The 243,793-nt window shown below is 35.9% G+C and overlaps 12 protein-coding genes and 1 long non-coding RNA gene across 16 annotated transcripts; 7 read left to right on the top strand and 6 right to left on the bottom strand.

Annotated features, from left to right (window-relative positions):
* Positions 1-807: 807 nt before the first annotated feature.
* Positions 808-29,736, top strand: LOC121419379 (WD repeat-containing protein 64-like). The gene is made up of 25 exons (XM_041613815.1): positions 808-1,388; positions 4,814-4,944; positions 5,350-5,455; positions 6,035-6,141; positions 7,328-7,360; positions 9,974-10,084; positions 12,378-12,589; positions 13,069-13,209; positions 13,823-14,042; positions 14,472-14,598; positions 15,561-15,709; positions 16,234-16,357; positions 17,034-17,224; positions 19,146-19,355; positions 19,968-20,092; positions 20,583-20,711; positions 21,149-21,257; positions 21,706-21,954; positions 22,611-22,716; positions 23,989-24,050; positions 24,452-24,564; positions 25,240-25,452; positions 25,997-26,174; positions 26,687-26,824; positions 27,422-29,736. Exons 1-25 carry the CDS (start codon positions 1,229-1,231, stop codon positions 27,518-27,520), a joined length of 3,543 nt encoding a protein of 1,180 aa, XP_041469749.1. The 5' UTR covers positions 808-1,228; the 3' UTR covers positions 27,521-29,736.
* Positions 29,737-31,180: 1,444 nt separating this feature from the next.
* Positions 31,181-34,113, bottom strand: LOC121419448 (testis-specific serine/threonine-protein kinase 1-like). Its single transcript, XM_041613927.1, has 4 exons — positions 33,793-34,113; positions 33,097-33,245; positions 32,445-32,605; positions 31,181-31,504 (listed from the first exon to the last, which is right to left on the bottom strand). Exons 1-4 carry the CDS (start codon positions 34,111-34,113, stop codon positions 31,296-31,298), a joined length of 840 nt encoding a protein of 279 aa, XP_041469861.1. The 3' UTR covers positions 31,181-31,295.
* An 847-nt stretch (positions 34,114-34,960) lies between these two features.
* On the top strand, positions 34,961-36,220 carry LOC121418028 (testis-specific serine/threonine-protein kinase 1-like). Its single transcript, XM_041611730.1, has one exon. It carries the CDS (start codon positions 35,123-35,125, stop codon positions 36,065-36,067), a length of 945 nt encoding a protein of 314 aa, XP_041467664.1. The 5' UTR covers positions 34,961-35,122; the 3' UTR covers positions 36,068-36,220.
* Positions 36,221-45,606: 9,386 nt separating this feature from the next.
* On the bottom strand, positions 45,607-51,595 carry LOC121419378 (G2/mitotic-specific cyclin S13-7-like). The gene is made up of 8 exons (XM_041613814.1): positions 51,472-51,595; positions 50,962-51,194; positions 50,179-50,294; positions 48,977-49,075; positions 47,823-47,978; positions 47,209-47,370; positions 46,531-46,821; positions 45,607-46,164 (listed from the first exon to the last, which is right to left on the bottom strand). The coding sequence occupies exons 2-8, from the start codon at positions 51,152-51,154 to the stop codon at positions 46,033-46,035; spliced, it is 1,149 nt and encodes a 382-aa protein (XP_041469748.1). The 5' UTR covers positions 51,155-51,194; positions 51,472-51,595; the 3' UTR covers positions 45,607-46,032.
* Positions 51,596-56,442: 4,847 nt separating this feature from the next.
* On the top strand, positions 56,443-90,221 carry LOC121419376 (adenylosuccinate synthetase isozyme 1 A-like). The gene is made up of 12 exons (XM_041613813.1): positions 56,443-56,714; positions 68,536-68,638; positions 69,078-69,191; positions 69,500-69,563; positions 78,977-79,084; positions 82,166-82,247; positions 83,049-83,175; positions 83,662-83,816; positions 84,400-84,524; positions 85,062-85,159; positions 85,559-85,708; positions 86,915-90,221. The coding sequence occupies exons 1-12, from the start codon at positions 56,535-56,537 to the stop codon at positions 86,965-86,967; spliced, it is 1,359 nt and encodes a 452-aa protein (XP_041469747.1). The 5' UTR covers positions 56,443-56,534; the 3' UTR covers positions 86,968-90,221.
* A 5,266-nt stretch (positions 90,222-95,487) lies between these two features.
* Positions 95,488-123,296, bottom strand: LOC121419375 (nuclear RNA export factor 1-like). Its single transcript, XM_041613812.1, has 19 exons — positions 123,178-123,296; positions 113,948-114,431; positions 113,444-113,606; positions 112,752-112,835; positions 111,577-111,681; positions 109,093-109,237; positions 108,662-108,747; positions 107,886-107,993; positions 107,320-107,429; positions 104,276-104,312; positions 103,664-103,788; positions 103,244-103,304; positions 102,497-102,611; positions 101,727-101,842; positions 100,152-100,194; positions 99,551-99,681; positions 98,728-98,885; positions 98,262-98,322; positions 95,488-97,708 (listed from the first exon to the last, which is right to left on the bottom strand). Exons 1-19 carry the CDS (start codon positions 123,248-123,250, stop codon positions 97,667-97,669), a joined length of 2,247 nt encoding a protein of 748 aa, XP_041469746.1. The 5' UTR covers positions 123,251-123,296; the 3' UTR covers positions 95,488-97,666.
* Positions 123,297-126,078: 2,782 nt separating this feature from the next.
* LOC121419374 (histone H3.3A) lies at positions 126,079-133,019 on the bottom strand. Its single transcript, XM_041613811.1, has 4 exons — positions 132,948-133,019; positions 130,716-130,876; positions 130,055-130,203; positions 126,079-128,387 (listed from the first exon to the last, which is right to left on the bottom strand). The coding sequence occupies exons 2-4, from the start codon at positions 130,846-130,848 to the stop codon at positions 128,259-128,261; spliced, it is 411 nt and encodes a 136-aa protein (XP_041469745.1). The 5' UTR covers positions 130,849-130,876; positions 132,948-133,019; the 3' UTR covers positions 126,079-128,258.
* An 8,768-nt stretch (positions 133,020-141,787) lies between these two features.
* LOC121419373 (multiple coagulation factor deficiency protein 2 homolog) lies at positions 141,788-155,086 on the top strand. Of its 2 annotated transcripts, none has more exons than XM_041613810.1 (3): positions 141,788-141,872; positions 146,024-146,191; positions 152,950-155,086. In XM_041613810.1, the coding sequence occupies exons 2-3, from the start codon at positions 146,037-146,039 to the stop codon at positions 153,245-153,247; spliced, it is 453 nt and encodes a 150-aa protein (XP_041469744.1). In that variant the 5' UTR covers positions 141,788-141,872; positions 146,024-146,036; the 3' UTR covers positions 153,248-155,086. The 2 variants fall into 2 exon arrangements, with proteins under 2 accessions (XP_041469744.1, XP_041469743.1); XM_041613809.1 differs by lacking the exon at positions 152,950-155,086 and adding an exon at positions 151,167-152,943.
* Positions 155,087-156,826: 1,740 nt separating this feature from the next.
* LOC121419372 lies at positions 156,827-160,274 on the top strand. The gene is made up of 2 exons (XR_005970586.1): positions 156,827-160,086; positions 160,211-160,274. It is a non-coding gene; the product is annotated as an uncharacterized LOC121419372 (long non-coding RNA).
* A 1,187-nt stretch (positions 160,275-161,461) lies between these two features.
* Positions 161,462-231,393, bottom strand: LOC121419370 (protein numb homolog). Of its 3 annotated transcripts, none has more exons than XM_041613805.1 (9): positions 231,095-231,393; positions 207,556-207,838; positions 190,604-190,678; positions 186,522-186,596; positions 174,525-174,665; positions 170,206-170,413; positions 167,402-167,608; positions 163,354-163,629; positions 161,462-162,120 (listed from the first exon to the last, which is right to left on the bottom strand). In XM_041613805.1, exons 1-9 carry the CDS (start codon positions 231,106-231,108, stop codon positions 161,543-161,545), a joined length of 1,857 nt encoding a protein of 618 aa, XP_041469739.1. In that variant the 5' UTR covers positions 231,109-231,393; the 3' UTR covers positions 161,462-161,542. The 3 variants fall into 3 exon arrangements, with proteins under 3 accessions (XP_041469739.1, XP_041469738.1, XP_041469741.1); XM_041613804.1 differs by lacking the exon at positions 231,095-231,393 and adding an exon at positions 221,701-222,438; XM_041613807.1 differs by lacking the exon at positions 231,095-231,393 and adding an exon at positions 217,222-217,702.
* On the top strand, positions 199,994-207,242 carry LOC121419371. The gene is made up of 2 exons (XM_041613808.1): positions 199,994-200,021; positions 206,395-207,242. Exons 1-2 carry the CDS (start codon positions 199,995-199,997, stop codon positions 206,956-206,958), a joined length of 591 nt encoding a protein of 196 aa, XP_041469742.1. The 5' UTR covers position 199,994; the 3' UTR covers positions 206,959-207,242.
* On the bottom strand, positions 200,284-203,165 carry LOC121419369. Its single transcript, XM_041613803.1, has one exon. It carries the CDS (start codon positions 203,111-203,113, stop codon positions 200,462-200,464), a length of 2,652 nt encoding a protein of 883 aa, XP_041469737.1. The 5' UTR covers positions 203,114-203,165; the 3' UTR covers positions 200,284-200,461.
* Positions 231,394-241,157: 9,764 nt separating the features above from the next.
* On the top strand, positions 241,158-242,614 carry LOC121419368. Its single transcript, XM_041613801.1, has one exon. The coding sequence runs from the start codon at positions 241,534-241,536 to the stop codon at positions 242,608-242,610; it is 1,077 nt and encodes a 358-aa protein (XP_041469735.1). The 5' UTR covers positions 241,158-241,533; the 3' UTR covers positions 242,611-242,614.
* The last annotated feature ends 1,179 nt before the right edge of the window (positions 242,615-243,793 follow it).

Here is a 243,793-nt window from a genome sequence, read left to right as displayed (position 1 = left end):
TCTTCCTAGTTTCTCCTAGGAACACAAAAACAAAATTTAGAGTTGCTTGAAAAAAAAATATAATGCCCATGTTCAATCGAGCAAAGGGCATCAACTTTTTGTTGTTTTCAAGATGATATATTAAGATATGATGATAGACTTGGAGGCATAGGGGTATAGATAAAGATTTATTTATACCTCCTTGATATATCCAGGCTTTAAGTCTTATCTGTAGGGGCTTTCCATAATCTTTTTTTGCGAATTATAATTATAATGTGTTTGGAAAGGTTGTCCCTAGACTCCCTACCCTATATCACAAAGATGTTGGCTCTGTGACCAATTCAAAATCTTCATATACTGGTATATGCATGTACAATATGATTTTTTTTTTACATCTTTTAGATATTTACCCATTTCCATAATTCATCCAATTTTATTACATTTTAAGTATATGATCCTCTGATATTTTCATCTTTTAAATATAGGAATGAATATGAAATAAATACCAAGTTCAATGAATTTTTGGGAGTTTTAGCTATTTGTCAAAGTGGGAGTTCTTCGGGGAGTTCTTTCTGGGTTAAATGTATCTTGGTATAAAGAAAAACACATACAACACCAATGCCGAAGAAATGTAATGAAATTTCTTTCAAGTTTACAATAAGAGGAATTTCCCTTGCCAATGGCAATAGCTGAGCTCAATAAGGTATTGATGTCAAGATATAGACGTGTAATAGCTGTATCGATCATCTCATATCCTTCTATAACATAGCGTGAAACAACTATTGTTTGTCTTGTCAGTTGACTGCCTTCGAGTGAGGGCCACCGACCCGGTGATTACCATAGTGACTACACGCTAAGGTCGTATGTAGGTCGTTCTCTCTGCGATCAGCAGTGCAGACGATAAGTGAGCAAATTCTACCACCATCGATAGATTAAAGCGCGAGAGATAAAGAAAAGCAAGGAGGCGAAAGCTAGACTTAATTGCTGCTTTCTCATTTCGAGACCACGGTTTGAAAGAGTAATTTCTTTGAAAAAGATGAAAACTACCCATCATTCTGCGTTGCAAGTATTTATATATTTTTAATTTCAAAGGACAAAACTTTTAGACATTTTGCAACTAATCAAGGCTGTCGAGTTGAGATTTATACTAGTTTGACAACTCCGGAACTAATGTTAATTTCTGAAATACACTTTATTTCATCATGTTCGATGACTGGATGATTATTTAACCTGACGGAACTAAGTAGTCATGACATCCAAGGCGCCTGAGAAAGCATCTGGTGGTCTCCCGAGACCATATACCACGAATACTTTTCGACAAAAGTTGGAGCAATTTGAAGAACTAATTGCCCGTCTCACCCAGCAGGACAGCGAGGCAAGCGCGGAGGAGCGTCGGCAGGCAATCAATGGTATGATCCCATTACCTTTCCTCGCTCGGGCAGGTGGGATTCGAGAGGTAGTTCCGAAAAAGAGGGTAAAAGAGTCGGATCTCGGGCGTGGTTGGTGTAATGTAGTTTTGAAAAAGAAGTTGTCAAGCAACTTTTTGTATTTTTAAGTAGGACTTCATGATTATATAAATTCATCTAAATTTAGTTATCATAATCATTAAAGCTGATGTTTGTTTATTTATTATGAATATGAAGAGTCTGGTATGTTATCAATATCATGTCCATGTAGGAAAGTCATTATCTCTGCTGGAATTCATCTTCATTAATGTCATCATCTTTTTCATTATTATCCTTATCCTCATGCTCATTAATTTCATAATTTTATTGTCATTGTTATTATTATTATCATCATCATCATTATCATGATCATAATTATTATTGTTGTTGATATCATTGTTATTATTAGTATGACCATTATTACCTTAAGCTAGGCCTTCATGATGTTATTGTCAATTGTGTTATTTGTCATGATTATAATTATTGATTGATTTGATAGAAGACAGATCTAATAGAAGAAATGTGAAGAATGGTCTCATATTTTTATTTGTATTTATAATAATATTTTATGCAAATTTCACATTTATCATTGAACCATGGACCAGACTAGTAGATCTATGATTGAACTGTGTCAGAATAAGATGTCTTCCTATTAATACAGTTAATATTTATGAGATTTTTTGTGTATTTTCTTCATATCACTTTCATTTGTTCAGTCTCGGTGTTCTCAGAAGCATGTAGGCCTATATTTAAAAAAGAGGCCTAGTATGATTTGGTGATATTTAAAAGAAAATATTTCAAAAGAATCTGTTTCATCAAACCCCCGGGGGGGCCACTTACATTGAAGAGTGGATACCATGCGCGACCAAAAAAACACGTAAAAAGGATGTCTTTTTCACGATAGGGCACGTTACGTACGTAACGTGATAAGGGTGTCAAAAACACAAAAATAATGAAAAAAGGGTATCTATTTCGCTAAGAAAATTACGTGTTTAGGGTCGAATTTGAGGGGATGATAAAACAAAATTAAATGTTTTATAAAGGATGTCCTTTTTTGCCCCAACACTACGTATTTAGTGTCCGATTTGCGCGAGGTGTAGAAGGTGGGGTCGTACTAAACCAAATAAGGTAAAGCCGACGACCGAAGGACTCGTAACAATAACATGAATAAAACATTCCTGTACTTGTTTAGGGGTTCATTTCAGGGAATATTTGCCAAGAGTATCGTTCTGTTTCCAATACTTGTTAAGGGTAGGGTTTCACACGCCAATACTTGTTAAGGGGTACATTTTCAGAATATGGAAATTACGTGTTTAGGGTGCTTTTCGAGACCCCATGGTCGCGCATGGTATCCACTCGTGAATGGAAGTGGCCCCCCCGGGATCAAACCATTCTTAACTTAAATTATGGGCGGTAGGGGCAGGTGATGGCTAGCCGCTAGTCTGTTGTGCAAACCCTTCACTTGAGTAAAGGGTCTGAATTGCAGCCTACTCAGGCCTTTTGCACTGAAGGCCTGAATTGAAACAGCAAGTTTTGTATGTGCTTATCTTTGCGTGGAGACACACTTGTTGATCAAAGTTTCAATCAAGGTCTGTGCCTGCAGACTAGGTGATGGTTTTCTTTAATATTTCAAATGGTAAAAAATGTAGATGAAGATCGAAAGGAAAAAAAAGTGATGAGAACCATACATGCTGTTTCTGTACATGTTACATTTAAATGAGGAAATAAAAATAAAAGTCACCTTAAGGTAAAAAAGGGCTCAGATATCATGGTGCCACACCTGTTTACAAGTTATGATATTCTATTGTGAATTTGATCTTTGTTTGATAATGAACGATAATGATTAACTTTTTTTGTATATATAGCGCTTATCACAAAACCCGGGGAGGCCACTTCCATTCACGAGTGGATACCATGCGCGACCATGGGGTCTCGAAAAGCACCCTAAACACGTAATTTCCATATTCTGAAAATGCACCCCTTAACAAGTATTGGCGTGTGAAACCCTACCCTTAACAAGTATTGGAAACAAAAGTTACAAAATGATACTCTTGGCAAATATTCCCTAAAATGAACCCCTAAACAAGTACAGGAATGTTTTATTGTTACGGGTCCTTCGGTCGTCTGCTTTACCTAATTTGGTTTAGTACGACCCCACCTTCTACACCTCGCGCAAATCGGACTCTAAACACGAAGTGTTGGGGCAAAAAGGACATCCTTTATAAAACATTTTAATTTTGTTTTAACATCCCCGCAAATTCGACCCTAAACACGTAATGTTCCTAGCGAAATAGATACCCTTTTTTCATTATTTTTGTGTTTTTGACACCCTTATCACGTGCCCTATCTCGAAAAAGACATCCTTTTTGCATGTGTTTTTGGTCGTGCATGGTATCCACTCGTCAATGTAAGTGGCCCCTCCGGGCACAAAACATGTCTCTAAGTGTTCAGGATAAAATAGAGAGAAGGAATTTCAGCAAAAATTTAAAGTAATTGTATAGAATAGTTCACAGTAGATTTTAGACAGTTGAGGGCTATATTCAAAGGGAAAAGGCTATTTAACAAGAAAGTAGGTTTTGAACATGGATTTGAATTTTTCTGTTGAATCTGCTAGTTTTATACTTTGTGGTACATTGGTCAAAGAGTAGAGGGGATTATGAGTAAAAAGATTGTGAACCACATACTGGAGCTGATTTCTTCAAACATTGGAAAGTCAGCAAGAGGATCTTAAAATCAAGTCGTTCCCTGACCTTTAGCATGTGAAGCTCCCTCAGCAGTGGAGTGACAGACTCATGTGAACGATGATTAGTAATCTGTCTAGCAGCATACAAATGTAATCATTTAGAATCAGTTGTAACTTGATTTCTTTCAACTGGAATGTGATGATAAATATTTGTGATAAATCTAAATGGAAAGGGTGATATTAGTCAGGAACACAGCAAAGAATTCATCAAAATCATATGGAAAGTAATAAAGTTACAGTATTTGGCCAAGTTTGCATTATTTCATTTGAAATTAAGCAAAGTCATATGAAAATTTGTTTACCAAGCAAGACCCATTTTGTTATATTTATCTATCCTGGGACCCGTTGCAGAAAGAGTGCAATCAATCGCAACTCCAAAAATCTTGTGCAACTTGATTTTCAACCAATCAACAGCGCGCATTTGAGACTTGGGATTGATTTTATTTTTACTTGCGTTTAAACGCAACTCTTTTTGCAACAGACCCCTGGACGAAAGTCATGCCACTTATTGTTTTTATGAATATTTTTAAGAGAAATACATGTATGGCGCAAAATAAATGCTGTGGATCATCATCAGCATCACATTATTAGTATTTCAGGATATTTTTTGTATCATACATCTTTAAATGTTTTGCCATTGTTTCAGAAAACCTGAGGTTTGACACGTTCTGTGATTCGATCCAAGCTTTATTTGGACCAGACATCCGAAGCAGCGATCTCAAATCAATTTTCAGAAAAATCAGCAACAATCCAGATGCTAAGGTTGATTGGAGTGAGGTAAAAAAAAAAATCAATGATTTCTTTCTTTCAAGGATGTTTTGTTTGTATCAATGAGAAACAATTATGAAAGACCAATGGAAAGAATGGACAATGTCAATTCAGTGCTGTTATTGTTCTACATAGAAACAATTAATGCTTGGGCACTGCTTCTTATTTTCTACATTGTTTGTTTGAGGGGGATGGGTTAGTACTGTTTGAGGTGAAAACAACCCCAATATTAAATATAAAAACACTTGCATCTACAACAAAATGATATAATAAATCAAGAACTTATTCAAGTATTTGTGGCTTAGCAATCTCTTTTATTACAATGTTAATATAGGAAATGCTGTAGCTTGTTCTTTGCTCTACTTGATGGAATGTTGTGTGTTCCCATTGAATATTATCCTATTTTTGCTTCAGATTTTTGGATACTTTCATTCTACGACTGATGAACCTGAGCCGATGCTAAATGAAGACATCAGTGTTTTTACCGTCTCAAAGAAACAAAGAGTTGGAGAGGCTGCAGGTAATGCAATCAATTCACTTCAAAATTTAAATTTTATTACCATTGCATGGGTCTTGAGTAATTAAATCAAATTGCAAAAAATCTGTTTCACATTTTAATCACTTAAATGTAATGAAATAGAATTTGACTTTGATTATATTTTGTGACGTGTTATTTTTCACTTGATCTGTTTAAAGATTTTCATAGTTCTTTAAAATTGGAAAATGTATTGTTTGCTGTTATTCTAAACATATTAATTTATAATTCATCAAGAATGTTTCTGTAATACCCCAAACATAGAATTTTTCGAATTTACGTTATCTAACTATCTGAATTATCTAACATACATGTATTTTTTCTTGCAAATTTCAATTTGTATTCTCATGGTGTTTTTGAAGAGATTTATTTTGGTTTAATAAGTTTGTACCCATGTGATGATAAGTGTGTTTCATGCTCTTTGGAATGTAATATATGTATGACTGTCTAAGTGTACAATCTTACATTGTCTGAGCGTACAATATTATGTTGTCACTGGTAGTTTTCTTTTGTAATCTTAGATGTAACTTTAATAAAATCATTTAATTCATATTTTTGTTTAAGGTGACAAGAAGAGAAGAGATGTGATTCATGCTGCAACAAGTGTGCCTCAGGTAGATGTGTATTTAGCAGCATCTCAGAAAGGGGTTATATCAGTATGGAACTGTAAGGTGAGAAGATGATTTGTTCAATCTCCATGACAATATCTTTATGGTTAGCTACTATCAGACTGTGTGTGTACAAAATATACATTGATTTTCTGCAACTTATCTGATGCAATGTGTTATTTACTTTCCTCTTCTTTGTCTTGGGTGGCAGCGGTGGGATCAGAGCAAGAATTCAATTCAATTCAATTCAATTTATTTGGCAAATTAAAACAATCAAGATGTTACAAAATAAACAAATACATAAGAATTAGCCAGGACCTCTGTAAAAGCATCCTGTGCTTATATTTGAGGCCCAAAATGACAAATAAGAAAAATACAATAAAATACAAAAAAATAACATTAAATTAACTTAGTTAAAAAACTGTAAGTATTAGCTAAAGGCCTGCACACCATAAAACCACATACACCCGCACATACACATTGCAACATAAGAAGGAAAGTGAGAAAGAAAAATTAGATACATGTAAGAAAGGAATAATAGAATCATAGTAAGAGTGAGAGCGAGAAAAGAGGATAAAATGAAGAAGAAGTAATGGAATCTACTCAGCCAAGGATGATAGGTTTTCAAAAATTGATCGTTTCAGTAATAGTCTGAATCGAGAGAGTGTTGAACATGACTTTAGATTGTTTATGCACCATATAGAGCTACATGTGAATATCTAGTCCAGTGGCTGTAGTCTGGTTGTTTATCATGTACTATTTAGTGATTACCTCTAGTTTGGATCACTTTCACATAATCCTTTCATTTACATGGCCATATATTTAAAGGTCAAGTCCACCCCGGAAAACTGTTAATTTGAATCAAAAGAGAAAAATCAAACTAGCATAATGCTGAAAATTTCATCAAAATTGGATGTAAAATAAGAAAGTTATGATATGTTAAAGTTAGTTGCTTATTTTTCACAAAATAGCGATATGTACAACTCAGTGACATGCAAATGACATTAAAAACAAAAAAGCATTTAGAGTTGTGGATTGGCACTTGGCAAGCCTTCTACATTTGATGTATTCGGGCATGTGGACATGCACTTTTTTAAAATGTATGAATTAATTCTCTTATTTTTATTGACCACCTAAGAAAATAATAGGAGACAATTGACCCTCCCTTGAAGCACTGCCTATGAATGATCTGTGTTAATAGATTGCCATTTAGATTGGGAGATAACAATTATTTTTTTCTCTCCAACAGACACTGAGATTACAAGCATGCTGTGATGTCAATGTAAGTATGTCATCTAGCAAATCAATGGCCCAGTATTTGTCCCCATTAAGCGCTATTCAATTGGTAGTGGGTGTAAATTGCTTTTAATTAGTTGTATCATGCAGTGTTTTGTACATGTACTCGTTATGAATCTGTTAAGTTTATCAAGGGTGGTGCAATGGTTTGAGGCAATGGATGTTACCTGTATTGTGTGGGCACTTGTTTGTCGGACTCAAAAAAACACCTTCGGGTTTTTTTATGAAGATTTTATCCTTTATAATCTGAAACAATTAAGGATTATTAAATTCAATATGAAAATTTCCATCCATTGCACAGCGTATATGTACATCATTCATATAAACTTTCAAGAAGGGAAAAAATCTATTTAAAAACAATGTTTTTTTTATCTGATTGAGGTCTCATTTTAGTTTTTTTTTCAATCATATTTCTGTCTACAAGGAATAATTATGATTATAGACTTACTACATTTATATACTAGGTTTTTTTTCTAATGTAGTTCTGATTTTCAAAAGCAATAACAAATTGACATAATTAGCAAAAATAAAAAAGAAAGAAAGCACATTTGTTTACCTTTTCAAGCTAAAATTTTTGTTGAAAGCTCTGTCATGAATATTTATGTATATCACAATAAGTCTACTCCATCTCTTGCTATGTTGATATCTTCATTTAAAGCACCCATGCTTGGGTATTCTTACCACCCTTGTGTCAATATTTCAACACAGAGTATGAACTGTAAAGGCCTAAAGAAGGTGAAGAATCCATGGCCCTTCCATGAGTCTATTGTAATCTTTACTGCAAATATTAAAATACTCCCATGGGTAGCAACAATGTCTCAAAAGCAGACATGTTTGAGAACAAGATGAAGATTTGATTGAATCTGTTAATAAAACCACTTTGATTGCTGTGGTTCATGTGGATGTCATGTATTTTGATCTTTATACGATCTCCTTTTCTTTATCTGATGTACTGCATATATGTGCATTTTCTAATTATGTACATGATATTGATAAATGTTTTAAGATTAAGTGGATCTACAATCATTTCAATCAATTAAATGCCCAAAGGAAATATAAAGCATTTCTCTCTCTCTAATATTAAAGGTGTTAGTCATGTAGATGCACAATTTCAGGACACTTAGGTCTATTTCACTTGAAATATACAACTTATCCAATTGCAAAGAATGAACTTGCGAATATGCATGTACTTTACAACTTCGAAATCATTTTAATCCTATCTTCAAAATATTGGTTATTTGATATCCAGAAAATATTACATGTAGATCTGTAATAGATACATGTAGGAAAATAGGGGAAAGGGGAGGTTGGGGGTTGAGGCAAGCACTTGTGGATTCCATTTCTTGTATTTTTAAGGAAATCATTCTTAGGGGTTGTTTTGTTTTACGTTTGTATGTTGCATGAATTGATGAGTATGCGTTTTCTTTTTAGTGTGCCATGTAAAGAGCTATATTTCAAAGCAACACCTTTACTAAAGATGTTGCTATGAAATAATATAGCTGTGTTAATAGCTCCATGCTGTATGTAATACAGAAACTGTAATGTAGTCTTACTTTCAATTGGACTTTTTGATGACACTTTGAATAGAACCAATTCAGTCTTTGATCCTTTTGTCTGCACTTTCCATACAATAGGGAAAATACAAGGCTCATTCTTATTGCATATCTCTGATATTGATTTTCATGCCTTCTAGAATACTAGTGTCCCATGCACAAAGGAATGAATTGCATGTTCTAAGTTGTTTATGTTTGCTCCTTGTAAGAGAGTGACAGAGTAAAATTTTGTTAAAAACAATTCTGTGAAGTAGGAAGATTGAGGATTAAGAAGAGATAGGAAAAATAAATGCAAATTTCAATTTGGAAAAGGGTTCTTGAAGGGTAGGAAATATTTTTTTTAAATGTTAGGCTAATTTTTCCACAATGGAGCGATTGCTGAATTTTAGGGGCTATTTCTTTCATTTCAAGAGCTACTTTTTTATTATGCTATAAAAGCAGTTCTCATTATTCTGTTGTAGAAAGTTGATTCTTAAAACTTTCTTGATAATTGTTTGTGGCCTATTAGGGCAGTTTGAGAATAGATGGTCAAGCAAAAGCACTTAATTTGGGGAATTATACGGTCAGATTTGGCTGTCATGAAGGCAAAATAGCCTGTCACACTCATGTATTTCAAATGCTTGTTTCTTGTATCTCTAATGATAGTTGGTGCAATGTATACATGTATATGTGTTACTGTCATACTGACTATATCCTATGTTATACAAGTTACATTTATAAATTATGTGAGTTACATCTTTATGTACATGTACATGTATCTACTTTGCGAGCCGAAGCTATATACATATATACTATGCAAGTTAAATTAGTTTTATATACTATTCAAGACTTGTTCATAGTATGCATGTAGTATATGAGTCATATGTTTTATAGACATCTTTTAGCTATCTATTAATTGCTAACTTGTTTTATTTTATCTACATTCTGATAAATACAATGGCTTATTGTTTAATCTTTTCAAAACTGTGATCTAATATTTACGAATTCATATTTATAATATCAGTGAGTCAATCTTTATGATAATCTTGTCTTATTTATTGTTGTAGGAGACGTGCTGGGTGACAGGAGTAGACTATTTGCCAAGTTTGCGTAGGATTGCTTGCTGTACAGAACGTAGTATTTGTGTTTGGGATCATAGAGCTAAAGGAAAGAACCAGGTAAGACTCTTCTTACAGTGCTCACTTAAAAGGTTGTATGTTCAATTGTATCATATACTTGAACACATTTTATTTCATGGCAAAAGAGCAAATGAAATACAAATGTGATGGATATTGAATATACCTAGGACCATAGGCCAAGAAAGCCCAAATAAAACTTAATCTTATTCAAGTTTCTCCGACTTTGGTTGGTTGTTATATGCTTTGTATCGAATTCTTAAATTGATTGAAATGCAATGTGGTATGAACAGGAGGAGAAATAGTCTCCTAAAAATACTTATGTTTTTCACATATTTTTACCCAAAGAATGGTGTCTCGTAAAGACAGAAGTGTTGTAGTATGACATCTTGATATTTCTATCTGTCATTATTTGCATTTAAGATCAGAGAACAAATAGTTTAATTCTTGTAATCTAAAAATAGAAAGTGGTTGTTTACTGAGCTCCATGTAACAATGAATGGATTTAAAGAAGATTGTAATTGTGTGAGATTTGTTAGTGTAAGGAAAGGCTTAAAGGAATGTTGGATACAAATACAATGATAAACAATGGTGATAGCAAATAAAAAGTTGGATAGCCTTGTTTAGCTTTCATATTGGTAGTGAAATTGAAGTGACTGATGTATATGTTACATTTATAAGGTAAATTACGTATTATAATGCTGGTAGTATTGTCTATTTTCACTGATTTCATCACCTTTACCTTGTATTTTCGACTCCTCTTCACACATGCATGTATATTGATATATTTGGGGGTGCTATTTCAGGGACAGATCCAGGTTTTAAAGGGGGTGCACAAAAATTTGTTTGATTTTTTTCAGATTTTTTTTTACAAGTAAATGAAGAAAAATAATTACTTCTGCTAAAAGTCATAAAAATCCTATTGTTTGCATCCTCATTCAAAAAGTATCACCACAGTTGCTTTTCTTTTTAGATAATATGTATAGTGAAGCAGTTTACTCATCGTCAAAAAGCTCACTCAATATTAGCCTTGTCGCCAAAAGTCACAAATATCCACACAGTATATGACCACAATATTAAATTATGTATCATGTCATCATCACTTTTAATCTAGACCAGTGTGGTGGAGAATTTCCTTTTCACCTGCCACTCGGGACAAAGTAAAAGGGTTTGGTTGTTAAAGGACTTGTATTATTAATTAACTGTTATACTGCATGCCATATAGTCTGTATAGAAATGAGAAACGGACAGGTGCAACAACCTGTTTACTATCTTATGTGATCATATATCACCTGCTTATTTCACTTATAATTGAATGGGTTTAATGGATTGTAGACAATGTATGATACATGTACTTCATTTAAGTAGTCAGTTACAAACTTGTATGATAAGTGTCTCCCATTTGGGGCACGTCGTGGTCTAGTGGTTTTGACTCTCTCCTTTCAAACAGAAGGTTGCAGGTTCAAATCCTAACCATGGCGTGTTTTCCTTCAACAAGAAATTTATCTATACTGTGCTGCACTTGACCCAGGTGAGGCGAATGGGTACCTGGTAGGAAGAAATTCCTTGAAAGCTGGAGTGCCTGGTCAAGGTAGCCATGCTAAAGCCGGAGTAATAATAACATTATCATGTTAAGCAGGGCCCGCTGGTAGAACAGTTTTCAGAACTGATCTGGCTTCCTTTGGTAAAATATGACATTATTATTATTTGGTTACCATCCAATGAGAAGCATCTTTGTTGTGTGTAATTGATTGCAAATCCATGTAACATTTCCTATTCATTTTCTTTTTTCTAAGTGGGATAGAGTGGTTTTCTAGCCATGGCCAATAGAATAAAGAGCACAATTGTTTTTTACAAATTTTGTTAATAAATTTTTGTACATGGTTGACCATAGACTTTAGTATAGTTGTACTTAATTTGTTATGTACATTATTTGGTCCTGATGAGACATTGTTTGATGTCTTTATCTTCATTCACTGTGACAATTATTCAAGGTTGTGGAGCGTTGTGGCCCAGTTGATTAGTCTTTGGACTTTGAAACAGAGGGTCTTGGGTTCGAATCCCAGCTATGGCATAATTTCCTTCGGCAAGAATTTTATCCACATTGTGCTGCACTCGACCCAGGTGAGGTAAATGGGTACCTAGCAGGAATTTTTCCTTGAAATGCCACCGCGCTGTAAAAGGGTGTGGGGCTAAAGCCAGGGTAATAATATCCAATTAAGCGCATAGGGACGCATTTGACAGTGATATGCGCTATATAAGCATGTCGGTATTATAATTATTACTATTCATCCTTAACAGTTACACTTGTTCTTCTGTTCTCTTTTTAACACAGAGTATCTTTTGCATCAAGCCCACTGACAACTCTGTCCAATGTCTTGCCTGGGTTCCTCATGCCCAAAACCTTCATGAGGATAGTTTAGTGTTTGGTGATGATCAGGGTTCTATTAGTCTACTTACAATAGCTGCTAAAGATCTTAATACTAAGCATGCTAAGGTAGATAAACGCAACCAGAATCTCATCATTGAACCAGCTACTCTCACATAGTAAGTACCTTCATACCCTACCACAGTTTAGCTCATAGATCCTAAATTCCAATTTGTTTGTATGTTTATTATTCAAAAGAATACCGAAATATGAGACATTTCTAAAGATTTTTCAGTTTTGGCCTTCGATTTGATGTCTTTATATTATGTAATATACCAATTTTAGTCATAGAATAATTCAAATTTTCTCAAATAATTTTACACAATTCATGCGGTTAACATTTAAGATGATTATTCTTTGCTTGATGAAAATTTGTTTAGTTTTTGCTAGAGAGTTATCATTGATGCCTCATGTCATATTTTATGTTTATACATGTAGTCCATGTATGTTACCATCTATGGAATTATGTTTATAGGCCAGCATTTGTTACTTGTGGTAAGCCTGTTGAATTCATCAACTTGTTATTTCAACTTAAGTAATCTTTTCATCCTTGTAAAAATCTGCATTCCAATATCAATTCTTTGATTTTCTCCCATAGTCCGATTGTGAAAAGGAAGTTCCATGACAACTGGGTGCTGAAGATCAAATACTTTCCTGAGTTAAGATGTTTTGCATCCTGTTCACCAAGCAGTAATACTTCATTTGTTCTTGAGTCAGTTGATAGAATCACTGATAATCAGTAAGTTGAGGATAGCTCCTGTCTGATAATTATAATCTTTATTCAGTGTGATGATTACCATCTCTAATGTTATGATCTTCATAATAATCATTAAGATAGTAAAAAAACTGATGGACATACACAACCTCAGAGAGCAATGGTAGTTTTTGAAATCATGGAAACTGAAAAACAACCTGAGAATAGATTAAAGCAATTTATCAATATGGCTTATGTCTATACATTAGAATGATACCTCATCTTAATTTGGTTTCGGTAACTCATCTTTTAAAGTACTTAGAGAATTAATACTTTTATTCAATACAAATACAAGATCTTCATCTAGGGAGAATAAGATTGATGTGATAAGGAATTTCTTGAGATGATCAGCATAAGTTCAACTACTTTAATATGATATTCCAGTTATGGTTGACCTGTTTTTGTGCGATCTGTGCAAAATTATTTATTTGTACCATTGAACTTAACAATCTATTACTTGATTTTATGACTTTCTTTTGTATAATAGAAATTGGAACATGTTAAAACAAAATATTAAGACATTTAAAACAACTGCTATTGTAACTTCCTCAGTATGCTGATAGTCATTAATCAATATTTTGAAATGATCTCTTAACAGACCATTCAAGTCCATTAGTATCCCGAAGGGAGTCAACTCTTTTGCCTTCTGTTCAAGAGCCAACATCATAGCAACTGGAGGCAATGATAAGATTGTCCGTATCTGGCATCCTCATATCTTCTCAAGACCAACGGGGAAGATGATTGGTCATCTCTTTACTATCATTGATGTAGCAGTCAATGAGAAGGACCAACATGTAATTAGTTTATCAACAGCTAGGGTAAATATTAGTATTGTATTCATTTTAATGCAAAATTTACTATTTCTTGATGTACGGCTGTTAACATTTAGCGAGTTTGCTTGCCGTTATTTTAGGAATCTACTATAATTCTCTTGAGAATTTAGGCATATCATTGATTTATATTGTATTCCGTGTTTATTTTTATAGTTTACAATGCAGAATCCAAAGGAAAATAAGAAAAACTTTATCTAGCATGAATCATCATGTAATTAATTAATATTTAAATTCAATATTCCATTAGTAGCAATGATGTTATTGTACATGTATCTGCCTTTGAAGACATGTTTGATGAGCTTACATATGTTTACTGGGAGTCAAAATTTATCTGTAACACATGTCATTACATGAATCTGTAATTTAGTTTCCAAATAATAGCATTGATGTCTTTATATGTATCTTTGAATGCAGGTATTCAGAATATGGGATATTCACACGCTGACAAGCTTACAGGTGTTTACTGACAATGAAGACAGACCGGGTGAAAAGAGGATTCATTGTATGGTATTTGATGAGAAACATGAGAGACTCATGACAGGTGAGCTTTTCAATTAATGGCTTATTCACTTTTATTTAGGTGAATAAAAACATGTTTAGATGTGCTGTCTGTAACCTGTATCAATTACATTTTAAGAGGATATAGTTAGACATTTTAATAAAGGAGCAGAGATTTACATGTATCACATCCCACTGCTGCCACCGTTTATTCAACATTTTTCAATTATGTACAAGGGCTAATCCAGGATTATATGAAATAGAGAGAATGCAAAAAGTGAGCTGAGGTATTCAGACTTTTCTGAGAGCAATAAAAGGTCCTGAGCCCCCTTCGGATGGGCACAATAACTAGAAAGAAAATCCCCAAAAAGCAAAATGAATCTTCCACTTGTCAAAATGAAGAAGAAATTAATTACACTGTTCATTAGTGAGGTGGGGATGTAATGAGTTTTGGATGTGTAGGGGGAATGGCCCTTGTGGGTCCCCAGGATCTGTATATGACCACTGCCTCCATCTATTCCAGACAAGTATTCAGGCTTGTAAGCCTGATTATATAAGCTCACTAAACAAGGAAATTTGCATTGTTGCTGTATTGTATAAGAACTTACCTAGTTGAAAAGTTTAGATCCTTTAAAAGCTACTGTACTAATTGCTATGTAAATATAATTCATTGTCTTAACTCAGCTCGAGGCTTTGTCTTTATTTTTTTTTTGTTAATTACCATGACAATGTGCATTCACGCTTTAGGCAGTACAGTAGTCTTCCAATCGCTTAACCCAAATTTGAAGATTGGGTCAGTGTATTATTTCCCTTTGGTAAAATACCACCATTAAGTCATCTGACAGAGAAGAAATTCAACAGAATTTTCTGTGGGTAGTTTCAAGCAAGCAATTGTGCTTTCTTATCAGTCAAGTCAACCAACCAACCTACTATGTAATTTTAGAGATTTTGTTTGAGCCTACCAATAACTTTTTATACATTTCCCATTGTTTTGTTTGGCCTCAGGGTCTAGTGTGTTGGATGTATGGCCTTTAACAAGAACAGTACAGGATACCATGCAAGTACCTCATACTCATGATAGACCAATCAGTCATGTACTATGTAATGATGAACTCAATCAGGTGGTCTCTGTTTGTACGGAATCTGTTATCAAGGTAAGACCCAGGAGTCAGTTGTTAATAATTACAATTTTGGATTTTTTGGGGAGGGGGTGTGCTGTGGTAGAAAGAATAATCATTAATCTTTCTTTTTTTCATTCTGTCTCCATTATATATAATCTATCTTTGTGTTTTTATTCAGGTTATGTGATGCAGAGCAGGCATCTATTGTAGTACTAAGAATGTTTAGCAATAGTTGATCACTCCATTGATTAATTCTGTAATTGAGAGAGAAATTAATCCACTTGAACTTTATACAGTAGTGTTAGCAGGATGTTTTAGCACTTTACGAGATTGAATAGACTCAGGTGTTCAGTTAGAACGTGATTGGTAATCTTATGCAGCATATTTCTCTTAATACAGTTTTCAAATCTTGATGTTGATTTTAATCTCTTGAATAAACTGCAAATTAGCTACTGGAAAATGTTTTTGAAAATACCCTTTTTTCGAATTTCAATTCAATGTATTTTCATATCTCATAAATTATTGCTACCCACAGGTCTTATTATCTCCCTCGATAGGTTTGGGAACTAGAATCTGGTAAAGCTGTCTATCATGTGACTGGGTCACATGGTCCAAATACAGAGGTCACTGCCCTTGCCATTGATACAACTGGATATAGACTGGCATCTGGTGCAATAGATGGTATATAACACTTTTTTTTATTTGGGAGGTTCTAATTAAATATTCCTCTTAGTGTACTACTTGTAAATGCCCGTAATATGCATGATAGCTGTTGCTTCAGCATTCTTATAATTATCAGATGTATTCACTGGTAATGTTGTATTTTTCTTTTTTGTTTACGAAGATTTTACCGACACCTGTTGAATAGACATATTTCTGAAAAAGACTCAAAGCTCTTTAGGTTTTGTGGTTCTTTTTATGCATGACCATGTATGCCATTAGATTTTAATGGTTAATGATATCTGAATAGTTAAGGATTTATATTCTTGATCATTTTTTATAAATAAGAAAATTATAAGGCCTCTATATACTAAACACGTGTGTATTTTAGCTAAAGTGAAATAACTATATCTCTTTGATTTTAAAGAAAAAAAATCAAAATCCACATATTTTATTGTTCGAAATAGACATCAGAAATGAAATACTCTGAAAATTTGTTTTGGCCAATTGATCATGGGCCCCGCAGCCACTGTGCAGTGCCAAATCAATGAGGCTCTATCTCTTTAATTGTTGAATGCAAAACAGGGCATTTAGATACAAAAGTAAATAATTATTAGTGCACTGAAAGCAATTTCCGAATCCCTTTTCTATTCAAGATTATGTTTTATTGCATTCCATACATACATGAATTTTACAGGTTCAATCAAAGTATGGGACTTTGGAAGCGGTCAAGAAATCCGTTCCTGGGTCTACTGGTCAGAGAATGAGAAAGAAGAGGATGTATCTATTGCTTCAATGCTTTACTGTGAAGTACAAAAGTTTGATGACCCCAAACCACATCGATGCTTAGCTGTGCTTGGTTGGAATAACAAACTCAAACTTTTAGAGGTAAGTGCATTGTAGGTTTGGTGAAACATCAGTAGAGGAAATTTAATCCTGTTTTGTGAAACTTGTAGAGAAAATAGGGATGTAATTGAAATTTGTTAATGAGTTGCATATTAGGGTAAAGTTTCATGTGAATTAGGCCCCAAAAAATGTTTGTTTGCTGAAACAGAAGAAAAATTAGGGTCTGTCAGTATTCTTTTTAGAGGTATGATAAGATCTATGATTTATGTTTATAGGGAGAGAATTAAGAACAGTGTGTGAAAGTTATGATTGGTCAGCACATTTTTTTTTGGGGGGGATATTGTGTTATGCCTTCAATTGACTAGACTTGCTTTAGAATAGAGGATGCTTTATCACTGGATGACTGATGCTTGTTTTATTTTTATTCAGATTGGATTGTCAACAGGTCTGCTTATGTTCAGTGCATACATGTGTCTAAATAAAACCCAAGGCAGACATAACAAGTTGATGTTATTTCTTAATGGTCACATGATCCAGCTGTGGCCTATATTCAAGAAAACATATATATGCTTATCACACCTCATTTCCTTAACCCCATACTATCCCCGGTGGGGTCACTCACCCGCAAAGGGGGACGCGTATGACCGTTACCACAAATGCAAGTAACCCCCTATTGCAGTCAATTTCAAGGACATTTTGTGAAATTTACCCCCCTATTTTCACGCAAAACGAGGACAAAATTGAGGTAAAATGGTACCTTGAAACACCCCTAATTATAAGATTGTAAGGACACTTTTGCCCATTTCGCAAACTTACCCCTATTTACCATATTTCAAGGATAGAGCATTTACACCCTTACCTCATTAGAGCAAATTGCAACACAGGCATCAGAGTGCTCAGTCCTTAAAGATGACCAAGAGCCATATACTGACACAATAATCCAAAAGAACTTTATTTTTCTTGAAAAATAAGAAAAGTAGAATTCTTTGTAAAAATAAATGTAGAATTGTCCACTAGAGCGTGATGAGCTCGCCCTCTCCGGCTTGTGACTCGGCGACGGATTTTACTTCTCGTGATCGTTCTCCCCTTTTTCCTGACCCCTATTTCCATCAGATCGAGGATGGTGAGCACCCCTATTTTCACTACTTCGAGGATTGTTCTGTCCGTGGACATTCCGTAAAATTGACCCCTTTTCCCGCGATTTTGGTAACGGTCATGCGGTCCCCAAATCACATTGAGTGACCCCACCGGGATACTATCCTTAACCCCATACTAATACTATCTCTTTTTCGATTCACACTGTCTTTCTTAACTCCATACTATCTGCTCAACCGTGGTTAATGCCTTAACCCCGGACTATCCCTCAGCTCATGAATACTGATGATTTTACCATACAGAGCGTGATTAACGTGCAATTCGACTTCTGTGATTGGTTAATGCTTAGCCCCACTTTCCTTAGCCCTGTTTCGTTTTCACACTGCATCTCTTAGCACCGCAATTCCGGCTAACCCTGCTTTTTTGCAGGGCCAGATAGTACCGTACTATTTACCGTGCTAGCCCACTTTGCTAAAACGTAGTGTGAAAACGAAGTGGGCTAAGCTTCACCCCGGGAAATTGGTGGGGCTAAGACCCCCCTTAGCCCCACCAATTTAGGACAAAAAGTGCAGTGTGAAAAGCATAAAAGTGTGCTCTTTGTAGACAAGCGTTGATATGATTTGTTATTTTTTTTACTAAATGATGTATTTCTGTACTACATACATAATATGGTAACAGCTTCATCAACAACCTTATTGTGTATTGGTGTCGATTTGTGTTGTGAATCTATTGTTCAAGGGGGATGATCTATTGTTTCATTCCCCCACTGAATAATATGACGTCATGGATGGACATCAGTGTTATTGTCCCTTCCTGATTCATCTACTACATGTATCCCTTTACCCTTTTATCCCTTCATCACCTTCAGGACCCTGCTGATCATGGTGACTTGGTCCTGTTTGCTGAGTTCTCAGGCTACACCCAGTTACCTGATAGTCTAGTCCTACCAACTAGTCCTAATCCTAGCAGTGGAAGTAGCAGTGCTAGGGGTGGTGGAAGTGTGAGTCCCTTCAACAAGTCAGCTCCACTTCCATCCATTGGTCAAAGTGTTGCACAGGTCACAAACATGGCTCGGGAGGTGAGTGTAAACTACACAATTGATAGTTATTCTTGTATTCAAAATTCTAAAACAAGCTGTCCACAATTAACTTTTCATGCCCAGGTGATATGATCAGATATGATCAATACCGCTATGTTATTACTTATGGATGAAAAGAGTAACTGATTTCTCATATGTGAAATCATCAAAGACTCATATGATTTAATTTTTGTGCGGATTGAGGAAAAAGGTCCACACCTCCAAATATTTGTTTTAAATCAATAAATGTAACATGTTATTTGGCTTATTTAAATTGATTATTTAGCAGATTAAAATTTAAACTTGATAAAAAGTAAAAATGCTGTCCTTTATCATGTGTAGAGAAAATACATCCACAAGCAGAGCTTAACATAACCAGTTCATCCAACATACCAATGAAACAAACTTTGGACATAATGATAATGATATGCATTCATTTGACAAGAACTCCTTTTCTGGGAGTAGATGTTGATAATGGAAAATAAAGTGATGTTTTATAGCTCACCTAGCTCACTTCAAGCAGTTTTTTCTTAGAAATGCTATATTACTTCCTTATCTAGCATTAATCACATTTCAAAAGGTCCATCATTGTTGTACGTTCTCTTACTTCAGGATGACATTCTTCAGTATTATGATATGACATGTACGGCCTTCATGAATCCAGATGTACTTGCTACAGGATGTTCTAATGGTAACATTCTTCTATGGGATGTATCAAGAGGTGCTGTTGATAATATGTAAGTAAAATGTTAGTGTAAAGAATGAACTGTCTTCTGAATACTTGCAGGATTTGGGTCTTAGTTCTTCTTAGGTTATTATCCTCAGTGCAATCAGAGCATTACTATAGCCAGGTTTTCAAGTTGTTAGTCACTATTAGTCCATGCTTGTGGTGGTGGTGTTTTTTTTTTACCTGATTGCTAAAAAGCATGAATGCTTGTAAGCAAGCAATCAGAGGAGCAAAGTTTTTAAGGTCCTCTCCGAGGGACCTGGTAATGAGGATAAATGCCTTACCAGATGGCTCTAGCACACCAAGAGGAAATTGAACTGTTTTACCAGAATCTAAAATCCCTCCTTTCCTAACTCAGCTGTGATGCCTTCTTTATCATTTAATGTTTAGGAATGAATATTGACTATCATAAATATTTTCTTTGCTGTGAGAACTTGTGAATACATTCCTTTTACTTCACTATTAAAACTGTGTAAACTATTTTATCCTTTATCTGTTAGATTTGAGATGCCACCACTTGCTCCTGGACCAGAAGATGAGAATAGATTGAAGAGTCCTAATCCTCACAAGGTCTATATGATGATGTTTCTTATTCATAGAACAAGACGACCAGATCCTGCTTTTATCAAGTAAGCCATACTTAGTACATAACCCTTTTAACATTTTTTTCAGTTTACCTTTGTTTCATACCATAGAACAATGATATATAAGGTAATAAAGAAGGTTCCAGTTTTGTAGATTCATTTATTTTTTTTTCAAATCATTTTCAACAAGATTCTCTACTTTATATACCTTAATCATATTCATTTGTCCATGTAATCTTACATTTTTTTTCTCTCTTAATCATGTATTCCTGTGATATATAGACTCAACAGTTTGTTAAAGCAAATAGAAATAGAAATTGAATGAATATGGATCTTAGAACCAGACAATATGTTCCTAATTAGGATAATTAAAGATAATTTTAAATCTTATCATTATTACACCAACAGCACCTTCAATGATGCAGTGAGAGTACATTTATTATTTGTAGGCAATATTCATATCTGTTTGTTTTTTGTGTTAGGAAACTGACAGTAAGACAGGAAGGACCATCAACTCCTGGAACTGATTTAGAAGGGATCAAGGAAGGTGATGAAGACTCAGATGCTTCTTCATTTACTCAGAAAGAAAAGGTTAGTTTGACTATCTCTAACTGTTAAAGGTGTTTTAGTAGTTCATATTGCTTATTTGATTTTGTGCCTATGGTGCATGTAACATTATTATTATTATTAATTATTCATCATTCATCGTAAGTTGAAAGTGTTATGTAATATGGCACAGCTATGCAACACAATTAAACAAGACTGTGTTTGCATTTGTTTGCTTTGACTTTTGTTTTCTTGTTATTTTACAAAATCATTTGAAAGTGTGCATATTAAATACACAACTTATTATTGATACCAGAAAGACTTATCAATATGTGTGTTATAACTTCAATACTAGATTCCTTCCACCAAGATCAATGTTTGAGCTCTGCATGAGTATAAAACTGTAATTTTGTTTAAGCTGTACAGATTCTTGTATGACCCTGATAATTTTAGTAGATCATGAATTAATCATTGCCTTTGATTCCATGTCTAGGTTGAAGATGAGGAAGGGATGGAGGAGGATACAAGGAGCCCAAGGGATGGAGAAACTGAAGACATGGATACTGCTATCCAAGATGGAGAGAAGGAAGAAGAAAAGATGGAAGATGATGATGAGATGGAGAGGTTAGGTTCTAAGCCAGAGAGTGAGCAGGATCCTAATGCTAAGATGTTGGTCACCGAGTATGATCCTATTCTTGTCTCGGTTCATGCAGATTCTTTCATTAGATTCTGGACTATGGAGGTAGGTCTTTCTTCATACAGTAAGCCAATTCATGGTTAGCTCATGATCAACTTTTCTCAAATGACCTTTACGATGAAGATGTCACTTAAACATTTTACCAAGTAATTCAGAAACTTGAACTATGGTAATCATTCAAAGCCTAAGAATGAAGGCCTTGTATAGACCAGGTGACTAGAATTGAATAGGGGTAAAGTTTGAAAAAAAAGTCTGTTATATTGTCTGCTTTTGGCATACTTGACTATTGTTTGGACTAATGTCAAATACCAGTGATTATAAAGACTGGATTGGATGTGATGAAAGAAAAATTAAAAGTAAGACATGAATAATCATCAAATCACAAATGCCTATGTCAGTGAATTTGAAAGCCACCTTCATGGTTGATCTCAACATTTTACTGCCTGTACACAGTTTACGAAACCATGAACAGGCTGAGAGGGAGCTTTTAAACCCTTGACAGTTGGTAAGTAGATGTTAGAAACCAAGGGCACAGTGAGAATTTACTCTATAGTTTCATCATTTCTTGTTGTCCTTAGTGCTAAAAGCTACCAACTATTGTGTATTTATTATTGAAATGATTTCATGCACAATTGTTCATTGTTGCTTTGTATTCATTCAGTTTTGAGGATTTTATTTATTGTTGATTGTTTTGTTTTCAGGGAGAGGTTGTGAGGATGTTGAGTCCTATGACTAAGAGACAAGGTTCAGCTGTAACATCAATCTGTTCAGATCAAGATTGTAATATGATCATTACTGGTGATATGAGTGAGTAGACAGACTTCTATCCTCTATCTGATACTCTATAATTATATCATGAATATATCCTATCAGGTTGAAGGTATATCACCACTTACCATGTTGCAAAAAATGAAGGTTTAATATGTTTCAAGTATGAAAACTTGCTCAATTTGCAATAAATTGGTGACAGTAGGTCACAAAAATTGGAAATCCCTTATCCACTTCACCAAGTGCGATAGGCGCGATAGCTCAGTTGGTAGAGTGGGGATTTGTATTCCGGTGACCCGGATTCGATTCTCACTTGGTGCGCTAGTGCCCTTTGGCAAGGCATTAATCCTCAGTACCAGGTCCTTCGGAGAGTACCTTAAGCCGTCGGTCCTCTGGTTGCTTGCTTACAAGCATTCATGCTTTCTTAGCAATCAGGTGAAAATCACCACCAATACAATATATGTGTCAACAATAACCAATTTTTTTACCCCTTCCGGTGCATCTTTTATGTATGCTAACCTATGCAGCAAAACACATACCAGTTGAACATTGACCATTATACGTGGGTGTATATTGCTGTTGATTATTGAACGCTTGTTGAATCGCCAAATATGTTATGTTATGCAGTCCCATATGATAGGCTTCAGTGATAACATAACAGAATTTCAGTTGGAGAAAGAACCATGGAAGAAAAAACTTCAAAATATTTTGTTCCATCATTTTGCTGTTCTTATGCAAATACCAGGTTAAATGCCTTTTTAGAAGTTACATTTTTCTTGAGATTGATGACACTCCTTGTTCTCTATGCATCATAACAAACCATGAGGTATACATTATTATCATCTATTGTAGAGTGTTTTAGCTATACATTTAAAATGTGTATGTTGGTCTACATCAATTGCTTGTGCAGTTTCAGAGCGTATCCTTAATTGACCGAGATCCAATGAATATCCCCGTTGAGTACGAGACCATTTTGAACAGTCTAGTGCACATGCGTGAAATGTACAATGAAAGCAATGCAAAGAGCAGCATAGATCACAATTACGCTCATTGACCAAAATTGACCCTAAAGTGATGCCATAATGTGATAAGTGATTTGATTAATTAAAACAAATTTTCCCTTTTTTGGGGGGGGGTTGTATAGACGATAATGATTATATTGGATGGCTTTATTTCATGAAATACCAGAAACATTCCACTTGTAATGGCCAATATTTTCCCAAACTCTTGGAATATTTCTGGTATTCCATTCTGAGCCTTTCAGAATAATATAATTATGGTCTTGTTTTGTTCATTATTCATTTTCATCAGAGGGTTACATAACAATGTGGAATGTTGCTGCACTCTTGGAGGACCCCCTAACAGATGATCATGTAAGTTATACACAATACCATATGTATATAAAATTGCAATAAAATGTCTATAGCCAAAACGAGAATAGGAACCAAATCATGAAATTGATTGTGTGTGGAGTCAGTCTTGATTGTTCAAGTAAAATTTCAAGTAGATTTAATTTGAGTCAGATATGATTAACTGATAAAAAAGAGTGTGATAATTAACATATTTAAGCTCATACCAACTTAAATTTTGTGCCAAGCTTTTATCTAATTTGTATTTGTTGACTTTCTTTAGCCAGGTGATCATTTTTCTTTCTCTTAGTGCTGGTAGTGGTCTTCTGTCATTGAATTAAGTGAAGAAAATGTGCATAAATTGATCAAGATATATCCTGTAATATACATGGTGACTTTACTAAATACTCTTCTTGTTTTTACAGGGAGCAGTACAGCAGCTGATAAGTTGGAGAGCTCACCTTAGTAAGATTGTTAGTCTGATCTATGTAGATAGGATGAAGATTATCATATCAGGATCAACAGATGGTTCAGTCAGGTGTGTAGGTTTCTATTATCATCGTCAAGTTAATAGCTTATATTTTAACTCACTAAATGATGCCTTCTGATTGGTCTAGGAACATTTTGTGAGAATTTGTATATTTCTTCTTGATAAGAAGTTCTATGAAACTGAGTTAAGTTCTCAATCACTGTTTTATGTGGTGAATCAAATTTGTAAGATTAAATGGATGCATTTACAACAAATTTCAAAACGATCATTTGGAAGGGATGCATGAAAGTGTAATAAACAAATCCCTGCCTATTGCATTGCTAATCACCATGAGAATCAAATTGTTTATTTTCTGATAGAGGTTGTTTAAAATTTTACAATGCCACTTCCGTAGGAGACAATTGGACAATTGAAGATTGGAAATATTGGCTGATAGCTGTAGCAAGATGTAATGACTTAGTGTTACCACTGTACTTGGTCATAATCCATTAATTGATTATCCGTCATCAGCATGGACAGGAAATATTTCAGAAAAGTTCTCAGATTTATCCAGAAATATTCTAGTCATAACAATTCACCATATTTACAAGTTGATAAAAAAATTCCATTAAAAAAAATGACATAGAAAATGAATGATACAGGACAATGGAAATAGTGATTGCTGTTAGGTAAGAGATCATATTTGGAGATACCACTTAACACTTCATTCTTTTGTGATGACAGGGTTTGGTATGGTGATGCACCCCAGAGGAGTCACTTTATGGGATTCTTTGGTCAACATAGACCATGGAACTACCCCAGTGCTGAAAGCTCAAGTGAACCTGTATTACCCTATGATATAGCTGAGAGACCCCTCCTGCCACCAAAGAGGGAGAATGAGAAGAAGAAACAGAATACTCAGAGCTACGAGTATCCTCTCATCTTTGATAGTGACAAGTAAGTAGAAACCTTATAAGGAGTATTGCTTTGGAAGAACATGGGGTAATTGTGTTTTTATTTAACATAGCAGGCGGTTGACACCAGCCCCATCTCTTAAAATGAAGATATATTATTATCAACCAACATCGAAGTCTTGTAAAAGATAACTAAATTAGTATGGCAGGGCTGTGTTTGTTTTCATTTGGTGATTCAGCATATTTTTATAGGACAGGTTATATTTTGAGTGTACATAAAATAAGATCAATATATTTGCCAGCTTGCCTCTTTCATTGTGTGTAAATTGGTTTCTTTTTTATTTTGCAATTTATCTTGTTACAAGTGCCCTGGATCATTGTTTAATTATTGAACAATTATAAGCAAGGGAAGAAGTCCTGCGTAATACCTTTCCTTATTGTTTGGTTTTATTTGTCATTATTGATCATATTGAAAAAATAGAAATTAAAAATTGAAAAGCACAAGTTTTTGGATATAACATTTATCACAGAATGTAGGTTATTTTGATTATCAATATCACTAATTTCACATTTCTCTCTGGATATAGATGGAAGCCATTCCGACGTTCAGCTTATCAACAGACCAGGAACAAGAAGATGGAGCCTGAAGATAAGAAGTTCTTTGAAGCACTTCAGAAGCCTCACTTCTACAATGATCATCTGAAGAGTTTCAAGACAGGAGAAATGAGTCTTGGAGCAGTGTTCAGAGCCCTACCAGTCTATAGGGTAATTAAATTATTTAATTGTATTGGTGATAATTCAGACATAAACCCCCGGCTAGACATAGATGGAAAAGCATGAATAATGCATGATTATGAGCGTAACTAACATGCTTTTTTTACCCAGTAATACAGAAACTTGAACTATGCATTTCTTTTTACCAAAGTAATTGTATCACTTTCAGATAAAAGCTTCTTTCCTGTTAAGTCAATATTCAAAATTTTCCTTTGGAATGGTATGTGCATTTTAAGAACAAATATGACTGATGTTGTCCAGATTTGGTTTAGTGTGGTTCAGTTTTATATAAAGATCAAACAATGTATATGAGAATGTTAGCAGAATATAAATACTTAAAAAGATAGATTTCCCCTAAAGGTCCAACTAGAGGTATCAGATAGAACTTTGGGATATCTTAGGGGTTTGAATTGATGAATAATTTGTGCATTTCATTGAATCATTGACATTTCATTTCACTGACATAGATATCTTCCACATGTCAAATTTTGATCTTTGATTAGGTGAGTACACCTGAGAGATTAGAAACACCAGCCATGGAGTACAGTAAATCAGCTTTAGCCAACGATTCCTATTTATATGGACCACCTCCACCTAGGAACAACAGGGCTCCTTCACCTATTAAAGAAGTCTCAACAAAGGTATTTATTATAATTTCTACATTTGAAAATAACACAAATGGTAGACATACTTAAACTCTGTCATACATAGAAAAATATGCCTTGAATGGAATGAGAGCTATTCCGTATCTCTAATAGTGTATTATCAACAATTCCTGAACTTTTAAGACATGATGGATGTGATTACCTATCTAAAAAGGCAGCAATTCAAGGTACACCCATTTCTGAGAGCTCTACTTAGGTGTCCCTACACAGTTGCCTGTAAAACAGCAAGACCATGCCTACTAGAATAATAATAATGGTAGTAATAATATCTTATTTATCCAGGGTAGCCACTGCCCTACCAGAAGAATTGTTAATAGTAAAGTAGTACCCTTATTGTGACATCATTGTTAGGACATTCAAATGAGTAAGATCTTCGTAGTAACAGAAACCATTAAGAATGAAAAATCACTTGAAAAACTCATGAAAATGAATGTACACTCGTGACAAAGCATAAAATCCTGACAAGATCAACACACTTCTTTCCACATAATATATTTCTTAATTTCAGATCAGTAATGAATGTGAAAGATGGTTAAAGTTGCTCTCTTTCTCTTTCTATTGTAAATTTGACAGCCAAGCAAAGGTCAGAGTCAGAAGAAAGGTACAGTTTCGCCCATAAGATCACCTCTTCCATCACCACGGCGACGAACAACAGACAAAACTCCAAGATGATGCACCATAATTCTTCCATGCTAATCGGCTACGAATGTCAACCTTAATCTATAGACAGTATCCAAATCATGTAAGACATGATTGATGAATGCATGCATTTATATAAGAAGAGGAAAGCAGAAGAGAATATTGATGATGCATTAATTAGTGAATGTATCTAGTATTATCTGTGATGATTTATCAGTGTTATGCTCTTCCTCCTACCTGTTATCTCCTCGTTGAATCTTCTTGAATCCATTGGACCTCTTGCCCATATATGACAGTATTAGTGTATGTAGATAAGCATATCATCTTCCATCGTCGTCATCTATCCAAATACTTTGTGTCTTGTGCATCCTTCTACTTCAGAGTATAACTTTTTTCTTCATCGTTAAGTCTTTGCTTTTCCTTTTGCTCTCATATTGTATTTCGTAATGTCATTAACCAACGTCTCCATCTCCCCAACACAAATATATACATTTAAAAGACCTTTTGTGTTTGCATTAACACACACATTTCTCCCTCTTTCATTTGTCAGTAAACTTCCTTACACTCTTTCTGACATGGAGGTCATATGTTGTAGAGAGTAAAATCACCATCTAATTCTATTTTGCTGACTATAATTGAAAGTGACGTTTGTAGATAGCCAAATCCTAGTATATTTTTTGTGACATAAGTTATAGGCATTTTGGTCAGTTGTGGCATACATAATTAAGATAAACTGTTCAAAGATGCTTCTCCATCATTGTTAAGCTATATGTCTGTAAAAATTTTTTATTGATATATCGTATGTTGACATATCAGAATGCTATTGCATGATTTAGTAAATTTCATAATTATTTCAAACTGAGACATGTATTTAATGACATGATGTAAGTTCACAACCCCTCGGAAGCCATTCCTATGCAAAGTTGGTCATGTGATATTCTTCTATTATTTTGACAGCTTGACTTTTTTTCCTTTTGCATTGGAAAAATGTTACATGTTACTGGTATCAATTCTGATCATATTCTTGTATGTTTTGAAAAGATATGGTTGATTGGCCTTTATTCATCATTGGAGCAAACTATGCAATGATAAATCAAGTTAGAATTGATGATATTGTGTGAATCATAGTATTTATTTGATATATATTACTGTCTATCTTTTAAATGATGATCAAGGGTTATCAAAGGACCAAAGAATAGTATTCAACCTTATTACTTAAATTAAGTATTCTTTTTCATCTGTCTTTTTTTATACTCTAGCACTTCAGTTGTGTATAGATCCGTCCAAATCTTTTTATAATGATTTGAAAGCAGCTTATATTGAATTTTCTAGCAATTATATTATATCCGTCCCATCTTCTAGTAAATTCTCAACAAGTCATTTTTAGAAGAGCTTTATCAGTTATGTGTGTATTGAATATATAAATATGTAAATAAAGATCTTGACTTATATTTTCTCTCTTGAATTCACCTTGAAAATATGGTGTATTACACTCTTTATATATACATATATTTATAGATTATTCTAATTTCATCTTGAATTTGGGAGTGTTTTGTAAATGTGGGCGTGACATCTCAACTCATTTGAAGTGAAGTTTATTTGCTTTGGTGGTTGCATATTAACATGCACAAAGTGCAACTCATTTATCAAAAGATCATTTATGGGTTTTGATTCTCATAATTATTTCTGAACTATTAAAGATGTGACATGCTTGTGTATGAACATCAAATTCTAAAAGTATGAACTGAGAAATAATTTCAAGGTATTTATTTCAAAATCAAGTCATGATTTTGATTTCACTTTGCTTTTGGCAACTTTAACAGATGTTGTCTTTTCAATGTATGTTACCTGTCAACTTGTTTGAGTATAGAATTTTGTTTCACCTTTTACAAATGCTACCCTGGTATACTTTAAAACATGAAGAAAAGTGAATTAAGGAACACCCAGGCAAATATGCCTGACCATTGTATTACCCAAAATTATTTCACTATACTGATCTTGAGAGGTATAAATTTGACATATAAAAATTATTTCAAAATATTTTCTTCAATAATTTGTTACATTCAGCTCAGATTTTATTTCTAATTGACTATATTTTGTTCAGCTCATCTGCATACATGTATGTGGTGATTGTCAGGTCTGAATAGATTCATAAAGGGCATCATACAAATTGATTCACTTTTATTTTCCTGAAATATTTATCAAGTTTGAGTGTTTGCAGGGTGGAATAAAAAAAGTCAAATGATTTATATTCTTATGTTTGTATTTTGTTTCTGTTTGAGTGGTGAATTTTTTTATGTCTGGATATGAGTGGGATTGGAGGGAGGGGGTAAACAACAAGGAAATAAATAAGCAATTTGCATGCATCCAATTTTTGACATGTGTTCACATATAATTATTTACATTATATTTTTCTATCTTTATTTACAACTTAAACAATGTGAAATGTTAGTTAACATAGGCTAATTATTCATGTTGTCATATTATGACCTATTTGAGAGGATGTTGATTAATTTTTTCCTCTCTCACTTCAAATTACACTTTGATTGTAAAGGACCTCAGCTTTTCAGTATCTGCCTTTGCTGTGGCTATGTCAAACAATTATACTAGCAACAATTTGAAAGGGGATATCAATATTTAGGATGGAGAAACCGTGATTGTGACTGAAAATAACCTATTATGAATGAATGCTTGGTATATGATACAGATCTTGTGCCCCAAGTGTAAAATTAAATTTGATATAGGTTATTTTCATTTCAAATTGACTGAGATGTTAAAAAATTACTTGAGATGTTTGAATTGATCAAGGTGCATTTCTAGTATATCTGGTTGCTGTAGGTGGCCTTGTTCTTTCTCTAGGAGTATTCCGACCAACATCAGCGGTTCTTGAAGGCATTGGTGAATGCATGCTATCTTGACTTGCAGACGCTATAGCTGACGTCCCCGGTTCAATCTTCTTGCTGCGTCGAGTCAAATTCTGCGTAAAACGGCTGGTCGATTCGGTAGATCGGTCTTCACGTAGCGGTGGAGTTGACCTCGTAGTAGCATTGTTGTTCCCGCTTACACGATTACTTTCTACCAGATTACTGGTTGCAGGGGTTGGGGTAGGAGGATGTGCAGGTGGACTACGACGGTTTGAAGATGAGCGAGACGTAGTAGCATAGTTTGGAGTTATGACTGGCTTGAAGTTACATCCATCTTGCATCCATGGATGGTTTAGAATGTCATTCACTTTCAGTCTGCATTTTTTTATATACCAAAATGAAACCAAGGAGAAGTAGTTGTTAGTAATGACTTTCACCACAAAAATAGCACATGGTTATTTGTAATTTTATGACAACAATCGCAGCAAAGGCTGGTTTGTGTACTAACTCTGATGCAATGATTTGTCAAACTTTTGGGGAAATGGAGTCATTCGACTGTATATGCTGGAAAGTTTGAAAGCATTGTCAAACTAGAACTTAAAATCATTTCCAACTTTCAAAAAATGAAATTCCTACCTATACATTCACTTTGTTTTTATTATCATGAATTTTTTATCAATTAAGTATTTCATTAAAAAATAGTAATTGTTATGGCTCCAGAAAATGATGAATGATAAGGAAATATTTCATTAACGAGTTTCTACCACTGCTCATTGCTCCCTCCTCCCTTTTCCTTTTAATTCTATGACATCACTTTATGATATGATCATCTATATTGCCTTGATATGATCATCTATCAATATTGCCTTGATATGATCATCTATGTTGCCTTGATATGATCATCTATATTGACTTGATATGATTATCTATATTGCCTTGATATATCAAACTAACCTCCTTTCTGCAGCAGGTTGGAGAACAGCCAGAATGACATCTTTAAAGAGTAAGGTAAGTTCTTTCTTTTTCGTGAAGCAAAGTCTCTGATCCATTTGGTCTTTAATCATCCGTTTGATATTAGAATCATCAAAAGGCATTGTCCCGCATACCATGATGTACAGAATAATTCCCAAACTCCATACGTCGTATGCCTTACCTGAAATCACACAAGTTTGTGTATATTTTAGTCCCATTTTGATTTCATATGGACTGAAATAATAATTAGGCTGAACTGGTGTTGATGAAATATATAACAAATAGGCCTACAATTTATAGTTGAATTCTTTTAATTTATTTATTGTTTTACTTATCTATGTGGCTATTCATACTTTCAGGTGGCTGTTTGCTAATATCATAATCATACTTTATGAAACTTAATTCATATGAGACTAGAATTAGAGACATCTGACAATAAATAAATTCACATATAAACTGGTGTATTGATGGAGGGGCCTTAGGGGCACTAGACCCCCAAAAGTTAGCTGACCAGGGCCCCGTTGCATAAAAAGCTACTAATTTGGTAACTTAGCCATTAAAACCTTTCCCTGAAATCATTGATTCTGCTTAGCATTGTTACCATGGTGGATACCATTAATGGCAAAGATACTAAAATAATAGGCTTTAATGCAACGAGGCCCAGGTGGGGATGAGGAGGAAAAAATGGAATATGGTATGGGGTACAGGCATGAAATATGGTATTTTCTTAATATTATGACTTAACCTATAACAAATTGAATTTCCATTTTTAAAGCTAAAAACTTTTTGCTTGCATGCTCGCGACATATAAAGAAATTTTTACCCTATTTGTCCTATTTTGTACCCCATATTTTTAAATCCCTTTCCCAATTCATATCCATGTCCACTGCATATATTGTTAATACTTTAAGCAAATCTTTGATTTAATTTGACAATCAGTTTATACCTAATATCTCTTCATCCCCTGCTAACATTATTATGAACAATTCAAATATGCCAATTATTTGAACCGAGAAGGGTTAACATTCAATTAAAAACCAAGATCTAATTGCGCTAACATTTTGTTTCTTATATAAGTTTCACTTTTAATTAATTGAATAATTATATTTACATTTACATACCATTATACATGTTTCCTTTTAATATTTCTGGAGCAGCATAAGCTGCACTGCCACAGTACGTCTTGCTGAGATCTTGCGGCTCCATGAAGCGTGCGAAACCAAAGTCAGATATTTTAATGGTGTTCGCTGCATCCAGCAAAATGTTTTCACATTTCAAATCCCTTAATTGATATCAATGAAAACAATGCAACAATTAATTGAACTTTATTATAAAATACTAACATAAACGAAATGATCAATTAATAAGGCCTTAAACATTGGGCAGAGGTTTGTAGAGAGGGGAATATCAGGGTGTATGATGACAGAAAAAGATCCCTTGCTTAGCGAAGATTTTTTATATTAAAGTTAATATAACAATAATCTTGAATCCCAGGTTAGATTTTGATTTGCTCTGAGTGAACTGAATGTTCTTACGACTACATTAATTCTTTTTCATTAGGTTGTATAAAAGTAGGGAAAATGAATAGGCCTACCATAATCAAATTGATCTTTTTTTCATTAACTATAGCCTATTATCATTATTCCTCGATAGCATTATCATAAAGTTTTAATCAATGTTCATCAGGGGTAGTCATGCATAGGTTGATGACGGCTATAAAAACTATTCAATCTTAAAGTTTTTTCTTTAAATTAATATATTTTGCTTACTGACCTGTGCACTACATTTAAGCTATGCAGATAAGCAACTCCATCCACCATTTGACGAAAAAATGAGCGCGCCTTTTCTTCGGTTAAGGATCGTCTGAGCTTGATGTATTCTAACATATCACCATGTCCGGCCAACTCAAGCACCATATAGACCTTAGATGAAAATATATGGAAAAATTGAAAGTTTTCAGTTATTTTTTCGATTTGTAGTTCACAAAATGACTCGCACAGTTATAATTATCTGTTCCTCTGAATGTTATTTGATATATGGTAACAATGATAGCAATGACATGAATAAACAGAATATGAAAATAGTCATATAAATAATAATAATGATGATGATGATGACGATGATAATGAAAACGATAATTATAAAGATGATGGTGACGACGAATGACAATAAAATTATTATAAGAATGAAAATAATGATAATGCCATTAACAATGTTAAAAACAATGATAATTCTAACGATGATAATGATTATGAAGATACCCCACCCCCATTTATTGCAGTAATACTTCGGAACGATGTGTCAAACAGCTCTTAAATTCAGTAGGCTCAAAATCTTTGATCATTTTTAGTTTTATTTTATTTTAACAGCTAACGTTGGGTGTCAAATATATATGATTTTCATAAATTAATTCACTATATAACCTTAACCTGTATAGATATAGGCCTAAATATTGAGCAAATAGCTTACCTTATTCCCAGTATCAAATATTTCAAAACATTTGACGATATTTCTGTGCTGTACTTTACTCAAAATTTTGATTTCTCGTGGAAGAAATTTTTCAAGAAAATCTTTTGGAGCCTTCTTCCTGTTGATAATTTTAATGGCGCACTTTCCTCTATTGTTGCTCAGTTGGCATGAGTAGACGGCAGCATATGACCCCTCACCTAACATTAATCCAAGAGTATACCCTTTTTTGTTTAACATGACTTCTTCATTTATAACTCTCCGAACCGATGTTGTGCCAGCCATGAATTTGCCACTGTCCGTCGCCGGAGGCTTTGTTTCCATCTTAGTTTCTGGTGATAACATTTTTTTTTGCTTGTTTTTACTTGAGCTCTATGTTTTTTTTTCCAAGTTTTCTTTTGTGTTTTATTAACACAAGTTATTCAATACTGGACTTTTATCGTTGCGTTTTCCTGGCACCTCTGAATTGAAATTGGATTGTGATTAATAAAGTTTTTTGCATGGGGCAACGCGCACGCGCCTTGTGCAAACGTAAACCACTTGTCAATTGATGAATGACGTCAACAAAAGGATTGTAGCAGAAATATCATTGACCAATAAATTTGAATAATTCTCCTGTATCAAGTTGATGCAATTAAAGAAAGACGGATAACTTGTGTAAACAGGCATATGTTTAATCCACAATCCACATAATAATCAAATTATAATTAACATATTTAATATATTTATTTTTCAGTTTGTTTAAGTTAATATGTACATTCAATTGTATTTTGTCTTTACCAAGACAATTCACCTTTGCAGATTGTTGATCTCATTTTACTGAAAAAAATTACAAAGAAGGAAAAGATAACGGCTGATTGAGTGCATGGCTACATGAACCCTGTAGATCGATACTTGAGAATATATTAGGCCTAAATTATAAATTGGAAGATAGTAGTAAGGTTTATGCAAGGATAATGTTTTCTTCGTGTGAATGGGGCCTTTTATTTACATTATCGACGAGACATGAACCCCATGTTTGGTGACCTATATTTCGCAATGACTAAAGTGCAAAGTTACGCGCAATTATAATTGTGACGTCAATTGAGTGCACGGCTCATGTACATGACCCCATTGGTGTGACCTAGATCACCGCATTGACATCGTACAACGCGATGACGTAACAATGTAGACCTTGGTTTGGTAATAAAATATTTCATATTTCATATTTCAATGTTGGTAACCAATGAAACATTAATGTTCTAACGATCATCAGAAACAAGTATTCAATTTGTAGGAATTCATCATTTATTATTTTTTTGTAAGAAAGCGGCGTAAAAAGGTGACGAAAATCATGCAGAGTTCAGTAAAAGCCATCGGTTTAAAAATCCGAACGATGGGTAAAAATCAAACATCCCAATCGGCAAGAATCAGAACACCAGAGCAAGCCCATTTGAATAATGCTGTTAACGATGGAACAGTGATGCTAAGTCATGGATACTGTTTGGCACACAAACTCGGTTCTGGTAGTTATTCCAAGGTACGGATGGCCGTGCACAAGACGACCCGAAAGCGTGTTGCTGTCAAGATCATTGATAGAAGACGAGCACCTAGAGATTACCAGGATCACTTTCTCCCAAGAGAATTAGCCGTCATTCGTCAGCTTCAGCATCCAAATGTTCTGCGCACCTATGAGTGGTTTGAACAGAATCAAAAGGTCTACATGGTTTTAGAATTAGCAGAATCTGGTGATGTATTGGAGTATATACGTACTGTTACCAAGGGTGCAGTCCCAGAGGTCCTTGCAAGAAAGTGGTCCCTTCAAACTGGACGAGCTCTTCTTTACATGCATGAGATGGATGTGGCACACCGCGATGTAAAGTGTGAAAACCTGTTACTCGATCGCTGTAACAACATCAAACTAACTGACTTTGGCTTCGTAAGATCAGTCGGGAAGGGTAGTCTCAGTAAGACCTTCTGTGGATCTGCTGCATATGCTGCTCCAGAGATCATCCGTTCTGTGCCTTACTGTCCTTTCAAGAGTGACGTGTGGGCTTTTGGAGTGGTCATCTACATCCTGGTTGTTGGTTGCATGCCGTTTGGTGATGACGTCAAGAACATCAAGAAGATCCTTCATCAGCAATACTCAGGTGCTCATTTCAACGCCAGTAATAGCACTAATGTCAGAGACGAATGTCGGGACCTGATTAGAAGCATGTTGACCATATCTACGAAGACTAGGTTGACACTAGGAGAGGTGATGGAGAGCGAGTGGCTTAATCAAGTTCAGATTTCTTAAAGAAATCTTTTCAAAAATGTGGATATTAAAAGATCTTGTGATATGGGTCTATATGACCAATAGAATTCAAGTTAACTAATAGTTCTCGTATCTGCAAGGACTCTGAATTTTGTCAACCTGAAATAAATTGTAATGGAGTATCGCTGGGTGGATCGGAGATGTATTAGGTGCTCCTGAAAAGGGAAAATATATATATACAAACTTTACAATGCTTGAACACAGAGAAAGGTGATCAAAATATGATAAACTATAATCGAAATAAAAAGAACTAAACAATGAATGAAAAAAGGCAATACAAACAAGCTATCAAACGAAGCTGTATAGACTTTACCTATCTACTTTAGAATGGAACTGCTGAAGAATAATTGAATATGGAGCATAGGATAGCTCTTTGTGGATAAACGACGAACTCAAAGTTCATCGATTGTTTTCGAAAAAAATATAAGTATTTGTAGACGACATTTATTGGATTTTTTAATTCGCCTTTTTCAGTTTGACATCAAAACAATAAAACACGCACAATAGAAAATAAGACGAGTGAATATTTTTTTTGTGAAACAGTACAAAACCTTTTTTTGGGGTTGTTCTTAGACATAATTATAATGACGAAATGAACTGAAGTGGTGACGAAGTTGTTATTGATACAACAAAATCGTTTAGTTGGGTTGTTGGTAGACATAACTATGATGACGAAATGAACTGAAGTGGTTACGAAGTTGTTATTGATACAAAATCGTTTATTTTAGTTGTTCTTAGACATATGACGAAATGAACTGAAGTGGTGACGATGTTGATATTAATACAAATCGTTTTATTTGAGTTGTTCTTAGACATAATTATGATGACGAAATGAACTGAAGTGATGACGAAGTTGTTATTGATACAGCAAAATCGTTTATTTCAGTTGTTCTTAGACATAATTATGATGACGAAATGAAATGAAGTGGTGACGAAGTTGTTATTGATACAAAATCGTTTATTTGAGTTGTTCTCAGACATAATTATGATGACGAAATGAACTGAAGTGGTGACGAAGTTGTTATTGATACAAAATCGTTTATTTGAGTTGTTCTTAGACATATGATGACGAAATGAAATGAAGTGGTGACGATGTTGATATTAATACAAATCGTTTTAATTGAGTTGTTCTTAAACTAAATTATGATGACGAAATGAACTGAAGTGATGACGAAGTTGTTATTGATACAGCAAAATCGTTTAGTTGGGTTGTTGGTAGACATAACTATGATGACGAAATGAACTGAAGTGATGACGAAGTTGTTATTGATACAACAAAATCGTTTAGTTGGGTTGTTGGTAGACATCATTATGATGACGAAATGAACTGAAGTGGTGACGAAGTTGTTATTGATACAAATTCGTTTAATTGGGTTGTTGGTAGACATAATTATGATGACGAAATGAAATGAAGTGGTGACGAAGTTGTTATTGATACAAAATCGTTTATTTGAGTTGTTCTTAGACATAATTATGATGACGAAATGAACTGAAGTGGTGACGAAGTTGTTATTGATACAAAATCGTTTATTTGAGTTGTTCTTAGACATAATTATGATGACGAAATGAAATGAAGTGGTGACGAAGTTGTTATTGATACAAAATCGTTTATTTGAGTTGTTCTTAGACATAATTATGATGACGAAATGAAATGAAGTGGTGACGAAGTTGTTATTGATACAAAATCGTTTATTTGAGTTGTTCTTAGACATATGATGACGAAATGAAATGAAGTGGTGACGATGTTGATATTAATACAAATCGTTTTAATTGAGTTGTTCTTAAACTAAATTATGATGACGAAATGAACTGAAGTGATGACGAAGTTGTTATTGATACAGCAAAATCGTTTAGTTGGGTTGTTGGTAGACATAACTATGATGACGAAATGAACTGAAGTGATGACGAAGTTGTTATTGATACAACAAAATCGTTTAGTTGGGTTGTTGGTAGACATAATTATGATGACGAAATGAAATGAAGTGGTGACGAAGTTGTTATTGATACAAAATCGTTTATTTGAGTTGTTCTTAGACATAATTATGATGACGAAATGAACTGAAGTGGTGACGAAGTTGTTATTGATACAAAATCGTTTATTTGAGTTGTTCTTAGACATAATTATGATGACGAAATGAAATGAAGTGGTGACGAAGTTGTTATTGATACAAAATCGTTTATTTGAGTTGTTCTTAGACATAATTATGATGACGAAATGAAATGAAGTGGTGACGAAGTTGTTATTGATACAAAATCGTTTATTTGAGTTGTTCTTAGACATATGATGACGAAATTAAATGAAGTGGTGACGAAGTTGATATTAATACAAATCGTTTTATTTGAGTTGTTCTTAGACATAATTATGATGACGAAATGAAATGAAGTGGTGACGAAGTTATTATTGATACAACAAAATCGTTTAGTTTGGTTGTTGGTAGACATAACTATGATGACGAAATGAACTGAAGTGGTTACGAAGTTGTTATTGATACAAAATCGTTTCTTTGAGTTGTTCTTAGACATAATTATGATGACGAAATTAAATGAAGTGGTGACGAAGTTGTTATTGATACAAAATCGTTTATTTGAGTTGCTCTTAGACATATGATGACGAAATGAAATGAAGTGGTGGTGATGTTGTTATTGATACAAAATCATTTGAGCTGTTCTTAGACATATGATGACGAAATGAAATGAAGTGGTGACGAAGTTGTTATCGATACAAAATCGTTTGAGTTGTTCTTAGACATATGATGACGAAATGAAATGAAGTGGTGACGATGTTGTTATTGATACAAATCGTTTATTAGAGTTGTTCTTAGACATAATTATGATGACGAAATGAACTGAAGTGGTGACGAAGTTGTTATTGATACAAAATCGTTTATTTGAGTTGTTCTTAGACATATGATGACGAAATGAAATGAAGTGGTGACGAAGTTGTTATTGATACAAAATCGTTTTATTTGAGTTGTTCTTAGACATATGATGACGAAATGAAATGAAGTGGTAACGAAGTTCTTATTGATACAAAATCGTTTAGTTGGGTTGTTAGTAGACATGACATGAAGAAGTTCAATGATGTGGGGTCGCTATCAATACTGAATCGTTTGTAAGATGAAAAAAAATCATGAAGTATGCGTGTCGATAATTACAGATATTGGTACTTAATTGTCTATAAATCGTTGCTATTTCATTGTGATAAACGATCTTGTATCAATAAGTTTCGTTTCGTGTAGTCTGTCATCACCAGGGTTGTAGCTATGGGGGGAGGGGTCTGGGAGGCACATGCATGCCCCCAGAGATTTGGTGTGTCCCCCAGGTGCCCCCCTGAGAAAAAATTGGCGGGGCAAAAGAAAAAAGTGGAAAGATAGAAGAAAAAAGAAGAGGAAAATTAGAGAAGGAAGACGAATGAATAAAATAAAGTAAGGGGAAAACTTAGAATTTTTTTTATGTCACTATATAAAATGTTTGCTCGCGCTTCGCGCTCGCATTGCCTGTTCGATGAGATTCATTCATTGCTCAATAGGCTGATATAGAGCTTAAAATATGAAGTTTTGAAATCAATATACAAAACATATTTCAGCTCAGACATCGAGCTTTCATAATTTTTTCACTTACAAATTTAGTTTTTAAGTGTTCTGTAAAGTGTCCGTTTTATGGTCTAAATATCAACAATTTCAGCTCACGCTGCGCGGTCGCATTTTTTCATTTTCCAAGTTCTTATTGTCTTTGTGTGTTCCATAAGGTCCTCAAAATATCCCTCTTCAGATGTGATTGTCAAAACATAGGCCTATAAGCTAGCTCTGCGCGCTCGAATTTTGATTGGTATGTATACCTCTATATTTATTTTATACCAAGCTACTTAAAGTCCCTTTTTCATTACAGTTTATTAAATACAAATCAGCTCGAGATTTGCGCTCGCATTAATTGTTCAAAATGCATTAACCCATGCGTCCTATTCATAATTACAAAGTGCTCAAAATGTCCAGTTTTCAGTTCTTGGTATCAACTAATTCTAAACTCTCATTAAGCACGTTAGATTAATTAATAAGAAAATAAAATTTTCAGAAATTACTTATAACTAAATTGGCCCCCTTTTAGAATGGAATATCGACAAGCTTCATCTCGCGCTTAGGAATAATAGCAAGATAGTCATCATTTTCATATGATGACATAATGTCCTTGGATTGTCCCTTTCCCATGTCAAAATAATGATAAAAAATAACAAATCGCGCTCGCATCATTGAAGTGTGATCCGCATCCACTTCGAAATTTCCCTACACAGTGTTTGAAATAGTGCTTAAACTGACTCTTTTTTTAGATCGGAATATCGAATGTTTTCAGCTCGCGCTTCGAGCTCGCATTATTGATCTTCATGATTAAATTTGTATTAAGAATGTCAAGATTCTAGGTCTAAATCTAAAACACGCGCACGCATGTTTGAGATAGGCAGTTTGTTCTTTGTTTAAAACAAGCTTAAATTATCCAGTTTCAGATCAGAATGTACATAATTTTCTGCTCGCGCCTCACACTCGCATTATCAGGAAGATACCAAATTAGCCATCCTATTCATGATTTACAAATCATGAATAGAGTGTCCCGTTTTAAGGTCTAAAATCTGAATTTTCTTCCACCCGCGCTTCGCGCTCGCATCACTTGTTTAGTTTCATCCCTTTCATGATTACAAAAAGTGCTTAGAATGAACAGTTTTTTATGTAAAACATGTAAAAACAAATTTCAGCTCGCGCTTTGCGCTCGCATTATTTAGTTGTTAAAATTTGTTTCGTCTTCATGGATATCATTAAAATAGTTCTTATCAGGACAGAACGTTTATCAAAAACTCTGCTCGCGCTTGTCGGTCGCAGTAATTATCTAGTTACTTCGCATTTTGTTCAGGATGTTAAATTTTCAGGACAAAATGCATGAAAGTTATAAAAAAAAATTAGCTCGCACTTTTGCTAAAGGTAATATGAGAATATTTTATAAGTTTGTTGTTATAAGAATACAACTAAACTGGTATTCAATTCTTTGTTCCCTTATATCAGTTGAATAATTAGTTTATGTTTAAAAATTTTGGTCATAACTATCATTCATGGTTTATATTTTTGAAAGGATAATGTTTGGAGTAGTGCTCTGTTTATGTACAGTATGTTAAACTTATGTCTTTTTTCTCCAGGAAATGAGAACACACCAAGCATACAAACATGGTTGACCATTATCTTGTCAGAGAAGCCTACATGTTGAATGTTAAAACAATTGTTTCATACAAATGCTGTGATTGGTTATCATTGTCAGCAGCATCATCCTATTCCATCATCTCTCATAGTCAAGATTTCTCTCTTTTCATCACAGGAAGCCAGCATCCAAGTTCCCGACTTTGATGGTTTCATAGCATCCCTCAACAATTAAAACTATCTTCTCAAGAAAGGACCAAGTGTCTTCCAACTCCAGACAGCCTCTTTCTGAGTATCCCCCCCAAAAAAGTAACAAAGCGGGTAATTCAGAAAAGATCAGCATGCATTAACATTGTACCTGTGATATCTTCATGAAACTGCTTTTGAAATGACTAGAGCATTGAAAAGTAACCAATGTTGGTCCCAATCAATAGTAAGAATTTCACTACACTGTAAAAAATATTAGGCAAAATTTTAACCAGCACGAGGGTAATTATGTATCCAACCAATTTTGGGCAGTATTTTACCCAATGCGGGAAGCATATTGTCCAGTATGGTTAAAAAATAAGCAGAAATTACTTTAGAATGAGCAAATTTTCATCACACTGGATAAATGATAATGCCCAAAAGAAATGCCCAATGTTGGTTGGATACATAATTACCATCATGGAGCATTTTTACCCAATATTTTTAAGAGTGTATTAATAGTCAGCACGGACAATTTAGTATGTGCTAACAGCTTTCATGAAATGCCCCCTTTCCTGAAAAGTTCTGTAGACCACAGCAGTATAAGCTATTAGAGCAGGTTTGAGAAGAATGAACAAATCTAGAGGTCAGAAACAGCTTTGATTGTATTTAAAACCTAAGCTTTAGAAGCAAATAGTATGTTAAATTCTCTGTAGGCCCTATGTCTGATGATTTTTATGAGGGTTCAAAAAGCCAGTGTATGTCACACACTTCAAAATGTTGTTAATATACATTTTGTTGTACATGTTTGTATCATTCAATCTCATCCTCAAAAGGGCAGGGTTATCAGGCTGTCAGCATTTCTTTTGTTTTTTAGTCAAATCAACTCAAGGCAGTATTTGTAAATAAGACAAAAGCTATTTATGAAAATATTTGACCATAAGTTTACCAGTTTGTAATAAATTCTAAATTTCAATAACGGTTCCATTCCTGTTGTCAGTCATTTAAAAATGTTTTGGTTGAACTGATATGGATTTTAGTAAATTTCTTAATTTTTTGTCAAATTTGATATTCCTCTTGGTATATAATAAAGAGCCCATAAATAGGCTTACATTATCATCTACAATGCACATACTTTGGGGATTGCAATAATGCAAGAATTACTTTTTCACTAGGATATCGACATTTTTTACTCTTATGCTCAATCCAGGGATTAGTATGATTTCACTAATTCAAATTTTGGTCAATTGAATCAGGAAAAACTAAATGATTTTTAAAAAAATGAGAAAAATCAATTTATACGTATTAGCTTATCATACTAAAACTTAATACGTACTTGGAAAGCTTATACCCTTTTCTATTTTAGGCAACTATTTGAAATATAATTTGCATTAAAAAATTCATGAAACAAATGTATCAAATATAGTTGCCACTGACATAAAACATGATTTATTATCATAAACAAAACATTGGTGAAGCTTATTTAAAGTTTTGGTAATTAACCCCCGCCCCCAGGACACGTCACAATGAAAATTCTATCTCTGTTTGCTATTATGACAGTCCTGTAATTAATGATTCTTGGATTTGTGAAATTATGGAACACAAAAAGTTTTATTTCAAATAAAAATTATCTTCATTGATGTGTCAAATTAATTGACATAAATTGAACTTTTTAGGAAATATCTGTTCGAAATTTAGATATCGCTCATCAAATTACCTTTCTGTGGCCTCTCTTCAGAGCTCATTTCTTATTCGCTCATGCGTGAAGTATCAATAATGAAAATTGCATCAAATGAAATAAGATAAAAGCTGTAGATCCGAGTTATGATGAAAGATATCTAATTATCAGTTTCACTTCTGTTTTGGGACAGAACATTCAGGCATTCCTTCTTTATTCTTCAAAATGATAGATACATGTATATTGCACCGTTCATCAAATCATTTGGAGGGGTGGTAGAAATAGTGGCTTTGGTCAGTGATGGCACGAGGGAAGTTTGACAGATGAGGTGATCATTTACTAATCTCACACAACCAATAGTTCTTTTGATGCTCTTCTTTCTTTTCTTTTCTTTTCTCATCCCTTTCCCCTCCTTTTCTTGATTTGGTGCCTTTAATAGTTTCAATATGGGGATTTCTAGCCTCAAATCCTCAATTAATGGTACATGCATATCTCGGGTCGGTCTTCCAATCTTTAATTTGGATAAAAATGAAGGGTTAAGTGTCTAAAATATAAAAACTGTACTTTCCATATTCTCCAACAATGTTTTGAACAGTTGAATTAACAGAATGGAAATCGGACATGAAATGAAGAATCATGTTGTAATTTTGACAGATGGTTGATACCACGCCATGGGATAAGCTCATCTAGACCTTCAGGCCAGATGAGCTTAAAATGTACATACTAGTCAAAGTATGGCTACATGGGTGCTTATAATTGTATTCTTTTGAAGAATAAAAATACAAACAATGAAATTTTCTTGTACAAGAATATTTATTTGCAACATAAACTAATCTACTGAAAACAAAACATGAACAGAATAATTGGATAATGCTCTTTTTAAACTATTCTACTGAATTTAAATTGTGAACAAAATGAAACAAATGAGTGATTACTTTGATGAAAGTGCCACTAACTCATGAAAAAAAAGAATGATTGGTGAACATTAGAAAGATGACAATGCCAACAAAGAAAAAAATACATGAGAGAATTCACATGATTCTCAAAATTGTGTAATATGAGTGAAGTTCACTGAATATGTACCATAGTAGAAGCTAAATTTCGCAAAGGTATATAAAGAAATATTTACACTTGCTATATACAACATATCATTGATCTATTCTATAATTCTCTGTGCTAAAGAACTTCAAAAATTCATTGAGGAAAATATACACAGGGTATCAAAACTAGAAAAATGTGAAATATGTAAACATGTCTAAACTAAACTATGTACAATGAGTACCCCAGGCTGAAAACAATATCTAATTTTACCAAAATCAAATGAGCTAAAGGCTGGAAATTTCATTAAAATCTGACGAAAAAATAATATTTACAATTTAGCAATGAAGTTTTATACGCATGTGATCATTAATGTGATGTCATGTCCACTTTCCATTTTTTTATTACATAAAATCTTTGTTATTTTGTATTTTCAAAAATATGTGTATAACCTGTCTCTCTTGTAACAAATTAGGTTGCAGCTATGATCATTTTGCACATTAATTCAATCAAGTTATTCCTATTTTTAAATTCTTGGGGAACAAATTTGAAAAAATACATAATTTCATATCATAAAATACAAAAGAACAAGTGGAGATATGACGTCATCACATTCATTGCATATCCATGAAGATGTGCATAGAGCCTTTTCACTGAAGTAACGCAAAGTTTTTAAATATCATGTTGTTATTCTTTGTCTGATTTTGATAAAATTTTCATTGTTTTACTTATCTGTTTAAATCATTATTTTCAGTCTGAAGTATCCCTGTAATTACAATATATAAATAGTTGAAATATTTATTTAAAAATGCCCTAATTACCTATTTTTTACATTCTTAAAAACAAATAAATATAAATGTGCTCACTTGTAGTAGATATGTGCTGAATGTCTGCATAAAATTAAAACTGGAAACAGCTTTTTTGTTGAAAAAAAAATAAAACAGACATCGACTGTGCATTGATTTATTGATTTTAAGTTCTAGAATCTAGAAGCTAAATTAAGACCAAAAATCCTGGCATCATAGTGGCAGTTTTATGTATCATTTTCTTGTTATGTTTAATTTACTTTTCATTTTTATACAATGTAATACAAAAGGGGGTAAATAATCAGAATTTTCAATTAAATTCTTCACTTATACTTTATACTTGATTGCAGTACTTAACACTTGTTCAAATAAAAAATAATTCTGAGAAGTATATTACAATACATTTACTCCATTTTGTTATGTTTTTATCGCAGTGTCGATGCGGCTAGCACAAATGATAATTGTTTTATCTCGATTCTCTTTTTTTCAAGATTTCACTTATTTCAATCACATAACCTAAATATTTCATTGAATTACGTATATACCACAAAAATAGCAAAGAGCACTTAATGAATTCAAATACTAATATAAATGAAATAAATATGAATATAGATAAATATAAATATATATATATGTATGAAAAATATATCATCTTTGCTCTGGCAAGATATACATTCATTTTTTTTTCAAGATTTTTTTTTGTTTCAGTCAGGTAGGCCACTTGATGAAAACACACCAGTTGAAACAACCCAGGATTATGCTTCCAATGAAGAATTCTGAAAGTGTCAAAATGCTTCTTTAAAGCTAATTACAGAAAAATCAATTTGGGGGCATAACTAAATAATAATTAGTGCTCTTTTCTAAGACTGTAATAGTCAATATAGAGGGCTGTAGAAAGGAGAGTCTTATCATATTGTATGTATACTGAAGCACTCTGAATTTTGAAGATTCTGAAAAGATGTAATGTATACCCTTATCTCTGATATTTAAATCATCGAAGTTCCTCTGGAAAAAAATGAGAAAGAAAATGAGAGGAAGCAGTGTCCTGGGTAGTTGTGCTTCTTAAATGGTGTTACCTATTTGGGGTAGAGGTTCAAGGTTGTTTGAGATAAGGTTAGCCGGATCAGAGCACCATTGAAATATCTCCTCACTGATGAACTGGAAACTTTCCTTGTTATGTTTCTTATATGATGCCTGGGAAAAGGGATTTAAAAAAACGAGGATTAAACGAATGTGTTCACATCTACTTCAGAACGACATACACTGATAGTGATTTATGATATTGGCAATTCAGTAATAATCTTTATCAACATCAAGATTGTAATCATCAAGGTGCTTGAATTTCTCAGTGGTAATCTTGGTATAGACTAATGATATTATCAGGTATGTTGCCCAAAAGGTTTTGAGGGTTCTTTTTTTTCCTTTTTAAATGTGGTCAATCTCCAAAATATTGAAGAAAAAATATATAGGAGTCACAAAAATTACTAGCTTTATGTAGTTAATTAGCATTTGGCATAACATAAACTATATGATTGAGAATGTGAAAATGTTGAAAATTACCTGAAGCTTTGCAGTCTTTGATTCAAGGACCTTTTCCACTATTTTTCTTGCTACCTTGGTCATGGATAGTTCACTGTAGCTTGTCACTGTCTGCAGGTGTAAACTCCATACAGTCTCTCCACAGCTATTCACTCTGTATGGATTCTTTTTCTCATTGTTAGATAGGTGATGGGATCTTCGAATTGTGAGGGATAAGAAGATAGCAGCGGCGGCCCATATTGATGGGCGTGAGTCCATGGAATGGAGCAATGGTAAGGTAAGATCCACCAGGTAGTTACACATGAAGACCAGCTTTAGATCAACAAGAAAAGAAGAAAGGACAAACTATATATCAACAAATACCAGAACTTACAAATCAATTAATTTCAATTATGTTCAACTAATGAGCAAATAGGAATCCATATTTTACTCCTTGTATGAGGGAAGGAATTATGGAACCAACTGTTTTTACAAGTTTGATTGATTTTACTATTGATTTAGATTTAGTATTATTCCCTTTTTCTCATTAGTACCTGCTCAATACTGATCTTGTATGATATATCTCATAAAGAAAAAAAACAATGAAATGAAAAAAAAAGGGAAAAAAAGGAGCAATGAACAGTCGAGTCCAGTGCAGCCAAACGAATACTATGGGGGGGGGGGGGGGAATTCAATGTTTAAAAGATGCCATGAGATTACCGTCTCATCCTCAATATCAGCAAGGGTGAAAAAAAGAGGCAGAAAATCAACAGCTGTGGGGAAAAAGAGACTGTATTCCAAAGTGTGTAATATTCGTGGTTCCATCTTCAGTAATTCACTCTCTTTGTAGCAACTGGCACACAACATGCAAAGAGTAGACACCTATGGAAAAAACAGACAAGCATGATAAAATTGGATAAGCATCAAAAGCAATAACATGTATTGTTTTTGTCCATCATCACCTGAAATGTGATAACTTGGTTACACATAGCCATTATGTTTTAGAAATTAACCGTGGTGGATTTCAGGCCTGGTGGATTTAACAACATCTTTCTATCTAGCCTGTATATCAGTATCTTAAATGAAAATGATGAAATGTGCCAATAATATTGTATGTTTGTGTGGATTTTTTTTCAAAACAGAAATCTGCCTAAAGCAATCCATGTACTTTCATAGTCCATTTTTTATGTCCACTTTCTCGATTTTGAAGCTACTTTAACTGATATCCTAGTAGTCTTGTTTTCTCTTTGGCTATCATTTCACTTTTGTCTTTTATCAATTCACACTCTATAGTTTCTTAAAAACTTGTATTTGTACAGGTTGAATATACTTACACTGGGAACGTACACATCCTCGTACTTAGATGCTACAAACAGACATGTGATTCCTACGAGCTGAAGCGAATGTACAGAGATATCCCGCTCCATTGCGTATGCATCTATCAAGGCAACCGCCAAGTGTAACGTTGCATTCTCAAGTTCAAGATGAGCCTGAAATGAAAGACCTGCTTTAATGACCACCTGTATGAAAGGAGCACCTTTGGAATAAAGACCACCAGTTTGTTTTTCCTTTTAAATCTGTATTATTGGAACCTGATTATGAACCCCTTGGATGGCCATTAAAGCAATGCAGGAGGATGGCCGCACAAAATGATTTCTAGGACAACTGGCGATCATCTCCTTTGTATAAAATGTTCTTTCAGGATTACTCTCAGTCACTTCATTCATTTCCTCTAATCTCCCCCCTCATTTTTTTCCAAAAAATATGTAGCAGGTCGCCCACGGCCCACTGAGGCACAGACCCTGATTTCCTGATATATTTGTTAGCTCTATAATTCACAATACTACATAATATTCTGCATACACTATGTTTTTCACAGGTTCACATTTTTAACCATAGAGATATCTGTGTCTATTATGAATTCCAAGTTCCACCCTGATCTACATCCAAAAATGTATATAAATCATAATCATTAGAAATATCCAAGAGAGCAAACATTAATTACAAGTAAATAAGGTATGTTTCCTAATTTACAACGCAGTTCTGATGATACACCAAAAAACTATCACTGAATTTACTATGGAAGCTTAAAAGTGCCACCCAGATGTTCAGATAATCTTATTATGTCTACATCCCTAGGAAAAAAATAGCCAGATGACGAGATCTCGGATCTCGCAATGTTTACATCCTGTGGGAGAGATGATGACACGAAAAATTCTTGGATCTCATCATATCTACATCCTGTTGGGAGAGATGGATCTCGTCATGTCTACATCGTTTAGAAGAGATGATCAGATGACATGATCATGGATCCGAGATCTGATCATCTCTCCCACAGGATGTATATACATGACGAGATCCAAGATCTTGTCATCTCGTCATCTTTTTCAAGGATTTTAGACATGACGAGATGATTATCTGAACATCTGGGTGGCACTTTTTAGCTTCCATAATATTTACTACCCGTTAATACAGAGAATCTACTAACTTGTACATCTGTAAGCCAATCTATCAATACTTCACGATGTAACGGCTGTACAGAAGATCGACTGGCTTCTCTGCTCATATCAAGCAATGTTTCTCTATCCTGAATTCAGATGAAAATATATGTACATATTTCGTCACCAATTAATTGTCATTTTGTGGAATGGTAATTGTATTAGGACCATGTAAGTAAGACTGATCAATAGCGATATTATACATTCATTAGGTCTGGGGCGGCTCCCCTGGCAAAAGAGCTGGATCCGCCCTTGTATATAGTCCATTATTATTCTGTTGACATCCACTTTCTACTCAACAAAATCAGTTCAAGTGAAAGGATTACCGCTATAGAATTTACCAGAATTTTACGACTTCGAATTTCAATTTTAAAACATCTCGCTCGCTACGTTTGCTTGCAGAGTAATTAAATCTATATTCTACCAAAAAGAAACCCCTCAACGGTTTGCTTAGTTTGATTATCGAGAAAAACAGCTATCTCAGGCAAAACGTATAATCTGATGAGATAACGTTTGCACCCAATTGCCTAATTTTGAAATATAAGATCCTTTTTACCCCCCCCCCCACGGAAGGTCTTAAAAATTTGTTTAACGCAGGCAGACGTACAACGTAAATAATGTTACAGTCACTCTTTTCTTGCATCATTATCAACTGGGTGTGCCATAAATCACATTGCCGCCCTTGACAAAACCTCTACAACCTTGAACATCTCTACAACGATTTGACTTTTCTTGAAATATTTAATCTTCTATTTCAAGTTTGAGTAATTCCATTTTGACAGGTATTTTATGAAGATTCTGGAGAAACCTTCGTAATGGCCCGAATCAGGTATTTTTTTTTAATTTAGAGAATAGAGAGTACTTTATATATTTATTGATTCAATAATCATCGTTGAATTCAACTGGGGTTAGTCATTTTTTTAGATTTAAAAATCAATGTATATATGCCTAATAAGACTGTTGGTAGGTAGCCAACTCCAATTCACAATTATATTATTTATTAAATGTATATAACGATCAACTTCTACATCTATCAGATCTAAACTAGCCATCTGGCACGTTCCCCAACTTAAGTAATTTTGCTTTTACAAAAACGTTTACCTAGCGTTTTATTTCGCCAGTTGTCAAGTTTGCTCGTACCTGCTAATAGCCTATGACTAAAACGTCGGGAAAAAATATATGTAATTCTTACCTTTAGATATGCAACAATATCCTCATGGTAGTCGTAATCTTGCCCAGAATGGTCGAAGAACTTGTCGACATTTTTCTGTCGCATCAGGAAGGCCATCTCATCATCGCTGATTTGCACTTAAATAGAGAAGAATACAAAATCTATATTCATATACATCATCATTATCACCACCACCATCATCATCTCAATAAATCATGATTCTTCTATATTCAGAAAAAAAATCACATACTATTCAACAAGGGTGGATGTTCAGTGCTGCTCGGTTCATTTTTGTCAGCGTAATAAACAATATTCAATAATGACAAGACATTTTTGAAAAAAATTGAAACCACAAAAAAATGGAGAGGGGTTGCAGTGGTCGAACTAGGATTTCGTTAATTATGTCAGTGTCGATCGGAAATTGTTTTAATTGTGTTTGATTATTTTTGACAAGAAATTCTTTTTTTTGTCTCTCCGGTGATTTTTTGTTTTGGTTCCTTTCTCTTTTTCACCTTTCTTATTTGCTTTTCTTTTTTCTCTCTCTGTCTTTGTCTTTTACTTCATATTTTGCATTTTGAATTTTTCTTCATACTTTGTTCTTTTTATCGAACTCCTGAGGGGGCAGCTCCATCAAGAGCACTACTTTTCCTTTTCACAATCCTTATAAGTATTGCTATTATCACCATCACAGTCTTAGACGGAATAAACATTGTCATCTTCATCACTGTCATCAACATTGTCAGCATACATTTATACTTTCTTGTTGTTGCTATCCTGAACAATATCATTGTGAAATACATTTACCTGTCGGCACTCCATTTGATTTGACCCTTTTGCGCTCTCTCCGAACTTGTCCTTTGGCATGTTTAGCTACAGTCACCTTCTTCCTTGCAACTTGTCTTGTTCTATTCTCCTTGTCCACCGTCTTGTCCACGTCATGTTTGTAGACCCTGCCACTAACACGTGGTCTTAATACTCTTGTAGGCCGATCCATCATCAAACCTCTTCCTTGATATCTTCAGCAGATTGGCGGTTAACTGTGGTATATTGCAAATCAAACACAATCAGAGCATATTTTTATTATTTTTATTTGTTACATAATCATAGACCTGACTATAAGATTGCATGATTTCCACGATTTGTTTAGACTAGGACCGGAAAATGCTATGATACTTAATTACTGCCAAAGATATTGAATTCGGATTCCTTTTTAATCATAATTTACTATACCCTTACACTGTTTACAAATGATCAACTAAAATGCCTTTCCCCCCAATGGTTTGGTAATATCATTAAAATGTTCCAAAAACTCACATCCTCACTGGCAAATGAAGAGCGCTAAGATCACGCGATCTGTATGAAACGATCACAGACACAATGAAGCTCCAACGCGAAGTGCTTTCCGCATGCAGCGTCCCGTGTCGTCAGCCGGAATTTAGATAACGCACTGTGATTGGCTGGCGAGATGGGACCACGTGATATACAACAAAGAGCGCCGTTTTATTCTCAATAGAAAAAAATGCTAAGTACTCGATGTTCATTTGACCGAGGACGCCACAATGGAGCGGTAATTTTGCAAGGACAATACACAAACTGCCGTAAGGATGTAAGAATTGAATACGATAAAATCCCAAGGTAGACCACTCTAGTCACATAGTACAGATTTTTGAAGCTAAATGATTTTGCAATTATTGCATAACAAGCAACGTACGCAGTTAGGATTACAAATCTCAGTTCACTAAACGAACAATGACACAGGCCTAGGCCTGTATCTCGTCGATGGCCCAGAGCAGGAATAGGAAGGAGCTAGCTGCAACCAAGAAGATTTAAATCATACCCAGTCCTATCCCACCCTATGCAAACACGTTCCTTCATACCAATGCAGGCTTTTTAACCATAGGCTCGGGTCCCGGATCCAGGAAGGGGGTTCGAAACACCGCGGCGCTCGCATTTTCTGATTAATGACTTACATAATGACGCTTTAAACTTTCCGTTTAGATGTCAATATACAAAAAAGTGTTCGCGTTTCGAGCTTTGATTATTTTGTTTGGTGAGATACCCATCTTGTTCAAGATTTATTACAAGTGGTAAAGATAATTATTCAACACTTTTCATTTTTAAATTATAAATATTTTTATCTCGCGCTACGCGCTCTCAAAATTTGATTTGTGAGATACATGCTCTTCATGATTTTAGGTCCCCTTTTCAAGTCTGAATATCAGGTCACACTTCGCTATCACAATATTTGGGATACTTACCCTGTTCATGATTACAAAAAATGCATGCTTAAAATTTCGTGGCCTCGGGTCTAAATCTGAACTAAATTCATCTCGTGTATGGCACTTGCATTATTCATCTTTTTTTAAATACGTACATAACAAACTTTGTTATAATTATGGGTCAATGAAACTTATCGCGCTCCGCGATGGCATCTCGCATTGTTTGTTCTCAATAACATGAATAAGATAAGTACGTGGCATGATTACAAAAAGTGCTTAAAATATCCTGTTTTCAGATCTGATTTTATGTTTTAAAAAATAATAAAAAGTCAGCTCGTGCTTCTCACTCTTGTTATTTTATTTTTGAGATATGTTTCATTTTAGTTCAGATTTTTTTTTTCATTTTAGTTGAGAAATGTTCCTTATTTCAGGACAGTATACATGTATATCGAGCGCGCTATAGCGTTCGATAAAGGGCTTTCACAAAACTACTCGCGCGAATATTTGGTCACAATCAGTCAGTGACGTACCTTGGTTTTTCCAGGGGGGGGGCAAATTCGTCCGCCAAAAAAAATTGACAAGCAAAAAAAAAGTTAAAATTAGGGGCCATTTGTGGCTCGTCAGGGATCAGTTGTGAATCGTCAGGGGGGCAGTCTACCCCCACCCCCTTAGGTACGCTAGCGCAATCAGTGGTGGCACCAAGGGGGTGGGGGCACGGGGGGCATTCCCCCAGTTGGGATTTTTGCCCTCGCCCCCAGAAATTCTTAAAACAGAAGAAAAAGGAGTAATAAATATTGACATAAGCATCCTACTCGAGCTGTAATGCGTGCTGCAAAACAGTATTTTCACTTTACAAACTTTGAAAAATTTTCCATATAGCTCCCAACAAAATTAGTCGCTAACATAAATCTGTCAAGTCATTATATAAAATTCAATAGGATAACATGGTTGTTCAAGTCAATATCCGCATATTGTTCTTCTTTTGATTCGAATTTTCATTATTTGTTTTAGCGAGATACACATTCTGCATTTTCAAAATTACAAAAAGAAGTGCTGAATATCAACAGTTTCGGGCTCACACCAATTATTGTTTAGTTAGATACCGATCCTATTTATGGTAACAAAAAAGAATGCTTAGAGCGTCCAGTTATATTATCAGGATATTATCAAACAGTCCTTAGCAGGTCCCTTTTCAAGTCATAGGGCCCATATAAAAAGCGCTTCGCGCTCGATTTTGTGACATGCAAAAAAATTATGTCCCCCTCCCCAAAAAAGTTCTTTTGCTCCTACTAAAAAAATCCTGGTGCCACCTTCTTCTTCTGTTGATAGTCACTTCTAAGCTTTATTCTTATAAATCAACATAAATATATTATTATCACAGAAGCCTTATCTAAATAGTGCGAGTGCGAAGCGCGAGCTATTTTTTTTCCATGTATTTTTTTTTCTAAAATTTAAACATTCTGGGCAATGCTTGTGATCCTAAACGAGATGTGTATCGCAAATAAATAATTATTACTGCGAGCGCGATCAGAAAAAAAAGGATCTGTTAACGGTTGCTTGCAGTTAGCCATGCCCATGAAGACGTTACATATTTTGAACAATCAAATAATGCGAGCGCGAGCATAAAATTTTGACATTTTCCCTGAAGAATGGAAATTCTAAGCACTTTTTGTAATCTTAAAATGATGAACATATTACTAAACAATATTTATTGATGCGAGCGCAAAGCGCGAGCGGAAAAAAAATAGAGATTTACACCTAAAACTGGGACACTCTATTCATGTTTTGTAAATCATAAAAGGATGAGTAATCTTTCTATATTAATAATGCGTGCGCAAAGCGCGAGCAGAAAAACTTTGACGATCTGAATAATGTTTTATATAGAGAACAATTTGCGTATCTGAATAAAAATGCACGCGTGTGTTTTAGATTTTGTCCTAGAATCTGGGCATTCTAAATGTCTTATTCTATCAGGAAAATCAATAAAGTGAGCGCGAAGCGCGATCTTATAACATTTGACATTTCGATTTGGAAAGGATCAATTTAAGCTCTGTATTTCAAGCGCTTTGTAGGGAAATTGTGAGGTGGATATGGATCACACGGAGTTACAAAAAAGTTGATATGTTTCATTATTGAGTTTTGACAGAGAACCGGGACATTCTATTGACCCTATGTCTTCACATGAAAATGATAACTATCTTCCTTTATCTCTTCGTAAGCGCGAGATGAAACTAGTGTCGATATTCGATTCTGAAAAAAAGAAAATTTAATTATTAAATTAATATCTTATTTGTTAATCTGATAAGAGTAATGAGAATGCGAATTTTTTATGGCCTGAAAACTGGACATTTAAAGCAATGAATAAGATGCATGAGTTAACATATTTTCAACAATCAATGCGAGTGTAAAATCATTCGCGAGCAATTAAAAAAAAACTGTCAAGAAATGGGGATTTTAAGTAGTTTGTTATAGAATTAATATCATATACATAACTCACTAATCAACGCGAGGCGTGCAGTGCTAGCTGCAAGTTTTGACAATCTAACATAGATATTTTTAGAACTTTATGGAATACAGGAAAATAGGTACCGGATAATCAAATTTTTCGAGCGCCAGCGCGAGCAGAAATGTTCATATTCAGACCATAAAACAGACATTTTTACAGAGCACTTTTTAAAAATCAATTTGTAAATCAAACAAAATAATGAAAGTTCGATTCTGAGCTGAAATATATGTTTTGTATATTGACTTGAGAATTTGATTTTTATAGGCTCCATATTGAGCAAGATATTTAAAGGTCAAGTCCATCCCAGAAAAAAAGTTGATTTGAATAAATAGAGAAAAATTTAACAAGAATAATGCTGAAAACTTCATCAAAATCGGATGGAAAATAAGAAAATTATGACATTTTAAAGTGTCGCTTATTTTTCACAAAACAGTTCTATACTCAACTCAGTGATATGCAAATGAGAGAGTCGATGATGTCACTCACTCACTATTTGTTTTGTTTTTTATTGTTTGAATTATACAAATATATTTTTTACAGATTTGACAATAAGGACCAACCTGATTGGACCATAGTATTAAAGATTGTTAGTTCCACATGTTCAGGGAGGTATTAACAATGTTTCACTTTAAAATGAGGAGAAAATTAGAATATTTCATATTCATATAATAAAATACAAAAGAAATATTGAGTGGATGATATCATCAGTCTCCATTTGCATACCAAACAGGATGTGCATATTAAACTGTTTTGTGAAATTAATCGAAGCTTTAAAATGCCATAACTTTCTTATTTTACATTCGATTTTGATGAAATTTTCGACGTTGCTTGTTGGATTTTTTCTTTTTATTCAAATCAATTTATGTTCAAATTAAGCAAGGACGATCATTCTCCCCACTATTTTCTAAAATATGTTCCCGAAATGCATCCGTACACTGATACCCAACAAGGCAACGACAATCACCTTCCTTTAACAAAAACTTTATTTGCAAAGAATTCATTTGTCTTTTCCGGGCCTGCCTATACTGGAACTCTCTGCCTCAAAATTTTAAAGAATCCCCTAATATAAATGAACGCACTGACTGAAAAAAACTATTTTGCAATACTCGTTGCAAGCAGGTCATGCTGAATAACTGATTTATTTTATACTCGGCTTTTGTTTATATGTGTATTATATGCGCTCATATTATATACATATACATAAGTTGTTTCCTCCCCCTTTTTTTCTTCTTTCTTTCCCCCTTTTTTTTTCTTTTGCTCTGTCAAGGCAATATGGGTGCCTGGGCCCTCTCCCCCCCCCCTGGATCCGTCTATGCCTCGACTAACAATATTGTTCTTATGCCTTTATTATGTTTAAACATATGCATGTGGGTAAAAAGCGCATTTCTATTTCACACTTTTTTATATTTTTATTTTTTTTAATACTTTTTTGCTAAATGGGCCAATCCTCAACTTATTTACTCCGCTCTTTTTTTTCTTTTTTTTTTACCGTATAGGCCTACGGTACGTACAACAAACCCGCGCGAATATTACTATTTACGCGCGCTTACTCTCGATTCATATCTGATCCATCTCCCGCGCCGGCCCTGCAAATTTTGGGTTGCTGCTTTTACTTTCCTAAGCTTTTGAGGAAGATAACATCATCTCACATTATGAACAGCCACGAAAATTCGATAAATAACTCGAATTCGACGAGTACAAATTCAAAGAAAATGAGACTGGAGCCCGTCAACAAAGTCAACGTGGTATTGGGAGCTCAATGGGGCGACGAAGGGAAAGGAAAGCTGGTCGACTTGCTAGCGACAGAGGCTGATGTTGTTTGTCGATGTGCGGTAAGTTAATAACAACTGAACAAGAAATTAGAATTAACGTTAGACCAAAATTTTTAGATCTCGAGAATGTAATATAAATGCTTTTTAGACTAAAGCTTACCGCACACCTTACGATTGGTCTGCTACTCAATTTTGGATTATAAAACTTTTAAAACGGTAGAATTTGATGCTAACATGGCTAACAAATACTCAGTCAAGTTGGAATATCTTACTGTGTAATGTTCGAAATCATCGTATGAATACCAACAGTCTGACAGTATCAATGAGTATGTTCAAATCTGTGACTATGCTAATTGCCAAGTATCATCCTTAGAATAAAACTTCAGCAAATTCAATATCTACTCGAAATGACGTCATAGCAGTCGTAAGATTGGCTACGATTTGCAATCATTCAAAATGGTTAAATTAGTATTCTTTCAATTAATTTGAACCTCGAATAAAATGACAAGTTCCATTCACATTTTCAGAAAATGAGCAAAATGCGATTTGTTCCAAAATCGGATCGCGAACAGTCGTAAGGTGTGCGGTGGCCTAGTTTAAGCACGACATAATGTACATTTGCGCCTAGGCCTCGACCTAGACCAAAAGCTTCGGTCTCTGTTATGTTGGTTGTTCAGCTGAACTTCGTTGGCTGCACTCACCAAATACAGAGACCGAAATTCTAGCGCGATCTGTACAGGGGACTCAATGGCCATATGTTCATGTACTTAAGATCTGATAAAATTGGGAAGTGAATTTGTGCGACAGCCGAGGTAAGTCTCTGTTTTTGTTCCTTTTAACTTGATTTTTCTCTGTTTTTTGGCAATTAATGCCAAGAGGGAATATTAATTTGCATTTTGGTCGTGTTATCAAAATTTTTATTCATTAAAGACAAAAATTGAAGACCCCGACGGGGGGATTTTGCATTGCAAGTCCCCTAATGGTGGCTGCATGATAGCGAGCCATCTGTGTACGAGGAGAAATTTAAAAAAAAAATGTTAAAAATTACTTAAAAAACTCCTCGAAACAGATGGCTGCCAGCTGTCTAATTTACGCCAGGTATGCCGGGGCTTTTTCCACGATCAAAAACGAAGAACTTTTAACTTGAAGAAGGGATCTAATAAAGTTAACATGGTTAGGAACAAAGTCCTTGTGAAAGTTATTTAAACTGAAAAAAAGTGAAAGGAAAAGGGGCATGTAGGGTGCCAAGTTAAAGCTAAATCTGACGATTACCTTAAGTGATGTTTGTGTAGGCTCCACTTCACTACTGCTCTACACCTACCTGAACATCAAGGTATAAAACTCGCTCTGCCATGCTAGTGACAAAGGTGTCACTTTAAAGTTTATGGGGGGGGGAGGAATATAAAACTCATGCAAAAAAATGACCTGACAGTTCATTTTGACTATAACAACTCCTCCTATAAAGTTACATTTCACAAAGTTTCACTTCGTTTCCACGCTTCTGTCAGTCTCAAATTGGCTATTTAGAGCCAGTATTGGTTTCCTCACACATATTAATTCACTGCCGATTCCAAAAACATTGCAAATAGCGTATGCGCGGAAATGGCAGCTCAATTCATGAATATTCATGATGGGACTACAGATCGGGATAGTTTTGCATTTGCATCAGATATCGATCTATAGATCTACTCCTGAATATTCATGAATTCAACTGCGATTTCCACGCATGTGCAATTTGCGTTTGTGATGATATGGATTGGCAGTGAATTAATACGTTTGAGGAAACCGATATTGGCTCTAAATACCAATTTTGAGACTAATAGAAGCGTGGAAAACAAATGAAATTTTGTGATGTGTAAGATGAGTTGTTATAAATGAATTGTACACAAACATCACTTGAGGTATAGTCATGTATTGTATTACCGGACACTGTTATGATTTCAAAAGACTTTCACAGTTAAAATTCACAGAGCAATACATAGTACAAGGTTGCAAAAACAAGAACAAAAAAAAAACTTTACCTTCTTTATCTTTTAAATTACAGAAAATGATTAAAATATCATATGCTTTAACAATTGAAATATTTTCTGATGGAAATATGGGCCTGATTTGATGATTTGCAGAATTTCAATCTCGTCCGCTCATTTGATCTAATGTTGAGGTGTGGTGTATTGTAACAGTGTATTGTGGGTGATTGTTGACGACTAGTTCTAAAGGTACCCGTGCACAAGGTTTACAATGATTTGAGCTGTTCGATGATCGACAGTGCATCAATAGAACTTGATGAGCATCATACAATACAAACAAGCATATTGAAGTGCTTTGGAACATGCAGTTAAAAAGGAAAAAAACTAGTTACCAACGACAGCTCAGATTCAATGTAAAAAAAGCAAACAAAAACTTTCAAATTTAATCATGTAATATATGAAGAAAAAAATCATATAAATTCCTTCTTACATCATAATCAAGAATATCTTTGCCCATCTGGTGCGCGTCCGGAATCATGATGTAATTTGCCACGAACGAAAATAATTTTTTTCATGGAGGGGTATGCGGCAAGTGTGATGCAAAGAAAATGGTTGTCATATTCACAATTTTCATAATATTTAAAATAGCAAGTGCATATTTTTCTTGATTGTATTTCCTCTAGTTGTCATTTTTAAAGCACTGAAATAAAAGTGTCTGGCAATAGGATACACTTCCATGTCTAAGGATGGGAAAAGCCTGCCTATGGTGGGGGGGGGGGGGGTATAGCTAGCCTTGAGGATTCCGTGATATTTAGAAATATTTTTACATATACTTCTCATCATGGAGCCTTGAAATGGTTACCTTATATGCCTAAGCTAGACTTGTGAACAAGGATGAATTTCCTTTAGGAAATCCATATTTTGAGGATGAAATCGGTTTGTTTAGGTCAGGTCTCTTGATTTTATTAATTTATGAACCTTCATATGCCTAATGTGTATGAAAGGGGTTTAAAATATTTTAGTATAGATTTGAAAAATAAAAAAGGTTTTCCAGACCGATCTCCTGTAGAACCCTCGATCCATTGGTAAACACAGCAAATACAATAGGCTTGAACCGCTTCGTTATGACGTACCTTGATAAAGCGATGCTACAAAATGCTGTTTTGAAGAACAAAATATATAGATAAAAACAATTATATAACAAATGATGAAATTTGAAACTTGATTATCAATAATGATAATTTCAAGGCTCTGTGATGAAAAAGTATATATGTAAAAATATTTTTAAATATCATCACAGAGTCCTCAAGGCTAGGGTTAGGGTATATCATAAGAAGTTCTGTGAGTCCTCATAGTCAGATAGTCTCATATCAAGTTGCGTACCCCTCATGAATTGCCGTCTCTTCAGCAATCCTGGAAATGGCACTCCGAAGTCGCGAAAGGCATTGCAAACATGATTGAGGTCTTCATACTGACATTCATGACAGCTGAAATCTGAATGAATTTTTAAATGATTTAAAAAAAGATCTTTCTCATCCTCACATGGTACACCATGCAGGAGTGTGAGTGTTCAGATTTTTATCTGATTTTAGATTTTTTTTGTTTCGATTTTCAGCTTAATTTCGGCTTTTTTTTGTTTTCCCCTGTACAAAAAGTATAGGAGCTCTTTCTATTTCAGCTTTTTTCAGATCTTTTTATTTGTGACCACTCACACCCCTGATCATGAAGCAAGTGTAGGTATCTAAATATTCCAGTGGAAAAAACCGACAAAATGCAATTTTCCTGAGGGGCAGTCCCGAAGTAAAGTAGGTGCATTAACGTCACAGAGGGGACCGCAATACATATGGTTCCAACAAAACCTCTGATGGCTGTATACACTTCATTTGGTTTATATCATTGGTATTAAATGCAACAGATAAAAAAAAAAATATATATATATATAAAATTGGAATCTAGGCCGAAAAGTTTCTGAAGATTTTTGTGGGTGTTAAGTCACTTTTTGCATTCCAGGGCCCCGTCTTACAAAGAGTTACGATTGATCCAATCAATGGTAACTCTATGGAAATCCATCAGTGTCAAAATTTTTCTACAAGAAATTTGCAAAATGTCTGAGCTGTAAACATAGGAGAACACACCAAATTGTCAAGAAATTGATGAATTTATGGATATACTTCATATCTAGAATTATTTTGAACAAGCATGCATTTTATATGTTGACTTTGCTGGCTTTCCATATAGTTATGATTGATCTGATCTGATTAATCTGACTTCAAGCCGACTTCATTGAGTCATCTCACCAAAGGGCAAGGAAAGCTTACCTACACATTAAAGCTATGTTCACTTGACTTCAAGTCAACTTCATTGAAACATCTCACCATCCTCCTCAGCTGACAAGTTGAAACCAATCCTGCACCATCCAGAGATACAGCCAAGACTTTTCCGTGTGCCATCTGTGAAGAAGTGTAAGATTGCGACCCAGCCCTTTTGTGTGATCGTTGCGACTACTGGTGCCACATTGTGTGTGTGGTCATCTCGCCAGATTCTTATGATGCGTGACAAACAAGTAGAGGAGCTTTGCCTGGGTATGTTGTAAATGCACCTCAACTATAATAACATTGGATCCAGCAACTCACTGCAAGAGCTGAACCTCTCACAGTCGAATCAGTCCTCACCCTTACAGCATGACTCCAGTAATGATGATGAAACACTTTGATTCCTGTAACATCTACTCCTACTTCAAGTCCTGTGGGTAGTTGTCAACCACGAGTTCATCCGCCAACTAGAAATCATAAAAAATGTTCAAAGTAATGGTTGTCAACTGTAATGGTCTCAAGAGTAGAGGGCACATGAGTCCTCACTGGGGGTGGATCCAAAGCCCTCAACGCAGCAAGAGTTAGCCATGCAGTAAAAGTGCTACATTGTGTCTGTGTCATTGTGTCATTTTTGCAGGTAGACAGCTTGCACTTGCAAGTACAGCCGGTTAGGAACAAGTCTTTTGGTCAGGAATACCAATTCTTCCTCATGTGGGAGGTAAAAACGTCCCCCCCCCAAACCATCAAAATATCTGCTGTATTAAGCGTGCAAGGTTAATAACGATGATAAACAAAGCATTTTTTATGTGCCGTCTATCTCGTAAACTATTCCTTGGTGCAGATATAATAATCTTTGCTTGTGTGGTTGAATGGACAGATTAAAAAATATTCAAAAAAATAAGAAGAAAACAGGATTTAAAAAACTTTTGTTCTTGGTTCTGGGAATTCTTGATGGAGATTGATCCCATAGGATTGAAGAAATTGACAGGTGACATTAAAGTGATGACTTCTTCCTTGATACATACATTTAAGGTACTGTGGGATTTGCCCATTAATTTGAGCAGCCTCTTAAAAAGTTGTAGTAAAAGTTGGGGTAAAGGGTCAATAAAATTTGAGTGCCATTTTACATGCCAATCTTTAATAACAGAAATAGAATAGCAGATTAACTGATGATTCTCTGTAAAAATTAGAGTAATCAAGTCTAATATTTCTAGCACCCTCTAATGGTGAGGTTTTTATTTTTCTTTAGAAAAGATCCCCTTTTTTCATTCAAATTTTGTGATTGGATATCAGAAAACTTCAGTACAGACATACATTCTTACTTGGATTAACTTGGATGTTGAGATGTAAAGCAATATGCTTATGTGCCCCTCGTTGATTTTCTTATCTTTGGTAAGGTCTGTACTTCAGAGGATGGTTGTGCCAAAAAAATTTCAAGTCCGTATTTAAACTGATTTAAACTAGTTGCACTTACAACTGACTGAGGCAGGGAATTCCAATTATTGCAGCTCTTCAATGAGAATGAATTTTGGCAGACAGCAGATCTGCATCTCTGCTTCCTTAGATTTCTTAGTCCTCTTGTACGGGAGTCATGGATTCGTTCAAAGAATAGAGCAGCATCAACATTGTCTATCCCTCTCATAATCTTGTAGATCTGGATAACTTCTGCCCTTTGTCTTCTGTATGCCAGGGTTTGTATTCCAAGGGCTTTCAACCTGTCTGGATATTTCAGATTTCGAAGATGGGAAAGTTGCCTTGTTGCCCTTTGCTGAACTTTCTCAAGTAGGTCTTCATCCTTCTTACGTTTGGGAAACCAGACTGAGTTACAGTACTCCAATGGTTTTATAGAGCTTGAGCCAACACCTCTCATTCAGACTTGAAAAAGACCTCTTAATGATTCCAAGTTTGATATCGGCTCTCTTGACATCAGCTACATGGTCAGTAAAAGATAGAGATGGGTCAAATACTATTCCCAGGTCCTTTTCATTTTTCTATGAGGGGATTATATTCTCTCCATCCTCGCTATAAATGGTGTAGCTAAACTCTTGTCTTCTGTCTCCCATAATGCATTGTATTGCACTTATTCACATTAAATTGAAGTTGCCATTTTGTTGCCCAGTATGAGATTTCATGTAGATCATTTTTTTTAGATAGCTGGCATCACTTGAATTATCCACGATTCTATAAACCTTTGTGTCATTAGCAAACATGCGACAGAATCAGGCAAGTCATTAATGAAGCACACAAAAAGCATTGGTCCGAGGACACTGCCCGAGGAATCTTACTAGTTACTGGTTGTGACTTTGATTTCCGTGAATTAACAATAACTCTCTGACATCTTCCAGACAGGTATGCCTCTATCCATCAATGGACATTTCCTGTTATTCCATATGCTGCTAACTTGCTGAGAAGGCGTTCATGCGGAACCGTATCGAAAGCTTTACAATAGTCTAAGTAAATAATAATATAGGGTATTTATATTGCGCACATATCCACCTTGTTAGGTGCTCAAGGCGCTCCTATATTATCCAGCTAAGCTAGGCTTTCATTGCGCACACGGGTTGAGTGCAGCACACCGTGGATCAGTTTCTTGCTGAAGAAAATTACGCCATGGCTGGGATTCGAACCCACGACCCTCTGTTTCAAAGTCCGAAGACGAATCCACTGGGCCACAACAGTCAATACTATGGCCATGATCGATAGCACAAGACTTTTGATAATAAATCATTTTCTTCCAGGTTTTGAATCAATTCCTTCCACACTAGCTTCTCCATGATCTTGCAAACCACAGAGGTAAGGCTTACTGGTCTATAGTTTGCAGGGTCACTACACTTTCCTTTCTTGAAGATAGGTATGACAAATGCCTCTTTCCATACTTCCATGAGCTTTATATCTGAAGTGTCGTGGCTTACTCATTATGCAGTTCCCTCAATACTCTTGAATGAATCCCATCATGTCCTGAAATTCTCAGCTGATTCCATGCTTGGGGGGACGATACAAACAACACATGCATATAATTTTTATATGTTAATTCACAATTTATCCTGCAAAACATTTTCCATTTTCTTAATGTGAGCAGATGATATTACCTAGTTGCAAATGGGATAGTAGCATTCAGAGGAGAAGTTCTAAGTTATTGATCAACCAATTCATGACCATGAAAAACATTTCATAATCCTTTTTGTTTGAATACATGCTTGGATTATCAATATCACATGAAACCATCTTCGTTTTCAATGCTAACACAAAAACACTAGCCATACAACTTTATTAGATAAAGGAACTAAGGATCCTCACATGGAAGTAGTTCATGTGAACAATGTAATATTGATTTATTTTGCTTGCCTTTTGAGCAGTGTGTAGTGCTCTAAATACGCTTTCAGTTTTACAGGGTGTGGCAAACTTCTTTTTGTTAATCCTAAGGTTCCCCATTCATACTGAATTACATGTAGTTTCAAGTTAAGATGAGAGATTAATTTGGGAAAAGAGATTTCTCAAAACACAAGAATACCTTAAAAACTCTAGACTTAAGTATGTATTAAGTTTGATTCAGGTCATAGTTTTTAGTTGAATATGTATTCTGGGATTATCCATTCGTCTATAAATGTTGGAAGTATTCTTTCTGTTTGGGAGTTGGGGGGGGGGGTGGAAGTAATTTGTGCAGCAGTGGGTTTAATGCTCTAGACTCACTCAGTTTACAATGTTTGCAAAGTTCAATGGATTTTCGTGATATTTTATTTATTATGTTAATTGGTTGCTGAAAGAAACGCTTATTGAATGCTTTATATTGGTTTATATTTCCAATGAACCTGTTCAAAAGAGAGTATCAGATATACATGGTTCATATCAAGTGCTGTGATCAAGCTTACCATGTTGAAATCCTTCTCTGTGCATTTGCTGGAGTTGTTTAAATGTCATCTGTCAGTCATACTCAGTGTACATTATACATTGCCCTTTTGCCACAGGAGGTTTGGTGATACGGACTGAGGGGAGCGTGTCATTCATATTTAGGTCTTCAATTGGTTGCTTATTGTTGCTGAACATAGTTTATTTCTTGATTGCTACATGCATATGAAAAAGAAGAAGAAAAATCAAATATTAAAAATCACTTGAATGTAATATTTTTGGGTGTGGGGCTTGAGTTTTTAAAAAAATAATAAAATGAATATGTCATGAAAACAAAGATATTTGATTACATGTGTTTATTCACGTTATATGAGGCAGTTATGTGATGAGGGCATGTTTTTTTATTAGTGAATTAATGGGAATACATGAAAAAAGGCAGGCTCTATGTGTCATTCATGAATTCAGTTTATGGAAAATTTGATGATTTCTTTTGCTATTGTTACAAATACCTTCACGAACACTGCAAGAACAATTTTTATACATGTAGCAGTATTATGGTTTGAAATAGGTTTGTTTGGCATTCGTAAAGGTATTTGTGACCATAGCCAACCATAGGACTATTCATTTTATTCAATCTGTTTAACAATTTGTAGGATTTTCTACAATTGTGTTTTTGGTGACTCATAGGACTGAACTTTATTTTAATAATTATTTAAAAACAATTTGGTTTTGAATTTGAACTAAGATGAAGACAAAAGCTTATCAGAAATAAGACTTGCACAGCAATCAAACTAGTCATGGATGTAGTACATGCCTGGGTCTTTACATAAAAGTTCTCTAAAGAAAATGTGACAAAAAAATTCAAGGAATTGAAACAAGTCTTTGAAATTTGTGATTTTTTTATTTTTTACTTGTTTTGTCCAAACTTTCATTTTACATGGTTCTCTGAGCTCCATGCTATGAATTTTATTCTATTAAAAAAAAAAAACTTGGTGTTTCCACGCTGTTCAGACTACATTTTCTTAAACCCTGACTATAAACCACCATATGGATTTTTTTCTGGATATTTTTAAAAACTACATGTACACTATTTGCTTAGCCAGGGTTAAGAAATTTATCGTGATTCACTCCGCATGCCATCTGGACTATTGCACGTTCATGAATTCAACTTTTTTTCCAAAGTGGGTGCGCCTTCCATCTCAAAACCATGAGAAGTTTCTACATAGCAAACCACACAGTGTCCATTTAAAAAACTTTTAACTTTCCGTTGTATTTCCTGTAATTGGCTAGCCTAACGCTTAGCCCTGCTTTTTAAGGTTAGCGCACCACAGTCAGCCTATTAACCCTGGGTTATTGGTACTGTACTGTTTTGTGCTAGCTCACTTTTGTAAAATGTAGTCTGAAATTGAAGTGGGCTACAAGTGGAGCTAAAACCCTTCAAGCTCCACAATTTCCCAGGGTTATGGGAAATTACTGTAGTTTGAAAACTGTAAGAAAACTGGTAGCTTCTCAATATCTCAAACCTACAGTATGTACAGAATAATAGATCAGTCAGTTCAATGTGTACCATTGTCATTGTTATCATCAATGCTCTCAATATAAAAGAAAAAGGAAAAAAAAACACTTTTTTTGCAAGTTCTGCATGGTTGAAGGCGAATTCAAGCCTTTTGTTATATTTTCAAACTAATTCTCTGTCTTCATTGATTCTCGTTAGATTTGATTCCTCATGCCTAACAAAAAAAATCCCTGTAAACTTCATTTTATGGGATTTTAAAGAATTCATTCTACGTGTATGCCTGCCCTGTGTTGCACAAGAATACATAATAGCCTACTCTTTTGCCGTACCCCTGCATTGCTAACTTGCCTCTGACGTCATACGATTAATCTGTAAACAGGTATATTTTATTGATGCTAACGACAACGTACCAATGGGTAATTGAAGATGCCCACCCAACTTTGCAGTGATATTTTCCAAGAGCTAAACCCTCTTCCCCCGCACTCCCCCATCTTGTAGTAACACTCAGGTTCGCATGACAGATCAAATAATTTCTTCATTCACTGAGTGATGTGCAATGATTCTCCATTCTTACATGAGATCTGCTTTTAGCAGTGCCTCTAATGAGAAGTGCATTTGACTAAAAGTCACCGGAAATAAGCTGCCAGTAGATCTGAGATAAGTGGTAGGATAGGGCTTTAATAAACTAGGTCTCATTAATCTGTTGATTGGTAGGAGAGATAGGATGATGACCACTGATTGCATGGTCTGCGTCATAGTAGTAGTAGCAGTACTAGTACCAGCAATATTAGTTGCAGTAGTAGTAGTAGTAGCATGCGCATTGTGCTTTAATCAAATCAGATCGAAATTGATCTGAAAAGGAAAATCATGACGCAGTAAACATAAAATAAATCTTGCTTTCATTATAAACAATATTTCTTATTGTGACCATAGAACAATAACTTGCAAATGATAACTATTAATACAAATTTAGATCTTGATGTGAAAATTTTTTATTTCATATCCATTTTTAATGACGGACATCACAAATAACAAGTGGTAGATGCACTTGTCTAAAAAAAATCATATCATGTCAGGATTGATTTTCAAACATTGTTGCAGAAACTCTTTTCATGGTTATAATATCACCATAGAATATGAATTAACATGACAAAGCAGAGGAAATTTTGTATGATATTTATTCCCATCAATTTTAAGCTTGTTTGTGCCCAACTCCGTATTAGAATTCATGAATGGAAAATTATGTCATTAATCGCGCATGTGCAATGTGCTTCTTTATCTTGGAGCGATATTCCAACAACTTTGCTGACATTTCCAATATTTTTCGCATGGTCATTGAATGTTATTAAATCGTACTAATTTATGAATGATTTAATCCAATAATCATTTAGGTAAATTTATAGCTCTATTTGGGACATTCGTATTTATTTCGATCGAGTCGGTGCTCTGCAACTGTCCTGTGTCTAAAAATTGATTATCAATCATATCAGGATTAATTCTCGAACATCGTCATAACTCATATTCCACAAACTTTTCTCACAATTTTTATATCAGCATAGAATACCAATTCATATGACCATTCTGAAAAAATTATGTATGATATACTACCATCAATTTGGAGATCATTTTGGATTCAACTACATGACAGGCAAGTTGGTGTCTGCTAGTATAGCACTTGTCGGGCGGCAAGCACACCTGTCGTTTGGGGAGAGTGAGTGTAGTATAAAGGGGATGTAGTGTGTGTGCGAGTCTAGACTGACTGAGTTGACTGAGAATCGTTTGGATCGACTCTGCTTGATTCTGTCTTCCATATTATTTTATTTCAAACGTATATGTTGTCACGTGCAAATATCATTGTTTCAGATATTTTTGGAAGAATTCTACTTGGATACCCTTTTTTTCACATTGTTTTGTGATCATTAAAAATATGGATGATCTTTATTGCTCTGCATCCGGCCGATTGTGCAACGCTTACCTCGGCCCTCAGCGCGGTAATGACGGAGCAAACAAATTTGCTCGATTTTCCCGCCTTTAAATTTCGATGAATGGATGTTCGATCGAATTTAATCTGCTTACAAAATAAACGATATGACTTGGCCTAGTGCAAGTTATCATATGACTAACATAAGTCTCCCTCAGTGTTTATGTGTACGCAACCGAAAAACATGCTGTGACGTGTACATGTGCATCAAAAATGGACTTTCAAAACAGACCTAATGTTGATCTTATTTCTTGTGCAGGGAGGAAACAATGCTGGTCATACTGTTGTTGTAGGTGACAAGGAATATGATTTCCATCTTTTACCAAGTGGTATTATCCATCCATTCTGTACATCAGTCATAGGTATGTAACAAGATTAGGATTTCTTTATTCCAGGCTCTGTAAACAGAATACAGATCTAGTATATAAAATTGATTGTAACTTTTTGCATGGTAATCTTCATTAGACTCAATTCAGCTATTGGCATGAAATTTCAAGTAATTCAGGAAAAAAATATTTGCAAGGTAAAACTACTTCATATTAATATTTATTAATTAATAGAGATGATAATTTGTTGTAGGCTTATGTACTACCCTCTTCATGAAGAAATTTTGAAGATAAAAAGATGGTAGATATTAAAGATGGAGGAAGCTAATGTGAAAGGTTATTTGTTGATCTTTAAACAGTGAGCATCTAGGGTATGTTTTTCTCCAATGTCTCGTCCACATCCCTGTCCACCACCCCCCCCCCCCCCCTCTTTGTCTTTGACTAATATCATTTGCTTTACAATATCATCTTGTAGGTAATGGCTTAGTGGTTCACTTACCAGGGCTGTTTGAAGAGGCTGAGAAGGCTAAACTCAAAGGACTAAACGGCTGGAATGAGAGACTACGGATCTCGGATAGAGCGCATTTAGGTGAGTAGATACAAACTAGATGATACATAAAAATCAATAAAATGTGTCCTTGAACATTGAGGCAAACAAATTCTTTGGGAAATATCTGGTAATTCAATTCTTGATTTTTGTTTTTTTGCGCATTTGTATTATTCGTAGACTCCTTGAATATTAGTTGATTTATCTTTGGAACACCGAGTCCATATTGATCTAACAGTACCAGTAATTTATGAATACAAATAAAATCACACAATAGCACACCACAAACAAAATGACATTCACATTTTATCTTCACTTCATCAAAATGGATTTTCTATTTTATTTTGTAGTTTTTGATCTTCATCAACAAGTGGATGGCTTACAAGAATTGGAAAAGTCCAAGAACAAGACAAGGTAAGACCCTTAAGATCAAAAGTGTACAGAAGTATGAAATATCACAACTATACGTATAGTCATCTCTATGGCAACAAGGTATAAACAGTTTCAGAATAGCCTGAATGTCTCTGATTGCAGCCATTACAGATTACATGTACAAATCCAAGAGGTTGTCAGCCCAGTGTAGGGCATTTTATTATACACCCGTCTTCGGACGAGACGTATTATGGTATCACGCTCGGTGTCCGTCCGTTAACTTTTCCTTGTAAACGCGATAAAAATGGGTGATTTCAAGTACGGTTTTGAAATCTGGTGTTGCCAACACCAGCCACAACACTATACTTGAAATCAGGCTGGTGTTGGGATTGACCTCGGGAAATATGACATATTTCCGGCAGTTTGTGTTGAAGGCTGGTGTTGATTGTTGTCTGCTGAACCCAGCACTGTGGCTGGTGTTTACGATCTACACGCAATTTCCCCATTCACCAACCACCAGGGATTGGGAAAATCATGATTTCAAGTTTGGTGTTTGTGTTGGTGTTGGCAATCTCGTGAACAGGCGGTGAACTCGATGAAACATCCCCGTAAAATTAACTTTTACAGATGAGTACAAATCATTTGAGCTTTATATATTTTGATGAAGAATAAAGGTCTCTCCTTCAAATTCTTGAATTGATTAAGGCATTGATATTCTGTGCGATGAGAATTTAATGCATTTCTCTCTGATTTCATTTTCGTCGTCGAGACTTCTCTCGTGAAGTTGTGATTATTTAGCAGCGCAGAGGCATGACGATCCCGTTGTCATGTGCCATTGATAACACAATTGGTATCGTTCCTCTGAACCCAGCTCGGTGTTGGAGCTCGGTTCAGCGGCCTTTTTACGCTCCCAACACCAACACTGAACACCGTACTTGAAATCACCCATTGTTGATTTCAAGATAATCTATTTGAAGTTAAAGAAGTAGACTTTCAACTAAATTGGATTGGTATGTATGAGTGAAGAACAAAACAAAGCATTTTAATAATCATGTATGATACTCACCACCCTTATTTACCACAGTCATGCATAACAGGAATGGATTGCTCCTGTAAGCTCACAGGTTGTTTCTTTGTGTGAATAATACATCAGATCACCCATTCTTATATATTTTACACATTGTTCATGTATGTATACTATATGTACATGCCTGAACATGTTTTCTTTTTATATTTCATTATTTTTCTATTAATCATTAATAAAGTTTATTTATGGTACACAGAGTGATTTAAGGAATGTCTTTGATGATAATATTGATATAGGCCTACATTTAAAGAGAAATGCCAGTAGTTGCAGTAAACACTAATTTCATGAGAAAGTCTGTAAAACCAGGCTTAATTGTCAGTATATCGAGGATCTAGATCTGGTACAGTCACATAAACTGAACTTTGTGAAATCTTGAAATCTACGCTGAAAAATATTCACACTGAAGATCACCAACACAGATAAGCACACGTGGGACAGTGTATTATTATTACTTTGAATGTTGTGCCCGATGCTTGACCCGAATCCTGTGCTTATTTGCTAATTTCTCAGCAATTACACAATTTCTTCCAGAATCCTTTGGCACACATTCTTTATTTATACAGACACTTTGTGGTCATTTCATTGGATTCTGTACGAACTCATTTTGTTATCGTTACCAAAACTAGCATTTACCTTTAAATTCAATTTATCAAGAGGTGTAAACAGATGTTCGCAATATACATTTCCGTAAATTGTACTTTGCAATACAGGTATAGAATAGCATATCAAAGAAAAACTTATGTAAATACATAAGTGTACAAATCCATATCTATTTTATAAGTTGCAAGATAAGATAAGACTTGATCATGATACAAGTTTTTAATGGCACAGAGATAAAAGATTGTTTTGAAAGAGAAAAAGAAAGGTATGCTATATAAGCTATTATTTTTGCGGAGTTTTTATTTTCTTAGATATCACAAATTATAGTAATAATGATAATAACAGTATATTTACCCAGGGTAGCCACTTCAGTTCAGAAAAATGTTCTCCCAGCAGGTCTTAGTATTATCCGGCTAAGCTAGGCTACTGATTCAGGTGCACACAGCTTTTGAAGAATTTCCGATCGGCCGTTAAATTAACAACGCACACAAATCTTGACACACTTATCAGTGCCAATGTCCCCAACAGCAAAGCTTTGCTATATGTGTGGTGAAAACTTTGAGATATGCACCTATATATGAAGAGCTCAGTTGCAAAAGGGGTTAGGTCCCTTTTTCATCAAATTTGATTTTTCTTTTGTCTCAATGCATAGATTTCTAGTAGCTCTAAGATGAAACCAAAGAAAAAAGTTGAAATTCCCATTAAAAAGTGAACAAAAATTGCAAAGAAGAATCACTTTTTTTTCAAAAGGGGTTAGGTCCACGTAGAATTTTTTGGAAAAGAATAATAACAAAAATTATGAAGACAGCTAGATTTTTTATATCCGATTATATGTTCAGATGGTAGGGTATCATTATAATTTAGTTTCGCATATGAATATGGCAATGTGGCAGTAAAAAAAATGATTTTCTTGGAGTGGACCTAACCCCTTTTGCAACCAAACTCTTCCAAAGAGCTCATTTGTCAAAAGGGGTTAGGTCCATTTTTCATAAATTTTATTGTTTTCTGTCTCAAAACCTTTAGATTTTTAGTTACTCTGATGATACCAAAGAAAATTTGAAATTCACATTAAAATGTGAATAAAAGTGGCAAAGAAAAATAACTGTTTTATTCAAAAGAGATTGGATTCATTTCAGTTTGCTTGCAGAAGAGGTTGGGTCAAAAATTGAAGACAGGTACATTTCTTTTATACCCAAATTTATGTTCGCATGATAGGGTAGTACATCATGACAATTTAGTTTTTCAGAAGAATATTGCAATAAGTGAGAATAAAAAATGTGATTTTTCTCGGAATGGTCCAAAGTGGACCTAACCCCTTATGCAACCAAACTCTTCATATGTACAAGAAATAAGGTTGAGAAAGTACAGTTAGTAAATCAAAAAGGTAGCTAGAATTTCTCAAACAAAATCAGAGCCTAAATTATCTCTTAATGTATTTTTATAATATTTATTCACTCACTGTAGTATTGCAATGTATATGTATTTTCCATTAAATGATTTGGTTTCATTGTCATCTGATTGACTCTATACACAGGTACATTGGTAGCTATTTGCATGCTCATTAATATTCATACATCACATGACCAGAGGTTTTAAAGCTTGTAAGATTCTGTTCACCAAATTCAAAATTTTTACACTTAAACCAGCTTTTCCAAAAACATATCCAATTAATACAACTTCCAAAGATTACTTTTACAGATCAAACTGACATGATGAACTTTCAGATTTAAAGGTACAGGAAAGTGAAATTTATGCCAATTTTTTTAACACTTTGAAACTGCTTTTTATAGGGACAAATTTATTTACAAAAGAGGCATCAGCATTGGGGAGCATATTTTTTGCACTATTTTTCTCTGAAATGCTTTGGAAGTGTTTGGTACATGTACATCTTCCGATCACGAATTCAACACCCTGTGAAAATGTCAGGACCCAAGTACAGTGATTCGCAAAATATTCAGTTGGTGAAAATAACAGCTTAAAGTCAGCATTCACAGTGAAGAGATAAAAATCTAAGGTGATAAATAATTCAATGATCAAAGAATGGAAAAAAAAATCATTTAGTTTTTTGATAAACAATATCTGGCTCTACATGAAATGTTTTAGATTTGTCCATTTCTTGGTTTTTTGTGGATTTTTCCACAAAAACACAACAACAGATCCCTGATCAAATTAAACATGATCTGTATATTTAAAAGGTTGAGGATCTTATGATACACATGTATGTTGTTAAAAAGTGATCAGGCATCGTCCTCCATTAAGCGAACAGTTGCAAGCCTCAATATAGAAAATAAATCACCCAAGGAACACTTGCAAGTACATGTATACAGAGAGTTTATGCCAATTAATTTGTGAAGGCTGTCTTGTTGTGTGCACGTGTGGAAATTAAAAATATTGTAGTAGGGTAGGTGAGATGAAAACATCATCAAGTTTCTCAGGATAGAAAGGTCACTCTCTTCATAGAGCTCATTTACTCAATCAGGGTGTGTACAAATACATTGTGAAATTGATATCTTGTATTGATATCATCACAAGTGATGTATTAACTACACACCAATGGCTTGCTTTAACAGTCTCTAGTATTAAAGGAAAAATCTGTGAAAGGTTGGGCATTAAAGAAGGATTTTCTTTCATTCAGTTTTGGATCTGAAATAAAGTAGAACAAATAAAGAAGTCATGACAGTTTAATTAGAGAAATATTCCTTGAAAAAATAGTGTTCAACTTGCTCTTGCATTAACAATGTATATACCCTAGAATAACCAATCTCTGGTGTTATGAGTTCATATCCCATTCACACATTTCAAAATCTTCTTGGTCAAAAGCAATTAAAAGAGGTTAAATGTGCTTTGCATATGATTTTATTATATCATAATTTACAATTTATTTTGAAATGTTTGCAATTATAGAATGAACATGACTGAAGAATGGTTAGACCAAATTATTGACATAACGATCCTGTAGTCGCACTGCTCACCGCTGTTTTTCATGCTTGCGTGACTTCACTTGATTATTGATTTATGAATAGGAATATGACGTCAGGCAGTTATTGAGATGTTAATGCTTATCTCCATTATGGTATCTGCCTTGACAGTAATCAAAGTGATAAACATACATAATCTAAATGCCAGGACCAGACACAGCTTCTGCTAAAATGTAGTGTCAGTAGTATGTACATTATACCTATGTTCAAAGATGGTATCAGAGGAAGAGAGAGAAAGTGATAGTTGTATTAAGGGATAGTATTAACACTTGGAAAGTAGATAGAAAGAAGAGAGAGGGAAAGAAAAGCTACAATTTTCGTTATTACAAAACACTGTGAATACTATATTTCAGTTTTTTTTCTTGGTAAATCTTATCTAAAAAGTGCTACAGTAATATCAGTAGATGTATGACTCAATCAACTGTATTTCATTTTGGAAAATGATAGCAAAAGTGAACCTTCTATAAGCATATAGAACCTTTTGATCTATTATTTTTTAGTCTTGAAATTCAACTAATCAATCAAAGTTTATGTTGCTGTGGCAAGTTACCACAGATTCAGATAGGGAATGCTGACACTGTCTGGAAATAAATTTTGTTCGTTATCTTTTTCTTGATATTTTTGTACCATGTTTGAATCTAAAGAATCTATTTCAGATAATCTGCTTTTCATGGATAACAAGATGCCATGTGTATAGAGGTCAGTAGCATATATAAATAGGACCTGTGATGTGTTTGGCAGATGGCTTTCAATGGTTGTTTTGCCATCCATTTTGAAGGCCAAAACTATGAATACCAAGTCTAATAATTGGTATAAAGGACAACAAGTTTAAACTTACATGTAGGTTAGTTTTATAAAAATAAATGATTTGCTGTTGCTTGGAAACTGCTATTAATATACAACTGTTTGTGACGTATTTTCATTCTTCTGAGTAAGGTAGCGGTGTGATATTTGTAGACCTATTGATTACAGTCATTTGATTACACCTGAGATGATTGACCCCATTTCTATTAATGAAAGCAGGTGCATTCTTTAATCAATATGATGCAAAATGGAATCATAAAACCTTCTTTTGATATGAAATGTATGATGATGATCTTGTTCTGCAGAGATGGTCGGTAAAAGAGGCACCTTCTCTACCTCTCTTTCTTGTACCTTAAATATTGAAGTATGATTATAAAATCAGTTTGACTTGCAGCTGTCAGTATTAGTATTGATGCTCTTTATCTGAGAATTATTTATTGAAATTTTATTCATAAGCTTCATCGTTTGTAAGTACAACCCAAATAAATTTGAAAATAAACAGAAAAATAAACAAGATGGAACAAATTTTACACTTAAGTTGTTTTTTTTTGGAAGTTGGATGTAGATTTTTTTTATATATTTATTAGTCGCACAAAGCAGTTTTATACACAACCTGGGTGATATATCTTTTTTTTAATTCTTTTTTTTTAAAAGTTTTATGAAATATTTCCTGGTTTGTAGATTTGATATTTGATACTATAGGCGTAATATTTACTAAGAGTTGTTGATTTCACATATTCAAGGAGAGCCAATCATTACAATTATTGAAGGGAAAATAAAATAAAAAGTCAATATTTTGTATAATGAAGACTAAAAACAGTAATGGTGTCATAACCCCCCCCCCCCCCTGCTTTTTTACTATACCCTGTTTTACCACCAAACTTCTCAATACTGTAGTTTTGGTTTGGATCATTATTTGAAATGCTGATTCATGATTATGTTGTTTTTTTTTCATGATGAACAGTGCCTGACCTTTCACATTAAGAGACAACTGACACATTGTGATACATGATGCGAGCCTGTGTTCAATTGGAGATTTATTTACTATTTTTTGTCTTATCTTGTCTTTATTTATTAATTCAAGACTCTGTAGGATGTCTATAAAGCTTTCCGAGAAAATTAAAAGATCAAAATTGTTACAAGCAGATAAAGCTTCATTTATGGAATGATTTGCCAGATAGATTTTACATAATAGAAATTTCAAAATTTGTTTCCTTACAAGTGATATCTCAGGCTTCTTTCCTTTTTCAGAATGATGATTGCTGGTATTCAGTTGTAACAAACCAGATTTATTAAAGCAAAGGTCACAGCCTTAATTCACAATCCCAGGTCTAGTCTGGTGATGTTTTCCTTGTATTTTGACTGTCCTTTATAGAGCTTACATCTAATTTACTGAACTAGATCATTAATCTCCCAGGTCTCTGTCTATTGATCTGACTCACCATACATGTTTATACGATCAGGGCCCTGTCTTACAAAGAGTTATGATTGATCCAATCAATCTCAACTATTGAAAGCGGGCAATATCAACATATAAAATGCATGTTCAAAATATTTTTTAGATGTTTTGTATAATCATACATTCATTGTTTTCTTGAAATTCATTGTAACTCTGTTTCCAAAGGACATCATGCAATTTTTTTGTAGAAAATAATTGACATTGATGGAATTCCATATATTTGAGATTGATCAGATCAGTTGCAACTCTTTGTAAGATGGGGCCCAGATCACAATGTCCATAGACAAACATCTATTCATACAGTGTACATCTGAGCTCTACTTGTTTAGATTCATTTAGCCTACATAATTTCAATTTTGTATGTATTTGTTTGTCACATTTTTTCACTTCTATTCATATATTTGATTAATTTGATCATTAATAAGGTTGTTATAGAGGAATTAGTTGTGGGTACATACCAAAATTGTGGTTTGGTATAACTTTAAATGAATCATTCTGCACTCATGTGAACACACTCTTCAATCAGAAAGCTTCATGAGTAAATTGAAAGGTTTTGTTTTTGTTAAATGGAGTGTTAGTCACATGGCTGTCACATGGTGATTTGTATTCTTCATTCTCTTTTGGTTTTGATATTCTAACTCCCCAAAGAAATACAAATTTAAAGGACAAGTCCATCTCAAGAAAAAGTTAAATTGAGTAAAAAGAGAAAAATCCAGCTAGCATAATGCTGAAAAATTCATCAAATTAGTTTGTAAAATAAAGAAGTTATGACATAAGTGTCAAAACTTTCTTATTTCATATAAGATTTTGATGAAATTTTCAGCGTTATGCCTGTTTGATTTTTCTCTATTGATTCAAATCCACATTTTTCTGGGGTGGAAAGGTAAGAAAGTCAGCAATCAAGTTCATTATGTTATTTCTCATCCCAGACTCTCAGTAAAGTATATTTCACAGGATGAGTTATTTACCTTTTATTTTTCTTTTAAACTTATTGAGCTATTTACAATACTTTTTTAATAAAGCATGGTTTAAGCTGAAAATTTTAGGATGTAGTATTTGTTTGGAGCTCCCTAATATGCAGTCATTGTACTTCTGATACTTGTAAATTTAAAATTCATATTTTCACAAGGAGTGAATGGATAAAATATGATTCAACAGTCTGTCAGTCACTACACGTTTTACAGACTGTAATATCTTAGATGAAGAAGATAGTCCAGTTGAACTCACATTACTGAATGTACCAAAACTTCAGATGGATTTAAAAAGACAACCTTGATAGAACAATGACGTAGAATAAGATCTTTAACTTTGTGAAACTCAAGTGTATGTTTATTAGTTTTAGCTAGAGAAAGGTCAATGAGCAAAAAATATTGGGTTATTATTTCAACCAATGAAACCTTACAAAGAATGATGGAATGATTCATTGACATTCACCAAGCTTACATTTGCTGCCTTGTTTCTGCTCTGCTCATGAAGTCTAATAAAAAAAAATAATTGCTAGAGGGTATTCATTTGTCTCGCAATCTACTATGGTCAACAAGGAAATTTGATAAAGAGTTGCAGCGGCACTCGAAAGCTCGTGAACTTGTAAGCTAGTGAACACTTTTTGCGAGAGTGATCACGAATTTCCTAGAAAGCCTGTGAACACTTTTTGCGAGAGTGATCACGAATTTCCTTGTTGACCATAGTAGATTGCGAGACAAATGAATACCCTCTAGCGATTATTTCAATCCGCAATAATGAACCTATTTAGTATTAAAACAAAATCTTACATCAACCCAAACACCAAGCCTGATGCTCACATTGTTCTGAGCATAAAACCAGCACTCTGATCCTAACCTTACGTCTTTCAAAAAATGAAGTAACAAGCGATTTTTGTAAAAGCAAATATAAATGCTACTCCTCAACGTGATAATGATGCACCATACTTAATAAGTATAGCAATTAATTGGATGCTGACTTTAGATACTGATTGATGCCTTGACCTTTCACAAAAGTTATCTGTACCAGCTTACATACATTGAGATTCAAGATAATGAATAGATGCTGTGTCTACAGATGTATCTCCCTTCTTATTTGTTTGGTTGGTTGATTGTGTTGTACATGACCATACATTTAATAACATGATACAAAACAATATAATATCACAGAAAAATGCATACAAACACATTTTCATTATACATGCATGAACAGTTTCTTTGATATGGAAAAATAACTTTTTAAACACAATTACCATAGGCAGGAGACAGCCATGAGGGGGTTGTTTGATGTTAATGGCGACTCCAAGTGTGTCTTCTTATGTACATATATGAAAAGGATCACTTCAGTATACCATTGGAGTGAATCCATTCTATCACTGGTAGATTTTTTTTCTACATGTAATAAAACAAAATATTTGTAAGCTCACTATACTTTTGTCAATCAAATAACTATTTAAATTGAATTTAGTATATTTGTTTTCAATTACCGGTAGTATTATCAAATTAATTGGGGTTTTTTTTTTATATATTTTTGTTTTCTTCTACAGTCTTGGCACGACAAAGAAAGGAATTGGCCCGACGTATTCTTCTAAAGCCAGCAGGACTGGCATTCGTGTCTGTGATCTGATGGGGGATTTCAAAGTCTTTGAAGAGAAGTAAGTTGGATAGATCATCTGTAGCCACTACTGGGTGATTCCATACGTGTCGTACGGGACATTTAGAGAACATTTGACAGTTTTTGACAAGAAAAAACAAAAAATATTCCAGTAACTATAGGTGGTCATCAACTACTACCAGAGTGTAAGAAAAACCAAGACTTAACATGACTTGAATTCACATCCTGTATAATACAGATTAAAAATAGTAATGTGTCGTACGGACGCAGAAAAAGTGGCTTTTTTAGAAACCTCAAGTTTGTACTCAAAAGTCTGTGAGTTGGGCAGATAAATTTCATAGAAACTGAACTCAAATTGACACTCAATTACCCAAGAACAAACACATTTACAAAAGAAAGCAAAATAAACATTCATGAATAAATAAAGCAAATTATGATTTTCGAGAACACTGTGGCGTACGGGACATTCAAAATGTGTCGTACGGGACATCTCTAAATTGAAGCCAAACTTTCTTACTTTATGTCACTTTGACTTCTTCAATCACATTATTTGGCTGATGATAATGATAATCCCATCAAACTAAGACATTCATTAGGTTAGAAACCGCTATTAGATGAATATTTCTGTCAATATATCATAAACAAAATAATGTGTCGTACGGGACAATTGTGTGTCGTACGGGACACTTGTGTGTCGTACGGGACACTTGTGTGTCGTACGGGACACTTGTGTGTTGTACAGGCACTGCGTGTTGTACTGGGCAGCCTGAATAAATAAACATGAACTTTTTATCAATCAGAAGGAGCATTGCCCCTAAATTCTTGCTTATTTATGAATAATCTTTTAATAAGCAGTCATTCAGGACAATACAATTAAGTAACCTCAATATATACAATTGGGAGCAATATGTTATAATTTTTTTCATGATGGGAAATGTACAAGTGTTCACAGCATTTTTACGAGCTGAAAAACTTCAGGTTTTGTGTGAAGTTATATTTTAGGGAACTAATTGATGATTTCCAAACACTATTTAAACAATAAATGAATGAAACTTTGTGTAAATTATGGGGCTAAAATGATCATGATGTTATGATTTTTTATATAAAATGTATATCTACATATATGTCACAACTGTCACTTTTTTTCCCTTTTTTGGTCACAATTTTTTTGTCTAAAGAAATGCAGTTCTACTTTTTCAAACCCATCTGCATTTCATGAAACCATATGGTTTGTCTTATTTTCAAGATTTTTTTTACAACTTGAAAAACGTAAGGAGTTTCAATATTCAATAAGGGAAGTCCAAATAGATGATCATGATGATTGATATGATTTTTTTTACATCTTATAATAATTCCACATTAGCATGCAAGAGGAAGTCATCTTCCAGGCTAGGTTGAAATATAAAAGTTTTCTTTTCATGCTCAATGAAAAGAAATTAACCTGCTCTGATCAGTGAAAATCACCAGTTTAGCTGAAGGGATTCACAAAAGAATAAGCCTACATGAAATCAATTAAAATGTTTAGAATCACCTATTTCATGTTCTATGGAGATAAACAAAGTACTTTTTCAGTTCACTTTATGTTAAATCAATTAAATGAATTTAAATATGCCTACTATTTATGGTTTCTGAATCCAAATCCTGCAATTAGATGTGTGTCGTACGGGACATGTCCCGTACGACACAGCGTGTGTCGTATGGGACATTTTTTAATAGGACAATAATTGAAAAATGAAGGGCAGTAATTAGATCCTTATGGGATAAATCGATCACCCATGGGTCAAACAAAGAGAAACTCATTTTATGAAATTGCATCATCAAAAATAAAATTGTAGGAAAAACTTTTGCATTGTCATGTGTCGTACGGGACATTGCCAAAAATAGGTTCGGAAAAATCAGGGCTGCCCCTATTATGGATCATGAAAATGTTGTAGATATTATTTGGAACCATCAATGATATATTATTGACCTGCAATATTTTCAATCTTCTCTTGCTTTGCAAATAATTGTTTCAGGTGGAATTTGTACTTGACTATTCAATGAGCAAAATTATTGAAAATTTTAAATTCCATTGTTCTCCCCCCAAAAAACTATATCTGTCTTCACTTTTGGTTAAAACTCATAATTTTCATAAAATTTAGGTATCATAGTAAAATATTACACTACTTATGACTTATTGAAAGCATGTTGAAATTTATGATATTTTTGAAGTTCTAGTGTGGAATCGCCCTACTGGCCCATATTCTGAAGTTGGTTTGACTGTGGATAGCCAATTGAAACACAAATCTTTACCAATACTGGGTAGATATATAAGCTCATGTCTTACGTCATTGATAAATGTTGGTGAATAATAACAATCAGTATTCTTTGCCATTGCATGACAAAAATGCATAGTTAGTAAACCTAAAAAACATCTACAATGTTTACCCAATTTCGATATCTTCAGCTTCTCATAATTTTAGCACAGAGTTTAGACCATGGCCTATAAACAGATTACTGGCTACTGTGCTCTAGATGCTCTGAGAATAACACAATCATGTCTATTAGTATTGCTGAATATTCACATATCCGTTCATATATATTTTATTACTTTGATGTACATGTATGTCCATACAAACAGAAGTGATGAAGATATTACAGAAGTTGTACAAATGTCTACGAAATGAGTATGCTGAAACTACTATCATTAAAGAAAAAATATTGTGTGTTCTGTTTCATGCATAAGCAGGAAAAGTCATTTACAATTATGTTTGACTTTGGTTACTTTGCAATGTAGAAATATGATTTGCACTATATAAATGCATATCATAATTATTACTGTAAAAAAAACATGCAGCTTATAGTTAATGACTTTGTTGTAACAATGGTGGTGGCAAGGTGCTTTTAATGCACTTGTGTACATGCCTAACTTTGCCAAAATGATATTCATAGTGGATTTGCAAGGGCATGCACAACTCCTTTCATGATGCAAGCACTAGGTCATTCTATTTTAATGTGATTTTATGAAATAATAAATTGAGGTGCAGTAGGAAGGAAGTTTAATGTTGAAATGAATATTTACTGATCTGTAAAATTTTGTGACTTCAGAGAATCTTATTAACAACTTGATGTTTTCTCATAGGTTTCGAGCACTAGTCAATATTCATCAGAAACTGTTTCCTCAACTTGAAGTCGATGTGGAGTCTGAACTACAGAGATATAAGGTGAAGACCTTCAGTTTGAAATGATAGTGAAATAGGAAGTGGAATGTGATATTAATCTTTCTTGGAAATGAGTGTGGTCATGAACAGGATCTTCACATTTTTGAGATGTTGAATTAATCTCAGTTGGTCATGAAAGTTGCTCTCTAGTCTTAATCATGTTCTTAACCCTTATTAAACTGGGGGTGGGGCCCCCCTCGACAAATTTCACCACTAGGCTGTTAAAATATAAGCAATTAATTTTAAAAAAATTTTACTACACAGTCTTGTAGTTTACCTCCTGCTCTGCGAGTGTGCAAATTTTTGCGGCGACCGCGCAATCAACGGCCAAGATCTGAGGGCATCCCCAGTATATGTTGGTCTGAAATAGCCCAGTTAAGATAGGGTTAATACATGTTTCTAAAGAGGGGATTGATTAATTTAAAAAAAATTGATGGGCACACTTCACCTAGTTTCTGGGGGCTAAGTGGATCCTAACCATTTGCCTAATACTTAATTTTAATTAATACAAATTATGATCGATGATCAATCCTTATGGTTTTGAGGTTGAGGTGATTTTTCAAATAAGAAGGATTCTCATTTACAAGATTATCTAGGATTATATTTACAGACAATAGTTCCTTTTGAGACAACCCACACAAAACTTCTAAATTTCCACTTTGTTTATAATATCTTAAAATATCAGCCATTGAATTAATTTTACTTTTGAAATGGAATTAAAGTAAATTGAATATAGATTTATTTGGAAGCATTATAGTTTGATTAAATTGAATTATATTCCCTATTTGAAACACCATGATACAGAATTACGCTGAAGAGATCAAGCCTATGGTGTGTGATACAGTCTTTCTAATGGATTCACTACTCAAAGAACCTGGTAAACGGATCCTGGTGGAGGGTGCCAATGCTACCATGCTTGACATCGACTTTGGTGAGAAGTTTGATATGTCAATAGATACATTTCAATATTTTTTTAGATTCTGCTCTACCGTAGATGTGATGTTAAGCAGACTCATGTCTGATTTTGATTCAAACAGGTTATTCACAGCTCATGAAAATCGAGTTTGGCTTTTGCTGGGTCTTGAAATTGTTATTTAGAATATTGCATGCCTTCAAGTTCTTGCACGTGTTTGTTTTCGTTATGATAGTATGAGGTGTAGTGAAAAATATTTTGATTACCTGATATAGTCAAATGAATATGTTTTGTATGGAAAGTTGAGTTTTCAAGATTTGCACAACGTTTCCATGTGTCTAATGGACAAAGAATCTATTCTCAACAAGTATTTCTAAACCAAAAATTATTTTCTATGTATACTGTCATTTTGCATTGCAAATATTCCTGTGAATAAACTTATTTAGCCTTCCTGAATTCTTTAACATGGTCTGATATGTTTTTTCTATTTGTTCTTTATTCCAGGAACGTATCCATACGTTACATCTTCAAACTGTTCAATTGGTGGTGTTTGTACAGGGTTAGGTATTCCACCTCGGAGTATTGGGGAAGTATATGGTGTAGTAAAAGCTTATACTACCAGGGTAGGAGATGGTGCCTTTCCAACCGAGCAGCTGAATGTAAGTAGGATTGGGGTTTATGAATGTTTCTTATATCTCAGTAATATTCAGAGTACCATGAAGCAAAGATTCGTCTCTGTTTATGTGTACGATTTCAAAAAATAAAACTGTATACATTATTTTACCTTGGAATATTATCATTACTTGAAGGGTTTTCTGGCTTGGTTAAGGAAGTTGATAGGTTATTTTCAGTTGTACTTGTATTAGTTCATTGTGTAAATACATTTTTTCAGTGTCGTCCTTGAAGCTTGAGTATATGCTTCCTCTTTTCATGAAGTTTTTGTTATGATCAGATTTTAATAAATAACTAAATGCAGAGATCAATCAAAATTATCCAATAAGTATTGAGATAGTAGAAAAGTTTCCCTTTTGTCATGAAAATATGAGCATGTTTAATTACCCAAAAAAAATTATTTGAATGTATTTAAGGCTTGTAATGAGAAGAAATGCAGTTTCCTTCGAATTGTAGACAATACAAATATTATGAATCAGCTTACTTTTTGATTGAGTATTGTGCACTGGGATCATAATGGCTTTAACTAATCTCTCCCCTTTATTCTTTTTAAATTATTTATGTTAACAGGAAATTGGAGATCTGTTACAGAGCACAGGACAAGAGTTTGGTGTAACGACAAAGAGAAGACGACGATGTGGTTGGTTAGATGTGGTTCTTCTTAAATACGTCCATATGATCAATGGATTTAGTGCGTAAGTACATGTAAAAACTTCATCAGAGATTCAGCATTGCATGATGCTTGGTTTGAATGGTATTAAAAAGATTGTAGAAAGGGTTCAAAACATCACTTGAGAGATATTGAGTCTGTTATGAGCCAGACAAATCAATCTAGTTTTTGTGAAGACCTATTTAAGTGCAATTCCATATATCGTTTATATCCCCGCTATATGTGTGATTTTTTTTACATAAATTTTGTGATTCATCACTGCTTTCAGATTAATATGATATATTTTTTGTGTTTCTATTGCACTGATTTCAATTTAAAAAAAGGATCCTTTTAATTATGAGTTTGGGGAGCATCACTTAAAGAATTATAATCTGCACATCAACTGTTGTTGGCATTGGAAAAGATTTAATTGTTGCTTTCCATGGTTCACCCATGCATGAATAATAGTTTTAGGAAACATTCTAGGAATTGAACATCTTGAAAGCAGATGCAAATATTTGTATATAATAGAAGTACTTTGAATAATTTCATGTTTCTTGTTTGTTTGTATAACCCCTGATAGACTTGCTATGACTAAGCTGGATATTCTAGATATCTTTGATGAGATTAAGATTGGAGTAAAATACCTTGTCAATGGAGAACCACTTGCTTCATTTCCAGGTAAAAACAAAATGAAAGATTCCGCTTTCCATAATCATGAATTGTTACTAACTTTGTTATTTATTCTCACATTACAAAGATGTAGTGTTAAATATTGGGAAAATAACAATATGCTTCAATAAAAGACCAGTTTTCAATAAACTTGCTCAAGATTTTTCAGTTTGGTTCTTTGTGGCCAATCATGGCTCATAGGTTGCCAGATGATTTTTCCCTACAAGGGATACTTATTTTGTGTCAAATCTATTATGTTATTGTTTGTATAAATCTGGGATGTCCAACATATGCGCAAAATACCAAGAAGTTTGTGATTCTATCTGGTCTACTAATTAGAAAACAAAAAGAAATTGATCTGTAACACACAGGTCATTGGTTGACGATACTTCTTTTATTTCTCTACAGCCCATCAAGATGTGTTGAAGGAGGTTGAGGTTGAATATGTAACTATGCCTGGATGGAAGACTAGCACTATACATGCTAGGAAGTTTGATGAGCTTCCAGTTAATGCCCAGAAATACGTCCTCAAAGCACAAGAACTCATTGGTATCCCAAGTAAGTAGTTAGTACATTAATAATTCATTTTTTTACTGACACATTTCCTGTCACAGGTGCAAGCTTAATAAGTAATTTGAAAATTCATTGATTTCAGGTTATTATTAACAAGATGCTATGTCTTTCAGTTACGCAAGCTACTTCCAAAATAATCTTAGGTTTAGGAGAGCGTACCTTTTTCTTAAGTAGAATTCTATCTGCAACAATATCAATTTAAAGTTACTTTCATTTTTGCTTCATAATTCCTTTTCTCCTTCATTTGTTGTAGCAGTAATAATCATTTCTTTTATTTACAGTGAGTAGCCATATCAGTAAGATTCTCCCAGCATACCCCGCGTAGTATCATATGTTATTATTTCTAATATAAAAGCTTGCCAAGTCTAGAAGGTAAAAGGTCTTCATGTTTGCTATCAAGATGCAAAATGTTACCTTTCTTTCTCTTGTTCTGCACTGAGTCCCTGATGTCTTAAAGTGATCATTTCATTTTGTTCTGATTTATTTTGGTTCTTGAAAATGGGCTGAACAGTAGGCTTATAGTGTAAGAATACCATCCCAAAAGTTTCAAAGTATTATATATACAGGATCACTTTTAAAACCTGGAAGATGTAAACCAAAGTTTGAAAATAATTAGGAGTTGGTTTCAATGACTATATGTATAGAGCGAATCTGTGCAACACAACACATTAACTCTAGATGAACACAGCATGACCTACATACAGTGTGTACAAGGTATACACTGAATGTACAGTGCAGCTAATAATAGCGTGTGTATAGGAGATACACACAGCAGAAGTCAGTCAACATAGCCAACAGACTTTTTGAATTGGAGAAAACTGGTCATAAGCTGAACCCATCTACTAGACGGTTCTCAAATTCAAGCTAATAAATTGCTACTTTGTATCTAAATTAGAGTTTTTCATCCTATATTGTGGTCAGTTTCAGGGTTTTTGAGGACAAGTACAGGCACTCATACACATGTTTCGTCTCAGTTTGAGAATTTTTTAAATCAATTGCTCACAAAGTTAAACGATCCCTTTAAGAATGTTTGATCATTTCTGATGGTTTACGATCCCCATTCAATCAATGTGCCCCTTATCTATATTTTCGTAAGCATTGATCCTTTTTCCATGCAGAAATTATAGATTCTTCAAGATTTCATAATAAACATTGTAATTTTCTCTGTTATTTGCCGTTTTTGTTTTACAGTTAAATGGGTTGGAGTTGGCAAGAGCCGAGATTCAATCATCCAGCTTTTCTAAATTCCTACGCATATGATGGCAGATTTTGTTGATCTTATCTGTTGAAGTTGGAGTTGTCTCCGATGAACCCGCTTCAGAAACTAGGATCAGGTTATCCAAGGGTTCATCAATATAGCTAATAATGCTGTAAATGAAAATTACTGTTTATTCTACAACCTCTGAGAGTGTTCAGATAAATATATATCTCAGTAATTGATTATGAGTGACTTAAATAAGTCACCCATCATTAATCTGAAATGTACTAGGGTTTTACTGTCACAAGGTCATTGATACATCATATCTCAAGCATGGGGAACATTTTTACTGACTTGGTTTATCAAATGTCCTCTCCAGTCATCAAATAACTGATGTCTTCTCATTCAATACAATGCAAAGGTAGCAATGTTCTCCCCCCCCCCCCCTCTGAAAATTTATTGTTTCTTCTAGATACAAATTTTTTTCATCATGCAGTTCAAGACTTGAAATAAAAGTACGATCTTTTGAAGGGATTGACTTGTAAATGACTGTCTTTGATCTTCACAAATAAGTTGCCTATATATATTTTTTTTGTATGGAATTATTGACTTGCTTTGTAGAATAGCATTGATACTATTTGCTCAGGTGGGATATCATATTCATTTCTTCTAATCTGAATCAAGTGTTTATTTTTATTCACTGTGATATATCAATATAGATGAGACAGTGTCAATGTTTGTGTAGAGACTAAATTACGCTTTCAACTATCAAAACAAAAACAAGTTTCAACTAAATTTTCTTAATTTTGTCACATGTAGCATGTACACATTGCAGTTGAGATGTTCAAGACTTGTTGTTATTCACTATCAATGCTCTTTCTACCCTATTTTCCAATTTCCTGATTTCTACCTCGGTATTTGAATGGTTTCTTCTAATGTATGTTTTCACCAAGCTTTTGAAAGAAAGAAAAAACTACTATTTTCTGGTTAAAATTTTTGTTACATATTTCTTTTTTGTTTAAAACTGATGTGCAAAATACAAAAATACTGTGCTAATATCCTACACTTTTGTTCAATAGACTTATGATATTATCTTGACACAGAGTTTGAGCAGCCCCTCTACATGTTAAGAACATCATTACAACCTGAATTAAGAAGATAGGGAAATTTATTTGTTTGGAGACCTTTTCATTTGTATCCTCTAGTGTGCTGTTGTGGTTAATGTAACTTCATTTTCATGTTGGTGCTTAAGAAGATAACTGCCGGAAAATTGTTTTCTCTAAAGGGGGCTTTTTCTATGTAAAGTTATGTTTGGCTTTCAGAAATTAAAATGAAAAGTAAATGAAATGTATGACCTCAACTGCTTAAGTCTGAAGACCTGTTCCTTTTATTTCAATATCTTATTGCTGTTCTAGCCAATAATAATTTAACATTAGTTTGGAGGTTCAAATTAAACTTTGTTGATTTGAAGTCTGGATGAAACCTTTACTTAATAATAGAATGTGAGGATATGTGCATGTGTATTCAGTCCACTCCAAATTACAGACATGCTTTTGTTCTTTCAAGCTCTATCATTAAAAACCACAAGGCACAAAGTTTTGAAAATTGGTATTCAAACTGCTACTCATCATTTTTCTTTTCTTTTTTAAATATACTATTTACTATATATTTTTTGTATCTTTTTCAGTTATTTTGCTTTCAATATCCTAACTAGAGGTTGCTGTTGTTATTAGATGTAATAGTTTTTCCCTGAAATGTTTTATATCCTTTTATATTAATTTAATTGGAGCTTTACCAGTCCATGATTTCTTGGGTTTTTTTTGTTGTTGCTTATTTAACACTGTAATCAACATAACATCCATTGTATTATACATATGTTAGTTTAAGAGAGAGCTGAATTCATTTGGAACAATAGGTAAAGTAGATTAATGAAATTTAACAGTTATTTCACCTTCAATTTTAAGGTTCCAAAACTAGCGCGGAAGAATGCAATGGGAATCACTTTACATTTTAATTTAATGTTGGATTGTAGAAAGGATAAATATTTTTATGAAAGAACTTTATAACATGAATGATTAATGAAAATGTCAATGTTATTGTACCATGTGGTTCAAAATGTGAAAAAGTAATGTAAAAAACTTGATTGCCTAATGAAAGAATTCTTTTTATCGAAGGTATGCATTAGTTAAATGTCTATTTAATGTTGGTCTAGTGTATTACATAACATTTTAAGAGAAAATACTTTTTTAAGGACATGGAAGTATGATATTCACAACATTCATGATCATAAGGGATTGTTACACAGAATCTAACCATTCTACACTCCATACTTTTTAAGATTTCATAATTGTTTTGTCAGGACACTGTCTTGATTTTCTGAGCTAAAACGTAACTGCTTTAAGAAAATCATTTTCTTCAAGTAAACAATACAATCACCTTGCCTATTTAGAAAAATTGCAATGTTATGCCAAGAGAAAAACTTGAACTGGTTCAAGAAAAAATTATTGATAATGTGAAATTTTTATTATTTTTTCCATCAAAGATCATTATTACAGGTTATGTCGATACATTCTAACTTTTATTTTTTTGATACAGGTGATATGCAGATAGTCAAATTTAGTTAAAACAGACATGATGTACAGTGCAACATGAAGAATAATATACCTAAATACTCTTACAAGTACCCCTTGATTTACATATTGTTATTGGATGTCTTTTCCATGTCTGGTATACATTTAGTTTGTGAACCTTTTTCATAACCTTGTACTATGGTCTCACCTAAAGTCACTGAATGTCAAAGATTTTTCCCTTGATATTCTGTTTTCTGGTGAGAATGATTAAAAGTTTTATGTCATATTTAAGACTTTGTGGAGGAGCAGTGGTAACTTCATGTTCTTGTGCTAAACGAAAGTTGTTTTTTATTGCAGAAAGTCGCATTTATGTCAAAATTATTTTGTATTAGAAAAATTATTAAAATAATATTAGAAATTATCAAACAAGCACAATTAGAAAAAAATAGTGATATTAAGAATCACACCTACAATGACAGGAAGATAACAACCTCTACATGTAGATTTCAATTTTGTCTTCCTTCATGATTTTATTGTCTAAATTTTGGGTGTGTGATTTTTAAACTGTACGATTGAAAATTATATATATATGCTGAGAGGAAAATTGAGATGAAACAAGTGTTTGTTGATCTCCATTGTAATTATTCATCAGATTCATTGTAAAGCTAATTTTTTTTTCTGCTGGTGTGACTTGTTTCAAATAAAGTATGGGATGTGGTGAAGAATAAAATTGATTCCAGTGTTTTATCATCTATAAGGCCCGTATTCTGATAGCTGGTTTAACTTAAAACTTTAAAGTTGTGGTTTAAGTATGGAAAGCCAAAAGTATCAAAAAATTTATTAAGTTGTATGTCTCTTATGTTATTTGTCAATTATGAATGATTTGAGAGCCACATGAGCTGAAGTATGATATATCTACTGTTAGTGATTTATGTAACAATTGGCTATCCATACTTAAACCACAAGTTTAAACCTGAGTTTAAGTTAAACCTGCTATCAGAATATGGGCCTATGTGTATTTCTTTGTTGCAATAATATTTTGTCATGAAAGGGATGGTCCAGGCTGGAGATATTGCTATCTCAATAAATAGAGTACAATTCAGAGCAAAATGCTGAAAATTTGATCAAAATCGGATAACAAAGTTATTGAATTTGAAAGATTTGCATTATTCCGGTGAAACAGTTCTCGGCATGCCGTCATGAATATTCATTAGGTTTGCTGATGATGTCATAATCCCCACTTGTTCTTTTGTATTTTACTATATGAAATTGGGTTTATTCAAAAATTTTATACCATGCACTAAAACAATTGGACTGACAACTGATCATGTGCATTAGTTATTTATTGCTGCAAGTTATTTCACCATAACAGAGACACATCATTTACACATGTGTGAAAAAATTAAACATTTATGATTTCATGTAATAACATAAAATGAAAGTTATGAATATTCATGACGATGTGCATATAACTGTTTTCACAAAATATAAACTTTGAAATTCAATAACTTTGTTATTCGTTAGCTGATTTTGATGAAATTCACTCATGCCCAACAATAATTTCCATTCAAGTTTAACAATCAGTGAAGATAGTGACCCCTCGTGTTATCAAATAATAAAAAATGAAATTAATCCAAATCTAGAAAGCTATTAGTCAAAGATTACTGCATATTAAAAGTAAAATTTGCTAGAATATGAAAGAGCTGCTTCTCTCAAGTTTTCATCAATATCTTATACCATTGATGCGATGTATGACAAATTAACCGGAAAGACTATTACAGGTATGCATTCCATTTTGTCCAAGTTTGTCAAAAATACCCAGTTTACATTGTTACGGTCATCAGATGGATGAGTCTGTATATCCCTTGATAATTTATGTAAACCCATGTATTGACAGCATTGAGAGGCAAAAGACAAAGCTATACATGGAATAGTAACACTGAAATTCAAATATGCAATTCTCATACTGGAGCTGAACAAAGACCACAACAAGGTGAAAGTCATAAGGATATTTACTAATCTTATGATTTTGTAAAATTGAATAAATCCACCCTCAAATTATAGAGGCTACAGAGACTATGAACCTGTACGAAAATCATATTCTCCATCACATGCTGCCCAGGGAGATCAGTCTAAGTATATTATGCTCTGTTTATACTCCCTAAAACGATCATAAACCAATGTAAATGAGGCATAAAGCGATACTTTATTTGATCCCTCAGATTCCATAGTCGGGAGACGGTCATTTTGAAAAGCCTTTTTTTTAAGGCGGAGGTCATTACTGATTGATCAATTCCATTCACTCCACCTTTTGTACCAAAACTTGGAAAAATGAAATTTGTTGTCATCCACATTAATTTTTTTTCCAGATGTGCATGGTGATAGGTATTACTACTAGTAAGTTAAGAATTTAAGGATGAGTTGCTTTTACATAATCTAGTAAATCTTCATTGTTGTATTTGATACTCGGTGAAAAAGAGCTTTCTTAATTAGGATTCCCCTTATTTTAATATTTTACATATGTAGCAGTTAACCTATTTGATTTATTGTAACATAATTGTTACCTAATATCGTGTCTCCTCAACACACACACATATATATACATTCCTCTGCATTATTATCAATTGGTGTATTCAAACCGACTCAAGTTTTAGAATACCTTCTTTGATCACAATATTAAACCCGATCTACCCTATTCAGAAAATACCAGGCATTTTGGGCATTGTATAAGCTAATTACTTGTAATATTCCAGAAAGTGTGTCAACATTATGAGTACTTTCAGTGGGATTTTTCCAGGGTAGCAGGTATTCTTGCAATGTGAAAGCAAATGAGAACGTTCTCAACCCAGCGAGTAGATGGTCATGAGCTGCATGGCCTGCTGAGCTAGCAATTTCTTTCCTGCTACCTAATCAGACCATACCGTGCATGCTAGTAACTGAGTTCTGCTTCTTAGTCAGTGTGAATGCAGAAAATCATTGACTTTCTTGGGCATGAACAAATTCTTGTAATTCAAAAAGTATTCTGGTCATCAGTCAGCCTGAATATAGTCTACTTATTCTGTTTATAATTCTCTCATTGCTCCTATTTCCTCTTTCATGCTTATTTGGATCTCTATTTGCTTACTTAAATCCCATTAATTTTCTCATTCTTATCACCAACACTTTCAATTAAAATCACATAAATGAGAAATCACAAAGTTTATTTATTGGCAAGGTGTTAGTAAAATTTAATCATTCCCACTTTTTTTTCATCTGGACACTGAACACATTTCAAATCATTGATAACAAATGAACTTTGGTACTTTTTAGTTTTTTTATCTTTCCAGTATATTAGGTTGTTATTGCTCACTTTAAAATAAATGTGAATAGCTTTAAAAATGATAACATAAATCAATCCATGAACTAATTCCACCTGTAATCATCTTAACATGTCATAATTAAATCATATTATCATAACTTTCCCTGTTAAAAACATCTCTCATAATAGATCTCAATGTATCATAAAAAATGTGACAAATATGTGCTTAAAAAGTTTCATAACATACTTGTCTGATTCATTTCAAATCCGGGGGGGGGGGGGGGGCCACTTCCATTCACGAGTGGATACCATGCGCGACCATGGGGTCTCGAAAAGCACCCTAAACACGTAATTTCCATATTCTGAAAATGCACCCCTTAACAAGTATTGGCGTGTGAAACCCTACCCTTAACAAGTATTGGAAACAAAACGATACTCTTGGCAAGTATTCCCTGAAATGAACCCCTAAACAAGTACAGGAATGTTTTATTGTTACGGGTCCTTCGGTCGTCGGCTTTACCTTATTAGGTTTAGTACGACCCCACCTTCTACACCTCGCGCAAATCGGACTCTAAAAACGTAGTAAAGGGGCAAAAAGGACATTGTTTTATCATCCCCGCAAATTCGACCCTAAACACGTAATTTTCCTAGCGAAATAGATACCCTTTTTTCATTATTTTTGTGTTTTTGACACCCTTATCACGTTACGTACGTAACGTGCCCTATCGTGAAAAAGACATCCTTTTTACGTGTTTTTTTGGTCGCGCATGGTATCCACTCGTCAATGTAAGTGGCCCCCCCGGGTTTCAAATTAATCAGCATTAGAACAAAAATTACACATAAATGATTAATAATAGAGTACTGCCTCTGATTATGGAAACGAACATTTTTTTTCATCTTGTGTTCAACACACAAAAAAATGAAAATCTATGAAATCTCACTTTATTCAAAAATAATAATCTGTAGCCTATACTTTCCCCACCATATAAACTTTGTCTTATCTGAATTAAATGATTTAAGAACATGAATTGTATGGTGTCCTTTACACTGCATCTTTAACAGACTTCTATATAAGGATAGTGCGTGTGCAATACAATAAAAACAGAAATACCTTAGGGGCTATGTAATACTCAAAAGGATCAGTTTATATTACCTTGTTACATTAAAACACCTTTATAAAACATATTTTGCATGATTCCTTTGAATCATTCACACCAATTTGGCACACATCACTACCATTCATTACATCTTACAAACATTATATACATACATGATTCTATTGAGAACTAAACCTTACAATCATTTTTAAACTCAATTCTGAAATAAGAACACTTGTCTTTTTGTCTCTTGCACCAAAATACAATTTCCAACATGCATAAAAAAGAAAAGTATATAGATATGTACATCTAAAAGTTAATAATTACAAAAGGTTCATTACTATTAAAAAAAAAAAAAAAACATTCCAATTACCAATTGCCCAACTTGGGTATCTAAACAAAAAAATACTCATATCAACAATTTGAAAAAATGTGGTGATACACATATAAACCCTAGATAATGGAGGCTGGGGGTTGAGAATTCACAGCTCAGATGGAAGAATGGATGGCAAGAGGAGAATCTCTAGAATCTTCAAAGGATACAGGAAAAAGAGTAATTGCTCAAATGGACAGTTCCCATTCATTGAACACTCTAACAAGACAGAAAACCTTGAGTGTGACAGTTAAAGTGTAGGAAAAGGTACATAACCTCACTAAGAATTTGTCCTGATCAACAGATTAGTTTGAAGGAACTCAAGTACACGTTTCTCAAGGGATACCTTCAAAATAACACACTGACCAGGCTAAAACACACAACAAACTTAGAAGTGGATTACAATTTCCCTTAAATTTACAAACCCTTAAAAAGAGGAAATAGAATATTGATATATGTATATATATATATATATATATATATATATTTGATAATTGATATATGTATAGGCCTATATATAAATTTGTTTTGATGTGACGCTCTATCATATTGTAAGGTATACCACATCATAAATGATTTATCTAAGCAACAAAGGCTATCAAAATTGATGAGGATGACATTTTGTTGACTAAAGTTCTAGTATGGGAATTATTTGAACTATCCGAGTGGATGAAATCAGATACCAATCTTACTACCTTCCTAAAACTAGTTTAACATGTAATGAGAATGGTCAAAGCGATCTTCCAAGTCTGTTCATAAACCACCTCTCATGTATTTTCAAGATCGCTTTGCCCCATTAAACTGGTTTTAGAACGAGGACACAACCGTTTTTCGGGAAGCGATCTTAGCACATTTTGAGCGGGCTACTCCACACGACATGTGTAGAATGCCTATGCTACAACTTAAAATTTCGCATGAAAGGTGTCACCCCACTAAGAGTGTTCCCATAGCAACGAGATTGCTTTACGTGAAGTGATTTTGAAAACCACTTTCGGGTGATTAAATGGAACGCTAGCAAAACAATCTAGCAAAACGATCTTCCAAACCGGTTTCCTGAACCGGTTTCCAGTAACTAGTTTTAAGAAATGTAATGAGAACGGGTCCAATAATCCTGATCTTCATGAAGCATATCACAGAATATAAAACCCTCTCTAAAAGGCTCATCACATCAGCATGAGCAGGGGGTGGGGGTACTCTGTTTCATCTAAGTTACCATAGCAATAATCAGACACCTGTGCTTCTTGGCCAATCACAATCAGGGTCAGTTGACACATGTTGATGAAGTTCTCCCCCGGAGTAAACTAAAATTTCAAGTATGTGATTGTATCTCTGCTCCCATGTCTTTAATGGCCTGATCCAAACAGGGCGTAAGGTAGTATGATACCCCCCCCCCCTTTTCAAAGAAGCCCCACCACTGTGCACCATATATAGGATTAATAGGAACTACAGAACAGAAAACCATGAATGTAGGTACAATTCAGGAATCTTATTGTTATCAAATATAAAAAAGGAGAATGCCAACTGACCTAATCTGCTCCAGGTTTCATTTCTTTGACTGCTCAGACCAATCCATTTATCAACCCTTTTAGAGGGAACAACTTTGATTTTTGTTCTTTGAATGAAAATGGGAGCAAATAAACTTCCCAAAGAGAATTCAGAAGACCTGGTAGGTACTTGCTAGTAACAAGGTACCAGATGACATCCCTGTTTAGCATCTATCAACTTGCATAATATATAGTGCAGACAAAGCAACATGTCTTGTCTTGATAAATAAACAAAAATAAAATAAAACTTTCAATGTATTTTTCTTAGTGAAGTGAAACTTTGAAAGATAAAAACAGTTTTGAGACCAATGAAACAACAAGTCACAATCACAAATTGATCAATATGTCATAGAAGTGAAATAACCATAGGATAGAACACCATTTAAGTATGTGCAGCTTTCTGCAACAGAAGCAGTGAAAACGAAGTATAAGAGAGTAAGCTAAGAAAACGACATACAGTTATGTTAAGTCAAAAGTAAACGTTTCAATTTTATGTCATCTGTGAAGATTATAGCACACAACATACACACAAAATATCACATCATGTGACTTTGAACACCCATATCATGTGACTTGGAATAAATACAAAGAGGCTTTAATAGGAAAAATTATAATTTGTAAACAATTTTTTGGCATTACTCCTATGAGTTTAAGATCGCATGCTCAATCTGAGTTTGATGTCAACATCCTATAGCTCTGTCTTAATCCTGAATGTCATACCAATCAGTCCTTGATGTCAAGCTATAGTCATTCCATCACAAACAAAACATAAGAAGATTGAGAGGACAATAAATGGTATGAGAAAGCAAATTGACTAAAAATATATCTTTACTGTATATCACATATCAACGTGAGTAACATGTGCACTTAAGTTGAAAATAATGCCTTAGTACATTGCTCATACACACATCTTAATATTACTACATGATTTTAAATGAAATTATCAAATGTCTGCTGAGCAAAAAACTATAAATGGTTTTAATTTTGAAATTCATGTAATTTGTAAAATTGTAATTATCTTTGATATCTTATTCAGAAACACAATAAAATAAGCTGCACAGGGAATGGCATTTCTAGCCAAGCAATTGCCAATCAAGTAAATAAAAAATCATAAACAAGCTACTGACAAAATAAGTTTTTCTTCTTTTTTAATTCTTTACAGAATGGGATCTGATGCAATCCAAATATTTCCAAATTAAAAAAAAAACTTGTGATTTCAAATCAAATGATTGACTTTAGTTCAATTAAGAACTTCCTGAGATTAAAAACGGGTATGACACAATCCTTTGCAAGAGCAATTCATAATTGTGAAATTATATACATCTTTTGAAATTTACATATCTTGTAACTGTGATGATTACTAAATAAATAAACTGGAAAAAATGAACATTCACATTAAAAATCAGTAGTCTAAAAATATAAAACATGCTTATATGTAGAGCATTCATTAGTCTACCTTTTTTGCTCTAATACTTCTTGTCAATTTACATTTTTATGTGTGTCATTAAAAATATAATGCCAGGTATTGCAAAGACCGAAGCCTCTAGATCATGCACATTTCCTTTCATATTTGTTCTGAATGCAATAATAACACATATTTTCACATTTCAGTTCTTCCCCAGCAACAAACACAATCTTCACAATTTAACAAGACTCAGAGTCACTCACACTACCGTGTAGATAAATACTGAAGGCATATTTCCAAATTTTATCCATATTTCTCATGCATAAATTTATGAATTAATGATGTTTTGGATGCATGTCAATATAGGATTTCAAACACCCCATTTTATATTAAAAACACACAGAACAAAATCAAATAGCAGTAACATATCCAACATTAATTTACAGTGACTACATCCATCATGCTTGCTTGAATGCTTCTGGTGGAATCTTCCCTTCACTCTAAAATACAAACGGAAAAGAGATCAGAAATATATTTTGTTGATACAGAAATTATTACAACCCAATTACAAAATATAGATTTGTAAGTTCATGTACAAAATGTTAATATACACTGTATCTAACAATCCTTCAATTATGTATTAGTGACAGAATCAAAGATTGTATGGTAATTACCAAAATAAATAAACTGGCATCACTTTAAAAAACAAACTGCAATCTGCTATTCATACTGTTCTTATAATTTACATTACCTTCTTGATATTGAATGTATAAGAATATTTGGTCACGATTTCATCTTTCTTTTATTGCCTAACCAATAATGACATTATTCATTGGGTTCTTTGTGGGGGAAACATTAGAAGTTGACATCACTAAATCTGCACATTTATTTGACTCCTGCAATATGATCTTTATGACTTGGTGAATAAATTTGATGTAACCCTCAATTCCAATCAATGATATTCCCATAAATAGTGCAGATATGATCTTAGCTCATAGGGTGACAATGACAGTGTGGATACATTGTAATCAATGTGAACAATCAATGACTAACCTGTAAACTTGTGAAAACCTTCCCTGATTGTTCATAATTCCAGTTATTCTCTTCTAGACACCTGTGTGCAAAGCAATCGTAAGTAAAAGGAAACATAAATAGATGATGAAACCGAGTTTACACTCCTAATGAAGAAAATATTCTTAACCATGGGATATAAGAGAACAAAATATAATCATGTTCCTGTGCTACTGACATTCCTCATTATCAATTGGCTACACTCTTTCAGCATGCCTTTGTTTCTGCTATAGTTATATATCATTTAGCATGACCAAAACTTTCAAATAGCATTCTAAACAAATACAATACATTGATATTAATCAACTAGCATACATGAAAGAAAAGTGTATGTTACCACTGATAAATCTTATGTTGCACCCAGATGCATGTACCCCTATATAGCCAAACAATCCAGGGCAAAATATAATACTAATAATCTATCCCCACCCCTATATTGTGTACTTACTTCATAGACCAATCAGCATTCATACCAGAGACTCTCATGAATTCAGCAAGCATCTGTTGCTGTGTTGGGCCAAGTCCTTGTGGTATTGGTGTTGGCATTGATTGAGGAACGTTGACAGGACTAGTAGATGGTGTAGGACCAGGGCTAGCAAATGAACTCTTTTAGGGTGAGAAATAAGCATTGGTACAGTGATTAGTAAGGTAACAATACTGTAAAATATACTGATTTCTTGAATTACATTCATAATCAATACACAAACTGCTCAAAAAACTCAGGATAATGCAACTATGTAACTATATTACACAAATTAGAATGATATAACAAAATATTTCTTAATGGAGGTATGACAATTTCTTTATCTTGTATTCACATTACTGCATTTATCTAATTTCAATGTACGATTGAAAATAAGGTTCATTAGTTATATCAAAGTAGAGATTGGAATGAATATGATTGTTTGACAACCATAAAAATATCATTCCATTCCATTCCATTCATGATTGCTTGATATCTTTAGTGTACAATACAAATGACTGCATTAGAAACTGTTACTTTCTACACTAACACTAGAATTTCCCCATGTACTGATACCCAGCATGTTGTATACATGTCGCATAAACATAAAACTCATTGGTTCTATCATTAACTCTTGAGCAATGTCATACAAACTTAATATCTTTATTTAGCCAATTCACCAAATTTGTTCGAATTAACATCACTTTTGTCTGAAATCTATAATCGATCATCAGTATATGTAATGTTAATTCCAGCACACCAATGTACTAACTCTCCCATCACTTAATCATATCATTAGAATATATACCTTTTGTTGGTTGGTAGCTGGTCTTAGGCAGAGTTGATCATTGATGATACATAGGCCCGTAGTAGGATGATGTGTAGCTAAGAATACCCTACTGAATGCAATTACTACCTCATCGTTGGACTTGCTGGTAACTAAAGACAAATTATACAAATAACATAACTTTGGAATTCATTCTGTATTGGGACATCTCCAGTATTATACACATATTAACTTGAATATAAATATCAGCTCAAATATGAATACATCTATCATCCAGAATGTTTACATATTCCTGGGGAAAGAAAATGGATTCCTGTTTTCACAACTACTGTCACGAGAAACAATAATATAGAATTAAAGATGTATCTAAAGTGATGAGATGTATTTAATGCATACATATTGTACTTATCATATCAGAAACCAACACACATTTGTGAGCCTACCTTTAGATACTGTGCCAGTATTGTTGAATATCATACATAAAATAAAATCAGAAGACAGAATGCATCACTGCATCAACAATGAGAGTTTGTCTTCTTTTTTTTTTTGGGGGGGGGGGTTATAAGCAGTGTTCAATATAAAGGAAAAAATGAGAAAGATATGGTCATGCATCAATTCTTACCTTCTTTGAAAGTACCACTGACTGTGAAACATAGTAGATTTCCCTGTAAATGGGAAGAAAATAAATATTTGTTGATATATAAATTCCTCAGTCTTATATAACACATTGTGTTTTACATGACACCTAGATAGATCCTTTTTGATTGGTTGTTTGATATTGATCATTCAGCCCATTTTAAAATGACGTCATCACCTGGCAATTTTGGATCCAATCATCCTGCAATTTTAGATCCCTAAGATTTTGTCCATTGCATGGTCGCACCGCGGCGACAGGCACCACTAGTAAAACCACTCATGTTTGCAGCATGCGTGTTGTACCGTGGTATGTACGCAATAATCAACACACAAAGCTCGCACTACATAAGCATAGAAATTCATAAATTTCATATGAAAAAGAATAAATTTTTAAGGTGTGATACAAACCAAATAATGAATGTTCTTTTCATTATCAATGAACATTCTTTTTATTATTTGTATAACATTTACAAGTTATTTATACTAGTTTCATTCACATTTGACCCTAATATATCTGACTCCATTGCCTAACAATTTACTCAGCTTTCAGAATATCTATATTGAATTCTGTCAGTCATATATTACGAATTAATTCCTCATCTCCCTTCAGCACTCAACTTCTATGTTAATGCTATCTACCAGGGTTGGAAAAATAGTAGTTTAAATGCAACTAGAAAAATTCAAGTGCATGTCCCCAAAACACATTTTTAGTGGTTGAAAATTAAGTTCTGATTAATTTTTGGAGTTGCAATAGCCCCCTGAGGAGATCAGCAACAAAAATTGTTGACACTGCTTCAAGATTGTAAAATATGGAATGACACTGCTTCAAGATTGTAAAAGTATGAGAATGGTGTGCCCTGGGAAATAGATTAAGTGTACCGAAAGGAGCACATTTTTCCTGCTGTTTTCAGAATTTACATATTTTGAGAGGCAAATAGAAGCTAAATAACCGGGCCATTAAAGCTGTCCTATGCTATACCCACCGGGGGGGGCACTCGACCAAAAAAGTGGTGGGGATGTGCCGCGGGCGAGACAAAAAACGGGGGCCTTGGAGCGGGCTTATTGTAAAAAGGAGGGTCCTCGGAACGGGCTTCGGAACGACAAATGTTTGTAAAAACGGGGGTCCTTGGAACGGATCGCCAGCGTGTGAGTGCGTATGCATCCCTATGGAACGGTCATGTGTGCATGATGCAGCTAGCGCGGCCTCCGCCGGGGAGCTCCACGGCCGTTTTTCACCAAAATTGCAGCTCATTCAATGCGATCGGAGCGGCGTAACGAAAAATATGGGAAGCTTTGGAGCGGATATCTCTCTTCTTTTTTTCTCGATATGCTATGCCTTTGAGCGGCTTTCTTTGTTCTTTTTCTCAAGAAGGCAAAAATGCTATGCCTTGGAACGGAAATTTGAGTGTGAAAATGGGGGTCCCCTCTGCGGCACATACCCACTATGCATTATACACTTAGTGCCCCCCCCCCCCCCCCGGGGCTATACCACATTATAGAAGAGTGCCCATCTCCCAAGATTATGCTATTCCACAGCAATCAAAAGATTAATATACAGTACCTGTGCCATGGATACATCAATCCTCAGGGAATTCATATCATGTTGAGTGGCTGGTAGATCATGAAGGTAGGCTATGATAGGTACTTTCTTCTGCTTTATTAGCTTGTTCCTTTGAGCTAAACAACAATTAACACAGAATATTGAGAATCAAACTTCCATCTCATGCTCTTAGATTTAATATGGAAAAATTATGGCAACCATTATCAAATAGAATTTAAGATCATATGAAAACCACATATTTCTTATCATGTAAAGAAGGTCAAACAAAGTAATTATTAATCATAAAATACCAAGGACACATCAATGATCCGAGGCATCTTGCACACAAAGTTGTGATCAAATGCAATTTGAAGAAATCAATCTCATATAAAGAATGTGAACTTGTGGATACTGCATTGAATCATCTGTAACAGATCACTAGGATATTATCTAAAGTCATCATTTCTCACTTTTTTCATTACAATTTTCATGCTTTCTTAGCAGTTGGGTAAGACAAATACATGTACACACTATGATATCATAAATTTTAAGTAAAGTCTGACTTTACTTAACACAGCCAGCTTGGATGAGTACCTATCAATTGAAGGGATATAGATGGACAAAAGAGTAACATAATGGAGCAACCTATCAATGATAGAGGGTGAAGAGGGCTAAGGTTATGAGACTTTCAGGCATGTTGAACATATATATGGAAGCTGGCTGGCCAGATCACAACACAACCAACTGAGTAAGGTCAGACTGTAATCTCTAGAAATGAAACACGCACTAACCTGGGTCCTTTGTGACAAGTAGATTACGGCTTTGATGTTCTCTCAAATAACGGCTAAGACGGGTCTTCCCTTGGCCAGGCTCCATGTTCAAAGGTATTGATAATGAGAAACTTGACTGGACGTAGGAAAAAAATGGAAATCACATTTACAGTCATCAATTGAGTAAGTTGCAACATAAACAAATTAGAACTAGTATATATTGATATTCATATGGCAAGTTTTAAATTGAAATGAATAAACCGGAAATAGATTTACTATTAAATAGGTTTCGTAAGAATATTGTGCATATACTGTCCGTGGCAGCATTAATTACACTCTAAGAAATGGCATTTAAACATTAGCTAAAATCTGGAGATGGGCTAATACAACCTTCTGTACTGATGTATGTATGAAAGTAGAATCTACAATCCTAAATTTCATTAAACCTGTGAAAAGCATTGCAAAGAATGTTCGTTTTATCTTTAGGGGTCAGCTAATATTTATGCTGTCGCACCAGACATTCATTGACCTGCTTCTGATATTTTTTGACGAAACAGGTGATGACTCAACACTTTGATGCAATTTTTATAAGCATTACATAACTGCTAATTGTTATATAACTAGAACCGATAATGAACAGAGTTTAATAGTCTCAAATTCCCCATGAAGTCTGACAAAAGAGAATTTTTAACACACAATTAATTAAACTTGAAAATAATAGGCCACATGGTCACCAATTGATTCAGATTTCTCAAATGCTTATTTTACCTGATCATGATAGATTTCAAGCAGTGGTTGTCTGTCATGGGAATCATATACTTTGAAGAACCTTTGAGATACACAAACATAAAAAATAGCCAAGATAATACAATATACTTCATCAAAACAAATTTATAGCAATAAGAAATATATGCTGTTCTTGCAAAGCACATACATAACACATTACAGGTTAATATATTTTTTTTGCAATTCCTTAGAACTTTTAGATGATATAACTCTCACTTCAGCTCGGGTAACCTTAGAAATAAGAAGGCTCCAAATGTTTTAATGACTCTTACTACACTCTAAAATCACTAAAACACTAGAATTTTTATATTAAAACCTGAATAAAAAACAGGAATAAAACAAGAATACTTAATTATAGAAAATACTTTAAATTTTGCATTTTAGAATAAAAATGTTGAATACCTTTCCAAGAATGGAACCAAGATTGCTTTGACTTGGTCCCCTGCAAAGAAGTTTGGTTGCATAGGGGGTAATGGAGCAGTGTCTTCCAGGTCAAAGTTGATAGGAGGGGGTAGTGTGCTTCCATCCTGTTTACAAAAAATATGAATGGTTTGAAATCATTCTTCTTAAACATGTTTGATTGCATACTTCAAAACATATAAACTGAAATACTACTCCCCTTAAATACATTAACTGAATAAATGCATATGTAAATAAATAAATAAATTAATGAATGAAAATGCATAAATAGACAAATACATAGAAATCAATGATTCACTGATCATTAAACAAATTAACTAAAAGAATGAATCTCATTAGATTTCATTCAGGGGTGTGTATTAATACATGTTCTCACTATTCAAGAAAGTTTCATAAGATATGAAGCTAAACTCCATGAGTTGACAAGAAACAGAAATAAAATCACTGTTGGGTCTATTGTATAATATATGTCTCCATATCAAAATTTATTAAATGCCATTTACCTTTGACCATGAAATTAACATACAAGCAAGAGGTTCACATTCTTCAACAAATCATGAAGTAAAATGACATTGATGATAACAATCTACTCACCAAGATCTCTACCTTGGGAAATCTTGATCGAACAGCGCTGAAAGAAATACAAAAATTAGGATCAGCTTCTGCAATAGCAACTAGATAGTATACCAAAGTATCCTTTGCAAATTCGAGTAATTCTTTAGTAGAATCTGAACATTACCGCATAACGCACGCTCTTGAGCAGATTTAATGAAGTTGCAATTTGGATGGAAACCTGTGATTTCAAGTTCAGTGTTGGTGGCAATTCAGATTGCCTTACCTAGCTCCATAAACTAATGTGAGTATACCAAGATGATCCAAATCACACTGATAGCTCAACAAGATAAGAGTCCTAATACCAGCTTCAATTGAAGCTTGGTGCTGTGTTTATAAAAAAATTTGACCCAACATCAAACTTGAAATCACTGAATATCTGATTTAATTGATATTTACCCACAGAATTTAGTCTGCTAAAAAAAGGGTTTATAATTTTTGCCTAGTGATTGATTTGAGTAAGATGAAGGTAAGGAATTAATTCATGAAGCTGGAAATCCCAATGTTATGATACATCTTGTACCGTGTAAGACTGATAGAAAGAAAGCAATATGATCAGTATTTCTAGCATTGTGAAAGAGAAACAAGAAACCTCGTGAAAGTTGCAGAATTTTATCAAATAGTTAGGTTGTAACAACTATTCCATTCCTCAAATATTTATGAAAATCACAGGACTACGGCAGATATGAAAAGGACACTCTATATGAACTTGAAAGCAAAGCAACAAAGTGATGTTGACTGCAGCTGGTATGTCTAGTGATCATAAGGGCTCAATAAATGGCAATAAAGAAACTTACCTCCATACTCACTGAATGGTTGTAGATAACACAAATTAAGTTCTAAATGTTTATGTTAAGATTGTGGATATTGGTCTTACTTTTTTTCCTACCAGGTTATTACACTTCATATTGTTGACACAGATTTCCCAGAGCAGAAAAATAGTAAATATATGAGGGACTTGCTAAAATGGAGCGCCATGTATTCAAGGCCAGCTTGAGCATTAATTCATATAGTAAGGGAAATATTGGAGTGAATTCTCAGACTGTCCCAGACGCTTTGCTTCTGGAGAAAGTATTTCCAATTTATATTTCCAGAGAGTCTATGAATTGAACAAATTTGTACAAACCCTGATTTATACTTATTTTCTTTAACATTACATTACATACCAGCCTAGTTTAATTTTAAAGATTATAAGTATTTGTTCCTAGACTAAACAAACAGATGAAATGAAATGGAAAGGACTAGGTTACAAAAGCAGACATAACATAAGAGCAAATAGGAATGAAGTGAGCACATCAAATACCAGTGAATGAAAAATCAAGGATGAAAATAGTGTCAAATTTTCATGACCTTTTCCAGTTAATACAAAGCATACTCAGTACAACAATGCCAAACATGCCCTATCCAAAGCTTAATCTTGACTGGATGTGATGTGAAGTACCCATTTTGGGCTATTTGCTCTCGTAATTTTTTCTTCTTCAAACCAATGGGTTTGGATACCTTATACTGTAGATAATTCTCATACTTCAGGTACAAAGATCAAGATGATGTTTAATTCATCTGTGTAGTCGTTTGAGCTACTTCTTCAGTGAGGAGCAGAGGTGTACCGATGGCAAGCCCCCGTTTGAGCGTCTGTCTTAGGTTGCCCTCTTACAATGAGGATCTTACCCGTCATGGACGCTCTAAACAGTCGGGACCCGCAGTGACTATTGTCACATGATGATCACGTATGGTCATTCCTGGATCTTCATCTGTTGTTCTCTTTGAGCTTTAAGTTGTGCCTTTGATGCAATCCAAGAATCTTGAAGATACCAGTAGAGTGACTTATGTTGTAATGACGATAGTAACTTCACACTCATACTTGCATCGGGTTGATATGTCAGGAAAACTTGTGTCAACATCTTCTCAAGACATGCTTCCGTTGCATAGATGAATAACCAAAATTGGTAAGATAATAACTGAAAGCAGCTTCTTTTCATCTTTACAATCCTTCAACTTGTTTTTGCTGATTTTCATCTGTATCTCAACAGACGGCTTACAGAATCATTAGGAATATGGGCAAAGTTTGGCAATGTATACTAAATAGCAAGTATACTCCTGGTTTTTCTATTTATTTCATTGTAAAGATTATCAAAGCCTGGTATTTGAAAGAGTTCACTCCATTCTAAAACAGATTTTTACAAAGGAGTTGGAAGGAAGAAATGATAAGATATATAGGATAAAACACAGCACTACATATACCACAGGATGAAATAGTGCTAGATGATATGCAATTTCCAAATCAAAATCCTTTGAAGATCAATGAGCAAATAGTTTAATGGTCTTTTTATGTTTGTATACGACATGAAAATTATATCTATCATGAGGGGAGAAAAAAGACTGAAAAAATGCAAACCAACAAAATAAATGAAGCCCTGTTTTCATTCTCTGATTTTCAGAGAAACCCTGCCTCTCAGAAATGATAATTCTTCAAAGGGAAGATGAAAATATATAAAAATATATTTTCATCAAGTGACAGAACATTCAGTGGAAAGAAAAGATGCAATGTAGGTAATGTCAAATGGAATCAATTATCTATTCACCAAAAGACGAAAAGGAAAACCAAATGACCATAGACTAGCAAGTAGTCAGTAGTGAGCTTTACTACACTTAGAGCAGATAGGCAATAAAACACACTGTACGTGCAAGGGATACATTTTGTCAAAGCAAACAATGTATACACTGTAAAATCACTGAGACATGCCAGTATCTTATGTGAAAGAGAAAGCATAAGAATACATTGAGGATTATACAACTTTGATTGGCTCAAATGAATGGCACAGTGCAAGGTACAAAGGACTCAAAACCAACAACATTCCTATTTTATTATTCTATCTCTTAGGATGAAAACCAAGGGCACTGCCACGTCAGGCAAACCCTATCGGTAGCATCTCAGGACCAGATGACATCTTGTTGCTTGGTAACAAGATGCTATCCTCCTGGAACCAACCTCCAGCTTGGAACCCTTTGGAATCATTCAGCCATACCTGATATATGTTGATTGTTCTCTGAAGTTATCACATAGAGGGTTACCATCGAGAGTTAACTCCTTCAGCTTGAGTCCTTTCAGATTGTCTAGCTCTCCTTCAGATCTCAACTATGGGAAAATATTGATTACAAATTCTTATGATTATTATACACATACAAATTACAAACATACATATTAAAAAAAATATGGATTGATTGTTTTCCTCTCTGGCAATTTCTCATTCGTGTATTTGATTGTACATGTCTAGATACAACACTTGATACTTTTGTTCAACATTGCACCCCTCTCAAATTCTCCTCCAGTGTTCTGATTTCTATTCATAAGAGTTTCCATGATCAAGAATAGTATTTGAAAATGATACAAAAAAACAAGAAATTTTATTTTGATTTGATTTTATAGCATTTACTCTATTCATCATAAAAAACAGAACAAAACAAGATACATTCACCTTAACAAAAACTACACAATTACATAATAACTAACTCTTTTTAACATTCACTCCAATGGAGTATATGTATAAATGATCTACGAAAATATTGAAGTTTTCTTCTCGTATGTACTTACATTGTTACGTGCCAGGCTGAGTGTTGTGATATTTGGCATCTTAAGCGGTAGATCAGACATGCTCTTCAGATTGTATAGCTTGTTAGCATCAAGTTGAAGTATTGTCATCTACAAAATAAATTTAAAAGATAACTTAGTCATTTTATTCCAATTTGAAACTGCAGTATAATGGTATCTAAACATAAATACTCAATTTAATACTTTTTTGAAAGGGCAGAATAGAAAAGTCAAGCAAAAAAAAGATACCTATTATAGGAATGTATTGTATTTTATGCATAACAGATAAGAGCTAATGAAATGTGAAAAAGCATTCTGCCAAGAACTGTCAAAAGCAGAAACTCTTTGGTATGAGTGTCTTAGTAAATGAGGAAAATGTGGCACTGTTTTATTTGGAAATGTTTTGAATAACTTCTTCTTGAAACATCTATATTTTAGAAAATGGGGGTTATGGGACTCCAATTCCTTTATTGTCAAGTAGAACAAGGAGAATTAATCTCAAATCAATTTTGAAAAGAATCACTTGCTTCCTTTTGTAAGTGGACAGAAGTATTATCATTAGTTATAAATCTATTACAAAATACCACAAAACAGTAATGATACTGCTTCCTTGACCTTCATGAGAAAAGATTCTGCCAGAAAAAAATTGGTAAATATGTTTTCAAAAAAGATAAACATCTTACTACTACTTCAAGAACACAAATGAAGAACAGTAAGAGCAAAATGAATATGATACAATAAACATAAAACAAAACAAAACATTTTTTTATTAAAATTACCTCTGGAATGTTTTCAGTAATTATTTTAAGGATTGCAGCAAAGTGGGCTGGTCTTTCTACAATGAGGAACAGCTTCCCTTTCAAATCTGTTTAAAAAAAAATAATGCAGTACAGTATATCAATTGTCTCTTTACAACATTCAGATTAACTAGAAGCAGAGAATTCAATGTCAAATAAATTGACTTGGAAACCCCCCCCACAAACATAAAAATTTCATGAAAGAGGGAGCACTATGCAGCTCGGCTACACTGAATTGAGCATCTTTCTTTTATCTCATGCAAAATCTTGAACCATCGCTCTCATGCGTATACCTTGTGGACCCAGGAACATAACAGATAACAATCAACTGCACAACATATTATAAATCAACAGCAAATTTTAACTGTATCTCTTTATGTTACATGGTCCTAGATGGGGACATTACTACTTACCAGCATCATTTGTCAGATTCCCAAGGTCTAGTGATTTGGCTGAGGGATCGTAACGTCTGCTCATAACTTGTTTGAGTAGATCAAGATCTTTTTCATTAAACACCGATTTCATGGGTGGTCTGCATGGACGAGTCTGAATGATGATCTGCGGGGGAATTACACAGAAAATTACACTTTGTGTGATTGTAAAAAGAAAACAATTTAAGTGCTTACAAGATGAATTTCTTAGAACCGATGATGAATATTCATCTATTTACTTCACTTCTTCTTTTCACTTCATAGCAACAAGATCATGTTGATTTTACAGCATAAAGAAAGGGATACCAAACTTCAACTCTGATCTATGCATGGCTTATCACTTATCAAATATAACCCTTTTTAAAAAAGAGCTAAACTTGATTTAAATCATGCCTTAGAGCCATCATGGACGTGTTATTTAAGCACATGATCTCACTGCTGACTTGTCTATAGTGGAAAGCCCTAAGCTGAATCTGGGTAATGTGATGAGTTCTATCCAGCAAGCAACTGTGAATTAAAGTGAATTCACCCTTCACTCTTTGTAAAACACCCAGAGATTGTTAAAATTGAATTCAAGAATCCTCTTTCCAAAGAAAACACAATTCAGGGAAATCTGTTTAAGATCCCACTTCTACCCGGCACAAATCAAACTTCTTCTCAAGAAATAGGTTTCAGAATACTAATTACACTCTACAGTCTAGACCCAATCATAAATTCTCTGAGAAAGATGGTTTTGTGACATTTACGCAGCCTGAATACCTTGTGTTGCAATTTTAACATATGCACACCAACAGGTGGGGCTAATATATTTTGTATAACCACTGTTTTTTTTTTTTAACTCTGATTCCGTTAATTAAAAATTACATATTGTTAGAATCAAATATCAATTTAGAGGGTCACTTTTGCAACTTTTTGAAAATCACTTTTATTTTATATAGTTAGAGGGCAAATTTGCTCTTTGTCCCACTGTGTTTTAAAGAGCTTTAGGAGCTTCCACTCCATGTACCCAAGGAACAAAGCATAAGTAGGGGAAGGCGGGGTAAGTTGTGACACTTTACATTTTTCATGTTAGAATTGATATGACTAATAATATTGTAGAAATAAGTACCTTGCCTTTAAATTTGATTCTTGGGAAATATTTTTCACCTATATATAACTTTCTACCCCACACTGAAAGTCATCGTGACCTTTGAAAAAAACGATGTCAAATGGCTCAACTTGCCCCATATGTGGGGTAAGTTGTGTCACCGTCTGGGGTAAGTTGAGCCACAAAAACTATGTACAAAATGTATGCGGGAATAACCAGGATGTCAATTTTTCATTTAAGTATTTTTACTTGCTAATTCTCTATAAATACTAACATCTTCTAAAAGTAAAAGAACTGTCATGTGAATTTGCTTCTTTCTGCCTGCATATTAATGGCTTTTTACGTTTTTTAATTTTTTGTTATACATCACCATAAGAATTACCATGGCTCAACTTGCCCCATGTTGATTTGGCTTAAATTACCCCAGTCCGAACTTATTGCGATATTTTCACATGAACACATTTCTTATGCATTCATCATGTAAAAGATTATGACAAGAATGAGAATCCATAACTGGACTAACAATATTGTTCTTATTTCTAGAATATATTTAAAGACGTGTGGGTAAAAAGCACTTATCTATTTCAAACCCTTTTTCACTTTTTTTGCTGAAATTTGCATTTTTCCCTCTAAAAAAGTACTTTTTGTTTCAAAGTTGAAAAAAAAGTGGTGGGGTTAAGGGTTATGCAATGGGTCATCAATACATGAAACCACCACAATGTCTGACTCACTCATTATTAGCCAGGGGGTGGTGGCTCAACTTGCCCCTATGCTCAACTTACCCCGCCTTCCCCTACTGCATAATAGGTGATTTCAAGGTTTTTTCTGTTTTCTGTTTGTGGTAACTCCCGTAGGAACTCGGCAGGACAGCATTTTGCTGGTAAACGCCAAGCTGGTATAAAACCAATTACCTATGAAACATTTTACGTCTAGGTTAATCAGTCATAGTGGCTGACGTTATAGACGACAGATATCACTCTCGGGCCTTTTTATCAAAGTGGAGACAATGGCAGAGTTGGGATTCGAACTCACAACCTTACGATTATGAGTCCTATGCTCTAACCACTGGACCACACGACCCGTGCCACTGGACCACACGACCCGTGCCACTGGACCACACGACCCGTGATATTGGTTGGTATTGGAAGCACAAGGCAGATTGCCTGCTTTCGAAACCTACATGGAGTCTGAGCTTACAAATAATTATTATTGACTCAAAACCTAGTGAGATTGGTCCCAGGACAAACTTCTTTTAAATTTTGGTAAAAATGTAAGAATCAAGCTCATGCAACACCAAAATGTCAGCAACAAGCTTGAAATCAGCATATCTTCAAAGACATTTGAAGCAGTACTGATAAACATTCTATTCTTTAGATTACCTTGTATCCACTTGGGGTTGTTATTCTGGTGCTAACATCTTTCAAAGCTTCACCGGTAGCTAAATCATCCACATAAAAGATTGCATTCTGATTATCATAAGTAAACTAAAATAGGAGTAAAAATAAAGAAAATAACAAAAGAATTAGATTTTTTTCATATCAATTTAATATATGATACTAATTAGGGACAATTATTTTCTGTTTTACCAGTAAATAAAATGGAAATTCTGTTTGGGTCTTACACTTGCCATGTAAAAATTCATGGAATTCACCTTTGTAAAACAAATTTCAGGTTTTTACTATGTACATTTTCAGTGACAAAACGGAATCCATTCTTAGACCAAGTTGAAACGGAATTACAGATTTTCAGAAACGGAAAAGACTATTTTTTATAGGGAAAATCACTGCCTCTAAAAGCAAGGCTCCACACTAACTTTTTTTAGTGGCCATTTCGGTCAACCAAAATCATCAATATCATATTTTGAGTGGCCCACAGAGCAAATTTAGTAGCCCTAAAACAATAGAAAACATTACAATTCATCAAAACTTTGGGAGCCCAACAGGGCCACCACATGTGGGCTTTTACAGAAATTCAGTGGCCCGAATCTCATTTCTGGTTGCCCTGGGCCACTGCTAATGTCGAGCCCCGTCTAAAGTAATACAGGGCACTTATGCACATCCACCTTGTTAAATGCTCAAGGCACTCCTTTATGTTGAAAGAATATACAATATGTTGATACCTCTTATAACATGCTTTAGCATTATGAGATACATGTAAATGAGGTACTAAACTAAAGTAAAATGAGATAAATGAGGTACTTAACAAAAATTTGTCAGCCTTATAATAAGGATGTCATTTTTTTTTCATCTGCAATTTTATGAAACATCATAAAAGGGAGTAGACTGCCATGATTGAAAGACATCGAGTCATAACAAGTCATGAAAAAATAATCATAGGGGAAAATACTTAATTCAATAAGTTAAAACTTGAATTTCAAAGACAAAAATGAAAGAAACCATACCTATCATGTGTATATATCATTTACATCAAAAAAAAGAAAGAAAAAGCATTTGGTAACAGCATGTAACAAAGCATTATATCAATATGCACTTTTGACCTGAAGTATCGATAAACATAAAAATCCTTTATTCTCTTGACTGTTGATTAGCATTACCTCTTGTGGTATAAAAGGTTCTTTACAAGCACCTTGGATAGTTTTGATGAGCCATTCCTTCTCACTCTTCTTCCCATATGGTATCTGGTACGAAAATGAAACAATGATTCTAAATATAATTCGGATACTTATAATATTAACTAATAAATAAATATTAACTAATAAAATGCATACAACTATAAGATTCCAAGCCATTGGGTAACATGTTGTGATTAGCACTGACCTACCTACATAAATGTATTGATCATAGAAAAGCAACAAAAAAAGAAACCTAAAAAATAGTACTAAAGAACACCACTACATGTCTAAAAAAAAGAAATAAATGAGAATGGAAACTAGAATTTTTTTTGCAAAGTTGTTAGTAATATTGCTGATTATCTAAGATTCTTACAAGTGTTGGCCCTGAACATCATTTATCCATGACCATGTTCCTTTAAAGATTGGCTGCACCTCCTTCATGTGTAGTTATCTTTCCTCTTGTGTTCTTCAACGTTATTTATTCATGTTTATTTCTGTCCCACCCCATTTCATTTTCATCTTATACAAACAAAGAGTTATTACTCATTTTGAAAGAATGGTGTCAGACTGCATTATTTTTTTAATATTCCGAAACATCAATTCAATTTGAGAGCCCCTCTAAAAACAGCCCGATTATCTCCTTATGTCCAACAGAGCATAAAAAGCCTACTTACAGTAATTTTACACCATGTTTCATCATCCCTTCCACTATGCCTAGAACCATCCTTGAATGGTAAACCTAATCTTGACATAGAGCTTTGTGATGAACCTCCTCTTCTATCATTGTTCTGTGATCTCCTCTGACTTGCTCCAGATTTACGGTTTCCATACGGATTACTGAAGGAGGTAAATGTCACATTTGATATTAAGATAAATAACTCAATGTCAAAACATACATATATTTTCTTCAAACAGTTCAGCATGGAAGGAAAATTGGATAACATTCTCTGAATATTTCTGCTACTGATGTACAAAAATTATCAAGAAGGTAAAGGGAGACACAAACAAACAAATATTTGTATTAGTGACCAACTTTCTAAAGATGCTTAAACTAAGATTCAATTTATTATTGTCACTTTTTAACTTCACTGATTTTTTTTTCTTCAAAATTAGACACAGTAAGAAAGAGACAGAGGTATTTTTTTAGTTTCAAAATATTAAAAATATATAGAACTTACAATCTCGAATTTGCTTTTGGATTGTCTCCATCATCCATTGATACATCATCATCTTCTAATCTTGACCTTGGATGAACTTGGTCTGAATCCCTATTATTCATTCCTCCTCCAGCTCCATCCCCTCGATGACCTCCTCCTCCTCCTCTCCTTTTATCTCTTCTACCACCTCCACGACTTCCTCTCCATTTTCCTCCACCACCACTTCCTCCACCTCCACTGTTACCACCTGTTTGTCCACCACCTCTACCCCTTCCTCTATAACCACCATCTCTGTCATTATATCTGTCATAGTCATTGCGTCCTTGTCCTCTGAAGTTATCATTTCGGTCATATCTGTCACTCTGATCCCAGTCGTTTCTGTTTCCTCCTCCTCCTCCTCGTCCCCCGCCTCTTCCTCCTCTTCCTCCACCTCCTCCACCTCCCCCTCCTCTTCCTCCACCTCGCCAGTGGCCACTTGGTGTTTCTCGAGTGCGATCATCATGTCCTGCAAGTATTCATTGAAAATAAGTGATAAAAAGGTCAGATCTAATTCATGATCAAATTTTAAACAATGTTTCAATTCACCAAGTCACTGGAATTTTTTTCCAAGTCGAGAAAAAAAACACCCCAAAACATGAACTAGTTCAAAATCAATTACTCTAAAGCTTATCCTTAGATTATCCCTTGGCACAAAATACATAGGCCTACCGTAGGAATAAAAAATCATGGTTGGTCTCTGCCATCTCAACAGAATCTGCCATAAAAAATGATTAAAAACTCCTCCAAACAGACTAATTTCCGCTGTCTAAGTTAACACACTGCTAGACCAAAAGTTTTGGTCTCTGTAATGTTGGTTGTTCCGCTGAACTCCATTGGCTCCACTCACCAAATACAGAGACCAATGTTGTAGCTCGATCTGTACAGGGACTCAATGGCCATATGTTTATGTATTGAGTTCGGATAAAACACGGAAGTGAAGTTGCGCGAAAGCTGAAGTAAGTCTCTGTTTTTTTCCCTTTTAAGTTTATTTTTCCTTGTTTTGGTGCATTTCAGGCCAAAAGGGAATAATTTATTTTGGTACAGTTCTTCATTTATATCTTAATGAATAAAGACAAAAATCAATAAGCCCCGTCAGGGGGATTTTGCATTGTTAACCCCCTAATGGTGGCTGCACGATAGCGAGCTGTCTGTGTAAGAGGAGAAATAAAAAAATAAATAAAAATGTTAAAAAACTACTCGAAACAGACGGCTGCCAAGCTGTCTACCTGCTGCATAGTTCAGAAATAAGACACAGATTCATCACTTAATTTAATGACAAAATTTTGCTTTTCGGAGGGTTTTTTTAGTTTACGTCGGGGCTTTTCTTTGCTTTGGACTGTCATGTGAGTAGATTATCTTGTGTTTGGTGTATGTCGTGGTGAATGAATGTGCTGGCTAGTTCAGTATATGTATTCAGTATTGTATTACTGAATGCGCGCAATCCGTATCAGTATAAAATTCCACTGCGCTTAACGTTAAAACTTTGCAACAATCTTCAAAAGTCAAAGGAAATTTGAATAGAAATATGATGAAAAATGGCAAAAAAAAACATTTTCAAACTTCAAAATCATAAGTAATCTTAAGCTCAGATACATGTATGCACAGACAAGGGGCACAGCACACAGACAGGGGGGAGGGCTTTACCATACAAATTCTATTTGACCCTGTAAATGCAGTCCACTCTTGAGTAAACATATAGAAAAGTCTTCAGCAGTCTTCAGAGTGTGAAATCCATATCCATATCCATACAGTACTAAATCCACCTTCTGTACCAATCACACATTCCCTAGCCTGCCGATAGTTTCGGTTGATAGTTTTAAGATTAGTTTAAGCAAAATTCAAATGTCTACTTTCATCGGGGGGGGGGGGGGGCACATCATCATTAATTCAAATTCATCACTAGCCACACACGACTGTAGCAATTATATCATGAGTTTGCCCGCAGTAGCAGGAAGAAGCAGAAGAAGCCCTACATATTAAAACATATTTGTGATTACACAGCACACACTGACACCAGTATCCGTATCTTTATGAGATTTTTGGAACATTTTTTTTAATATATATATATTGGAGTTATACAGTTCTGCATTTCTGAGTTCATCTTTTCATCTGTGGACATACCTGTGGATTGTTTTATTCGCATTTTCTGTGTGCCATAGAGGAGCTTCAAATTCATTTTCTTCTTTTTCGCGAAAAAGTTAACGCAACAAGTTTCTGTTGTGTTGGGATTGTGCAATAACTTTGGACTTCACTTTCGCAATGATTAAAGGGGAATGAAACCTTTGGAACAGGTAGGCTTGTGTATAAACGGAAAAATCAAAGAATAAGAACAAAGAAAATTTGAGAAAAATCAGACAAATAATGAGAAAGTTATGAGCATTTGAATATTGCTATCACTAATGCCATGGAGATCCTCCCATTGGCAATGCGACAAGGATATGTGATGTCACATGTGAATAACTTTCCCTTTGATGGACTATAAAATACCCCAAAATGTCTCTTTTTGCTTTTTCTGATGGTGATACAAACTCTTTATCCATGATGAATTCTTTAAAAATCTGTATTACATACCCTCCTATAGAAAGAATAAATTGATCTACTGATAGATGTGATAAAGAAGGCAGTTCAAGTGAAATATAAACTAAAGTAATGGGGTTGATCACAAGTGACATCACACATCTTTGTCGCATTGCCAATTTGAGGATCGCCAAAGCATTAGTGATCGCAATATTTAAATGCTCATAACTTTTTCATTATTTGTCTGATTTTTCTCAAACTTTTGTTGATCCGTTTCTTTGATTTTTCTGTTCCCACAAAAATTCCCACAAAGGTTCCAAAGGTTTCATTCCCCTTTAATATCTCAACTAGAGCTCTAGTCACAATTCGTTGTACGCCCTCAACGGACTAAATCGCTTATAAACATACAACCGAAATCACTAGCTTCCACTTCCATATTATCTTTGAAGCTTAATTCATGGACTCCGTGAATCAACTCAAGTGTGCCAATTTGGATCAGAAGTCAGACAGTTGGTGAGTAGAATTTAGAGAACATAGAAAAATAGTAGTTTTCTAGTAGAACATAGAAAAATAGTAGTTATATTTTACTACTAAAATATAAGGAACATTATGGCCAAATCGTGCTTTCGGAAACCACTCGTCGATTTGTAAACGCGCACTTGAGTACAAAGTGAATGGAGGTGGAAATAGGGAACCGTGCGTGCGACTGAATAAATGGCTTCTGTATGAAGTGAACAGTGGTTCCCAATATCACAATAATGCTCACATTATCTAATTTTTTTGTGAAATAAAAAGAAATTCATGAATAAAAATTTAACTTCAAAATAGTTAGGTGAGCAGACATCCCCCCCCTTCATAATCAATGGCAATGCCAATGGTCTCACATTCAAAACAGTACTGGAACAGTACCGGTACAGTATGGCAAGCTCCCAGAGTCTGCGCAGTCCCCCTTGTCTGTGCACATGCATATCTGCGCGATTCTAGTAAAAGAAGATACCCAACGAACACAAAATTTACACATGCACCACATAGACATATGTTATGATGGAAAAATAATGAATTTGGGCATTTCATGTGACGGCCTCAAAATGCTGCCTTCCTCATCAAAATACCTGAATAATGTGCAAAGTGAATGGGTGCGCAGACATGGGGTAGGGTAGGGTACACCCATTGTTTCAAATCATCTCGTGTGTGAAGGATTCATATGCACCTGGTACACGCGAATCTTTCACACCTTTTTAGCTAAAATAACTATGACTTTACATCATAGCTACGGATTCTAATTGTGCTATGACACTTACCAAACCATATGGATCGTTTGTTGACTTCTCTTTGCTGTTTTTTTAATAAAATAAAAGCATTTTTTCGTGATCTTCACGTAGATGCCTCTGGATCAGCGTAGATATCAATTTTTGCCTAAAGAGGGCGCGCGATATTTTTCACAAGCCCGGTAGGCACTTAAGAACCAAGTTTGAAAGGATACTCGTAAAATTATATGTCATTCTCGCCGATGAATATTCATTAGATCGTGGTTGTGCGTGTTCAATACACACTGAGTGCATGCATGCAGAGAGTTTGTATTGAACACGCACGACCACGATCTAATGAATATTCATCGCGAGAGTGACGTAATTTTACGAGTGTCCTTTCAAACTTGGTTCTTAAGTGCTTACCGTTTGTTTATGGTATTACCGTACCCATAGACTTACGGCTTTGCAAGCTAGCTGCATTCTAGGCGATCAGCATTATTTTCTTGCTCGTTCAATCCACTTTCATCAACATCTTGTCAAAAGATGGCATACTTTACCAATAAGTATATACATGAGATGCAACCTGTTGATTTTTGGTACAATTTCCTATTATGCGCTGACGACTTGAATCGAGAATGTTCGATAGGAAAAATTGCTTTTCGATTGTTGTTTGCGTACTTTCCACCGCAGTATGCGAAATGTTATTACTCATAAAATCAAGGAAGCAAAAAGTGAGTTTATACAGTTACAGAAAAACAATAACGCTGGAAACTCTGGCGCAATCTGGACAGTTCTTAAAAGCATTTGTAAAAATAATAAGAATAATAAAATATGCCTGGAAGTAAATGAAAGTATTATTTCTGATGCAGATGAAGTCGCCAGATACTTGAACGATTATTTTGTTGAGTCTGTCGAAAAAATTGCAAAAGTATCTGAATCTGACTACAATCGCATTCTGTTTGACAGCGATAATTTAGCACCTCATAGGCATGACGTGGATGCAACAAATAAAGCACCAGTACATGATAACAATGTTTTTGAGATGCCATCAATTTCTTCTGAATTTGTTATTTCGGAAATAAACAAATTAAGAGTAAAAAAGAGCACAGGGCATGATAATTTATCTGTAAGACTCTTGAAATATGCATGTAAACTACCAATTTTAATACAGTCACTTGTATACATTTTGAATTTATCAATTGAATCGTGTACCTTCCCTGACGCTTGGAAAATTGGCCGTGTTCAACCAATCTTCAAATCGGGCGATAAAAGTAACCCAAGTAACTATAGGCCAATAACAATATTGCCTGTTATATCAAAAGTAATAGAAAAGGCTGTCCATTCAGAACTCATGTCCTATCTAAGCAGAAGATCGCTATTATGCTTGAGCCAGTTTGGTTTCAGACCAAACCACTCGTGTGAAACGACTCTTCTTTGTATGATAGATGAATGGTTTCGTAACGTCGACAATAGGAAAATGAATGGACTTATCTTCCTCGATTTACGTCGAGCATTCGACACTGTGAACCATGAACTCCTTTTAGATAAACTAGCAATGTATGGTTGTAGTGCAAGTAGTCTTAAATGGTTTCACTCGTATCTTGCTCATCGCAAACAGTATGTTTCTGTAGAAAATAATAAGTCGACAATTAAAGATATCAATATAGGTCTTCCCCAAGGGTCGGTACTTGGCCCACTAATGTTTTTTTTATTTATAAATGACCTACGAAAGAGTATTCCAAATGGATCTGTGTTCATGTATGCTGATGATACGACCATTTCTGTATCAGGCACATCTAAACACGACATTGAAACACAGCTTAATGAAGTAATGAAGCGAACACATGAATGGTTAATTCGAAACAAGCTTATTCTCAATGTCGATAAGACTAAGACAATGCTACTTGGTTCACGTCAAAGAGTTTGCACATTACAAGATAAAAACTTAGATATTATTATAGATGGAAAATCCATAGCATGTGTAAATGAATATAAATGCCTTGGGGTCATCATTGACTCATATCTAGACTTTAGGAGTCATACAAACAAAGTTGCAAAAGATGTTAAGCAAAAGTTGGGTATTTTGAGGAGACTGAGATCTACCTTCTCCGCTGAACAATTGTCACAGATTTACTGGGGGTATATAGTGCCCCGTATTCTCTATTGTTGCAATGTGTGGACAGGGAGAAGTGATGTCAATTACGATATCCTTAATCGCCTACATAAAAGGGCAGCATACTTAATTTCACACTTAACTTGGGAAACCCCGTCCAATGAAGTATTTAATAAATTATCTTGGCCAACATTGGACAAACTCTTTTGGAAATCTGCCTGCTGCACAATGTTTAGAATAATTCATGAACTTGCCCCACCTATACTTTCACGTAGAATTGTACTTCTAGACACCGTACTAATGAGGAACTCTAGACGATCAAATAAACTGATTTTGAGACTCCCAAAATGTTCCACCTCTTTTTATCAAAATTCTTTCCTTTATTCAGGTGCCACAAAGTGGAACAACCTTCCGGACGCTACGCGACTAGAAAAGCGGCCAGCCTCCTTTAAATTACTCCTAAAATGATATAATGCAATCACAGATAAGAATATGACATCACTTCTCATACTTACAGCACATGCTACATGTATCGTGTTTTATTAGAAATGCATGATTACTTCCTCGATTTGGTTTTTATCCTATGCTATCTTATGCTATTCATAAGAATATGCCTGACTGGTCAAATATTACATAATTACCTTTGCTCCTGAACTCTCTCTCTCTGTTTACCTCTGCCCCCTTTCTCTCTCTCTCTCTATCTCTTTCTTCCTATCTTACCATGTCCTTTTAATTTCTCATGCCAAATCTTACTTTGATGTGTATATGTTTTCTTTATGTTATGAATTATATGGGTTTTTTTGGTACTTATGCAGAGCCCTGTGGAAGACCAGCAATTTTTAATGAATTTTTTAATTGTATATATTGTGTAATTATACATATTTGTTCGTATAAAGCTGAACAGGCTACTCTGGATAAAGATGTGAAATAAATAAATAAAAGGATAACTAAGGACGGATTGAACGGTTTGATATTTGGAGGTAAGCGATAAAAACAGTTTTATAAATAATTCCTTTTTAGAATGAAGTTAAAATACGAATGTTCAATTGCAAGAGTCATAGTGGAGAAATATTGCAAGGACTTTGGCGTGTTTCATTCCCTCACATTCGTGTGATGAATGAAAACGTCAAAGTCCACTATGAAATCACATGCGTTGTGCGAGGTTAGCATTACTAACCTCGCATGTTGTGTGAGTGGGTAGGGTACCGTTTTCTTTTTCCAATCTGAAAATGACTGCCCAAGGTTTTTTAAAGAAAATCCTATATTTCTTTCAAATTTTAATGAGATATTTGGTACATTTACTCATGATAATATAAGGAACATTATTAATAGAAAGATTTTGTGAAATAAAAAGAAGTTCATGTTCAATCTTAACTAAAATCATTAGGTGCGCAGACTTGGGGACCACCATACAAATATGGTAGGGGGTCCTAAAGCTGCGCCGGTCCTAAAGCTACGCACCACTCATCGCGCATGCAGTTTTCAATGGCAAATGCGCACTCTGTGTGTGGAACTGTGACTGCAGAGTGATGAACAATTCCTATTAAATTTTTTCTACAGAGGCTGCAGTAAATCTCTAAATGCAGAGAAAACCAACAACTGTTAGGAAGTTTGGAGTTATATTCCCTTTAATTTCATTTTATCCTATAATAATTTGAATATATTTTAGAAATTGAAGCACAGGAAATACTATTTTTTTGCATGATAAATCGAGTGCGTAGCTTTAGGACCCCTTCTACATCGGAGCGCGAAATCAAGAGGTGTTCGAAAAACACGACGGGATTTTCGTACTAGAGAGTTTTGTGATATTTTCTACTTTGTCAATGATCTTTAGAATGTTTGCCACAAATTAGTGAAATATAATTTGTTGAAATATTAAAATTGGGAGTGTTTTTATTGTTTGAAAACAAAGTGCGTAGCTTTAGGTCCCCCCATACTACCATTACCGGTACAGCATGTACCGTACCACTCACACAACATGCGAGGTTAGTAATACTAACCTCGCACAACGCATGTGGTTTCATAGTGGACTTTGACGTTTTCATTCATCACACGAATGTGAGGGAATGAAAAACGCCAAACGTTTCAGTATTTCTCCACTATCGTATTATTATTTTAATAATTAAATTTGTCTTAAAAATGAATTGGAAATTGTTTATAAAAGTGTTTTTATCGCTTACCTCCGAGTCTCAACCAGGATACTCCGTTCGATCCGTCCTTAATACTGCGGTGGAAAGTACGCAAACAACAAGCGAAAAGCAATTTTTCGTATCGAACATTCTCAATTCAAGTCGTCAGCGCATAATGGGAAATTGTACCAAAAATCAACAGGTTGCATCTCACGTATATACTTATTGGTAAAGTACGCCATCTTTTGACAAGATGATGATGAAAGTGGATTGAACGAGCAAGAAAATAATGCTGATCGCCTAGAATGCAGCTAGCAGCCTAGCTTGCAAGACCGTAAACAAAGGTACGGTAGGCACTTAAGAACCAAGTTTGAAAGGACACTCGTAAAATTACGTCACTGTCGCGATGAATATTCATTAGATCGTGGTCGTGCGTGTTCAATACAAACTCTCTGCATGCATGCACTCAGTGTGTATTGAACACGCACGGCCACGATCTAATGAATATTCATCGGCGAGAGTGACATAATTTTACGAGTATCCTTTCAAACTTGGTTCTTAAGTGCCTACCGGCTTTGAAATAATATCGCGCGCCCTCTTTAGGCAAAAGTTGATATCAACGCTGATCAAGAGGCATCTACGTGAAGATCACGAAAAATGCTCTTATTTTATTAAAAAAAACAGCAAAGAGAATTCAACAAACGATCCATATGGTTCGGTAAGTGTCATAGCGCAAATATAATGCTTAGCTACGATGTAAAGTCATAGTTATTTTAGTAAAAAAGGTGTGAAAGATTCGCGTGCACAGGTGCATATGAATCCTTCACACACGAGACGATTTGAACCCTTGAGTGGAGTGGTAGGATGGGGGGTCGGGTGTCCGGACACTTTATCTTTTTGAAGCCTTCTTTTTTGTATGTGGATTACACTAAAAATATGAATCCATTACTTGTAATCATTTTCTATTTTGTTCTTTATAATATTTCCTAACATTTTGTGCTAAAAATTGATGAAACTTTGCTGGTAATTTTTTCCAAATGACATTCTAAAATTGATCGTCCGGACACACAACCCGTCCGGATACGTACCGTACGGCATTACCTTTCAACATTCACACGCAGTATGATTGAGAAAACCGACAAATATTTTCTTACACTTATCATGCAAAACAGAAAGAACATCTTTTGGCTTTTTCATATTTACCGTAGTAATTTCTACCACCTCCTTTAGTAGATTTTGTCACTGTGAAATCTCCATGACGCTGAAAACTCGACATGATGTTCCGTTTTCCGACTTATAATATCTCGCCCGCTAGACTCGTCATGGGCGCGCACGTACAGTTTACGTATACGGTCGACTCGAGCTCGTTGAAGTCGTCGATTTTAGTGGTCTTGCGCCATCTCACGTCTGCCAAGTACAAGGCCTCGTCTCCGACGTTGAAGGCGGGAAAATATATATAACAAAGCATTTTGGGCGAAAACAAAGAAAAAGAAAAGAAAATAAAAAAAACCACCCCATCGTCAAAACAGAAAACAGATTCCACCTTCTTTGGCGCTACAATTCTTCGCAGCATTGGGAGGAGGCTGGGGGGCTTTTTATGAGCCCCCTTTTGAAAATGAAATGAAAATCCATAATTTATTGTTCGAAATAGACATGAAATACTCCGAAAATTTGCTATGCCCAATTGATCGTGGGCCCGGCAGCCACCGTGCAGCGCCAGGTCGACGAGGCTCTATCCCTTTAATTGTTGAACGCCAAACAGCTAGGGTAGCAGCAACTCCCATCTTTTAACGTCTTTTGGTCTGACGCGGCCAGGGTTTGAACCCCCGACCTCCCGGTTGTGAGACGGACGCTCTACCAACTGAGCCAATCTTATAATTTTTACATAATAATAAAGTCATGTAAGGTTCAATCTGGCAGGATCTTCTGTCCAGCTCCTGGTGGTATAGTGACATCTGAAAGGTTGATGGGGAGTGACTAATTATCCATTGCGCCACCCAAAATAATCCTCTTTTTCAAATTGTAGGGTTCGAATCTATTACAATCAAATTATAAAATGAAAAAGAAATTATGCATTACTATGCATATACAATGGCCCAACTACCATAGAATGCCTTTCACCCTGGGCCTATATCCCTTGAATATAGAGGTTCTCTTGATTGGTGACATAAACCCCGGACATAAACATTTCCTTGAAAACATTTCCTTGAAAAGGGCACTTATCTCCTTCCGTAACAACTTTTTTGATATAGTGGAATTATTAATGTTAGGCCATTGTACCATAATTAATTTTTGTATCTATATGCTCTCTTCAAATATCCCATATGCAGCAATTAATGATGAAACAGCCAATGGAATTAAAGTCTACTGATAAACAGCCATTTTATTTCTTAATTTTGACATTCAGACCTGGGCCCCATCTAAATTAAAGAGGTACAATTGATCTGATCAACCTTAGCTGTATGGAAATCCACCTATGTCATATTTTTTTCTACAAGAAATTCCCACAATAGGGCCTTTGTAAACAAAGAGAAACATGCAGAACTTTTTCAAGAAAGCAATGAATGTATGAATATCCAACATGTAGGAAAGATGCATTTTAGATGTTGGCGTTGCTGGCTTTCCAAAATTGCATTGATCGGATCAATAGCAACTCTTTGTAAGATTGGACCCTAAAATAACCCAACAGAAAAAATGGGGAATGGAGTATAGGGGAGTGGGAGTATTCCTTTTTATTTGTACATTATAGTCTAATGATACTCTTTCTCTTCTTTTTTTTTGTTGGGGGGGGCAGGGTCTTCAAGTGAAATTCTTCCAAGGAATTACCCGGAGGAAGGAATCACCCCATGCCTTCCATATCCTATCCAATCTCCCTTCACCTATATTTCTATTTATCCATCTCCTTTCCCATGTTCTATCATGATTATGTACCTAATTTAATTGAAGTAAACACAATTTGTATTTCATTTAATTACATCATATTTTTTTAAGCTGGCTTAAAATGGAAGTAATGAATCTCTCTGTATTTAATCAATAAATATGCCTATAACCAGGTCCTGTCTAATGGTAGGTATCTTTAAATCACTAAGTAATCTCTTTCATATCATCCTCTTCCTGTTTCCAGGCTCTCATCCATGTCTTCCCCCCTCTCTGTCATTTGTGTTCCACTTTGTCTCATCCTACGCTATCCTTTATCACTATACTCTAAGTATACCTGTTTTAGGTTACTGAACATTTGTATTGTATGACCTTGCCTATTGCTAGATCTGGGTTAGTTTCCCCATCATCACTGAAAGGAAACATGGCTCTATTTCATTTTTAATATAGAAGACTTATGCAAATAATGTAATTAATATTAGAAACAAATAGAAAATAATTTTGCTAAAAAATATAAAATAACAAAAATTCAGTTAACTCACGTTTTTGCAAATACCATTACTTCTTAATGATTGTGCGTTGCTTAAATGAATTTGACATTTTTTTCACTCATTGACTAAGATCTTCAGTTGTGTGAAAATGAGATTTATCCATCAAAATAAATCATCATTAATGTACAAAAGCCAAAAGAATAAGGTCAAGATTACACAATGTGAAGAAAGCAAAACAATGTTATTTACTCAAGGCTCCAAACTAACTTTTTTTCTCAGTGGCCCGATCAGTCAACCAAAATCATCAATTTCATATATTTGGTGACCCGTAAAGCAAATTTAGTGGTCCTAAAATAGATAAAATTACAATTTATCAAAACTTTGGGAGCCCAACAGGGTCACGAAGTGTTGGCTTTTACAGAAATTTGGTGGCCCAACTCTCATTTCTGGTTGCCCAGGGCCACTGCTAATGTCAAGCTCTGACTTACTGTTATTTTGGCAGAAAACAAAATGCTGAATATTGACAATTTGGGGTCTTATGTACGCTCAAGATATATGCATGACTTGACAGGTCACTCTCATTTCACATAGAAATTAAACAAGGAAGACTCCTTTTCAAACATTTTTTTATCAACAACTTTAGGTGCTTTTGAAAAAGGGGTGTTATTTTTTCAATGTAAAACAGAGTAAAGATGAAATTGCCATGAATCAATAGGATACACCAACACCAGCATACTTCTTTCTTCACCTTTCTTTATTGTAAAACTACCACTTACACAAAATTTGTTCATGTATGAAGTAAAGATAGATTGACAGGCCAGTTGATTTACTTGCTTTACTTACAGTTGGAAACTATATCTTCTTTTGCTTGAATGGAGATTTAATATAATACTTGTGGATATTTGTCTGCATATTTGAAAGACTCCACTTTCTATTATATCATCCTGCAGCAGAGAAGTTCATAGAGGTAGTGAAGAATGAGAGGTGGGTAAAAAATCACCCCGGCAAAATCAATATACACATATTCAAAATATGACCTGACCGAACTTGCATACATGAGTGGTATATACTTCAAACATCAGCATTAAATCATTTGGTCCTTTGTGAGTACATTTTATCTGGAATTGGTCATACATGAAGTACCAAGGGGAGTCAAAATATAACTGCCATGGGGGCAAGTTCTCTATTAGTCTAGTTCTAGACTCTTTTTATTATTTGTAATTAGCCATATAGCACCAACTATAAATGTAAAGCCAACTGGTGGTGTGTATAGTTGACAATACATGCTATGGCTAACGACAAATAATAATAATAAACAATTCAGAACTATATTGAGTAGCTAACAATTGATTACTCAAGCATCCAACACATATAAAAGAAATATTAATTTTATATACATTATGGGTGTAAAACAAAATCTTGATAGCTGATGCATGATTGATTTTATAAATGTGACCAGAATACTACACATTTAAGAAAATACTGACAATACTAAATCAAAACAAACATCTGGGAAATGAATAGTTTTGCTTCTTTCTCATTACCAATTTAAGAATGTAGACCATCTATCTGGTAATATATTAATTTTAAAACTCTCAAGTTAAAAACAAGGCTATTTTCCAAACCAAGTATCCTCATTCCATTTTTTTACATTGCTGTATAATGTCTGGGGAAAACAGGAAGTTTAATGTCAATGATAAAAATGCAAACAAATGCTTATTAACAATTTATTAAGATTGCAACCAACTTCTTATACTATCAATCATACAATAAAAATGAGAGAGGCAATTAAAATCATTGAGTTTCAATGGTATTAAATGAAAAATCACCAGAAATCCTGTTGGAAATGACTGAGAAAGAACAGATACAGTACCATATATGAATAAACACCACTGTACAAAAAAAGCCTCAACAAAGAAAAGAAATATTTGATAACGAGAAATACATAGAACACTATTACAGATCCAACCTATGAAAATTTGTATTGTCAACACAGCACCCACAATATCTGGTTAATACATTTTATTTCAATCACAAATATGAAACACACCATCTATTATGTTACCTGATCTAGGTTATACATCCATACAAACATATTCACAAAAACACTATTCTACAAACTTGAGATATACCGTATGTACAATTAATTTCAACCTTCCAGACACATAGTTTGTCTTTTAGTTTGCTTTTTTTGTAACCAGTGATTATCAAAAGTTTGTGCAGTAAGGCATTAGATTTCCTTGTCATTACTGCGTAGATGTTAATGAAGCTCTATGTTTAACTTAATGTCTTGACTTTCAGGTGAGTAGGTGTTTTCAATATTGTGGTTACTTGGTCAGCAAAACATTTTTTATTACTATCTATCCATATTGGATTGTAATTTTCCCCAATACTGTTAACTTTAATAACTCCATGTGGACCACCAGTTGCCAAGTACTGAAGATTACACATATAAGGGATGTCTGAGACTGGAAAAGTCAACAGTCCTGGTCAGAATCTAGATATTTGGTTGTTTATGGTAATTTCCTCCATATGACTTCAATCTTATGAAAATTTAGAGCAAACTGATGGTATAAGTACACCAGCAAGAATTACATACAGATGGAAAAACGTTTTTTTTCCCTATTTCCCACATGCAAATATGAACATCAGTGTACAGGTTGAAGTATGAAATGTTGTAATAAAATATCTGATTATTCATAAGGTGCTTTGAATACAGCATCTCAGTGATAACAGATTATATGTCGGCTCAGTAGATGATAACTATACAGTATTCTCCTTTGACTAAACACTAATTTCTCATGTAATGTATTTACAAGAAAAAAGTTTCTAGAATATGAAACAAGTACCAACAAGGTGAACTAGACAAAATTGAAAGTGCAGACAATGAATTTGAATAATAACGCTAAGTTGCATCTAAGCACGCTCTCCACGGATGCGACGAGCCAACTGAATATCCTTAGGCATGATAGTAACACGCTTGGCATGGATGGCGCACAGGTTGGTGTCCTCGAAGAGACCTACCAGGTAAGCTTCACTTGCCTCCTACAAACATATCAAATGAAAAACAATCTTTTACTGTTGAGCATGGAATTGCAAACAAAAAAAATCTTTTTCACACATTGATATTTTTAAAACTAAAATGAGTTGAAGACTGCAATACTTATGAGAGAGCAAAATAGTGTTAGAATAACTTTAAAGGTCCACCCCAGAAAAATGTTGCTTAGAATAAACAGAGAAAAGTCAAACTAGCATAACGCTGAAAATTTCATCAAAATCGGAGGTAAAATAAGAAAGTTATGGCATTTTAAAATTTCACTTACTTTTCACATAACAGTGATATGCACACCTCAAAGACATGCACATGAGTCAGTCGATGACATCCATCATTATTTCTTGTTTTTTATTGTTTGAACTATACAATATTTCATTTTTTTACAGGTTTGACAATAAGGACCAACTTGATTGAACCATATAGTATTAAACAATGCTAATTACACATGTTCAGGGAGTAATTAATGATTGCTTCATTTGACAATAAGAAAATTAGAATATTTCATATAATAAAATACAAAAGAAACAGTGAGTGGATGACGTCATCAGTCTCCTCATTTGCATACCGACCAGGATGTGCATATAACTATTTTGTGAAATTAAGCAAAACTTTAAAATGTCATAACTTTCTTATTTTACATCAGATTTTGATGAAATTTTCTGTGTCATGCTTGTTGGAATTTCTCTTTTTATTAAAATCAACTTTTTGTTGGGGTTGACTTGTCCTTTAAGGACAAAGAATACATGATTGGGTTATTTACATGCATAACCAATGGTGGCACTTCTTCTTCTCTGTAAAAAAAAAAAAAAATCTACATAAAAATCAATATCAAAACCATATTGTTAGTATTTCAACTTTTTACCTCCACAATGTTGAAAAAAAAAACAACAATGCAACTTTTCACCAAGTGTATAATATTCCTCCTTCCCTACTCATTTCTCAAAGAGCTCAATACCAACTACAAGCTGATTTGAATAAATAGAGAAAAATCAGTATAATGAAAAACTACATTTCATATAAATGTAAATGTTTTTCTCAAAATAGTTAATTTAACCAAACAGGTATATAATATAACTATAATGAACTTGAATGAGACTTAATACTTGGTAAGACATCATCCAGGGGGATGTTTCACAAAGATTTAAGTATGACTTAGAGTCGCACTTAAATGCAGACACGTACATGATAAGCAATGCGCAATGCCGCAATCTCATTGATCAATACACAGTAGTGCACGTCCTCTTCGCATGATCTGACCGATCCGGTCACATCTTTTATACCGCATGCAACATTTAAGTGTGACTCTAAGTCATACTTAAATCTTTGTGAAACACCCCCTCGACTAGCAACATTCCAGACTATTAAAGAAATATACGTATAAAGTACTGTTTCTGAAATATCTTAACTACTCAATGCTGAAACAATGTCACTTCACTTATTAATAGCATACTTTCATCAGCACAAAACCATTCATTATTTAAAGTAAAGTAAAATTATATTAAAGTTGCTATGCAATTGCCAATTTTTGACAAGTTCATGGTTTCATCCATAGCTGAACCACAGTTATATTAAATCAAACCAGAGTTCAGAAAACAGGCTGCCTTTTTACTGTTTGTGTTTTTATTAAGCAAAAGCAGCACCCCTGAACATACAGTACCTGGAGAGCACCAATAGCAGCACTCTGAAATCTCAACTCCGTCTTGAAATCCTGAGCAATCTCACGGACCAGACGCTGGAATGGTAACTTGCGAATGAGCAGTTCAGTGCTCTTCTGGTAGCGACGGATCTCTCGAAGGGCAACGGTACCTGCAATATGAATACATTATAGTAATCAGGCAAAAAAATTTTTGTTGTATTCTTAAGGGCTACTTTTCACAACGCACTGCCTAATTCTGCTCCAAAAGCATGAAAGGTTGGAAAAGAATTACCATTAGGGTTCTATACTTAGATTTCCAAGCAGCTCATGTGCCATGGGGAAGTTGGATAAAAAACAAAAACAATGCTGGAATAATTATAAAGTCTGTACTTGACTCTACAACTGGATATTACCACCATGACTCCTGCAGCCCTAACTGTAGTATCCATTGACTCTTCTTGAACATGGCCCTAAATGGATGCACTAATGTGCATTACTTAACTAACTCAGATATATACAGTTTTTTTATTCAAAGATAAGTTATACTGATTTTACAATAAACGCAAGCGTGGATATTTTATTACATCATAGTAGAGCTCTTAATTGAACAGAAGTTCCCATTTCCCCCTCTCTATTTCCACTTTCACTATAGATGAGCATGGTGAGTAGTAGAAAATATTACCTGGCCTGTAACGATGAGGTTTCTTGACTCCACCAGTAGATGGTGCACTCTTACGGGCTGCCTTTGTAGCAAGCTGCTTACGAGGGGCTTTTCCTCCTGTAGACTTTCGAGCTGTTTGCTTGGTACGAGCCATGGTTTAGGATTCTAGGCCAAATAAATACCTGTAAATTAAACAAAAAGGACATTGTAGAAACCATGCATCTGGATATCTATCACTGTAAAATTCTTCAACACATTTCACTGAGGAAAAAGTTTTATGAAACAAATGTGATCCATATAGTTAAAACCCTTACCATCTGTCTGCTTAATTAAATCAAACAGACAGGCTTTTTCATGCAGCCTATTATGAAAAATAATAATAGGCAACATTTACACAGCACTTAATACAATGTTTCTAAGCGCTGCATAACTCATTGCGCATGCAAACTAGAGGTGAAGAGCCAATATAGGACACTGTCTGTCTCCCATGTGTAAGACTACTGCATTTAAATATCAGAGACTTTTGATTTTGGAAAGAAATTATGTATCCAATCTCTAGCCAAGGCCAGCCCAAGTTTGGGAGATCAATTTCCCTTATTTAAAATTGCCTGCAAAAGGATTGCCTTAGCAGCAAGTGAAACTGTGATTTCCAAATTATCATGAAAAATAACCCCTTTTCACTGTCTACTTTAAAAAAACAATGGTCTACTTTTGTAGACAAAGCGGGCCGGAGCTCCCTGGGTTACTGTTAGTGTTCTCTTACCTATCTTTCTAACATTAATTCTAACTTAAAAAGAATCTTTTTGAAGCATTTAAGTGGAAAGTTTTGGGTGGAAGTAGCCAGGCGGCTTCAAGAGAGTAAAAATTATTTACTAACGTAAGGTTACTCTCATACGAAGCCAGGTCTTCCTTCTCATTGACCCACACAACGCCAAAACCTGAAACTTTCACCCCCGAGATTTCTACTTTCCTTCTAAATGATCTAGCCCTAAATCATGTACTTCGCCAACGTTACAGACGTGTGCGTCGGGTAACGTTGGCGAAGAACAATAGGAAGCAAGATGGCGGCGTAAACATCGGGCAAGTCTCTTCCGTCTTTTCACAATATTTTTCTCATTTTTTTTATTAATTCTTGTTCAAAAATAACAACGAGAGCGTAGAAATGTTGGAAATGAAGTTTTATCCCATGTAGGATGGGAGGTCGGGTGTCCGGACACTTATCTTTTTGAAGCCTTCTTTTTTGTCTGTGGATTACACTAAAAATATGAATCCATTACTTGTAATCATTTTCTATTTTGTTCTTTATAATATTTCCTAACATTTTTTACTAAAAATTGATGAAAGTTCGCTGGTAAATTTTTCCAAATGACATTATAAAATTGATCGTCTGGACACACAACCCGTCCGGATACACAACAACTGGGTATAGGCTACATGATTTAGGGCTAGATCTTTTAGAAGGAAAGTAGAAATCTCGGGGGTGAAAGTTTCAGGTTTTGGCTTCCGTCGTGTGGGTCAATGAGAAGGAAGACCTGGCTTCGTATGAAAGTAACCTTACATTAGTAAATGATTTTTACTCTCTAGAAGCTGCCTGGCTAGGTGGAAGGAGGGTCGGCCGTAAGAGCTATGCCTATGCCTGGGCTATGCTATGGCTTTGCTTTTTTGACCTCATAATGTTGTTAACCTCCAGGCTAGCTTCAGACTTGGGCCAAATCGTGGTTTTGGGAACCACTCGTAGATTTGTGTACGCGCACTTGTGTACAAAGTGAATGGAGGTGGAAATAGGGAACCGTGCGTGTGACTGAATAAAGCGCTGCTGTGTGAAGTGAACGGTGGTTCCCTATATCACGATAATGCCCAGACTTGTCCGAATCGAGACCCCGACGGAGCTCACTCTTGTCTTGCTCACTCACACAATATTGCGAGGTAAGTATACTTGTCTAGGTTAGAGTATCCTGAGCTGAGCTCCACCAATTTCGTTTCGGCGGAGGAGCTGCCAAAGTTTCCTTCGTAAGGCTTCGAATACGACGCCTGCGCTGCGCTGTAGTGTACCGTACCGTACCGTACGAAGTGACGAGTAAACTAGCCGACTACGTCTACGAAAACGAGTGTTCTCTCTGTAAATTTTGGTGATTTAAGATCCCAAAATTTGATCAAATAACCTCTTTAGTAGATTCTACATACTCATAACAATAATTGCAGCAAACCTCTGAAATTTTACAGGTAATTAAAGCCATTCAAATATGTTCTCACCTTTCGGGATCTTCACTTCTGCGTGTTTGCCTATATCTAAATACACATAAATACTTAAATAGACTTTCGCCCTTTGCATTTCAGCAGATTTAACATCGTTCCTCCACTTCGTCCTGGGGAGCGTTTCATCAATATTTTCATCCGACAAGTTGTCAGTTCTGACATCTTTCCATGATTTTGATTGGCTGAGAGGCACTGTTCCTATGGTAACTGTCGGATAAAATGGGACTTGTCGGATAAAATGTCTGACAAGTCCTTTCATGAAACGCCCCCCAGATCCTGAGAAAAATTTGAAAAATCAGAAAGTATTTTTGAAAAAAAAAACCGACAAAAAGCTCCTCCGAAACAGCTATGATTTTGTTATTCACGGGAATCGATGGATTTTCATAGTTGGAAGATGACGGACATAAATTTTGTTCTCTGTGAGATAGTTTTTTTTGTATAATTCAATTCAGTAGATAGGGGAGCCGGGGCGAGGGGGGGGGGGGGTCAGAGGCGTCAACGCCATGACATCATGAGTCATTTTTTAGGGGCAAGTATAAGTAATATTATGGTAGCTTTAACAAACATAGGTAATGCAAGATTGACTTATTCAATCGTAATTTACATCGCGTAACAGTCACCCGGATCAGTTGATTTTAAAAAAATCATTGATTTAAATCACTTCCACTAAAGTATTAACCATTTACCACCAAGAACCATTGGCGGCGGAAGCCAAAAATTTTAGGAGGGGACAACCTAAAAATTTTTGACAAGCAAAACAAAAAACAAAAAGGTTCTCAACCCAAAAATTTTAGGGAGGACATAGAAAAATAAATTGACAAGCAAAGCAAAAAAAAAAAAAAAAAAAAAAAAAAAGGTCATCTACAACAAATTTAGGGGGGACCGTCCCCCCTCCCCAAATTTAGGGGGGACACGTCCCCCCCCGCTTCCGCCGCCTATGCCAAGAACTGTTCTTTCCTCTCTTTCCTTTACTTTTCTAACTGGTATATACAGTGGCGGACCGTGACCCCGAGGAGACAAAGCATTGGGGGGGCACGGCATTGTTCACAAACAATGCAGTGCCCCCCCCCCCCGGCAATGCTTTGTCTCCTCCGGGTCACGGTCCGCTACTGGGTATATAGATTTAACAAAGAACTTATTCTGTTTTGAAAAAAAAGAAAGCAAATTAACAAGACAACAATAGTAAAAACTGATTGGTTTGCTTATAACAAACAGCAACATTTACAAAGATTAATGATTTTTGTTTTGTGGCAGTTTTTTTTACTCACTGAAGAAGAAGATTTTGTCAACTTTATATCATCCAAACATGAATAAAACCTTCATATCAGGCTATACTCAGCCAGTTAATAATGAAAATAGATGTACATATAGCATATAGCGGTTATACAACTACTCCTCCTTTTGTAAGTGGACTTACAAAAATTTTCCCTGTGAAAATTTTCTTTTATAGTAGACAGTTAGTCCTCGTTTATGTAAAAAAAAATGTTTTTAAGAATATATAAAAGTAAAAAAAAATCAAAGGTTATTTGCAGTTCTTCTATTCTGATCATTCACATGAACTATATAGGCCTTGTACATTGCTCTCAATTAAGCACTAACAATTTGTCATATAGCCACTTCAGAACAAAAAAACAACATATGTCCTGATCTAATAAGTATCGGTTTGAACTACTGCCTGTTCAGACTTGCTTCATTCAGCAGGTCCACTGCATGGGAAAGGGTTCAGTAATCCATACATGCATAAAAAATACATGCATGCTCAGGTATTATGACATTAGACCATGGCAACAACCATACACATATTTTATAGTGCCCTGTGTCAATTGTACATTTCTCAGTGAAATAAGTTGAATTGAGTGCAATAAAATCTGCATTAGCCACATGGCGGCCCCTAGTAACCCATGTATAACATTATATTATTTTGACATGGCACGTATACACTCGAGTTATTTTGTAGCTATATAAAGCTGAAGCTCAGTATAGAACTGCCAAATATCGAGGTTCATTGTAAAAGAAATCATTCAGATCAACTTGCAACTTTTTTTCCCAGGTGTCAGAGCTTTGCAAGTCAATGCCTTTTCGTCAAAGACAGTAGCGTAGGCCTATACCGAGGCCTAAGCGGGATTTTTGAAGGGGGGGGGGGTGGTTCGATCGAGTTGAATGAATATTTGACAGGCATAAAAAAAATGATTAAGTTCTCACCAAGCCAAAAAAAAAAGGATTCTCACCCGATGAAAAATTGACAAAAGTATAAAGGTTTTCACCCCAAAAATATGTCTTTTCGTAACAAAAGAAATTGACAAGCCAAAAAAGGGCTTTCACAAAAGTCTGAGGGGGTGAACCCCTGCCACCCCCCCCCCCTGCGGACGCGCCTGTTCAAAGAGATCCCCGGGGGGGCCACTTCCATTCACGAGTGGATACCATGCGCGACCATGGGGTCTCGAAAAGCACCCTAAACACGTAATTTCCATATTCTGAAAATGCACCCCTCAACAAGTATTGGCGTGTGAAACCCTACCCTTAACAAGTATTGGAAACAAAACGATACTCTTGGCAAATATTCCCTGAAATGAACCCCTTAACAAGTACAGGAATGTTTTATTGTCACGGGTCCTTCGGTCGTCGGCTTTACCTTTTTTGGTTTAGTACGACCCCACCTTCTACACCTCGCGCAAATCGGACTCTAAACACGTAGTGTTGGGGCAAAAAGGACATCCTTTATAAAACATTTAATTTTGTTTTATCATCCCCGCAAATTCGACCCTAAACACGTAATTTTCCTAGCGAAATAGATACCCTTTTTTCATTATTTTTGTGTTTTTGACACCCTTATCACGTTACGTACGTAACGTGCCCTATCGTGAAAAAGACATCCTTTTTACGTGTTTTTTTGGTCGCGCATGGTATCCACTCGTCAATGTAAGTGGCCCCCCGGGAAGAGATCCAACTATATGGCTCAAAGATAAATGAAGTTTAAACATTATATACGAAAAATAAATGCAGTTTAATATTATGCAGTCCTTAGCATGAAAATAAAAATGTTTCTCTTTGGAGAATGTGAGTCTCAGAGTCATGGAATTCTTTCAGAGAAACTGATCCTCATTTCATGTTAAAACCTTTGAATCACTGGCGTAAATCCGTGTTAATGGGTGGGGGGATGACTGAAATATTTTGGCATTTTTTTGTAAATCATGTTTATAGATATGCAATGAATTGTCATTGATGTGTCCACAGAGGCGTACCGTGGGTCACGGCATGGGGGGGGGGGCACCAGCAAATTTTTTTCTGAGTGAGCGCGCTCAGTTGCCAGTTATACTGACCCAATAGAGACATTTTAAGGACGATGTCATTAAATGGGTATGCATCTCACTCATCAAATAATGCAAGCGCGAAGCGCGAGCTGAAACTGTTTTATACTCACACCTAAAAGGGACATCAGTATAATCAAATTTGTGTAATCATGATAGGTACCTGTCTCGCTATAAACAATGCGAGCGCGAAGCGCGAGCTGAAGTTTACGTATATTTTGACCCTAAACAGCGATATTTTAAGCAATATATTTTTAGGAGTCCATATAAGAGTATGCATATCTCACCATAGTCATCTAATGCGATTGCCAAGCGCTTGCTGATTTTATTAGAATTACATCTGAACACATGAAACAATTTTTGTAGTCATTGCAGTCATGATTATCAAACGCATCTCACTAATCAAATACTGTGAGCACGAAGCGCGAGCTGAAAATTTAGATAATTCAGACCTGAAGTGGGGCATTCTAAGGTTTCTTTGTAGGAATTAACTAGGACCATACAACCAAATGATGCGAGTGCGAAGCGCGAGCTGAATTTTTTTACCCTATGCCCCCTCCCGTAGTTACGCCAGTATGTCCACATGGCAAATACCCCTCCAATATCATTATCTTTTTTACCCTATGATGGTTTAATGGTTTTGTTATAGAGATTACATTCAAACATTTTGACATTCCATCTTAATCCCTTCCCAAAGACCCCAGCATTGATGATTTTGGAAGAAACGGGGGTTTCTCTTCAATGTTATAATAAGGACATAAGTATTTCGTTTGGAAATGGTGAACTGGCTTTATTTGCATTTTATGATTCATAATATCGTTTTATTTGTCAAGCTGTATTTCAGGAAGAATTTTCACCAATAAAAGAATTATCTCTTGTGATTTTTTTTCGTTTATTTCGTAAAAAGTGGGGGGATGTTTGTACAGGCCATCCCCCCTCCTCGAAAAGTGGGGGGATGTATCCCCCACCCCCCCCCGGGATTTACGCCGGTGCTTTGAATAGTAATGCAAACTATATGCAAGCCACAACTTGGAGAACAAGTCAGTAACAGGCCCCCATTTCCGGGCCCCATTCCACGTACAGAACGGAACCCATTGAAAGACCACTGAAAGACATTTGTGAGGTCTTAGCGGTCTTTAAGATCACTGAAATTTGTCATCTCTGTGGAATGGCGCAGAAAGACCCCTCAAAGAACTTTGAAAGACTCATGGATATTTCTTGTCTTAATGGTCTTAGACTAGTCCTGTAGAGATCTTTCAAAGGTCTTTCAGAGATCTTTTATGCAACAAGTGATCTTTCAGAATTCTTTCCATGGACTTTGCCCGGTATTTCAAATTCCAATGATCTTTGAATGATCTTTCAATGATCCCTCATGAGTCTTACAGTGATCTCCGCAAAAATCTTGAGAAAATGCCGAAAGATCTTCTTCTTCTTCTAATTCCTCCGCTGATCCCGGAGATCTACAGCTGGTTGCTGTATTGTTGCATAAATGATTATAAGGGCACAAAGCACTTCCACAGAGTAGTATCGGTGATACAATACAATTTAATACACATTCAAGAGAGAGAAGAGAGAAAGGAGGTACGAGAGATGTGGATTTTGTGCAGGAAGAGTAAGAGTTTAGTGGTCAGCTTGTCATGCATGGAAGAAAATAGTTTTGGATGGACAGGTAATAGAATGGATTTAGCATAGTCTTCACAGCAGTCTTGGGAAAATAAGGAGCAGATCGATGCAGGAAGGCCTAATTTTCTGACTTCTTCTTGAAGTTCATCACGCTGAGTGTCAAACACATGGCATCTAGCTATGAAGTGGATGGTGTCTTCATCACCTTGATGACATAGGCGACAAGTTGGAGAAGTAGCCTTCTTTATCAAGACGAGCCTGCACTGAGTTGGGTACGTCTGACTCACTAACTGTGATCTGATGACAACAGCCCGTCTTAGGAACTGGGAGCTACTGGAGCTGGGTTATAGTGTGTTTGCCGCTGGTAGATCTATGTTCCTCCACAACGAAAGAGTAGATTTTGACTCAATAGCAGCCAGTACCTCATCTTTAACCTTGTTTGTAACTGCCCTATTTGAGATCTTCTTCCAAGTGATGTAGGAGATGGGTTTGAGCAGAAGAGAGTGAAGGTCAGGGAGATTATACTTGTCTAAGATGAGCTGCCAGGACTTGATAGTGGGAGTAGTCTTGGCTACAGCATGTAGAAGAGTCCTATACTCAAATCTAGTGTGGGGGAGGTCCAGTGCTTGTCCAATCAGGAGGAGCTTCTCAAGGTCAACTTGAGAACGAAGAGGAAGGAGCCCAGTGAGAAGGAAGACAACCTCATCTGCTGCTGTTCTAGGCAGACCAAGGATTTGCTTGAACAGCTGATGTTGTGCCTGATCAAGTCTTTTCTCCATTCCTTTCGTGAGGTGTACTACAGCTGCTCCATAGAGCATACGAGGGATGCAATAAACCTTCCACAGGGATGCACAGTGTTGTGGTAGAAGGCCTCCTGTGTATGCTCCACTTCCTGTAAGTGCATAGAAAGTGTGTAAGCCTTTCGAGATGATCTTTTCTGTTGGGTCTCTCTTGTCACTTGATTTTATGATGCCAAGATGTGGATGACGGGAAGATGTTGGTACTGTGTCATTTCCAAGATTCCATGACGGGAGCTGAATTGCATGTTTACCCTTATTGTTGAAAGGTACTACACAGCTTTTATTAGGGTTGATCTTGTACCTCCATCTTTGGGAATAGCTGTTGGTAACATTCAACATCTCTTGTAATTCACTTGGTGATGAGCTGATCAGTGCGACGTCGTCTGCTAGGACAAGGAGGCCGGAGTACCTATCCAGAAGTTTGCATCCCAAGTTCTTTTCCCGGAGGACTTTCATCAGGTCGTCGATGAATACCGAGTAGAGGAGTGGAGATAGGACTCCTCCTTGTCTCACTCCCTGCTCTATCTGGAAGGCCTCACTAATGATGCCATCCCAAAGGACTTGGATGTGAAGATCATTGTATAAAGACCTGATCATGTGAACATACTGTGGATGGATGTATGATGCATCTAGTTTCTGGAACAATCCCTCATGCCAAACTTTATCAAAAGCTTTCTCTGCGTCTAATAATGCCACAAAGGTAGGCTGGTTGTTGATGGTGTTAAGCTCAATAATCAGTTCCAGGCAGAGTGATGTGAGGATGCACGAGTGCTGTTTCCGAAAACCAAACTGGAGTTCATCCGGGATGTCACTTAGGTGAAGTGAAAGCTCAAGATGAGGCTTCAATACCAATTCCAGTAGTTTGCAGAGTGAGGATGTTATGGTTATTCCTCTGTAGTTCTTGGGGTCCTGAATGCTCTTGCCTTTGCCCTTATGGATTGGTATCACAATTCCACTCTTAAGATCATTGAAAGACTAAGACCTTTGAAATTGAAATTTTATCAAAAGACCACTGAAAGACCAATTTCCTGTAAGACCGTTGCCTCTGTTTTGAACCGTTTCAAAAAGTTTTGGAGCTCATGAAGACCACGAAGACCTCTGAAAGATCAACCAGAATTCATGGTCTTTCAAGGGTCTTTCAGCGCCAGTCTTGTTCTCTGTGGAATGGAGTTTAAAAAGGAGCTACCTATGACGCAGACACCACTGAAATTGTCAGCATCTTCTTCATGACAATTATATTTTCTATAATCTTTATTCAATTATAAAAATGAATGTATGAATTCAAAGTTTATGCTAGGCGTAAAGGATTATATATATATATATTTCTTTACAATATTTAAATAAAAGAGTTGCAAAAGCTGTTGTACATGTATAGCTTCACACACACACACATACACACACACACACACACACACACACACACACACACACATATATATATATATATATGTATGTATATTTAAAACAAATTATGTATTTCATTTAAATCATATTCTTCTTTTAATTTAGCTTTATATATATATATATATAAAGCTAAATTAAAAGAAGAATATGATTTAAATAAAATAAATCATTTTTTTTAATAAAAAAAATAAAAGTATTGTCAGGCAGCCCTGGGTACTATCATGCGAGTCACAAAGCGCGAGCTGAAAAAAAAAAACTGAAGAATTTCTTGTCGGGTTTAGGGGTAGGCCTATTTACCAAATTTCAATTATCATTTCTTTTGTATGCTCTACATTTATTTTACATCATATACCGGTCTGGGACAAGAATACTTTTAAAGAATGAGTGACCGTTTCAAAAGAGTGGTAATTGAAATAAACGAGATGCTATGCCTATATACATGGTTGAGGGGAGGATGATAAGAAAAACATTTAATTATTCATCCGTCTTTTTCCATTCTCACCGTTATCTAACACATGAGTCCGTTATTTTCCTTTTAAAAATTTTCAGTGTTGATAAATTATTGTGTGTTGCCCACTTTACCTTTTTTTACCTTGAACTTTAAACTGAAAGGTCAAATCCACCTCCCCCCCAAAAAAAATGTTCATATGAATTCATAAAGTCAAACTAGCATGCTGAAAATTTAATGAATCGGATGAACAATAAAAAAGTTATTTCTTATGACATTTTAAATTTTCGCTTATTAAAACAAAACAAAAACACTGATATATTCTCAACTCAGTGACATGCAGACGGTCGATGATATCCCTCAATGTCACTATTTTCTTGTTTTTTTTATTGTTTGAATTATACAATATTTCATTTTTTAAATTATAGATTCAGTTTACAACAAGGACCAACTTGACTGATCCATTTATTATAAAACAATGCTAATTCCACATGATCAGAGAGGAATTTATTGTTGTTTCACTTGAAAATGAGAAGAAAATTAGAATATTTCGTATTTCATATAATAAAATACAAAAGAAAAAGTGCGTGGATAACATCATCGGTCTACTCATTTATAAATACCGACCAGGATGTGCATATATCTGTTTTGTGAAATTAAGCAAAATTTTAAAATGCCATATCTTCCTTATTTTTCATCCGATTTCGATGAGATTTTTAGTGTTATGCTTGTTGGATTGTTCTCTTAAAAAAAATCAACTAATTGTTATTATTATTATTTTTTTTTTTGGGGGGGGGCGGGGTGGGCTTGTCCTTTAATATGCTTTCTCCAGGGTCACATTGCCACCGTTGTATTTTGTATAAATTTCCTTTGTCAGCTTGATCGTATTGTTTTCGTATTTGATGGTCAAACAAATAAATTGAACTGAATTGAATAATTGAAAATTATCCATAAATCAATTTTACCGGGTAGAGTTTCAAAAGTATATGAAGCAAGACTAGTCAAAGTAACTGAAATTATTGAATACATATGATGCGGAATAAGAGACCGTAATACATAATCTACTGCTATGCTCAAAAGTTTATTAAAAAATCATATTTCAAATAAAATATATTATTGTTAAAATATGAAAAAAAAATTAATTTGCAGTAATACAAATTTGTACTTAAAAAGGAACACAAAAAAAATAACCGAATTTTATAACGATTAAAATACACCTCTAAATCGTGTAGATCTAAATTGGTTCCTGAAAGTTTAGATAAGCTACATGTAACCTTGGCTAAACTCAACATTAATACGTGTACCGTACATATGAGTTTACTGGCACTGGCACTGCCAGGTAAGATTCTTTCCAAATTTTAGTATTGTTTTCTTAAGTTTTCTTTTGTTTCGAAATGTTTTTTTACCTTCACTAAAAAGCCAAAAGCAGCATTTATTTAACTTGGAAACGTCAGACGCATTGTGCAATGAGTAAAGAGCAACTAACCCTCAGCCTGCGCCTGCGCCTGCTCAGTCTCCAGCCTGTCATCGAGACGTCGCGTGCGTTCGGCCCGGCCTGGCCCGGGTCAGCTCGGGCTGAGATTCGGCTCGGGCGAGGCCCTGCGAAAGCTGAGCTTGCCTCCGGCTCAGCTCAGCTAGCACGTAGCAGCTCATCAGAGATGTTTGTGACTTTTGTTTTATTCCGTTTTATAATCCTTTTGCTGTTGTTGGAAATTTCTTGGAATAATGCTTCATTTAGTCTTTACTTATTTTCGGGACAGTGAGTAACGTTACGGTTAGACAGCTGGCAACCATCTATTGAGGAGTCGGGAGGTTTTTTTTAGGCAGTGTATACAGCCACACGCGTGTGTCTTTACCATCCAGCCACACGCGTGTGGTTATATCCAGAACACCTATCTGTGGATACCGCCACACGCCGCCAGTAATAACAGTAAAACACGTACGGTACCGTATGTAGGTCTGACCGTCTATATCACGATCAAAATAACCTCATTTCTTCATTAAATTCTTACATTCTAAACCCCTTTGATATCCTTAGATCGTTTCAATTTCATTCTCACCGTCTTCTCTCCTTGCTTTTCTTGTCTTGTTACAAACGGTCGTCTGTTTAACAGCAAATTCTCTTTTTCTACTTGTGTCGATTCTGGCTTCCTTCGCGGTGGCAGACCCATACAGCGTTAGCGCAGCGCAGTAGTAGACATGGGTATGTCTACTACTGCGCTATGCCTAATACACTGCCTAATATGGAACATTTAATTTTTTAAAATTTCTCCTTGTAGTCGTATACACAGATGGCTTGCTATTGGAACTTAATACATAAACATATGGCCATTGAGACCCTGTACAGATCGAGCTAGAACTTCGGTCTCTGTATTCGGTGAGAATGGTGAGTGGAGCCAACGGAGTTCAGCAGAACAAACATTGAAACAATTAACAGAGACTGAAGCTTAGTTTACGTTCTAGTAGTAGTAGAACAGGAGTTCATAAAATTTCTTAAAATCATGAAATTAAAAGGAAACTTTAAGGTATGGTCGGATGGTTATTACATATCCATGCTATTTTATGTCTAACAGCACTCTCAGTTCTTAGAAGTAATAATAGCTCAATTTATAATGCGCTTTTTGCCTGGGGATACAAAGCGCTGCTATTATTACCCCGGTTTTAGCTCAAAATTGCGCGAAAGATAACAAAAACTCGACCTCAACATTTAAAATTTCAAAAACGAACTTCAGAACTACAAGAAATACTGCACTTTATTTAAAATCCATGTCAGTTTCACCAAACTTTGCAAAGTTGTAGAGGAAGGTATACCTAAGAGGTGCATACATGAAAATATATGGGTTCATGTGCTTGTTTTCAAACTATCAGTACTTTTATTAGAGCAAATGTTCTTTTTAAAATGCCCCAAAACATGCCAAAAACCTTTGTATCTATGTGAGGAAAAATTCCAAACCACTCTACCATTTATTCAAACTCAGGGTCATATTTGTCATACTTTGGAGCACTACAGAGTTAAGTATTTTGAAATTGTAGAGGAATTTAAAAATGGTCCTTTGAATAATTCTTAGCTTCATAAAGTAACACATCGGATCTGCAGTAAGTGCAGATAAGGAGAAAAATGCTTATACCTTCATATAATTGATTACCTAATCACCTGTTCATCCAGTGTGACGTCAGCACGCAGAGTGTTAAATATGCACAGATCATGATGCGTACATGCGCCCATTTTGTCAATGGGATACACTCATGCATTCACCACAGTCTTGAATGTTTCACCAGTCTTGAATGTAGAGACAAATGTACATTTCCAAAACTGTACAAAGGACTTGTCAGGCAGATTATTGACTTTGGTGTATCCTAGATTCAAGACTCCTGAAGCAAAAGTGATAATAAAGTCATTGAGAAGATACAGAAGAGAGCAGCAAAATGATATCAGATGCTGCACATTCAAAGGGAAATTAAAGCACTCAATCTTCCTTCTCTTGAGTATTGAAGATGAGGAGGAGACATGATACAGGTGTTCAAATTAATCCCTGGATATGAACGGATTCCAGGTGATACTCTCTTCGTGTATGCAACAGGCAACACTAGAGGGCATAGTCTGAAGCTCTCAAAACCCACATGCTTGACTAAGATCAGTTAAGATGTATTCAGCCAGCATGTCATCAATGACTGGAATTTGCTCCCAGAAGAGGTAGTCACTCACAGCTCAGACAGTGAATAGTTTCAAGACAAGACTAGACAAGGTGTGGGCGGACTAGCGACCCCCGGTACTGCTAACCCTGTGATAAATATCGGTAAACCCTACTAATGACGAAGACAGTGTAGATTCCAAGCTACCTGTAGACTGCCATGAAGATGCCAACTAATGAGAAGGATGAAGGCCTTGAACTGGAAGTAAGGATGCTGGTATCATCAGCACTCTTCCAGAATCTTGGATAAAGAGTAAAGATTTGGATATCCTTGTTTTCTGGGACACTCCCAATTTTGGGACCAGCTCATCTCCTGCCTGTAGTGTAGGAGGTTCTTCCAGGACCAAATTTAATATTCTATGATTTTTTTTTATGTCAGTCATATGATACTATGACTGAGAGAACTAGATAGAATTTTGTATTATTTTTGTATTTTTTATTTCTTTCATTCAATGTCTGACAATTGTAAGCGCTGTGATACTTTTGTGTATAGCGCATATATATAAATAGAAATTATTATGATTATCATGATATCAAGCTCTATTTTCTACTGACACCAACCAAATGTTCTAGTATTACTAGTCATGTAAACATATCAGATTCTTAACAACAGCCTAAGAGGAAGACGGAAAGTAAAAAAAAAAAATTGAAATTGGTGCAAATTGTCACAGAATCTATACTTATAGGCCTACATGTAGCACTCTAAATTTCTGTTATTGCCATCTATGTCCTGCAGGGGAAGTGAAAGAAAAAAACTGTACTTTTTATTAAGAGGTGATTTGTTTTGGTTTATGAGGATATCTTTGTTTTTTGGGACAGTCATTATTTTTGACCGGTGCCTCTGCTGCTAATTTAGCCAACTACATGTATGCCATACCAGCTGCTTAAACCCACCTGTAATTTGATTGATGAACAGGCCAAGTCCTCCAACATCATTGGAGTAAAGTAAATCAAGTTTTCCCAATTAAATAGTAGAGTTTCTTGTTTTTATTGTCAAAATTCACTATAGATTTTATAAAAATCTGATTTCAGGATTAAATTCACACCCATCCATGAACTGTAGACAGTAGATCTAGTCAGTTATGTAGAGGACTAACCACCTTATTTAGACCATTTGACCATGAGCAATATACGGCAGAATCGAGTGTTCTAGTTTTTCTACCTCCACTCATTATAGACTATCTATCTAGTGCTCTATATTCTTTTAATATCCTTGGTAAGATTCTTGCCAGTTTGAGGCTTGTGTGGGTATATTTTCTAATATATCTGTGTATTTTTCCACAATCCACTCATTATTTTTTTTCTCCTCCTCACCCCTCTAATAAGTCCTAGTTCATCCTTATGATCCTTCCCTCTACCACCTCCCCATTCCCAAGTTCTTCCTTTCCCCCTTCTTTTCTCTTTTTCTTTGTTATCTTTTACTTCTTCTTCTCTTTCTTCATGTTATTTTACTTCATCATGTCCTTTTTTCTTCTCTGTCGTCTTCTCCTTCCTCAAAGTTTCAGATGTACATCGCCATCTTTTCTTTTGTGTATGTGTTGACAGTGACGACTAGGAAAAATAATGAAACCTTACATTATTTCATTGTCTTGCTTCACTAGCTGTAAAAAAATATTGCATTTAATTTTTGCTATACGAAAATGCTAAGCTTGAGGCCTGGAGTAAAATTGGACCTCCTCGATGGATTTATCATATGCATTACAAATCCAAATTTGCCGTCACCTATTAAAAGAAATGTACAACATCATTCTCTATAGTGAGAATTTTTACTTTATTTTTTTTCCCTTTTGATATCCAGAATTATAAAAAGTATGATGAATTTTCACCAAGCATCATTACATGGTCTGTGTTTAGCCATCTCTATGGTGATGTTATTCCAACCAGTTTTTACAGAAGAGGAACACCATATCAAAGTTGGTCCACCTGCTAGCCTCATCAGGGACAGGACTCATATTCAAGACAGAGAGTAAGTAACATTTGGTAAACATTGCTACTAATCAATATCATATACCTGTGTATATATTTTTTTTGCGTACATTTTGATGAAAAAAGTTTTTAATTTTTTTTTTTTCAATTTCAATTCAGTTTATATTTTTAAAGTATGAATGATTTTATAACTGATTTGAAATAATACATACTCAATTCATTGTTCTCTTTATTTGCATAAAAAGTTTAAAAACCATACAAAAGTATATACAGGTATTACAAAACAATATTTTACAGGATGCAAGCATGTCTAACTAAGCTTATCTTTAGTTTTGGTTAATCCTCCAAATTGCAAGATGTGTGTGCCCTAAAATGATTAATATGTGAATGATACAAAAATGAAGTGTATTTTATAGCATAAATTTACCATGATTTACATCAAAATAAGATGTCTCTGTATTTTTAAACCCTGTTACTGTAGGGGGCCAGTTAATCCATCCTATGCTCTGGATAAAAGTTTATTTGGATGAAACTAAGGTTAACAGAATAGTAGAAGCAGAACCATTGTAGCAAAATTTTGATATATCCATCGAGTAAAAAATGAAATTGTGAAATGTTTTGAAATACCAAATCACAAAAAACTGCCAAAATGTGGAGTCGTGGAACAAAGTGTACATACATAAGTATCTGTTCAAGGATGCAACTTTTCGTTCAAAAGAAGGAACTAGTACTACTTTTTTCACATAATTTTGCCTGTAAAAAACACCCTTTTTTCTGGAAAAAAAATTATCATTGAAGATGGATAAACAAATCTGAGTGGCATCACTGTTCATTCAATGCTTCATCATATAAGCGTTTTATCTAGTGTATGCTTTATGACCACTAGCCAGGATCTCAGTGTGCTGTAAATAGTGTAATCATCGTAACGTAACATTGGAGTAGATGTACTATATGTACTGAAGATCTATCTCAAGAAAGGACTGTAGATAGAAATAACTATTGCTTGATTTTATTAAAGTGTACATGTATGATGCTCTACTTCAAAACCTACAATAAGTCACAATGTGTAACATGTAGGTTTTCTGTTTAAACCAAACTGAAGTTGGTCTCCAAAACTCCATACTAAGAAATTAGCCAATCCAAGGCCCCCATTCCACAGAGGGGAGACCTTTGAAGGACATTTCAAAGACCCAAAACTGACAAGGTCTTACAGCAGTCTCCAAGATCACTTAAATCTGTCATCTGTGTAGGAATGGCTCAGAAAGACCTCTAAAAGAACTCTGAAAGACTGATGGATATTTCTTGTCTTACTGGTCTTACATGTAGAGTAGTCCTATAGAGATATCTCAATGGTATTACATGTATCTTTCAGAGATCTTTTATGCAACAAGTGATCTTTCACAATTTTTTTCCATGGACTTTGCCTGGTCTTTCAATGTTCTTTCAATGATCTCTCATGATTCTTACAGTGATCTCCACAAAAAGATCATGGAAAGACTAGAGAACTTTGAAAGTTCATTAAAGAACCACTGAAAGTCTGCTGAAGACCATCAAAAGACAATTTTCCTGTAACTGCTGAAAGACTGTTTTGAACTGTTTCAAAAGTAGTTAGGACTCGGGAGGACCATGAAGACCATTGGAAGATCCTTCAGGAATCATGAAAGAACTTGGTGATCTTTGAAAGTTTGTTAAAAGACCCTTGAAAGTTCAAGCAAGTTCATGGTCTTACAGCAGTCTTTCAGAGGTCTTGCTCTCTGTGAAATGGGGGTTTAAAGAGTAACTTTTTTCTCCATTCTGTCATTATTTGACATGGTTAAAAGTTAAAACTTTACACGTACAAAAGTTTCTTTGACGCCACTTTTTCCACACTGCTGGGCATTTATCTTAGCTTGCAAGTAAAAATGTGCCATTTTTGGGTAAACCCAATATTCAAACTTGTTCCTCCTGCATATTCTTTAAAGAACTCTGAAATTCTCCTAAATATTGTAAATCAAGTACATGTACTTTTGAACTGTAATGTAGACCAATTATTACAAGCTAACTTTATTTTAAAGCTCAAGAATTTTTAAAATTTGATGAAAATCTCACCTATATTAAAATTGGGCAACTTACTGTGGGCTTGAAGTAGAGGATTATAAATAATGGATTTTCATATACATGTAAGAACCTTGATTGATGATTATTGCATATTGTTACTACAGCATGGTGCATGAAACATATTTAAACATACATGTAAACCTCAGTTGTAAAAAACACAAAGTCTTTTCTAACAAAATGCAAGAAAGATGACTTTCAAGCATGACTGGTGTTAATGTATGCAGTAGTCTTGTAAAAAGTGAATAATGGCTTCTCAGTAATTATCATAAATACGTAAGTAATTTTGTCACGAAACACTTATCATTGGTATATGCATTTCCACTTAAGGTACTTGTTTGTTTGAAGCTAGTTTTACATAATGTATATGTTTGGCTTGCTTTTATCATGTTTATTGTCATACAAACTGCATGCATGTTCTTAACAGAGCTTGCCCCATTTTTGTCTCACCTGCATAGCAGAGTGAGACTATAGGCGCCGCTTTTCCGATGGCGGCGGCGTCAACATCAAATCTTAACCTGAGGTTAAGTTTTTGAAATGACATCATAACTTAGAAAGTATATGGACCTAGTTCATGAAACTTGGTCATAAGGTTAATCAAGTATGACTGAACATCCTATTAGAGTTTCATGTCACATGACCAAGGTCAAAGGTCATTTAGGGTCAATGAACTTAGACCATGTTGGAGGAATCAACATCAAAATCTTAACCTGAGGTTAAGTTTTTGAAATGTCATCATAACTTAGAAAATATATGGACCTAGTTCGTGAAACTTGGACATAAGGTTAATCAAGTATCACTGAGCATCCTGCATGAGTTTTATGTCATATGACCAAGGTCAAAGGTCATTTACCTAGGGTCAATGGACTTTGGTCGAATTGGGGGTATCTGTTGAATTCCCATCATAACTTTGAAAGTTTATGGATCTGATTCATGAAACTTGGACATAATAGTAATCAAGCATCACTGAACATTTTGTGCAAGTTTCAGGTCTCATAATTAAGGTCAAAGGTCATTTAGGGTCAATGAACTTTGGCCGAATTGGGGGTATCTGTTGAATTAACATAACTTTGAAAGTTTATTGGTTTAGTTCGTTAAACTTGGACATTAGAGTAATCAAGTGTCACTAAACATCCTGTGCGCATTTCAGGTCACATGACCAAGGTCAAAGGTCAATGAACTTTGGCCGAATTGGGTGTATCTGTTGAATTACCATCATAACTTTGAAAGTTTATGGATCTGATTCATGAAACTTAGACATAAGAGTAATCAAGTATTACTGAACATCCTGTGCGAGTTTCAGGTCACATGATCAAGGTCAAAGGTCATGTAAGGTCAATGAACTTTGGCCATGTTGGGTTTTTTGTTGAATAACCATCGTATCTCTGTAAGTTTGTTGGTCTAGTTCATAAAAAGTGGACATAAGAGTAACCATGTATCACTGAACATCTTGTGCGAGTTAGAGTAGTTTTCAAAGTCAGCACTGTTGCTATATTGAACTGCATGATGCAGGTGAGACGGCCAGAGGCATTCCACTTGTTACCCCTATCATTCAGTTGAATGCTTCAGGAGGACCTTTTGAAAATATGTCAATCAGTAAAAAAAAGGGATAATTTGCAAGTACAGTAAATTTTATCAAAATAATTGTGAATATAGTGTTAGAAAAGGAGAATTTTAGATCAAGGTATTGATCAATTTTGCTGAAATTAAGTGAAACAACTAAATATGTTCCAACTTCCACAAATCAACAAGGGTTTGATTAGAAAGATCACCCTAACATCAAGTTGGTTTAAAGACAATGAATGTTTTGATAAAAATCCACCAAAGTAATTATAACGATAAGAACTTTACAAATTTGTGAGGTCACATTTGACCAGCTGTCCACATGTCATGTGATACATATTTAATTTCAAGAAATTCCCATTTGGGATAGTTCCTGGTGAGTAAAAGTATTTTCCCTTTGAATTTTGAAGCTTGTTTGAAATAATGTTACTAATTTATTGAATTTTCAGAGAAATAAAGTATTTACGGACTGTATGGATTTTTTTTCTCATGATGCAATGAGCGGCTCTTGTGTGAATAAAATCCATAACTTTGTTATTCTTTGGTGAATTGTTGTCAAACCTCTAATACTCAGTTTCAATTCATATTTTGCTTTTAATGTCAAGTTGTATTAACCTATAAGGTCTAGTAGGTGTTTGAAAAATCAATACAATCAATTGAGCAGATATTTTTCAAAGAAGATGATGAGTATGTACATGTAAACTAGTTTTGGAAAATAAGTTAAAATTGTCTTATTTGTTGGAAGGTTAGATCTACGTGAAGTGAGATTCTGTTTGTTGGCCTAAAGAAAAACATTAATAGAGAGAGTAATTTATCTTAAATAGCAATTTGAGGAATCATGGAAGCAGACTGAGAAACATATCAATGAATATGTCATTATTTGGTAACAGTTATCATTCTCTAGCATAGGTAATTATTATTGACCAAATCAGAACAATATCTGAAAGTACGCTTTACTGACTGACTGTGACAGCTCTGTTCAACTAAGATTTTTCCAACTAATCACATGTTGCCCATTATATGGACTGATCCAAGGAGTGGGCCTCTTTAGTGTAGGAGAGAAAATATAAGTAGAAAGACGTTATCTGATCATTTCAAGTTTTAAATGTTTAGATTATTGAACCATTCATCTTTCCTTTTTTTGCTGTTGCCCAAATAAAAGTTTGATATGATATAAGAGCATGTGATTTTAAAAAGACTGCAGTTTTTAGTGCGGTATTTGGAATGTATTTGAATGACACATAAAGTTTATTTGTAACTTGTTAATAGGATGTGCTCATTATGAATTAAGAACTTGGATGATGGTGTACAATGATGAGTGAGGAATCCTTTCTTTCATTCATCAATCCACCATACAGTCACATCAGATCCCATCTTCAAGGTACATTAGACGTTGATGCCATTGACATGTCTCCTCAAAGACTGCAGTTTCATTACTTCCACTCCCATGACATGGACCACAACAGGAAACTAGATGGTCTGGAATTGATGCAGTCTATTCTACATGTGGATGAGGGATGGAAGAATACAGGAGGAGGAGGAGGAGGACATCATGGTGGGGTGATGTCAGAGGAGAGGATCATTGAGATAGTTGATGTGATCTTGGAGGATGATGATATCGACCAGGATGGTTATGTGGATTATATAGAGTTTTCTAGGGGACTTGATGATGGATCAACAGATGAAGAGGAGGATTATGATGAGGGCGAGGAACAGGATTACTACGATGATGAGGATTAGAACAGTTAGGATGAATATATTAATTATTGATTGCGGAAACAGCAACCAAATAGGCCACATTTGCTGGTTTTCCTGACAATGGTTTTCTCATTGGAGCATGTGATGAAGAAATATGACCATATACATGTAAGCAGGGAGTTTGGTACTTACCTGTAGGCCCTATATACATGTATACATGTACCACCTTTCTTGTCTTCCTGGGTGGTCTTTATCACACAGGACTCAGCATCATGTAGGAGAACTAAAGGAGATGCAAAGATGGATATACGTAGCAATATCCTAAAGTTATAGAAATAAACATTGTTATGACTCTTAGAATACTCCTGGATTAATGATCCAGAAAAAATGTAACTAATGAAGAATTTAGGATTCATACATGAACGATATTGATATGCAGATACAAACTGTAATCTGTGCTTATTTGTGTAAAATGTACTGAAAATCTTTTTGACAGTAGATATCACAAAAACAAGTATTATATTTTACCTTTGTAAATAAGATAATGTGTTTTGTCGAGTGGTTTTGGGGACATACAAAGTCCAGCCTTATATATCGTTCTACCAATACTGTGTATTATTCAAATATATGTATAACTGTTTCATATTTCAATTTTCATTATGTATAGAATGCCTTTATGTATAGTAGTTCATGTTTTAATTGTATTGTTATTTATACATCATTAGAAATATTGCTTCATTTACTCTAATAATTACATATAGATTCATAGATGTAAATAATGTAAAAGCTGAATGTTTATGGTGAAATTATTTTCACATATTTAGATCTACCAATATCAAATTTCCACTTCTGTATATATACAATGTATTGCCATTTTACACATGAGAATAACACCAGAATCATTGAAATCATTAAGATCATATACTTAATGTGTCAAAAATAGTGAAAATATAGTACTCTTGCTTATCTAAATACAAAAAGTAACATCTTGCCCTTTGAATGTAAAATTTGTATGTACATGTATATTTGGTTTTTTAAAGCATGTTACCAAAGTCTGTGACGTGTTTTTATCAGGAAACCTGCTATACAGTATATGATGGTGCTAAGTTTCTTTACAGCAGCTTTCTTGCATATTTATCATTGTTTGTCTTTAATGAAATTTAAGCACTCATGATGAAGTATGCTTTCAAGAACCCCATTCGAAAGACATCGCTCTGACTTAAAGTGTAGTGGATAGTGCTCTTGACTTTATTTCCAACAAGTTGAGATTCTGTAATTCACTATCAGAAACCCTGAACATAGAACTTTTCTCTAATAAATATCAAAAATATATTTCCTATATATGTTTCCTACTATGTAGATTGAAGGTTCTTTAAGTTGTGAGTCAAGAATATTAAGGCTGCAATGGCATGTTTTCTTTGTCTCCATGTCCTTTTAATGTAGCCACATACGAGAGCATCTTGATGGTATAATAGACATTGATGGCATACCAGAGAGTGAGATGACAGAGAAACAACTCCAACTTCACTACTTCAAACTCCATGACTATGATCATAATAACAGACTTGATGGTCTAGAGCTCCTCAATGCTATGACACATTATCACCATGACGGCGCCCCCAACGCCGAGCCACTTAAGGAAGATGACCTTATGAACCTGATTGACCCTATTTTGAGAGATGATGACAAGAATAAAGATGGGTATATTGACTATGTAGAATATGCTGCAACACAGTCGTAATGATGACAATAATCAGTAACGTCATGAATTTTTTTTTAGGTTTAAAACTTTTCATTAAACATCATTCCTTTTCATGACTGGGCTTACTTATATTGGTATTTGTCAAATAAAGCTGAATTTATAGATAGGGAAATAATGGCCCCTCTACTCAAAAGTGGTTTCAATTCTTCCATAGTACAAAGCTGTGGACTGCAGATTTCTAGTATTATTGTGCCTCAATTATTCACCATTTGCCAAAAGTAGGCATTTATAATATGACTTTTCTTTATAGTTTATGTGATGAAATGAGTGTATTACATTGTATGTACTCAAATCTACATATTCCATGATTTTGTACCACAAAACAATTGAAGCCTCTTGAGAATATGGGTCTATATGTAGAATCTAACATTTCTCTGGTATGGTATATTTTTGGCACCTGAAAATGTAGTCTTTTATTTCTAAAAAAAAATAATCATTCTAAATGTATCCAACACAAAGCTGTTCGAATTTGATAACCATAATTATATTTATTTTTATGTGGGTAGATATTAATTGGAATATGTTATTGATTATACTCCTCAATGTATGGTGCTATTTTTGGTTGGTGAACTCAATTTTTATTTTTTCCTTTAAAGCCTACATGTATCTTTGGTTTCGGTAAATCCCCCTAAGAGTACATGTCTCTATTCCATTTCATAGATCATATTAATGCATGTGTCCTAAAACAGTTGTAATGTGATGGATATAAACTATAAAAAAAATTATTGGATAAATTTACAAAATTTACATCAGAGTTAATTTGATTTGGTGCCCAATCAAAAAAATGTCTGTATTTTGTCATGTTTATATAAAATACCTCATCGAGCATGGAATGGGCTGAAATTTCAGGATATAATATTTGTCGGTTGTTTTCTAATATCCAATTACTTTATAAGTAAAGTAACATACACTCAAAAGGCCATTCCATATAAAATTCTAAAAATTACTTAATGAGGGTGCTAGATGAAATCATAAAATAACAGCCGGAAAATGCCATACTTCTATTTCTAATGGATAAAATATGTATTCATTGACTACCAAGCTCTTGTTATATTGTAATGGTTGATGATAATCACGTATAGTTCACATTACTGACGATTTACCAAAGCTAAAGACATGCTTTAATGATGAATAATTGCATTAAGCATTATTACAAGGTGGATACATTCTTTTCTTGTCTTTTACCAATAAATTAATCACTATTCAGTATTTTGCCTTTGTTAAGATATAATATTACTGGTTAAATTTCAGAGCAATTTAGAATTAATGCCAGAATAGACAGGGAATGAAAATATATTATACATTGCAATAATGCAAGTCAAAAGCAAGATATTTCATTTATCAGGATATTTTATTTGTATTTTGTACCAGTTTTAAGTTTTTTTTTTTTTTTTAAGGTCACATATTTTTAATAGCAATTCCCAATTTTCAGTGACTTGTATCAAATATTGAAGTCATGTGTAGGGTATTAATATGTGTTTTTATAGTAAAGCTAACAGTATATGAAAATCTATACAAGGTGCCTTTCATGTTTAAAAGTGCTTAATAGAGTTTATTTTATTTAATGAATATCTATCTTTTCTTAACAAGTGAAGCATTTTTGTTTTTGCTTCAGTTATAATATGCCTTTGATAATCTTTTATGATTTTAATTACACTTTGTATAAATAATTTCCACATTTCAAAGTTATATTAATCTCTAATTTCCTCCTGTCTTCATGTTGTACTCTTTGTCCAGGGTAGTATTTCATCAACATTTTTGTCCGACAAGTTGTCAGAACTGACAACTTTCCTTGATTCTGATTGGTCGAGAATCACTGTTACTATGGTAACTGTCGGATAAAGCGTCCGACAAGTCCTTTCATGAAATGCTCCCCAGGTTCCTGTTCTAATACACAGTTAAATAAACCTCTAGTTAACCCTGGTACAAAAGCATCTGTAAACCATTACATCAGCAAAGAATTCTATTTTGAATGGGGAAAATCAGATGATCATTTAATAATCAACAGTTGTTCAGAGTGCATGTGTATGAAGGTTAAGTTTGCATTTTCAGATACTTCATGATTTTAATTCCTTTTTTTTGGGGGGGTGTATAGATATTAGGTATAGATATATATCGATTGCTATGAAGATTTTTGTATCTCAATGATTGTGGTGCTGAAAAAAAGTTAAAAATTAGTACTTAATACCAGCTAATTAAATGTATCACAGACATGTATCGGTACAGTGTATTATGCTTTAAAATGAAGAAGTTATTCTTCCATATTATAAGTGCCTTTTGAATACATTACATGGATGCATTATCAGTGATTTCATCTGTCTTTGTTGCAAGATACTCTTTGCACTTGATTGCAAATTTCAACTCTGCAAGTGATTACGTAAATTTTAGTTAAAAGATGAATGCCTGCCATAAAACACAAATTTGCATTTAATTGCAAGACTTAACACACATTTGGCTAATGATGACCCCACCAATCAGAGCCTAATGGTAAACTCATATCTTCCATATTGTATAACTTCTAAGACAAGTTCGGACTGTATTATTGTATAATCTTTACAGGCTCCCTAAAAGGGAATCGCATGACATTTTTTTTGGAAGGTTTGAAGTTTTGATAAATTTACAAAAATCACAAGTCTGTAGCCAATTACCTATAGCAGATGGCACTGCATGATCATTGCACATGCTCTGTAGGCTGCAATGATAGGTAGATAATATCGTGATGGTATAATTTTGGATAGATGGGGGGGGGGGACTTCATAAATTGTACCACTGTACAATATCTGTAAAGTCTGGATGATTGTCAGATATCCCCAATAAGCACACAAGTATGAAATAGAGACTTATAAAATTCAGAACTTTATCTCTGTATTAAACCTGTGTGTGAATCTCCAAAGAGTAATGAATACAATATCAGTTATTTCTTTTATTTTATGTCCAACATATTATGCTGAATAGTCTTGCCCAGTTGAAATATCAAATGTGATTTTCACATGTGTATTCAGTGTGATGTTCCAATACAAGAAGAGGAAAACTACATTTGTTAAAAAAATAAAGACAAAGGAGGAAATTATATTTGACCTGTCCATTTTGTGATGATTACCTGTATGCCTTGATATTATTTTATAACATATCTCCCACTGATTTTATTTTTTATTTTGACAAGGTTATAAAATAAAGATTTGAATCAGAGTTCCATTTGATTAAACTTGTTAGAATAATACAATTACGACGACTTACCTGGAAGCGAACTGGGTAACATTTCATATAATTTGTCGATGATCTCTGCATGATCTCTGATTGATGCTACTACAGGCATTTCAGATAAAGACTTCTAAAAGCTGTCACACTCATTTCAAAACGGTCTGATTTTTTTTTTCAATTCAATACAGTAAATCTTTCTTAAAAATATCAAAATCATTTTGTTCGCAAACTTGGGGGTTGTTGGGGAAAATTTCATCCCATGCATGTAACCACACAAATCAAATGAACCTTATATTACTACTTCAGAAATGTCACAAAAAAGTTAAATGCAACTCTTTTTTTACTCTTTTTTTGCATTATCCCTGTTACATACTAATGTAATTTTGATGCTACCATGGATCTGGCTCTCCTTCCATGTTTCTAATGTAAGACAACAAAACACATTCAAACTGAATTTGTTTTCATATATTTATTTAACAAATAGTATTGATCTTTTATCATGATTATTTATACATTGTTTTTATGTATTTACATATCATCACTAGTTAATGTAAATAGAAAAAAGGGGAATTCCATTACAGGGGAAGAGAAAAAGAGAAATATTACATTGAATGAATAGGAGAAAATGAAAGAGAAATATTACATTGAATGAGAGAATGAAAGGGGATTCAACGGGTACTGACTATGGGGAGGGGGTACTTAACATACAATAGTACATCACATGAATGGGCATAGGTAGTCAATATAGAAAGCAGTGTATATACATGCTGTTTCAAAGAAAATGAATGGTGCTTAATAATTCAGAACAAAAGAAAAATCAATAAAAGTTACTGAATACAATGACATTCAGTTGATCCTTACATCCATACTTTCAAATTATGTCTCTGAACACGTAGGTTCAATTTCAGCAAAGCAGATCAAATGTACATCTAGAAAAATAAAACAAAAGCTTAAAATCAATGTGGCATAGGTAAAATCAACCTATGAAAATGTGTCAATCCTGCTTGACAACTGAGTGACAATGATTAATGAATACAAATTCTTGGTAATGTGCCCTTTACATTTTTCAAAGAGAGAAAATGAGGAATACTTTCCTGTCCATAACGGGAAAGGTTCATCTAAATACTACTTCCTTAATTAGAAACAAACTTTCTAGTACTTTGGATTCTATCATACTTCTTCCATCAAAATTTCCCTATATAAACCACAAATAACACTCAATACATAGTTGTCATGACAACTCACCAGAAGAGAGAAGTTCAAACACATTTAGAATGTGATTTTGTATAAGCTGAAGGGAAAACAGTATTACACAGAAGAAAAAGCAATATGTAAACATGCTCACCAAGTTAAAACAGTTGAAGACGTTATATACATACTGTACATGTATATTAAATATTTCCCTTTACAGTTATGTAGTTATATCAACTTCAATAACTGTTTTGTTTACCAAGAGTGTTGTATATCGAATCTGTTCTTTTAACTCTTTTAGTGATAAAGTGTAATTTTATGGGTAATGATATCTTTCAAACAACCTTGGCAAAATCATGTATCGGGCCTATGCAAAGTATTATTCATTTATTCTAACTCTGTGGATTCGCAAAATGGTGGGCTATCTATTAGTTGCAGCAGACAGACCAAGTTTTTAAATTCAGGGTTGACATGGTGCAGGCAGCACAGTGCTTGTGTACTGTAATGTGCCTGATGCTTAAAAAATGACAACCATATGGCAAGAATTCACAAAACACGGTCTTAATTTTGCAAAGAAATATTTTGCCGAATATCTATCCCACGTCAGTAGACAGTATATCCGGTCGGGCCGTGTCAGCCAGTGCTGACAAATTGCATGAAAGCATGCATTTTAGTAATAGCGTGCTCAACAGATGTCAACTTTTTCCCATGTCCGCTGCAACCGATAAATGGCGCACCGTATTGTAAATCCACCAAATTGCAAGAAAATTGCTTTTTTTTTGTGAACCAAAGAAGCCCATCATGGACTTATCAATATTACTCAAAATAAAACACTATTCAAGGGTCAAGTAGAGATAAATATATATAGAGAGAGTAAAAATAAAACCATGTCTTTACACTAACCAATGAACATTATTTCTTTCTCAAGATTTTAAGGTTAAACCAGGGAAATGAGAAGCCATTTTGAAATGTGTCAGCATTGATGCTTGTGAAAGCTCTCATGCTATAGATATCAAACCAAATAATATAACGTATGGCAACTCTTGTGCCAATGTGGGTAATGAATCAATAATGTATCAAGACATTTTATGAGATCAGCATGAACAATATACATGTATAACATACATTCTCAACATTTGTTTACTTCACAGAATGACATTATGTACATAATGCATTTGATTGAAACTTTTCACAAGATAAAATCACTTTCTTATGCATACATATTCAAATTGAATACATGTTGTGATAGAAAACACAATTTCTTCATAGTACTTTTTGGTGAAAAATTAAGGAAAATAATCAAAGGTACACTTAAATGCTTGAAAGGTTTTGTATTATTTGAAAAAGCTACAAGAATAGAAACCAAGTTTCAACTGATATGGCTATTTTTCAAACAGTGATGACAATGATCAAGTAGTCTGAATACAATAAACATGGGCATGCTGGGACCAATGAATACTTTCAATCTGCAAGAAATGCTAACCAATTATTAACAGGTACATGACACAACATTGATCACTATTTCTTCTGAATGAAAGTATGTAAAGAGATCACACTGCACACATCAACTAAAAACAAATAAATCCTTGCACATTAAATTAAAGGGAAATTATATATGCCAGCATTAAAACATACATGCTCATGTTTCATAGCAAATGTAAAGTAAAAGAATATATATATATGTATAAGTGGGTCATAAAATAAATCTAATATATACTTTCTATGTATATTTTTCATACATAACACTGTACAGTATATGTAAACCACATCTTATCTGTTAAAGAGGAACTTCTACACACCAACAGTAGAGGGTCAATATGTAAATATGTGTCAGTATTGGCTGTTTACAAATATTTCTTGCAAGACACCAACTCTTTGATATTCTATGAGCCTCTACTTATTTAAAAATTTCAAATAGTCATCCCAAACTCAAAGATCTCAGGACAAAGTTAACTGCTAAATGTGAAAGATCACAATACAATCCTACTTTCATGACCAATCCTATGAAAAACACCATAATACCAGATTTTCCCTCAGTTCCATAACTTAAATCTCCCTTTAAACTAATTCACAAATCAATAACATAAATCATAAGGTAATAAAACATATACAATTTTAAAGATGAAGCAGCGTACAAAATAAAAATGGTTAAAACATTCTGATCTTTGTAGACATGTATTGTAGCAATATCCACACATTAAAAACAAGAATGAATACATCATTTTTTCTATAAATTACATAAGCATCTATGCACTTTTCCTTTTACAATGAATTCAAGTGAACTCCTCAATTCACAAACATATGACCCCCATTATTTTCAATACATCTTTATTACTATGTGACATCTGGGGAGTGTTTCATGAAGGACTGTCAGACCTTTTATCTGACATTTACCATAGTAAAACCTCGGTCACATTTGCTCTACGGTGGCGGTACGGCGAGTCGAAACAGTTGTGTTATTAATTTTTGTACCAGCTACATATAGGTGGTTTGAATAAAACGGCTGTTTTCGACTAGCCGTACAGCCGCCATAGAGCAAATGTGACTAAGGTATAACAGTGCCTCTTGACCAATCAGAATCAAAGAAAGATGTCGGATCCGACAACTTGTCAGATAAAAATATTGATGAAACACTCCTCTGATGTTGAAGTGTAGTTTTCATGAAGTGAAGCATTCATACCATACATGAGCTAAGAATAACAATAACAATCGATTAGTACTGCCACCCATGGATTTAAACAAGATGATTTCAATAAACTTATAAATAAATAAGATTACCTTTATCATTGGCATTTCATATGTGACATACTGAATACATCTCTTCAATTCAATATCAACTGGGTACTGCACTAACCACTGGAAGTTTTCTTTATCCATTTAATGAAATTAAATATGTGATAATTTTTAGAAGGCCAATATTCATACTTAAATTGTTTGTATTCTTTTTTTTATTTCATCCACACTTTTCAGTAGTGTTTTTGCTAATTCAATCACAAGGTACATACTATGTATGAAATGTGTGAAATAATTTGTACTGAAATGAGCAAAAATAATAACAGAATTATCTGAAGTATTTATCTTTGTCATGGATAATGAATGTGAGCCCAGCATTCAATAAAAATGCAAACTGAAATTCTTCTTTTATTTGGTATTAGTCCACACTAGAAGAACACCAATCATTACCTTTTTATACTTTTCAGTTTAAAAAGGGGGACAAAGTAGAATGTATTTGTACTTGATTTTAATGAATACAAATTGCTCTCATAAACTGCAAAACCTTGAATTGTTAATATTTGCACACAGCATATTTTATGCTCTCTTAACCTTATTTGAAGTTCCTATGATAAATAGAACATCTATGCAGAAATAGATTTATTTATTTATTATAGATTACACTTGAACATTTTCTCTTTCATCTCCTCATCATGCACACTGTAAAAGTGATATTCAGGGCACATAATGAGCAATTTGTGCTTTAAGTTTGATTGCAGACATCTGATATCAATACAACAATATAAAAGGAATTCCAAATAGAAAATTATAAGACTTGCTTTGCTTTCAGTGTACTGCTCTGTTATCTTATAATCAATATTTTAAATATGTCTCAAAATATCCATTTTTTATTCATGAATTCTACGGCAATACCACAGTGATGAGGGTTGTCACCAGCCAAAGATGGGTCAAAGGGATGTATTTCAAGCATTGATAACATACAGTACTGAACAGTTGTTGGTATAAAGGTGGAATAGAAGCTGAACATCAAATGCATTGATTTAATAGAAAATACACTTCTACTGTGCCAAGCAATGAAGACACACTGTCCGTATGCATCTGTAAGGCAGCAGGTCTTTGTTGTATGTGGGATGCTATTCTTCTACATCCTCATAGGTTGATTTCAAAGGTTTTGACAGCATTGTTAAATGGATTATTTGCAGGCGGCTGTGATGGTTGGTTGGGTTGAGGGCCAGACCAAGAAGAAGGTTGTTGATTTGCAGAATACACATTTTGTGGTAAAGTCCTTGACAGATCGGCTGTCCATGTTCCACCGATACCTCCTTGGTTATACTGCTGTTGCTGGATAGCCATGCTGTTGGCATTGTTGAAGTTAGCAGACATTGGCTGAGGCTGCATACCGACTCCATTTTGGATAGGCATGGCTCCTCCATGTACCTGGACAGATGCTACCTGCTGACCATTGACAGCAGCACCTCCATACGGAATAGGGTTGACCATGGGTGATGATGACCATTGGTCGTTCTGCTTACTAGATGGATTGAGTGAGGGAGGGGTGACTCCTGCCCAAGGGTTGATGGCTGTACCTGGCACTGGTGTAATCTGGGTGAGGCCTGGTGCTGGTTTGGGGCGGGGTGGAGGGGTTGGTTGTCCTGTAGAGCTTGCCATTGGTGATCCTTCCCAAGGGTTCTTCTGTTTGATAGGGCCTGGTTCAGGTCTAAGTATACCTAATGTAAGCATAAAAGAGATTGGTTTCAAATTGTCTTTGAATGACTTAGAACTCATCAAGCTGATTCTTTGATACATGAGGTAATGTAATGGATCGCTATCATGCCATCAGCCATTTTTATTAAAAATACAAAATCAAAAGAGACTGAATTTTGATAAAGATATGAATCAATCATTTTCATGTTAATCTGACAAAACCCAATGAAAAACAAACTGCATTAACAGAAATTAAAGTATATTTTATGTGGCTGGTCCAAGCTAAGGTTGGTTTCTCAAAAAATCATACTCAATTCTCATACTGCATTTGAAGAAAGGAAACTGTGCCAACAAAAAAAAAATTGATGTGATTTCTTTGAATGTCAAAAGGAAATGAACACTATTAATGGAAGGCATCATAGACTCATTGCCAGATATCTCTATAAATAATGTCTGAAAACTCCTAACCCCTGTTCTTCTATCCATCAGAAAGTGAGTATAAAGTGTGAAAGTGAGTAGGTAGGGTAGTAGCAACAAAGTGAAGATGGAGTAAGCATGTTTAAACATTTCTTGCTGACTTCCCAATAAGAAACATGCCAATTTTTAATCCAAGGTAAAGTGAGAAGGAGCAAAACCAGAAGGTTCACCATGCAGCATGAAAGTTGTTTCAAGTCACACTTACATACAAAGCAGCATTAAAACAGGAAGTAAACTAGACATCAACAATTATTCTCCTTTAAACCTTTGTAACTTTTTTCCAGATGAAAAACACATCTTTTATTTGATCCTATCCAAAATGAGAAATTCTTTTGTATTCTTTTTAAGATTCTCTCACTGATCCCTGAAACGAGAAAGGATTCAAATTCACAAGCAAGTTTCTGCGCAAATTGTTTCTGATATGCCTCAGTATTTATTTGCTATCTCTGCCATGTATGGACGATTTGCTAAGCTGTTGGTTTCAAATTAGAGATGAGACTCCACTCTTGCCACGAGTATTAAATTTATACTAAAAACATATTAAATAATTGTGAAATCTATCTCTGAACACGGGTTTCCTTTTTTTGTGGGACGCACTGTATAATATTCAGATCACTCATTCAGATCATTTTTTTTCAGGCCACAGGAAACTAGACATCAACAATTTACACTCTTTTACAGATGAAAGGCACATGTTTTACTTGATCCTATCCAAAATGAGCAATTCCCTAATCATGTTGAGAGAAGCATAGTGGAACAGGGGCTTAAGGATGATTTACCAGGTTGAGGTAGAGGATGAGTCCTGCTCTCTGTGGGTATCCTCTGTGATACATTAGGTCTTTGAGGGACTGGTGGAGGAGTAGCCGAAGCAGCAGCAGCAGCAGCTGCTTCCTCATGTTCAGAGAGTTGGTATAGACCAGCAGATAGCTGAGCACATGCTGCTGATATAGATTCTTGGTTCTGCTGACCCACTTGGCTACCGTTGATCAGAGTAGAGTGACCATTGGTTGTTGGTGTTTTGGTTGGCGTTTCTTGTGGTGATGTGGGCGGTGATACTGGAATAAACAGATTTAAAAAAAAGAAAAAGATTGATTTAAGGTTAAACATAAACAAATATTAATTTGAGGCTAAAGTGAGATGATTATTTCAAAGCTCACTTACTTGTAGCTTTGCCAGATCCATCAGAGCACTACTATGATACATTATTAAGTAAAATGGTGACACTAAATTTGTTCCTGGGATAATTGATCCTACCTATACAGGTACAGTCTGGAAAGGGATTTGAAGAGGACTTTTTGTTTAAGAAAATTGTGAGGATTAAGATTGGGGTAAGGGGTTTGAGTTTAATTCAAGTTTTGTTTGAAGTACAGATTTTGTAAAAACAATGGATCCTACACAAATGAGGAAATAGCAAACTCAATAGCTATTTCTAAGACATAGCATACTGGTATTTTATAATACAAATTGTTCTTTTAGAAAAGTGTGAAACATCATCGAAAGAACCTTTTGGAAAGCATCATCAACTACAAGCAGTCATTTCTTGTGGTATGAGCTATGTGCACAAGTACTGTTTTTTTTAACGTCTACATTACTATCTATTCAGCAAAAATAGACAGGTTACAATTTCAAATTATATATAACATAAATTTATTTAATCTAAATGTAGTTATTGTCATCAAATTGAGGGACCCATAAAAAAATCAACCTCAATTTGAGAACAAAAGAACTTCTTAGAAATTCTATGATCACTCTCCAATAGCCACATGTGTAAAAATTTAACATACACATTATTCTCCAAGGGTACAAAGATGAATGTATGACCTATTGGAATTCAGCTTTATATATAGGATATCTCTGTCACTTCGGCAAGTGAAATGCTCAAGCAATGACATGTTGGAATGACACTAGCTGACATGATAGTGTTTACAATATCAAGACACACTGCTTGGTGCATGCATGTCCTGGAATGTTTTTAGGTGATATAAAGTTTCTACAATTCTACGGTGTCTTGTTACTAACAAGCTAGAAATCGATGTCCTTTATACACGGTACCTCTCACTATGTCTCATTCATATTATCATTCTGATCATCATGAATTTCAAGAAATATAAGGGGCTATTCATGCTTTGATTAACAATGTGAAAATTATTAAAGCCAAAGTACAGTATTGGCCTGCAACCAAAGTAAATTTATGTGGTTTCCGTCAATCTTGTACTAGCCAACAAATTTTCAAACAGCTGTAAACACAACATTATCACAGAATCGATGCTCAAATCTACAAACAATAATACTGTCAATAGTCAAATGAAATAGAAGCAGCAAACAATATACTTAAAGCTGCTCTGTTAATCAGGGGCCCATTTCATAAAGGTAGAGTAGCAGTGTCAAGTCCCAAAACAGCGTCAAATTTTCACTTGCAGCGTCAAGTTTAATATTTGACACTGCAGCGCATTTCATAAAAAGTTGACGCTCCAGTAAGAGCGTCAACTTTTTACTGGAGCGTCAAGTATGGTTACTGGAGCGTCAAATAGGGTTGAATATTTGACGCTGGTCATGGGGGAGCGTCAAGTTGACACTGTAAAGGGTTTTTCATTAAGAATGGCGTATGTTGTGCTCAGGCATGCCCACACTCAGGGCTCATACAAGAGATCGGATATTAAGAGCAATGTCTTACCTACCGAAAAAAATAAAATGCTGAAAAATTTCTTCCGAGACAGCAAATTTTCAGTTCATCCCAGGCCGGGCCAGGGCAGGTAAAAAAAAAGGTTATAGACAGACTTTAAAAGAAAAAGACAAATGGAGAGGATTTTTTTTTCTTGTGGGAAAAAATCATGAAAATAGAGGAAGGTAGATCTATTATGTGGAAGTGTTTAATCGAAGGCCTGAAAAAAAGCCCTATGGCCCTAAAAAATGATAAATTGCTTTTTTTCCCGGCTTGTGACTTTCTCCAAAAAAAAGTCGTGGCAGTTGTTTAATCCATTTACTGAATGGTTTATATTCACCGTGGAAACTGATAACTTAAAAATCATTTCCATTATGAACAAGAATAATCTTTTAAGGTCATTTTCGATGTTTCATGCATAATTAGAGCGTACAAATTTACTTGCTTCAGGTGATTTTTAACAGCACTGCACCAGGCAGCAGTGGCCTGCGCCTGCCTTGTTGTTGATACAACCTTGCATTACCAACACAAATAGTCAAGTGTGGGACTGGGATTAAAATTGTACGGTAGAAAAATTGTTGAAGGTGAAATTTCGACGGGCAATAATATGACATGTTCACCTTTTTCAAAATAATCTTTTCCCTGCCACAGGGCTAAAATACATACACTTTCTAAAAACATACCTGCCGGAGAAACAATTCTATGTCATCCTATGAAAAATGGATATTTTCTTCTATCACCGTACCCGTTGCACCATCACTCTGCTTCAACGGCTAGTCTTATGCTGCAGACCCTGTTTGCAGTTGCTATTATAATAATTTCGCTCCCGAAAAAAATTTAACAAGCAAAAAAAAATATTCTCTTTAAATGCTTTCTTCTAATTTTGCTTCTCAAAGGTGGGGGGTGGCACAGCCCGGCTGTGACCCCCCCCCCCCCCCCCCGATCCGCCAGTGCTTTCTACCTTAACTTGTGACTTGAAATGAAAACAAAAAACTGGAGAGAAAGGGGATTTCCCCCTAATCAGCCTCGTACATGACTATTCAAATAATTTGCTGGAAAGTCAAGCTGACTTTCCAGCGAATGTGCTTTTATGAAATGCAAAGTTGCTAGCATAGCAAGTTGCTAGTATAGCAAGTAAAAGCTGCTATTCTACCAGAGTTGCTATCATAGCAACTTGCTATGATAGCAACTCTTTATGAAATAGGCCCCTGAACATTCTTCAGTCCAAAATCAAGGTCATATTCTAAATGGGTCAATTGGATTTTACCGTTTGTTGAAAATTTATTTCCGAGTAAAAAGGTCTTGCACCATCCTATCTTCCTATTTTCTGCAGCTTATAATCTAAAAATTTAGGTAATCATTTCTAAAAACATTTTCTCTCAAAGCAAATATTTGGGAATACAACTGGTAATATGTGCATAGCAGAGTCACTATTTAAACAGGTGGTATTTTTCTATTTCTATACATTTATAGCAACAAAAAAAGAGGTATTGATGTTTTCTTTACATCAGCGGGTGATGTCATGTCTGGAATGCAATCCATTAGGGAAAATGGGTAGTAGCCCATCAATGACTTCCTTGAAATACTATACAGGATATGGTCTCAAAGATTGTTTCCAGCTCTCATTACAAAGAGAAAAATATATAAAAAACTGAAAGTAGATTTGGCTTAACTCCCATTTATTTACTTTTTATGGGCTTTTAAATTCATCATTCCCAGAAGAGAGGCAAGGCTAGGGGTGGGTAGTACATTAAATCAGAAGAAGAGGGTAACATTGGAGTACTGGGAAGATACAAATGCCCCGCCCCACCCATTATCTCTGTGCAAAATGAATGAATAATCACCCACAAATAACAAACTAGAGAGAAATAAAGACAGATGGAGAAAGAGATGGAGAGACAGAAAAAGATGGAGATACAGACTGACATAGAGAGACAAAAAGATAAAGAGGAATAGAGGGAATGTGTGCGGAGAGGAACAAACACAGAGGAGTGGATAAAATCAAAGTTTGGGCTAGGTATATGGTAAGAGTTATGGTTAGAACTACTTACAACATAATTCAAATTAGAATCAGCAAAGACAACTAAATTGAGAGCTAATAAACATAATTTACATAAAACGATTCAATGTATGGTATTCAAACCACTTTCTATTTTCAAAATTACCTTCTGGGTGAGTTTGTAGAACTTGCTGTTGGCGCTGCAACGTAGAAGGCAATTCATTAAGCCTGAGGGAGAGTTGACGCTTGAATGGTGTAGCTTCATTGATTTTACCAAGGCGTACAGAACCTTGCCTGATCAACATATCACTGCTAGCATGTCGTCTTGGGATAGCATGAGGCAATGGAGCGATGTCCTTTGCTGCAGGAATTTCTGTGAAATTAAAAGACAAGATTTTTTTATGTGCTTACTTCAACTTCACCTTCATATCAATCTTAGTGCCATCATATCTTATCTTGTCTTTCATACTTTATACAACATTCATCATTGAATAATTTATGTTACATGTATAGCAACTGATAATAATATATCAACATGTGGTGAGTTTTTGTATGTTATATTGGCTACATATTTCATGATGTAGTTCAGTTTATTTGGACCTTTTCAGATTTTGAAAATAAACCAGTTATTCAATCAATCAAAACAAACAAATAAATGTTCGATTGAAAATTTGTGATTAAAGATTGCAGTTATTAAACCATGTAATCTGATGTGACTTCATAATTTATAAAAAAAATCCTCAACAATTAACAATAACTAACAATGACAATAACCCCTTGAAGGAAATCCTGAAAATCGTTTCCAGTTACATTATTTAAAAAAAAGGGAAGATACAATGGAGTGCCTCATTAAAGCATAATTTAGCAGTATAAAAGATGGTATACATAATTTCTGAAGTTTTTATAAAGGTCACTTGGGTGTATTAGATTCAAAATTATCATTTTCATACACAAATTTCTATTTCAAAATACATGTAGGCCTACATGTTCCTGGCAGAAATATTTCCAAAGAAATCTAACAATTAGAGAACATGTCAATATAGTCCATGATAAAATATAGCTATCAATGTTGTTTCATACTTGTGTTGGACATTTTGTTCTTCATTATGAAAAAAAGAGAAAGAATGGACAAAATAAGATAGATAATAATATTGCAACATGGAAAAAAGTTTCATTTACCTAACATAATGTATCAGCCAACAATATCCTAACAAATAATGCCCTTTAATTTTCAAGCAGGTGTTATTCATCCGTTATGACGGTATTATATAGCTAGAGGGAGATTCCGTTTCGACCTGTCAAATATGATTTTACATACAATAATCACTTGAAGTATGGCTTGTTTAAACGAGACAATTAAAGGGTATGGTCGAATATGTATCATATGATCACTGTGATGAATTAAGTATGAACCTGCACAAATTTATTGGGTTAAACTTCTAAAATCTCTCAGCTTTGGGTATTATGGTTATTAGCATTTAGATTTTTTACAATTAAAGAACTTTACAATAAAAGAAAATAATAATCCAAAACAAACTGCCAGACAAGGTCTTTCATTTATTCAAAATGTTTGGCTAGCTGTTGCTGTGTCAAAACTTTGTATGGTAAATCCTAGCATCTGATCGACTTAAAACAAATCAGTCAATGAAAATCACTGAAAAAATACTTCATGAAACCCTGACATGAAGTGACCTAAAATGAGGAGGAAATCCTTGAACACATCCCATAGAAACAGAATCTTTGTGTTTGCATTTTGATTCATGATTCTAGCTGAAGAGAGTTGCTTGGATTTAAATGCACCCGTCTTGCGGCATATATGTTACAGCCTTCATTTGAAATGGCCCTAAGACATGAACATTCAATCTCCCATTGGAGGTACTCTGGGAAACATAATCTAACATGCTTGGAATGTTCAATCTTGTTTCCCTGGAAAAAGGTTATTTATCATTTCTCTTTAAAAAAATATTTCAAAACAGTGACAATGGCTTGGAGGCAAAATACAATTTTAGTTTTAAGAAATGAATTTCATGAATTTGTTCTAACTTTGACTTTGATATCTTATCCCTCCATGATCTTTCATGGAATTCATCATCAAATCAAAATGATTCCGATAACTTAATAATTTAATGAATAAAACAAAGGGGATGATTTATCTTTTTTCTATCAGTGAAATATTTTTGACTTGAAGAGTTGTTTGCAGGAAGGGTTACATTGAGGTCTGGATTTGGGGACAACACCAAAACCTTATTTTCTGATTTCGATTTTGCTCCATTTTTACATATTTCTTTGTGAAAAGGGTATGCACCAGGCTGAAGACATTTATATCTCAATAAATAGAGTAAAATTCACCGATCAAAATGCTGATAATCTGATAAAAATCGGATAACAACTAACAAAGTTATCAAATTTTAAAGATTTGCATTATTCCGGTGAAACAGTTCTAGGCATTTCTTCATGAATATTCATTGGGTGGGCTGATGATGTCATATCTCCACTTGTTCTTTTGTATTTTATCATATGAAATTAAGTTTATTCAAAAATTTCTACCAAGAAATAAAACAATTGGATTAACTACTGATTAGGTGCATTAATTATTCATTTTTGCGACTAATTTCATCATAACGGAGACACACCATACACATTTATGGAAAAACAATTGTGATTTCATGTAATATCATGTGAAAGAGGAGAGTGGGGATGTGACATCATCAGCCCACCTCATGAATAATCATAAAGACATGCCAAGAACTGTTTCACCAGAATAATGCAAATCTTTAAAATTCAATAACTTCGCTATTTGTTATCCGATTTTGATGAAATTTTCAGCATTTTGCTCTGTGAATTTTACTCTATTTATTGAGATCTATATAAATATCTTCTGCCCAGAGTATCCCTTTAACATAAACCATGAAACCTATGTGTAATGTTTGATTCTATCCTTTCCTTCCCTGTGACATGACAATCTCATACCTTCATTTTCCTTCTCTTCTATAGCATTACGTGCTTCAGCTGCATCCATAGCCTCAGTCATAGTAGGTACCCTGAAGGATCCTTGTCTGGTAAAGCTTGTCTTGTTGACATCAAACTCTACCTTGACTCCGCACAGCTTGTCCCTCTGTTGCTTGCGTTCCAGACATGCTGCGAATGCACAACCCACCGCATGGCTCAGACGTTCACCCTGAGATACAAACCAACCATTAATCATCAAGGTGAAATGAAGCCTCATTCAAATGTATATAGATTTTATGAACAATGGTTGGAGCAATAACATTTATGTAAAAATAAAAATGGTCATCCAATACATTTGTAAAATAAACAAACAAAAAACTTTGCCTCCTTCAAAAATATTATTTTCAACACAAATTAAGTAGATTCTTTTCAGTATCTATTATCACAAGCTACCGTAAGTAACGGTGTATTAACCGCACCCGTGTATTAACCGCACCCCAAACTTTGGACTAAAAAAAAAAAATTCTTCTCACATTTGCATGCATATTTGAGGTACAAAGAAACAAAATCTAAGTTTTTAAGATTTCAAAGTATCCAAAGAGATTACCGGTATGCGGAAATCTGCTGTTCTTGATCAATTCATCTACAAATGTTAGAAAGAAAGAACGGTCCCGACAATATTGGCAACTTACTCACTCACTCACCTCACAGTCACAGTGTACACACACACACAGCACTGCCATTACACTGCAAACTACGATACAGTACTAGTCATGCCAGTACATCTTATCTTTCCCAGCTTAGGAGGAAGAAACATTCACATTTCTTGCATCACAACCTCACTATCACTTTCAGAAATTTGATGTCTTAGCATGAATTTTGGATACGGGATTACAGGAAGGTTCAAGAAACAAAGAAATTGACATTTTTTCCAGTTGTTTTTTACGGCTTCGTGCCGTCTCTCTCGTGCGTGGTTTACATGGTATCTTATGAAAAGCAAAATTAACAGGAAGGAGAAAAAAAAAGCTGGCGTGAAACGGGACTTTGAATAGCGCCAGCTACGTCGCACTATAACCACATTACAACGCAATCTCTCTAAGCTCACCCAACTCTCGCTCAGCGGTACAATATTACCGAGCCTTGGCGTCTCTTTTAAATAAACTGCACCCCGACTTTTGCTTCTATCCCGCCGAGAAAAAGGTGCGGTTAATACACCGTTACTTACGGTAATTACAAAAAGGATGTGAATATCTTTTGAATCATTTACAAAATTTTCATCACTAGAAGAGAAATGGTGAGAAACTGTTGCCAGTCCATAAGTGGGTTTAAACAATACAAAAACAAAATAGACAACATCGGCATCAAAGATAAAATATGGCCTAAAGAAAAAAGAATGTCATCCTCATGTTTTATTTTGATAGTGCAGTGTATAGAAAGCCATTTCCATGACCCTTATTTTTAGCCAATCTTGACAAGTAATTGCATAGGATTCATGAAAAAGGCATAACTAGAGAATAGTGGATTTGACAGTTGAGATGAACGCCTCAAGATGTACTTGAACTGTTATCATAAATTCAATCACCGTATGATTTCCTGGATTGGTAATTCCCAAGCCAGTTGATTGCTCATCATTATTCAATGTGCAGAATATCATCAAGTACTTCACAAGTGTAGATTTCCCACACTTCCTTTTAATTTTTTTCTGTTAAATATTGTGTATTAAAAAGCAGAAGCATTGTGGTGTAGTGGTTCTGACTTGTATAAATCAGAGGGTCATGTATTCAAATCCTATTACAGCTTGACATCATTTGGCATCCACACTTGTCACTCTCTACCCAGAAGTTAAATGGGGACCTCGTAAGATGCAAAATTTCATGCAGCATGCAGAGCAATAGGCTACTTGGAAGCTCTTGCTGCACCACTCCCCAGGGGGTGGAGAAAGTGTATACACTTGCATTGTATGGGGGCAAGCCCAGACTCAATGACCAGAGAAAAACATGTAGGCCTACATGTATCAGTAAAGTGTTCAAATACATTCCACTGTAAATGCAAAGCAGAATATTATGATCATTATCAAGAAATTTATAAAGCGCATCTTCCAATGTCTGAACAGAGATAAATCACTACTTCGGTGATTCGCTTTATCACAATAGTGTTATCACTTATTTTTCAAAGCCTAAATGCTCTACAAACATATGCCAGATAAAGACTAAACCCTTTTTTATTTTTTCTTCTCTCTTTTTTTTTAGCCTAATGGACCTGTTTAATACACCCACTGGGTTTTGTTTCCAAAGTGAAAGTCATCACTCTTTTCGCTTTTTTCCACAACATACAAATAAAACAAAAACACAGCAAAATATCACATCACTGAATATCTATAAATATCCTCCCTGAGTGAATTTATAGCCGTATTAATTTCTTTTGTTCTACACTCTAGCACCAGATATATTTAGAAGCTAGCTAGCCTACTAATACTTCAAACACAATTTATCTTTCCTTTGGGGGATATGGATGGGTATTCTTTACAGGAAGTAGCCTTGACATGTCCTGTCAGTGTGTCTTGCTTGAGATAGCTTGGACTGCAAATCAGGCCACTGGTGGAGGTTGTCATGCAAACTATGATCCCCTTGTTCTACTTTTTTAAAGCTGAGCATTAGACCCTGGTCATTCTATTCATCCCCTGGATAATGCATATCTTTCATATGGATTATGTTGATTGGTATTTAGCATTTTTTGTCTTACAGGAAGGGGGAGAGATGATCAACTACAGAATAAATAACAGACAGGGAGGGATCCAAAACAAGTTCTAAGAATAAACCGAAGGGTGTTGAGCAGATCCAAAATTTTGAATAGGAAGGAGTAGTTTCTGGAGTCTCCAACTGAGAAGAAAATCAATTCCAGAGTTTAAGGGGAAGTTCACCCCGACGCACAGTTTGTTGTAAAAGTAGCAGATAAAATTTGTTTTAAAATAATGGTGAAGGTTTGAGGAAAATCCATTAAAGATGGAAGTTATTAGAGTTTTTGATTTGTGACGTCATAAACGAGCAGCTGCTCCATATGTTATGTAACATATTATGCATGAATTTATGCCTTTTTGATGGTTCATGGTGATTCATTTTTTTTTCTTTTCAGGAGCATGTGTGAAATGAATTTGCATTGATATACTCAAGGTACAATAAAACCATTTACGTTTTTCTGAGAAATGGATATTTCATTGCTTTTTACCATAAAAAATATAGGAAAGCTGATTGCATATGATGTCACAAATTAAATAGTTTGAATTCCAATAACTTTTTTATTCTTTTATGGATTTTCGTCAAAACTTTGCCAATATTTTTCATTATTTTCTTCTATTTTCACTGCACATCAGATAGAAGAGGGAAAGGCCTGACTACATGGGAACATTCATTTATTTCACTAATATTTGAAAAGCCTGGCTCGATCCTTTGCATTTTGGGCTAGCATTTTTGGCTTGGTTGGCAAGGAGAATTTGAGTTTAGCAAACACAATACGACACAATGAGATGAGGTTAATATGCAGTCTAACACAGATTCCAACCAAATATTTTGCTGCATAGTATGCTGCATCTTGATTTTTGGGGTAACACAGCAATACGCAGCTTAAAGCGCAAAGGTGTGAGCTAGGCTTTAGAAGTTGATGAAATCCTTCCCGGGGGGGGGGGGGGGCACTCAGTATATAATGCATAGCGGGTATGTGCCGCGGAGGGGACCCCCATTTTTACACCCAAATTTCCGTTCCAAGGCATAGCATTTTTGTCTTATTGCGAAAAAAAAACAAAGAAAGCCGCTCCAAGGCATAGCATTTTGTTCTTATCGAGAAAAAAGAAGAAAGAAATCCGCTCCAAAGCTTCGCATATTTTTCGTTACGCCGTTCCGGCCGCATTGATCTGCTGCAATTTTGGTGAAAAGTGGCCGCCGCTCGGAGCGCTGTCCGACCATCGTCTCTAGGCGAGCGCACCCGGCGGAGGCCGCGCTAGCTGCATCATGCACGCATACCCGTTCCATAGGGGTGCATACGCACGTACTCACACGCTGGCTATCCGTTCCAAGGACCCCCGTTTTCACAAAACTGTAGTTCCGAAGCCCGTTCCGAGGACCCTCCTTTTTACAATAAGCCCGCTCCAAGGCCCCCGTTTTTTGTCTCGCCCGCGGCACACCCCTACCACTTGTTTTGTCGAGTGCCCCCCCGGTATCCTTCCATCTGACAATGTCAACACTCTTTGTTAATTGATTATTATGACACCCTGTTCAATCTCAAGAATGCCTTGTTTTTCGCATGAACATTTATACTTTCATCTGAACATGGATCCTAATACTCACAGGTTCTCGTAGTGAGTGAAAGCAATGGCATAGCCACCTCCTTGTAGTACCATCTCTGCAGATATAGGAGAACCCCTTGTCATTGTTCCGATCTGGTGCACAAAAGGACACTTTTTCTATAGTCTGGTCAACAATAAGGCCCTGAAAAGAGAGGGAGAGAGAAAAGTATTGAGTCATCAGATTAGAAGATAATTTGATACAATATGACTGAGGCTATTTGACACCCACAAAGTCAACCACAAGATTTTTATGTTTTCTATGATTTTCTATTGATTACTACTAGTACTAGTAAAATGTATCGAAGTACTTTATTTTATGTCAAATTTCTTGGACAAGACATGCAAGAAATGATCTTGAAAGATGAGTAAGCATGTACATCTTATTTATAGTTGGACTACAGTTAATAAAGGCCCTATTAAGGACTACCCTTTCTCAGATGAGAAACCAATTTTCTGAATGTGGTTTTTAAATCCTATTTGCCCGCTCTGAATTATCTGGTAGATACCGGTACATGTACATCACACTAATGAGATTTTGAAATCTATGTGCACATTAGGTGGTTTCAGACCGCCTCGAAGTTCGCCAGTTCCAGGTATTCTCTAATCGGGAAATTTACCCCGATCAGAAAATACCAGGTATTTTGGTAATGTGAAAGCAAACTACGCGTAATCTCCCCGAAAGAAAATACCCGCTAAATAGTAGGTACTTGGCGAAATTACGAGAACTTTCGTGGGGATTTTTCCAAGGTCGCAGGTATTTAGGCGATGTGAAAGCAAATTACGGGAACTTTTATCCCAGCGTGTCGTTGGGCGCGGCGGCGTGGGTGGCTGCTGGGCAAGTGATTTTGAATCTCCCGCCTTGCCTGCTTATCAGACCACACTGCGCATGCTCGTAACTTCGGGAACTTATCCCGAAGGATGTGTTTCGGGGCGGTGTGAATGCAGGAATAATTAACGGGTATTTTTTAGCCTTAAAAAGTTCTCGTAATTTAACGGGGATTCTTGTGATCGAGGCGGTTTGAAACCGCCTATTGTAGGTCTACATTACACATTAAGTATTCCAACCAGACATCCCTGGTACATGTACATGTAGTCTATTTTCAATCTCTTCAAAGAGGAGATTAAAAATAGCAAGGGCACGTAAAGGACTATGACAGAATCCATACAATAATAAGCCATTCAATTCAAAAAGGGGTTTTGTGAAGGCTGTAGCAATATTCTGATGAGGAAACTGTCAGATTGATGACTGATCACAGAATTCATATCAAGCTACATGTATATCTATCCCGTGGGGGCCACTTCCATTCACGAGTGGATACCATGCGCGACCATGGGGTCTCGAAAAGCACCCTAAACACGTAATTTCCATATTCTGAAAATGCACCCCTTAACAAGTAGTGGCGAGTGAAACCCTGGCCCTTAATAAGTATTGGAAACAAAACGATACTCTTGGCAAATATTCCCTGAAATGAACCCCTAAACAAGTATAGGAATGTTTTATTGTTACGGGTCCTTCGGTCGTCGGCTTTGCCTTATTTGGTTTAGTACGACCCCACCGTCTACCCCTCGCGCAAAAAGGACTCTAAACACGTAGTGTTGGGTTAAAAAGGGCATCCTTTATAAAACATTTTAATTTTGTTTTATCATCCTCGCAAATTCGACCCTAAACACGTAATTTTCCTAGCGAAATAGATACCCTTTTTTCATTATTTTTGTGTTTTTGACACCCTTATCACGTTACGTACGTAACGTGCCCTATCGTGAAAAGGACATCCTTTTTACGTGTTTTTTTGGTCGCGCATGGTATCCACTCGTCAATGTAACTGCCCCCCCCGGCCCATCTATATCTATTTTACATACAGTACAGACCAAGTATTCATTCTTCATAGATTTGATGACAGAGAAAATAACAAAATTACACTGGTGCTCAAAATTAGTGAACCCCACCCCACCCGCTTACATTGATAAGTGGTACCATGCACGACCAATAAAAAACAAGTAAAAAGGATGTCTTTTTCAAGATGGGTACGTAAAAAAATAAAGGTGTCATAAACACCAAAATAGTGAAAAAAGGTATCTATTTCACCAGGAAAGCTACGTGTTTACGGTCAAATTTGTGAAAATGTAAAAAAAAATAAGACTAATGTTTTATACAGGATGTACTTTTTGCCCCAACAGTCGACACTAGGCTAACGTTACGTGTTAAGAGTACGATTTGCGTGAGGTGGGGCAGTACTAAAGATGTAGGTAAAGGTATTCCGATGACTTGTATCTGTGACATACATGTAACAATTAAAATATTGCTGTACTTGTTTAGGGGTTCAATTCAGGAAATACAAGTCAAGAGTCAGGTGATAAAATATCACATTCAAAAGTTTATTTCTCTGGGCTTGGAGAGCATAAGCCAGTTCGTAGTTCCTTTCTGCGCATGATCAAAAGATTCTGCGCATGATCAGAAGAAGGTCGTTTGTACTAAAGTGACATGGTGCTTTAAAATCTAATGAGATAAGCACAACTTTGATGTCTTGATTATTCATATATTCTTTTGAATTGTCGTTTTCATTTACATCCACAAAAAACAACAATGATTCCACGAACGACTGGTATTTCACAGTTTGTCAAGTACATTTTACAACATGCTAAGATATGCATTCAAAGTAGGAATGCAACAAATACCTTCATTAAGTGTTCATTGGTGTGCTATTCTAGTCACCTGGTCTATTCAATTTCTTCATCCTGCTATGTAAGGCAAGCTTACCTAATATCTTGCTTTGAAATCTGCCTATCATGATGAAAGAAATGAAAGGTCATTTGACCAAAATTGCCCATGAAGTAACTACGAACTGGTCTATTGTTACATGTGTCTACATTCAACTCTCAGCATAAAGGAGTGCATTTTTTGGTGGGGTTCATTAAACTTATGAGTACATTTGTACATGCAGGCCTCATATACAGTACATGTATGATGTAACCAATACAACTACAAGTACAGCATAACCAAAAGGAAATTAAGACAAGTTTCATTTTCTCATGAGCTGTTAATTTCAATTTTAACCTGACCTCTACACTTTCATTGACAGTAATTAGAGTCACTCTCTGTCTCGATTTCCTGTCAATGTAAAACTTACAATTTTTTAAACTGCATTTACTTTATAAAGGTCAAGTCCCCCCCCCCCCCAGATAAAAAAGTTGATTTGAATCAATAGAGAAAAATCAAACAAGCATATTCCTGAAAATGTCATCAGACTCGGGTATAAAACAATAAGTTATGTTAGTTTTACTTATTTTTCACAAAACTGTTTATATAGGCACAACTCAGTGATATGCAAATGAGAGAGTCAACGATATTGATGTCACTATTTGAATGATAAATACAAAACGTTACCTTTTTTGACAAAAGGACCCTATTTATTAAACAAAAGAGTGTAAAAAAAAAGGTACAGTAATTCCAAATGTTCAAACAATGGTAATGCCAAATGTTCAGGGAGAAACTTCATGTGAAAATGAGAAAAACAAAGGTCTTCTTTTGGGTCCCCTCATTTGCATACCGTACAAAAAACTGTACCAGGATGTGAAAGCTAAACTTTAAATTGTTATAACTTTCTTTATATTAATTTCTATTTTTATGCTTGTTCATTTTTTTCCTTTTTTTATCAAATCAACTTTTTCTTGGGTTGGATTAGACCTTTAATCAGTTTTAAAAGTTGTAAATTTTACAGTGACAGGAAATCAAGACAAAGAATGAATAATTACTGTGAGAGAATGTTGTAAACCTGACATTTAACAGTAGGCACATTTACTTTCAGAGTCTAACTTACGAGTCAGATACAATGAGGAAATTGATTGCATTTATTCATCAGGGATTCGTATAAATGGACGATATTCATTTCATAATCATTCAAGCTTGATCACAGAAGCCAAGTTGATGCATGGAAGGCATATGACCGCCATGCAAGATGTAAATTGCAATTCAGCAAATTATGGTTGTGACCTTCATAATGCCAAAATTACCTACACAGAGTACAAGAGATGCACATTAATTATGTATGGCTACAGGCTACATGTACTTCTCATTATCTAGGAATGAAGTACAGGCTTGTACCCTAATATTCAAAATTCAAATTACATACTATAATCAATAAAACAGATTATCTCACTTAAACTCATTTTTATTTCTATTTACTATCATTTGAAATATACATATATTTCTAGTTTGGAAGTATTGATAATAAAAAAGCTCTTTATTTAACATCTACATGTAATGTCATTGTGTGTAAATTTTTAATGGTGTTATTCAAATCAACCAGGGTGGACTTAACCTTTGTACAGTAGGTAAATATTGTTAAAGGTCAAGTCCACCTCAGAAAAATGTTGATTTAATTCAATAGAGAAAAATCAGACAAGCACAATGCTGAAAATTTCATCAAAATCGGATGTAAAATAATAAAGTTATGACATCTCAAAGTTTCGCTTATTTTCAACAAAATAGTTATATGAACGAGCCAGTTACATCCAAATGAGAAAGTCGATCAAGTCACTCACTCACTATTTCTTTTGTTTTTTATTGTTTGAATTATACATTATTTCAATTTTTACGAATTTGATGATTAGGACCTCATTGCCTGAAGCACAAAATGTTAAAATAATGGAATTCCACGTGTTCAGGGAGGAATGAAACTTCATTTCACATGACAATGACAAGAAAATAAAAATATTTCATATTTCAAATAATAAAATACAAAAGAAATAGTGAGTGATGTCATCAACTCTCTCATTTGGATGTAACTGGCTCGTTCATATAACTATTTTGTTGAAAATAAGCGAAACTTTAAAATGTCATAACTTTCTTATTTTACATCCGATTTTGATGAAATTTTCAGTGTTATGCTTGTTGAATTTTTCTCTTTTTATTCAAATCAAGTTTTTGTTGGGGTGGACTTGTCCTTTAAGTACACATGATATACATGTAGGCCACACAGTTAATACTTGAAAAGATTCTAGGTGAAATTAGATCTATAGAACTGTTATATTCTGTTCTTTCTACATCATACAGTTACAGTTAAATGGTGAGAGAGTTGACACATTAGATTATATCAGTTAACTATTTTCACAGTTAATGAAAATGAAATATAATCGAAGTTATTGAGATTGAGTCTTGTGCGTGGACAGTGTTTTCACTGCAGTATTGCAGTTTAAGTTGCAAACATACAAAATAGCAGCATAAATCTGTGCAATAGGATTATAATTTCACAAGTAAAATATTCAAGCAAGAAAATCTAGCAAGCAGAATGTAGCAGCAATTTAATGCTGACTATCAAAACAGCTATTGAATAATTATTCACAAAAGAAAACATGCATATGATAATAACATACTTTGTCCATTGACCCAAAATGACCTTTCACCATGATCACGTGGCCTAAGATGTGTGCAAAACAATCATTAATACTTGATAACCCTTATTCATAAACTACACAGATCCATAAACTTGTATTAAATTCATCAAATACCAACACAGCCAGAGTTCATTAACCTAAATGACCTTTGATCTTGGTCGTGTTCCTGAAGCGCACACAGGATATTCAGGGATACATGGTTGCTCTTATGTCCCAGTTTCATGAATTAGATCCGTTATCTTTTAAATTTATGATACTTCCACAAATACCTGCAATATTACCAAAGTTTGCTGACCCTAAATGACCTATGACCTTGGTAATGTGACCTGAAACTCGCACATGATATTCAGGGATACATGGTGGCTCTAATGTTCAAGTTTCATGAACTAGATCGATAAACTAAAGTTAAGATGACAATTTCACAAATATACCTCCAACATGGTCATAGTGACATTTGACCTTGGTCATGTGACCTGAAACTCAGGCAGGATATTCAATGATACACCATTATCCTTAATGAACTAGGTCCATTTAGTGTATATGTACATGTACTTCCTATGATGATGACATTTCAAAAACTTAACCTTAAGATTTCGATATTGATTCCCTGTACATGGTCTAAGTTCATTGACCCTAAATAACCTTTGACCTTGGTCATGAGACCTGGAACTCAGGCAGGAAGCTAAGTAATACTTGAATACCCTTATGTCCAAGTTTCATGAACTACACGTAGGTAAATAATGATGACATTTCAAAAACTTAACCTTGGTTAAGATTTCTACGCCGTTGCCGTCGGAAAAGCGGTGCTTACAGTCTCGCTCTGCTATGCAGGCGAGACAAAAATTAGGTTTTAAAATGGTTGATTGTCAAAGTCTTTAACTTCATTATTTTAGCAGTTCATCTGTCTGGAAGAAATTGCAACAGTGACCAGCAGTGCTGTTTTCCTATCGGCGGACCAGTCGGTTCGACTCAGCCCTAGTTGCAAAGAACTGAAGGTTAATGTTTGATAATTATTTCATCAAAAGTTATCAGATAACATGGGCGAAGGGTCAAATGTTCAGCACTTTTTAATGGAGTTGGGATAATATTAGATAGTTTTAATAAGTTTTTATAGTGATTATTATCTGATTACTACCACTACTAATCACAAATTTATTCCAAAAAATATAATCATGAAGACACCACGATGGTAAAATCTTAATGATCTCACCATAACAAAGATACTGCTAACCAACATCCCTAAAGTCTGACCAACCAACACTTGTGTCAAAGTAAAGTATCTTTCTATCTGTAGACCTCCCTTTTCTCAAGCTAAAACACTACAAAATTTAACAATACATAAAATAAGCATGCACATAAAAGCCTTGTACAAAGAACACAATGATTACAAACTTGAGGTCAGTTGTTTTCATATCAATCTAAAGTCAAATATCATGAAGGTCAAAATATTAACTTCCAGCTGACAATAACAAACAAATTGCAGCATTGCTGGATTTCGTGTATAAAATCATAAAAAGGGAACAAAAAAAATTAGGTCTACCTGTTTTTGAAGAGCTATAAAACATAATTTTAGGCTCGGGCTATTATTCTTGAGGCAAATCATATCACAGAAAAGTCAGAGAATATCCCAAAACCTGAAAAACATTTTTTTTTTCAGATCCTTTGTTTTCACATATTTAATGTGACATGCACCTAACCTCAAATTCTAATGCTAAAACCAATTGATGCTAAATCAAGTCACATGAATAGCCATAACAAAATAGCTGCTCATTGTGAATAGTAATCCACAATGCAGGCCTACATATAGTTGAATGTTTTGATAGCATTGTGAGCTAATTTACTTAATATTTGAAAACTTTTCTTAGAAATAAAGTCATGACACATACTTCAATTATTTTTCAGGAAAACAAACAATAATATGAGCCTAATCATGGTGCCTCAAATAATGACTCAATTTTTTAATCGTGTCAATGAATCTAATTTACTACTCCTCTACATAATGACAATCACTTCTTACATAAATCAAATATTACAACAAAGAAGGACTCTTAGTCTGGTCAGTTAGCGAAATTATGTGGACACGGTGGACAAAAGCGTGATTTTTTCTCCAGACCTTTGTTTATGTATAAGAATTAAGAATGGGGTATGCTCCAAAAAATCTGGCTGCAGGAACAGTGAAAAAATGGGTGAAAATGTCAGAATTTATGAGTTCAGATTTGTCTGATATATAGACTAGCGCTAGTGCATAACTCAATAGCAGTGCATTATTTTGCATTGGATTAGTTCTTGAATTCAGACCCTTGTTGAACAGATCTTCTGTTTGTCCTCGCACTTCAATGCACCAAATATCTGAATGAAGATGCTAACCAAGCCGAAGGGTGACGGTGGAGGGGGTTGAATGTTGGTGTGTATGTACATGTTTTGGTCTTGGGGGAAAGGTGTGCAAGACACATTTTTTGGATGTGTTGGAAATGGTGTTGCCATGGTAACAGTGTATTATTGCAAAAAATAAGGTAAAAATCTTGCAGTTAGAACCACTTCCTCTGTTTTTAACCGATTCTCATGAAATTTGGCACACACATTGGTCTTGAGGTGAAGATGTCTAAGACACACTTTTGTGTGTCTTTCAGAAATCTTGTTGCCATGGTAACAACATATTATATGGTGAAAATTGGGAAAAAAAACTTACAATTCAAACTGCTTCATCAGTTTTCAATCAATTCTCATGAAATTTGGCACACACATTGGTATTGAAGTAAAGATGTACAAGGCACTTTTTGTGTGTGTTTCAGAAACTGTGTTGTCATGGTAACAAAATATCATATGGCAAATTTAGGTAAAAAACTTGCAATTTTAACTACTTCATCAGTTTTGAACCAATTCTCATGAAATTTGGTTCACACATTGGCCTTAGGGTAAAGATGTGCAAGAACCTTTTTTTTGCATTTGGCAGAGAGTGCATTACCAGGGTAGCCACAAATGATAGCCAGAAATGTAGGAAAACTTATTGTGGATCAAACTTCTTCCCCTGTTTTTAGTCAGTGCTCATAAAAATTATAAGAAATATTCATCTTAGGGTAAAGATTCATATTAAATTCTAAATGTCTTCTCTGCATTAAAATGTGGGGGGCTTCATTAATATTTCTGGGTTTGGGGGAAGGGGCAGGATTAGTCCTTTAAATCTGACATCAAAGAAGGTTAAAGGCAGTGGCCATTAGAAACATAAAAATGATAAACACTCTTAAAAAATGCATCCCCTTAAGGGCATATAGGCTGGAGGTACACTGGGTGAATATGAAACCTTCTTCTGAAGCAGAGGAGTTCCAACACTGGCAAGCAAAACAAAATGTGTACCCCTTCTACTTTCAACAGCTGATTTTCCAAACCTTAGTTCCACCTCCCCAAGATGTGCACCCCTTCCCATACCACTTTTAGTTCTACTTCCCCATGCTCAAACCAGTCTACACCTTTGTCCCTCAGGGGTCAATGCATTTTTAAAGCTAGACATTACTCTTTTTTTGGGGGTGGGGTCTTTAGAAAATGACCTCATAAAAATTACAGTTAAAGGATTATGACTAGGAACTTAACCCCCCCCCCCCCGAAAAAATAGGGGGCTGATATACTTTTTAGCAGAAAATGCCCCCCCCCCCCCCCTTCAAAGGTAAGAAGAGTCCTTTGCACTTCAGACCATTCATTTGAAGTTTAATGCATTCTGATTTGATAAAAAAAATTGTTTACAGTACCCAATTAACCATTGTTTATTTATATTCTCCTACTCAGTCTTTTATTCATATTCATATTCCGTTCCTACTCTTTCTTTTTAACTTTCACATCACTCTTGATTTTGAGCTTCACCATGCCATCTCCTTCTGTTTCCTGTCTCTAAGTATATTTTTTCTGACATATTTTAAAGTGTACCTTTAATCATGCAACTAATTATAGAAATATAAATATATACAAAAATCTCTGCACTTGTTTTAGAAATTCACTTGCAAATCCATGACTCGGTAATATACCATATCCAAAATATACCTATGTGCACAATAGATTTTAGCCTTATATTTTCTTTCATTTATTTTTTTCAGTATATTTCTGTGACAGCCCCTGCTTCATGCTTCAAATAAAACATTGATTAATTGGAGGCTTTAAATATTTGAGGCTTTAAATTAATATGCTAAAGTGTAAAGGATTCCCCCCCCCCTTTTTTTTTGGGGGGGGGTTAAGTTCTTAGTCGTTATAATTTCATTTTAATCTTTATGTGGCAATTTTCTAAAGCCCCCCCCCCCCCAAATAGAAAATGTAAGGGGTGTTTTTTAAGAGTGTTTAAGTTCCTCATGGTCATGGCCTTTAACCTTCTATATTTTTATGTTGTCAGTTTTTAAGGACCTTCTCCGCCCCCCCCCCCCAAAAAAAAACCCTATAAATATTATTGAAGGTGATTAATACCCTGCGCTATTATATGACGTTATAAAGGGGAATCAAACCCAAATAACGCTTGTTTTTAGAGGAAAATGAAAAATCAGACAAGTTTATAGGTCAAAGTTTGAACAATATCGGACAAACCATAACAAAGTTGTGAACATATTAAAGTTATAAACATTGGTAATCACTATACCCATGAAGACTTCAAATTGACCGCATATGTGATGTCATAGTGATGTAAGAAGGCAAGGACCACTCTTCCATGTACTGGAATAATTAATTAGCTAAAATTTCTTTTTTTCAAAAGTTTTACTTCAAATTATATCTTTCTTTCATGAGGACATAAAACATACTACCGGGTTTATATTACGGCCCCAATGGAATAGGGATTTAGGAGAAAACCAAAAATCCTGATAACTACTAGTCTTATGGGAAAGTTGTCCTTGTGGCCTCACCCCTTGTCATAATTTACTTACCCAGTTGCCAATTTGAATTCTACATACTAGTAACCTTAGGGATCTTAATTTTAAAGCAGCCATAACTTTATTTTGCTTGTCCGATTTCTTTAAAACTTTCACCATTCTCATTTTTCTCCTTTTCCATGCACACAACATTATGACCAAGGCTTGATTCCCTTTTAATACTGAATATGTAGTTCAAATTGCAAGGTTTTTACCTAAATTTTGCCATATAATATGTTGTTCCCGTGGGAACACAATTTTGGAGCACACACAAAAAGTGCCTTGTACATCTTTACTTCAATACCAATGTGTGTGCCAAATTTCATGAGAATTGATTGAAAACTGATGAAGCAGTTTGAATTGTAAGTTTTTTCCCAATTTTCACCATATAATATGTTGTTACCATGGCAACAAGATTTCTGAAAGACACACAAAGTGTGTCTTAGACATCTTCACCTCAAGACCAATGTGTGTGCCAAATTTCATGAGAATCGGTTAAAAACAGAGGAAGTGGTTCTAACTGCAAGATTTTTACCTTATTTTTTGCAATAATACACTGTTACCATGGCAACACAATTTCCAACACATGCAAAAAATGTGTCTTGCACACCTTCCCCCCAAGACCAAAACATGTACATACACACCAACATTCAACCCCCTCCACCGTCACCCTTCGGCTTGGTTAGCATCTTCATTCAGATATTTGGTGCATTGAGGTGCGAGGACAAACAGAAGATCTGTTCAACAAGGGTCTGAATTCAAGAACTAATCCAATGCAAAATAATGCACTGCTGTTGAGTTTTGCACTAGCGCTAGTCTATATATCAGACAAATCTGAACTCATAAATTCTGACATTTTCACCCATTTTTTCACTGTTCCTGCAGCCAGATTTTTTGGAGCATACCCCATTCTTAATTCTTATACATAAACAAAGGTCTGGAGAAAAAATCATGCTTTTGTCCACCGTGTCCACAAGTAGGGCATTTTTGACGCTAACAGACCAGACTATCTATTCAAGCAAGAATGGCAATATCTTTTTTTCCATTTATTTTTTGCTGCATACTGGTATTTAGCATATTTCTATTTAAGCTAAAGGCCTACGTATGAATGATTTAAAGGTCATGCAAAAACACACCCAATTCCAACACCTCACCAATACATATGCATACAGTACGTGTACTTTGTGCCATTAATACAAACGTTAATTTCAACACGTCCATAACTCTTGCATATGTATCATTTATTATTCATGCTATGCACCACACCCATCATACATACTGTCATACCTAACTAACAGTCAGGCACTTGGACATGTGACTTGAGAGTATTGAATTGATAAACATTGGAGTAAAAGGAGTGTACATAACAAGAAAAAAAACTACATGTATGTGAATTGCAAAATATATAGTGATACAGTGCCCTGTCTTTAAATGAGTTATGATTGATCAAATCAACCACAACTATGGAAAGCCAGCAACGTCACAATCCAAAGTACATGTTTTATTCAATATATTTTCTAGATATGATGTACATTCATATATTCATAGTTTTCTTAAAAAATCAGTGTGCTTCTCTTTGTTGACAATGGACATTGTGCAAATTTCCAGAAGAAAAAATAATGACATTGATGGATTTCTATATACTTAATATTGATTGGATCAATCGCAACTCTTAAAGACGGGCCCAAGACCTAGATATAAAGGATTGCATAATAACTTACTTTACTCTCTTCCTCAACTACTCTCAATCCATCTGATGAAACCCACAGAACTGCCCGAAGCTTTTTTCTTGTACTCTGTATAGAAAAGAAAATGAAGAAATTAATTATCTTTCTGACAATATCCTTTCAATCTAATTCTGAAAGTTTCCATAACGAAGAATGAATCAGTACAGAGTCTTCACGGTACATCGTATATTCTTCTGTGGATATGTGTTTGGTCCAGAAATTTAATGTAATGAGATGCATAATAAAAACTATATTATGTGACAACTAAATTGCAGGGGTGAATGTCAGGCTAATTAAAATGACTAGAGGCACAAGTGACAATGGTGAAGTTGATGAGACAAACAGGAAATGAAATATTTTTTTTATTATCCCTAAATTGATACTCTGTTATTAGATAGCATTATGATAAATGCTAAATTCAGAATGGGATTACAAAAAGGAGTTATAATTGTCACATTCATTCATTTGCCAAGGTGTTGTTCGGTGTCAAGATGAATAGTCATAACCAACAGGAAAATACATGTTGCCTCTACACATCACATGGAACTATACAATATACATGTATACCATGCTGGTTTACATTAAATCAGGTGCTCAAGGTGCTTACTCTGAAAGGAACACAGTCTGATGTCTAATTCCAATTTTACACTTGAGATGCAATAAACTTCAAATGGAGCTCCAGAATAAAAATCATATAACTTGAATGAATGAATTAAAAAATTGTTGGCAAAACACTTAGAAAAATATTTTATTGAATTTGGATAAAAAGTAATAAAGTTATACTCATCAACCTTTAACCTTATTTCAAATATTTACACATGCAGCTGACTTTATTTTGCTTTCCTATTAATTAATTTGGTCACCTCTTTAAAAAATTGGTTTCAAGAATCTATTAAAGTTAGCTTGTATACTTAGAATCCTCAATACACGTAGGGCAGTCAGTAATTCAAATACCACAATAATGTACATAACGAGGGGACCACTGCCTTCATAAATACTGTATTACTTGTACGGAGACAGTAAATTTGATTCAAATAATAATGAACCCATATTGATGAAGTTATGTTCCATGGCTGACAGTGGACAGACACAGGATAATGTGTACAGTCAGCACCCAGGAATTCAATCAATATGACAAGACAAGCAGAAAATGTAAACCAGATGAGATGCAATTACTCATCCACTATACATGTACACCTCTGATTTATCATGTGAAACCAGATTCAGTTAATATCATAAAGGGGTGTTGCCATTCCTCATGAAGAATTCATTGATTTTTAGGGAGTAACAAGTGGAACGCCTCTGGCTGTCTCGTCTACATTTATGTGATTCGATATAGCAACAGTGCTGACTTTGAAAACACCCACAAGTATTGAACTATTCACAAAAGAAAAAACTCAAATGATAATAAAATACCATGTCCATTGACCCAACATGACCTTCGACCATGATCATGTGACTTACATGTACATGTAAGACGTGTGAAAAACAATCATTCATACTTGATTACCCTTTAATATGATTACACGTTTAATGAACTACATGTACATAAAGTGAGGATGAAATTCCACATATACCCCAACATTATCATTGTTGGGGTAGTTCATTGACCCTAAATGAGCTTTGACCATAGTCATGTGACCTGAAACTTGCACAGGATGCAGGGATACTTACTTGCTCTTATGTCTTAAAGGTAAATGCTAGTTTAGGTAACGATATCAAAATGAGTTCGTACAGAATCCAATGAAATGACCACCAAAGTGTCTGTTTGTATAAATAAAACGCATGTGCCAAAGGATTCTGGAAGAAATTGTGTAATTGCTGAGAAATCAGCAAATAAGCACAGGATTCGGGTAGAGCGTCGGGCCCGACACTCTAAGCAATAATTATACATTGTCCCACGTGCGCTTATCTGTGTTGGGGATCTTCGGTGTGAACATTTTTCAGAGTAGATTTCAAGATTTCACAAAGTTCAGTTAATGTAACTGTACCAGATCTAGATCCTCGATGATATACTGACAATTAAGCCTTGTTTTACAGACTTTCTCATGAAATCAGTGTTTACTGCAACTACTGGAATTTCTCTTTAAGTTTCATAAACTAGTTCCATGAACTATGTCCATACACTTTCTAAGTTATGATGACACTTCAAAAACTTAACCTTGGTTAAGATTTTGATATTGATTCCCCTAACATGGTCTAAGTTCATTGACCCTAAATGACCTTTGACCTTGGTCATATGACCGGAATCTCAGGCAAGATATTCAGCAATACTTGGTTACCTTAATGTCCAAGTTTCATGAACTAACTTAACCTTGGTTAAGATTTCAATGTTGACAACGCAGCTGCCATAGCCGCCGTCGGAAAAGCAGCGCCTATAGCCTCACTCTGCTATGCAGGCAAGACAAAAATACAAACTAAGGTTGTGGTCACTAATAGGTGCATTTACTTTTAATATACGTGTACATGTATATGCACACATATGTTTATGATTCACAAGGTAATTTACAACAAATACTCTACATGTACTACATACACAGTAAACCAACATTCTTACAATCCATCCATTTCCATCATGAAAAAAAAGTGTTCTAGGATGATATTAAAAAAAATGAGAATACAGTAAGCTTTGATTAATTTTTGGGTACATTGTCTTTTTCATAAAAATTGGATTTTATAAGAACAAGTTCAGCCTTCAACAAGTGGAATGCCTCTGGCGGTCTCACCTGCATCACGCGATTCAATATAGCAGCAGTGCTGACTTCGAAAACTACTATAACTCGCACAAAATATTCAGTGATACTTTGTTACTCTTATTTTTATGTTTTATGAACTAGACCAATACACTTACAGAGATATGATGGTAATTCAACAAATTCCCCCAAAGTGGCCGAAGTTCATTGACCTTACATGACCTTTGACCTTGATCATGTGACCTGAAACTCGCACAGGATGTTCAGCGATACTCGATTACTCTTATGTCCAAGTTTCATGAGTCAGATCCATAAACTTTCAAAGTTATGATGGTAATTCAACAGATACCCCCATTATGGCCAAAGTTCATTGACCTTTGACCTTGGTCATGTGACATGAAACTCATGCAGGATGTTCAGTGATACTTGATTAACCTTGTGTCCAAGTTTCATGAACTAGGTCCATATATTTTCTAAGTTATGATGACATTTCAAAAACTTAACCTTAGGCTAAGATTTTGATGTTGATTCCCCCAACATGGTCTAAGTTCATTGACCCTGAATGACTTTTGACCTTGGTCATGTGACATGAAACTCAAGCAGAATGTTCAGTAATACTTGATTAACCTTATGGCCAAGTTTCATGAACTAGGTCAATATACTTTCTAAGTTATGTCATTTCAAAAACTTAACCTCAGGTTAAGATTTGATGTTGACGCCGCCGTCGGTAAAGTGGCGCCTACAGTCTCACTCTGCTATGCAGGTGAGACAAAAAGTGTGGAGTGAAATGTTTGTTGAATTTGGTTTCATCTGGATTTCATATGAGAAAAACATCCATTCTTATTATAAAAATATTTGTGCCATATTATGGATGCAGAAAACTGCCATCAAATAACTGCTTGTGCTACAGTGTATTTACATGAAAATGTGACTGAATGTATTTCTGGGAGTGTTTCTGAATATACCTAATGGGTGCACTAGCCAAGTTTCCAGTGATTTTAAACCCTTGTAATGTGAAAGACAGCAGCTTATGGTTCTTTTTACATATACATGTAGGGGTAACAGATATATGAAAAATACAATAAAATATTCTTTTTTCTTTTATCTATAGAAGTTCAAACTTTCGTATCCTGTTGGTAGAGTAATTGTACAATATTTTTCACAATCAATTAAAGTACAACTATAAACATGAATTCACATTTACAGGGGAAAAAAGGAAATGTAAGTGACAGCACATGATTAAACATTTTAAGTATGTGTGTGACATCAACTATAGCAAAGGGCATTCATTCATATCATACCAAATATTATTCAGACTGTGAGGTTTTCAAGTTCGCTATTAAAGGACTGTCAAAAGCGGAATATTTGTTGATGTTGACTTACCATCCTCAATTGTCTGGCAGCATCCTCGCATATTTGCATGCCTCTAGACTCTCCTACCTCTACTGAACCAAGATACTGTAAAGAAACAAAATATGGTGTGTGGGAAAATGCCAATCATAAAAAATAAACAAACACCTCTTCAGGTCAAAGCTAAAACTTATTACTGGAAAAAGTCTACATGATGAAATGACTACCAGGCCTACCAAATTCACAAATCTTATTCATCAATTTAACTATTAAAAAAGAACCCAAAAATGATTGAAATAGCAGAAAAATACCATTCAAACATTTTATGGCAAAATAAAATACAAAAATACAGAATAAGAAATCAAATGATTTTTCTGGCATAGTACAGCAGGTAATACTAACCTTTAAATTCAAACAACTAAATCAGCATTGCATGTGGTTATAATATGTCAACATAACTTCACAAATGAGTGCTCAATCATACCCAGTGGAATCATTTTCAAACTAAATTCTTTCAATTCTCTATTTCCTTTTATGTTTTTTAAACTAGCAAATATTTCCTAACCCCATGTACATGTAGTAACTGGCATACATTGTAAATCCAAGCGGTGAACCTATTGTTCAGGAGGGGGGGGGGGATAATTATTGTGTCATCTCCCACTTGAATAGTATGATGTCAAAGATTTACGGCAATGCTCATCTATTTTCTCTATTTCCTTGAAAATGATTTGATTTAGTTGGAAACTATCAGGAAAATTAAAAACAAATTTGAAACCATCTTTCAGAGTAAAAAAAAGAGGTGAAAATGCTTCTTTTTTGTAGTTTCCAACTAAATCAAACAATTTCAAGAAAATATGGGGAACAGATGGCCATTTCATGAATATAAAGATGTATACGTAAAATTTCAGCAATTTTGGGGGAAGGTTTTTTTCTCCTAGATCTACATGTAGGCCTAAATACAACTGTCAGAAACGGTTACCAAAATGGGTAAAAATTTATATTTCAATGGTCGTTCAAACAGCATTTATGAAAATACTTACCTGATTTTCTTATTTACGAGATAACTCATACATCTACTTGATTTGCTAGTTCAGCCCTCTGGACTGCCATACCCGAATAGAACTCCCAAGGATTTAAAAAGCGCGAGCGCGCCCTCTCCCGTTCAGGCTTACTACCCATGATCACCGCGCAACTAGCGTCCATCTTCCTCACCTTTCGCAAGCCCATACGTTGAAACATGTTGCTACGCAAGGCGGAGGGTCGGTGGGAGGGTATCAAGTAGATGTATGAGTTATCTCGTAAATAAGAAAATCAGGTAAGTATTTTCATAATTTACTTCAATAACTCCATACATCTACTTGATTTGCTAGACCAGCACGGACTCAAACCGTAGGGAGGCATGTTTTCAATTGTAAGCCTAAGAAAATTTAAAAGAAAAAACAAAAACAACGAAATTTAGGGAGAGGGGGAAAAAAGCCGCAGCTGCTTTAAGCGCCGAAGCAGCAAATCTCGCCTCGCTGGACGGAATGTCCTTCAAGTAGAAAGAAGTGAAGGAGTTAGTTGAGCGCCAAAAGGCGGCCCTCAAAAATGTCCTCGAGAGGAATGCCCTGTATACTCAGGAATACTAAGTATCATGGGCCCTCGGCCTAGTGTCAGGAGAACAACATCACCTGCTGACTAGAGCGTAAGAATCGAAATTTGTTGAAAATTTCAACAAGAATCGTGATCGGAAAACTGAAGCTTTTAAGGCTCAGTAAGTGATCAATCGACCAATCTGAGAAGGCGAGATATCTAAGCCTCCGCGTGGGAGAAAGCGCCCAGAATTCGATATCTGTCTCAAATGCGTGAGGGCAGAAATCTGCAGAATTCTGATAGAGAGCTGTGGTAAAAAGTTACTAGCGGTCCGAAGGGGACCAGGAACGACGGAGAGTAGGGATTTAGGAAGAAAACCACTCGTAAGGCAGACAAGGGTCGAGAAAGCGACTGAGTGCCATCCTGTTAATAAGGAATGCCGCGGACATGTTGCCTATGTAGAATAGAGCAGTCTGGTCAAAACAGCTCAACCGGGCGTGTCAGGGATACAGCGCGGTACACATCACGACAAAAGTGTGTTAGACCGAGTGATCGAGAGAGAACTCAGGATCCCCTTTCTCCCATACTGATTGAAGCACCCATCTGAGGGTGCAGTGCCCGCGGTGGAAGAGGTGGCTTGGCTCAAGCCACCATCGCCGAGAGAGCCCGTGAGGCTAGGCTGCGATGGCTGTCCGCTGGGCGGGGGAATCCCTAGCAGCAGCAAGTGTACGCCAGAGGGAGCTGGCGAAAAAAAATCTGTCACGATATTACGTGTAAACGACCATCAAGAGATGCTCTAAACGAACAGACATCGCCAGATATGATACCTCAACCGTTACATTCCCAACGGAATCGAATGAGGTAGCAACGGCCCTGTCCTATCAAGTTAGGGACGGAAACTGGCTAAGAGTGTCGAAGTCCTCGCTTGAAGAAACAAGCGAGGGAGACTTGAGGAAGTAATCACAAAATTTCCATCAGTCTGCGGTGAGAACCAGTTGTTTATGAAAACAGTCACAAGGCCTGTTTCTCAGGTGATCGTAAGAGCGAGCACCGCCGGCGCCGGTTGCGGCAGCGTGGAACAGTCCGATATCGGTAAGATAAGGAGCTCCAAAAAGCTGCGGGGGGGGGGGGCGGCAAAAATGACGCCCTAAGCAGCGGGGGATGAGAATCTAAATTTCTAAAAGAAGAACTCCAGTGAAGTAAATCACTTACATGGAGAGGCTCATCCACAGTCGGCCCGAGAGAAGGCGGGTCGTAGTGATCGTGGTTAGGAAGGCATAAGCATACATCCGTCCACTGTTACATCATCCTCGGTCGTGCGGTGACCCTGGCCACATGCCTTGCATGGAAGGAGGATGAAAGCAGCATGCGGGGCGACTCGAGTGTGCCGTGAAAAAATTTCTAAGAAAGAAGCCGATTCGACTAACGGGCACGGTAAAGACATCCACCGTAGACCACTCCGCACAAGGAGGGAGCGGCGGAGACGCCCGCAAGATTGACCCACATAGAGGGCAGTCTATAAGATAGACAGTTAGAGCTCGACCGATGGTCTGGCGGTGTACAGTTTGGTGTGAACTCGCCGACCCGGTACGGTGGGTGTGCCCAGAAAGTAGGCATAGAATACCGACAGAGAATCCTGGGGCTTTAAACAAGTTTGAACGCACGTACATAGCCAACAATCTCATGAGATGTACGGCGGTTACTTTCCTCCGAGATGATGTTTACCCAACCGGGAAAGACTCGGGGAACAGCTGTGAATGTCAACAGGAGGGATATCTAGCATATGAAAAGCTGATTCCTTCCACGTATTCGGTGCGGGTGCTGCCGGCGGTGTCCGGGGGGACAACCGGTGATGGCAGCTCGGGCAGGGTTCGTACGAGCCGCCCGAATACGAGACAAATAGGTTAACATAACCATAATGCACCGGGTGGTGAAGGCATAGCGATTATTAAGCACAGGAGAACTTTTAATCGCCGTGACATTCAGATCCGATATACATACTCATAAGCTCGGAGAGCTATGAGATAGTGAGACATACCGCTGAGCGGTGATGGTGCTCATATCAGAGTCGCCCTCTCTTCAGCGGCGATCGCTGGAGAACGGGTGTCTGTACTATAGCCCTGACTCTGGCGTTGCAAGGGTAGGAGCTAAGTAAGACAGGGCACCCTTACTTTCTAATAGAAAGTGAGGTTCAGGCCAGAAAAGCGACGGTCCCGTCGCCTGGGCGGACGGTCCGCGGACGTGATAGGTTGTCCTCTCAAAGCAGCCAAACATTCTCACGAGAGAAGTGCGGCATGCGGTATGTAAGAGATTCATACCTCCAATCTACGGGCCCGCTTAGGGGGAAGAATGGAGAGAGTTACCGCTGAAGGAGTCGTCGCCGTATGTGAGCTTGACGTAGAGGGCGAATTCGGGAGTACCTGCATAATAATCGCCCCCCCCCCCTGCCTCTGCCTTCTCGCTAGCCTCGAGAGGCTTGAAAATTTCGAGACGGCGGCGCCGGAGCCTGGCGCTTCCGGGCAGCAGCAGAGCGGGGGTGGGTTTACACCCACGGAGCTGGCGGCTTCCTCGTCGTAGGAGCCGCCTCGTCTAGAGCGACCCCGTCACTCTCCGAGACCCCCAATTCGGCCGATTGAGCTCGGAGCGCCTGAAGAGGCGGGGCGAGAAAATATGAACTCCCTTGCTTCATCAATACCCCCGCTCGGAGGGTAGGTGTGAGGTAGATACTTGTCAAGCAGCGCCTGAGCGCTTACTGAAAAGTCGCCCGCGGGATAGGGGTTGTCCTCGTAAAGGGAGTCTCGCTCTATGGACTGAACCGGGAGGTTGTCCAGTAAGCGCCGGGGTGGCCCCGCGTGTCGGCTGGGACACGTGCTCTGAGATCGACGAAAATGCTGGAAAGCACACGCGATCTTGGGGCACCCGGTTAGTCGGTGCACTGGCTGGCGATTTAACAGAATCGCTCGAGGATTTCCCGGGTGTCTGGTGGTTATTGCCCACTTGTCTCGCTTGATGCTCAGGGGCATCAGCGGGGTGAGTAGACGTCGAGGGTGGGGTGAACCCGCACTACTCGAAAGCAGAATGTAGCAGCATGAATAGCTGTGACATCTGACCACCGACACAAGGGTCTGAAGGAGGGACGCCCATGGCAACAGGGCTGGCCGACCTCACCTTCGACCTCTTCTTCTTCGCGGCCTCCGCCGGTGTGGCCGGGGCAGAAGAAGGCACAAGAGGCACGGGTGATTTCTTACGATTTGCCGCCCCTGGCAGGGCGGCCGTCAACAACGAAACTTCACCCGAATCTGACGGGGTCAGATTGTGGTCACAGTCTGATGTGTGACGCCTCTCGCGGTAGCAGAATGTAGCAGCATGAATAGCTGTAACATCTGACCACCGACACAAGGGTCTGAAGGAGGAACGCCCATGGCAGCAGGGCTGGCCAACCTCTCCTTCGACCTCTTCTTCTTCTTCTCTTTCTGCGGGCTCCGCCGGCGTGGCCGGGGCAGAAGAAGGCATGAGAGGCACGGGTGATTTCTTACGATTTGCCGCCCCTGGCAGGGCGGCCGCCGACAATGAAACTTCACCCGAATCTGACGGGGTCAGATTGTGGTCACAGCCCGATGTGTGACGCCTCTCGCGGTAGCAGAATATAGCAGCATAACATGTATGACTGTAACATCTGGCCACCGATAAGAGGGTCTGAAGGAGGAATGCCCATGGCAACAGGGCTGGCCGACCTCTCCTTCGACCTCTTCTTCTTCTTCTTATTTTGCGGGCTCCGCCGGCGTGGCCGGAGCAGAAGAAGGCACAAGAGGCACGGGTGATCTCTTACGATTTGCCGCCCCTGGCAGGGCGGCCGCCAACAACGAAACTTCACCCGAATCTGACGGGGTCAGATTGTGGTCACGATCAGATTGTGGTTACAGTCTGTGTGACGCCTCTCGCGGTCAGGGGCTGGGCGATCTCTCCCGATGCTGTCAACGGAGGACGACTTATACGGCAGAGATCCTGACCTGTGCCGGGGGGAGAGAACCGCACTCTCCCTCCGGACTTCTGGTGACCCGGTAGCCGGTGGGTCGCATAGCCCTATGGGTGCTGCGGCGGCAGGACCTAGTTTAGGCTTGGAAGCCTTGGCTACCACTTTTTCCTTTGTCCGAGACCGTGGCACCACAGTCTCGGCCTTCCTTCTCTTAGCATCCGACCGCAAATTCGGAATGCTGATCGACGCACCCTCATACTCACCGCCGCTGGGCGCTCACCGCGGCGTCCCTCCTGCTCGCCTGGAGGCGGCCGACTTCTGTAACTTGCAATCGGGACGGTCCCCGTGGAGGGCACCAGGTCCTCTGGGGCTGTGTTAGTCCCATTCAAAGATACCTCTCTCTACCCTGAAAAAGGAAAAACAAGAATTTTTTTTTTTTTTTTTTTTTTTTTACAAAGATCTCGCTTAGATTAAAAGTGGAGACCGGAGTGGTCTTTCCCTCCTCCTAAAAGGAGTTTGTTTGAGCAAACAGAACAAAACAAGAGGGGAGGGGTAGGGAGGAAGAAGAACCTAAGAATAGTTTAGGTATCTGCCTGTAAGAAAATAAAAAGGAGGTCGGAGATTTTGAAAAAAGAAACTCCTACAAGGTTCCCCTACTATATTCTCTTTTATTGTGCCCGACGGAAAAATTCGAAACAAAAATTCAAAAATGAATGCAAGTTCAGAAGAGAACGAAGTTTCCACCTGCGAAGAAACACAAAAACAAGCATTTCAGAGCAGGAAGAAAAAGGGATTGAGAGACAAATAATTCCTAGATAAGAGAAATTTTACGATAATTTCCAAGAGGAAAAAAAAGTAACCTCCTGTGGAAAGGTAAAGAAATTCAGAACAGGAGGAAGGAGGAACGTCTCTAGTAACGATTCCAAGAGGAAGAACGACACAGTAAATCCTCAAAGGGAATCGTAGAGCCCGCCTGTCGAAATAAAAAAATATATAAGACTAGGAGGGAAGAGGGAATTGAACGAAGAAAACAATTCCGGGACAGGTCAAAAAAATTTCTAACAGGAAGGAGACCCCACCTGTAAAGAACAAAATTTTTTTTTTTTTTTTTTAGGGGGGATTGAATAACCAAACAATCATCAGGTATAATTGCGTAAGCCGAATTAAACAATCCCCGAAGCGTCTGTGAATAAAATATTAATCAAGAATTTTATTCAGAACAGAAAGGAAAAGGAATTGAGCTTTAGGATCCGCCTGTGAATAAAATATCAATCAAGAAATTTATTCAGAACAGAAGGAAAAGGAATTGAGCTTTAAGATCCGCCTGTGAATAAAATATCAATCAAGAAATTTATTCAGAACAGAAGGAAAAAGGAATTGAGCTTTAAGATCCGCCTGTGAATAAAATATCAATTAAGAAATTTATTCAGAACAGAAAAGAAAGAGAATTGAAGAATTAATCAATCAATAATCAATCGAAAATCTTAATAAATCAATTCCAGAAAGCAAGGAAGGAAAAGAGTTGAAGATCCCAACCTGCAAAAAGAAATAACAATAACACCCTCGACAACAAAGTGTAGAGGCTGTCTAGAATTTAATTCAAAAACGGCACCAAAAGCCACCACGCTTTGAACGTGAAGAACAATAACCATGACAGGTGGTGAAAGCTTGCTGCCACGTAGGCAGGCCAAGCCCGGTGCCTCGCGAACGCGCTAGCGATGCGGCGCGACGAGAACTCAAACGTTAGGAAAACAATTTAAGTGTCATCAAAAACACGTCTAAAAAGTCACGCCAAGTGTAAATTCTGAACACAATCTTACACACAAATGGAAAGATTGAAATTAAAAGGGAGAATGCACCACAGATAAGCGAAAATAATATACCAAAGCTCAAAAAGATTTGAGCTCTTAGGAGACTTATCTGAGCACGTCTTGACAGGTGGCTTGCCGAAAGCAAAAGAGGAAGATGGACGCTAGTTGCGCGGTGATCATGGGTAGTAAGCCTGAACGGGAGAGGGCGCGCTCGCGCTTTTTAAATCCTTGGGAGTTCTATTCGGGTATGGCAGTCCAGAGGGCTGAACTAGCAAATCAAGTAGATGTATGGAGTTATTGAAGTAAATTAAGAGTTTTGACCATATAATTACACATTACAGTGGATTCTTGTGTATGAACACAAAAAACACAACAAACTAAAGAAGCCAAATATCGCTAAAAAACAAACCAGCAATTAACCGGAAGAACATTACCATGGTAAACCTTTGCAGAAATAATCATGTAGGCATTTTCTTAATTTTTGATTGGTAGCAATTTTGGCAATTTGACATGGACCATGTTAAAAATGACAGTCAGCATGTTAAAAAAATGTATTTTCTTCCATGGTCATAACCATACAACTAGAATCAACATCCAAGCATTATTTTAAACTAAATTTTAAAGAAAATTAACACAAATCATTTGCCAGAACACATGGCAACCAGAGAATGAGAAAAACTGGGCAGTGCTTCTATCAGTTCAGATCACGCATGGGCAGAGGTAAAAATTCCTAACTTAATCTCAATAGCATAGGCCTACAGTTTTATAATGTACATCTACATACATGTATACATTGTTTGTTCTGCAAGGTCATGTGCCTTGATAGTCCAGGGTAAATTTCTTTTCAAGTTTAGTTATAAAGGTAATGTATCTGAACCGGCTCTCTGCCTTCAAGGCTTGAAGCCTCCCATCAATCTGAGCCAAGATTTCATTTACATCAATTACTCCTTCTTAAAGCAAAAAAATAAACTCTTTGTGCTGTGTGGGGTTACCCTTCAACCTTAGAGTTGACCTCTAAAAGAATGTCAGACAACTAACCACAAACTTTAATACAAACACAAAATTGCCCCACCCCCCTGAAGTACCCAAGTTCAGACAATGTTTATGGAATAAGTTTACATGTGTAGGCCTACTTGAACTTGAAACATTAATTTGCTATTAAAGCAACAGTGACTGATTAAAAAAAAGCATGGAAATATTTTTTTCCACATATACTGTACATGTCCATTTCTATGCTTAGTGCCCCCCCCCTATTTAAATTGGAGTCTGGACAGTTCATACACATGAAGGAACATCTGAAGTGAACTTTGAAACCACCAAGTTGGAGTGTGAGTTAAAAATACAAATCCAGACAAATGTCATGGACCTATTTCATACATGTGGGACACAAGCATTCCTTTGATGCAATGGTTACCACTGCATTTCAATTACACTCACATTTTAGTGAATTCATTAGCTATTAAACCAATGATTGACATTTCTTTGTATGTCCATGCAAATATGCAGGAAAAACAAAATTGTCTGGCAAATTAACTGGCAAAGGTTGTGTTCAATGTCGATTTTAGAATTTAAAAAGCAACATAAATCGTGACTGAAAAAATTACAAATCACAGAACACAAACACGATCAGCGATGCACTGTTAAGTGTCCAAAATATAAAGGTGATTATTTGTAGATTGTCTTTAAATTTCCCGCTTTCATTGGCGTAGCTTTAATGCACAGTTTGACCCATCACAAGAAAGGTCAATTCTTGCACCTGCTTGTAAAGGCTTCCACTGCGAGAGCAAATTTAAAGACGTTTCCAAATTCAACTGTGTTTAATGGCACATTCCCGATGCTAAAGGTCATAAAATCTGAGCTGATCGCACTTACAAACAAATCTTTTATGTCTGTTTAAATTTTCCTCCAAATCATAATTTGAAAGATGTTTAATTTTATGACCAGGAATGGAGGACATTGAACACACCCTTCGTTTTTCATTATTACTGTGTTTGGTAATTAAGTTTTCAGTCATAATTCATGTTAAAAACATACAATCGATTGTTGATGTGGTTTACGGTACACCATGTGGAGTGTTATAGAAGCAGTGGGTAGAAGAAGAGAAGGAAGTGGATAGGCGAGAAAGTGGAGATTTGAGAATAGAGTATTCTTTCTTGAGAATAGTCCTGAAAAGGACTGTAAACCAGAAGGAATGTTGAGTGAGAACAGCTTGAGTAGTAGAGCTGATGAGGAGATGCTGGCTTGCGTCGGCGAGTAGAGATGATGAGTAGTAGAGAGACTCGACGTTTCGGACAGGTTGACTGTCCGTCTTCAGGAGTGAGTGTTCGCTCGGCGTGCGGCGGTACTTATGGCGTTCGTGCGGACGTGGGGGAAAGCTCTGGGCCGGCGGTCACGGCGGGTTGACGTCGTAGGTGGCGCTCTGTGTGTGGGTCGGCGGTTTTGGCGGGAAACGAGTGGGCGTCGTATGCGGACGTGGTGAGTAGAGGGCGGCGTGAGTTACGGCGGCGTGTGTGTGAGTCGGCGGTGTGTACATCAATGGTGGCGTTCTGTGCGTGTTGGTCGGCGGACTCGTCGGGTGAGCTTCGGCGGGAGTGAGTGGGTGGCCTGGTGTACGGATGAGGTGTTGGGTCGTCGGCGGAGGTTGTAGCGAGGTGTCGGCGGCGGTGGTGTGTGTGTCGGCGGAGTTCCTGGTTGAGTTGGTGATGCAATCAGACTGCTGTGTTGGGTAGGAGGGCTCGGTGGAGTGACGATGGACGGCTGGTTGTTTGTGGATTGGTTAGAAGTTTGATGGTGACGTAGGATTGGGTGCCAGATGCTGTTGATGTGGAGGCCAGGGTCTTGAGGCACAGTGTTGTGTTGATGTATCTCAATGGCTTCCCTGACCCTTCTGGTATTCCAGTGCCGGATGTTGGTGATTAGGTGGCTCCTTTCCCATTCTATGCGGTGATTCTCTTGTTGTGCGTGCTTGACGATGGCGGATCGGTCCCAGTCGCTGCGTCGGTGGTGGGTCTTGTGTTCCTTGAGTCTGGTGTCGAAGTCTCGGCCGGTTTCCCCAATGTAGACTTTACCGCAGTCGCAGGGGATCTTGTAGACGCCTGGTTGTTTGTTGGATGGGTGCTTGTCCTTATGAGAGTGAAGGATGGAGTGTAGTTTTCGAGAGGATTGGTGTCTGACGAGGATGTTGGCAGAGTGAAGGATGCGTTGTAGTCGGTGTGAAGTCTTGCCGATGTAGGGTAGTACTATGGTGGCGACGGGCTTGGTTTCGGATGGGTTTTCGGTGCTGTCGGTGCTGGGTTGGTGGCTGGGTGGTTGAGTCTTGATCCTTCTTCTGGGGTAGTGGTTGATGGTGGTGAGTGCATTGGTCACGTGCTTGAGTTCTTGATGTAAGTGTGCCTTGTCGCTGAGTTGGTGGGCTCGTCTGACGAGAGTGTCGGCGACTGATTGGTGGATGGACGGGTGGTGGTGTGAGCGGAAGTTGAGGTAGCGGTCTGTGTGGGTAGGTTTTCGGTACACCTGGTGAGATGGGAATCCAGACGGTGTCTTAGTGATGAGAACGTCTAGAAATGGAATTGAGTTGTCGCGTTGGGTCTCCATGGTGAACTTGATGCTAGGGTGCTGGTTGTTGAGGTGGTTGAGAAACTGGTGAAGGTCGGGTGTGCTGTGCGGCCAGATGACAAAGGTGTCGTCGACGTAGCGGAGCCAGAGTGAAGGAGGCTTGTCCGCAGTCTTGAGTGCTTGGTGCTCAAAGTGTTCCATGAATATGTTAGCGATGATTGGTGAGAGAGGTGAACCCATGGCTGCTCCTTGTAGTTGTTTGTAGTAGTTGTTGCGCCATTTGAAGGAGTTGGAGTTGAGACAGGTGAGGAGGAGGTCATGGATCTGGTCTGGTGTGAGATTGGTTCTGGATGCTAGGTCTGAGTCGGTGATCAGGCGTTGCTTGATGATGTCACATGCTTGGTCTACAGGTACGCTGGTGAAGAGGGAGACGACATCAAAGCTGACGAGTGTGTCGGAGGGCCGGATCTTGGTTTTGGAGATGACGTCTATGAAGTGCTTGGAGTTGGTGACATGGTGCTGGGTCTGGCCTACGAGTGGTTGGAGGATGTTGGCCAGATGGCGTGCTGTGTTGTAGCAGGGTGACCCACGAGTGGAGATGATAGGGCGGAGAGGAGTGTTAGGCTTGTGTATCTTGGGTTGTCCGAATAAGATAGGTGACTTGGCTGAAGACGATCTGAGTTGGAAGTAGAGTGCCTTGGGTAGTGCATCGGATCGGTGTAGGGTCAGCAGTTGTTGGTTGATTTTCCTTTCGTTGGCCTGAGTTGGGTCTCTGTTGAGTTTGGAGTAGGTGTCCTTGTCTTGGAGAATCTCTTCGATCTTGTCATCGTATGCGTCTTGGTCCATGATAACGGTGGCGTTGCCCTTGTCAGCCTGAAGGATGTGAATGGCTTGGTTACGTCGGAGGTCCTGGATAGCAGAGCGTTCTTCTTTGGATAGGTTCTGTTTAGGTGGCTTGGCGTCGGAGAGGGCATTGGTTACCTTGAGTCTAATTGCGTTGGCAGCCTCTTTGGAGAGAAAGCGGAGCTTGGGTTCGACTTGCTGTACGATGTCGGAGAAAGGGATCTTCTTAGGAGCTACGGCGAAGTTGAGTCCGAGGGAGAGTACTTTGTGTTCGGCTTGGGTAAGTTGGTGTCGGCTAAGGTTGATTACGGTATCCTTGGTTGCTTCGGTCGAAGGTTGTTGGTTGGCTTGCGTAGGCTTGCGGGAGTAGAGTCGGTCGAACTTGTTGATTTGTTTTAGCTTGGTGGACTGGAAGGTTTTGCGAGATGTGTAGTCGTTGAATGCCTGAACTTTATCTAGATCGTCTGGTTTGAGTCGTCGGCTAAGTTGAGTTTGAGTAGAAGTGATGCTTGAGTTGAGATCGTGGAGTTGGTGTCGGGTGCGTGCGATGCGTTCGCGAGTGAGGTCTAAGCTGGCTTGGTGCAGGATGCGTTTAGCTTTCGGGGTGTCGACGGAAGATTTGAGTTGGAGTCCTGGCGGTATGATGTCGGAGTCGCGGCAGCGTTTGAGGAAGGTGAGGTGGTTGGTAAGCTTGGCTGATTTGACTACGTCGCGCTGAAGTTGCCTGGCGGTGCGTTGAGTAGGCTCCCCGTAGAGCTGAGTCAGATGTTGTTTGAAGGTTTGCATGGTGGCATGTACAATTGCTGATGTGGTTTACGGTACACCATGTGGAGTGTTATAGAAGCAGTGGATAGAAGAAGAGAAGGAAGTGGATAGGCGAGAAAGTGGAGATTTGAGAATAGAGTATTCTTTCTTGAGAATAGTCCTGAAAAGGACTGTAAACCAGAAGGAATGTTGAGTGAGAACAGCTTGAGTAGTAGAGCTGATGAGGAGATGCTGGCTTGCGTCGGCGAGTAGAGATGATGAGTAGTAGAGAGACTCGACGTTTCGGACAGGTTGACTGTCCGTCTTCAGGAGTGAGTGTTCGCTCGGCGTGCGGCGGTACTTATGGCGTTCGTGCGGACGTGGGGGAAAGCTCTGGGCCGGCGGTCACGGCGGGTTGACGTCGTAGGTGGCGCTCTGTGTGTGGGTCGGCGGTTTTGGCGGGAAACGAGTGGGCGTCGTATGCGGACGTGGTGAGTAGAGGGCGGCGTGAGTTACGGCGGCGTGTGTGTGAGTCGGCGGTGTGTACATCAATGGTGGCGTTCTGTGCGTGTTGGTCGGCGGACTCGTCGGGTGAGCTTCGGCGGGAGTGAGTGGGTGGCCTGGTGTACGGATGAGGTGTTGGGTCGTCGGCGGAGGTTGTAGCGAGGTGTCGGCGGCGGTGGTGTGTGTGTCGGCGGAGTTCCTGGTTGAGTTGGTGATGCAATCAGACTGCTGTGTTGGGTAGGAGGGCTCGGTGGAGTGACGGTGGACGGCTGGTTGTTTGTGGATTGGTTAGAAGTTTGATGGTGACGTAGGATTGGGTGCCAGATGCTGTTGATGTGGAGGCCAGGGTCTTGAGGCACAGTGTTGTGTTGATGTATCTCAATGGCTTCCCTGACCCTTCTGGTATTCCAGTGCCGGATGTTGGTGATTAGGTGGCTCCTTTCCCATTCTATGCGGTGATTCTCTTGTTGTGCGTGCTTGACGATGGCGGATCGGTCCCAGTCGCTGCGTCGGTGGTGGGTCTTGTGTTCCTTGAGTCTGGTGTCGAAGTCTCGGCCGGTTTCCCCAATGTAGACTTTACCGCAGTCGCAGGGGATCTTGTAGACGCCTGGTTGTTTGTTGGATGGGTGCTTGTCCTTATGAGAGTGAAGGATGGAGTGTAGTTTTCGAGAGGATTGGTGTCTGACGAGGATGTTGGCAGAGTGAAGGATGCGTTGTAGTCGGTGTGAAGTCTTGCCGATGTAGGGTAGTACTATGGTGGCGACGGGCTTGGTTTCGGATGGGTTTTCGGTGCTGTCGGTGCTGGGTTGGTAGTCAAATCAGCCAAGCTTACCAACCACCTCACCTTCCTCAAACGCTGCCGCGACTCCGACATCATACCGCCAGGACTCCAACTCAAATCTTCCGTCGACACCCCGAAAGCTAAACGCATCCTGCACCAAGCCAGCTTAGACCTCACTCGCGAACGCATCGCACGCACCCGACACCAACTCCACGATCTCAACTCAAGCATCACTTCTACTCAAACTCAACTTAGCCGACGACTCAAACCAGACGATCTAGATAAAGTTCAGGCATTCAACGACTACACATCTCGCAAAACCTTCCAGTCCACCAAGCTAAAACAAATCAACAAGTTCGACCGACTCTACTCCCGCAAGCCTACGCAAGCCAACCAACAACCTTCGACCGAAGCAACCAAGGATACCGTAATCAACCTTAGCCGACACCAACTTACCCAAGCCGAACACAAAGTACTCTCCCTCGGACTCAACTTCGCCGTAGCTCCTAAGAAGATCCCTTTCTCCGACATCGTACAGCAAGTCGAACCCAAGCTCCGCTTTCTCTCCAAAGAGGCTGCCAACGCAATTAGACTCAAGGTAACCAATGCCCTCTCCGACGCCAAGCCACCTAAACAGAACCTATCCAAAGAAGAACGCTCTGCTATCCAGGACCTCCGACGTAACCAAGCCATTCACATCCTTCAGGCTGACAAGGGCAACGCCACCGTTATCATGGACCAAGACGCATACGATGACAAGATCGAAGAGATTCTCCAAGACAAGGACACCTACTCCAAACTCAACAGAGACCCAACTCAGGCCAACGAAAGGAAAATCAACCAACAACTGCTGACCCTACACCGATCCGATGCACTACCCAAGGCACTCTACTTCCAACTCAGATCGTCTTCAGCCAAGTCACCTATCTTATTCGGACAACCCAAGATACACAAGCCTAACACTCCTCTCCGCCCTATCATCTCCACTCGTGGGTCACCCTGCTACAACACAGCACGCCATCTGGCCAACATCCTCCAACCACTCGTAGGCCAGACCCAGCACCATGTCACCAACTCCAAGCACTTCATAGACGTCATCTCCAAAACCAAGATCCGGCCCTCCGACACACTCGTCAGCTTTGATGTCGTCTCCCTCTTCACCAGCGTACCTGTAGACCAAGCATGTGACATCATCAAGCAACGCCTGATCACCGACTCAGACCTAGCATCCAGAACCAATCTCACACCAGACCAGATCCATGACCTCCTCCTCACCTGTCTCAACTCCAACTCCTTCAAATGGCGCAACAACTACTACAAACAACTACAAGGAGCAGCCATGGGTTCACCTCTCTCACCAATCATCGCTAACATATTCATGGAACACTTTGAGCACCAAGCACTCAAGACTGCGGACAAGCCTCCTTCACTCTGGCTCCGCTACGTCGACGACACCTTTGTCATCTGGCCGCACAGCACACCCGACCTTCACCAGTTTCTCAACCACCTCAACAACCAGCACCCTAGCATCAAGTTCACCATGGAGACCCAACGCGACAACTCAATTCCATTTCTAGACGTTCTCATCACTAAGACACCGTCTGGATTCCCATCTCACCAGGTGTACCGAAAACCTACCCACACAGACCGCTACCTCAACTTCCGCTCACACCACCACCCGTCCATCCACCAATCAGTCGCCGACACTCTCGTCAGACGAGCCCACCAACTCAGCGACAAGGCACACTTACATCAAGAACTCAAGCACGTGACCAATGCACTCACCACCATCAACCACTACCCCAGAAGAAGGATCAAGACTCAACCACCCAGCCACCAACCCAGCACCGACAGCACCGAAAACCCATCCGAAACCAAGCCCGTCGCCACCATAGTACTACCCTACATCGGCAAGACTTCACACCGACTACAACGCATCCTTCACTCTGCCAACATCCTCGTCAGACACCAATCCTCTCGAAAACTACACTCCATCCTTCACTCTCATAAGGACAAGCACCCATCCAACAAACAACCAGGCGTCTACAAGATCCCCTGCGACTGCGGTAAAGTCTACATTGGGGAAACCGGCCGAGACTTCGACACCAGACTCAAGGAACACAAGACCCACCACCGACGCAGCGACTGGGACCGATCCGCCATCGTCAAGCACGCACAACAAGAGAATCACCGCATAGAATGGGAAAGGAGCCACCTAATCACCAACATCCGGCACTGGAATACCAGAAGGGTCAGGGAAGCCATTGAGATACATCAACACAACACTGTGCCTCAAGACCCTGGCCTCCACATCAACAGCATCTGGCACCCAATCCTACGTCACCATCAAACTTCTAACCAATCCACAAACAACCAGCCGTCCACCGTCACTCCACCGAGCCCTCCTACCCAACACAGCAGTCTGATTGCATCACCAACTCAACCAGGAACTCCGCCGACACACACACCACCGCCGCCGACACCTCGCTACAACCTCCGCCGACGACCCAACACCTCATCCGTACACCAGGCCACCCACTCACTCCCGCCGAAGCTCACCCGACGAGTCCGCCGACCAACACGCACAGAACGCCACCATTGATGTACACACCGCCGACTCACACACACGCCGCCGTAACTCACGCCGCCCTCTACTCACCACGTCCGCATACGACGCCCACTCGTTTCCCGCCAAAACCGCCGACCCACACACAGAGCGCCACCTACGACGTCAACCCGCCGTGACCGCCGGCCCAGAGCTTTCCCCCACGTCCGCACGAACGCCATAAGTACCGCCGCACGCCGAGCGAACACTCACTCCTGAAGACGGACAGTCAACCTGTCCGAAACGTCGAGTCTCTCTACTACTCATCATCTCTACTCGCCGACGCAAGCCAGCATCTCCTCATCAGCTCTACTACTCAAGCTGTTCTCACTCAACATTCCTTCTGGTTTACAGTCCTTTTCAGGACTATTCTCAAGAAAGAATACTCTATTCTCAAATCTCCACTTTCTCGCCTATCCACTTCCTTCTCTTCTTCTATCCACTGCTTCTATAACACTCCACATGGTGTACCGTAAACCACATCAGCAATTGTACATGCCACCATGCAAACCTTCAAATAAAAACATACAATCGATTGTATATTTAATGTGTCTGGGCTCAGGGTTTATAAGCTTTACTATATAGACTACCTACCTTGACAGTAAAGTTACAAGTCCCTCCCCTGACCAGCTTCTCATCTTGCTGCCATTGGTGTGGCTTGCTAGCTGGGGGCACGTAGGACGTATCCTTGCTACGAAAACTCCTCCGTAACCGCTTCATGCTCAGAGAGCGGCGTAATCGGCTCTTACGCTGTGGTCCTTGTGACGGTGAAGGTGATGCCACTGATGACGATGAAGGGGTACTTGGTCCGGCGTGGGAATCGTCGGCACTGTTACGCCGCTTGTGCTTGCTGCTGGATCCGCCAAAGAAAAATTTTCTGTGAAAAGGAAAGTAAAAGAAAGTGAATACCGTGCCAGATTACATTACTTGCCAAAGTTTTTAACTACAAAAAGTCCTGGTAATGCTGGTATATCCAAAAATATTTAATTGAATATGAAAATCTGCTTTGATATGCTGTAAAGCACTTTGAGCCATTATGGGAAAGCGATATGTAAAAACTAGTTATCATTATTATTAAAACCAAATCAAACAAGATATTTATATTCTTTAATTCTTTGGAAAGTACAAGCACTAATTTTTTATCGTACTGTATACACGTTGATTAAAACAGACCAGTTTGTAGTTCCATTCTGCGTATGATCAGTAGGTTATTTGAACTCAAATGGCATATGGTTTAATATTCACTGAGATATGCACCAACTCTGATGTCTTGATTATTCTTTTTATTTTCAGTGTTTTTTGTTAGATCCACTGGAAACCAACAATACATCCATAGGTTTTAACAGTCGACCAAGTGCATGTATGTCGTACTCGCAATTTCTGAAAATTCTGCATCCTGCTTTATCAGGAATGCTTATAAAACATCTTGCTTTGAAATTTGCTTATCCTAATAGAACAAAGGAAAGGTCAAATTTGCCCATGAGGTAACTCTGAACCGAAAAATGAAACATACAGTACATGTTCAAAATCGATGACACAAATTCTGAAATTGTGTTCATAAAGTTACTTTACAATGGAGGACTATTAAAGTATGTTTAAATTAATGATCATCATAGGTCATTAGACATAGGGGAAGGCGGGGTAAGTTGTGACAGTTTTTGCTTTTTGCATGTTAGAATTGATATGATTAATAACCTTGTCGAAATAAGTACCTTGCCTTGAAATTTAATTCTTCTGAAATATTTTCCACCTTTATATAAATTTCTATCCCCACACTGAAAGTCATCGTGACCTTTGAAAAAAACGATGTCAAATGGCTCAACTTGCCCCATATATGGGGTAAGTTTGAGCCACCTTCTAGGGTAAGTTGAGCCACAAAAACTATGTACAAAATGTATGGGGGGAGAACCAGCATGTCAATTTTTTTAAAAAGTCTTTTCACTTGCTAATTCTCTATAAATACTAACATCCTGTAAAAGGAAAAGAGCAGTCATGTAAATTTGCTCCTTTCAGCCTGCATTTCAATCGATTTTTATGGTTTGTTTGTTTTTTAAGATACATTACCATAGGAATTACCATGGCTCAACTTGCCCCATGCTTTTTGGCTCAACTTACCCCAGTCCGAACTTAGTGCGATAATTTTGTATCCACACATTTATTATGCATCCATGATATAAAAGACTATGATAAGAATGAAGATCCATACCTAGACTAATAATGTTGTTATCATGTCTTTATTATAGTTAAAGACGTGTGTCTTTATAAAGCACTTATCTATTTCATACTCTTTTTTACTTTTTTGGCTGAAATTCATATTTTTCCCTCTAAAAAACTACTTTTTGTTTCAAAGTTGGAAACAATGTGGTGGGGTTAGGGGTTATACTATGGGTCATCAATACATGACACCACCACAATGTCTGACTCATTCATTATTGGCCTGGGGCTGGTGGCTCAACTTGCCCCTATGCTCAACTTACCCCGCCTTCCCCTACATGTAACTCAACTGTATGATGTTGTGCATCAATATTTAATTTTCACTCCAGTTTATAATTCATAAAACTACATTTTACAAGGTTTACCTACATACTGTATAAGATACAGACACAAAGCCTATACACTTAATACTAGTAAAACTACACTGTATTCCTACATGTAAGCAGTTGAATTTGCCCTGTATGTTGCAAGATGGCAGTAACAGGTAATTAATCTATTTCTGTTAAATTTTCAAAGCGTGGGCAATTATCTCTGATATCCACCACGATCCAGTGGAGTTCATTGAAACAGAACACAAAGCTTGTTTTCTCGTGTGCCTGTCAACAGAGATATGAAACCCACTCGTAAGGCGGTGCTGCACCAGCCCAAGTTTGCTCAATCTCGAAATTTTAGCTCGATTGGCCCTCTTCGCAATTAATCTCGAGATTCAAGAAACCCCCGTCTACACCATTGCAAGAAGAGCGATCCCTGCTCGAGCGATGCATTATGGTCTGACGCCATGAATAAAATAATCCCGAGTGCGTCTGCACCCCCGAATTAGCAAGATAATTTGTAAAATAGTGCGACATTTACAAATAATCACAAGTTGTCTTGGGATTGCAATCTTGAGATAAATCCTGTGAATTAGCACGACAATAGCATCTCCATTACAAATAATCTTGAGATTGTTCATATCAGGATAATTTGCCGGATCAGAAATAGCGCGCAATTTAAAAACTCAGGCTTTGCATGTTGTAGGCCTTGAGGCCACACTTAGCCAGCCTCGGCCCAAGTGTACAAAGTCTACGGGGAGAAGGGTTTTATCAAGGGGCCTCGTAAGTCAAAAGTACATCCCTTTCAGGACATGCTACATGCCAGGCATTTTTTTTTTTGCGGTACTTTCAACAAAATCTGCCATGATGTAGGTAGTTCCAGAACTACACGTAAAAGTACATTTCATGTATATATTCCATAATGTACAAATTTTTTTCTACAAAATATGTGTTTTCTTGAGTCTAGTTACAGGGTATAAATTAGGACTACATGTAAATAGATACTTAAAACTCATTTTGCCAGGTAATAATACAGACAAGACAATTTGAGACCCAATCCTGGCTATCCCCATATAAGTTTAAGGGATGCTCCGGGCTGATAATGATTATATCTAAATAGAGTAAAATGCATTGAGCAATATGCTAAAATTTTCATCAACATCTGACAAGTAAAGAATTTAATGAATTTTAAATATAGCAATATTTTGTAAAAAAAAGTGAATGTGGTCATGAATATTCATTAGGTGGGCTGATGATGTCAGATCTTGTCACATCCCAACTTTATTTTTTATTATGTTATCACATGAAATCATACTTATTTCCTTTTTTCACACATGTGTGAATGACATATCTCCCATGTAATAAGATGAGATTCAACAATGAATATCTCCCTAAATCAGAGTAGGCTCCATGCTAAAGCCAGGGTAATAGTAGCAACACTGCACTCAGTGCAATATAAATGTCTCATATTATTAGCAAAACTTTAGTCAGGGAGAACTTACCCTTCATGCATTAAACTAAACCTACATTTCTTCAATACTACGAGTATGGTGATTCATGAATTATTCAGAGATACTAATGACATAGGGCTACGTTTTTATGTATAATAAATGAAGAATAACTCAATTATTTTCACATTAAAAATTCAGATGAGTCCCACAGCTTGGCTCTAAATCTCATTAAAACTGACATACAATCCATCTTCTGTGAGACTGTGGTTTCTTGTGTTCGATGCAAGGATTTAAAGCAATGATTTTCAGCCAGGAATCCTAATTTTTTTTAACATTTGAAACATGTTTTTTAATATGAAATCTCATTTACAAGTATCACAGAGGCCCAATATAAAGCTTACATACAAGGTTACAAAAATCCAATAGTATGCAAAATACATCAAGAGTTTGATAATAATACAAAGTAACTGCGATACTCTTTCTAAATGTATTTAGTCCAAGTTTGTTCAATCTCAAGATTCTGGTCCTATGCAGCAAACAATTATTACATGAGAAACAAGAGAAAGTCTTTTAAATAAAGGTTAATTGTCAAAATACACTCATACATCTAGATCTGGTACATTATTGCAGGGAATAATTTTGATTTACAGATTTGAACAAGGCATGCGCTATTATACATGTACATGTATGTGCTGTTATGCATGCATTTCTTATCATGTGCATTTAACTTCAAGTTCTGTGTTAGTCATCGCATCGTCCACTGCTTTTCATTTTGTTGTTTTTTTGTCATGGCTTCAACATCAAATTCTCCATTATCAGGGTACAAGATTATTTTAATCAAGGTAATATGAGTATATGACTATCAAGAGCAAGGTAATTTGAAGACTTGGGCTGGTTAAATGAGCCTATTGTATACAGTATGTACTTCTACATGTAGTTGACATGCTCAAATTACATAATGCAAAATAATATGCTGATATTGGTAAAGTTTATTTCTTTCATCTGGACAACAAATAGTTAGACCCGACGGGCCTACTGGTATATCAGACCATTTCTTACATTGGAAAAGAAATGATGTACTGTACATGTACATCTGACAACCACTTCCATTAACTTTTATGCATACATGTACATGCAATCAATAATAGCTGTGAAGGCAAGTCTACTATCACTTCCATTTGCCATTATGAAGAGGTTAGCTAGAGGCTGGAGAGGGCAATTATAACAGTCATTAAATTATCAGTTTTTTACCAGTAAGAATGCAAAAATGAAAGTACATGTACATACATGTAGGCCTACATTTTAACTATAGCTGTGATAATCAAGGACATGAAAGTCGATAACTTGAACCATATCACACTAAATCTAAATTTTGGTTCAATAGACTGACATTTCTTTCATCTCTGATGCAAATAATAAAGGATGGTAATGCTCTTATATCATGGAAGTTCATTCATAGAATCTTTTGATAAAATAAATTGCATTGATCCTGGGGCTGTATTCTGAAAATTGTCTTTAGAGAAATATTCTTGTATCTTTAGAGTTACAATAAAATCTGTATTCCGAAAATTCTTGTATCTTTTCTTGTAAATTTTTCTTGTAACTTTCGCTATGCAAGTATGATGTCAGAGCTAGAATTATGCGTACAGTTAAAAACGGCGCATAAATATCCCTTTGCACAAGACAACATATTTGTCCGTCTGCAATAATTATTTCTTGCTGCATCCCGCAAGAACATCATGTTTTACAAAAGGAGACATTATAACGACGGATTGGTAGACTTTTCAGCAATTAAAAATTGGTGTTCGAGACGATGAATCTTTTCATAAAAAATATGTTGTTGAGAAGAGCCATGTGTATTTTTTAGCATAGAAGTGCACAAGCATAAGCGTCAGGGGCGCAAGGAAATTACGCCTCATATTAACAATGCCCTTCATTATTTTTCAGAAGAGGCGCTTCATTATTTTTCAGAAATTAGTTGACCTGAGCATGTAACAAGGTTAATGATGAAATATTGGGCGTGTCAGAGATAAAATAGGGGACGTCCTTACAGAGATAAGACAATTTTCAGAATACCAATTTAAGAGAATTTTAGAGAGCTATTATCTTGCTGACTTACAAGAAAAGTTAAGACGATTTTCAGAATACCACCCCTGTTCTAATCATGCGTATATTACATGTGCATGTACAATGTATCTCACATCATGTCATTTGAGAAACAATGTATTAAGTCGTAACTTCAAACACCAATTCAATCAAGGATATCTCTCACTAGTTTTTGCATGTTTGAGCAAAAAAAATGAAAACAGAATTTGCCATACATGTACATGTAAAAACAGATAAACATCCATCTAAAACTAGAGATCAGAATACTAGGCAACTCTATTAAGGTCTCCTTTTTTTATAAATCAATGACACAAATTATTAATTTCATCACATCCATGTAAATTATCTGAAATATTGCCCCCAACAAAAATGCCCCAAATAATGATATAACCTTTATTTGCTGATGTCCCTGTGCCTGTGGAGTACATTCAACTTTATTTAGTGAGCTGGTACATGTACATCACTAAATATACATGTTTGGTCCATCAGCTGATCTGCCTTACCATAACATGCCAAATGTCATGAAGATTGAATTAAAATCTCTGGATATGGTGACCTTTCAACATCAGCAGCAAGCCAGCAGCAACCACGATATAGACAGTATTCACCTACACATGTGCATTTACAATTTACATAATCAGATCTCAAATTCATTATCAGATTGCTTGTTATGCTAATTTCTACAGGTTTCTGTATAACTGTCTACTGGTAACTTGCAGCCTTGCATCCTACATAAATAGTACATATGCCTACATATAGCAAACAGAGAGTCATTCTTAATGTTACTCTCAAAGTACAAACAGCTTTATGAAATGGCCCCCTGGGTGGTTTAAATGAAAGATACATGTACAAATTATCACAAACATGAAACACGGAAAAAGGGGGGTTTAGAAAGACGTTTCTGTAGAATCACGAACGAAAAAAAGGTCGAATAAACGCAATCATGATTTGAACCATGATTCTATGACCACACTGTGTCGGGCTACTTTCGGTTTGATTCTTGCCAAGCTCAAGGTGCTCTATATATTCTCATCGTATGGACATGATTATGTACTATGCATGCATTTCTTGTCATGTACAAGTTCTGTGTTGGTCATTGCATCGTCCACGACTTTTCATTTTTTTTTGTCATGTCTTCAACTTCTAGTAAATAAATTAATCTAGTTCTAGTGAATGAATTAACTGGACAGACAATGATCTCAGTTGTTGTTGAGTAAACAGTATCAATATTAAATTGGATCTATGCTGAAATCCACTTCCGAACACCATTTTGGATAAACCAACAAGATGAATAGAAGCATATGGATCCTATGATAGAAGTAAACAAAATGAGGTATAGACTGAATTCTGGAAGCAAAAGATTTTCCGAGAGCCATAACACGTGCGAAAAACTTCCTCTGTCAAACTGCGCACTAGTTTTGAATGATTCAAATCATGATTCTGGCTTGAGGTCGCATAAACACAGCCATAGAATACTGAAATTCTTCCTTCAGCATAGGCGGCGGAAGCGGGGGGGGGGGACATGTCCCCCCTAAATTTTAGGTGGGGGGGACGGTCCTCCAAAAAAATTTTCCGATAACTTTTTTTTTGGTCAATTTTTGTTCCTGCGTCCCCCCTAAATTCACTTGGACCCCCCTTGAAACGTGTGTTGTCCCCCCCTAAAATTTAGGTTGATGACTTTTTTTTTTTTTTTGCTGGTCAAAAAATTTTGGTTAGCCACTCCTAAAATTTAGGTTGAAAATCTTTTTTAGGGGCACTTGTCCAATTTTTACCTGTGTCCATCCCAAATTTCAGGTGGACATCCCCTAAATTTTTGGGCTCCGCCGCCAATGGCCTTCAGCTCTCTATGCATGTCTTGGGGTGACTCTTTAAGTAGGTTGCCCCAAGCATTCATTTAGGGGGGGGGGTGAGGGGCGATTTGAGCGGTCATGATGGCAATTTGCCTATTGCCCTCAAATATTTCTCACGCTGCTTTATTCTCTGTTTGTTTAACATGACAAATTACATAATCATCTATTTCTAAAAAATGAAACGAATATTATTGAAGCAAACAGTTGACGTATTGTTCATGTTTACACAGTTACAAGTCTGACATCTGGCCTTGGTAAATTGCATTATTCTGGTTTTCCCATCACTCACTGAGTGGACTACCACACTGTTTACTTTGAGTACACTATATTATTCATTATGAGTCATGATATTCAAAGAATGTTTGATTGCTTCTTCATCATCTTGGACAATACCAGGAGCATAGATCATTTGTGTTATTTCAATATTCTTGGTGGACAAAAACTGAATCAACATTATTTTTATAAGAAAATACATGAGTACGTGGGGAAATTGCATCCTCATTTGCTCATTGGATATTGATGATGACATGCATAGAAGTCACTGTTTCAATGAAATGATGCCAAACTTGAATTGTCATGCATGTACCATTTGTTACCCTGTGACATATTCCTAATCCAATATATTCAATGAAATGTTAAGAGTTTTGTTTGTTTGATTGTATGCTATCTATTGCAAATCACATAGTTTTCAGCCTGTTGTACCCATTTAATTCAAAAATATTTTAATAAATACTAGTACTGGCACATTCAAACGTGAACAGGAGGAAAATTCACAAAAGTATTGATTAAATTTGGACAATATTACCTTTCAAATTCAGGAAGAAATAATACAATATCATGAGTTTTATCAATCGTTTTAGAGGACATTAATTAATAGCTATCATAAAATGAATGCCATCAATAAATTACAATGGCCCTTTAAGGCCGGGTAAGATTACAATAAACCAAAGTTCAATGTTAAGTTCAAAGTTTTAGGTGACACTTACTGGCTTTATAAAACTTGACAAGAAACTGATACTAACAATATCTACACAATATTTTAATTACCAATATGTTTAAGTACTATCAATTGGCATTTCCTTTTGCAAGTTCCTTCATCACGTGTGGGCCTACACTGTCTATGTACGCTTATTGTACATTGTACAACACATACATATAGTATAAAAGCTACAATGTATGTATGACAACTTGAAAATTCTATACATCTGTATCTAAATTTTGTGGCAAATAATATGAAGATCATAACCCAAGAAGACAAAAAGAAACAAGTGGAATGCCTCTGGCAATCTCGCCTGCATTACCCAATCCGGTATAGCATTAGCAGTAGTGCTGACTTTGAAAACAGCTATTAAATAATTATTCACAAAAGAAAACATTCATATCATAATAAAATACTATGTCCATAGAACCAAAATGACCTTTGACCATGATCATGTGATCTAAGATGTGTGCAAAACAATCATTTATACTTGATTACCCTTTTGTCTATGTTTCATTAAAAAGCATAGCCAAATTTCATTGACCCTAAATGAATTTTGACCTTGGTCATGTGACCTGAAACCAAGACAGGGTGTTCAGTAGTTGTTGCATATCCCTGGTAATACTTTGATTTCCCTTTTTAATATCTAGGTTTCATTAACTAGATCCATATACTTAAATTCTAAGTTATTACATCATGCCAAAAACTTAACATTGGGTTGGTTAAGATTTGATGTTGACACTACTGCTGTCAGAAAAGCGGCGCCTTTAGTCTTGCTCTGCTTTGCAGGCAAGACAAAAATCATTCTCAGCAACTGATTAACAATGAACCGTATTCCTTAAGAAACCTCAATATTTAAATTAATTTGTAATTTCATAATTATTTCTTTATAGCATACTGCATGATGGAGGTATACCATAGCCATAGTACACACAACTTGTTGAAAAATTATGGTCTGTTATGAAAATCTACAGTTAAGCAGTATAGCATAAATCTTGAGCACTATTAAATGAATGCAAAATAAGCAACAGTATAAATGCCAATATCACAAAAACATACAATGTGCTATACATGCACATGTAGGCCTACATTTATGTTACAATGTCATCAGCATGAAATACTCATATTCATGATATGTCTACGGTAACACACACCATCCTTGTTTGCTCTTATCAGTTTGATCTCTTGTCTCCTTCAACATGGACACGAGATCATAAGCATATTATTAGAAAAAAAAATCATAGTTTATAGCAAAGACTGTCTGATACATTTACACTGTATGTACATGTATGTAATTCATCTTTGAATCTGTCAGGACTGAATGAATGATAGTAATGAGGAGTACTCACCCTCCTATCAAACACGGTTCATTGATCAAACAAATCAAGTGATGAGTAAATGATAATCCTATCCCAAAGCCTAAGATTGAAAATTGGTTTTCTTTAATCCAAGCATTCAAGCATCCAAAAATAATCCTCTCCTCCTCTGAAAGCCAACACACAATGTACACCAATACCACTGAAAGTGAAAAGCAGATGTAGCATCTGTATGGGCTGGACTACATCCGCTTGGTTCCTTCGCCTCACTGTAATAACCTGCACATCATACCAGCCACGCACATTTGTGCAAGGAGACAAAAACTTGCTTCTGTGCGTGCTGTGCCATAATGTAAATACCATAAGTGAACCGACGGATGGATGGTGTATCCATACATACATTTACAGAGTAGTCAATGAAAAGAGAGTGAGGCCGAGAGACTCATTGTAAAGGCCTTCTCTGTTTTGTATACAAGGCATTGAGAGAGTTCACAATGAAACAATGAAATATTGATTGGCCAGCAGTACATCCAACACAAATTGGCCTTCCATATTGCAAGTGTTTGGAATACAAACATATCTGGAAAAGGTGTCCTTGCAATTCCTTCACAGCAAGAAATAAATTGGAACTGATTTATATTGGAAAGGTTTCCCATGAATGTTTGTCTTTACAAATGACACATCATTACCAAGCCTTACAATTCATCTCTTTTAATGAAATAATACATTGTTACCTATTTTGCTGTCAATATGAATAATAATGGGATTCATTCAAAAAGTGACATATCAAATGAATTTGTAATATTTGAAATTTCATATTTTCTAGAGAACATAAATAACATTGTAACAATTACACGAGTTCTCATCCATAGCAATTTAGGCATTTATGTACAAGTAGATTGAAAGTATGTTATCAGATGGTGGTGCAAGGGGGGGGGGGTGGGGCTATGACTTTCAAGTTGTACAAAAAAGAACAAGAGATATGAGGGGGAAAAGTCCATCAAAAAGAGAGGTCTGGGTAATGTATCTTTATATTTACCCATTCAATCGAATAAAATATCATCTTTAATGATATGTTTTGGTCTTGCCACCCCCAATCAAAGTGCTCTAGCACCACCCTGTTTACTATAACACATTTATTCAATATGCTGTAGGTTAGGTTTATGCGTACAACTACTCTGACAGATAGCTCTATGGTGTAAGCAAGGGAAATGAGCATGTACATGTAAACAATGATAGTAAGTTAGGTCATGAAATATTCATGTGAAGCATTCATAATTTATGACTGAGTAGAAACATCTCATATTCACTTGTTAATAGTACCAGCACATTCCCTGGCAGCAAATCAGTCATGTTAACAATCTACATTATATCTCAGCTTCAAATTTATTGAAAATAATCTATGATCACTTTGCAGTTGTAGTATTGTAGGTCCATGGTAGCGAATAGAGCCATCATACATGTAAAATTAGATTGGAGATAACTTTTATGAATGCTGTTTGCTCAATGTACATGACATGAACTACATGTACATGGAGGAGCCTCAAGGTATAAAATTAATTAACAACTCCTACCATGTTTACACGCTGCGTCGGCTTTTGTGTTGCATGTAAACGCGATAAACTTGCATCGCCTCTCAGTGCAGAATCTGCAATTATGCACCACCAAGGTAGTAGGTTCAAAACCGATACAGAATCCGCTTTTTTTAACGTGTAAACAGAAAAACGATTCTGCATCGGCAATTGGCCCGCATTTCATTTACTTTACCATTATGACGTACTTGTAAGCACAAGGATCTCAAGCGTTGTCTTTATTATGACGTATATTGTTGGTGTGCAAATCTTTTCAGGTTTTTGCCACACGAGCCGATTCTGCACGGCGAGCTCGTGTAAACGCAGTGCAAGATAAACCGATAGCCGATACTGCATTGGCTTTTGGTTCTGAACCAAAAGCCAATGCACGTGTAAACACGGTATCTATCATCTACATGTGTATGAGGGACACCGGTATGCTATCCTGCTATACCGGACTGTCTTAAAGATAAATTCCAGTTTTGGTAACAATCTCAAAATGACTTTTTACAGAATCTAATATAATGACCACCCAAGTGTCTGTTTGTATGAATAAAAAATATGTGCCAAAGGATTCTGGAAGAAATTGTGTAATTGCTGAGAAATAAGCAAAATAAGCCTGGATTCGGCCACTTCCGTCGGGTCTTTATTCCAGCAATAATGATACACTGTCCAACGTGTGCCTACAATGTATCTGTGTAGGTGATCTTCAGTGTGAACATTTTTCAGCGTAGATTTCAAGATTTCACAAAGTTCAGTTTAAACTGTACCAGATCTACATCCTCGATGATATACTGACAATTAAGCCTGGTTTTACAGACTTTCTCATGAAATCAGTGTTTAATGCAACTACTGGCATTTCTCTTTAAAGAGGGTTAGAGTTACTTTGTAGGATTGTAAAACAGTTTATGGGGTTCAGAATAATGTAAAAATTAGGATTGGAGTTTATATAGTTTTGGAGGCTAAGTTATTACTAGGAGCAACTGTTATGGAACCATGTTTGAAGCTCCTTAGTATTATAATACAGAACCCATATCCTGTGATTGAGGTACCAAATTAAGAGTAAGCCTAAATATTGCACTTTTATACCCCTTTCATAAACCCAATTATGCGGATAAGAGCCACATAATTTGGTCTATAATAGCAGCATCGGAACCAGATTTTGACTTTATGAACGCATTTCCAAAGTAATGTGGATAATTGCCATGGTGCGGTCACCCTTTTCCAACGCAACTCCATCGGAGGGGGCGTGTGCAGTTGCCATGACAATTATCCGCCTTTTTCAGGTCGGGCGCTCATAAAAAAATAGTGCGGATTATTTTCAGAGTTTCTGAACACAATTTTTATAGAATTATCCGCATTACTCTTAGGCGGATAATTGGAGGATGGGTTTATGAAAGGGGTATACTATTAGAATGCAATTTTCTGTTTGGTTTCCTTTCGTCAAATTGTTTTTATTCTCTCATGCGTGAATGAGGAATTGTTTTTGTGATTTAGTCATAATAAATCATTGATAGTTATTTTTTATGGGATGTTCTATTTAATTTCTTGTTCTAGACTCATACACCAAGACACTTTCCCTTCTGTGTGAGCTGTTCCTACATGTAAAGTTAACACACATGTCTCCAGAACTACTGTTGTGCCGGCCTGCCAATAGCATAGGCTATAGATACCATCCTAATTTGCCCAGCACACATCATTTTCTTACTCATGAAAGCATTTACATCGGCTATTGCATACATGTATAGGCACACTCATTCAAATGTGATACAACTTCATGATTGTGCTCTACATATTTTCCATACTGCAGTCTTATTACGTACATAGAACATGGGTATTTTACCAACTTGTACCCTTTTTACAAAGGATTTTCTTAGCCCCGGACTACATGTATCACTAACCCCGTACTATCCTTAACCCCGTACTATTTTTTTTTCCTTTTCAAACATGCCAAATTGTTAATGCTAACCCCGGATAAGGAATGCTTGCTTTTCACACACGAAACTCGCTAACCCCGGACTAGTGGTTTTTGTCGATCATTCGTAGTACAAGTACTTCACTCGTACACTTTTTACACACGCTAAAATTTCCTTAACCCCGTACTAAAGCTGGGGCTAAATTGCCATTTAGCCCCACCTATAGTACGGGGTTAAGCTTAGCCCACTTTCGTTTTACACTAGCGATCTTAACCCCGTACTATCGCTCTAAGCACTGCAATTGCTGGGATAACCCTGCTTTTTTGCAGGGCCAAATAATCCCGTACTAAAGGTGGGGTTAGCCCACTTTGCAAAAATGCTGTGTAAAAAAAGAAAGTGGGCTAAGCTTAACCCCGTACTATAGGTGGGGCTAAATGGCAATTTAGCCCCACCTATAGTACGGGGTTAAGGAAATTTTAGCCTGTGTAAAAAGGGTATTACATGTACTTGAAGCTGCTTGTAGTATTGTGCTTCATTTATACTAGCACAAAAAATATTGGAGCCGGAATTGGCTGCAGCCCCCTCCCCCAATACAAGTAAAATCATGGGGTATATATGTATTAGGCTTACTTGTGTACACTGCAAGCAGGGGCATTGCTTGCTACGGGGGGGGGGGGGGGTGGGCAACCATCCACTGTAATTTTCTTGTTCAGTGGGAAAAATCAACATTTTTTCCTATATCTGTTCATTTCAAATTACCTTTCACATTTAGAACCAGAAAGTAATTTGAATAGGGGCTACATTGTGATTATAATATTTTTGACATTTTTTGGGGGGGGTACATGAACAGCTTTCATCCCCCATAAGCATGGATAGTAATTGAAACACACTATGCATGTAACATCATGTATTATTTTAGAAGAGATATGTTTTAACTCCCTGCAAAAGACTAGGGCCTATACTTGTAAAGATTTTCACAATAGTCAAAAGCCTAATTGTCAACCTTAACAGAGTATCATGCTTACCCAATATTCATGACTGGTAATTCTACTGGAACACGCTGCATACGGGGAAATCCAATACACAGTTTAATAGTCCGATTAATCAGCAACTTCTATGTGTAATTAAATTCACTTGCTATTGCACTCTGTGAATCAACTACATGAACAATATAATTTATATCAAGCTGTTTGTTAAGCAGTATACAATGCAGGATCAAAGTACAAGTTTGCTATTCAACTGCAAAGTTTTATCAGCTGATTTCATACATAGCATGTAGGCCTATTACCTCACACCAGACAAGAATACATGTATGTATTTAGTCCTGTGAAAATAGCAAAACACAAGGAGTCTCAGGAACTAGAGGTACAGTATACACAAATATTGTGAGGATTCTGTACATACAAACTTCCATGAAGTCACTATAGTTTACTCAAAATGTATGCACAAATGCATGATGGCTCAATAGGTTTTTCACGAACATGTATTGAGGGGTGGGGCATGTACAGGTCATAATGTTCTTGCAAATGTTACAATACATACATGTACATGTAGTGCATCGAGTCATGAAATTTAATTCAAGTTTATTGCTATGTGCATTCAGATTTGTAGGGAAAAAATATTTCAGCAAAATAGTGCACATACATGTAAATGTAGCTTTACATTACATGAACCATGGTTTCTCAGCAGTGACTTGCATAGGATTGAATACATGTAGATTCAAAGGTCCAACTACTGAATAGACCTACTGTATTATCATGCATTATTTACAAATTTCTCATTGAAAAAAAAAATAGGGAACCAGCATGCACATTTGCATTGAAAAACCCCATAAAATATGTTTTAAGGACAAGTCAACCGCAACAAAAAATGCGGTTGACTTGTCAGCATACATGTACATGTAACACTGAAAATTTCATCAAAATCGGATGTAAATATCATGGCATGCACATCCTGATGATTCATTTTTTATGATTCAGTTTTTTTTTATGATTAAATTTTTTGCAATTCAATTTTTATTTTTGTTTTATTATTCAATTTTTCTCCTCATTGTCAAGAGAAACAACTTAGATTAATTCCTCCTTGAACATGTGGAATTAGCACTATTTCAATACTACATGGTTCAGTCAACTTGGCCCTTATTGTCAAATCTGTAAAAAATGAAATATTGCACAATTCAAACAAAAAACCAACGAAAGTATATGAGGGACATCATCGACTTTCCCATTTGCATGTCAATGACTGTTTGGTAAAAAGTAAGGAAAACTTTTTAAAAAATAAAATGTCATAACTTTCTCATTTTACATCTGATTTTCATGAAATTTTCAGCATTATGCTAGTTTGATTTTTTCTATATTGATTCGAATCCAAACATTTCTGGGGTGTACTTGACATGCTCGTCTGTGACATCAAATACTTTAATAAAGGAGAATTAAACCTGTGGAAAAGTTAACTTGTGTGAAAGCAGAAATACATACAGAATTAGATTACCGTTAATGAAAGTTTTTGAATAATTAGACATACACTATGAGAGTTATATTCATGTATGAGCATTTGAATGTTGAGATCACTATTACAATGGGTCATTTTCAAACGTGAGTGACACGACAATCGGAGAGGTTTAAGGGCTCATATCTTCAAACTTAAAGGTTATGAATCAATCATGACTACTATATTATATACAATGTAGTACTGGCATGGGCCACTACGAGTTTGATTTGAATTCAACAATTTGTTTAGTAGATATGATTAAAAAATGGTGCGTGAGTGACACGACAAATTTTGGACATGGGTTTCTGACCACTAACACATATGGTTGGATTCGTGCCCAAGTAGTTGTCATGGAGTACTGTGAGTACCAGTAAATGGACATAAATAGTGTACCTATCTAACACATATAGCCAAAATCAATCAAACCTTCTCTATGGAAAATGGTACCCTCCTATATACCGTGAGTGACACGACATCCAAAACGTGAGTGACACGACAAGTGCAAAAATACAACATTTATCTCAACATTGAAAGTATTTTTTGCATGATGTAGAAGAGTAAAATACAATTAACCAAAAAACAATCTTAATTACATAATAACTGCTTTCTTTTAAGTTCATAATATGTCATCCTGATGTTTTATTCTTGGTTTATGGTCATATTTGCCCATCAACTCACATTCCCTATACCATACCACATTGTCACATTAGGGCTTCTACCACTCTCCTCTTTAGAGGAGGTGGGGGCACTTGAAGGAGGTGTTATGAGGTCTTGGCATTGACATCAACTCGAACATTCTTTTTGTGGCCTGATATCATTCAAAACTTTAACTCTTTCTCCCTATCTGTATATGAAAGTTTTATACAGGTTTATACAATTCAGCTTCCACAACGGAAGGAATAATTTTTCCTTGTAAGAAAGGTATTCTCAATAGTCACTCACATCATCTGGCATGGTCTGGTAGCCAATGATGTCATGTATGACTCCCTTTTCTTGAAATATTTGATTACAATATTATTCTCCTTTAATATTTTTATAGGCATTGTCCAAATAGGACATGGCAGTTTAAATGTCTTTTTTGGTACCAAACCACAATCACGTTGCTGCACACTTCAGATGGACTATCAGCAAATCGCCTTGAGAAAATTGGAAATTCAACTCAACAAGCATAGGTTTTCTCCTGAACACTGCTTGTATGTGGACCCTCCCAAATCAGTACATGTAGGCACTGTACCAAAATTCAGAGTTTGCTTTTTGCTGGAATTTGTAAGCGCCTTTTCATTGCTAATTATTTGATCATATACCATACCATGGGAATCCAGGGAAAGCCACAAGGTGAAAGACGCAGTCAGTACCTGATTCTTGCAGTCTGCTACTATTACATAACAACTACAAGTCATTAGCCTTTCCTTTTCTAAGCCCTTGGATGTCACACTAAAATCCAATTCAACATCCCAATCAGGCTCCCTTGATACCTCAATAGCTTTTTCCCCTGGAGGTCCAGCTCTGTTCTTATCAGGGTTCCCCCCACCAAAAAAAAAAAAAAATGATCTACTGGTACATGGCAACCCATCCAAAGTTGCTGAAATCAAAATGCGGTCTCGGTTGGGACTTGTTGGGACCTACATGAACATGCATCATTTTGTTGTAATGACTATGTGTAAATGCAAATCTGCTCTGAACACACATCGGCCCACTTACGGTAGTTTGCTGTTCAGACCCTACATGTAGTTAATCACTAGCGGTATGAATGGTGGCCGAACAAATAATGATTTTGAACTTGGCATGTAGCTGCTTCAAGCAATATCCAAAATGTTTGTTTTCTTGCAAATTTGTTTATTTCATGTCCTGGAATACAAGCTTTATGGCAAATGAAAAGGTTGATTTAATCAATCAGAAGGAAAAGAAAAGTATTTTCTTTTCCGAATTTGAAAAAATGTTTGGTGTTCATGGTGATCTCCTATATCTCATGTACACTACTTTACCACTAAAATTTCTAAAAATTTCAAAAAAGCATCCGTGACTTTTCTAGCTGAGTATTACATGTATAACAAAGAAATAACATTACTCAAAAGAAAGGTGAACTTTCTGCTTATTTCTGTAAATGGAGACAGAGAATGTTTGAGTAATACCTAGGTATGACTTGAACCATCACCATCACCAACCCTTTATGCATTGTAAATATGTCCATTGCTTAAGTATAGTGGTTTTTCTCTTGATTCATTCATAATTTTGTGTTGATTGATTATGTTGTTATATTCTTAATCACAGTACATTCACCAAAATATGAATTAGGATCTGAGTCTTCACACCAATGGAAAATTTTCAGGATTTTTTAAACCAAGGCAACCACAGAGAGGAGAGAAAATAGATGAGCTCAATGTCAAATTCAATATTTCCATAAAAAGGAGTAAAATTAGGAAAATGGAGGAAATTATTAGCCTAGAATAGGCCTAAATGATGTCAGGAACAACATTTTGACTGTATCCCTGGTAAAACGCTTCAAAAATTACTTGATGTCCTTTTTTATACACAATATAATACCGTGAGTGACACGACATTTCGTGAAAGACACGACATTGTGAGTGACACGACGCAACTTTGACAGTTAATTTTAGCTTTACCTTAACACATTGGACCAAGTTACTTTATATACAATAAGGTACAGATAAACTGTATTTGCTCCAGTACTGGGACAAATTAATTTTCAGAATACACAGCTCTAGAAAACTTTTTGCATTTAAAACGTGAGTGACACGACAACCAGTTTTGAAAACTTCGAAACCCAATTTTTTTCAGAAAAACACTTCACAGAATATTTTTTTGCTTTTTAGGAGTTAGATACAATACACAGCTTGTATCTTGCCAACAAATGTGCTTCTAATACAAATTTTATGTTGTGATTGGCAATATGTAAATTTTAATGCAAAAATCAACATTTTGTAACATTTAATTTCCCTTGCATTAAATTCACTGTATCTCAAGACATAATTAATAATTTTATGTAAATGAAATGGAAAAATATACTATAAGATGTCTAGTTTCAAAAAACATTGAAGCCTAATGATTTCTAGCAAGTTTTAATTTTCACCCCCATGTCCACTTTTGTTTGAAAATGACCAATGGAGATCCTTTCATTGACAATGCAAACAAGATTTGTGATGTCAAACTCGTACAACTTTCCCCTCTGGACACATACGTATCACAAAACATCTCTTTTTTTGCTAATTTTAATTATAGGTCAAGCAATTCGTCAATGGATAGTATTTGTTTTAAAACCTGCATTTCATGTACATGTCCTCTCATAAAAATGAACACTTTATCTTATGATAGACTAGATCTAGAGAAAATTTATTAAGTGAGATGTACATGTATAAAATCACCGAGCTTGGTCCCATTGCCAATATTGAGGATTTATCGCATTCATAATCTCTATATTTTCAAGCGCTCATAACTTTTTTATATTTCAGTAATCTTCCTCAAACTTTTGGTGATCTGTTTCTTTGAATATGAATCAACTGGTTTCAAGGGTTTCATTCACCAATATACATGTAAATTTGTTGACTCTGTTGTTCTTTGACACATATTTATCAAACCTTCACCAATATTCAGGTGAAACAGTTCAGAGCATGTCTTCATAAATAAGCTATGGGCAAGCTGATGGTGTCATCATCATCTCCCAACATATTCTTTTATACACTATTCTATTACATGATATATTATTTATTCAAATTTTGTCATCCAAGAATGCAAAAAAATTGCTTTAGTGTTTAATAATGGTGTATAAGATAATACATGTAGTTGCTGAAACTAAAAAAGGCCTTTCACACACATGCATGAAATGTTAAATAAATAAAAGGAAAGTGTATGGACATGACATGATGGAATAATTTTTCTTTTCAAAGTATCAAACTATAAAATTTAGAGATTTTGTTATCAGATTTTGATTAATTTCTCAGCCAGCCTGTTCTCGGCATATTAGTCTTTTTTTTTCAGTAGGCGGTGCTGCACCATCCCGAGTTTGCTCAATCTCGAGATTTTAGCCCGATCAGCCCTCTTCGCGATTAATCTCGAGATTCAAGAAACCCCGTCTCCACCATCGCACGAAGAGCGATTCTTGCTCGAGCGAGGCAACAAGCCCGATATTCCGAGCATGCGCACTTTCGATCTTGGAGTTTCAACGGCCCGCGCTTTTGAATAACTTCCCGCGATATGCAATCAAGTACATGTACTCTTTCGCCGAATTCGACCGTTATGCAACAATCCTCTCAGCTCAGCCGCGCTATAATTATAAGCGAGTGAAGTATTCTTCGTTTAATATGATGGCGGACTCCGAGGCAACGACAGAGGGGGAGAGAGAGAGAGGGGAGGAAAGAAATGCTATTTGCTCACATTTTGCGAAGGAATAAGACGACAATGCTGTCAGTATTGTTATTGACTATGACCATCGTCGATAATGAGCGCCTCCCCCATCGGTCTGGTCTCTCCCAAAATCCATTCACGGGGGGCTTGACACCATCGTTGCTGATTAGGGAATTAATGAATGCTATGATAAAGTTGACTTTCGCATGCGTTCGGTATAATCGCTGTTTATGTTTTTACCAAGGCGGAAATGGAACGCGAATTGCATTATGGACTGAAGGTCATGAATAAATTAACCCGAGTCCAAACCCGAGTGCGTCTGCACCTACGAATTAGCGCGATAATTCGTAAATAGCGCGCTATTTTGCAAATAAACCCGAGTTGACTTGGGATTGCAATCTCGAGATTAATCCTACGAACTAGCGCGATAATTGCGTCTGCATTACAAACAATCTCGAGATTTTTCAGATCGGGATAATTTGCCGGATCAGAAATAGCGCGCTAATTTGAAAACTCGGGATGGTGCAGACGGCCCTAGTGAAGCCTACATTTATTCAGAAACTTAATCATTACTTTAAACTTGGATTAGCCCTTACCCTATAATGCTTTCATCTTTCTAACAACAGGAGATTCACTTGAAAAAAAAAGGTGTACCGTACATGAACATATAGGCCTATCAAATACCCCCCTCCCCCTTCGCTCCTTTCTTACATTGTATTTCAACATGTTCCATTGTGTACAACAATTTAACCATGGAGTAATACATGTATGTAGCTTCATGTTTTAACTGTTTTTTTTCTCTAGGGTAGGAAGTCAGTATTCAATTCAAGAAATACAGGCAGCCAGCATCATTAATTAAACTTCCACTACACTGCTTCAATTTAATCCACTTATCTTTGGTCATCAGTTATCTGCAGATAAAGCTGATAAAAGTAAATTTGTCATGCAAAGTTCATCAGAATGGCATGTAACCTACATTAGGATTATAATATTACAGCATGAACCTGTACTCAGATAATGCAGATTGGCAATACATGCACAGTAACATGTACATGTACTCTAAAGAAATCTGCCAAAGGAAAACTAAGAAAAATTGCAAGTTAACAACATTTATTCTAATCTCATTCTTTTTCTCCTGATTTCAACCAAAGAAAAAACATAAAATGTCCTTTCTTGGGCTGAGAGCTGTTTGTTTTTCACCAATGGGCAGATAATCCAATTAAAAAATAGAGAGTAAAATAATGAACACTTCAACAGGTGTATAAATCCCTGGAATATATGAAATAAAAGAAATTATGGTATTAATGAATAGGCTTTATAATACACATGAAAAATAAAATGGGTAAAAATTAAGAAAAATTATATTGAATACAGAAAACTAAAAAGAAAGGTTGTGTAGAAATCATCATTTACATGTAAATGTAAAAATCAGCAATATTAAAGGATCTCCAGGAAATTTCCAGTCCCCATCATGCATCAGCTTCGAGTGCTTTTCAGATAGTGATAAATTTTAAAGGGGTACAAGAGAATGAAAATATAATTTAAAATGATATACATGTAGAATAATCAATCAAAACACTGAAAATTTCATCAAAATCAAGAAGGTAAAAAAGTTATTACATTTCAAACTTTTGCATGTTTCTAATAGTGGAACAGTTCTACATGTACAATGTATATGCCTGGCAATGAGCAAGCTGATATCATACATATCCCCACCTTTTTTCTATTATCATAATGAAATAGTTTCTTCAAATTTCGTCCTCCAAGAATTGAAAAAAAATGATTGACTATTGATTCAATGTGTAAGATAATTATTGCTGCAACTTGTACCACACTCATCTACACATATATGAAATAATTCTGATTTTTTAGTTTAAATAAAAAAGAAAGTGAGGACATGACATCCACCCATCTATTGCATTTTCATGACATCATGATGCGATAAATTCCAATATATTGCTAATCTTTTGATTATTCTACTAATTTCATTCTTTGTGATCAGATTTTGATGGAACTTTCAGGGTTTTGTTTGCTTGATTTTACTCTATTTAGATTATTTTCAGCCCGAAGTACCACCAGTAAGACAGGTATCTTTTTAGAATGACATGTTATTCTATCTCATGATTCTTGGGTTGAGCTATAATTCAATGGTCCTTCCATTTATTTATTTCATTGCAGTTTACCGAGGCCTACCAGTAAAATACACAGTAATATAATTCTGATCTTAGCAAGTATAATATTCAGGTGCAAGCTTTTCGATATAGAGAAGTGCCCACTTGCCATCAAACCTACTTGACCTATTCACTTAGGTCCCATATCAATAGAATTTATGCTGTATCAATTCAGAACTGGAAATTTTTTTTCCAATAATCAGCTATCAAGAGCAACATTTAAATGTGTCTACAGGTGCTACATTGTCGGTTTAGCATAGAGTGTGAACCTAATGCTATTACACATAGCTTCACCTAATACCCTTTTCATAAACCTATCCTCCAATTAGCCGCCTAAGAGTAATGCGGATAATTCAATAAAAATTGCGTTCATAAACTCCGAAAATAAGCCGCATTATTTTCACGAGCGCCTGTCCTGAAAAAGGCGTATAATCACCATAACAACTGGACACGCCCCCTCCGATGCGGTTGTGTTGGAAAAGGGTGACCTTGTGACCGCACCATGGCAATTATCCGCATTATTTGGAAATGCGTTCATAAACTCAAAATCTTATCCCGATGCCGCTATTATGCGGATAATAGCAGCATCAGAGTAATGCGGATAACTCTTGTCCTCCTCCAATTTTACGACCAAATTATGCTGCTACATGTATTAGCCGCCTAATTCATAGTAATTGGGTTTATGAAAGGGGTATAACTCTGTACTTTTATACCTCTGCCTCGCTCCACACTTTTTGGATATCCAGCATTTACATGTAGGATTTTTGCTAAATTGAGGAATGCAGGGCATATTAGCTGATATATGGCTACTTAAATTGCCTGGATTCAGTTCATATTTGAACTGAATTATATGTAGATATTGTCTACACAAAAGCCAACAAGAAAAACAAAATGTATGTGTCAACTTTCAATACAAAAAAATTCTGAAATGAAGGAAAATCTTCAATGATTTAGTCAAACTTGTAACTAAAATCAACAAATGCATTAAACAAAATACAAACAACAAAGTCTACAGTGTGAGTAAAAAACTTGACACCTCACATATCCCCCAGGCCAATGTACACTAAAACAAAGGGGAAGATATGTTATAAACACATACATGTAACCTAATTATTATGAATGGTCTGAAGAGTTCTTCTTCTTTGGGTATACTGCCCAGCGCCTCACAATGGGAGCCAACCCGACTCCTGGAAGGCAATAAACCCATTTTAACTACATTTTTTATGATAAAAATGAGTAAAATGTGATTTGCCTGCTGCTCAATCAGGAAAGATTCATGTTCTAAAACTTGCTTTTAAAAGAACAAATTAAAACAAATTTACAACAAATAAAAGGTCAAATGAAAACACCTGTAACAATACATGGTCAATGTATAGTTTATTAACTTTATACTCACTTGAGTCTTCCCATCTTGATTTCTTCTGATATGACTTTACTCTGTTGTTAACTAGTATAATACATGAGAAGAAGACCACTGTTTATATCCAATGAATATTCCACAATGTTTAGAGGTAAAGGTGGCGAGGACATAGGTGGCACAGATACTTATTTCTACTTGTAGTATAACAAAACACAGCCAATGGGAGAATCCTCAATGTGTAGTACTTCCCTGTGCTAAATACAACACTGACTGACCAACAGTGCCGTTTGTGTATACAAAGTTTTAGGATGCTTCAGTAACCTCCAAAACCCATGCAAATAACTTTCTCACATACCAGAGTGCTTAGGTTGAGATTAGAGTATTCAAACAGTAGGGGAGCATTTCAAATGGATTACCCAAGCCTGTCTGTGTTTTGTAGGTATGCATGGTGAGCTACACTAAGCTGAATTGAGGGATCGTATAGTCTACAGAACAATGCTTGTCTGCCATTAATCCTACAAAAGCTCTGCTTTCATGAAACATTCTGATTTTCAAGGTGACTCATAATTACACTGCACTTCAAGGAGTGAGCAATACACTCTTTGGATAAACACAAATTAAGCAGTTGCTAAGTTTCACATAAGTTTAGGGCTCTGAAACACCCCTAAAACAAAATGGTATGTGCATTTACTACTCCTAATGGGCCATCCCTATGGGGGTCATAACCTACCCCATGAAGCATCTCAAAACTATGCAATCATTTCTAAATGTATATGTATATCAAACTGGAATGAAACTAAAACCTATTCAATCCAGTCTCAAATTGGTTATTCTACAAGGAATATCTCAACATATTCCTGGAATCTGATAAAATAACTCCATATTAAGAGTTTTAGGGAAATGTTTCATTTTGGGGGAAACACTGCATAAACCTGGAGTAAACACACATTTATTACCTCTTTGAATCACTGAGCTGTGGGCTGAGCAGTCAATAAGCCGGGTGAGGGGGTGGTGTTCTTTTCAATTCAACAAACAGATAGTCACTATTCATCAAATGGAATACTCAGGTTTATTCTATGAAAGATCAAAGGCTTGAAGTCCTATAACCATTCTTTTACAGGAATTGTTCCCTATATAAACCTAGTCTTAGCTCTTAAAAGTAAATTGAGATAGGACACAAATACAATATGCAGGTACAATAAAATAAGCCCCACTACATTGGACAATTTGATGGATTATAAACCAATCAATATCTTTAGGGTTGATAGAATACATATCAAAGACCTTCTTGCCACAAGGTGTCAAATCATCAGATTCTATGTTTAGACCTACATGTATCTATCTACTATGAGAATGTATACATGTACATCTATGTTTTCATTTGAAAGGACTATTTAAAGGGATGGTCCGAGCTGAAAATATTTATATCTTAATATATATAGAGTAGAATTCACTGAGCAAACTGCTGAAAATTTCATGAAAATTGGATAACAAATAACAAAGTTATTGAAGTTTAAAGTTTAGCAATATTTTTGTAAAAACAGTCATCATGAATATTCATTAGGTGGGCTGATGATATCACATCCCCACTTTCTGTTTTCTTATGTTATTACATAAAATCATATTTTTTTCTTTTGTTCATACTTGTGTGAATAATATGTCTCCCTTATAATGAAATAAGTTGCAGCAATAAATATCTAATGCACTAAATCAGTTGTCATAAATGTCAATCAATTTTTACTAGTTCTTGGAGGAAAAAATTTGAATAAACCTAATTTCATATAATAAAATACAAAAGAACAAGTGGAGATGTGACATCATCAGCCCACCTAATGAATATTCATGATGACTGTTCTCACAAAATATTGCTAAATTTTAAAATTCAATAACTTTTTTATTTGTTATCCGATTTTGATGAAATTTTCGTCATTTTGCTGAGTCGAAAAGCTATAAATCCTTTCAGCCCGGACCGTCCCTATAAGTTACTTTAATATTTTATTCATTATACTAATTTTTTTTTAAATAAATTTTATACTACTTTTTTTAATTCATCTTGAGTTTATAATGCACACTGATCAAAATAAACTTCATAAGAGTATTCATTAAAACACAAATAATGATGTCTAGGTACAGGTAGTTCACAGGGGAAGTTTACTCTGATGTAAAATTTTGTTGTAAATACACAAGAAATATTATATGAAAAAAAATAATTATTATTTATGAAGGTTCTGAGGAAAATCCAGTTAAATATTAGGAAAGTTACTAGAATTTCAATTTTTTAGTTTGTGACATGCGAGCAGCTGTCTCATATATATTGCCATGTTATATAAAATGTATAGATTTCATTTTTTAATGGGAGATGGCTACAATTTTTTTTCACGAGCGCCTGTGAAATAAATTATCGATATAATGAAGGTACAATAAAACCTGCAATTTTATTCATTTTTTTAGAATTCACCATACATGGGAAGCTGCTCTAATATAAAAGAGAATTCTTATAACTTTATAAGTCTTTGATGGATTTTCCTCAAACGTTCTCAAATATTTTTTTTGTTGCTATTTTTACAACAATCTGTTCGTCAGGGCATGTTCCTTCAATCCATTGATCTAGATCATAATGGTTTGCTTCCAGCACTCCTCAAATATAGGGAGTACATACTATCAGCAAATGGGTATATAAGGGACAAAAACAACAGTGAAAAATTGTGAAGTCCCAGGAATCATTATTATGACAAAATAACCAAAGATCACATTTTGCTAGACAAAATTCAATATTTGTAAGTTAAAGAATATCCCTCCAAAACTATTTTACCCCTAAATCGTTAATTAAAAAGAGGGTACTTTTGTTAAAATAAGATACTTTAACAAAATGTCAGATGAAATGTTTTATAGCCTATTAAAGCCTGGTAAAACTAAAAGGTCAATAATGTGAATTATAATAAAAATAGTGATTTTCCATGGATTACATTTACTTCTCAACTTATTTCAAAATGTATTTCCTGTGGGTAGTGGGGTTTATTTTCCCTTCACTTCCTTGTCACATTTTCACTCCTTTATGAAGTCCTGTGAAAGCAAAAGCAAAGGTTTCCAAATGAAAACAAACTCTTTCATGATCACAGAGGGCAGCAAATACATGTATAACCAAGGTAAAAAACAGCATGATTTAATCAGTGAAGTACAATGTTCAATCTGTTGAAATGTCATTGGAAATTAGTTGGATGTCATTCCATAAATTCCTATCAGTATCTACAGTAGGGTTTGACTGTAAATTCTAGTATTGTAAAGTTGTTAGTAAACATCATTAGCCTTTACAAAATATGTACCTTCACATCATAACAATTTGATACTGTTCTCTTCCATGTTCTTATTAAGAATTTAAAATATGATAGCTCCTGAAAAGTTACGGCAAGTGTTTTTGCCTAAAAAAAACAAAACAGATTTGGGGGATTACACAAACTTTGCATATTTTACATACATAGGCCATATTTACATGGTGGAAGCATCATTACAAAATGCATAGACTTATAATTGAAAAATTGTTGTTTTTCAATTTAAAAATGATATTACAGTGCAACACAATCATTGGCGAAATATGATGAATGTAGATACATGTACAGACTTGTACAGTATAAAACCAGCATACTTGAAACACTATGTACACAATTATAAGTTGAGCCTTGCCCTTGAGGGTACTATCATTCAACACGTAAATATGCCTACCGGTACATTGTAACTGAACATGGACTTTGAAGTTTGAACATGAAATGTAGACCTAAGGCGAAGTAAAAGAAAACAAGATATCTTTGAAGATTGTGTTGATGTTTAATGAAAAGAATCCTGAATTGAAGCAACTAAGCATACATTAAATCGATTCAGGCAAGAAATCACACAAGATATGACCTTTTCATATAGGAACAACCATACTTTTCCATGGCAAACAGTCAAGTGTCATTGATGAATAACATTATAAAACCAAGTAGCAACTGCAAAACTTTAATTTTACAATTTATATTATTTATAAATTCAAGTAGCAATTGCTAAACTAATTTATCAAGTACGGTATATGATCAAGTCATGACTCATGCATTATTCAATTAGATCTACCGGTAATTAGAACAGAAGATTGCAGAAATTATGGATCCCATATCACATAGACCATAAGTTTATGCTCGCACGTTCTATCCAGAGTCAAAGTATTTAGAAAAGAGAACTTTCATTTTTCATATTGAGCTAGATTGGTGTACCGGTACTAATGTTAATTAAAGATGTCTACGTACCGTACCGGTATACGGTATCACCTCCTGCCTCCGACTCTAGCGCCGCGCCCTCCGGTAGACTATACGGGTACTTGTCACCTAATTAACGTTAGATCTAATTAGATCTAGTCTCAGTAACAAATAAAAATCTGGAATTCGGCTTGCAAGAAAAATACATACCTATATATTAAATCTGCTGGTTTTATTCTCAATTTCCAAAAATCCCTTCTATAAAAATTGAAAATACAATTTTAAGGTTTATCTCCTGTGGTGTGATTTCGTAGCTAAGGCAGCCTCAGTCATGGCATGGCCATATGATTAGTTATCTTCTGCTGATAAACTTGTGTACCGGTACCGTTACGGTACACACACAACGACCGGTACACCAAATTAAAGAGCAAAGCCATACACACAAAAACACTTGCGATATGGCTATGCAAAATCACGTGCATGCAGTATTCTGAAAGGGTGGCCGTGGCGCCGCGTTTTTTTGCAGATGATATTTTCAGCAGCTGCTCTTCGAAGAAATCATTGCTTTTGAATCAATAATTTCTATTTTATTTCATTGAAAGTATAATAAGCTCTAAGAAAAAGAGGATTGTTTTGGTTTTGTGTACGAACACTTTGTGATACAGGCCTACGTATACTTTAAAGTATAAACGCAGCTCTCAATGTTTGGCATTATGTTGGTATATTATATTAGAATTATTCTGCAATAAAATCAAAACCCCAAAGGTGAGGGGCATGCGATCTTTAGGCGAGTCTACGGAGGCCTTATAAAAAAAGTGAGAGCTAGAGAGAGGGAGAGACGGGGGGGGGGTGGGCGAGGGGAAAGAACTGACTGCAACTCATTGCAATTAAAACTGCAAGGCGTCGGAAGCCGAATAATTTAGGGGGGGGGGTCCGCCTGAAATTTTGTGATGGACACGGACACGGGTAAAAAAATTGACAAGCAAAAAAAAAAGGTTATCAACCAAAATTTTAGGGGGGACCGTCAACCCACCTCAAATTTAGGGGGGACCTGCCCCCCCCCCCCCCCCCCGCTTCCGCCACCTGTGTTTTCCGTTCTATGTCTCTTCAAAATTCTTACTATCTGACTTGTGAATGTATTTGTGTATAATTCCATTTGGACTCGAGGGGAGCATTTCATCAACATTTTTGTCTGACAAGATGTCCGATCTGACAACTTTTCCATGATGATGATTGGCTATAAATCAGTGTTTCTATGGTAACTGTCGGATAAAATGAAATTTATCGGATAAGTCCATTCATGAAACGCTCCCCTGGTCACTCTCATTGTCTATTTTTCTTGTTTTATCTGTTGATCTACAAGGGCCTAACTTTTGGTCGAGTTTTAGTTATGTATATTTATCTTTCCTCTTTAATCACGTTATAAAGGAAAATGAGAATATTATACATTCATCTTCCTTGATTCTTTTGGAAGAGCAAGAATGTATAAAAAATATCCATCTTCCTTTTTTTTAAGAAGAGAGAAAATGATCAATTTTCCTCCTCTGAAGAAGAAAGAAAATGTCAATCTACCAGATTTAAGGGAAAAATCATGCACTCACGTTCCTCCATCATTTTGATGGAGAAAATGTATTAATCCTCTTCCTTTGCAAAAAAAATGCTTCAAATGATCTTCATCCTTAAAGAGAAAAATAATACATTCATCTTCTTCAATCCTTTTGAAGGAGAAAGAATTTTCCTTCTTGAATTAAGGAGAAAAATATCAATCTTCCTCCTTTGAAAAAGAAAGAATACATATCCATCTTCCTTGTTTGAAGAAAAAAAGAAAATATTTGTTTTCTCTCTTTGGAAGAGAAAGAAAATATTCATCTTCTTCCATTGAAAGAGAAAAATTGTACATTCATCTTCCTCCATTGAAGGGAAATAATATATTTATCTTTGAGCTTTAAAGGTCAAGTCCACCTCAGAAAAATGTTGATTTGAATCAATAGAGAAAAATCAGACAAGCACAATGCTGAAAAATTCATCAAAATCAGATGTAAAATAAGAAAGTTATGACATTTTAAAGTTTCACTTATTTTCCACAAAATAGTAATATGCACAATTTAGTCACATGCAAAAGCTCTAAGAATAATTTTTCAAACACACTTTAGATCACATACTGATATCTTATTTTTTGAAAATAACATTCTCAAATAAGTGACATATATCTCTTTGAACTTAGCCAATTTATGTTCAAATTAAGCAAGGACGATCTCCCCACTATTTTCTCAAATATTGTTATGTAGTATGAATATAACTTCCTGTTATCCTTTCAGTCATTCACCCTCACTTGTTTACAAACTCCCCCAATGTCATCTTAGAATCCCCAAACCCCCAATACCATTTAACTGCTAAGCCTTGACCATAAAAAGACCAACCCTCAGTGACGTCAGCTAACTTCATGGAAGAAGTATGACTCACACTCCAGCCCCAGTCACTTGCACAGAGCATCACCACACCCCTTGATACCAGAGAAAGTTTGATAGACAGTGAGCTGTAGACCAATCAGATCAAGTTTAGATCACTCCCACCTTTAATAGTTACACCCCAAAACCAATGATATAAATAAGACTTCTTGATTATTAGAATAGAGAACACCAACGATAGAAGACTAGACCCACACTCATCCAGATAGACTGACTGACTTCAAGACTTAGACGTCCATCGAATATTATAATAACTTCACTCCGAATCTTAATCTTATACTTCGAAACTATTATATTCATCGTCTCCCGTCATATCCGAATCTTCATGTACTTCGAACTGTCTGTAGCTGAATATTGATAATTAAATACTTTGTGATTTGAACTGTACAACTTTCTCCAAAGTTTCTTCATTACGAGTCCCTAATTACCGATCCCATTCCCCAACACAACATGGTGGAGAACCCGTATTCAACCAGCGACAACAATTATGACAAAAGAAGTAGAATTGCTCTCTGTTAACTATTAATTTAACTTCTACCTCCTCAAAATCAAACTTAATTGGCTCCTGAAATGTTATTGCGATGTACTGACACAACGGTTGCGACAGCAATATACCTCAATGATGATGATTACGACAGTGAAAATGAACGGAGACATGATTATGGAAAGAGACATACAGACAGACCGACGTACCGACAAGACGGAAGAGCAGACAGAAGAAACAGATGGACCAACAACAGCAACAAAGACAAAACCTGATGGCACAACGGACATCGACAAATGTAAGGACGACGACGATGAAAGATGAAAGGTGGGGATGGCAGAGAGCCCGAGAGACTGCATCCTACAATTTTGACTTCAATATTAACCATATTAATGCCAAGACTGAACAGAAGGAAGACTATGACAGATTTATTAACTGCATGTAGAGACTGTGTTCAGACTGAGGACAATTTATATTCCTATTGATGTTTCATGTTCATGTTCAATATTTCTTTTGCTTCTAAATTTACTTCTGATATTTGGATGGCTCTGGTAAGTCAGACCACTTTTCATACTATTTTTTGATGATGTGTATATTGTTTCATACAAAACTAAATTCATGATTGCTTTAGAATTTCATATACTTAAGATATTTCAAGATATATGAACTGAACAGAAAAATTCAACATGATTTTTGTTAGCATATTGGTGAATATTAGAAAGCAAAATTAAGAACTGATTTTCTCTACATTGCTATGAATTAATTCAGTTATAGGTACTTATATCATAATTCAATTACGACTGGTTTTAGTATTAATGATTTTTCTTTCATGTAACTTCCTTTTGTAGACAAGACAAGGTTATTGAAAATTTTCAAAGAGAATATAAATCAAAGTGTTGAAGGATTTACAAGAGAGTTAAGCGTGAATGCCCATATAGGGGATATTTGAATGCATTGGTGAAAATAATGCTAACACACAAACATAAGCTTGGCTTAATCTTTTGATATGATTTATGTTTCATTTGAGTTTATAATTCAAGACAAAATTACATTATGGTATTTTCAAACGAGATATTACTGATCAGTAAATTATGTATTTCAGTCGAATCTATATAATGTCAAATGGTTAACATGTAAAGCAAAGTATTTTTCCAGTGAGAATGATACTGGACTACACTATTAATGTGTAAGGAATACCAAAATTACATTGTGCGCTCCAATGTTAGAGTATTTCACAGCTTTGTGTATAGCATGAATATAAATCAAGTTTGAAAGTACTTGAAATGACCGATTGAAGATATTATCCGAGCAAATTTGGAGTGAAACTCATACAGAGTAGGATGATTTGGTTAGTGCGTAAAACTATTGTTTATATACTTCAGAATAGGAAGTGGGAAATAGATGCACATCTCCCTAAAATATGAGGACACCCGCAGCTCGAAAACCGATTGATTTATATGATTTTATTGTGGAGTAATACTTAGCTGTACTTATCATAATGTATTGATACTGTTTTGAGACATCTCAAACTGCCCAAATCTTATTGACGAAATAGTGTAATTGTACTTTGTAAGGACAAAATATTGTTTTGAAAGAACATTTTGTTATCAGTTAATATTCAAACAGTTCATTGATTATGATCTGAGTATATAGGATATAATTTTTTCAAATCAATTTAAGTGTATTATATGACTTAAGTTACCTTTGCGTAATTTTTCATCTTGTATTTTTTATATGAAGTTATTTTAGTTTAGTTGATGTAGGATAGTTATCATTGCTACTGTAGGAGTGTTAAAGGAATCTGTAGTATAGTAGAAGATAAATTAAAAAGTTTCACAATATTATTATTTTGTTTTACATGAAATTCAATTGTTTAACTATGTTGGACTTGGACCATTAGTTCAATATATTTTTTTAAACAAATGTGGGAAAGCCACATTTTCTAACAAAAGGGGATGTTATGTGATGATAAGACATATCTCACATATTAAATATTATATCAATACATAATCAATACTTAATCAATACTTCTACAGGAAGTATACCAGCTCCAACTTTCATTAGAAAGTATTACTCATTCTTCTTCCAGCTAAACTTCTGACGCACACACATTTTATGGGTTTCTTATTCACTACATTTCATGTTCTCCCTAAAAGGTCAACTCCCCCAATTCAGAGTAAAGTTATGACGTACAGATTGTTTTGGTCAAGCGTCCAAGGTTGACCAACACCTGTTTGATCGTAAAGAGTCTAGACCAGACCAATATAAAAGGAGTTCACTTCTGAACCCAAATCAGATTACTTCAGAGATTGTTAGAGATTACTTCAGAGAATGTTTCAGCATACAGATATATTAGAGATTGGAGTATAGTCACCATCAGACTTACTCATGTTCCTGTATTATTTGTATTTATCATCATCAAGTTATCATCTTTAATAAATATGAATGAGCTCTACACCTTGCATTGATTGCCTCTATTTCGCATTGAGTCTGGTTGAAATAAAAGAGCAATAAGATCCAGCCCCCAACACAACATGGGTATTCCTTACACAACACGACATGGTGGAGAACCCGGTTCTCTAATTGAGAAACGCTTAATTTTTATCATGGATATGTGCTTCGAGAAAAGACTGAGAATTGCTCTCATAAAAAGACAGTTAAGATACCATCTCTCCTACATGTGTTTTAGCACCGGCATGAACCCGTTAGAACCTGAGCTACATCGGATGAACAAAAAAAATCGACGACTACAATTACCGCACTACAGAAACACACAGACGGAAGACAAAGACGGATGAACAGACGGACAGAACAGACGGATAGAGCAGACGGAAGACTCAGACGGAGGATACAGATGGAAGGAAATTAAAGAGCATACTACAAAGACAACGACGATTTCAAGCCTAAAACGAAGACACCTACACCGACGATTGCCATCACATCGAGTGGCTATCAACTTAACCCTTAGCTAACTAAATAAATGACTCTGACCCTTTCGCTGAATTGTGCATTGTTTAATTAATTTTGGAAGACACATTTCGGTAAGTGAAACCATTTCTCTTATTGTTCCACTGGTGAAAGAGAGTGAGTGAGAGATTGAGTTTTCAGATTGTTTATTTGCCCAGCAACAAGTAATTTTGCAACGCTTTCTGTTCGTTTTTGCCGAATCGTGATTAAATAGTAATTTAACTGTCAGGATTACTGTTAATTAGAAGTTTATCAATATTTTATATTTTACGGTTCAATTCTGATAACCGAATTTGATTTTATCACTTTCATTAATTACCCTATATAATCATGACTTCAACCAACACCTCCCGACAAACCCTACGACAAACTGACTTTCTACCATCCCGTTTCTCGGGTGATAAACTTGATAGGGACAACTCGACTGCGCACTTCTTGACTTTCGACGACTATCTAGATGCGCATGACATTGACAAAGCCGACCCCGACCAATTCCAGACAATACTGCGAACGTTTAGACGGACTTTACAAGGGCAGGCGCGACTTTGGATTGACGGACTTCAATTCAATACATATAGCGACCTGAAGGATGGGTTCATAAGACGGTTTAGTCCCGCTAAATCGTCATATAGCCATGTGACGGACTTTAAAAATATGACTATGACAAATAACGAGAGCGCAGACGCGTACTTGCAAAGGTTGAGAACAACAGCAGCCTACATAGACTATGGGGAAACCCAGATTAGGCATAAGTTGTTGGATTCTTTGCCGTCAGACTGCCGCGCGACCATACTTATGACCGCCCCCGACCTGACCTCAGAAGAAATAGCGGCGAAAGCCCAACTTTTTCTAGACCTCAACCATAGACAGACTAAGCCGACCAAGGAGTTATCTTTCTCTGCTCAAGAGGAAATAGATCAATTGAAGGAGCAAATACATTACTTAAACCTCAAGACAGACAGAGACAATGACAAAAGGCCAAAATCCCCCACCCAACGACCCCCAACCCCACGACAACGCAGTGCTAGTCGTAGTGCTAGTCGCAGCGTAAGCAGCGAAAGACGACGTGACACCAGTCACGATAGACGAGACGACAGGCGCAATGACATGCAAAACAGACGCGGTAGGAGCCCCTATCGATCGGACGGACGGACAAACCGACCGCCAACACGCAGACTTACATGCAACTACTGTGGCATTCCTGGCCATATTTGGCGAGAATGTCGAAAAAGACTTAGGGACATGACGACCCCACCACCCCCCTTCCCTGACTATAATGACTACTATGCCCCTCCATACGGTAGCTATGCCAACAACCAATACTACCCACCACACCAACAGCAGCCCCAATATCACCAGCCCCGCTACCAACAACCCCAAAATCAACCACGCCCACAGGATTTTTAAGACGGGAGAGAGCCAATAGCGCTCATTGTTCTTTCTCCCCGACTAAGAATAGGCCTGACAATGACATGACTTCTACTCATTTAGGGATTGACGAAGTTGAGTTACAATTAACGGAACGCAACTTTACTAAGGGACGACTACCTGATAGGACAACTGCATTAATTCTTTTTGACAGTGGTGCATCCAAATCCATCATATCTGGACGACTATTGAAATCCTCTCCCTATCTCTCTAAATTGACACCAACCAAAGTATCCCCAGTTAGATTCAAATTAGGCAATGGACAATTTCTGACATCAGACAAGGCAGTAAAATTTCGACTAGAAATTCAGGGACACAAATTTGAAATCACAGCACTAATCGCCACCAATCTTGTAGGCGTAGACCTAATATTAGGCACTAACACGCTTTCTGATTTAGATGGAACACTCCACTTCAGAAATAACAGGTTTAGGATCAAGTCAAAACACATTTCCTTTGCCCCACCGAATACAGTGATAGTTTCCCCAGGTGAGTCAACATTCCTGACTTTGCAAGGCAAGACCCCACCCCACATCCGAAACTCTGACATTGTGTTAAAGTCTAATAAATATCTATCCCGCTATTGCCCCACGACAAGCATCGTTTCCCTGCATAGAGGGCGAGCTCAAGTCCTTGTAACTAACTTGACTGACAGACCTGTAACCTTCTCAAAAGGTAGACCAATAGCTTTCCTAGATACTGCAAGACTAATTAATGCCACCCAAGACCTCCCAACGGACTGCTTGAACATGACAATGAATTCGGTAAACAATCTGTACATTGGACAACATCATGATCATGATGACTCAGTCAAACAGAATAATCTTAGGAAATACCCTCATCTTGACCCTAATGACCCCATTGCTAACATGACAGAAGATGAAATTATCCGTAAACAAATTGACCTTAATAGTAGCGTTCTCACTCCTCCCGAACAACAAGAAATAAGAAACATACTAAAGGAAAACAGAGATGCTTTCTCCTTGTATGGTGAAATTTCTAGCTGTCCTGACTTTGAAGTTGACATTGAACTGAATAATGACGACCCCTTCTTCATAAGACCATACTTCGCTACTGAAGATGGCAAGACTACCATCGAAAAGGAATTGAGCAAACTTGTCAAACTAGGAATATTAGAAATAGGCCATCAACCATACACCTC

Source organism: Lytechinus variegatus, chromosome 7 (genome assembly GCF_018143015.1).
Source record: "Lytechinus variegatus isolate NC3 chromosome 7, Lvar_3.0, whole genome shotgun sequence".
NCBI classification, from domain to species: Eukaryota; Metazoa; Echinodermata; class Echinoidea; order Temnopleuroida; family Toxopneustidae; genus Lytechinus; species Lytechinus variegatus.
The sequence above is the reverse complement of the archived record's forward strand: the minus strand, read 5'-3'. Positions and strand labels throughout refer to the sequence as shown.

Bases quoted from the DNA above. Each gene is read 5' to 3' on its own strand.
- LOC121418028 (XM_041611730.1), top strand. From the start codon at position 35,123: ATGCAGAGTTCAGTAAAAGCCATCGGTTTAAAAATCCGAACGATGGGT.
- LOC121419373 (XM_041613809.1), top strand. From the start codon at position 146,037: ATGATGAATTTTCACCAAGCATCATTACATGGTCTGTGTTTAGCCATC. The intron at 146,192-151,166 runs GTAAGTAACATT...TCCACCATACAG, and splicing joins ACTCATATTCAAGACAGAGA to TCACATCAGATCCCATCTTC.
- LOC121419379 (XM_041613815.1), top strand. From the start codon at position 1,229: ATGACATCCAAGGCGCCTGAGAAAGCATCTGGTGGTCTCCCGAGACCA. The intron at 10,085-12,377 runs GTAAGACTCTTC...TTTTTAACACAG, and splicing joins GAGCTAAAGGAAAGAACCAG to AGTATCTTTTGCATCAAGCC. The intron at 17,225-19,145 runs GTAAGTGCATTG...CATCACCTTCAG, and splicing joins ACAAACTCAAACTTTTAGAG to GACCCTGCTGATCATGGTGA.
- LOC121419375 (XM_041613812.1), bottom strand. From the start codon at position 123,250: ATGTCGAGTTTTCAGCGTCATGGAGATTTCACAGTGACAAAATCTACT. The intron at 109,238-111,576 runs GTAATCTAAAGA...ATTCCCCCGCAG, and splicing joins CAACCCCAAGTGGATACAAG to ATCATCATTCAGACTCGTCC. The intron at 98,323-98,727 runs GTAAGTACACAA...CTTTGCACACAG, and splicing joins AATGCTGATTGGTCTATGAA to GTGTCTAGAAGAGAATAACT.
- LOC121419368 (XM_041613801.1), top strand. From the start codon at position 241,534: ATGACTTCAACCAACACCTCCCGACAAACCCTACGACAAACTGACTTT.
- LOC121419374 (XM_041613811.1), bottom strand. From the start codon at position 130,848: ATGGCTCGTACCAAGCAAACAGCTCGAAAGTCTACAGGAGGAAAAGCC. The intron at 130,204-130,715 runs GTAATATTTTCT...TTCATATTGCAG, and splicing joins ACCTCATCGTTACAGGCCAG to GTACCGTTGCCCTTCGAGAG. The intron at 128,388-130,054 runs GTACTGTATGTT...ATATGTTTGTAG, and splicing joins CTGCTATTGGTGCTCTCCAG to GAGGCAAGTGAAGCTTACCT.
- LOC121419378 (XM_041613814.1), bottom strand. From the start codon at position 51,154: ATGATGGATCGGCCTACAAGAGTATTAAGACCACGTGTTAGTGGCAGG. The intron at 47,979-48,976 runs GTTAGTAGATTC...CTTTCATTTCAG, and splicing joins ATTGGCTTACAGATGTACAA to GCTCATCTTGAACTTGAGAA. The intron at 46,165-46,530 runs GTAATTTTCAAC...CCCTTTTCCCAG, and splicing joins CAAAGACTGCAAAGCTTCAG to GCATCATATAAGAAACATAA.
- LOC121419448 (XM_041613927.1), bottom strand. From the start codon at position 34,113: ATGGAAACAAAGCCTCCGGCGACGGACAGTGGCAAATTCATGGCTGGC. The intron at 33,246-33,792 runs GTAAGCTATTTG...TTTTCATCTAAG, and splicing joins TATTTGATACTGGGAATAAG to GTCTATATGGTGCTTGAGTT. The intron at 31,505-32,444 runs GTATGTAAATGT...GTGTGATTTCAG, and splicing joins AAAAGGAAACATGTATAATG to GTAAGGCATACGACGTATGG.
- LOC121419376 (XM_041613813.1), top strand. From the start codon at position 56,535: ATGAACAGCCACGAAAATTCGATAAATAACTCGAATTCGACGAGTACA. The intron at 83,176-83,661 runs GTGAGAAGTTTG...TCTTTATTCCAG, and splicing joins CATGCTTGACATCGACTTTG to GAACGTATCCATACGTTACA. The intron at 83,817-84,399 runs GTAAGTAGGATT...TTATGTTAACAG, and splicing joins TTCCAACCGAGCAGCTGAAT to GAAATTGGAGATCTGTTACA.
- LOC121419371 (XM_041613808.1), top strand. From the start codon at position 199,995: ATGTGGAGTGTTATAGAAGCAGTGGGT. The intron at 200,022-206,394 runs AGAAGAAGAGAA...AACAAACAACCA, and splicing joins GTGTTATAGAAGCAGTGGGT to GGCGTCTACAAGATCCCCTG.
- LOC121419370 (XM_041613804.1), bottom strand. From the start codon at position 221,741: ATGCAGCGTGTTCCAGTAGAATTACCAGTCATGAATATTGG. The intron at 207,839-221,700 runs GTAAGCATGATA...TCCTTTTCACAG, and splicing joins TTACCAGTCATGAATATTGG to AAAATTTTTCTTTGGCGGAT. The intron at 167,609-170,205 runs GTATGAGATTGT...TTAATTTCACAG, and splicing joins AGAAGAGAAGGAAAATGAAG to AAATTCCTGCAGCAAAGGAC.
- LOC121419369 (XM_041613803.1), bottom strand. From the start codon at position 203,113: ATGCAAACCTTCAAACAACATCTGACTCAGCTCTACGGGGAGCCTACT.